The following is a 287,911-nucleotide window of genomic DNA, read 5'->3' on the forward strand; positions in this document are numbered from 1 at the left end:
GTCCCTTTCCCACGTCATCCTCTGGGAACAAATGGGTAGCCGTCGCGACTGATTACGCCACCCGATACGCTATCACTCGGGCTCTCCCTACCATCTGCGCCACTGACGTCGCGGACTTTCTCTTGCGTGACATTACCTTGCTTCATGGAGCCCCACGACAGCTGCTTACTGACCGTGGTCGAAGCTTCCTCTCGAAAGTTATCGCTGACATTGTGCGTTCCTGCTCCATTCAACACAAACTGACTACTTCATACCATCCTCAAACCAATGGCCTGACAGAGCGGTTAAACCGTGCTCTTACCGATATGCTGGCCAAGTACGTTTCCAAGGACCACCACGACTGGGACATTGCCCTTCCTTACGTAACATTTGCGTACAATTCTTCCCGGCACGACACCGCCGGATTTTCTCCCTTTTATCTACTGTACGGTCGCGAACCTACCTTGCCCCTAGACACGGCACTTCCTCCTGCTGCGGTCTCAACAAGCGAGTATGCGCACGACGCCATCGCCCTCGCCGACCATGCACGCCAGCTTGCCTGTGCTCGACTTACGGCCTCACAGACCACTCAGCAGTGTCAGTACAAAGCCCGCCATCGTGACGTACAGTTTTCACCTGGTGCGCTCGTGCTCCTGTGGTCTCCCTCTCGTCACGTCGGACTTTCAGAGAAGCTTCTTTCACGATACACAGGGCCCTACCGCGTGCTGCGCCAGGTGACGCCTGTGACTTACGAAATTGCTCCTGTGGGCTCAACCTCGTCCTCTCCTGTGGCATCTAGTGAAGTCGTACACGTCAGTAGGCTCAAGGCCTACTACACTGCTTCCGAGTCCGATCTTTAGTCGCTCCGGGACGGGGCTTTTGCAGCCGGGGGTAGTGCTACGGCACAATATGTGTTATCACGAAAGGCCAGCAGTGTGAAGACGACGACGACGATTAGAAGCTAAGCGCGGGCTGTTGCCTCTTGGCCTAGCGCAGCGTATTTTCCTTGTAAATATATTTGTACATACCTTTTCGTCTGCATCTTCCTACGTAACAATATGATTAATAAAAAGTGGGCTCCTTGGTTAGCCTCGCTTCTTCTCGTTCATTGCAAAATAAGTAGGAAGAGGACGGATTCAAGCTGGCTCACGCTTTATTTGGAAACTCGGCCAGCATGAAACTGGGAAAATTTTGGGGGTCAGACCAGTATCCATAATTATTGACAAGTGGGATCCGAAAACTATAAGAGAGATTGACAGCCAGAGAAACCATATTCGGCTGGGCAGTACAGGGCCAAGCTTATATATCCGCAACAATAATGGAGAAGTCAACCTTAATAATACCTCGGGTTAACGTGGATGATTCTGGCGTACAGACAGAACTCAGAAATTCTCGGAATCTCGAAGCATTGGGCATAACAACCAAATTAGTTTAATTTTTCTGGAGTTTAGTAAAGCCTTCGATACGGTACCTCATTCCAAACTAATATTTAAGCTAAAAAACTATAGCATACGAGAGATACTTGTTTCTTGTAGGTGGGCATAACTCGGCCTGTCTTCGAGTGACATCTAGGGTTCCACAGAAAGGTGTACTGGGCCCTTTGTTGTTCCTCCTGTACGTGAATGACATTGTTGATGTTGTCAAGCCGAATGTCCTGGCTGAACCTGTCCTGGAACCTTCACGCGCAAAATATATTTTCACTGTTTCCCGTAAACTGTGCTTTCTCAAATACACGTTTAAGCACGCCCCATGCACTGTTAAACTGCTCGCTTGTTACCACTCTTTTCGACCGAAGCTCGAGTACGCCTGCATTATCTGGGATCCTTACACTCAACGTAACATGAAGAAACTTGAAGGAATCCATAGACAGGCCATTCGGTTTGTTTACAATAAAATTTTCGACATTCGACTCGCCAACTACACTAATGAAGTCTAATAATATTCCTAAACTTGAATCGCATCGAAAAAGAACTACGGCATGACTTTCTCAGTTATTTAATAACAGAATGGCACTCGACCCGGCATTGTAGGTAAGCCCTCTAGTAACCAGACCCAGCCGTCAACATCACCAAAATGCTGTAACCCCCATTTTGCCCGAACCAACCATTTTGAATACCCTTTCTTCCCACGCACCAATAACGGCTGGAATGACTTGCCTTCATAAAACTTTTATCACGATTGTTTACTTTCTGTATCAGAATTATTGCCGTATTGTTGCAGCATTTTGTTGTATTGACATTGTTTACTTCTTGTGACCTAATATTACATTTTATCCACCCTGCGTGGACTTCGTGTCCACAGTATGTATTAAATAAATAAATAAAGTGCGCTCATAATGAAGCCATGTGAGAAGAGGAAGTGATTCAGTACTTCAAGGCGGCACTTTTCATTGGAAGAGAAGTGATATTCAGCCAGACTTTCATGGAAATCTAACGTGTAACTTGATGAAATCGAGAACGTAAGTATGACCAAATTTCGACAACTTATTCTACAGCTACAGAACGATGAAAGTATAGTCTGGCGTTATGACAGTGACATTATACATTATTTAAATGGTGGATTGGAAAGAATGGCCGAAGTATAAAGCACACCGATGATGCAGATTTAGTATCTGCGGCATGAGACATTAATAGGGAAAAATTGACAAACCAAAAAGCTAAAAATAGTATTTGATGCGTCTTCATCGTCGACACACGGGTGTTATTTAAAGGATGACCTATAAAGTGGAACGGATCTCGATTTTGATCTGGTGCACATGCTAATGAACCGCTGACATATTGCATTGCAATGATAGCTGATCTAGAGAAAACATTTCTAGAGATTTCAAAACACGAATAGGATAGAGATGCATTGGGGTTTCTTTGGTGGGACAGAATTCCAAGTGGTGACATGGAGGCGAAAGTGGTGACATGGAGAATGTCAAGAGATACATTTAGCACAGCTCCTAGTACTTCCTTACCTGCAGCAACAGTACCGTCATTGTCAGGACTTGGTTGTCGTTCACTCGCTGTCACGCCGTGCAAAACCAGCTAAGCAGATTGGAAGATAGCTTTCTAGAAACGATTAAGTAGCTGAAGAACATTCACGTCGATGTCGTCACACTGAGAACGGACTCACCAGAAGGAGCCGCAAAACTTTATAGTCAAAAGATATCTTGCATGAGGCATTAATGAAAATTAGCAAATTCAAGACGAATGAGCCTCGAATACAGTCAACTATAAACATACAAGAGAAAAACACAAGCATCTAAACCTTGACCCACATAAAGGTACCGGTATCATGTGCAATTTCAAGAAAAATTGGCTGTTCCTTCCAACTTTACGCATAAAAGACATCGATACGGGCGGTCCAATTACGTAGAGCCAAATGTAACAGCTACGAGCAAGAATATGCGATCCGCTCGCTGGGTGTCTTTACTCGATCGACAGTGACAGATAATTGGGAAATACAGAAGATGCGGAGAAATCCAACATCTTGGGATGACTCACAGCCAGAGCAGCGTGTAACATTTGTTTTCGTTGGCCAGTTGGGGTTCAGATTCAAGTGTATGAGTCGAACCGACATTCATTGTTAATGCCACGCTGGAGCGACTACGTGTGATCGCCGTCCACTAGAGGAATCGAATCGCCTTCCAACTTCACTGAGCGCATGCATGGTTCCGACGCAGGCACCCTCTTAACGTTTCTTATTCCGCTCTTCAAAGTCATATTCGGTCAGCGATTCCTAGGGGCCCGCCATAGCAGTGCTAACGCAAGTAGCGAGCAAGCTAGCGTGAATCTCGTTCCTTGCTGCTGCCACGAGGTAATGAAGTTGGGCGGGCGCGAGCTCGCTGTAACCCCCCTCCACGTTCTGAAGGCGAAGCCGCTGCTCACGGCACTCTGGCGCCTCACTCCTTGCATGAAGGGAGCTGGACGGGCGGCAGGATTTAGGCTGCACTATCGTTAGGTTCAGCCAACATGTTGACGCGGAACAATCTCCGGGATCAGCCCACGAACGAAAGTGGCTAGAAGTTCAAAACAGGCACACCCCGTAAGGAAATGTGGCGGTAAGTCGCCAACGAAAGCACTGTCCTCACCGAAATTTCTCAGAATGACGAACTGGCAATTAAATTTCCTAGTGGTCCCTCCCTCATAAATTTAAACTGAATATGGAATATTAATGGAGGTGTCGTTTGTTTGTCTGTGCATTTATTACTTTTTTTATTGGTATCCGCCAGGGTAGCTTACAGGCAATGGACTGCGCTGCTAAGCAAAAGGAAGCGAGGCGGTGGCATTTCGATGGGGTAGAAATATTTGTAAACAAGAAGCTCGTCTGCTTAGATTCAGCTGCACATCAGAGGGAATCCGAGGTAGCCAAAATTAAGCCGCAGTCCCCCACTACGGCCTGCCTATTATGTAATCACAGTTTTGGCGCGTAAAACTCATAATTTGTTTAATTTATTTTTACAAAACTGCTCGGTTTCCTGCCATGTGACCCCTCCTGCTGCCGCGATAGGGCAGGAGAAGGAGTCCGCTCGCTTCGTTTACGGTGACAGCGATGATCAACGGTCGCCGTCATTGCTGCCATATTTCACATCCAAACCAGGGATGATAAATGAACGTTTTTATTCTATTAACGAATAATCATTCGTGACGTTAGCCTCTAATTGATTAATCGCTTCTGATGCATCTGTGGGTGCTGCAATTGGAGTACGTAAGCTTGTTTGGTGGACGTTCGGAAGCGTAGCAGCAAATTAAACGTCCTAAACATATTGCAGGTAATTTTATGGTAAGACTTAGAACTCTGTAGGTTGATCTGTGCTATTTACCTGCTGCCTTCAGAGCCTCACGATGATATTTATTGCAGTAAGTTTTGGTCGTTTAATTTGCGGTTATACTATGAAAAATCCACCAGTCAACATATTTAGAAACGTGTAGCAATGTGGCGGCTGGGTTTGTTCTTGTTAACATCTCACGGCTCCCAGCCAAATTATAGTACCAGACGCAGCATATAAATACATCAGGGTTATCATTATCACGTGAACACGACCAAGATGGCGTCGAATATTGTGTTTTGCATTTTTTCGGTGACTCCCGCAATCTAGAAAGCTGGCAGGATAATGTCGACCATGAGCGTCGTTACGATTGGAATATCAGTTTAGCTGCACAATTTTGTAGTATGCTGGATTTGTAACAATCAAATCTCGTGGTAGACGTAGGATTTGATTTCTCATACGTGGTCTTCTTTTAATACATTAGTACATTATTGTTCCATTTGCCTGCCTGGTCAACGTACTGTTTATTCACGGCGAGCGTGGCCATAAGGCATTCGTGCAATGTTTTGAATGTCTTACGCAATGTTACATTTCATTATGTTGTTAGAAAAACGTCTGTAATATCTAAAATTCGCTTGGTAGTTTTAGTGACAATTTTAGTGACATTGGAGCAACATTTAGCTGCAATTATTGACTTCGTTGCCTCAGTTTAGCGACATTCCTCCCAAAATTTTAACACTGACGGTAACATCAGGCTGCCGTGCTTGGTGACTGAGGTTCAATTCCAGCCATCCGGCACATAATGAATTTATTTTATCTTTAAGCAATTCAGCAAAACCGCGGCTGCACACAGCCAGCAGTAGCCACGGTCATGAATTACCAACAGAGCTCTCAACGCAAACATCGCTTTCGAAAAACTCTTCGTCTGCTGGCTGCCGCAGCAAAGGCCATCCAGCCGCAGGGTCAGCCTGCGAACCGGCCGCGATCTACCGGGAAAAAAATAGTCACAGTCTTACTGGAAAGTCAACGCATTGATTCCGATAAGCAATTATTAAGCAGCTGTAAGACATTAGCTTACATTTATCGACCATGAAAACTGCCGTAAGCATTCGCTTACCAAGTAAATGAACGAGCAAGGCGTCGCACGCGCACAAGCAAACATGAACAGGTATCCCTCTATGACGATGGACATTCGCTGTCATAACGCTGACCTAATAATGACCTGAAGCAGCGGCAAGCGAATTCCTCTTAATGCTGCCTGTCGTTTCAATGCGAACTAGATGCGCGAGAACAGCCGGCATACGAAGGAACCAGCCGTCTAGAGTCGGCTATTGATTCGCGATAAACCACTGATTCGCGACAAAGGAGCTGCGCGCATGGCCGCGCTCTGACGTGCCGTCCACAGCCATAGCCGGAGTAAAAGAAATGTGCGTTAACCCAGCCCATTAGGCAATATTACAATGAAATGAAAAGTGTGAAGGAGCAGAACCAGCGAAGCTGCTGCGTGTTCTTCTAAAATGGAGAAGTTGTATGTATGTATGACTATATATATGCAATAAAACATCAAGACAAAGACACTTTAATCCACCTTAATCCTCCTTCACTCAACTTAATCCACTGCAATCTACCCTAATCCTCCTTAATCCATCTCAGTTCGCCTTAATACACCTTAATCTACCTAAGTCGCCCGTAATGCACCTAACCAAGCTTAATCAACTATAATCCTCCCTAATTGACCTGATCCAATCCTAATCCTCATTCATCTACCTTAATCAACCTTCATCCACCCTAGTACTCCTTAATTCACCTTAATCCTCCTTCATCCCCTTTAATACATCTTAGTCACCCTTATTCCACCTCAATCAACCCTAATCGTCCTTAAGTGGTGGATTGGTTGGTAGATTACCTTCGCTACGGGTTGCCCAGCAGTAAACTATCTTCGAGAATGGTCCACTGTTTTCTCTGTCGACACGACTTTTTCAGCAAACCCTGCGGACGCACGCACTTTTGGTCTGAACCTAGCTAATACAGCTTTGGTGTGAAGCCTGACATTTTGTTCGCACTTTGTCCATGACTAAGAGAAAATTTGACGCTTGGCTTTTGCTACTTGTGCGTATTTTGTGCTCTTGCCTGTATTGTAACATTCCTCTGCTGACATGCTCTATAACGGTATAATAGCTGAGACATGCTATATTAAGCCATATAACATGAATTGCGATCAGGCGAGTATCTTCCCCTACAATTAAAGCTATCAATTATTGCACTTAATTTAGTGACTTGTAGCAAATGTGTCTTAAAACTAGTAGGAGCCCAGCACAGGACCTCAGTAAGCTCTGCACCCTTTTGTTTCTCACTCGAACTCTGCTACGAAGACCAGTAGTATTATTAAATTGACGGTCGCAAATGGAGTAGTAAACTGGCAGGCATGCATAGAGCATTCCATGTCGATTTATACTTAGGTGAGCTCAGCGCCCAGAAGCGCCACAATATCCTACATTCCGCTGTTGCTCCACTCAAACGGCATACTGTTATCGTCCTTGACACCACTGGTAGAACTGCAACGTGTAAATTCAGTGACGCACGACTTCTCACTTTGAGAGGTAAATTGGTAGTGTCTAAGACACAGGAACAGTGACTTCATTGGCATATCCCTATTGCTAATTCTTCAACCAACTTTACAGATGGATGCTGCCATTTTTGTTAGTATGATGTCCTAAACATCCGGGGTCTACAACCACCCGTGAAGTTCTACAGTTTCCCGGGTATATGCATGTAAAGGAAACCGGGCAGGCGTGGATAACCGCCGTCTGCAGAATAACCGAAGTCGCAATGCGAAAGCTTGCTGTTTTCCTTACTGCTTGCTGCTATTCGGAACAGTGTTGCTTCTTGGCCTTGTTGTGCAGTCATGACAGTTTCTTCGTGATGACCGGAATTACGTTGCAGCTTTAGTTCGGCGTGTTTTAGTGACGCTTTTACTCACGCTTTGTGAACCGGTTCATTTGAGTGTGCGACGCACATTATGTTTGGTATGGGCTTCGTATGTGCTTGGTATTGTGTTTTCATGCGCTTGCTTAAAGCGTGTGCTTGATGGGAAACAGTTCTGTAGTAGAAAGTTGCAAGCCATCCAGCTCTTTAGCACAGGCGCATGGTTGGCTAGCCCTTTTCTAAAAAAAAATTCGGACCGTACTGCGTGGAATCTTGACTCTGCAAGTTGCTACAAGTTGCGCTGGTAGAGGAGGACAATGGCGGTTTGATTGCTTTGTCTCTCGGTCGTTGTTTAACTGGTGTAACATGGGAACTGTCGAGCGCGATCAAGCCGGATACAGGTAGAATTTTTTGGTCGCGATCAAGAATGGTAGTTGTTGCATGGTCCAACTAGATGCGTCAATTTGGTTGTGTACACTCAGCATTATAGGGTGCAAAAGACAGCCTACCATCGCAGTCCACTGAATTCGGATCGGGATAAATCTTGGTCGAATGTGCTCTTGTTGAAGCATCCGATTCAGATCAGACTCAACAGCACTCCAATGTGTCTGAGCAATGAGAATAAATTCATTATCGGTTTAGGCACTTCCGGGACGTCCCAGTTGTTGCTTCGCGTGACGCGTTGGCAAAATTGTCAATTTGGTTGCTTGTGAGGCGGCTTTCCTCGCGAATTTGTGTCCGCATTTGATTGCTATAGCGAATAAATAAATACTTCAGTGAAACTTTCTTCGTCAGCCTCACTTTCTCAATGACGATCCACATAAAGCGCAAGTGCGATAAGACCGCAGCCGGGCACCGTATACTCTAGGTGCGAGTGAGAGGGATGGTTCGAGAAGGATGGGGGGCTTTATCTCACGTACTTGCGCATAGGGGAAAGGCAGGATGTAACCACGTCACTTACCGTTACGCGCAAGGCAGTAACGGGGGGAGTTGGCTCTTCGGCTGCGCCTGCTTATGGGGTTAAGTCGGCCTCGCAGGCGCTACTTTAAAACTAATATGCCGTGGGTACATAGTTCAGACGCCCCAACGGCTGATGGCTTCGTGTACACTGTGTTCTCTGCTTAGTTCGCGTGGAAGTGAGAGACAGCACGAAGGGCAATTTACTCGCTGCTGCTGCCACTCTTCCTCATGGCAGCGTTCTGACAGCTAGTGTCCACTGTTACCGAGTGAGGTGTACTCCCGTTGCCTGTGCGCGTGTGACGCCGTACTTGTTAGTAAGCGAATGTTTATAGGTTTATTCGGCCGATAAAACGACTATCTTTGCTTTCTATACCAGTATAATCATTTGCTGTCGCGATCAATAACGTTTCACCCGCCTTTCGGGTAAAATTGCGGCATTTCATAGTATTTACTCAGTCCTTTGTCTTTTTTTGCTTTCGATTTTACCGTGCAGTGATGCCACATAGCATCATGTCGCCCACTCCTCCCGCGTGAAGCTGCTGCTATTTCTGACGCTCAGCAGTGGCACCGTGCGGAGGCTATACGAGCCCCAGCGTCCTCTTTAATAAAGGAGCCCAGTTACACGTGTTAACATCGTCCCCGCGCGCCCTATGCTGCATGTGGGAGTGAAACCTTGTGACGGTGAGCCGACGATGGCGGCTTGATCTCGCGCGCGCAAGAGAGGAAAGGGGGAGAAAGCACGGGAGAAAGCTTGTCTTCCAACAGAGGGGGGGGGGGGGGGGCTTACTGTTACCCACGATGCGGCCGCGCGAGCCCTATCCTGAAAGTGATTTGCGATGCGAACGGTCGAGGCATCAGGCACACCGAGGGCTTTGTGTCCGCTACGGCACCCATACCATCGCTGTCACTGGCTTTCACAAAGTCAGGGGCGATTAAGTTTTTTCATGTGCTCCCGCGAGGGGCACTGCTCAGCAGCGTTCGTAGTGACGCATAGCCAATGTTGGGACGTATATGGCACATACCCAAAACGGGACATTCAATAAAGAGTCAAAGGGTGAATATTGTGCGAAGACCAAGTTCTTTTAGAGAACAGCCGCGTATTGATAATTACAATTTCTACATCGCAATATAGAAATCGTTGCTCTTCGTCGCAGCCGAGACCGGGCGCAACAGTTTCTCTCCGGCTCCGAAATGGGTAGGCCACGTGGCATATATACACCTCAGCAGCAAGCATCTTTCGATCACCAGCGTCGCGAGCAGAGCGAAACGAGCTCGTCTACGCTGTGCCGATGCTGCAGCCCGTACACAACAGGCTTGTGCAGCCAAGCGCAAGCAGAAACTGCGCACCTAGTATCCGGCAGCCTATCAAGCAGTCTTTTAATGAATCATCGGGATAAGCCGAGTGATAAACACCGGGGCTGCACATTTTAGCTTTGCTGGCTAACTATCTATACGGGGTGCTTGGGCGGTGATTTTTCTTCAGCCGATCAATGAACTGGCAAGGTTTATATATATATGGGACCCTCGCTACGCATTCGTGAAATCGCAAATTCACTGCATGGGCTTGTGCACGCTAGCTATCACTGTTTTTAAAGCGCTAACATCGCAACCCAGCAGTCAAGGGCCAGAAAATAGTACACGTCATATAGGTCTACAGCGTCACGTCTCGTTTGCTAATCTTTATGAAAAAAAAACGGAAAACTGCAGAACTGCTCCCCGGCCAAAATTTGAAAACCTGCAACCGCTCCACAGTTGATATCAGAGTGTAGCCGCCATGCGTGTGGAGAATAGAACCGCATTTCTGAAATGATCGCCACATGTCGATTGAGACTTCCGTACCATAGTGCATGCCGACAGTGAGGAATGCGGCATCAAGTGGCCGATATGTTTAAGATGAGAATTTAAGAAATGGAAGCCTGAACAACCAAGGTCAAAGTCAGTCGAAAGGTAAACAAGAGGACGTGCGCGCGTGCACTTTTGTTTACGCTTAAGACCCACAATTTATATGGCCATTTTTTTTTACGACACCACGATAGGTACCCTTGGCATAGATTGCAATGTGCGAGTTGAATTCTGCCTGATTATTCTTTTGTTTTTGTTCTTTAACTTAACAGGATTCTTAGTATGACATATGGCACTGAACACAATTATGCCAAGCTGAAATTGCGCTAAGTGTGCGCACGAGAAAATTGAAGCATATGATTGTCTAATTACGATAGCTTCACTAATGCTACATTTGAACCAACTGCTGATGTAATTTGAACCATGATGTAATTTGCCGTTGTGCCAAAGATTTCTCAAGCCACGTCTGCTTGGAGCACATTACAAGGAGGGCACCAGTTGAGAGATGAGCTATGAAAGTGTGTGACAATATGCATTAAAGTTGAACTGTAACATAACCGCATGTTTGCAAACGAGCGCCCGGTTTCAGTTTACCGCGGTCAAAATTCCTTGTGAATGAGTCTTGCCAAGTGAACAGCAGCAAGTAACGACAATTTTAACAGTAAGACATTGCGCATTCGTAAATTTGCGTTTTGTTGGTGCATGTGATATTTGGCTATGCGAGTAATCCAGCTCGCAGAGGAGATATACGCTATATATGGAGGACTATTGTTTTAAATATCATGGTAAGTCCAAAAACGCTTCGCGGAGTAAAAGGGATCGTAGGAAAATGCTTTATTGATGTAAAAGTCGTGCTGTCACTAAAATTTCTTCGTGTGGGGAATAACACTGCGTCGGGTAGGGGTGTTTTATAAACACCCGTTGACAGTGACTGGTTCACCAGGTGGTCACAAGAAATACATGGTGTTCGCTACATTCTCATGTACTTTCACTGCATCTATATACTGTTGCAGCGACGGCGCACGAAGTGGGCGCACGTGTGAAGTGGGAAAGCGTCCTGCGATGTGATGCTTAGCGCGGAAAGCAGCCAAGTGGGCATAGTAGACTGGTGCCGGAGTGCTCACACTGCGGCTGCAGCGCGCGACCAGGTGGCACAGATCGTAGGTGAGCTGCTGCAGCTCGTTCGAGCTAGATTCGGCGTCGTCGTGAACGACGTGGTAGTGGGTGGGCCTGCTCGTTCCCAGTCTACCGCCGTGGCTGCAGAGGAAAAAGTTGATTTCCTTCGGGCGAGTCACCACCCTGTCCACGACCGTGCCTGGAGGGATGTTGGCTGAACGTTCTCTGCCTTCAGTGTCCCGCATAAAGCGCGTGTGGTGCCGCTTCTGGACAACAATGAATGTCACTGCAGGCTCGCTCATGCCGGGCGCGTGCAGGTCTGCGGTAGCCGCTTGGACGGCGGCTTTGATGGCCGTGAGCTCCCGCTCGCGCACGATGTCAAACTGGCCGTCGCTGACGCCATCCCTGTACACTATTACCCTCTTCGGTAGGCCCCTCTCGGCGCAGTAGGACTGCAGGAGTTCAGATACCATGGCCTGCATCAGACGAGATATGAATGAATAACAGCGCAGAACAAACGTTTCGCAGCGATCTCCGTGCTACGTATGCATTAGAGGGTCGAATATTTTTGTTCAAATAATGATGCGAACCGAAGCATCAATGCACGAAGAAAGTGTTCATGCTACTGGCCGTTCGTTTCACGAAATGGGAAGTTCCCGAAATGAACAGCTAGCGTACCTATACTTGCGTGTGGCCGCCTTTGCAGAAATCTTCAGCGTTATGTTTGAGCTCAACCGACGGCTGATCGGAATTGTAAACAGCGCCTAACTAATATGCATAATATATACTTGCAGGTAACATGAACATATGGATATTATTTCTGATCTGTGGCCCATGAGGCGCTCTCTCGCTGCTATTACAGCCGTTCTGTCGAGGCTACTGCCCACGCCTATACACGTGTCCTACCGCATCGCGGTAGCTACGGTACATCAACTGTGGCAGCAGTTGGCCAGCTGCGCCATCTTGTCATTCAATTTGCTGCGCAGGAGGGCTCACGCTATGAACGTTGCGCCCTTATTTAAATGTTGCCCCCGCAGGCAGGATCGAACCTGCGACTAGGGCCTTAGCAGCGCAACATAGCTAGGGGGCTACCGCGCCGAGCGATGGACACGCCTTGACATTGGCGTTGTCTTTCGGTATAGGGAAGTCCACTGTGCTAGGAAGTGAAGGGTTATAGCGGGCATCATTACTGGTGTGGCGAGCAGTACACAAGTTAAGAGGAAGCTTTAGCTCGGGTGCGCCTACCCAACTACACGTAAAACGAGAATTCGCTTTTCTGGGCAACCACTGCACCAAGTTGGACAAGGTTTGTTGCATTTAGAAGAAAGTCCAGTGACTTGGTTTCGAATGTTCGAGTTAGGTCGTCAATTTTTTTTATCAATGTTTAGCAAAAATCGAACATTTTCAAAAAACGGAACTATCAAGTTTACAACTGTGCAACTCAACAACGAAAATTATAATACAATTATGTACATTCCATAGAATAGTACATCTAAAGCGGATAAAATTCATATGTTGCCCATGATTGTAAAAAAAATTAGTAATACGGGAATATAGCTTTTGTAGAACCCGTGTAGCCAGCGTAACAAATTCACGTAAGATGCAAAATGACAAACCAAATTTGTCCGCTTTGAATGGTCTAATGGATGGCGTTTACAGAACCGCGATATCTTTTCTGGATGCAGAGCTATGAATTTGTGAACTTCGTGCTTCTATTTTTTTTTCAATCTGTGGAATAGTTGAAAATCTTTAACAAAATGCAAGCCCTAAATCAAAACTCCGGTTCCAACAGTCACCAGAATTTAACCTTCACCCTCAAATGGAACAACTTTCATTAAAATTGGTCCAGAAGTTATCTAAGAAAAACGTTTGAGTTTTACATGTATTTGAATAGGCCGCGTCGGAGTTGGGCCTGAACTAAAGCTTCCTCTTTACGCTATATTGAAGTCGCTAACAAATGGTTCCTAATATTCAAATTGCTGTCAAGCTGTGCGAAAAGTATTCCATTGCGAAAAAGACAGTCAGAAAACCAGCGTCAAAAACCTTCAAAGCACCACCAATATTACAGCGAATAGTTTTTAGTTACGCACCTACACCTCGTAGCATCCTAAGCGTTTCATCGTAACAGAAGAAAAAACAATAATGCATCTACAGTGAATATCAAAGGTGTCAAGCAGTCACTGACCTGGAGTTCGCCGACCACTTCCTCGCGGGTAGCCAATTCTGCTCCATTGCGCAGCTGGACCTTGATTTTAGCTCTGTATCTTGAAGCATGTTGGTCCATGCTTGCAACGCACGCAGCAATGGACGGACTCCGACTGCGTGGAAGATGAAATATCACCATGTTGCGCTTCTATCTTGCGGTTGGAAGTTCCGGTGGGCAGCTCGCGTCTCAAAGCATCTGAATGGAAAGTTGAATGTGGTAAGCAGTTTGTATATCGACCGAAGTTGAGATCTTTTCTTAACCTAGCCTGCCCAAGACAGCAGCCACCATGTGTACAAGGCGATGTCCAAGGAAAATCTCGCCAATTTAGACAGATGACCGAACTAGTTGAAAGGTGCAAAGTAGAAGCTGATGTTTTCCTGTAATTGAAGTAACGAACGTTTTCTGCAGTAGCGGTGAAAATGAATGAGCGTATCAATCTATGGTACACGCACAGTAAACTGTACGCAGCGCAAAGCTTTGATAGATTGGTCACTGAAGCTTGGGGGGAGGCATAGCCTCCTGCAAAGCAAGGCCTATGTGCAGAAGCACAGGGATTCACAGCCCGAGATTGGAATGGAACTCACTCAAAACTACTGAATATAATAGTAAAAAACGCAAATAGTAAAAAACCGACACTGTAAACGGAAAGAACTCCCTGGTGGGAGTATAATGCTTATCTTCTAGGGACCCCCCAGTTGGGAGTTTATTATGCTCCGTACGACCGGAGAAGAATTTACTCCGTGCGAGCGGGATTGTTGCGCGGAACAATGGGAGTTTCTTTTTTTTTTGCATTGCAATGGACGGAGTTTCTTCAGGGTGCAAGGGGAGTATAAAAGAAGGTACCGCGTTAGTTCGCGTGAAGATTTTATATGCAGGGGCTATTGCTCCAATTTCAAAATACACACACGAGACCACGTTAAATTCAACGAAGCAAGTCAATGAATAGCACAAAAATCATCACACACACATTTCAGAAACGCCCAATGCATAAATTTTAAAGACATCCCACGTACACTCGACAATCAAGAAGCAACGCTGCCGGTATATATAGCCACGATACTCTGTGCCTCGAAACCGCCTAGGGAGCAGCTGTGCTGCTTTCAGAATTACGACTCACATGCTCATTCATATGAGATTTGGCTCTTCAAGTTAACGGACTACCTTAATCTACACAAAACTTAATTCAGAACAGTGAGAGAAAAAAGTAATGGCGTAATTTTTCGAACTTACGCATGCCATTCTGCGAGCGCTGAAGAGACTTCGCACGCTGCCGGCATTTGCGGCCAAGAAGTAGTGCGTTAGTTACAGTAAGCAAAAAAAATGTAAGTGCGTGTGCTACATAGCAAAATTAAATTTTTGCGATATAGTGGTAGCGCAGCAGGAAATTATTACGTGTGAGCATGACCCACAGCAGCCGACGTAACACCAAAAAGTGCGCAGTCATACATACTTTGAACCGCACTACTTGATCAGCGTCCAAGCAATCTCTCACTTGTGAAAAGGAGCTACATCGCTGATCTATCTAGTAGATCTTTAAACTCGTAGCCAGCAGGAATGCTTCTAGATCAGTGTCTGGGATAAAGCATAATGGTAATGCAATATCGGAAGTAACGACGTGACCAAAACCTATATGGGCGATAATTCGATTCACATCGTTCAGTAAGAAGCTTTATTAACAGTGCGCATACTTATGTCCTACCGTTCTTCTTGGGCGAGGATATCCGTACACAGATACATAAAAACGGTTGCTTGCACTCCGGTCTTTTTCACTGGCAACACAGCACCGCAAGGAACTTGGGGTACGCCATTGATGTGCGCAAGGACATCGTCGCTCGCACAGTGGCTGCTGTTGCCATTGCTACGCGGTCCTTTCAAGCATTACATCAGACGTTGTTAGCATGCACCCAAAAGGACATAAAAGTCGCATTTCACGTACTGAACACATACCACGGTAACGCAGCACGAAAACGCAGTCAGAACCTGCGCCGACATCACGAGCCAGTGAGCAGCTTCGAGGTATACCTAAGCCTTTTTCCGCATTTGAAAATGTTGCTCTTGCATTCATCGTTGTCAGCGAAGTGATCAGGGCTAACGTACTTGAAGCTGCGATACAGTGAGCTTCAGGCACTCCTATAACACTGTCTCGAAGGAAATAGGCGAAACAAATTGACAAAACGCTATCACAGAACGACACTTCACAGATGTAAAGAAACCGTCAGCCATGAGTACTGTCAAATCCGCCGAATTCTCCCGGTCACTGGCAAGGCAAACAGCCTCATGGGAAGCGTCACGTGACCAGCCTGCTTCGGCTGAGGTGAGTTTGTAAAACTCCCTGTCGGAGTTTTCACAGGAGAACAAGATTTTGAAGAGAGTAAAATCGCGTCATGTCGCCTTAATACTCCCGCTGCTAGCCAACGAAGTGAAATGGGGGAATGGCGCTGTATCGCTCCAATACATCGGAGTAAATATTCGAGGAGGGGATGTTTTACGGCACATAGCCTGTTAAAAAACACCCAGGTGGGGTTATTTTCGTTTACAGTGTAGAGTTAACCAGAAAATTAGTCTCTCCCCCTTCCCCCATTCTTACATTAGAGAGCTTTAGATTAGGGTGCCCAAGTGCTGGGGGACGTTAGATGCCGAGCATACAACACAAACACAAAGCGAGTGCAAGAGAGCGTAAAGGTTCCATAATGCAGGTCGCGGACCCCAGCAGTTGCGTATGGCTTTGGTACCCTATTCTGACACGATTACGGATACACTCCAGCCTTTTAAGTGTTCGGATACGCGCATTCCATTGTGGAGACTTTGTGACCATTTCGAGTTTAATGGATCCGGTGGTTTGCATAACCAACGCGTCGGCAGCCTGATCTAAAGTTCACTCAAACCTGCGCACTGACATCAAATCAATATGTGTGCCCGTTATGTTTCTGCATCGACTTTGAGAGTTCTTTATTTCACGCTCCCTCAGTTCACTCCATAAAGCGGACGCCGTTAACGAACAAAAAAGTTCTACTCACTCGTCCCCTGGGGCAGGATGGTTCACATCAACGCCGATGATGATCGAATCTGCAAAGATGGGCTCGCTCACGTGGCTCGAGAGGCTGTTATTGCTGCCCCCAAGCTTGGCATTCATCTTCAAGCACAGGTTGTTAATAATGTCGGTACCACTAGGCTTCCTAACAGGCGAAGAGAGCTGCCTTACGTTTTCTTCTTTAATGCATTGCGTCAGGACTCCTACACTCACTTCAGCCGCAGCTTTCACAACTGCGTAGAAAGAAGGTTGTCCCAGAACAACAACAACCAGCTGCACATTTGCTTCCTTCAGCTTGCGCAAATCCGCGATGATGTCCAGCGCAGAGTGGCGACAAATGGTGCTATCCGGCTCTATTTCCAGCACCATGCCTAGACTCTCGGCGGTCTCCTGCAACCACCTAGTTACTTCTTTTACGCTGTTGGCGCCTATTCTACAGGACAATGTCAGAACTGCGCATTTAGTAGACTTCGTGTTGATGAACCGTTGGCCTTTCATTTTCCAGGCACCTTCACCGGGCTGTTGCTTCAGATCCCTGGCAAACACGATAGATGGCGGGTCCAGGATGTGGCCCTCGACCATTACAGGATCTGTGCCGATTCCCATGTCGAACGTTTTCAAATGTTGCTCACCTGTATTGACGACGTCTTGCACAGAGCCCTTAATGAACTCGAAACGTTGATCAGGCGACTTTGTGGCGAGCTTGATTATTTTCCTGGTCATGAATGGGTCGAGTTTATTCCTGTACTGCTGTTCTTTCTCAATGTGGCACACATCCAGCGGTAGATATATCTCAGATCCGCTCCGCGTTTTACATTTTAAGCAAGGCAACTTGGGGTTCTTCAAGCGTCCTGGGTAGGTCGTTTCGAAATATTCGGCCACCGTTGTTTCTTTCTGTGAACTGTTCAGCAAAAACGTCAGCTCTTCTGCACTCTTCCGCGTCACCTCCAACACTCGGAACTTCGGAGTATTGCGTAAGTGATTCACACTCACTTTCACATTCTTGAGCTCTACCGTTAGCCGTGGGCATTCGGATTTGATGTCATTTACATTGAACTTCTGCCTGAGGAACTGTTTTACGAAATCAAGGACAGGAATGGAGCCATAGAATAGTGCTGCAGAGAAGTCAATATTGAGCATCATCTCGTACTCGCCAGGCCGAACGCTGGTGTAGTATCCGAACAGCACTTCGTACCCTGAGTAAAAGTCATGGAGGCCACCCTTAGGCGACATGAAAATAGAGCGTCCTACGAGTGTGTGTGCCAGGCTGGGACCGTGCCTTATAATTATATCAAGTGCCTGGATCACATCTTGGTGTACACGGGGCGAGCTCGTATAGTACAAATTCTGAAGCTCATCCAGGTTAACAGCTTTTGCAAACTTGATTACGACTGAAAAATCTTGCGTGTGGTCGTTGTTCTGATGTCGAACCATGTACTCTTTCTCTTTGCAGGGCAATTTCTCCCGCGTGTATAAGTTCTTCCTTCCGTCAAACACCGCAGGGTAGTTGTAGAGCTGGTGGAGCTTCTGCTTCCAAAGCTCATCTATGATTACGCGGTTGAAAGGAACACTGAGGCGCTGCCTATTGTCCCGTTTGGAAGAGATGTCCACATCATAATGGTAGACGATACCGTGCGGCAGCGTGATGTCGAAATAGTTGGCCTTCAGTTTAATCTTTCTTGGAAGGAACGTCTCCTGTGGTGGCCTTGCAAGGGCAGATTCACAGTGCACGGCGACAGCCCTGCTGGATGCTGTAGGTAAAGCCCGTTGTACGTCGTCCATACCGAGAAACGGTCCAGGAGGAATAACACCTGCAAGTTTACAGCCAGAAGGTGCAATGGTTAAAAAAGAGAGACTCCAGGTTATTAAATCTAGACAGGCGTCGTAATGATAAGGTATAAAAGTGTGGAACGCAAGGGATGCAATTAGCCCTACATGCACAAGGAGTAAAGGAGCTGTACACAAAAGTGAGTGACACTGGCGAACATTGAGCCTGTTGAAGTATACCTTGTTTGCGTCATTTTACACATTTGTCTCATGAAAGGACCACGCCACAAATAGGATGCGTAAAATGACACATGCAACGTGCTCGAAAGGATCGCATGTGCACCGCAGTTCGAAGGTCTGTTTACAGCAGTGGTTAATTTGTGCACTTCATTACACGGTTCCGGACCGTTAGAGTACACGAAACTTGATGTACGTGATTGCAAAGCACCTTGAGTTACATGACCTTTATCACAACGCAGAGAACAACAAAACAGGGGAAAATAAATGGCCATAGTGTGTTGTAGGATGAAAGCCGTGATGTGGAGTCAGGAAAACGGATTTGGCGGCGCAACCATTTGTTGACCGAAGCAATTACGAGTTGTGAATGAGAAAGCATTAGTGACCCATTGAACACCGTTAAGCGGTCCTTTAAGTGATGCTGCGAGGCGTTATCGCGTGGTGCTATTAAATTGGTGCGGGCTACTTTATTTCCATTTTTACGTTCGCAGGGTACATCGTGGCCCAGTACATTAGGCGCATCGAATTTCAACACAAGGGGTACTGCGCATGCACGCCTTATGTTATGCGCCGAGGTCGGCGGGGCGCCTGATTAAGTCGGTCCGCACATACAAGCATCGACGCAAGAAATCGACGCAAGAAATGTATCTTGAGCCACAAAGTATACCTTGAAAACCTGTACGAGACGACTTCCGTATCGCTGCATTCTTCCAATTCTTTACTCCGTCTGCGCTGTACTGGCGTGGACCGTCAGGTTTCACTGCAGCCAAAGTGGCGTCCGCCGACGATGTGTATGATTCAGACTCCCTAGCGGCATTGGCGCCCGAGCGCCAACCGGCGCATTATCGAGGGAGCAGGTGTTCAGTTTTGCCCGCTCTGCCCCGTCGAGGTGCTAGTGACGTCACCGCAAATGCGAATTGTGGCACCGTTTAGCTGCTACAGATGCCGGATTTTCGCTCACTGGTTCATGATGGTATCGCGTCAAAATGGTTAGGGCTGACCACGGCAACCGAGATAGCGAATGCAATCTTGGATTCGATGCAGTGGCGAATGCTTGCGTCTCGGGTTGCTCTTGGAAAAAACATGGACTCCTATGCTTTCCCTTTAGGCGTGGAACGCGATAGCATTCAAAGAAGTTGACTGCTTTTCACGCTCCCGTGCAACTGCAGCCTGTGTAACCTTAATATTCACCGGGAAACGCTGCTGGCCAACGGTTATCGACGCAAACAAGCCTTCTGGCAAAAACGCGGTCTCCTGCGTAGGAGAAACACGAAGGTAGGGCACAGCCGCGCTATAAATAAAGGATAGCATTTCTATGCTTTTGCTATTCTTTCACACATTTAGTACTGAAGACAAGATATTTATTATAAAAGGCATGTGCTGTCCGTGTTTTGTTTCATGACGCGTCATTGTGGGATTTATTCTCATAATTTCGAGGAATAACCTTGTCAAGAATTAGGTCCAGCTATGAGGAACTTTATTCATAGTACCTCGTGATAATGTAAGCCATGCAAACTTTATGTTAGAGCAACGTGAGTCATTCATATATCCAAACATATACGGAAACTTTCACGCGATAACCTTGGAGAGCCCGTGTCGCAGAATATCCGGCGCCGGCGTCCGGCGCCAGACGTCGCAAGGGCAAACACGTTTTCGAACCACACATGCGCAGTCCCTCCATGTAACGCAAGGAATTATATTGACTAGTTGAATTTCTCAAGATACAATACATAAAAAATCGTAAACTACGACTTACACACAACCAACAGAAATGGTAGCTCCCGGATTGTAATTTGAATATACACGAGAAAGTTACAAGAAAACTTGAAGCCCTTTGCCAGTGTTTCTACAATGGGCTGACCGGAGACTGTCCGCCATTTGCGCATGCCGGCGCGTAAATATCTCAGTCCACGGAGCAGCGCGCCCGCTTCGTTGAAAGTCTTCCAGATGGCGGTCGTCTCCCCCACAGCTTGGTGGCGCAATTCACCACCCCGTTCGAAATGGGACGCTCGTAACATCCATGCATCCATCGCGGCCACTGCGAGAGGCAACGTTTCGACCAGAAAGCCCGCCTTCGCGCATAGCGTTCGCCGCGAGCGTTTCCCGCTGAACACTACGGTTACATACGCTGCAGTTGCGGGGAAGTGTGAGAAGTGGTCAGCGACCTTTGAATGCTATCGCGTTGCACTCTTAAAGGCGAAGCTTCAGCGCCCGCGCAATTTTGGTCACAGACAACGCGACACGGGGTTCGTATTGCTAGCGCGTTGAAATTTTGCAGGAACCATGCATCGACAATTGTCAACATGAGCAAGTAGCCAGAGCGAAACACGTGCAACAGGTGCCTCGTCCGCCCTGTCATGCGTGAGCGTGACAGCTCACGCGCCCCGTTTCCTAAGCTCCTTTGTAGCGCAAGCCTAACCACCGACAAAATACCACTAGCATTGAAACAAACCAAGGAGCTTACAGAAAAAACACAATGAACTATATAAAACAAAGTAAAAGTGGTACAAAAGAACTAAAGCAAGGATGCGGGGCTCTGGGTGAGTAGATACGACTGGGTACGCTATCTCGCAAAAGACTTATTAGAAGTACTTGCCAAGAGGGAGGGCAGAGCAAAGGACCGAACTGAACGCTGCGGAGGTTGCCGCAATGCTCAGAAACATACGAGCTGCGACATTGATCCAACGAAGGAAATCTCAACATGGAAGAGATGCACAATAATCGGCAGAACTTATTTTCAATTACAAGACAAAGGCTTCTCTCGGCGACATTACACAAACCTTGGATCAGCCTACCTAACGTACCCGCTATTTTTATTATGCCATCACCAAGTGAGCCGTCTTCTGAACTTTGCTTTTAGGCAGTAATTTCGTGAATCACGAGATAGCATCCATTTCATTTTATTAGTTGCGGTAGTTAAACTTGTAGGGGGCGAGAGCTTAAACAGGACCCGGAGACCCGTTACGTAGTAAGAATCTCGAAAAACTCACATTTATCAGTTCACAGGCAACGAATGTCCTTGTATTTTCCGAACACACATCCTACAACGCGTCGGCTCCTTTTTACTGTGTGGCGAGTGTCTGTTCAACTTCGAAGTCAGGCCGAAAGAGACCATCGGAAAGCTTTCTATGAAGACACTACATGGAATACATGGCGGCGCAGTTAGGCACAGCCATGCCGTTGGTACGACATGACGATTGGGTACAGGATTCGGTCCGCGCCAGCGGGAAATTCGAAGGATCATTTCCGTTTTTGCAGGCCATGTTTCCGTTTGCTCTAAGTGGGAAATTTATTCTAAGAGGAACCGGCGTTACGCATTATGTCTTACCTGTAGGCATATCCGCGTCTGGCCCCTAGTTTTCAATTCTGCGTCATATTCGAAACCATGTTCTTTTCTCAACACTTTCTGAAGTATTGCTCGTTCAACTGTTACCACTGAAGCTCGTTTTGGTCCCATATAGATTAGCACTGGGATAGTAGAATGAAGGTTCGAATAGGAATCAAATACTTCACACCAACTGTTCGTAGATTGCCTATTTGGTACTTGCGAATAGTCTAAGTACCAAAATATTTCGCAAGCACTGAGTGCTCTAGTCGGGTTACTGTGCAACGTCTCCCAAGTGTCGCAAATCATGAAAAGTGAAACGCCAACAAAATGTCTTGAATACCTGCCTATACAAAATGGGTAATGCAATCATCGGTCAGAACAACATTCATTCGGGCTAGATGGAGCATACTTGAACTAGGAAGGAAAAGGTCCAACTAAGACAATCACGAAATGGAGAACGACACAGGACAAGTGCCGACTTCATCTAGCTTTATTCACCGACAAATCAGCAAGCATGAGGAAAATGACAGACATGCGCACAAGGAGCCCAATACATCATCTGCCGAATCGTTCAAAAGATTCCGCTTTTAAGGACAATTACGGTAGTATCACCAACATGGTTCTTTATGTCAAATGCTTCTAAAACCTCACGTGTCTATGTATCTCTGCTTCTGCCAAGAATCTATCTCTCGGAATCATGGATCATTTCTCGTAGTAGAGGCCTTGTTTCCGTGGCGAATGTTCTGCCACCTGGTCACACGCAGTGCAAGCTGCGCAATGTTGCAAAAGATGAGACCTCTTTTCAGTGACCGCACATGGTCGGCTGTGCGGTCATTCACGCATCTACCCATTTGGCCTACACAGGTTATCCCCAGGTCGAAGGTATTGCATGTACCACGCGGGCGCAGTACTTTACCAACTGCTTGTCGTGCCATTTGCTGCAGCTGCTACTCGTACCCTCGCTCGAGACGCGGGTGCAGAGACGTGCTTCCTTCCGAGGAGCCGAAAACACGACTAGTTTTGCGGTGGAAGCTGTCATGACAACCTTTGACACCTGCGGTTTTTTGCTTGTAGTCCGTCATTGTTCTTTTGTGCCTAGTTCCGTCGAAGGTATCTATTACGCCACAACCAGCGATGTTTTCTGTGCAACGGGCCCTTTTACATCTGCCTACGGCACCACGGGTTATATAGCAGCATCGCATTTGGCAAAACATCAGGCCTTCCATTCGCAACCATCTATTTAATGTTGGTAGGAGAGCTAGTCATGCAGCAGCCGCTCATTCTTGGAAAGAATTGTCACAAGGCTCTAAATAAAGTAAGCGGCTCCCTGAGCAGTTTCTGCATAGAGAAATAACGTTGGATTATGAACTCATGGTCTATTTCTGATGTTTAGAGGTCTGTGTGCAATAATCAGTACAGGTGTGGTACCTAATTATACCAATATACCAAAAAATTAAGGTTTCACGGCTTACTGTGCCTAGTCATGGAAAGTTGATATTGGCCCATCTCTGGCTAGCACTGTGCAATGTGCTATTTTCGAGAATACAAAACCACAACCCTTGAATCAAGCATGTCCGCTATTAGCACCAATCTATTATGCGAAGCATCGGCAGTGGTTGACTTACGTTACGAACTAGTTAGTCGAAGCGCGACGGGGGAAGCGTATTGAGGGGCTGAATACCCTGGCGACAGTACCGCAGTCAACGACAGGTAGTACATGAACGGAGTGCACACCAGTGGCAGAAATGGGTACGAAGAGCAGCACGAGTTTATTTATGTTATTTTTTTATTATGGAACCGACAGCGCCAAAGCATTACAGTGGGGGGGGGGGGGGTACAAGAAATACATACGACACCTCTGGTCCTGTACAGTGTAAAAAGTGATAACAAAAGAGAAAAAACGAAAAAAAAAGAGTTCACAGCACTCACGAGAGTCGTAAGCAGCCACGAACCGCGGGAAATGTAGCTAGACCTGTGTGGCAAGAAGCGCATATGAAAACGAATAATCGCTAATGGGTCTTCAGGTTAGGTGGAACTACAAAAGGCATTAGCACACTTCTAGAAAACAGCGCAGTAGCAATGCAGGCTTGCACACTGTGCTGCGATCATATATGGGCCTTGTAAAGAATCTGCAATTTCATTGGGCGTCCTGCGGAAATAGTCCACACCAAGGCAGACTGAGCAGAATGCACAGCCCGCAATGATTAAGGAAAACGAAGATTATATTGGCAAATATGGAAAAGAAAACACGGGCTTACTCCCTATTGCATGGCTCAGCATTACCACGAAGTGCATGCAGATAGACCGAGCAAGAGTTCCTGCCGCTTAAAGTACCCCTGCCTCAGTAACGGTCACACGCCGATAGATTTACTCTAACTGCTCTTAAAATAACAAATGCGAGGCATATAGTGATTGCACTAATTGTGCCTGGTGGGCGAAGAGCTACCATCTTCGGAAGAATGACTGCAAGGGATTTTGTACACATGAGGCAGTAAAATCTTCAGTACGTGCGCCAACTCAGGTGACATTTTCTTGGCGAAAATAAAATTAGCGGAGAAAAAAAAAGGTAAATGGGACAAGACAGAACAAAGCGCGCGACCGAGACAGTTTGTTTAGTCGCACCTATGGCGCACCAAAAAGAACAGCACTAACCAGCCCAACTGGGTGGTTCCTTCAATCAGTGGACCGCACTGCGCATTACGGGGACCCTACGAAAGCCGGTGGGAGAATACAGAGGCAGGATAATAATACCTACTTCAAACAAGACAAGCACCTCAGGCAAACTGTGGTCACACAATAGCGGCTTGCTGCAGCCCCGACTGCCAGGACAGCCAGGTGCCACCGAGAACTCTCCAGCCTTTGAGGGGAGTTTACCGAGCATGTGCGCCCGAGCAACAGACACCGTGCGGCTTATTAGCAGTGTATCAGTGACCGTGCCTAAGCAAGTGGGTCAAAAGAAAACCCGTACAAAGAATACACTGCTTGTCGGACAGAGGAAGCTGCCATACAAGACCAACGGAACGTGTCCAACAATAACCGAACTACTGGTACGAAGGCCGTTGTACTAGAAGTCGGGCCCCTGCGCACAATCCAGAATTGTTAGTAGCAGCCACTTGCCCTCCTGTGGCAAGCGCATACTCTGAGCAGTGAATCACAGGAAATACTCTGCATGGTAGGTGCAGCCCGAAAATCGGACACCGATTCAAGTGACTTTGAACACGTTGACGAAGACAATTGTTACTGCTCGCTTCGGGCACGGAATACGAATTTCGCGCAAGAGGGCAGGACCATTTAACGAGTTCCACAGCCCCCAGTATGGGAATTGCAATATTTTGATTACGGACGCCAAACTGAAAAGCAGCGCTGGCGAAAACGACTTTGAGCACAATCGCTGCATGTTGAAAGTCGCGCTAGCAGTAAATGCTGGGCCTGTTGTGTAGCATAAGTTGATCTCAGGGTGTTCCCTCTGGAGTATCAGTCGAAATTGGCAGCCTTGGGCCAGTGCGGAAGCCTCACGACAGCTCAATAGTTAGCACGTACTGCGAAGGAGTCCGCACGATTGCGCAAGAATTGTACGAAATATATTCCCGGTCGTACCAGTGCAGTTCTCTTCAATGCTCGTCATATGGACTGTATAACGACGGTATGCATCACAGCGCCGCAGAACAAACTAGGTAAACTCATATTCGAGCTTTGGAACAGTGTTGCGGTATAGTCACGAGGACTTCGGCGAGTGTTTTTTTTTTTTGCGAGTAATACAACAGGGCATGTCACCAGGAAGTGCTCTTTCAGGGGGGGGGGGGGGGGCAGGGACTACTGTGATATGAAAGAATTAATTACCTGCGACGCTGGCAGAAACAGGCAAAGCTCTCACACCGTAATCTTCTGCGATCATCGCGATTGCTACAGCAGGAGGCGAAAATGGCCGTATTGGCAGGTACACGAGCATGGAAAAGCGAGCGCATGCGCAATGCCGTGTCACGATGTCTGGCGTTGCTTTCGAAAGAGGACACAAGAATACTCGCAGATCCCATATTATTTTCGCTCCGCCTGTGCATTTGAACTGAATGGTCAACTTTGTGCGCAGTCACACAATCACCGCTGCCTTGTTTCGGAATACATGGTTACTGACGATAGTATGCAAGAGGCTTGGTAAAAGTGGGGCTGCGGGATTAGTATGGCTTTTGCCGGTACATCCATACGAACCTGAAGTTCAGAATGTGTCAAGTTAAAGCCGCGAACAATGATAAAGTGCCATTTTTGGAGCACAGAGTATCCACGCATCAATTTGGGCATGAGGCGCGAGACGTTGAATGTATATCACCGGTGCAAATAGAACCACCAAATAAGTTCCACTCGAGGGTTGCGCATATTAAAAAAAACTTGTTTTGATTGCCGATAACAGCAATGCCTTCAACCCCTCAAAGAATGGAAGACAAAATTTGCGATCCCTGTCAATCACTAAATTAAAGTATAGGGTTTTACCTGCCAAAACTACGATTTGATTATGTAGCATGCCGTAGGGGGGTACTCCGAAAATTTCGACCAGATGGGCTTCTTTAACGTCCACCGAAACCCAAGTGCACGGCTGTTTTCGCGTCGCGCCCCCATCAGAATGCTGGCGCCGTGGCCAGAGCAGCCTAAAAGCATAGCAACTAAGCAACAGCGGCGGGTCGATGCTTGTCATGGACGCAACGGTACCGAGCCGTGAATGGCGTACGGATTTGCGAAACTTCTTTAGCGGGGTCGACGTCTCTGCATAACAAAACTGGGCTCAACGAGTTATTGCGAGTTGCCTAATTGAAATGCTCGCGGAGCGATTCGAAGCACAAAGCAGCCTCTCGCTTATCCTGCGCGGTTCGTTCTTGGCGGGACAGTCACCCTAACAAATAAATAGACGTGACGGGCAGAAAGGACGGTTTAATGCGCATCGGGAGATATGCGCATTACATAGAAATTTGTGGTGGGGGGGGGAGGCTTAAAGCATATCATGTTAATAAACTCAGAAAAAGGGCAGGCGACGGGTGTGACGCACATGCGTGAATCAGCCAAGGAACCTTTGCATCCGCAGGCATAATTTCGCATAGTGGGTAGGCAATTCGTCATTGAACCAAATTTTAACAAGAATTCAGTAGTAGGGCAACACGATCTAACGTTTTATTTAATTACTTCGGCATCAAATGACTTGCGAACATCGCGATGACACCGTCGCACTGCCGTTGCCGCTAGTACCGGCCGTTCGGCGCGTCGCTTGCGAAATGAATCGGGGAATGAAACTGAACGCTGAAAAATCACGGGACTTTAAATAAGTTGCGTTGAATTTACGATGTTCTGCGCTCTATATTCTAAACCAAGTAGGCCGCCATCATGACAATACATTTACCGTGCTGGTGCTGCATGGTGAAAGAGAAATGCACCACGTCCAACAACGGGAAAATTATACCAGGACGACGGGCAGGTCTGAAGTAGTCCAACGTCCCGAAAAAGCAGCCGCGTTTTCGCACAGTGTGCCAATTAGAAGGTCTGGCTATTAGCAAATGGCGATAGGGTAACCAGTCCTCACCTTGCTCAGATCTCCGCCGCGATCTTCCCCTTCCGCCAACTGTGCGTCGCGGTTCTGCCTGCCTGCTTGGACCACCCGTCGCCATCGCTGTTGTGCCGTGTGTGCGTGAAGGTGCCGATTGCTGCCAGTATTTATTGCAGTGGGCACCGCCTTCCGGCTGCGGCGTCGAGTAGTCAAGTGAGGAGCGGCGAATGATGTAAGCGCTGGCGCTCTCGCTACTTCCGCTGCTCCTAGATTATACGGCGAGTGAAATATGCGATGATAAACAACGCATCGTGACGTCACGTGGATCAGCCTATACCACATAGCTTTCAGGAGGCCATGGAGGACGCTTAGCGCGGTCATACTTTAATGCATAGGCATTCTTTTGCGAGCACTCCGACAAAACCTGTTCTTCCTGTGATGCCTTATATCTGCGAAATAAATGCATAATTGGTCAAGCTATCACGTGTAATTAATATAAAAAGAAACTCAGCGTCCTTCCGCTCTGTGAAGAAGGATGAGCAGCGAAGCTGCCTATGTAGACCCCTCAATGGCGAACTGCACATCTGCCGCGGATCGGCGCTGCATTGCACAATCTTCGTGATCGGCCCACGAATGCGGAGTCCTTAACGCCTGCTTCACCTCCGCCGCGGGTCGGCCTGGCATTTCGCTACCTTCTGGATCGGCCCACGTATGGGGAGTGCTTAACGCCTGCTTCCCTTCCGCCGCGGGTCGGCCCGGCATTGCACTAGCTTCGTGATCGCCCCACGTATTGGGAGTTTTTTTCCTTATCATACCAACAATAAATCGAAAATTTTCTTGTACGGTAGAAGTACACAGCTTCACTGTAAAAAACAAAGTAAAACCAGATTCACGCAATGAAATCTGACAAAACGGCGGAGGTGGTGGTCGTGTTCTCAAGTTTGAACTCGTGTTTAGCGCGATTTTTATTAGTCTTTTCGCTCGCTGTCGTCGTTCCGCTAGGCTCGAGCTTCGGTCCCTGGTTGCGCACGCCCTTCAGTTGCGTGAGGTTGTGATCAACCCACAGTCTATCACACGCCTTGCAGCTGTAGCCGCACTCGTGGTCAAGAAATGATCTCTTGTACAGTCCTTCCGGAACCTCCGTGGGAAGTTCGATTTGCATTGAAGTATCAGCCCAGCCACCTGCTCTCAAAGTTGGTGGTTAGCTTGCCTCCGGTGACGCTTGGCTTGAGTTGCCTGCTCTTGAAAATGGGGGTTGGCTTGTTTCCAAAGGCGCTTGGCTTGCGCTTCCCGTTCTCTATTCTCGACGGTAGCGGCTTTCCTCCGCTGGCGCTTTGCTTGCGCTTCTCGCTCTCGAAACCCGACATTTCCGTGACGTCGGTACTTCCACTCTCGTGCTGTAAGCGTAGATGATCGATAGCATTAAAAAAAATATCAGAAAAATGAAAAAAATTATAATACGCTGCCGTCGCCATGTCGAGGTCGTAACAAAAAAGCATTATAGAGAAGTTAGCACATGCAATAGTTATGATATTGAAATAGTAGAGAATATTGTTAGCGTTAGGAAAAAAGGACTACTGACGTCCCCGTCGCCGCCTCAATGTCTTAGCAAAAAAGGAAAATAAGAAAGCGAAAAGTGAAAATCTGTGGTGTGGCAAAAAGCCATGTTGTGACGGCGTTCCGACTCAGTTGACAGCGTATATCTAGAAAATAAATACATGATATGCAAGTAAGTAAGTATGTATGCATGTGTGAGGTATGTATCGAAGCGCGTCCGTTATACCAGGGTCACTGGGATGTCCATGGTTGAATCAGTTGTGGATCGGGCAACGGTGCTCAGAGGACAGAGTTCGAAACCCGTAATCCCACAAACCAGGGTCACATATACACCGCTCTTCAACTAACCTCTTTCACACTGACATGGGTCACTGCAGATGCGGGGCTGGGTTAGGTACCGATATTGAATGAAACCATTTGAAGCCGCCATGGAGCACTGGGTAAGTGCCAGTATGCGTGCCGCTATTTTAACGCCAACTTGGGTAACTAGGTATGTGCCACTGTGAACGTGCCGCTCTACAATGACGAAAAAGATGGTGTAAATTTATTCGATGCTGAGTGGAATCGAATCGAATCGAAGTCTGGTTTTTCGCCAAAAAACTCTCAATCAAGTGCGACGAATGTGCAGGAGCATTGTCGCGATGGATGCGCCAATATCCTGTTGACCACAACTCCGATCTCTTGCACCGAACAGCGTTACGTAGGCGACGGAGGACACCTCTGGAGTACTCTTTGGTGATTGTTTGACCCTGTGGTGCGTACTCGTGGTGTAGCACGGGAGTCAAAGAAAGCGGTCAGCATCACTTTGACGTTGCTGTGCACTTAGCGCGCCTTCTTTGGTCTTGATGACGTGGAATGCTCCCCCGTTATGATTGGGATTTGGTTTCCGGGAACTACCCGTACACCCAAGGCTCGTCACCAGCGGTAATGATGTTCATGAAGTCGGGGTCACTGTTTGTTGAATCCAGCATGTCCTGTGAGATTTCAACAGGAAGTTGCCTTTGCTCCAGCCTGAGGAGCTTCGGCAGGAATTTCGCCCTAACTTTCTTCATGGCCAAATCTTCTGTCATAATGGAATGTGCCGAAATAGTGATGATGCCGACGTCTTCCGCAATTTCTCGGATAGTCACCCGACGATCCCGCATTACCTCAGCGTTCACTTCGGCAATGACCTGGTCATTTCGGCATGGTGATGGCCGACCGGAGCGTGGCTGGCTCTCCCCCGATGTGCGGCCGTCTTTAACCGGTTGCACCACTCCTTAATCTGTGTGCTGCTCACAACATCCTTACCGAAAACCGTCTGAATCTTCCGGATGGTTTCAACTGCTACAGTCGCTCCGCGATTTTGCTTGCAAATATATAAAAAGAAGAACGACGAGAGCACTGCGCACTACCTCACTAAAACACTGCGTCCCAGCGACAGACGCTGTCGACAGGCGGGAAGTAATTCACGAATGTGCACGAAGGTTCAAGGTCGGCTGATGCAAGCGCGCTTCTTACATATGAATCAGGTGTCCGCAAAAAAAAAAAAAAAATAAGGTCGGATACTTTTCTAACAGACCTCACACAGCCGTTTAAATGAGGTCAACCGTTATTATCTGCTTAACGGCTGTAATAAATTCTTGCATATGTTTCGTTTTATTGGAGGCGGGAAAAAATGGTTTTACGGTCCCTCCCGGGATGGCTCAACATAAAGCCTTGGGCCTTCGGTTTTCCTAACTGCGCTGGAACTACTGGCCAATACAGCAACAAAATCTTGCCCCAATCATAATTGTGAAATTGGCGCCTTGCGCAACTGAAATAAGCTGTTGCATTCGAATATCTCGTTGGAAAGAGGGCATTGCCCAAACCTGGTCAGTGCATCTATGATCACCTCAGGGAACATGAGGCTTCCCTCTCCAGGACTGACAGCGCGCACCTGCCAAGTACCTGCAGAAATTGCGGGTGTACCTCCGCGTTTGTTAACAGAAGCTTCATAGGCCGCAGAATAAACGAGCACAGATTGGCAGATTGTAAGAGATCCTCCACATAATTAAACAAAAGAACACTTGCGTCAGTGACACATGTCTGAGCCTCACTGATAAACAGATGAGTTTCCTTAGCAATGCGTTGTGACGGTAAGTGCATTAGGCGATGTTGTTTTCTTGCGATGGTTGCTTGCGAAGTTCCAGACTATGCCATCATCTTCTTCGTCTTGTTTGTTTCGTGTTTACCGTGGGTCTATCGTATTGTGACATGTATGTCCCAACTCGCCCTGCTCCCCGCTTTGTGACTTCGGCTCCAGTCTGCTTAATTGAATAGATATTGCGGATTTTATGTTCAATAATAGCGACATGATTATTAGGCATGTCGTAGTGTGGGACTCCATATGAATTTCGACCAACTTTTGACCATCAACACGCAATAGAAAACTATTTCTATTTCGCCATCATAAACCACGACCGGTATCAAAATGGAGACCTGGAGCTCGTCGGCACAACGCCACTGCTACTAAGCTACTGAATCGCACGTCATTCGCTTGTGCGCATGGCTTCACAACATCTCAGAAGCGCAACGATGACATCATTTCCTATCGCCAAACGCTGATCGGCAGCCGCTGAACATGAGATACGTACCGAGTTCCTACATCGGGCTTGTCGCAACGTCCACAATGATAATGCGCCACAACAGTCCGATTCACACGCGCAAGTAGGCATCACCTCGAGAAGTGATGTCATGGTTGGTCATGTGGGCACTGATGCCATTTTCGCTAAATGAAGAAAAAGCAATAGGAGTGGCGACGTCAGAAGTGACGCTTACAGCCCTCGACCCTGCTCTCTTTTTCTTTTCAATGACCAACAAGCAGGGTGTGTGACAGCTACCTTCTGCTCTCACTGTCTATTGACGAGGGAGACCTGCAGAACTTAAGTCTGCAAGAGCAACGCTTCAGCGAGGCTTCGCAACGTAGGCAGCAACGGTAAGCTTCCATGCCCGTCAGACTACGTGAAGTTCGTTTCTTTCCATGTAGTTGTGTATGGTGCGAAGTGGCCTTGCTAAACGTAGTTTTATGCTAGCGGAGTAAATGCGCGCGTCAACAAACGATGTCAAAAGCCGCAAACTTTGTGAAAAAGCGGCAACAACGTGCAGCAACCCTAGACATATTTATTCAGGCATTCGCAGTACGAAAACCAAATGGAAGGCAAGTAATGTGGTCATGTGACCGGCAATGTGGCAGCTTTCGCTAACTGCTCTCGGGACGCGCCGCTACATGTTAAGTGGGTAAACGGGTACTTTCGCCAGAAGTATCGAATGCAACTTAGGACTTCAGATGGCGTCAGTGGCTGTGGCGTCTTTCGCGTGACAGCTGGCGGCTACGCATTCCACGAGTACGGCATAACGCACTTGGTTTACCTTAAAGCGGAATTTCGTGCGATTAAGACTACTTGATAGCGTAATATGTGAGTTATCATGAAAATTGGCACATACCGTGGGACATGTTGGGGTGGACTGCGGCCAGATGGTGAAGGGTCGCTTAATGAGGGGCTACGCGAAGAATGCTAAATTCCTGATTTCTGCCTGGTTAGCGGCGTTATACGAAGCGCTTGCGAAATTTCCCTGCTGCCCTGAAAGAACCAACGACCGCAGATAATTGTTTGGCGAAGATACTGGCCATGCTATATTTAACTAGCGCATAAATATTTAGCCTAAATACAGCCTATACAACAAATTACAACCGTAAGCCTTCCGGAGTTTAGCAGACGTATTTGCGAATCGCGCAGGAAGTTTTCCCAGCTCGACATGCCACAAAGTTATCGTTTTAAGGAAATCGTCATCATCATCATCAGCCTGGTTACGCCCACTGCAGGGCACAGGCCTTTCCCATACTTCTCCTACTACCTCGGTCAAGTACAAATTGTCTCCATGTTGTCCCTGCAAACTTCCTAATCTCATCGGCCCACCTATCTTACTGCCGCCCCCTGCTACACTTCCCTTCCCCTGGAATCCTGTCTGTAACCCTCAATAACCGTCGGTTATCTTCCCTCCTCATTATATGTCCTGCCCATGCCTATTGCTATTTCCTGATTTCAACTAAGATGTCATTAACTCGCGTTTGTTCCCTCACCCAATCTGCTCTTTTCTTATCCATTTAAGGAAATAGGATACCCTTATTAGAAGTTATGTGAGTCAAGTTTCAAGTGTCAGTTAAATACGAACTTTGCGATTTTTTTATTAGGCAAGTGCTATAAGCCGTTATCATGCGCGTTTATCCGTTTCCTTGGGGTCTCACACCAAGTTTGTTTCGTGAAAATTGGGAGCATGTGAGATTTAAGGTGTTTTACATCATTAACCTTTCTGGCTTAATTGAGAGCTCTGTAAATGTTTACTGGGCCCTTCTTGTCTACTTCTTTTTATGCATTGGTCGAGGTACGTGGGCTTGCCGGATTCATTATTGAACTAATCGAGGTGCCTTGTTTGTATTTCGCGAAGAGAGAGGGAACGTTATGCGCGATATGTAAGTGAACGAGAAACTACGCATGTTAGTTACAGCCCCGGCCGTAAATTACGCATTCAAGCAGTCACGCCCACCGACCACAATTACGCATTCGTACCCATCTACCGAAACAAGAGCCTCAATCGCCCTAACCGCATTAGAAACAGTTTCGCAGGCCGCACGCCTGTCTTCATCCCTGTTTAACTCTAACTTTATTCATCACTTTGTGACTGTGTGTCTTCTCTCTTAGAACATTATGGTTGGTTGCCTGCGAAGTTGAAAGTGCGTGCCCAAAGCACGCGCCCTTGCTAAATTTTTTATTTAGCCAACTGCTTGAAAACGCTATTTGTGGGCAGCGTTTCCAAGTGGTGAGTCATATGGGGATAACGTTTCATATGTAACATTTAACTCCTTAATGCAAGTGTTCGAAAGAAAGAGCTTTGCAGGGAAATACGTTGTCATTCTGAAATATCACTCAAGTCTGCTTCTTCTGTTTTACCACACCCATAGGCCGCAACAAACTTCATGCTATGAAAGCTCATTCGCATGACTTTCGTCCTGTTTTCCACATTGAGCTATCAACTTTTATCTTCAAAGCAGCATCACGAGGCTTTGCAACGCCGTTTTGCGAATGGTGCAAAGGTGCGAGCGGTGCCTAAATGCAAAATTACGTTTCCTTTGTGGACTTCCCTCCTTTGTAGCACGTGCAGATTTTCCGCCTGCCGACTGGGCCCCGATGCTGCTCTTTTCATTCGCACCACAGGTATGGCACCCCAATCGAAGAAGGACGCAGGCGTCAGCATTATTACTCCGGGCTACATGGCCTTGCTTCAGAGGATGTGCACAACCACCAAGGCGACTGTTGAAGATGTCATCGCTGCCTTCAAGTTATTACGCTCTTTTTTGGATACCAGAAACCCTGACCGTTATTCCGCACTATCATCGTCATTATCGACTTCATCCTGCCGTGCCAAAAAACGCAGCGTCAAGTCCGGTAAGGAGCATCTTCCTTCGTCTGACTTAAGGTTTAGATATATAAGAGACGCGAATGAATAAAAGGGCCTAACTGTGGAGATGAGATAGAATTTGTTGAACTGTGAAAGGCGATAAACAAGATGGAAGTAACTGATATATGCAAAATTATAATGTCGGAAATACTAAAGGAAGCAGTAAAAATGGCCGCCGCATAATATCAGGGAGAAGAAAACTTGGCGCTAGGACAAGACAATACGTATGCAGTGAAAGATTAGCAGGGTAATGTCACCAGAAATTTCGATGATGTAGTAAAAGAAGTGTAATTCTATACTGACCTATACTGCACCCAGAGGAGCCACACTACCCTCATGAACCGGACACAGAGGTTTCTTGTATGACTAGCGATGGTTAGAAGTGCCTTGCAAGCCATGCCGCGGGAAAACGCGGCAGAAGATGATAAAATAAGAGTCGATTTAATGAAACATCGAGCACAGATGGTTGAAAAGCTTGCGGCCCTTTATACGCAATGCCGCACGACTTCAAGAGTACTAGAGCGCTGGCAGAATGCCAACATTCTACTATTCCATCAGAAAGCGGATGTTGAGGAGTTAAGCAAGAATTCAAGGCCGAATATCTTGCTTTCAGAATTCTATAAAATATTCACCAATCCTAATACAATGAAAGCAACACTTCTATCAGCCTAGAGAACAGGCTTGCTTCACGGAGGGATATTCTTCGATGGATCATGTCCATGACATCGATCACATAATTGAGAAACCAACCTTCGTACGACTTTGATAAATTATGAAACGCCATTTGAATCAGTAGCTACCTGTCATGGTGACATTGTGTAATTAAGGAGCAGAGAAGGCATTCGTGTTCATATTGGGCAACATCTACAGTTTTCACAGCTACGTTGATTTCTCCGCAACAAAAGTAGGACAGTATCAAGAAAGGGGTCAGTCATGGAGACGCAAGCTCTGCGTTGATATTCGCTGCATGCTTAGTATTGAAGCTGTAGACTAGAAGAATAAACAGCCTATATAAAAAAATTTTGGTTTGTAAATGACGTTGTCCGTCTCAATAACACTGCAGATAAACTACAACAAATTATTGAAGACCTTAACCAATAAAGTTTGAGATTAGGGTTAATTAAAATGCAGAAGACGAAGGAAATCCTGAATAGCGCGAGAAGTGACCAAGAATTCATGATCGCCAGTCAGCCTCCATAGTGTGTGCAGGAGTACGCTTATCTGAGTCAGTTACTCACCCGAGAACCCCGATCACGAGAAAAAAAAATTTTCTGGATAAAAACGGTTTGAAGTGCTGTGGCAGGCATTACCAAATCATGACTGACAGCTTACCACTGTCGTTAAAAACTGTACATTCATTGCATTCTTCTGTAACATATCGGACAGAAACTTGGAGGTTGACAAATAAGCTAGAGACGAGGTTGAGTATCGCGAAAAGAGTGATGAGACGACAAATCGTAGGCATAACATCAAAAGACCGGAAAATAGCAGTATGGATCAGATCAAATGGGGATAAAAATAAAAAGCTTGGGAGTTGGTTCGATGGCATAAAGGAACTTGGCTGAGAATACACTAGGTCAATCGGTCCAGTTCTATTTCGACTTGTGTTCTCTTCCAAGTTGCTATCCCACATACGTTCAGTAGACCACTGCACGGGCTCTGGATGGACTTGAGCCGAGCTCGGGTCAGATTAGCGATGGCTGAATTGGCCCTAGGCCAAAGCAGGGCGTAAGAAATTCACGCTCGCTTGGAGTCAGTATTAGCTCGGGCATTTGATTTTCTACTCCGCGAAACTGAAGAATGTCAAGACTGCAGCCTTAATATATTTTGGGTCAGTGCTGTTACTGGGTTTCTGGAAACCTTGGGACAGGCCGGCCACGACACATCAGCAATAGGCTGCCCAGACTTTTGTACTTCAACGGCCCTCTTCGGTCACTTGGAACTAGTACCAGTGATCACACACGCCCATTACACGCTCCACTTTTTATTGGCATTAGCATTTTGCTTGCCTTTTTATCCGTCTTTCTTCTTACACCACGTGGGTCACTTGTCGCAGTCATGAACTCGTCCTGTTCCTTCCGTCGTCGTCATACAGTCATCGTCACACCGTTGTAGTCATGCCTCCTTGTAACGCTGTTGTTCCATTGTCATCATTTCAGAAACGTCATCGAAGTACTGTCATGTCTTCGTCAGCATGCCGCCTTTATTGTTCGATCAACGTCATTCCTTGTCCACCATTCCATGATAATGAGGCTGTCGTCGTTCGAGCGTCATCATGCCATCATTGTCATGTCATCGTTGTGTCGTCGCCATACAGACATCGTCCCGTGTTATGCCGTTATGGTGGTGTCATCGTGGTCGTTCTATCAGCGTCGTTCCGTCACTGTCTTTGCAGCTTTGTGATCTGACTCTTGCCACACTGTCGTCGTTATGTCGTCTTGGCGCCATCATCACCCCATTCCATTCATGCTGCCATCCTTATACCACTGTTTTGTTCCATCGAAGCCGTTCCTTTTTTGTTATTCTATTCATGCCGTCCTCGGGGTAGTCGTCGCCCTTACAAAAATGTTTTCTACCAGCCTTCAGAATTTCCAACAACTTCCTAGTGAGTTTAATGACATTCTATTTACATGCACAATCTAGTAACACCTGTATGTACAATGTCCAAAGACAGCCTAGTTACTTTTTCTAAGGAATGCCTTCTAAAAATTCGCTTAGAAATTGAAGTTATTTTTTAAGGCAATTTTAAGCATAGCGTCTTTAGAAGCTGAAATACACACTCCATGGTTGTTCCACAATTACTTCCTTTGTAAACACAAACTCGTTTCAAATCCAAGTCGGCGGCGAAATGTTGACGGAGCGCTACTAAAATGTTTAACGAAATATGTCAGTCAGTTGTTATTAGAACTAAATTTCTTAATGGTTCGACCAGACAAAGTGAGCATGCGGTGACGTTAGCACAGTTCGAGAAAATCAGCTCGCGCTACACGGTGGGACGATGGCGGGGTACCGTGCAGCTCTTCCGCGCACTCATTTGGCAAGACACACTGCTTTTGCCTGTCCTTATGGCCTATTTGCACTCGAGCCCCACACGCCGCACCCCAAAGCTTTCCGCACGCGTGCGGTCTTGCTAAAAACTACATATCTTGCAAACTCGTGCACAAATTTCGGTTTACACTTCATGTGCGCATCAAGCGCAAAGCGACATTTGAGCACCAGTGTGCGATATATGCAATCTTTCACGTTACCACACGCGTGCGGCAGGCTGGTGGTGTGGCGTGCGCCGCGAGCGTAAATCGGCCCTTACTATGCACTGCTAATGCAGGGCCAGCAACTAGCTTTGGAACGAGATACTCAGGTCCGTGCACTCCTCGATATAGATAGTACGTCCTAAGCTGGATTATGTCGGCACAGTAGTGTCGCTGTCTCTGTTAAGAGAGAGAAACGGTTATTAAACGAAACAGTGTCCCGAGTGAGGCCGGGTATCACCCTAAGGTGGTAAGGCTCCTTAGTCCAGGAACCCTCTGGCTTCGACTGCCCTCTTGGTCCTGTCGACGAGTTGTCGTTGGTCTCCCAGGTCCCCGAGGGTTAGCTTGGCCTCCCACGTTTCGAATAGGTTGTTTGCTTCTATTGCTCGTTTTGCGTGTGTTTCTAGTTGTATTTCGCTGCCTTCCTGCCACGGGCATTCCAGGAGCAAGTGTACCAGAGTGTCTGGTACATTGCAAAGTGGGCAGAGGTAGCTGTGGAGCGTCGGGTAGAGGCGATGCATTCTCGTTCCGTGCGTGTATGTAAAAGAGAAGAAAAAAAGCCCAAACTCGGAGTACATGGTGCTCGAACGCTGCCTCTCAAACATCGAAAATTCTGAAAAATACTGCTGCTGCTGAGAGACCCGAGAAAGTGCGCAAGTCTAAGGCCAAAAAAAGAAGCTAAACTCGTTGCAAGTGTCAACTTTCTGGGAAAGAAATAAAATAATCCTTACTGTATTAAAAACGTAGCTTCGTCAGCGTCCCTATTTGCACGCTTTCGTACCTTCCTCCTATCGATGGCTCCTTCACATTAAAGCAAACTATTGGGGCGTTGCATCAACGCGAACGCAAAATAACTACAAATGTAAAGTGATCTCCTTCACTGCGATTTCTGCTTGCTGTGAGAAAACTGTACGAAATCGATAAATACGCACTCATAATATTCAGTGCCTTCGCATAACACGGCGACAGAGTTCTGAGATCCGATAAGGTGGCCTTAATTACGGCATTCGTAATTACGGCATTCCATGGTACCAAGAGTCCCAAGACCCAGAAGATCAAAGGCTGGGCGTTTGCCGTGCTTCGGGCACCTGAAGCCCGGTAACTTAATAGCTTCCACGCTTTGGACGCCTCATGAAGTTAAAAGTACTACTACATGGCAATAGTATCAGCATTTTGTTGCGCTGGGCGTCATGAAGCAATTTTTTTTTGAAAGCGCCACATGCTAATTGAAAGATATTCTACAGGATATTTTTTTTATTTTTATTAGATTTGGAGAAGTCGGTCTTCAGAACAATTATTGTCTCCAAAAATAAAACTATGGAGCCCCTAACCGTATAACAAAATTAAGCCAGCTTTCTTGTCAGGTTCTTTTTTGACCTCGGCCATAGGCTTCATTCCTCCCTCTAAGTGCAGTCCCCCAAGATGGGGATGCGCGCACGAAGGTCCGCCACACCGGTCACCGAGTAGGAATGTCCTGGTGTCATTTAACCCTCGCAAGTTGTGCATGGCCCGGCTTAAAGAGGGGCTGCCACGATGGTTAAGCGGAAGCGGGTGGATGGCAAGAATGTCACATGCCTCTCTCGCGCATGCGCACAAATTTACAAGTAGTTAGATTAGAGGCAAAGGCGACCACCGTCAACGATAGCACTGTTTTTGCCACGCCGGCTTGGTATAGTCGGAGCGATCTAGGTGTGTTCGCGTTTTGTAGCAATAACTCAGCTATTTTGGTGCTGTTTCTGCTTGTTCTGTGCTGGGGCTGTTTCTTCGATGCAATACGACTTTCGAGGAACACGTGGAAGCTTAATTTGTGAATAAATAGTCAACCAGCACCATGCTTGCGAAGCCTGTGGCATTTTCTTCATTTCTTGGTGTTAGCGTTTATCTAACTACTCCGCCAGCTGCCATTCAATGTCGTGTGCAGCTATAGCGATTTAATATTGTCGCTGTCCGTGACCTAAACATCACACAGCACCAGTAGTCATGAGCTGATCCTCAAGACAGCACCATGCCAAAGTTATGTCTGTCTCCAAATTATAATAGGTATGTCCTTTTCTATCATTTTTCACAAACATATGTTTGATTTCAGTTTCCCACGGAGCATTTTGGCAGGTTGTTACAAGCGCTAACTGTAATGACGTGAAATGTTTTAAAAATGATTTTCTTGCACACTTGAACTTCGCCATGTCATGAGGTTTGTTTGAAGGGGCTATAAACACGAGGCGTACAAACACTAGATTTTCATAGAGCTGCTATGACTTGATTTGTTCAAATGCGAAAACACCCATGTACTTAGATTTAGGTGCACGTTAAAGAACCCCAGGGGATCCACATTTCCGGAGTCCTCCACTGCGGCGTGCCTCATAATCAGAATGTGGTTCTGGCACGTAAAATCCAATTATTTTTTTTCAATTTGTTGTAAATACTGTATGATCACGAACTCATTCTTTGCGCCCTCCTGCTCAGGCTGTACAGGATGAGAGGTCGTTAAATAGGTAGCTTATATTTTCACGCCTGCGAGCTTAAATCATTTTCTTTTTGTCCAGTTTAAAGCAGACATCTGAGTATCGTACAGTAATGCACAGCTAATTGCTACTTACTTCCTTTTTCTTTCAGGATACAACGTAAAGAATCTCGCAACAAGCTGACAAAAATAAACATGCATTATAGCTCCCGTGCAATTGCAACTAACGCCCAGAATGCGGAAGAAGCTTCATGTAACTACAGTCCCATTTCTGCTGTTACCAAGTTTGACTGATTGAATAATGTAATAAATGCCTGATGCAATCTTCACAACGTTTCCATTTTGTCACGCCTTTATATGCAGTAGCTCCTTTCACAGCTGCACAGCTTTCACAGCTGTGGCACCAGCTGCACAGCCCATCAAGAGTTAGCTACTATATCTGTGCTGCAGTAAGATCGCATAAACATATACATAAAGTGGCTCAACGTTGATGCGGCTCCAAAAATGAAATGAATAGTTGCTGCTCTGACCATTATAGCTTGGTGCACTGTTATACCGGGTGATATAAAGCTATAAGTTGGCAGGTTAGTATAAATTTGTAAGCAGCGTTGAACTTGTTTTTTCTGAACTGACCGATTATGGACAATGTTTCTAGAATATCTAAAAGGGAAATGCTGGTACAGACAGACAAAGAAATTTAATTACAAGGTCTTGAGAAACTTTGCCACAGAGCAGAGCTATGGGCCGCTCCCACATGGGGACTGGTTGCCCTAGTCTAACCGCCACATCGTGGGTTCTCTGGACAACCGAAGTTTGACGTGAAAGTTCTGAGCTCTTGATGGCAGAGCTCCATTCTTCTTCCATGATGCGATTGGGTCCATCTAAAGGGGCGCATCACCAGAGCATGTGTGCGAGATTGCTAACAGCTCCACAGTTGTGGCAAGCAGAGCAAAAGCATCTGGAGTGATCGTGTGGAAAAGGGCAAGGTTTGGATAGAACTTAGTCTGAAGCATGCATAAAGTGGACGCCAGAGGTCTAGCCAGTTTGCCGTGAGGGGGAGGATAGGTCCTCCTACCCAGGTGATAGTGCGCAGTAATTTCGCTGAAAGTAGGAGGTTTGAAATATTTGAATCATGACGAGGCTTGAAAAGCGGTTTGTAGAATACTGGTAGGATGTTGATAGTCTACAAACATGCTTCTATTATAGGTGGCCAATGCTGGCACAATGTTACTGGGGTGTCTAAAACAACCGATAGTAAGAAAATGGGATGTTTATCGTTACTGTGTGAACATGCTTCAATTTAATGAACTTCAATAGGAGGCCTAAAATGTTTCTAAATAGTTTGTACGAAGTTCGCAGACAGCCTATGAACACACTTCAGTAACTGTTAATAGGTCTAATGAATCGTGTTTCTAGAGAGTTAGCAGGAAGTTGACAGACAACCTGTGAATGTTTCAAATCAATTTAGGTGGACAATTCTTCCTAGTATGCCACTACGGAGTTGGTACGAAACTTTCAGCCCACTGAAATGATTTCAATTAACCGTTGGTAGGTTCCAGTAACGATAGTCTAAAGAAGGCCTGAAAATGTTGCTAGGTATTTTTGTAAGGGCGTCCTGCCATGAGGACCGACTATGGTGATCGAACTTCATAGGGAATTGTGCTAATCATGAAGACTGCTTCTATCCCATATAGAGGAAGCAATTGAAATATCAAAACTACCGCTGCATATTCTAAATACATCTACCTTCGGCATTACCCTGTGTCGCTAAAGTGCGCACATTATCGTTAATCGTGATAACTTCGATAGCCATCTTGGGACATGTTCTACAAAAATTGTCTCACCTTCGCAAAACCGGAAAACTCTGGTCAACATTGCTTCGAGGTTATTAAGAGCTCAGGTTCCTAGAGGTGATCGTTTTAAGTATTTGTATTGCAATGGCGTTGAGCAGATTGTAAGCTGTTTGTGTGATTAGAGACTCGCTGGAAAACAGTTCCGTTGCGCTAAGTACCCTTCGCTTATGATATTTTCCTCAAAGAGGAATGAATGAGGAGCAATTCGGTAGAACTGGTTAACTTTTATGAGAGCAGAAGATATGCCCAAAGGCAGTGTCGTTAATATTTTTTTTTTCAGCACAAAGATGTATACATTTCGGGAGTCATTAACGTGCCGCTTTCTATTATATGTGTGGGATGAATTTAATGTAAAAACACGAAATTTTATTTCGGTTCTTAGAGAAATGAAATAAGATGGGGGCAAACAATTCTAGAACATTCATCCGCAAATTTGCGCTAGGACATACTGTAACTTGCTGTTGGTTTTTATTTAATTGCTTCTTTTATTTATCACGTGTTTGGAAGATTCTACCGTAGTTTATGGCATAGCAACATAAATTTAAACTTTGAAATGTATATCGTCTTTAGATAAACAGGTTGCGCCAACGCGGATGTAACAAATTTTTGCCACATTAGTAAAAAAGGTAGGGAAAATACAACAACGCAGAAAATGTCATTCTCAGTGCATTTTACGTGTTGAGTGGTATCTTCAGATGTTATGGGGCTCAACCATTATGCTCCCTGCCTTGTGTATGTTTCTAGTACTACGCGACTTCCCTCTGAGTTAACACACAAGCTTGTCAATCCAATATTTACGGAAAAACACCATCTTGTCTACTCTTTACATGCACTGTGCTGGCTAACTTGCTTAAACTCTTGCAGTGCTCAGACATCATCTTCAACCAAGGGTGAAAAGAGCTGGGGTTGCGTTTTGTTGCCGCCATAGAATGTTGGGTCCCGAGCCCTGATTCGCCCTTGGTGCAACGCAATGCAGCTGCCATTCTGAGGAATGAGAGCAGTCGTGCCGCAGGCGATGGCTCTGGTGACGGTGGCCTCGACATCGGCTTACAGCATTCTTGCGCATGGAAGCTGTGTGCACCTCAAAGAGAAGTGCTTGTTTGAGTGAGGCCACGTATCGGCGTGATAGTGAATTTCCCGTTGCACCAACTGTCGTCCTCAAGCTTGATTGCTTGCCGTCTTTTCGCTCGCGTTCCCGTAGGTACTTCAATTTTCATGTAAATATTGCATATAGAAAACCACTGCTTCATGCCCGTCCTTTGTGGTCTTTCTCCATCCATTTGTCCTTGCCTATGCAATGGTTAATCTAGGAAGTGCCGTGCCCTAAATGCTATTCTTACTGGACCGACGCTTGCAGCTGCCCGTACGACTGCTGTATGCGACGACGTTCTAGGTGCTACCCCTGGAGACGTTTGCAGCGGTATGGGATTTGAGCGTTGTTGCACGTGGGAGCCCAACCTGAAGCGCTGTTGGATTGTGCCCGACCTGCACCTCTGGAACAACATTCTATCCCGAGTCTGCGTGGAACTCCACGAACACAAGTGGGGTGAGCTCACGCTCCAAGGCTACGAGTGGCCTGAAAACAAGGAGATATTCTACGACGTTGTTTGTGCCTCGCTGCTCATCCATGTGCTGCTGCGCCAACACAGGTGAATTGTATTTGTTGGCTCCTCATGCTTTTAAATTCGGCTAGAGACGTGCGAAAGCACATGTGTCACACTTTGTGCCACTGTTGGTGTTTTACAGTTGTTCGTCTTGATCGTTGTCTATACTGCGCCTTGTAATATTATGGCTCATTCCTAAGGCACGCATCGAGTAACAACCATCTTTAGCGAATGCCACTGGTCCAAGTGATGCGTTAGTTGCGCCCGGGTAAATGCACACATTAACGCGCAACGTTTCGGTGTTGTACAGGTGCGCAGAAAAGTTATTACAACATGGAAGTAGTATCTTAAAGACACCCCCGTGCCCTCTAGCAGCTTTGTGGAGAAGCTAGAAATTCAGTCACCTATGACCGTGTTGCTACAGTTATATTCACATCAGGAATTCTCAGGTGGTTTAAAGTGTGAGACATCGCAGCGTGTTTCATAATCAGACGATGGATTCGGCTGGTGAAAGCCCTCAATTTTTGTTCCCTGTCATTAGCCTTTGCATCCGCTGTTCGTGGTCACTCTTTACAGGCTCATAGTGGTGGCAACGTTGGAAAATATATTTCTCACTCAGGCTACCATGTTTGGTTCTGTGCGCAGGCGTGAGACAGATAATGTAAATGAATGTTAAAAAAGTCTCTAACCTGAAGACTATAAACGATGACCCTCAGTCAACAACTTTCATAAATTTTTGTCGCTGCATCTTCTAGGAAGTGGTATCCATGCTTAGAAGCAATTTCATTCTCACATCCTGTTGCGTCCTCTAGAGGCGAATATAATAATACAAGGTTAGTTGAAGTAAGCCGTTTAATGCCACAATAGTCTCAGACGGAATGGGCTGAACAATAGTCAAATCTTTGGGCGTGCTCACTCTAACATGTCTCAATCCGCATGCCTAACTCTTGACGTTCGCAAAAAGGCACGACCGGTGCGGTGGCTTATTGCATGGAGCATATGCTGCTAAGCTAGATGTCGTGGGTTTTATTTGTGCTCACGATGGCCTCGTTCACAGGCGAGCGAACTGAAAAAAATGCCTGTGGGGGCTTGTTAAATTGCACATCCGGCTCCATATTTTCACTTTGCCCTTTACAGTGGAAGACTGTCGCTCGTCCTTTGTTTCTATGGCATGTGAAACTTGACTTGTTTGGGAAAAAGCCATACACAAGTTTCATTTCATTTTTTCATTTTCATTTTATTTGTGCCCATTTACAAGCAAATGGAGGGGGCCAAGGTAAAAGCTGCTTATTGGCAGCTTGAGTGGTCCCTGGCCCCCTTTACATATTGGCAGAACGGTGGCAAAGAACACTTTCAGATATGAAAAAAATAAAGAACAGTGGGTTACATCAAAATAAAAACATTTCTTTCATTGAATGCATATGGTTTTACGGAATCATGGCGATTTAAATGGTAGTTTTCATCAGACAGATGAGCTCCGATGGTGTCAAGGCATGGATGTCAATGCCGGCTTCTAGGTAATGATTTAATAACTGTGGCAAGGTATTTGGCAAGGTATTTAGTTCCTTAGACATAAGTTGTAATGACAAAAAAATGTGCTACAAGGAGCCAAACCATAAATATCCTTTTTCCTGTTGATCAATGCGGTTTATTCAAAATCTCAGCCGCTCCATCTAGCTGGAGTAGCGCGCCATCTGGCATCTTGACGAAGTGCGTCACAAATCGAAACTGTTTGCTCGACGGCATAGCTACGCACGTAGCTGCTGTTTAATCGGTGCTCTGTGTTGTCCTCGAGCTGCTTCTCGCTGCTATAGGCGAACAAAGAGTTCGCAGCAAAATATTAATTAGGTTGGCAGTACCGGCCACAAGTAAAGCTTTTTTTTTTTAACGCGACAAGCCAAACAAAATTGGTAAATAAAATAAAATTCACTTGTGTGAACCTTGCTGCACATTATTCATTGGACGATGAAGGCAACTGTTGCATTTTAGAGTCCTCAATAGCCACACGGCGACGATCACCCAGCAGTACAACATACAAGCGCTTCGCAGCAGCGCATCCGAAAAGATGGCGGACGCGGCCAGTGTTGCCAGAGCACTATAAATTTTGGCTATCCATAGTTACGAACACGACCCTCTGGGTTAGGCTCATGCAGCGGGGGACAGAAAAATACGAAATGGGAAACGCTGGGAGGTTAACCTGAAAAGATTGCTCTAGTTTGTTGCCCTCTCCTGGCGAAGGGTTAAGGTACAATACAATAGGATACAATTTGCCAGAACCCCTATCTTGCGATGACTATCTATTCGTTAAGCATTGAATTAATACAGTGACACAACGTATTCCCACCGTCGTAAAGCCTTACGAGTGAGGCGTGCACTGCGACGGGAGTCTTTCTCACGCTTCCCTATTAGCACGCTGCACCACCTAGCGCCGCCGCCGCGAAGCCTAGGCGTGGCCTCTGAAATTCCTGGCACACCGGTGCGCGTGAAAGCTAAGGAACTTATACAAAGCTCCTGGAGTGGCAGCCCCTGAAGCAGCTTACCAGGCAGAAGAGACGCGTCCGCAGCAAAGGCGGCCGCGGAATGGGAGCGGCATTCGGTTATATTTTTGATACCGCGTTAAAAAAACTGAGAAGAAGGTTCTTTACGCTGAATATCAATTCTCAAGTATCGCTGTCGAAAAATAAATTCTGCACCCATTTCTTGCCACAGGCTTAAAGAAAAACAACCAGTGAGATGCTTGGCCAACTGGACTTCTGGCTCTGTTAAATTACGAATGTTCCCTCGCGTTATGTCACTGCGCAATATACATCACTGATTACCTGCGGGTACACGAGAAATATTTTTCAGGTACATCTTGCAAAGTCATAATGCCCCTCCCACCAGCAACTTCTTACAATACCCTTCTTACAGCAACTTCTTACAGCAACTTCTTACAATACCAAGGCTCTCATGCTATTGTATAGCTTGTTTATTAGCAATACTGCATTAGAAGCTCTTTAATTTTGGTAGAAAACTACGAAGCTAGTTCTCTCAAGAAAATCCTTGCAAATCACACATTTAGCCTCCTAAAGCATTTTGTATTTGCATACCGAATCGGGAGGTGGTGTCACAGAACTTCACTGTGGATGTTCGCCTATAATTTATAAGCGCCTGAAGAAATTGATGGCTGTCATCCATCACGTCGAGAACGTTTGTTGACGCAACATGCGCATTCTGCTGGACCAGCTGCAAATATTAAGACAACATAACCATAACAGTTACAAATTCTACGCGAACGCGGGAACAGCAAGAAACACTTTTCATTGACACATGAACTTGTCGAAATGCACATGTATTGGCTCACTAAAGTTCAGGCAGAAACTTACATTCTTTGTCCATTGATTCTTAAAGAATACGCGTGTCGAAAGCAGTGTTCGTGCTCCTAACAATACTCTTTGTTTTTTATCTTTATTTCCAAGGCGACAACATAAAACTGGATAAGAAACCGGTTAAAGCGTTCCGCAATTTTGTAATTGGAATGGAGCACGGGCGCTCTATTGTTCAAGCCTTAACTAAAAAAGAATGTTTTCTTGCATGAGGCTCTGCGGAGCTCCGCCCTCGACGACCAAACCTGGGCGACCCAGCACGCCCGCGAGGCGGCGGCGAGGCAAGCCCTCGACGTCCCTTCGTGGGAGGCGTAGGCCCGGCCATCATAAAGTGCTGGTTCTACAATAAAAGTTTATTCCTCCTCCTCGGCGAGTTAGTACGTATTTGTGAATGAACAGGAAGTCATTGAGACATGCATGAGCGTAAACAAGGGAAAGAGCGAAATAGATTTCAATTTCAATACACCTCAACTATAGTTCTGACTTGGATGTGCCCTGCTCCTCCAACCTTTTCATTCTTTTTTGCTATTATTCGAGCTTTCATCCTTGTAGATCCTGTCACTGGTTTGCCTATTACAAACACAGGCATTCTGTGAACGCGCGAGCCAAATAGAGAAGGTAGTAGAAAATACGCACCGCGCATCGCAACCTCAGTCAGGGGGGCAACATAAGCACCAGATGCGGTGACGTCCTAGCGACTACTGGACGCATAAATCCTATCCATGTATGTACGATAACATTCCTAGGAGGAACGCTACAGGAACCAGGGGTGTATAGGTGAGCGGTGCAGCCGTGATGTACTGAGATGCTGTAATCCACTGAGAAAGTATGCCAAAACCAATTCAATTAAATTATAGGGATTTACGCGTGAAAACCACTATCTGATTATGAGGCACGCCGTAGTGGGGCACTCCGGAAATTCAAACCACCTGGGATTCTTTAACGTGCACCTAAATCTCAGGACACGGGACTTTTCGCATTTCGCCCTAACTGAAATGTGGCCGCCGTGGCCGGGATTCGATCCCGCAACCTCATGATAAGCAGCCCAACAGCATAGCCACTAAGCAATGACGGCGGGTAGCGCACAATCAGTAAGCACGACGAACACACTCCACGCTGTGCTACAACGGCTGCTCCTGTTCGAGCTTTCTTAGAGCGAAGCTGTTTATGCGGACCCTGTGCCGGCGTTGCCGGACATGGCTACAACTATCATCATCACCAATGGCTCGAACGTCGTGGTCTTTTTCCACAGATGGCTTGATGACGCCCCTCGGCGCTACTGCGCGAACGCGCTCGTGCCAGTACTCCCGATTTCGTCATCGTCGTCGTCGTGGAAGTGTTCTTCAGCTGGCTACGTTGCCGCTCGTCATTCCAACGTGGAATTTCACTTCTCTCCTGTCGTCCTAATGAGAAGGCCGCGTTTATGGGGTATGAGCCATTGCTTAAGGGGGTATGTGTCATTTATTGTCTTACGTGACGGAGGGATTTATTTTTAAGCAATTTAGTTTTGACTGACCGCAAGCGGCAATGCCGCGCGGATCCTGCTAACCACGCCACCGAGCAAATTCGATACATCTAACGCAGGAGACAACGGCGGACTGCGGGGATACCGTCACTGAAGTCGTTCTCTCCGTCACAGCCGAACGTATGTGTAACATCATTAAGAAACGCGAAGACGTCAATTGTCAAAGCATTGCAACCAATCGTCAAAACTATTGCAGTACCGCATATCCAGTGGTGGGCCTCCCGCCCAATATACGGAGCTTTCGATTAGTGGTTCCGCACGTTCCCTCTCAGCTATAACTATGGGAAGGCCCTGAGCATTGCATCCTCCTGAGGAAGAAGCTGCCTACCATGAGCGTCAGCGAGATTTGGCTCTTGAGCGGGCTCGTCATCGTCGGGCCTGCTTCACGTGCAAAAAAAGAAAGAAAAAAAAAACACTGGGCGAACCACAAAGAAAGCACTCCTAAAGCATGCTCACCACACGAAGCACACAAAAGCGAAAATGATGTGAAAGACGGGTGAAAATAAAATAATCACAATATACACTGCTTGCGAAGTTTTATTTGCATGGTGTAACACGGTACAACAAACAAAGCTTCTCTGTTCGAACATCTTCACGGACTGTAAGGGGCGGTGATTTTTTTCCTCAAGTAATGTGACCGCGATTGGCTCACCACTTGGAGAGCCAACTTCACTCCAGAATTCTAAGTACCTAACCACCTTGCTGAAGTCCGCACATGGCCTCCGAGATGCGAGGCGCGTTGCGTGCCGGTGCGCTCGAAGGCTGATCATTGCTCCCTCACTGACCGCACAGAGAGTGCCCCAATTTGGCGGAGAGGTTCATTACAGAGTAACCCATACCGACTGCATTGATGACGCCTATCGCACGAAAGGTGGCGTGAAAGAAGGTTATTGAAAAGTGGCACATGCGTCGTACATTTCTGGCGCAGCTTGCCAAAGCGCCGGGCTGCTGTCTTCAGGAAACCATGTGATGTGGGTTTGATACTGCCCAGAATGGGAGACTTAAAGATTTTCTAATGTAAATAGCCTTCCTTAAAATGGTCTGGCCGAAATGCAGCGGGGCTCCAGTCATCGCGTTTCCCACTGCATGCTCAGCACCATGTAAAGGTGTTACCGTTCCCGCAGTTTGGTCTGGTGCGACACCACGTACCCGAGCACATGAGGGTTGGACCCTCTCGCGTGTAGCCATGCGCGGCTTAGCCGTGTCCGGGGAAAAGGGGATCCTGGGGGTTGAGCCAATGCTGGGTGTTTGGACCTATGCGGCCCCTCGGTGGCGGCAATACACCCCTTTGGCCTCGACTTCACGTAGACGGCCCCTCCCCCCAGAGTGACCCACCCGGGGGAAATCGGTAGTTGCCTTTTCATGTCCCCCTCTCTATTCGGCATCTTTTTCTCTTCCTTTCAATCTTTCCTTTCTTCTCCTCTCATCTATTTACTTCCGACTTTCCTGGCAACGAGGGTTAACCTTGTGTGGGTGGCCGACCTTGGGTACTCCAGATTGGGTTATAGTAGCACCGTACAACTAACTGGCGAGGGCTTTTCTTACTCGTAAGACCTGATCCGTCCCCATGTTGGGCTCGGTGGTGGGCGGTTGGCGCTGCTGCCGAACTCATGGCGTCTATGTGGCTTCTAGTAAACCAATTTCCCTTCATCGCCCTCTAAAAAGAGGGCGCACCGATGCAACCTTCCAATTCCTTTTGAAAAACAATGAATAAAATTTCCCTAAGTAGCATGTAATCTATAATGAAAGCAACACGAGCGTACGTAAATTCTCCCCCTTTTTGGTGGCGAAATGCCTTGGCAACACGATAGGAGCTGGCTACAAAGCCACAAAGATGACCAATGGAGACCTACTGATTTAATTGAAGGATAAACCTCAATATGATAAAATCAAATAATTGAAATGCATAGGTGATGTAGCGGTCACCGTGTCTGCACATCGAACCATGAACCCGAGCCGGGGAGTAATCTCTGAAGACGACTTCATGGAACGAAGCAACGACTTCATGGAGCGACTTAGCAACGAAGAGTTGCTTGAATGATTTCAGGACCAAAATGTCATCAAAGTAGAACGAATTCTAATCCGCAGGAATAACAAACAACTTCGAACAAAGCACATTGTACTAACCTTTGGTACCAGTGTGTTGCCTAGTACTGTGGATGCAGGCTATATTAAAATATGTGTTAGGGCGTACATCCCAAATCGTCGACGGTATTTTAAGTGCCAGATGTATGGGCACGGATCCCAGACATACCGAGGAAGGAAGACTTGCACGAAATGCAGCTCGAACGATCATCCATCAGACACTTTCGACTCATCTCCACATTGCGTGAGCTGTGATGGAAGCCATCCAGCCTGCTCTAGAACGTGCCCTAAAATGGAAGCAAGAAAAAGAAATCATTGCATTAAAGGTCAAGGAAAATATAACATTTCACGAAGCAAGGATACGTCTGCCATACTTAAATCACACAAGCTTTTCCGAGGCAGCGCGATGGGGCGCAGTGTCACAAATCCCTCGGGAGTCTACCGTGGTCACTGATAGTGGTCCGGTAATCACTCTGCCTGCCCCCCTGGCTGAAGCAACTGCTGCTACATCAACATCGAAGGTGGACCTGCCGACTGTGGTTCCGCAGGTCCCAAAGCTACTCCGAACTCCAAGGCCTAGGACGCGAGTTTCAGCGCCTAGTTCGCGATCCTCCAGCGCCTCCGAAAAGGTTATGGAGGTCTATCAGAAATCCCCGGCGTCATCGACGCCGATAGAGGAGCGCTCTCAAAAGCGCACTAGAAGAGAGAAAATTCCTGTAACTGTTCAAAAAAAAGGGACCGGTAACCTAAACGGTTACCACCCTAGTATACATGTCCATGTATCTTTACCATGTGGTCTTGAACACAGACAACAAAAATCTTCCTCGATATGGCTACACAAATAATTCAGTGGAATGCCAAGGGCCTATTTTGCAATCTAGATGATGTCAAAGATCTACTAGAGGAATATCAGCCACGACTGTTCTGTGTTCAAGAAACACATTCAAAGTCTAAACACAAGCACTTCTTAAGACAGTACATCATTTTCCCTAAAGATAGAAATAATGGTAATTATTCTTCAGGTGGTGTGGCAGTAATAGCCCAAAAGTCAGTAGCATGCCAGCATGTATCACTTCAAAGTTCATTTGAAGCAGTGGCTGTTGGGGCTATATTGTTCAACCAACTTATAACTATTTGCTCCATATATATATCGCCTGATGAACGGTTTGACACTGTCAAGAATTGATGGTGGGGTAGTTCGCACTCTCCGAACAGGAGGGGATGGGGCGACAACAAACCCACCCCGCGTGCGTTTATAAGGGTTCGACTGCTGACCGGCGATAAGGTCCACGCCTGATCCACCGTGAACCAGAGGCATGAGACGGGAGGCGACGTCGTACAACACACACACTCAATTTAATAAAATGAAATCATGCGCGAGGCACCATGAAAGAAAAAGAACATACAACTACAAGTAGTGGGCCCTAGCTCGCGGAAGGCGTGCGGGTCGCACAGCACACGCCCTGACGCCACTCGCGCGACACTAAGCCCACCACGTGGGAGCTAATAACACTCGCGAAATATCAAACAAAATACGCGACAGAAATACAAAATATACGCGACAATAACCACAGCAACCATTACACTAACAGATCACACAAAAATCAACACTCGATGGCTAATTCAACGGAAGATTAAACGCGATTACAAACATGCAGTCCGGGGGAAAGTTTGAGAGATGCGGAACACGTGGCGTGGGCTTATCTGCGGAGTGTCGAGTAGGGCGTCCGAGCTGGGGAGGCGCCGGGCTGCTGGGTCCGTCGTAACCGCACGTCACTGCCGAAGATCAGGGCTGACTCGGGGCCGCGTCTAGGGAGGCTCCGGCTACAGGAACTCAGGCCGCCGTCCTCACGCCTGCCTGACGCCCAATTCACCTTCCGCTTGCCTCGCTGGTCCAGCAACTCTGCCCGCTTGTCGCAGGTCGCTCTACCTCGTTCTCCTCTCTCCTCTCCCCGCGCCGGCTGTGCCGTGAGAAACCGGTTTGGGTGCCGGCGGGATCTAGGGAGAGCGCTTCCCGCGCCGGGCACGCCGCGGCGGGAACTGTTGGCGGCGGTGGGCGACGCCGAGGGGTACACGCACTTTGTGACAGACACAGCAGAATTTGAAAAACTGATTGACCAGCTTCCCGGACCCTATATAGTAATCGGAGACTTCAATGCTCACAGCACATTCTGGGGTGACTCAAGATGTGATGCGAGAGGACGGGCAATAGAAAACTTCCTTCTTTCTTCTGGAGCCTGTCTATTTAACAAGGCAGAGCCAACGTTTTACAGTTCCACACACAACACGTATTTGTGTATAGATTTAGCCACAGGGTAAGCATCACTTCTCCCATACCTGGAATGGAGAGTTGTCAGTGATTCATATGGGAGTGATCATTTCCCAACACTCCCAGAAACAACAAAGTAGCACAATGGACCAGTTTACCCCGAAAAGTGGAAGCTTCATAGTGCAGACTGGTCGAAGTTCAGAAACATAGGTAAACTGTGCCTGGAAGATGTGGACCACCTAAGTGTAGAGCGACTGACCACCTACATCTCTGAACATATCCTCTGTTTTGCTAAAAACTGCATACCTTAGTCCTGCGCAGATAAAGTAAATCCAAAACCATAGTTGAACAAAGACTGAAACTGAAAAGAAACCCCAGAACAAAGCATGGAGTAGATTTTCACGCCACCCAAACACAGAAAATCTAATAGAACTTAAGCGGTGCAAGGCAAATGGCCGTCGTATCCGCCGAGTGTCGAAAAGAGAAAGCTGGACACGCTACGTATCCTCCATAAACTCATACCCAGATGTTAGCCAAGTGTATAATAGGTTATGTATTTATTTATTTATTTCAGAATACTGCAGGCCAACAGTTATGGCCCATGCAGGAGGGGCTATAGAAGGCATGTAAATACACTGGAACATCAAAAAATAGAAAGAAAGAACGGCAGTTTAACAGATTGCCGCTAACAGACAAGCAGAAAAATATGTATACACATGTACATATTCATATATATATATGCTTTCGCACATATGCAGCTCTCATTCACTCAAACAAATGCTCTTCTAGAGCTTTAACAAAATTAGCGGACTGGAAGATGGCCCCTGGAAGACAGTTCCAGTCGGAAACGGTCCTCGGAAAAAAACTGTGTTTGAATGTTTCAGTTCTTGCAAAAATTGGTTCCAGTAAATGGCTTCCTGTGTGGTGTGTTCGTCTAGACGATAACTGTTTAAGTTCTGTGGGATGCGAAATGTTTAGTTTATGTGCTAAAAGGTTATGCAAAAACAACAAACTATACTAAAAGGGCAACATCCAAATTGTTTTCCTCTCATCACTGGCTCTGCCAATACTATAGAAGATCAAGCAAACACCATTGGTGACCACTTTCAGAGTGTATCAAGCTACGAAAATTATACCGAAAAGTTCTTACACCATAAAAAATTGCTGAAAATATCCCTCTGCGTCCAACCAAGTTGTCACCAGAAGGCCACAACAAGCCTCTAACAATCCATAAACTCAAGCTTGCCCTAGGCTCTTGTGGCAGCTCGGCTCCAGGTTCTGACACAATAACATGAAATAATCAAGAATCTGCCTTGTGAGACCCTAAACTGCATCTTAGGTCTCTATAATAAGATTTTTGCAACAGGTCATATACCGTCAGCTTGGAAGGAAGCAATAGTCGTGCCAATACTCAAACACGGCAAAGATCCTTCCTTAGTTAACAGTTACAGATCAATTGCACTGACAAGCTGTTTACGTAAGGTATTTGAAAAAATGATAAACCGTCGCCTTGTGTTCTTTTTGGAATATAATAGTATATTGCATCCTCAACAATCTGGCTTCCGAAGAGCAAGGTCTACAACCGATAATCTTGTTCTCCTTGAGTCATATGTACGTGATGCATTTGTACACAGCCAATACTGTCTGTCTGTATTTCATCTTGAGAAGGCATATGACACTGCCTGGCGATACCGTATTCTGCAAGACCTGGCGTCCTATGGAATTGGTGGTTATATGCTGAAGATATTGCAGAATTACCCATCTGAAAGGAAGTTCCGCGTAAGAATTGGCAGTGTACTTTCGCGCACTTTTGTTCAAGAAAACGGCGTACCACAGAGAGGAGTGCTAACTTGCACACTTTTTCTAATTAAAATGAACTCTCTCCGCTGTGCTATACCATCCATGGTGTCTTATTCTGTCTATGTGGATGACATCCAAGTCAGTTTTAAATCTTGCAATTTGTCCATGTGTGAACGCCAGATACAGTTAACTATTAATCGGCTCACCAAATGGGCAGACGAAAATGGGTTTAAATTCAGTGCAGAAAAAACTACCTGTGTGCTGTTTTCCCGACGAAGAAGGGAATGTCCTGACCCTTGCATTACGATGAATGGGAGAAGCCTGTTAATTAGAAAGGAACAAACATTTTGGGTTGTAATCTTCGATACTAAGCTAACCTTAATGCAGCATTTAAAATAGTTGAAACTGAAATGTGTTAAAACAATGAACCTTTTAAAGATTCTATCTCATCAGTCGTGGGGAACAGATAGGCACTGTCTCCTACTTCTTTTTAAAAGCCTTGTGTTGTCACGCATAGACTATGGATGTATTGTTTATCAGTCGGCTTCAAAGACAGCACTTAAGCTACTCGATCCTATGGATCCCTTAGGTATCCGCCTAGCACTTGGTGCCTTTCGTACGAGACCTGTCCAAAGTCTCTATGCAGAGTCGGATCAGTGGCCACTGGCTTATCAGCGCACATATCTCGGAGTCACCTATGCAATAAAAACGATGTCGCTAAAACAGCATCCATGCAAAGCACTCATAAATAATCTGTCCACAAATCAATTGTACTTAAACCAGCCTTCTCACGTCCCGCCGTTCCCATTAGCGCTAATGTCTGTTGGGGAAAAACTTGCAATAGTATTCACAGGTCTGCAGAAAAGTGACTATGCTGAACCCATCCCACCTTGGGAGCAATGTCCTGTCACTTGTGACTTGTCCTTTAGACAGCTTAAGAAAAAGAGTTGTCCATGTGCCCTCATCCAGCAACATTTCATGACTCTTGAAGACAAGTACAGATCTACTGCATTTTTCACTGGTGCTTTAAAATTTGCAAATTCGGTATCATGTGCAGCCCATGGCCAAAGCTTCTTCAACTCTAAAGCCTTGCATAAACATAGCAGCATCTTTACAGCGGAAGCATACGGTATTCTGATAACTGTTGAGCATACAGTAGAGCACAAAATACAAAAGTCTATAATATACACAGATTCTTTAAGTGTTGTCACAGCCCTGTCCTGTGCCAAAGCAAGCCGAAACCCTCAACATGCTCCTTAAACACATCCACGTAGCGTATAAACAAAACCTAGCTCTTGTTGTATGCTAGGTGCCAGGCCACTCTGGGATCGCAGGCAATGAAATGGCGGAAAAAAAATGCTGGGGATGCGGCTCATCGGGATACAATTGATGTAAGCTGGGTAACTGGTGTAGATATGAAACCTGCGGAACGAAAGGCGCTCCATAATTATTGGCAAGCTGAGTGGGACAAGGCAGTTGCAAATAAGCTGCAGCTGCTTAAACCGCAATTAACTAAATTTTTCCCACTGAAGCTTGATAGACACACCGAAGTCACCCTGGCACGACTCAGATTAGGACACACTTATGGCACACACAAACACCTGTTGACTGCAACTGACCCACCGACGTGCACACGCTGCGCTGAGAACCTAACCATCCTATATGTCCTCATTCAATGTCCTCAACTTCACCGACACTGATTGGCTCATTTTAGAGAACTCTACTCACACCATATACCCCCCATCCCTCGATGTTCTTATCAGAGGATGCAATTTTCAACTTTAAAAGAGTGCTTAATTATCTTGCAGAAGTTAACTTTTTGGACATCATCTCATACCATCCTAACCTTCAGATTGTGTCTCACAGGTGAAGTACAATCTGATGCACAAAAGTATGTCTGAGCTCTTGCACTTCATGCGTAGGCAAGAATTGTACAGCAAGAGACTCGGGCAATGCGCAATAATTTACCATGTGTGCCCATAACCAAAACATTTGAGGCTTTACATTTATCTTCGTAGTTATTTTAGAATTCATTCACTAGTATTTATATTTTTGTTACGCGTAGGCCTCTATACCGCCTCTATTTTAAGTCATAGCCCTAAACGCAGAATTCTACTAAACGAAAACACATGGCCAATGCACTCCAACCATCATCAGAGGTGTTACCGTAAAGTCCATATTCGGCGTGCGTTCGACTCCGCGAGCATTGAAGGAATATAAAGAATTCGTTTCCCCGTTCTAGACAGGAACATTCCCAGAGGCAGATGTGTAGTTCCCAAGTTAGCGTCAACGACTGCCTTGGTAGAGCGGCACGCACCAACTGGCCCACACCTAGTGAGTATGGTTCACTGAAGAGCAGCACAGAGCAGCTGGCAGATACCCACTCAAGCACCAGCATTCGAGTATTTGTTACCCATTGACCCCGGATGGCGGTAAGATGGTTAGACCAAAAAAGAAAGACGGATGGATGGATGGATGGCTGCCCTCAGAATGCTAATGTCGCATTAGAAAAGTGTAGAAAGAAAGGAAAATGAACTTTCTGGGTTCCTAGTTGGCACTTTGTTGACGCGGCAAGTGTACACAAGTGAGAAAAGGAAACAAGCGCCTACGGACACTGAGCTCTGCAAAGCATTAACCGCTACATTTTGGTCCCTTGTTTTCATACATTTTCCCGGTTCTCATTATCATCTTTATGTGCAGGTGCGTTACTTGCGTCTTCTTGGACATGTCTGCTATGACAGTCGAAAGAGACATCGTATGGCACGCCCTCATGACTGGCGCTCAGGGCGTCAAGTGGCTCGAGTACAGACCGTATTTCGCCGATCTACAAAGCCGGGTGAGTGCTCACACAACGCACAGAGAACCTTTCTTTACTGATGTCGGACTGAGTGCTAGAGCCACGTGTGCTGCGCATAAGCACCAGTGTCGAGAACACGAAATTATTACTGCTGCAAAGACTGCGACAAAAAGTGACAACTTGTGCTGTTGCATCAGGGACTGCGTGCGCTTCAATACGGAGATAACACTTGAGAAACGTCTGAGAAAAGCCTTGCTTCATGAAAAAGCGCAACTTCCACGTAGCTAAACATTTTGAGGAACTATGGACCATGCATGTCAATGTAACTAAACTCCGCAACGAAGGAACCTACGAACGAGCGTTTTTCTTGCCGAACGCTCCACTACCACCAACTAACATTGCACAACACGAAGTTCACGCGCTATAGCAGGCGAGTATCACATAGCTCTAAAGTTGGCGTTTGGTGTAAAACATGTCCCGGTAATCTGTTGCCCAAGAGCGCAGTTCTTTGCACCACCACCTTATCGCAGGACCGGCCACCGACCATCCACCCGGGGCCAACCACAAAAACGGGCGAAATAGGCCCCGAAAGCGATTGCCTTGATATTGATATTGACGCAAAAGCACAGAGCTTAATATGCGTCAAAGTGGTAACAATAGAAGGCATTAATGAAATTCTTTAAATTTTTGGCCTATTTATCAGACGATTGATCCAAATGCATTCCTCCGCCATGCAGTTCGAGAGAGTCAGTCCGCGAAATAATGAATTCTGGGCAGCTTCTTCAGCTAGTCAACCTAAAATTAACGGCGAAATATTCCGTGTTTGTTTCAACTTTCGCACGGGCTAATCGGTAGCGTGGCGCTTTACGCATCCTTGTCGGGCAAGCGCGAAGAGAGCGAGGTTATTGCTAGCGAAGGGCAGTGGCTTCATGCTTATGCGCAAGCGAAGACAACAAAACAACTGTAATGACACTGGCGTGATCGCGATGAAATGATGAAGATGCTATAGAATGGACTATCAAACGACGTATATCGCTTGATGGCGAAGACGACTGCATTACGGTGAATCCGTAAACCATTTCGAATTTCAGGTCACCGTCCGTTGTGAGATGCCTGTCGTCATTTCTGGCGTTGCAATCATTCCAGCCCCGATATGGAGTACTTGCAAGCAAACTGCCTTTCTTCTGTCCCCACTGCTCTAGAAAACCGGTGCGCCACCATTTCCTTCAATTTCGGGGAGCTACAAAATACGGCAGAATCCATCTCACGATGACTCCAGACATTAATTGGCTTTGCATACACTCAATATGGCGACAAAACGTATTGCCACCGTCGAAAACGAGTTGTGTATCAGGCGTATACTATAGCGAGACTCCAATTAATGAGTCAGCATTTTTAGGACAAATGAAGCATTTTCAGGGGGCTAGGTCTGTAACCGATTTCCCACCTGCCTGTGCCACTACGAAGGCCGCGGTCCAACGGAAAGTACATGGGGCTGCTGTGCTGAGGTAATAGGGTTCCAAACCAACCATTGGACAAACTTGAATCACTGAGTATGGGGCACTGTGTACAAGTGTGCCACTCTTCAACGAAACTTTTTCGCTCTGAAATGGGTTACTGTAGGTTGCGGGACTAGGTGGTTATTGCTCTTCGGAGAAACTGTGGGACGCCGACCTTGAAGCACTCCGTAGGTGCCAATTTTAGTGAGCAGGAAATCCGGCTCGCCGGTGGGACGTGCGCGGCTTGATTCCCACCGCCGGACCCCCATTGGTTTATAAGACGGGTGCAAGTAGCCCACGGCTGGGCGTCCGGCTTTCCAGGGGTGTGTTGCTTGGGAGAAAAAGGGGAGGTTTGGGCCACCTCCCATGGCGACTATTTCCCAAATGGCGCCCTAAATGCATCTATTGAGATGGGGACGCCTTCGGGTTGGGGACAAATACCATTTTCGAAACGTTGATGTCCCATAACTGTCGAGCACCAGGCTGGCATCGTGCTTGAACCCATTTTACCGGTAGGTACCCGGTGGCAGCCCTTGTTTACACAGCTGCGGCAGATGGTCTTGAACAAGGCAGTCTGTGGTTGGACAAGAGCCGCCCAGAAATTATGCCTCTCACGCGAAATTTCTATTCAGCCCCCTTTCGAGATGTGAGCCCCAGAAAAAGCCCACCACCAGGCCAAAGGACAATCTTTACCCGTTAGAAAAAAAGCCCGTGGGTCTCCGGGGGCACCGGAATTTGAGCTCCCTTCCTCGCGCATACGAGGCGGGTGCTGTACCGCTCGGCCACCGCTGCGGAGAAAAACTGAGATCAAAAAGCCCGCTTGCCGCATAACGCGTTTCCAAGCCTTCGCACACACAGGCACGAGATGCATTTCAAAGGCCAAGCGGAGGGGACTATACTCTGTTCCATACATAGCAGTCAACGCTGTGGAGGCTTGAGGGGTTTCTTGCAGTGGCTTAGTTAGCATTTGGATATAGTTCCACGTTTTCCGACCGCAATTGTGCGCAACTGTTTTTAACGTAGGCTCAGTATTAAATGAAACAAGTTTTAATTCTTAGAAACATTTACACTGTGGCACACGGCTGCTGAAGCGTTGTTTTATATTTTTAGTGTTCTTGTTCTTTTTCGTTCGCTCGCCCTGCGCGCATGCTCGCGCGAGCGAACGCTGTTGGCGCGCAGCCAACCATGGGCGGCACGCGCCGACTGATAACTTTTCTTGACCGAACTTCTTGCGTAGTTTCAGTAGCGTTAGCTGCTATGTATGGAACGGAGTATAGATAGCACTGAGTGTTTTATGGGAGTACGTACAGGAACCCCGCCTAAGTACACGCCTAATACATAACTTGTATCGACAGTGGCAGCACGCTGTGTCGCTATATTGTATCAATGTTAACACATTAACATCGACTGTCGTAGTGAGATGGGTTGTGCCACAATTTTTTTTCGTGCTTTCCTCAGAACACTTGACGCCATCTAGCGGGTCCACAGCGAACGCTGCGTAGGGCCTCCGAAATGCCTTGCTCGCCAGTGCGGGCGAACGCTGATAAACCATGCGTCGTGGTTGCTTAGTGGCTACGGTGTTGGGCTGCCAAGCTCGAGGTCGTGAGATCAGTTGCCGGCCATGGCGGCCGCCTTTCGATGGGCACGAAATGCGAAGACATCCGCGTACTTAGATTTGGGTGCACTTTAAAGAGCCCCAGGTGGCCTAAGTTTCCGCAGTCCCCCCACTACGACGTGCCTCATAATCAGATCGTGGATTTGGTCCCTAAAGCACCATGATATAAACGATGGTAAACACGTGAAGCGGCAACCGCGCTCCTCCCTCGCACTTCTTTCTAGCCAAGCTGCGCCATCGAGTGGGGCTGCTGAGTATTCCGTGCTTGCCCATGGATGGATGGATGGATGGATGGATGGACGGATGGATGGACGGATGGACGGACGGACGGACGGACGGACGGACGGACGGACGGACGGACGGACGGACGGACGGACGGACGGACGGACGGAGGGACGGACGGACGGATGGATGGATGGATGGATGGATGGATGGATGGATGGATGGATGGATGGATGGATGGATGGATGGATGGATGGATGGGTGGATGGACGGACGGATGGACGGAAGGACGGAAGGATAGATGGATGGATGGATGGATGGATGGATGGATGGATGGATGGATGGACGGACGGACGGACGGACGGACGGACGGACGGACGGACGGACGGATGGATGTATGGATGTATGGATGGATGGACGGACGGACGGACGGACGGACGGACCGACGGACGGACCGACGGACGGACGGACGGATGGATGGATGGATGGATGGATGGATGGATGGATGGATGGATGGATGGATGGATGGATGGATGGACGGACGGACGGATGGACGGATGGACGGATGGACGGATGGATGGATGGATGGATGGATGGATGGATGGATGGACGGATGGATGGTGTACAGCAAGTTTGAACCTTAGACCACCGTAAGGTTGTCAGCAATAGAGGAACCAAATACGTCCCAGGGTGACGGAGCAGACGTACGGATGGCACTGAGCGGTGGCGCAGTGCGTGTCACTAGCGTCGTAGGGCACGTGCATAACTTGCGCGGCTTCAGTGGCTTCCACGTTGCCAAGACACTCCCCTAGCAGCAGCATCACCGTGCATCGGGACGGGTACCTACCAAAGATAGCGCTGTATCCCTCACTGATTTCTACGGTCGCAAAATATAGCAGTAGACGTTTTCGCACGATAAAGCGGTCGGATGGAGAAAGTAGTGCAGCTATGTCGGAACGGCTCCTGCAATGTGGTGTCTGACTGTGGTGTCATTTTTTACGGGTGACTTGTTCAAAGTGGAAGGACTGTCGGCCAACGTCATGTATGACAAAGGCAAGAGTTCTATTTCGGCGCGTGCACAGTGAATCACGGCAATGTGGTGGGAGAGAAAATCTCAGCCTAAGATGAGGTCATCCGAGCAAGAGGAAATGAATTCGACGGCGTATAGAACGTCGGCAACGACAATACGAGTGGTGGACGCCGCTATGGGGTGAATACGCTGGGCGCTGGCTGTACGAAGGGACAGTCCAGAAAGAGGCGCCGTCACTTTTCGAAGCAAGCGGCTAAGTTGCGTGGTCATAACGGATACGGCGGTGCTAGTGTCCGAAAGCGCAGATGGGGGAACGACATCCACAAGCACGTCTGTCACATTCGATGTGCTTCATTGAGGGCTTTAAGATTTCGATAGCGTCATAGTCCGTGCCTCACGGACTGCGACGACTAGTTTTCATCCTCGCGAGCGATGGGACGAGGTCGCATCGGTGATAGTGAGCGATTACGTGGAGAAGGTGAACGACGAGTGACGGGCCTTGGGCGTACTGCCGGGGATGAGTCAGAAAGAAGGTCATCATATTGGCGCGGAGAACCGGCAAGATGGCTTGTTGGGTATGATGCCGTGTTTGAAGGCTGAACACGATTGCAAGAACATGTCACGTGGTTGGAACAGCTGCACGCAAAGCAAATGCGTCGGTTGTGCGAAGTGTGCCACCTACTTGCTGCGGCAGTTCCCATCCATGGCACAGGAGGCATTGTACGGGGTGGCTAGTAGAATGTTCGCGCGGCGGGTCGTGGTCGGGGTCTAGACGTGACGTCGGCGTAGCTGAGAGGCGCACATTGCGGAAGTGGTTGGCGCGAGGCGACGACATCGGCGTAGCTGAGATCCGTGGGCCATGATAGCGCACGAATTTGTAGGGTCCGGGTGACGACGTCTGCGGGGTTGAGAGGTGTAGTCGCAGGAACATTACGGCAGTGCCTAGGTAAAGCCGCATTGACCTCGTGATCAATGGCGCAACGGAGCGAAGGCACAAAACCTGAGAAAGGCTCCTGCACAAAGGCTGCGCAAAGATGAGCAAGGATAGTTGGCGGGCAACTTTCTCATGTACGAACGCCTTCATTTCCTCGAGCAATGCAGACTGGTCAAAAATTGTAGTCAGGCCAGCGAGGGTTCGACGCGCGATGAAGAGCGACGGGTCAACGATCGCTGCTGCCGTAACTCATCGTAGCTTTAGCTCAATGTCATGATTTCGGCCACGGAGCGAGGATTCTTGGCGACCAAGATGTTGAAGGTGTCGTGCTTGATACATTTCAAAATATGACTTATGCTATGAGACTCCGCCATAGAGTCCATTTTCTTCGATAGGTCGACGATGTCTTCAATCCAACTGATAAGTGATTTACAAGCTGCTGACAGCGCACGTGCAGACGCTTCTCGACGCGCAGCTTACTAACAGCAGTGCGACCAAATACAGCGACAAGGGCAGTCTTGAAAGTGGACCAGATAGGGAAATCTGCTCCGTGGTTGCTGCGAAGTAGAGCAGCACATTGTTCAGTTTGGCGGGTTCGTCTCACATGTGCGCGCTAACCCTATCGTATGTGGCAAACCAGTCCTCCATATCGGTGTCAGCCACGCCAGTGAAGAGAGTAGGGTCGCAGTGACGACGTACACTAGGACATGCGATCGGTGCAAGAGTAGGTGCTTGCTGGGACGCATCCTGAGGCATGATAGATGGCAGCGTACGGGGTCATAGTTACAGAGTGGGAGGTTAGAGGTCACAGCAGTCTCCACTAAATGTCAAGGTGCTCATTTTATCGAGCTAGGAGCAGCGCAGCGGTGGCAGTCTAGGGAGAGCATGGACTCCAAGTGCGAGCGCCATTGACGAACAAAAGCGCTGAAGAAGGCGACCCACTTCAAGGCACGGGAGAGGACGACTTACTATATCGTTACAATCGTTCTCTACAATAGATATTTATAAATAGACAGACATATATAGGCATATATAGATAGATATTGATATATTGAGAGACAGACACAGACAGATGGACGGACGGACGGACGGACGGACGGACAGTGCACTTGACAGTCTTTCAGGGGCTAGGAATGCTGACCCATTGGCAACAGTATCACTCCGATACATTTTATCGCAAGTCAATTTCTAGAGTTTTCCCACAAAATAATCGATGTGCTTTTCACACAGACGGTACAAGTGCGTTCGGCCTCTTACTCATCAGTGTTTGCAGAGATGAATAGGTGGTGCTAGAGAGCCACTTATCATCTTAAGCCTATCTTTTATCCACTGTAGGAAGAATGCTTCTCCCTGCGATCTCCAATCACCCCTTACTTGCGCTACCTCATTTCAACTTCCGCCTGAAAAGTTTCTAATTTTATAAGCCCACTTAATTTGCTGTTGTCCTCAACTGCGCTTCCTTTCGCTAGACACCTGTTCTGTAAGTCTAATGATCCACCGGTTATCTGCCCTTAAGAAATGGCATGGTAACACTATCAAAGCAGTCCTATAGAGAGGTTGTAAGAACCTCTGGTGTTTTCATAAAAACGTGCTAAAGACGAAGACGAAAAGAACACATACGACAGGGCTCACGCTTCCCATCGACTTCTACTTCTCCTTACTCCCTTGTCACCTCAGAGGACATCGGTTCAGACAACCACGTGGTTCCAGACAGTGGCGGCCCTGACGAGCCTCAACATCCTGCATCTTTACTGCATTCACTTCACCGAGGAAATGGCGCTTACTCTTGGTGGTTACGTGATGAAAGCACCTGCGCTTGGTACACTCATGTTGATTAACATCAAGGTGAGTATTATGAAGAGTACTAAAGCATAAGGTGAAAAAGTATAACGGGCGTATTAGGTGTAAAAGGCACCTAAACAATTTCTCTAGTATCTTCCAATAGACAACAGACGCGATGAATCGGACGCTTCAGAATATGCATTTTCGCACTATATGCACACTGAGGTGCACGCTGTGTACTGTGGACACAGCGTATTAACCTGATTTTAGCTTATCACAAGCTCTTGTACAGTGCTCATTCTCTTCCTGTTTTGCTTTTTCCATTCCCTCTTTTACTCCCAGTGTAGTGTAGCAAACGGCACACATGTCAGGTTGACATCTCTGCCTTTCCTCTCCTTGCTTTCTCTCTCTCTCTCTATACGCAGCCTAACGCTTAACTTGTTTTGCTGTGTACTCCATGGTTGGAAAAAATTGTCGCAGTTTGGTCGAAAGGCGAGTCATTAATACCGACATCAATGTGTTGCACAACTGCACAAAGTGGGGCTTGTGGTTACATCGGCAGTACAAATTGCGGTAACCATTTGCTTACTATCTAAATTAGGGAGTGTGGTGTAACGAGCGGACAGGCAAGCATGAGTAGATTTCACGTAGTAAGCACCGCCACACTGTATTACAACGTGGGCCTGATGAACAGCCCAAATAAAGGGCAGTTAATTCTTCCACTGCCTCGTCCATCAATGCGTCTTCGATACCTTAGACTGTGTGACCTGCAGCACTATATTCGCATGCGAAGGCAACGCACATGCTGCCACCAGCTATATCCGCTCACGCGCTCTTTGCAACCGGCAGAGCTTGTTGTCTCCAAGATGGGGAGCGGCTGGCGGTAGAAAGATGCGCCATCCCCCACCCCCTCTCTGCCTAGTCGGCACGTGATCACGTTACCCCTGGTCTCACCTTCCTCCTGTCACTCACCTTGGGTGCGATCTTGTACGCGTTCCAAAATAGAACGGAGGCGGTTCGTTCCACCGAGCCAAATACGATTCGTCAATTTGAACCGTGCCGAATGCCATGACGTCAATTGTGACGTGATATCTGCTGTCAATCATTCCGTGTCGTCTGCTATCGGACGAACGGAACGGAACATACCGCCTATTTCATGACGTAAAGAACGAACCACCTCCGTTATATTTTGGAACGCGTACAAGATCGCACCCCTTGTGTGCGCTTTATCACGTGACTTTATCAAGCCGCCATCCTTCTGGGCCGTACCCTCGACGCTTGCCCTTGCACCCGCAGAATACGGCAAGCGGAATTCGATCTTATCGCACTTGGACTTCTTGCGGAACCCAATGGCAACGTCAACGTCGATGATGACGACGATCGTGTAGAGGTTACATATAACTGGGAAAAACGACATCTAGCGGGCCCCACTTTTCTAGCAAAATGCAATTCATGTCGATAGTGTCTTTGTGTCAAATGCGGCGTTCTTAAGAAAGTGAACCGTTAGGTCAGGCCCCACATTACCCAAATGCTCTTACGAGTGAACTGCTCGTAAGAAAAAATTCCCAGCCAATCCTGATGCTATGCGTATTTGCAGTGGCTGCTGGTTAATGTTAAGGTACACTTGTTATCGAAAAGCCTTCTGGATTCGGCCCCACGTTTGCTATTTTGTGCACTGTCACTTTCCACCGCTTCTGCAAATTACACTACGCTTGTGGATTCGAGCCAATTAAAAAGGCCTTACCAACCCGGTTGGCCAGTCAGAGCTTCCGAAAAGATCACAAATTCTACAATATGGGAAAACCTGGTGCTGTATGAATACAACTTCGAAACAACTCCACGGCAGTTGCATTCTGCTACTTGACACTAGGTCAATGTCTTTTTTTTACCAGGCCGTAGTACTTTTGGCTATGTTGCTGGCTCGGGAAAGGACGGGAAGGTGGTGGTGTATGGAGGACATAGGGCGTATTAACCTGTTTTTAACTAATATTGAGCGCTTGTTACGTCGTCTCCGGGGGCGCGCACACTGTGGGACTAAAGACTTCACAGAATAAGTCAAAATTATGATTGACACCATAATTCACGAGTCAGATAATAGGCATCTGTGTTCTAAGATCATATTACTGTGTAACAAAGAATTGCCGCTGAGCCAGGCGAATTTGCAGCACTCAGTGTTGGGCAGGATCCGGCGTTAGGCGACATGATTCAACAGTTCGAATTCGCAGTTTCAGCAACTGTGAAATTGATTACTTACAGCATAACTAGGATGCAGGAGTGATTGGTTGTGTTTTAGCATAGCGACTTTGGTTCAATCATGAATCCGTTTCGTAGGAAGCGCTGCCGATTCACCTGGCTGACCGGCGCTTATCCTTTGCCAAATACCTTTCGAGCGCGTGACAGTTTTTTAGGAGATACATGTTTTAGAAGGCATTTTCATCTATGCAACACACATTCTGCATCAGGGATGGAACGCTCTCAACTGGATATGCATGCAGGCTGATGACAACGACGCTGGCGCGTTCCTGGACTGCCTCGCCTTCAACCGCACTTTGAAGGTCCTATGTGTGCAAGAATCGTTCCTAGTCGCGCGGAAGGGCCAGGCTCTGGCAGAAGTCGTCCGAGACCACGTGGCACTTGAGAAACTTGAAGTAAGGCATATCGCACGATTATTTTACAAATCCTGAGCTGAAGTTTTATTTTACCAGCTCAATTCATGAGTTTAAACATAGTTTTTTTTTTACGCGTAACTGTCCAGGAGCTCTAGGATTAAAGACAAACGGGGTCTCCTGACTAAACCGTGGTGCGATGTTACTCATTTTTAATGGCTTATTTTAAAGACATATGAATTTAGGCATAAAAAGAGTAAGCAAGACATGACAAGGGCGCAAACAATGACACTGATACTAGTAGGGATCAGCACAGAAATAAGCCGCGAAACGTTCTCCGAGATATAGAAGTTCATTTGAATGTTTACATGCTTGATAATAAGTATACCTTCAATAGCATTTTACAACGCATACTTGCCTTTAAATTCATTACCTAACGAAGGGCACGAAAAAACAATAACAAATAAGTATTGAGGCTGCATATGCGATATGTTATGTGATCATAAAAATACTTTCCAGGTGATTATTTCTTCTAGGTCACAAAATAAATGTGGTAGCGCTTGTTCACATCTAGATCAACAAAATATTGCTTTCCTAGAGCGTTTCTCTTACGTGCATAAAAGCGTGAAGACTTCTTTGTGAACGCCACGAACGAGAACAATAAACTACTGAATTCGCAGTTCTGAAAGACTGTGGTATTTTAACGTTTTACGCCAAAAAAGGCAAGAATTATCACTACCTACGATTGAATTTTACAGATTTAGACAGCAAATGCATTTCATATTTGGGTAGCGGCACTGGCGTAGCCGCTACCCAAATATAAAACAAAGAAATTTTGGGGATTTCACGCGCATTAAGTTATTTTCACTTCATACTCAATGTTGAATTACTCATGTTTAATACTTGCCGTGGTTGTAAGGCATTCAACACGTTCGTCTACAGCTTATTGCCATGAATATAGGCAAATAGCTTCTATCGCTAGCGGTCACATCTTGTTTCAACATTACAACTGTACTCTGACGCAACGGCAATGTGACTCTTGTCTGCATATATATGAAACGGCATTCTACGTGAGTGTCAGGGAAATATGTTACGTGCAATACAAATAAATGTTCCTTCTAAATAGACCACTCCGGAACATCACACCCATAAGATAGCCCAATTTAAACCCTTCCTCAGTATTTGAAGCATTTTGGCTTTTTGTCAAGGGCCCAGAGCACGCTGCATTTGCACGAGCTACGCTCCATTCGCCAGACCCGTGTGCGCCGGCGTGAGTTGCGGGGAGTAATTTGGATACTTTTGCTTCGCAAAATCTACCTTTTCCTAGGTACTACGAAGGAGGGCGCGCTTTTGTAGTGGCTATGCACGAGAACTGGCGCTTAAAGTTCCGTCGAGATGAGATCACAGCGACCAACACTATCAGTATCACACTATCAGACAATATCATCAGACACTATCATACTATGATAATATTTATTTCTGCATTGCTCACTGCTGTACCGACTGCTTCGGGGAACTGTGACCTCGTCAGGCTTACCGCCTTTTGTCACAGTTCCCTCTTTCATCTTTGAAGGCAAATAAACTTCAAAAAAATAAACTTCAACACAGTGTCCATAATGGTGAATGGCCGATATTTGTCCTCACTGGTTGGCCCTGGGGAGTGCGGAGCACGTACCATGGTTTCCCACTCCGCGATGCGCCTTCCGTGTTCTCAGTATTTTGCCAGCATCGCTACTGCCAATGCGAGGATCGTCTGCGAGAGCCACACCTCCTAGTTTGAAAACACGATTGTCTTTGAGCTGAACGTCTTCAACCTCAAAGTAAAACAGAGGCGAAATGTTATTAACGCAGCAATAGAATAAACTAAGAAAATCGGCTAAAGCCACCTCACGATGACTGTCCATGCTAATGCGCTCAGAACCAAACCAGAATGGGGCGACAACGTAGTGCCACCTTTGAAATTAGTTATATATGATGCTTGTACTGCAGCGGGACTCCTTTTTTGCATTTCACTCAGAACAGTCGGTGCCCTATACCAGTACCGCCACGAAGCCTGCGCGTGGTTTCTGAAATGCATGACGCTCTAGTGCGTGGAAACGCTGAGAAACGTGTCATGCAGCCGCCGGGCCCCTCTATCGCGCATCTTTCTGGACAGGCTGCGCCATCTGGTGGTGCTGCCGAGAAGTCCGCGCGTGACCTCCGAGACCCCAAGCGTGGCGCGCCGGTGCGTGTGAATGCTAGGTATCATTCCGTGGCTTGCTGCACAAGCAGCGGCGCATACCTATTTACCAAAGTTCTCGATCGGTTCCTTGAAGAGCTGCACAAACCTAGTGCTATCGGGGCGCACCTGGCTAATGCGCTCGCGTGACAGGCGTTCATGAAAAGCGCCTAATACCCAGTACATTTGTGGCGCAGCCTCCTAGTGCGCCGAGTCTCTGTACCTGAGGAAACCGTGTGAGATGGGTTCGATTCTGCCCAGCATCGATAAAACTTAAAGGATATTTTTGTCATTGTAGAGCGGCACATTCCTAGTGATACACACTTAGTTACCTAAGTTTGCGTGAACAACGTTCATTGAAAAGTGGCGCATACCTACAAGCACATACACAGTGATTCAAGTTGGGATCACAGAGGCCCGTTGAAGACAAACACACACCTAGTGGCACATACCCAATGCTCTAACTCACCCTCAAATTGTTTCCTTGAAGAGTAGTATACAGGCATTCCCGAATCTACAGTATCCCTTGCCAGCGCGAACGATGGTCGTTGACGAGTTGCATATCTGTATACATTGCCAATTACTCAATGACCTGAGTTCGTCTGATGGTTGGTTTCGAACCCTCCTCTCCGCCCTATACGTTACAAATTCGACCATGGACTACACAGTGACCAGGGTAGGAGCGGAAACGGCTAGAGCAAAAATATGCAGATCCCACGCACTGTGGGAATCAATGTAAGTGAATATTTCTGTGCTGTTTCCTTTGACTATAGTTAGCGCTAATTAACGGTGAATGATCAATTGATGATCAATCAATTGATCAGTTGATGTTAAACGTTACCTAGCGTGCACCACTGATGTTTGTCTGCGTAATACACAGAACACACTGGGAGACGTCTTTGCTTCAGTCGCTGTGTGCCATTGTTGATAATCTATGAGAGGATTGATGATTATCACTGCCTTACATGGCACATCGCATCGTGGCAGAAGAGTTAAACTTTATTTGAGTTGTGGGGATGTATTATAATTTTGTTTATACATTGTATACAACCATTCGCAGTCTGCACCCCATTTCTCTACGGCATCGAATCCCGACCACGGCGGCCACATTTAGATGGGGACGAAATGCGAAAACACCCGTTTGCTGAGATTTAGGTGCATGTTGAAGAGACCCAGATGGTCCAAATTTCCTGAGTCCCCTACTATGGCGTGCCTCATAATCAGGCCGTGGTTTCGGCACGTAAAACCACGTAACTTAATTTTGTCTCCTCTGCTAGCGGGTCGGTGTGTTCCCCCTTTTAGGGGACTTTCTCGCAAGCTCCTCTTTCTCTTTGTGATGTTTGTATATGTGTACGTGGTCATTTATAATACTAGTATGCTATGATGGATTTATTGAGGGATCTATCAATGAATTGGTGATTACATTGAGAGTTGAATGAATGCGTTGTTCACTCGATGGATGCATTTGTTTTGGAAGCACGCTACTTCGAAAGTGTTTCGCAATTTGAGCGCAGTTTTGTGGCTCCGCCACCTTTGCTGAGAAGAGCTCATGGCATGCTCCTTCGCACATTTGCTGCAGGTGAGGGGCTCATTCATCTGCACTCCATCTGCTCTGCTGGCAGCGGTGGTTCAGAGCAAAACTTTGACGTCTCTTGCGGTGCACGCATGCTGGATTCGTACTAAGGACATTGAAGCTATGGCCTCTGCACTGACGCTGCCAGCGCCGTCTCCAGCATGTGATGGCGAGGGCGTCACAGATGTGCCGCCATCCCCGACAAATACCAGCCTCAAGGAGCTCAACTTCATAAACTGCGTGCCATATGACTCGCGCCTGCAGCAAGCGTATGCGGACCTCATTGGAGGCAAGTAGACGCCCTCCAGCGATGACACCCTTGTTCACGAATATCTTAGCAGAATGAATGGAGTAAGAACACCTAGAACAGTAGATTTAGGTAAATTGTTATTGTTGACGTATACTGCATTATTGCATAACAGTTGTGCATTAGCTGAAGCTATAGTGGAGGAACCTGAAACGAGGTGAGATTATTGGCCCAACCTTTTCCGAATAACCTACGCGTATACTGTAGAACGTATTTAACCAACGCATCCGCACAGAATACACTGAATAACTGGCGTGGTCCCTTAGTGGCTACGGCAACGCGTTGCTAGCTAGAGGTCGCGGATTCCATACCAGCCGCGACAATGGCATTTAGACAGCGCTAAAGTTCCAAAATGCTCATGTGTTTAGATTGAGAGGCAAATCAAGGAATTCCACGTGGTCATATCTGCACCGGACATCTCCCACTAAGGCGAGCCAGATTAGGTCATACTTTTCACGCATTGAACCCCAGAATTTGTATTTCCGAAAACAGGAAACTAAATTCAATAGAGTAGCAGAAATGTTATGAAACACAGTTATCAAAAAGCTGTATTACCTAAATAATCACAAAGATAGCATAGAAACGTAGTTATACCTAGTAAACATGGATTCTCAGAGTAGTTAGAAAGGCAGCGTCACTTAACGGAAAACAGTTTCTGGCTGCCATTTGTTCGCGCATTAAATTTTCGAAATATTTGCGCCAAAAAAAAAAATCAGTCTCTCACCGCAATCATCACCAGAAAATAACGGAATAAATAATGGACGAACGCTGGCTTATTCGCCCTCTCTTTTGCGTTGTAATTTCATTTAGCTTTAACAATTATCAACCAGCAAAATTTGCACTTTTCTGCAACTTGTGCGATTCGTTCGAGAAGTATGGTCATCTGGGTAAGTGTAGGAAGTGGCTTCGCAAAAAGAGCGTGAGCGCAATCGTAACAAATGAAGGACAAATCGCACTTTCTCGACCTCTGACAGACTCTCACAGATACGTGAAATAAAAAGAAAACTGAGTTTTGCGTCGTAACATTCTCTTTCGCTGCCTTATGTCATTTCAGTCACTTCTATTGGACTCTTCACCGTGTCGCACATCATTGACGAAAAATGTTTACTTCAGCCCGTACTGCACGACTCATTCCAGGACTTAACGTACACATTTTTGAGCCAACTATTGCTTCAATGCTTCGCGTTAGGCTCGAAACTACACGTTTTCTTGCTCTGGATATTGCAAACGAAGCTGCGTACAAGTGCCATTGTTTAGGTGGGAATTGCAATCGTTATCGTGAAACGATACCTTCACCACATATCCACGATTGATTATTAAGAATCCACTTTGCAATAGAAAATGTACAGTCACGAACCAAAGCCTGATAACCGCAGATGCCGCCCAAGCCTTTTCGTCGGGGCCGCGGTATGCTGGTTGAAATCAAGCGATGCAGTTTACCTCCGTCTCGTAACCAATGCAATTCATTGAGACAATTCCCAATTGCGTGGCTGTGGCAGAAAAAAACTGTAATTTTTTCGCTGATTCTTTGCCTTTCGGACTTGGGACTGTACCTTAGCTGTATCTTTGGGCCTGAGGAAGACATGCTTGTGCGTATTTTATTCAAACAAAAATCCTCTGATGTCGTTTTTTGTCTTTCTGTACGAAAAGCCCACAACTTTTTCGGCGTCATTTACTCTTTTGTGTGCTATGCAGGTGTAATCAAATTTACCGCAGTTTTTCGAACGTAGGTTGTAATTTTTTGAATATGTTACCCAGATTGAGCGGTAAAACTAGACTCGTGGCCAAACAAATATCGACCTGTACTCATGAACAATGCTACCTAAAGTACCGAGGTAACGAAGCTTCTCTGTAGTTCCGGCCAGTAGCGCCAGTTTGGAGTGATTATCCGAACAGATATTAAGCAACGCTTGATATATGAACTCGTCATTTTGGATCCCAAGGACTACTTTTCATGGTAGTTTCCAAGAGGATGCCGCTTGAGTCATGGACTAGCAAGGTTTATTAACCGAGCTTACTCTAGATAAAGGTTTGTGACGTTCAAAGTTATACTTTTCCGAAGAAACTAAGTGTGTGCCTGTATTCAAAGTAACCCGCCGTGGTTGCTCAGTGGCTATGGTGTTAGGCTGCTGAGCACGAGGTCGCGGGATCGAATCCCGGCCACGGCGGCCGCATTTCGATGGGGGCGAAATGCGAAAACACCCGTGTACTTACATTTAGGTGCACGTTAAAGAACCCCAGGTGGTCTAAATTTCCGGAGTCCTCCACTACGGCGTGCCTCATAATCAGAAAGTGGTTTTGGCACGTAAAACCCTATAATTTAATTTTTTTTTTTGTATTCAAAGTAGGATTTTGATTTCTCAACGAGTTCAATATATAGGGGTTGATTTATATTCACGCTTGCGCCATTTTCGACTAAATACGGTATGTGCAGGCTGAGATGCAAAATGTTTACACCAACTTTGTCACAACAGTCTCAATTGAGCACTTTCTTTGTAATTTTGCGAGCTTGGAACTTCAGGCTTTAGCAGTTTCTTTTCTCGACTTGCTGGCTTTGTGACTCACAGTGCAGTCACACGCTCACTTTCATTGACCATTCATAATAGAGGCCCTTCAAATGCGTCTATTTTCAATGGTCATTTAGGGCGAGCGTGTCACTGCGGCATCATTTTCGAAGTCTGCTGTACTACGATAATGAATCATAGTTAAGAAAGAACTACCTTCAACGTGAACGGGAGCATGTGCAAGATATGTTTTTCATTACCATTTTCGACGTTTCTCCGTATACCGGCGTAGGTGTCCTGGTTCATCTCAGGCTGTCCAAATGCCGCCTGGGAGAAGCGTTTGCGGTGGCCGCTGCAACCAATCTGCTCTTTGACAGGCGATTGCGGCATCTCAACGTAGCGGATAACGATTTCTCCGTCGGCGCAGTGTACAATATGATACAGGCACTGGAGGTAAGTTACAGCGATTATTATTCAGCAAATTAGCTTTGCCGAGTTCATAATGTATCAAGGCAGAGCGTTAGGAAGAATCATCATCATCATCATAATCTTTTATGTCCACCTCAGGATGAAGACCTCTCGCAGTGATCTGCAATTACCCCTGTCCTGCGCCAAGCGATTGCAACTAGCGCACGTGAATTGCCTAATTTCTTGGTCCTGCCTAGTCTTTTGCCATCCTTGGCTGCAGTTCCCTTCTCTTGGCACCCATTCTCTAATCCTAATGATCCACCGGTTATCGAACCTGCGCATTACATGACCTGCCCAGATCCATTTTTTATCTCTTAATGTCAATTAGTATATCGGCTATACCCATTTTCTCTTTGATCCAAACCACTCACTGTCTCTTAGCGTTATGCCTAGCATTCTCCGTTCCATCGCTCTTTGCGCGGTCCTTAACTTTTTCTCAAGCAGCTTTGTCAGTCTGCAAGTTTATACCCGATATGTTAGCACCGATTTTACGCACTGACTGTATACCTTCCTTTTCAACGATCATAGTAAGCTTCCAGTCAGGAGCTTACAATGTCTGCCGCATGCGCTCCAATCCAGTTTTATTTTTCTGTGAATTTCCTTCTCTTGATCCGGGTTCCCTCTGATAAATTCACCTAGGTAAACGTACTCCTTCACAGACTCAAGCGGCTGACTGGCGATCCTGAACTCTTGTTCGGTTTCTCGGCTATTCTTGATTATCTTTATCTTCTGCATGTTAATCTGCAGCCCCACTCTCACAGTGTCTCGGTTACCGTCCTCAATTATTTGTTGTAGCTAATCTTCAGTGCTGCTGAACAGAACAATGTCATCTGCAAACTAAAGCTTGCTCACATATTCGCCATCGGTCCTTACTGCTAAGCCTTCCAAGTTCAATAGCTTGAATACTTCTTTCAAGCAAGCAGTTAACAGCATTAGAGAGATTGTGATTCCTGTCTAACCGTTTTCCTAATAGATATGTTCCTACTTTCCTTGTGTAGAGTTAAGGCAGCTGTGGAAAATATGTAGATATTTTCCAAGCCGTTTACGTGAGCGGACCATGATCCTTGATTACGTAATGCCTCTATGACTGCTGGTATCTCTACTCAATCAACTGCCTTTTCGTAATCCATGAAGGCCATACAGAGAGGCTGACTGTATTTTGAGGATTTCTCCATTACCTCATTACTGACATGGATGTGATCCATTGTAGAGTATCCCTTCCTGAAGTCAGCCTGTTCCCTTGGTTGACTAAAGTACAGAACGGCCCTTATTCTATTGGAAATTATCTTGGTGAATATTTTATAGAATACTGGGAGTAAGCTAATGGGTCTATAATTTTCAGTTCTTCAACGTCTCCCTTTCTGTGAATTTGTATAATGTTTGGCATTGCTCCAGTTTTCCGGGACCCTTGAAGTCGATGGACCCTTCGTTGAGGGAGTCACCAGTTTTTCAAGCATTATTTCTCTGCCGTCTTCCAATAAATCGACCATTATTCCATCTTCTACTGCCACTTTTCTCCGTTTCTTGTCTTCCAAGTCCCTTCTTACCTCATCACTAGTCATAGGAGGATTCTCTGCAACCTGTTCATTACTGCTTCGAATGGAGGTATCGTGGTTCTTCTGGGTACTATACAGATCAGTATCGAATTTTTCCTCTCCTTTTACTACACATTCGAGATTGCTGAAGATATTATCCTGCTTATCTTTTAGTGCATACATCTAGGTTTGTCCTATGCCAGGTTTCCTTCTGACTGATTTCAGGCTGCGTCCATTCTTGTGGCTTCCTCAGTCTTTCTCACGTTATAATTTTGAATATCCCTTATTTCCACCATGTTGGTCAGTCATGACAGTACCGCTAATTCTATCTTATCGCTTGAGTTGGAGCATTTTATTCTTAGTTTTTTTTTATTAGATCTTTTGTTACTTGGGAGAGCTTGCCTAATGGTTGCCTTGGTGCCTTGCCTCCCATCTAAATTGTTGCCTCTGAAGGCAGGTTAGTTACCCTTTCATTCGTTACCTCTACGTCATTCTCATCTCTCTGGTATATATTTCTTTTCAAGTGCCAGCCTGAATTTGGCTGCTTTTACCCTTACTACAGCTAGGTTAACCTGTTTCTTCTTGGCGAATTTTACACTCTCTCTCTTCTAATTGGAGTGATTCCTAGTCCTCACAAATTTTCGGTTACTTCACTTTACACTGCCTAACGCTTCTACATCCAGCTCTAAGTTGGGATGAGCAGAAAGTATGAAATCAATTTCATTTCTTGTTTCCCCATTAGGGCTTTTCAAGGTCCACTTTGTGTTGTTACGCTTCCTGAAGAAGGTGTTCATTGTTTTCAGCTTATTCCTTTCCACGAATTCTACCAGCATCTCACTTCTAGCGTTCCTAGAATCGATGACGTAGTTGCCAATCGCATGTTCATCAGCCCACTTTTTCGTCACTTTTGCATTGAAGGCGACCATTACTAGAGTATACTGAGTTTGTACTTTTCTGATCACTATTTCAACATCTTCATTCTACTTTATCATGATTGTGACTGATGTTGGAGCGTAGGCTTGTACTACCTTTAATCTGTACCTCCTTTTAAGTTTGATTACGACTACTGCTACCCTCTCATTAATGCTGTAGAATTCTTCAATGTTGCCCGCTATGGCCTTATGGATTAGGAGTCCTACTCCGAACTGCTTATTATTGGCGCTCCTCTATAGCAGAGGACGTGGCCATTTGTCAGCACTCTATAAGCCCCACCATGTTCTTCTAACCTCACTAAGGTCAATGATATCCCAAACAATGCCTAATAATTCCTCAAAAATTCCTGGGAGGCTAGCTTCACTCGAGAGAGAGCGGGTGTTATTTGACAGGGTCAGTTCCAATTGGCGGCCTCTCCGGATCCAGAGATTTTCGACCCGGAAAAGCCGGGTCCAGAAAGGCTAGCCCCAGCGAAATTGCAGTCTGGCTAAAATGGTTATAATAGTACTATATAGGTTTTTGGGTGACAGCGATTCTATGGATACCCCAGGCAAACTTTCGAAGTTGACGTCGGCGCAAGGTTTTGTGTCCAATCCGTGTGCGATAGGATCGCGTCCCGCGCCCAGTTGGCTGTGGGTGCGAGGCTGAGCCGAAAAGAACGGTACATGTGCGCGCTGTCCTCCGGCGTCTCCAACGTTCCAGGTCACGTGATGAAATATTTTCCTTTCAGACTTCTAATTATTTCACGACCCATATTGCAGTATACAAATAGTAGCCAGTGAGTTTGCAAGGCGTACTCACACAGAACGAATTCGCAGGATGATACTAGGTGCTACGAACTCGCGGTAAATGTGCACTGTTGTTCCATTTACAAAACCACTGTCGTTACTGTTGATACTGCCGCTGCTCTTACAATCACTGGATTTGCTGCTACAGCTATTACTGTTAGCGTTGCTACCATTATTCTTAATGAAGCACGAAAATTGCAGGTAAATTGTGCAGGTTGCACACATTGAAAATCCGTACTTCGTATCTGGTGTCAAGCGCACTTATTCCGTTCAAGACGAACGCTACAATTACCGAAAATAATGAGGTGTTTGTCTACATTAGAGTGTCATACCACGGCGTTGACGATTATTTCGCAACTCTGGATGCTGCGCCGAAGGCCTCTCCGTAGATGTGCACGGTGCGGGCAGCAGTTGTTTTTTGCACGTCGAAACAAACTTCCCCGAGCTATTTTCAAAATATTTCCTTAGCCTGTCACAAAATATAGGAAGTGGAGACATGTTGGAAGCGTACATTTAGAACCGAGTACACTGTAAGAAAAATTGCACCATTAAGAGTGTTTCCTTGTGTCTATAACTTACAAAAAGCAGAGGCACCTTGTGTGTGCATCTTTCTTATGTGTGTGTCGTAGTCTACGCGTCTTTCACCGCCGAATAGCTCGCTCCCTTACACCCGTAGCAAGGGGTTTGTGAGCGAACTAATAGAAGCATATTAACGAGCATTTTTCGTTAATGGTGCTCTTTCCCCCAATGAGCGTTTTGCCAAAATGAACACTACATTTGCTTGTTAAAGCGATATATTTTATTCTATCACTACCTTAGTCTTTTGGATGTCCACCGAAGTAATCTATAAATGCTTTACCGAACGTTCATAAAAAAATAAAGGGAAGGCAAAACATGCAGCACTCGATCGGGATTCAACATGCCTATCTAGAGATTGCCAGTCGGAAGTGTTACCTCTGAAAGATACCTCTCAGCCGCTCCGCCTTTCATTTTTTTATAGATGGGGAAGAAAACCATCGCACACACCCTAAAACCCTAAAAACACCAGTCAATAATCAGGCAAATTTACGCACAAATCAAATAAGTGAAGCAACTGATACATTCACAGAACACTAGCATATCCAACGTATATGGGCTATTTCTTCCTGGAAGGTTGTCTTCGTTGCTCGGTGTGATTCGTCACGTATACCTATCATTCTTGCTTTCCCTAGATTATACAATCCAATGAAGAAAATGAGATCCTATGTCAAGGTTCTTGTCTTTCTTCACACGAAGATATGTGACAGTGAGAGGATTAAGTTCTTACTTCCATGTTCAAAGAATACCAGCCCCCCCCCCCCCCCAAAAAAAAAAAATTTCTCCGACGATTACCATACTTCCTAATGACAAATTTGTGCGCAGCTCTATACGCCTTTTCATTTCGTGATATATTGGCTGGTGCGTACAATCTCTCTCGCGTGGCGCGTTGCAAACGGAGCGAAGTGTGGCGCCTCTGCCTCGCTCACCTGGAGATCGCGAGAGCCAACGCGTTGGCGGCGCGTGGACGCGATTCACAGCAGCCGCCGCCGACAGACCTCAGACGACGCGCGCTGCTCTGGCGACCGTCGCCGCACATCTTTCTTCTCACGCTATCGCTTCATTGGGACACACTCAATAAGTCATAATTAAAACACTAAGCTTCCATTGTTCCTAGATAATGATAAGCTTGTACCGACAAGCCAGGATTGTCGGCTGTTGGCTTGCCGTTGGCAGTCATTACCCCTTCCACATGATGCCGTGTCTATTAGCACCATCAAGGAAGCCTCTTTCTTTCCCCATCAACATTCAGGATTGGGTCGCCAGGACCTAACGCGACCCGCCGCCATCTAGTTAGATAATCCGTTCGAAGAAATTGTTTCACACGACTTGGAACACTGGGTATGCCACTTGGTCCGTGCTGGTCTTCAGTGAACTTCTTTGATGCCACCTTCGATCATTGGGTATGTGCCAGTATGTGTGTGCCGCTCTCCGGTGAAACTATTTGACGCCACCTTAGGTAACTAATTATCTACCACGGAAAATATGCCGCCCTGCAATGAAAATAAATCTTCGAAATTTCTCCGATGCTCGGCAGAATTGCGCCCACGTCACAAGGGTTACTCAAGGACAGCAACTCGACCCATTTGCAGGCCGTGCCACGAACGGCTGGGTATGTGCGGCTTATCAATGAGCATCGTTCACGCCAACGCTCTAGTGAGCTGCGCGATGAATGCACCGGGTACCTGCTGCCATTGCTGCACAATGCTCAGCCTTCGCACGCATCGGCATGCCACGCTTCTTGTCTCGGAGGCCCCGCACAGACTTTTCGGCAGCGTGCGTACCTAGTGGACGCAGCGTCTTCAGAAAGAAGTGCCTAAGAGGAGTGTGGCTGCCGCATGAGGTATTTCTCAGCGTTCGCCCGCATTAGCGTGCCTATAATTTCGAAGGCCACGCGCTGGCTTCGCCGCGGTGACACTACATGCACCGAGTGTTCTTAGCGAAGTGTGAAAAAGGACTCCCGCTGCACTGTTCGCCTCGCGAACGCTCGTTATACAACTATTTTCGACGGTGGCACTAAATTGTGTCGCTATACACCCTTTCCTCGGAGCAGTTTGCTCCAGAGGAATGAGGGGACACTTTTGACAGCGCGCCGCGCATGCGAGGCACACTGTTCATGTTTTATTGAAGGAAACATGCTTTGAATGACGAACGTTCAACGTTTAAACTAGGTTGCTATTTACAGATTTTGTAGAGAGTTAGTTATTCAAGCGTTTCACTGTGGCATAACATTGGTATCCGCAATGTTGCCCAGAGTACAAGAACAAATGCCCCAATAGCTTCTTATTTTAAGAGCCTTTTTTGAATTTTTATAAGGGCACTCCAGGCGCAATTCTGTCGTCGGAAATGCATCTGCATCGTGCCGGCATCGTGCCGGCATCGTGCCGGCATCGTACCGGCATCGTACAAGCGAATGAAAGCGTGCGAGCGTGAGCCGAAGATGGTGGCGCAATCCGGCGCTTGGTAGGGTGGGGGCGCGGAGGAAGCGCACCGTCTTCCGTCGCGCGAGAGGCACCGGTGGGAGCGGCGGAGTTCTACTCTGGCAGCGGTAGCGCGTGGCATGGCTGAGCGCGGCTGCCGAACCCTACCTTGAGAGCGATCTGCGATGAGTACAGTGTCTAGATGCGCCAAGATCAGATAGCTTCGTGCGCGCTTAGTTCTCACCCCTTAGTTCGCGTCGCAGCGAGAGGCAGCACGAAGGCCACTTCACTCGCTGCTGCTGCCAGGTCTCCTCTCGCCAGCGTCGTGACAGCGAGCGGCCACCGTCATCCAGCGACATGTGTTCATGTTTGCCTGTGCACGCGTGACGCCATTTCTTTAAATTTTGTTATTAAGCGCCTACTGTTCACAAGTTCACAAGGCCAACAAAGCAATAATACTTCGTAAAGCGCGAGTTTTCATAAGTTTACAAGGACAATAACGTAAGTACACTTACTTTGTATAGCTTTCTAATAATTCGCTACTGCAATAGATGCCTCGCGTTTCGGGCGAAGCTGAAACTTTTTGTCTGCAAAGTGTCATCATAGCTTAAGGACGAATGTCCGGCATAGTAAAGGCTCGAGAGTCAATGCTCTTGCAGGTGAACAAGACGCTGGAGGCACTAGTCGTTAACTTGACAGGCACGCAGCCCCAGGACGAGCTCTCCTGCATGTTCGACTTGGTCCGGGAAATCGACGTCTTCTCCCACTTGAAATTCAACTGGATCCACCCTCGTGGATCGGACTTCGCAAATGGCGTTCGCGCTTCCCAAGCGCCCACCATTTGGCGAAGTGTGGATGAGTGCGAAGTGGAGGACGCGGAGGAGTTCCTGGAGGCTCTCGTCTCCACTCGAAACGTTGGCCTGGCCTTGCTCGAATGCACTAACCCTGCAAAAGAGCGCGTGGTGCAAAAGCTGACCAACGCTCTCACGAGGATCAAGTCCCTGAGGAAAGTACTGTTTACTTATCACATACGGGAGAGCTCTGGTAACTCTCCTGTTTCACCATTGAAATTTGTAAGGCGAAATTGGGCAACCGCTTAATCTAATTCAAGGGCTTAGATTGATCTGTGAAACTACAGTTCTACGGTATTGATCGAGAAGCAGGGGAACTTAGACACTCGATGCTGATAAAAAAAATAAACGAAAAGAACACAAAATTACATGTTTCCTAATAGATATTTTCTATTTAAAACAAAAATGCATCAAAAGAAAATGCAACCGGTGGGGGCCGAACTCGCAATTTCTGCATGATGGCTGCGATGCTCTATCAAGTCATACTCATTGGCAGAGATACAAGACGTTTATTTGGTGTAACATTTTTCTTGGCTTTGTTTGCTGGCTTCGTTTGGTTAGTAACCTACAGCATCGCCGCATTGGCACTGCCCTCATTAAACACGCGACCAGGCCGCTATTGAACACCGCCTTAATACCTTCGGATTGCAGAACAGCAGAAAAATGCAGTAAGAACAGAAGAACGTAGTTTTATTCTTGCTCTCTGGGTGATTTACTATTCACCGTCAGTGCAACTCTTCCAACCGGAAGCAAAACGGTATGACAGAACACGTAATCGATTACGCACAAACTTAGCTTATACTGATAGCGCTGAGCGAATGCTCCAAGTTGCCTTGTGTGCGTTCTCCTAAAACGCCTATCTAATTACGCTCACTACTTTATCTCAAAATGATAGCGTACTTTCGGAAGGGAAAGCCCCGGAATTCTTTTTAAAAGCGATGCCCCCCCCCCCCCACCGGTGGCGCCACATCACCAAGGAATGCCTAGTTACGCGCATTTCCTTTTGTTTTATCGTAACAGCTAATAGCTCTAGTCACCGCAGTGCTGTGTGACCCATCATGGCAGTGCTTCTGTGCGAGCAGCCTGTTGATAATATTGTTTGAAGGTAGAAGTATCGGTCAAAGTGAGTTTAAGCGCGGACTTCTCAAAAACATGCTTTCATTTTAACCGCAGTTTGTTAGCATAGCGCCTATTGGCGGCAAACCAAATTGGATATGTTGGTACGCTTCTTCGGCATTTGCGTTCAAGGTAGTTTCGTCTATATATATATATATATATATATATATATATATATATATATATATATATATATATATACATATATATATATATATAGTGTGTGTGTGTGTGTGTTTGATGCTTTGTCCTTATTCTCTACGCTGTTATCTTTCGCTTTCGGATGAAAGAGGGATATCACTAATTCAACTTTGGCACCCACACTGGCTTAGTGTTCGACGCTTCAAGGAAACTACAGTCGGTTCAGGCTATTTGGTCACGCTTTTACTAGCTCAGTGTCTGTCTGTCTGTCTGTCTGTCTGTCTGTCTGTCTGTCTCTGTCTGTCTGTCTCTGTCTGTCTCTGTCTGTCTGTCTGTCTGTCTGTCTGTCTGTCTGTCTGTCTGTCTGTCTGTCTGTCTGTCTGTCTGTCTGTCTGTCTGTCTGTCTGTCTGTCTGTCTGTCTGTCTGTCTGTCTGTCTGTCTGTCTGTCTGTCTGTCTGTCTGTCTGTCTTCTAGCCTAAACATATTTTCTTCCTACCTGGGCAGCTGGGTAGTCCAAATTCCAATGGGTAGTGTGTCTGACTGGGGTGCTGAGGGAACAAGGTGCGAATCCAATCGCTGGCTCCACTTGGTTAACTTAGCATGTGCTCATGTGACCGTATTTGCCACTCTTCAACGAACTTCTTTCGCGCTGACGTGGCTCACTTTAGACGCTGGGCAGCGTAGGCACCACTGTTACAAGAAACTCAATGGGATGCCTAATAATCATCATCATCAAAATCATAATCATATCATCATTAGCTTGATATTGTGCCACTTGTTACAACTTGACCTGCGCGCCATGTGGCGTTGATGGGTACAGATTTTGTTTTCAGTTTCCGTTTGAGCTTATTCTCGATTCAATAACAATGAGTAAGTAACAAATAGTATGCAGACGAGGGTCCGAAATTCAATGACTGCAACGGGATCCTCGGTTCTGAAAAGAAAAAAATGTGTACAAAACGTGCAATAAAGTAGCAAAATTTAAAAAGTACAAGGAAAACAAATGATCGTGCGTAATGCAATACACTGGTAAGAGAAAACAAACAAAATAACACATATCAAGAAACATACGTGTTTGAACACATTTCAGGATGACGTTAGCTTAAGTGAATGTGGTAGGTTATTCCATATATTGAATGCTGAAAATGAGGTTGTCATTTTTCCATAGTTGGCATTATATTTAGGTAGTAAAAAGCTCAATTTATGCGTAAACCTAGTGTGTTTGGTGAAACGCATTTGTGGACTGCAAATGCGTAAGCAAGCTATTTGTTAAGAAACCTAAAAAACAAGATACTTAACTACTACCTAAACAAGCCAGATACAGGTAGTACAAAGTTTGCCTGAAGTAACGGGAGAGCATTTAAGTAAAAAGAACTGTTGGTGATTATGCGAATAGCCTGGTTCTATTGGTGTTGAATAAACGAGAGGTGGCAGTTCTATGTGGTGCCCCAGGCATAGAGTTTCTCACTACATTACCTAGAGGGAAATCTCGCGCTGCTGCACTGTGGTATGCATGGGAATGCCGGTATATTGTGACTTCGGATTGGCATCATTCTCGGAGAGACAGGACACCTTGAAGACGCGCTTGGCAAGCACCGTACCGACTATCACCATGATTCATGTTCTACTGAAACAGCACGTGAAAAGCTGTTTTAGCTTTGTTATTACAAAAAACATGTTTTGTTTAATTATAAGAACTGCTTATTGCATGTACAACTATATGATAGGTAAAAAATATCAGCGGGCCGCTAAAGTTGGAGGGCAGACGACAAGATTCGTGCTCACTTAGGAACAGTTTACCGTTTGTTCTTGCTTTTCTTCACTTGGTCATGCACTGTACGTGAGTACAGATGTAATATGCTTGAATGGAAACATTTCATGAAGATTTTACTTTAAGAACGCGTTATTTGTGTAGCCGTATCCACGTTTTAGACGAAGCCTCTAACAACACCAGCCAACGCGAGCCTCGCATACACATATACCGTCATTCCCATGCCGGCACGGTGCCCCCTTAAGAAACTCCCATGGACGGTGGCGGCAGATTTCCCTCTAGGTGTTATAGTGAGAAACTTTGTGGCCCCAGGAAGCAATATCATAGGGGATATGACCATGAATCAATGCTAAGTATAAAGATTATTATGCGTGTTCTGAAATTATTACACGTGATTTATTGACAGCTCTTATGCCAAAAGCTGTTTTTTGTTTAACAAACGTAACATAATTAGTAAACTGCAAGTTAGGATCTAATTTTATGCCACGGAACGACACACAGTCCGCTGCAGGAATTAGGTGATTGTCGAGAGTTACTTGGGGGAGACAGGGTGTCATCCTCTGCTTTAAATATCAAGAACAGAGTTCTGGGATGGTTTAAAATTATATAGTTTAACTGGCACCATTCTACAGCTTTGGCTAGTTCACTGTTAAGTTTAAAGAGTAAGGTTGTTAAAGACTTGTCTGACATGGAAATAGTGGTATGACCAGCATATAGAATAGCACTAGAAAGATTAAGATCCGATTAAGATAGCAGTTGCGTTGTATTCCACTAAGTGTCCCGACACGTAGAAGTTGCATGTAGGACTCGGATGTTGCATGTAGTTCCATCTGGTCAACTCAAGCAGGCTAAGTGATTATATGTCACCGCCTCCTTTCAAGGAGCATGAAAATAAATGATCAGCAGCAGCATTGTATTGTACGACGGGTCAAGGTATGTGATATATGCGCACTGTAGCCTTGATACTTCTGTCTACTCTCCGGTACAAGCTCTGGGGTCTTCTCGCCACGCGCAAACCCTCTTGTGCGTGCTGCCGACAATGGAGCTCTTCCAGTTGACGCTGTGACTGTGCTGCGTGCGCCAGGCAGGCCTGTGCCTTTTTGTTGATACCGCTATTAAAACTACATATTGGAAGCTGTAGCGGCACGATGAAATGCTGTCGTTGGCTTTTCTCCCATGCAGGCATCTGATACTGCGCATAGATTTGCCCGACCCAGAAGTCACCAACCTGTTTCGCTCCCTCGAAGGCAATCGCAGCATCGCACTTATTGAGTTCCGCTGCGTCACCTTCAGACAAAGGACCGCCAAAGCACTGGGACGACTCTTGAAGTACAACCGAACGTTAACTTCCCTCAACGTTAACCTCCAGGAGAGTGACATCAAAGTTGACCGCATGGTCCAGCTTCGGCTAATCTTGGGCCAGCTCAAGGAGGCCCTTTCCGGAAACGTATTTATCACCAGCATCACCGTAAATGTAGAAAACAGGAACCACGCCAACGATCCCATCATCAAGGAGCTTCTCAGGAGCAACTCGGTGAGCGTAACTTCGATATCCCCGTTGCTGCAAGAATTCAGATAGATTTTAATGTGAATGTCTTTCTTTATTGTCTTGCTGTTACGGCCATTTCTTGGTGTTTCCGTAATCATTTAAAGCTTTCCTTTACTGCACTCCTCTAGTCACACACGTACGCACTTTATTAACGATAGTTTCATTTTAGATGCAGCCCACAAGCAGAAGCAGCAATGTTAGACCAGCCGAGACTGCCAAGGAACGCATTTTCTCTTTAATAGAAAGGCTTTCAGTGACTTTACCGTGGCACATTCACGAACCTGTCTATATCAATAACGGGGGCTTTGGAAAACAACGAATGAAGCTTTGTCGCCAAAGGCACTTTTCGTAAAGCTTTATAGCAGCATTCGTAAAATCGTAAAAGGATCCAAACATGTTAAGGCTTACAAAAAAAAAACATTCTGAAGATATTGCAGGTATCCATATAACGAATCGGTTTACATGCATAGCCGCCTATATTATTAGTACGGGAGTGCTGGTTAACAGTTTTGCTTTCTACGGAATTACACATTGAAATAATAAGTGCTACCTAAATGTCACCACTGTAGCAAATGTACACCTTCAAGCACGCCTGTTACACAATCAAGAGCTTTCCAGATGCGCTCAACTATTCACTTTCATTGAAGATCATATTCGATGACTTCTGCACAGGTTTCTTGAAAACTTGTTCCAAGCTGCTGGAGGCATATGGACGTGGTTATTGCACGATTAGTAGGATTTGTCAGAGTCTTTACGGACAGTGCCGCGCTTTATTCCCTCTCGGCATGGTTTCGAAAAGCTGTCCGTTCTATGTGGCGAGTATGTCCACCCTTACGAGATCCGCGCTAAGGAGACATTCATGCTAAACTCATGAGAATAAGAAGACGTGGTTTACGTACTACCGTAGAGGAGGATAAATGCACACTTTAATAAAATACCGTACGCAATCTGACGCCTTAGTTTCTCCGACAACTGTGCCATGACAAGTTTCCATCGCCTCTAATTGAACAAGAAGGTTTCCACTGCTCGAGCAGCCATCTTTCAGAAGCATCGCACGTTGTCGGACACTGGCACACCACGCCTGTCCTGCTTAATTTGGGACGGTACATAGATGTTACATGATTAGCGTGCTGCACTCAAAGCAACAAAAAATAAAAACAAAAATATCTTTGCGCGAGTCCAAGCTGAGCTGGACCCTGATGATTTTGTTTTCACCTCGACAACGAAGCTGGAAAAAAACCATCAGAAACCATCGATTATCATTGTCAACGTAACCAAACAGCCCGAAAGAATGGAAGAATGAACGAACGAAAGAATGAATGAACGAACGAACATTTTTCTTGTCGAGTCCGACCAGCCTTCACCGACCACTGAACAACCATGAAAACGGGTGGCAGTTGCAAAGAAGGCTATTCTCTGTAACAACTATTTACGGCTCAGGTCAGCACCTTACTTGGAACTCTTCTTCTGTGTACTGCCATGATAGTTACTCAAACATGCTACTTCGTTTGTATATGCCCATAGGCTTGCTGTCGTTTAAGAAGTTTCTACACCTTTAGGTGTTTTTCAGTAGGGCTTGTGAATAAGCACTCCTGTTCAATATGTATACTCGTGAGCATTTGAAACAGGTTACTATAAAATAGTTCTTCGAAACTGGAAGAGCTGACTTATACAAACGCTGAAGCCAACAAGTGCTTCCTTGCTATGCGGTGTCTTTTGATCCCACTGGTATATGCATGCACACTGAAGTGTAGTTCCGACAGAAATGGCGTATTCCTTCGGATGCATGCACCTATACGCGTGACGTACCCGTAGGTGAACGAGAAGAAAGGGGGCTAACCGGGGCGCCCGATTTTCATTAGTCATATCGTAGGAAGCCAACAAACACTGACACCAACAACATATGGGAAATTACTTGTACGTAATAATTGAAATAAAGAAACGATAAATTAATGGAAGTGAAAGTGGATGAAGAAACAACTTGTTGCAGGTGTGGAACGATCCCACAACCTTCGCGTTTCGCGTGCGGTGCTTTACCAGGTACAGCATCGCACGCTAAATGAGAAGGTTGTGGAATCGTTCCCCATGTGCGGCAAGTTGTTTCCTCATCCACTTCCATTTCCATGAATTTATCGTTCCTTTATGTCATTTATTAAGGAAAAGTAATTTACCCTATGTTGACCTTGATGTCAGTGTTTGTTGGCTTTTTATGATACCAGTTGGTGAATAGCACAAAGTCCTGACTGCTTTAAGAGAAGTTGCGCAAGGTTCGCTTTGCTCACCATAGATTGGGCACCGGTCGAATGGGTAGCGCATGGGGCTGCTGTATTGAGGGAACAGGTTTCGAAAGCAATCATTTCATTCGACTTGGTTCACTCAGTGCCTAGCAATCTGCGAATTTGTGCCGTTCTTCACCGAACCTTTTTCATGCCGGCATGCGTCACTTTGCTATAGATGTGGCATGGGGTTAGGGGCCGCTGTTCAATGGAACTCTTTGACGTCGACTTGGAGCACTGCGTATGCGTCACTCACTCTATCTTGGGACACTGGGCATGTACCGGTAGGTGTGGTATGTGTCACACTAGGTATGTGTCACAGGCAACGTGTCGGTCTACATTGACGGAAAACATCCCTTAAATTTATCACCGCACCGCGCACGCCTCGACAGAGAGGGGCGGAGAAAAGGGAATACTTGCTGCTGCGCGCTTTCCAGGTGTTCCTTGAGGGGAGAGGTCACCCTTCCTCATGAAGCCCATGCTATCCGTGCTTTCCTTATCCGCGCAAGCTCTCGCATATGTTCGTTCTAACTTCGCCTCAAATATCGCTCTAAAGAAATGAATGTAATATAGAAACATGATCATTTCGAAAGGAAAAGCGTTGGCGATAGTGAGCGTCAAGCAGAAGCGCATCCCTGCCCCCTCCCCCCCCCCCATTTCATAATCATCGTGGTTTTCACACGTAAAACTCGTGAATTTATTTAAATCATTGACTCCCGTCATATCGTCGTCGTCCCGGCATCTTCACATTATTGTCACGCCATCGTCGCCAGCCAGTCTGTTTGATACAGTAGCAATCACGTTATCTCTGTTATACACTCATCGTCATCCCATCGTCCTCATGCCATTCTTACCGTCGTCGACCTTGCCTCGTGCTCAGAAGCCTGTTTGGCCACGGTTGCGGGCGCTGAGCGGCACCGCCGGTCGCAGACGCGGCTTCGTCTCACATCCACCCTCAGAACGTGAAGTCCGCCTAGCGGTTAGTGTCGCTTGTGGAAAGCGCCCTTTGGTTTACGCGGCCCCCAAAAGGGGGGGCTGGAGCTTCACCTATTCCTGTTTCATCGCGTAGGAGGTGCAGGTTTTTTGGTCTCCAAGGATCACCAAGCTTATTTTCATTGCGAAAGCAATACTGCTCGCATTTTCGGCCCATTGGTGGTCGTGGCGCCTCCTTACACAGCTTCGCGTCACGTGAGAGTGTGACGTCACGCCAGACCGAGAGACGGGGCCCCAGCTCGTGGCATCGATGATGGAGGCGAAGCCTTGCTCGCCGTTGCTGCGGCGCTACAGAGAGAGGGCGCTCCCTGGTGTGGCATCATGCTAGGAGGATAAATGGGGCCACAGCTCCATTTCAGCCGAACCAAGGCGCAGCCAAGGGTATTGCTTTCGCAATCTTTCAGGCTTAACCAAGCTAAGCCTTCAGCCAATTTTTTTTACCTTTATTGTGTGAAAATGCACTGTGATTATTCCCTATGGTAACTTCGATTTCAGCTTCTATTCCGAGGGCTCTACCAACTACAGGGTTCCAAAAGTTTAACCGGATAGGATAGCAATAGAATTCGGCGTAAAACGGATATAAAACGGGTCTGCCGCTCGTTCTCGAATTTCGTCAGGCATTCCGACTGCCATCTGGGCCACAAAGGTGCAAATAGCCTTTTTAATAGGCACTGTTAAGTTTTAGCCAATCTCCCGTACTTTTCTCTTCAAGACATTCGAGCAGAAGGGTGACTTTTAACCGCAGAAGCACCAAATCAAACTACGAGCCCGCACGCCCACAGTGAAAGAGAAGAAAACGGCTACGTGCGCCCCGAACGAGAAGCATTGACTGCGGTTTATTCGCCTATATCCAGGCCCATATGGGCCCCACCACGCACCAGAAAGGTACCTTTATTAAAACCACTACTATGCGCACACTACTTAGAGCAGTGCCAATGAAGGCTTTCATCTGTCCATTCGTCACTGGATGTCGTCGGCTTGAAAGCCGCCACCAGCTCGAGCACTGAAGCTGCTCCGCGCGCTGACACCTCCCCCACCCCATACCACGTGTCACGTGCTTCTCGCGTCACTGCTTCCGGACGCTCCACCATTCGTCGCCGCTGCTGCCACTTGCTAATTTCTTCAACCATTCATATCTCGATCGCTGCAGCGCGCACAGTTCGAAAAACCAGTTACGGGCCAGGAGGTTGCCTCTCGCAACGCCCGCGCCGCTTCTGGGACAATATCGCTTGCATGTGAAACAGGTTAGAGAGCAGTCATGAGGCCTTTCGTCATACCGTCGTTGTCATCGTCGTAACTTCATTATCCGACTCTTGTCATTCCATTTCGTCAGGCCGTTGTGGTCACACTATCGTCGTCACGCTATTATTGTCACGGTATTATGGCCACGCTATTATCGCCATGCTCTCATCGTCATGCTATCATCGTCATCCTATCATCGTCACGCTATCATCGGCACATAGCCGCTGTCACACAATTGCCTCCGAGCCGTGGTCCTCACGCTGTCGTTTTACCATCATCACTTCAGAAATGTCATCGTCTTCTCGTCATACCGTCGTCGTCATACGGCCGTCATCGACCCATCGACGTCATTCCTTCGTCATTCTATCATTATCATGCTATCGTCATCAAATCACACAAGGTGATAATTTTTAAGTTCTGTGGTATTTTCAAAAATCCACTGCGGCAAATTGCTACATTTTTCTGGTTGATCTGGAATATTCGAAGAGGCGGATGTTACTAGGACGAGAAATCATAACATTATTCGAACTAAATACCAGAAATTGACTAATTTCTTAGTTAATTACTTTGGGGTAGATATGTCTGTTCACAAATTGCATGGTTTGCGGTGAGCTTGCGAAACGCATCCCCTTGAAATAAATATACAGGGTGGCACCAGTTTCGAGATATTTCCCAAACCGTGGAACTAAATGCATAGGCGTTTCACTTACTTTTGTGTTTCAATGCATAAAAGGGCGTTTCGGTAAAAAAGTATGTGGAAAAACTGTGGATTTCTACGGCGAGTTTGAATTCACATATCTCCAAGCTGGTGTGATTCTAGAAGTATGCCTTGCAAACTCACCGGCTACAATTCGTAAATTACAATAAGTGCCATGAAGTAATTGAGAAGTCGATTAGTGAAACTTTGTTCATTAGTTGAGCATGTTTTCGATATTTCTTCCGATGCCTGCGTCTCTGAATAATCTAGCTCAGGGAGTATATATATACAACAGGCGATTTCTCAAAATTCCACAAAACTTAAAAATGACCCCCACATATGCCTCCGTTATGATGCCATCGTCTTCAGACCGTCGCTGTCATGCTTACGTTGCCGCACCGTCTTTCCGATGCCATCGTGGTCGTCTCATCGTCGATATTCCAGCTTCATATCCCGGTTGTCGTCACACTACTGTCGGCACGTCTTTGTCATATACTCGTAGTCCTCCCATTATAAACATGCCGTAGCCGTCACGCGGCCATTATTACAGTATACTTATCATTTCAGAATCGTATTCTCATACTCGTCGTGCCATTTTTGTCGCTCCATTGGCATGATTCTTTCTTCGTCATTCCCTCATCGTCGCTGCGTCGTCATGTTATCATGCTCATGGGGCGACTTTTCATGCGAGCGGTGAGCTGGACGGCAAAGTGGGCCGATAGCGAAGGCAGTGTATGTCCCATGTAGTCGGGACGACTGTGGCCTTAAAATGGCCACTACTGATTTTAAGTAAGCGCTACCTTAAAGGTAGGTGTGTCGCTACGTTACTTGAATGCTGATCGCATTACCGTTTACAATCATCGCCAGAAGGGCTCTGCCCTCATTTTTATTTATTTGTGCTATTGGCATCGTTATAGGACACATCACGCACTCCCCGATATCTATCTATTCCATGTCCCGATCTAACCATGTTTCTTTGCCAGCATATTTGGTCACTAGGTATATGCGGCTATATAGTGAAGGGAAACGCGAGAGAACAGTCCGACGGCAGTACGTGCCGGGCACGTACACCCTGGAGCAAAAGTATGCGGACCATGTGATAGCACGATAAAGCTGATTTTCTCCTCTGCCTGTGAAAATAACACGAAATTGTGGACTGCGCTCTGAACTTCGGATTGCGAACTTTCCAGTGCACTCATTAATTTCAATTTCTACATGGTAATTAAAAAGATCTTCACGTTTTTTTGTTGGTCCTGTGGTTCGCATATTTTGGATACCGCGCGTGCGTGAAGCGTTTTGACAATGGCGATAGCGTGTGTGGCTACATTGCAAAAACGTTAATCGCATTACCGTGAACAGTGGTTAAGAGATTGTTTCTGCAGGAATATTTTTGTTCATATAACAGTTTATGTTCACCGCTTAGTCTGCTGAGTCATCCTAGTAACCAAAATGAACTCGGTCTACCTCTATTTGCGGCATACGAACTACAACCACACTGTAGCTGTCCCTGAAAAACGTTCGATGAGATAAAAGCTTTTACTGAAGCGAAAGCCTTAGACCTCTCGCTGGACAAAAATGTTATCTCCGGGGTTACCCTGTCCAGCATTATGGCACCAAAATTGATGGCACCAAAATTGATGGCACCAAAATTGATGCCACCAAAATTGATGCCACCAAAATTGATGGCACCAAAATTGATGGCACCAAAATTGATGGCACCAAAATTGATGGCAAAAAAATTGATGGCACCAAAATTGATGGCGCCAATATTGATGGCACCAAAATTTATAAGGGAGTAGAACCCTCGTCCATTGATTGGAGTCGAACCCACGACCTTTCCTGTTAATGAAGGCAAAGTTAAGGCAATCGAACCTGAGACCTTTGGCGGAAGTAGAACGGTCGACCTTTGCCCGCCGTGAGTGATTTCTGGTCATGGTCTTGGGCTGCTAAGCACGAGGTCGAGGTATCGAACCCCGACCACGGCAGCCGCATTTAACTGGGGGGCGAAATGCAAAACTTCCGTGCACTTAGATTTAGGGGCACGTTAAAGAACCCCAGGTAGTCAAAATTTCCGGAGTCCCCCACTACGGCATGCCTCATAATCAGATCGCGGTTTTAATTGGCAAGCAAAACCCCAGAATTTTAACCCTCGACATTTGGTAGGCCTGTATAAATTATTTTTAATTATCGCGTTCAGTATAGTCAAATAAGTGTTAATGTGTGCACGCCGCTAAGAACCAAATCGGCGTCGTGTTCAGACAACAAATGAATTACGCAAAATGTATAAGTGTGGTGCTGGCCCTAGTAACAAGAAGTACGAAACACATGCTTCAAAAATATCTTACCATCAAATCACGAATCCTAATTGTAGCTGCAGGGGGCTGTCAAGCATCCTAACACGGAACTCCCAGGAGTGCCTGTGGGATGGTGTTCTTAATAGGGACAGTGGGACGAGAGATCGTGTAGTTTGTATAAAATTTCTCGCGGTTAATACAGTCGTCTTCGCAAACGCAGGTGACCCTCAACAATGCCGTCCACTTCGTCAATGGCTCCAAGGAAAAAGAAGACGCCATTGCCTTCGAGGCCTTGCAGCGCTGCTACTCCGTGAAATCATCTCTGTGCACCGCTTTCAACAACTCGGACAAATCCGCGACCGAGAAGATCGCCGAGGCACGCAACCGGCTCGCCTTCGACTACTTTGTCCTCGTGGGTGTCGTGAAAACCAGGATAGTCTGCAACCGGCGTCGCAAGAGAAAGACTACGTTCGATAAGCTCGGCAGGGACTTGCAGGCGCGCATCTGCTCCTACCTCAGCTTGACTGATGTCGTGTGCATCTGAAGTGGCAGTTTCCTTTTTTTTATTTTCTTTGAGGTCACTCTTCCACCTTCGGACAATGGCACTGTCGCGCGTCAGCCCGCAGGCGAAGTCGGTGCACACGTGAATTATTTATTCTGAGACCCACTGTAAACTGCCACAATGCAAAATGGGCCGACCTTGCACGTTATTTCTCAACTATCAGTTAAATGAAGTGACATCTTTAGAGTTCTCAATTCGGGAAATTTTTCTAGCTTGTCCACATCGTCATATCGTATCTGCTAGTTCGCCACGACATTCATTTCCTGCACACTTTATATTTAGGGGTTTCACTTGGTAATCGCACGTATTGCAAAAGGCCTTGCAGAGAACTTTATGTATTTTTTATAACTGCTCTACTTGGAGACGTGCCTAAGTTTATTTCCCGCATACGTGTATGCCTTGTAACTTGTGCCAACCAGTGCGATATTTGCAATATCTTCGAACTTTCCAAGTCATGTCGAATTGTTTTACTCATGGATTTGTAGCTTTTAGCACACGCTCATAGCCACATAAATGACACGCGTATCTTAAGGGTCACTTATTTACCTTTTCGTGTGTTTTATCGGTTTTATGAAGTGACACTGCACTCAGCGACGATCTCACGAGTTGTTCCTATGTTCATGCTCCATCGCTACTTCTTTCTTTTTGAGAGGGGGGGGGGTGATGTCTGCTCTACTAGAGTTGCACAGGCACACGTTTGCACACATTTGTCGCGCTGAATTTTGTACTTGGATGAACGCAAGCTACAAATGTGTTCCTGAGTGATGTCATTATCGAAAAGAAAGAAAGTAAAATCATTTTACGTGAAGTATTGTACATGCGTGCTGTGCATTTCTTTTTCACATTGCGAATTCGACCACGCTTCGGTGCTATGGTTGCACTGGTAAAATATACAAAATTGTAGTTCTAAATTTTGTCTCTTGTACTGCCGTCTAGATGTGCAAGGCGGAAAGAGACGTAGTAATGTGCGTTGATTGGTTGGCACACGCGATCACGTCATCGGGTGAGAGGAAGGCGTGGCACCAGTAGCTCGGCGCAAGTAATGACTTTCGCTATCGGGCCGCGGTTGCCACAGTGTTGACAACACGCGCGCCGACGCTGGCGTGGTGAGCTCCAGCTCGGTGCCCTCTATGATAGACTGGATACAAAATATTCGCCTACATAGATTCTCACAGTGCGTGGGACATCAAAATTTTTACAGCAAAGCTTTCGCTAGCTCTTTCTCATCAGTGTTGTAGAGTAGACAACATAGGCCGCTGAATATGTGTAATTGGTTTTGTATCCCGCTGAACGAATGTGCCACAATTATACAAGGTTTTTGAAGCCTCCCGTGTATTTAGCCGTGTGTCGTATGTCTCTGCGCATACAAGCCTGAATATTCCTCTCTTCAAAGGCGCCATGCGCAAGCAGCTTGCAGCTACAGGTGATGACGATGTGCTCGTGTCATCTATAACTGCTGCTAGCTAGCTAAAGAACACAAGTCTCGCATCACTTGGATTCCTGCATTCTGTTGAATCTCCGTGTTTTGCTTTTCTCTTGTACAGTTTTGTTCAGGTCGATTTGCGCATTTTCTATCTAAAGCCTCGTGCGCTTCATCTCTAAGCTTTAGTGTATATACAGCTGTCTGAACCGGAACGACGGGTTCCCCCATCGCAAGAGCTGGATACCAGAACACGTTGTGCTGGGGAGGGTGAGGTTGTGGGCTCGAACCCTGTTTGTGACCGAATTGTTGTCATCAGCCTATTTTATATCCGCTGCAGGATCTCTAATTACTTCTATCCTACACAAACCAATTCCAACTTGCGCCTGCGAATTTCCTAATTTCATCACCCCACCTATTTTTCTGCCATCCTTTACTGCACTTCCCTTATCTTGCCACACAAAATATAACTCTAGTGGTCGACCGGCTATCTATCGTACGCATTACATGGCCTGTCCAGCTCTATTTCTTTTTCTTATTTCCCGTTTGCTCTCAGATGCAAACCGCTCTCTGTCTTTTAACATTACGCCCAACGTGCTTTGTTCCATCGCTTCTTGTGTGGTCCTTAACTTGTTCTCGTGCTTATTTGTCAACATCCGAGTTTCACTCCCACTTGTTAGTACCTGTAGAATGCATTGATTATACACCTCTCATTTCAATTATAGTGGTAAGCTTTCAGTGAGGATCTGGCGATGTCTGCCATATACACACCAATCCAGTTTAATTCTTCTGTAAATTTTCTTCCCGTTGTCAGGGTACCCTGTGAATAACTGACATAGGTAAACGTGCGCTTTCAGGCACTCTAGAGCGTGACTGGCGATCTTGATCCTTTGTGCCTTTGCTAGGCTATTGAGCATTATCTTTGTCTTTTTTCGTATTTATCTTCAACCCCGCTCTTACAGTTTCTCTGTTGAGGTCTTTAACCATTTGTTTCAATTTGTTCCCAGTGCTGCTGAACAGGACAATGTCATCTGCAAACTCAACGTTGCTGATATATTTGCCGTTAATCCTCACTCCTAAGCCTTCCCAGTGTAATAGCTTGAATACTTCTTTTAAAGATGCAGCAAATAGCATTGGAGAGATTGTGTCTGCTGACCTCACCCCTTCCTTTACAGGTGTCATTCTATTTTGCTTGTGGAGAATCAAGGTAACTGTGGAATCTTTGTAAACATTTTCCCATATATCCGCGTATCCCGCCTGTACTCTTGATTATGCAATACCTCTATGACTGGTGGTGTTACTGCTGAATCAAATGCATTTTCGTAATCGATGAAAGTCATATAGAGAGGTTGATTGTATTCTGCGGATCTCTCGATCATCTGATAATTGACATGGGCGTAATGCGTCGTAGAGTTTTCCTTCTGTAGACAGCCTGTTCTCCTAATTGACTGAAGTCAAGTGTTACCCTTGCTACATTGGAAATTACCTTGGTGAATATTTTATGCAATACTGGAAGTAAGCTAATGAGCCCATGATTTTCCACTTCTTTAACGTCTACCTTTCTGTGGATTAGTATAATTTTGGCATCCTTCCAGTTCTCTGGGATCCTGCAAGTCATGAGACTTCTCATGTAAAGGGCCGCAAGCTTCTCAAGCATATTATCTTCTCCATCGTTGATTAAATCGGCTTTTATTCCATCTTTTCCTGCCGCATTCCCCCGGTTCATGTCTTGCAAGGCCCTTCTAACTTCATCGCAAGTTATAGAAGGTACTGTGCATACCAGTATAGAATTCTTCCGCTGCTTTTTCTATATGTTCGAGATGGGCGATGATATTACCCTGCTTATCTTTCACTGTATACTTCTTGGTTAGTGATGTGTCAAGTTTCCTTCTCAGTGGCTTCATGCTACTTCCATTTTATACTGTTTCCTAAGTCTTTCTCACGTTATAATTTCGAATATCTTTTATGTTCTCCTTATTCATCAGTTTCGACAGTTCCACCAATTCTATTTTAACTCTTGAGTTCCCTTTTATTCTTGAGACACTTTCATTCTTTGTTGTTTCCTTATTAGGTCCTTTCTTACTTGGGAGAGCTTGCCTACTGCTTGCCTTGCTGCCTTACCTCCTACTTCAATTGCTGCTTCTGAAGCCAGCCTAGTTACGGTTTCATTCATTACTTTCACGTCACCTTCATTTCTCTTTTCTAAAGCTGCATATTTGTTTGCAAGTACCAGCTAGAATTGGTCTGCTTTTTCTTTTACTGCTACTAGGTTCGCCACTTTCTTACTGACAAATTTTACTTTCTCTCTTCAAATTGAGTTGAATCCTCGACCTGACTAACCCATAATTACTGCACTTTTCCTAGCACTTCAACAGCCTGCACTATGCCGGTTCAGCACAACTAATGAAATCTATTTCATTCATTCCTTTCAGCATTTGTGCTTTTATGGGACACTTTCTGTTGCTACGCTTCCTGAAGGAGGTGTTGACTCTTCCCAGCTAATTTCTTTCCCCGAATTCTACCAGCAACTTTCCTCTAGGCATTCCTGGAATTGACGGCGTAGTTGCCAATTGCTTGTTCGCCAGCTTGCTTTTTCCCAACTTTTCCATTGAAGTACCCATTACTACAATATACTGAGTTCGCGCTTTCCTCATGGCTAGTTCCACATGTTCATAAAACTGATCTACTTCATGATCATCATGACTGGAAATTTGAGCATAGGCTTGTACTGCCTTCAATCTGTACTTCTTATTAGGCTCGATTAGGACTACTGCTACCTTCCAGTTAATTCTGTAGAATTCGTTAATGTTGCCCGCTATGTCCTCATGGATTAGGAATCCTACCCGTATTGCTTCTTATGTGGGAGTCCTCCATAGCAAAGGACGTGGTCATTATTCAGCATTGTATAAGCCTCATCAGTTTTCCAAACCTTACTAAAGCCAATAATATCCCACATAATGCCTGATAGTTCCTCAAAGACTAAAACTCTCAAAGCTGAACCTACCCCGTAATATTCTCAAATGGATTGAAGAATTCCTAACTAACCGTTCTCAGTCAGTCTATCTTAACGGCCATCTGTCTACATCTCTCCCGGTTACTTCAGGCGTCCCACAAGGTTCTGTCCTCGCTCCCCTCCTATACTTAAAGGGCCCCTGAAACGGTTCGGACAAATTTTGTAGGCGCGTAGGGTACAGCTTAAGTAGAACATTCGCACCACAATTTAAGTGAAGCGTTACGTATTAATGGAGCTGCAAGCGATTAGAAGGTACCCTCCTGCCTAGCTATGCTTTTCCTCCTCAACTCGCTCGCCGAACGAGCGGCGCTAAGCTCCGCCTTCACTGGTTCAGCGTCACGATGCGACGTCACATCGCTCACTTCCGGTTGTTTAGGAGCACGCCCCCTCCCGCGCGAGACCTCTCCGCTAGCCGTTTGGCCGTCGACCGAGAGCTATCGAAGCAGCGTGCCTTGCGAGCATTCTGTCGTAGCGCCGAACGTGTTCGGTACTCCGCTAAAAACAGGCAAGCTGGTCATTTCGGCAAATGACTGGAGGCATAAACTCAAGTTGAAGAAGGAACTTTAGCGTAGACGTACGTGAGCAGCCTGATCGGTCTGCACGGTCCAGACACTTGCTGGCGCAGCGCTTAACCAGTCAAACAAAGCGCTAATATTGCTCTAACCAAGTGTAAAGCATTTTAAACATTTATAAATCAACGTGTTGATGATTACACTCCTCCGAAAAATACACACCAGCAGCAAAGAATACACTTCGTTGTTGCTACTGTGTATGGTTGAGCTCTGTGCCACCAGGTGGCTGCACCATGCAGACCGTTCACATTTGCCCTTCTGCTCATCTCGAGGCTCATCCCGGCACAGTCAAGCGGCCAGACCCTGTCCCCTTGCGCTTGCTTTTGCCCTAATACTGGACTCGCGGTTTGCAGGTCGCTAGGTTTGCAGTCCACAAGGCAACAAAGTCGAATCATAGTGCTCGCGAAAAGACTGAGACCGACTCTGACCGCGGAGCTCTCGTCAAAATGGAGTACGTTGTAACACAAGCAGACGACACTTGCTGTGTGCCGGAAGTGCTGAAGTGTACTAAAAAACTATTCTTGAGTATTCTCTTTAAGTTATTTTCCTTTTACAGAAACGAAGTAACTAACATTCCAACTATTGCGAGCATCATTTGTTCACCATGAAGTTGGAAAAATTATCGACCACGCGCCCTGGCCAGCCAATCAGATAGCTCGCCCATGTGACGTAAATGGGTTATTTGCATCATATGGGTAGGGGCGGCTTAAAATTCCGCCGAGCAGTGCGCTGCGATCGGCAGCGATGGGTATTTTTAAAACCTCATAATAAATTACACGCTTTACGCAGAGCACTTAGATGCATCAATTAATGATCAGAAGAACCTACTCTAACGACTCAGTACGTTTGTAGAAAATCGCCAAAATCGTTTCAGGGTCTCTTTAATATATATTAACGACTTGCCCCTGCATGTTTCCTGTAGTATTCGAATTTTCGCAGATGATTGTGTAATTTACCGCACCATTAATAACTGTCACGATCAATACACTCTTCAGACAGAGCTTAACAACGTACTAAATTGGTGTAATAACTGGCTAATGTCCCTCAATCCTAGTAAATGTAAACTCATGTCCTTCACTCGTCGTCACAATCCATATCTCTTTCATTATTTAATTTCTAACACACAGATTCAGCAAGTACAATCATATAAATATCTAGGAGTCACCCTCTTTTCTAATCTATCATGGCAGGTTCATGTCGGTAACATCATTTCAGCATCAAACAAAACACTCGGTTTTCTAAAACGTCACCTTCGTCTTGCCCCACCACATGTTAAATTGCTCGCGTATAAATCACTTATAAGACCGAAATTAGAATATGCATCCCCCATCTGGAGCCCACATCAAGCATATCTAATCACCGCATTGGAAGCTGTGCAGAATCATGCTGCCCGATTCATTCATTCCTCATACTCATATGACGTCAGAGTTTCATCCTTCAAAGCTACATCCGGACTGCCACCCCTCTCTTTTCGTCGTCGCATTGCTAGCCTCACCCTTTATCACAAATTCTTTTATTCTCCTCTCAATCAAACACCGTATATCGCCGCCGCATCACGCATATCTCACCGCACCAGTCATCCCCTTCAAGTTGCCCGCCCACTATCACGTACTACTACGTTTTCAGCTTCGTTATTTCTTCGAGCAGCCACGGACTGGAACGGCCTACCCCATGACATCGTCGCCATCGCTTCAACACCTGCTTTTCAAGAACGCGTAACAGATCACCTTCAATGTTAAATCACCATCGCTGTTTGTTTTCCTCACTACAAATGTAATCCCACCCCTTATGTAACACCCCCTGAAATGGGGGCCTTTAAGGAATAAAACTGAACTGAACTGAACTTGCGATTCGCTGATGATATTGCCTTGCTTTGTAACTCAGGGGACCAACTGCAATGCATGCTCACTGAACTGGAGAAGCAAAGCAGAAGAGTTGGTCTAAAAATTTATCTGCAGAAAATTAAAGTAATGTTTAACAGTCTCCGAAGAGAACAGCAATTTACGATAGGTAGCGAGGCACTGTAAGTGGTAATGGATACATCTACTTAGGGCAGGTAGTGACCGCAGATCCGGATCATGAGACGGAAATAATCAGATGAATAAGAATGGGCTGGGGCGCGTTTGGCAGGCATTCTCAGATCATGAACAGCAGGTTGCCATTATCCCTCAAGAGAAAAGTAGCTGTGTCTTACCAGTATTCACTCACGGGGCAGAAACCTGGATGCTTACGAAAATGGTTCTACTTAAGTTGAGGACGAGCTATGGAAAGAAGAATGATGGGTGTAACGTTAAGGGATAAGAAAAGAGCAGATTGGGTGAGGGAACAAACACGAGTTAAGGACATCTTAGTTGAAATCAGGAAACAGAAATTGGCATGGGCAGGACATGTAATGAGGAGGGAAGATAACGGATGGTCATTAGGTGTTACGGACTGGATTCCAAGGGAAGGGAAGCAGGGGGTGGCAGAAAGTTAGGGGGGCGGATGGGATTAAGAAGTTTGCAGGGACGACATGGCCACAATTATTACATGACCGGGGTAGTTGGAGAAGTATGGGAGAGACCTTTGCCCTGCAGTGGGCGTAGCCAGGCTGGTAATGAAGCTAATGAAGGAGCATGCAAATTCAGCTATGTTTTGTTAGTGCCCTCATGTTTATGTGCATGGCCTCGTGTGGCTTCAGGCAGGTGAACGTGTTCGTGAGCTGTCTTGAATTACATTTCGGTTCCCGAGCTGTCTTGGTCTAGCTTTACTTGATTGACAGCTATATATTTTTTACCATTAACGTTCTCTTCTTTTTAGTGAGATGTGTCACTATACTTCTCAAATTGCTGGGCTCATCATGGGTCGTTGCATAACAGAACGTGAGGCCAATGTGCTTTAATCCGAGAGCATTGCTTGGCTCATTGCTTGGCCCAAGCCGTGGCAGAAAAGCTGCACACAATATGCGTTATCTTCATATAGTTAAAGAAAAGTGGCTATGGTGAGGATTCGACCCTCTGCCCCACCATCACTGCTACAGCTCCGTATCCGAGCGCGCAAACTGCTGCGCCACCGCAACGGCGGCTAGGGGGATGAATACCTTCGAGGCTGCGCATGTGGTTAGGCTCTTCCTGGCGGGCGATTCACGAGATTTCGCACTGAAAAGGCAGATGTAGTGGTGGCGGTGCGAGCACGGCGATCTACAGCGGCTGTAGTGACAACACCATGATGCAGCTCTTAAAATTACTGTCTTTGCTCGGCAAAGAGGTGTCATCATGCCGAAGAAATGGTGTCATCGAGAAAGAATACTCAGTGCTATGTGCGTGAATCGCTACTTTAATGAGAACTCCGGAAATAAAACTCAGTTCAGACATCGCAATATGGCTGGTATGTCGTCTTGCATTGTTGCGATCTCATAAGCAGCAACATTACATTCGGATATATAACGCAGCAGCACTAACTCGGCGACATAGCTCAGCGATATAATCAGTGCGTAGTAATGTTCTCGCATTTGCCAGGAATTGCTTAGGTGCCCCCAGTAGTCTTACCAAATATATAGGCACTCTACTTATACAGGAAGAAATACTACGCTACAGACAGGAAATTTTCACAAGCCAAGCGTCTGCAGCTGTCAAACTTTAGATGGCTGCGTTGATCTATTGATCAGTGCTTAAAGATCGCACATTGTGGCTTCTTTTTATTTTTCAGTTAGTAAAAGTATCGATCTGATCATTAGACGTAATGAAGGACTTCGGAATCATTTGGACAACCTGGGGTCCTTTAACGTGCACATAAATCCAAGTACACGAGCGTTCTTGCATTTTATTCGATTCAAATTCGGCAGCCACGGCCGTGATCAAAACCGCAACCGGGAGCTTGCTATTTGACGCTCGTGGATTGTGTCTCAGTTAACGTAAGACTGTTTTCGCCCACGTGCGCTTTATCTTTCTTACCTTTCGCATGCACGATTTGTGCCTTCATGACTGCAGTACCTTCAGTTATTGGTAACGCTGCCGTATTTATTCACCTTGTGTTGTCCTATATCCTTTCTGGGCATTGCGCAGATATATTTTCGCAGTCAAAAGTTACGTCAGTTTGCTTGAAGGACAACCTCTAAATCCTTTGTGATAAACCGTATCCATCAACTTTGTTTTTGAAGCTGATTTGCTAGCGTAAAAGAAAGCGCGGCAAAGCTAGTTATCCGGTGGCCTCGAAACTTATTCTTGTACTCTTTTACTATAAGCGTGCCACCTCCGTTAAGGTGAGATGTACACATTGTCGCGTAGTAGTGACGGTGAAAATAGCAGCAAAACTGGAAATGACGAAACTAGCATCTAATTGGGTGAACCTGTGCGCTCAAAACAAATTGGAGGACGCTTTCGCTTCGCCTTTAAGAGTGGAACCCGATAGAATTCAAAGATCCCTGACTGCTTCTCACGCGCTCCTGCAACTGGAACGTATGTAACCGTAATGTTTACTGGGAAACGCTGTCCGCGAACGCTATGCGCAAAGGCGGGCATTGTCGTAGAAACGCGGCCTCTTGCATGAGCCGCGACGCGGCGGAGGCGAGCGCCAGCTGGAGGTATTGCAAGGAACCGGGCGCCCCACTCCGTGGCCTCCGAGACACCCACGCACCGGCGCACGCAAAAGGCGGACTCCGCGCCTGGCCTGTGAATTGTAGAAACGCTGGAAAAAGGATTTCTTTGAGTTTTCGCATAACAGAATTATGTTTTCTCGTGCAGCCACGTGCAAGCAATTCATTATTTAATAATGCTCGTGGAACCACGCGCAAGCAGCAACTGCGTACCGAGGATCCGGCAGCCTACCAAGCCGTCGTTTAATGAACCACCGTGATTAACCCTGTGATCAACACAGGGACCACACGTTTTAGATTCGCTGGTTAACCATCTCTACGGAGTGCTTGGGCCGTGATCTTGTGAAAAGGAATGAAGGAAATGAGACCCGCCGTTGTTGCTTAAAGGCTATGGTGTTGGACTACTAAGCAAGAGGTTGCGGCATCGAAACCCGGCCGTCGCATTTCCATAGGGTTGAAATGCGAAAACACCCGTGAGCTTATATTTAGGTGCACGTTAAAGAACCGCAGGTGATACAAACTTCAGGAGTACTCCACTACGGCGTGTTGCATAATCAGATGGTGGTTTTGTCACGTAAAACCTCATAATGTTCTTTTTTTAGTAAAGGAAATTATATTTTCGGGCAGGGATAAGTGCATAAGGGGATATCCCAGAAGGAAAAGGCTTCAGGCAGGGGGACACTGCTTCAGAGAATTTGTTTAATAGAGATGAAAAGGGTGTGGTACAACATTGGACGCATTCTTGACATCTCGACCGCAGAGCGCGCAATTTAACCACGAAATAGACTGTACAATCTTGTCGCTATCTGTAGCCTCCTGTTAACTATTTCCAATAGTTTGGACAAGAAATTCCGCTACAAGAAACGAAGGAACAAAACGTAGTACCGCTGAATGTGTGACGCCCAGCTACTATGTCTTACCATGTCCCTCTCGCCGCCTCCTCTCCCTTCTGGCGCTTATCATTGTTTTTTCTACCCTTTCATCTGACAGAGTTTTCACTTGATGCGCCTGTAACTTTTACGTCACCGACAAAGGACGTAAAAGCTTTAGAGAAGAAAAAAATTACCCTCCCCTGCCATTCTTCAGCCCTGACAGCGATAAGTTTTTCTTGAAAGCGAAAGCCGCTGGTTTTCGTAGAGCGCGACATCGTCCTGTCGTTCAACAGACGGCGCGCAACGCTTAGCGAGAAAATAACATTTACTGCGTTGACTTGTGCCTCTGCATAGCACGGACACACACTCCGTCTCCTGTCCTCGGCCGGACAGGGTTGTTTTCGTTAACGACACAAGCATGGCATCATCTGAGAGGATAGCAGGCGTCAGCGTCCTCAGTTCGGGCTACTTGGCCTTTCTCCAGAGCCTATGCAGGGGAAGCAAGCCAAGCCTTGAGGATGTAACCGATATATTCAACGAATTCCGGCTTTGCCTGGGTGGCGGAGCGGCCGTTCATTGTCCGACGTCATCGCCGTCACCATCACGTTCCCGTGCTTCTAGTAAACGAAGCGAAAAGTATGGTAAGGACTGCGCTCATTTTTCTCCGTGTTCGAGAAGAATTTTAGCATAAGACCCATATTTGCGGTACTTGAAAGTGGCCAAGTCGGCACGACTGCATGAAGCGATTTGACGAATTCGCAGGACACTAACATTTGTCACCCCCCCCCCCCCTTTTGTTTCGTGTCCTTTCTGCGCCAAGTCGCTTCTTGTAAGCGTGCAGTGTAAATCGCAGTTGTCAAGAAGTGTCAAGTGGGCGGCGAGATATTGCGCTAGCACCTCCTGCTCGTAGATGCCGGGCTCAATATCTGTCTACTAAGAGTGGCAGTAGCACGCATGTGTTCCGGCCACTCGTGATTTTAACGCGGTGATGCCGTGCACACATTATGTCAAACGAGGCCAACGAGATTTACATTTTATTTTTGCGGTGTCAAGTTTTACTGCATGCAACAACCGTATCCACTAGACAGACACGTATTGTGCTCTGCCGTAGGCTGCCTAATTTTCTTCTATGACCGGCCTCACGGTACCCACTTCCCGCACCAGGATATCGCGATCTTTGCTTGCAGGATCTTTCGCGGAAGGCAGAGCACGCAAAATCTCAATAGATCCACCCCTAGTGAACTGTGGTGACCAATACATCTGTCTAGGCGCTCTGTTTGTACGATCATACCTACGGGAAATGTCATTGATCCTGACAACCGAGGCGTATTACTAAACAGCGGCGCTGGTGGCGGCACGTTTCGGTATTTTCATAAACCATAAGGCACACTTATATTTCATCTTGAAGCTGTGAAAACGCCCAGAAGACGAGAACGCTTACAGAGAAGACAAGACGAAGCACTTACTCAACTGAAAATTTTTGTTGAAAGAAAACAAATGTGTACACGCAAAAATGGAGCAGGAGGGTTGCGCACGCGTGTGAAGGATCACGGGTTAAAGCTTTCAAAGGCAACGTTAAAACCTAAAGTGTAAGTATCAAGAAACTTAAATTCCTTATCATTTAGCAAGATCATGCGCAAATATTTGCATCGTTTCAATAATTTTTTGTCCATTCTGAGTAAGCGCCTCGTCCTGTCTTATATTCCCTCTTGGTTCTCGTCTTTGTGTGCTTTTGCAGTTTCAAGACGCAGATAAACCAGCTAGCCCAGTTGTCCATTCAATTATACTTATGTTACACACGAAAGAAAATCTGTGAGAATGACTTGGCGACGATTGCGTCGACTCACCACGGTGGTCCAGTGGGCGTGTATGCTTAATAAGCGCTAAATTGCATGTTCAAATAACGTTAAGTAAAAACCTAACCACATTGCAATCAAGAAATAATGAGTAGTAGAAGAAAAGCGCGTGTCTTGTGCTTACTCTTTTCAGTCTGTCGTTTACTGTTTCGCAAGCGCTGAGAAAATAAGATTATGCAAACCTTACCCACAAGTAGCACATGAAGATTTCGCACTTTGGCTTAGACGCGAGAGTTTACTGTGGCCAGTCCATAGCCTTACGATTTTCTTTAAGCGAAATGTAGATAGCGCCATGACACTGAGTTTTCGAGACAGCGAAAAGGGCACGCTTAGACGACCCTTTAGTAAGCAGGGTGTCGTTGCACCTCACAGAGAAATGCTTGTTTTCGATGGGTAGGTAGACGCGATTGACATTTTTGCGCTGTACGGACTCTTGTGCGCACGCGGGATTGCTAGAAATGTTTTCGCCCGTGTGCCGATAGTTACCTACCCGTTCAAGTATTGCTTAGTTGAAGAAAACTACTGCTTCATGTCCTCGTTGCTTTCGGTCTGCTAGTCTACTTTTCTGTTTATAACAGCGCAGTCACCAACGGTAAAGTCCCAAGTCCAGATCGCCGCTGGCCCGTCGCTTACAGCTACCAGTGCGAGTGCTGTGAACGGCGATGCCGCAGGTGATGGAAGTCCAGGCGGTAGCAATGATGTCGGGTTCGAACGTTCCTGTTCGTGGGAGCCAAGTGAAAAGCCCTGCTGGATCATGTCAGACTTGGACGTGTGGAACCGCATTCTGTCCCGGAACTGCATCGAACTCCATGAGCACATGTGGGGCGAGCTTACGCTGCAGGGGTACCCGGGCCCTGAAAGCCTGCCGAAACATCGGGACGTGCTTTCTGCCTCGTTTCTCATCCACTTGCTACTGCGGCAACACAGGTGAAAAAAAAATATTTCTGTGGGAACCATTGATAATGACTCTTAAAGAGCTCACTTTATTGAAGTCCGCCGAATTGCCGTGTAGTGTTCATGGTATTTGTGGTAAAACAAGGAGACGCTTGTGACGCGTGTAGCAAGAAAGTCACGTAATAAGATACCAGGCAAGCGCGTGCCTCTTCACGTTCCGTTTCCCACGTACTCATTCCCAAGTCACTCAACGGTACGGTTGCGAACTTTCCTGAATTTAATGGTCCAGTGACGACATTTCAATAAAAGTAGCGAGTCTCGACTTCACCTAGTCAAGATAACCAAATTTCCCTATTTCCTATCTTTTATAATGCCGGACAGCTACGTCGGTTGCAAACTTTACTTTTGTTGTCTTCTATTATGTTGCATTGCCATAACATAATGATTTATTTTTAGCATTCTAGTATTTGTTGTATGCGCCATAAGCACTCGTAGTAGCATGTATTGGCCGTAATGTTATACAGGCAATTACTGCCCCATTCCTGTTGAAAGCGTCCCGATATGGTTGGACTAAGAAAATTGCGCAACTACTCACGTCCCCTGGCACTGACAAAATTGGTCGCCACTTGTCACTCCCCCCCCTCCCTTTTCCTATGTCCAGACTTCATTCGCTGGAGAACTTGCAACGCTACTTACCCCCTTCCCTTCCGTACAACCCACTCGCCCTATTCATACCTGGAATTATCATCAAGTATCAGGATCACGCATTGATGCGACAAACGATTGCAACGTCGCAAATAAGCCAACGCTTTAAGAGAAAGCAGAAGTTACCCGGTTTTCACGTCCTCCTCGAGCATTTTACTGCAATCGGTAATCACTAGGCTGTTTTAAATGCGAAAGCACTTGATGTGCCCACCCAACCAGGAAACCAGTCCTTCAGTCCGTCCGTCACGTAAGGCAATCGCTTTCAAGATAGAGCCCACAGCAGTGAGCGACTCTGCTTCGTGCTGACTGTCGCTTCAGTGCGAGAGAAGCAGCGTGAACACAGCGCTCACGAATCTCTCAGCACACGCCGCACCCTACGCCTTTTGCAGATAGCTTTCAAGATATGTGTCAGCGCGTCTCTGTCCAACACGATGTGGGGGGAACACCTAGCGCTAAGCTATCATCAATCGGCGCTCTGTCCGCTTTGCAGATCGCTTTCAAAATATGGTCCGCACAGCCGTGCCAAGACAGCCGCCACGTATAAGGATAAGGCGCTAAAGATTGACACTGAAATAATGATAGAGAAACATACCGCTATCAGTATCTTTCCCTAAACAGCTCTTCCTCAAATCGAGTTGGTGTTGATTCTCGTGTTCCCCGAGGGTCCGTGCGTGGGCCTCTGTTGTTTCTGGTTTTTATAAATGGCATCACTACTGACTTTAGCATTAGTGATAAACTATATGCGGGACGACTTCGGGATTTATGAAACAGTTAGTCCAATTGAGGATCAAATCAGGTTAAATGAGAACGTCGAAAAATATATATCGTGGTGTGAGAAGTGGCAGGTGACTATTAATGTTGCAAAAGAAACCGTCTTTATGCAAACCACCCATAAGAAAAAGCCACTGCTCTTTCACTGCGGTGCAAACGGTATTACTCTTTCATAGGTAAGATAATATAAATATCTAGGTTTATGGATCCAAATAATCTCTCCTGGACAAAGCACATAAACGTGGTTACAAGTAAAGCACTACTCAAGCTTTTTTCCTAGGACACTCTTTAAATTTGCCCACGCCTGCTGTACGTCTCCTTGCATATCAGTCTATGCTATATGTCCTATGCTTGACTACGCAGTACCCATTTGGTGCCCGTGCACAAAGACAAACATCAGCAATATGGAAAGAATACGAAAAAAAAAAGGTAGTGCGATATATTTGTATTTCTTATAGGCGTACGTCAATTACTGAACTCATCGAGTGAAGTGGATTAGCTTCAGTTATCAACAGAAATCGAGTTTGTTGACTAAAGATCTTCTACAAGCTAGTAAAAGGACATTAGAACATATATACCACACATATTATCACTTACTCCGAAGGCTATGCTACCAGACAACGGCATTCTTTTATGCAATAACATCTTTAGTTCCGCGTAATAACTGCTTTGAGTGCTAGTTTATCCCTAGAACTATGGTAGAATAGAATAGCCTTGCCGATGACGTAACCCAGGATTCAATGTCTTCATTTTAAAGATGTTTGCAGTAATTTCTTGAGCAGTGTTTCTTACGTTAGCGCGTGCTTTCTTTCTTGTGCCATTTAGGGTATGTTAGGCGTGCAGTATTATTTGGTCTTGTTCTGACTTTTTGGCGTTATTTCGGGTTTGCTGCTTTGTCTCTAAATCATCTGTGTTATTCATCAATTTTCTGTTTTTGACACTTAACAAAATCTTATATTCATTCACTAGTGCATATCGACTGTTTTTATTTTATCGTGTTTGTGCATTTTATGCAAGGACCGTTTTGTGTATCACAGCTGCGATGTTTTGTCTACGAGATCGCATTATCCCCATATAAAATAAAGAACTAAAACAATTTAAGTGATCGTGACATCATTAGCGCACCCGGCGCCGCCACCTGCAGTACTTCGCTTGCGTCATCAATGTACCTTGCGCCACTATGTGCAGCAGTTCGTGTCACCGTAGCGCTGTCGTTTGTACTCGCCCGATCAAGCTTCGTAACATCGATAATAGCAACAGGCTTTGTGGAGATGAGCAAGTGGCACAACGCTTACGCATGCTTGGAGAACTCCTAGAGAAGTTCTGCGTGAATTTCTTTTCTCATAACTTTGCTTACTGAAGCAAGACAGACAGATGGAAAGGCATCGCAGTGTATGATCCCACGCACACACACGCGTGCCCGTATTTTTTGTGTTCCATGAATTCGACCATCTGCTTCAATTGCGTACAAATGTAGGATTAGCCAGTACAACTGCTTAAAATTTGGTGCAGTAGTTCCATGGCTTCAAAATTCCAGACACGGCGTCACGAATATATGTTTACGTCAGGACATGAAGCAAACTTTTCTGGCCTCTTGTAGAAATAAGGTTAGTTATGATTACGTTGCTCAAAAAGAGCAAACTAGGAGCGCTGCGACGGTTTCTGCGGCGGCAGCCTCAGCGATAGCAGTAAGGAAACACCCGGCAGTGTATAAGGAAGCCATGACGCCGCAACTTCTTGTGCGCATTGTGTAACAGCTCAGATGGACAGCATACAATGACGCGCTGTTGCATTTGCACTTTTAGATCCAGTTTCACCATCTCGTCCAGCTATACATCTTATTTGACCTTCTGGGTAACATAAGCTCTTTAGCAGGAAGGAGTGTCGTATTAAAATGCTTAGGGAGCTATAGCAATTGTACCGCTACATTTTCTTGAATTGAGGGAGTCGCACCGGCATCTAGTGCAAAATAGATACGCAAATATAGTCACAGATGTCAAGTCAAGAGTCCTGGTCAAATGCAGTTTCCTAACCTACACTTGGAGAACAAGACAGGCGGATGGAGAGATTAGAATGGACAAACAGCTCGCATACAAAAACGAAAAGGGGTGGTACCATCCAGTCGCCTCAAGAAGCACGTTCTGCACGCATGGGTACTTTGGTCAAGGTCTCAAGAGAAAGAGAAAGCTTTGTAAAAAAAGAGCACACGAGGGTAGGGTGTTCCTCCGCTCTGCAGTGTGTGGTCCCCTCATCAGTCCTGGAGTCCAGCGGCCTTAGCTGCCCTTCTCGCTCGGTTGGCCATGTCAAGCTGGTCCGTCGAGTATGAGCTGAACAGCGCCGCCTCCATTTGCCGTGTGGTGAGGTGTGTGTTATTGGTGCGAGGCGTGCTGTGCTTGCCCAACCCCATACTACGTCTGTAGCCTAAGCGGCTTGGACAATGCAGCAGAACATACCGCTGCCCGTCGCGAATTGCAGCATCGCACATAACGCGCTTTGTTGTTTTGCCACAAATTAACGATGAAGGTCAGTTGCACGAATGTCACAACGCCGAGGATCGTGTCGCTCGCGTAATCCCTGAACTTCAGCAATTCTCTGTAGAGCACCTTGGGTGAATCGCAGCTAGTTACAAACTGAATTAAGACGCTTGGCTGCATACTCAACGTAATCCTGCTGCCCGGGTATCTCGAAGATCGTGAGTTCGCAACATTCCTCACTTGCGTTGCCAATTGGCAGCTCGTGTCATCACAAGCTGTCCACTCCGAGCCGGTGGGATTCCGCAGGTTGGCTTTAGTAGTATAAATCACTGCAGTCAAAGGCGAAAAAAGCATATCGTCACTGTACGTGCGCCGTAGCAAAAACCATCGCTCGTGCCTCTGCATGCTCTCCGAAAATGGCCGTAAGATAAAGCATTCACCTAAGCTCAGGAAGAAGCGACATTCATAGAAGACGAGGACATAAAATTTCCTTCCGGAATGCATTCTGAAGGTTCGGGGAGGTTTCTGCAGTATAAGAGCCGAGGAATAATAATTACGGATGGGTTACTATGGTCATGCGCTTAGTCGGCATAATACTTAGACTTTAGAGTGCTGTTTTTATGCAATTGAGTTAAGGTAATGGTGCCTCTGGTTCTCGAAAATTGTTGCAGCTCTACAATACGAGAAAACTAGCCACACTCACAAAGAGTTTAGAGCATATCCAAACTGCTACCAATTCAATGACCCTTGAATTATAATGGTGTCTTTATAGTGGTGCTCTCACTAAATCTGGTACTACTTGCAGCTTCCCAACAGAAGCAGTCGAATGCTCTTGCGAAAACGCATTCAGAATTGGCCGTGTTTGCGATATAGGAACCGCCACCAACAATCATTACTTTATATTAAAAAAAAACCGTTATTAAAATCAAGAACGTAGCAAACTCCAGTCACTTTTTAATTGACTTAATTACTGAGAGCAGCAGTTGTGACGCGTTTTCTGGCTGCCCTTTTTTGCTTTCCTGGTGCTCTTATGGCTGAGTTTCTGCACCGTCTTCGACCTGGCGCTTTCGAAGTTAATGCTTCCAATACGGCGGCAGCTTCTTTTCGGCATACAAGAGCTGCGAAGAAAATGTCCGTAATATTAAGCACTTTTAACAGCTGTCCAAAACAAATTTCTGCAACACAAAAGGCGTTCATAGCTGTTAGGACTCGTCCCTACAACGACAATCATTTTGCGGTGTGGCTCATGTCTGGTGTGTTCGGGTAGGGCATGAGTCGCGCTGACGTAAATTACTGCACCTGTGTACGGACTTTTAAAGGTTTATGGTTGCTCTGAAAGAAAATACTACCGGCCCCCTCGCTCATCAGAGAGGAGATAATGAGCTGTATACGGGCACCACCGCTAGGTAATTGCCCACCACACAACTAGATTTTCTGTCGCAGGCGAAGCAATGACCCTTGCTGTCCCTGAGGGAATCGATGGCCTTCCTGCCACCGACAAGAAAAGATTACCTTACGTACCAGAGTGGATTTCATGGCGCCCCTATAGCCTCACCAGACATGGATGACCACTCTACCACTAAGACACAAAAAGAACCCGGTCTAGATGCACATCCGTTGAGCAATGTGAATTTTTTCCGTCTCGGGGACTAAGGGCTACTCGGGAGCTTCAAAAAAATGTATAAGTGGCCCCAGCGTAGTTCCGTTCTTTCATTATGCTATCTGTCTTTATGCAAATAAATTAGGTTTCATGAAAGCAGCAACTGCCTTGTCATCTAGTTTCCTGACATCCGTAGTGAGTAAGCTTCGGTCACCTCCACGTTATAATGTTGAATTCCCAGCGCAAGGCTCCCAAATCCACCGGCCGAACAGTGTGAATGTCAGAGATATCGCGAAGGGTAGTCAGTAAAACGCCCGAGAAATATTTTCCCGACTCCATGAATGGCTATAGCCTGCCTTTTTTACGCTTACCTCTGGCGTGACAACTACCGTGCCCATGCTTTTCTTTCAGTTTGTGGGCATTCGTCTTCGCAACCCGTGGCTCCTTCTCCGGAAAGGACGCGTCCGTTAAGCCAATTACCTCGCTTGTGAGGGTCTACTAGATTAGATGACAAAAGTCGAAAACTGTCTATAGAGCTCGGTTTGAAAGCGTGTCATCACTGCTTCTCCTCCTCAAAGTACTGCAGAATTTTTTAATGTTGAAAAACAGTTGCACGAAATTCTCGAGGACGAGCGCACGTGTCTAGCTCCTTTTGTTGTTCCTGATTACTATTCGTGGTTAGCGAAAAATAAAAAAAAACATATCGCGGCATTTCCACTAGAATTCTGAAGACAAAAGCGCTTGTGTTTGTTCCTATTCCCGTCCTTGTTTTCCGGTGCGCACTCAACCCGGCATAGACTCATAATAACTAGCACACTCGAGTTGCTCGCTGTGCTGTTCGTCGTAGCGTACTAAAGGCACGCCGTGATTGTTTACGCGGCTCAACTAAGACATTTGATTCCTCGGCACACACGCGAGACCAGTTTGTGTAAAGAAATAAAAAACGAATGGTACTGCAAATAAAATATTGGTTGCCGTTAAAATATCTCGAGATGGAAGGGCTGGAGCCAGCAGCCAAAGCACGGTATAGTAAACGCTATGTAGAGATGTTCATGGGGAATTGTATTGCACCAGAACACTTAGCGGCTGATATGTGAGGTTTACCAGAAATACACACCCGTCGTGCTCAGTGCCTATGAAGTTCTGCGGCTGAGGTCGAGTAGGCTAGTGCCATTTCCTCTCGCTGTCATTCTGTGTTTTTATGACCGATGAATTAATTCCGGGATTTTACGTGCCGAAAGCACGATTTAATTATGAAGCATGCCGTGGGGGGGGACTGCGCTTTATACTGACCACCAAGGGATCTTTACCGTTCCCCAATGCACGGCACACAGGCGTTTTTTTCACTCCGCCCCCATCGAAATGCGGCCGCCGCGGCCGTGATTCGATCCTGTGGTCTCGTGCTTACAGCGCGACACCATAGCCGCTAAGGCAGTGAGGCGCGTATTATAGGGACATATTGCGAAAGCAATCGTGCAGCAATCTTTTGGCCGTACTAAAAGAACAAGCATCGCCAAAACATTACCAAATAGCCTCCAATACTCCAGTCTTTCACTACTCCTGTGCTCTGTTACGATGTGAAGCTCGTTCGTTCTGTCCAAGAAAGATATCTTGAAGTTCGTTCAACATAAGCTCTGCCGGGAACGAACAAGGGACTATACGTGTGAAGCCGTAATGCGTCTGTTGGCTCTTTGCTGTTGATGAAATAACCTTGCTTGCAGTAATGTGCTGCAAAATCACACACATTATTGTGTTAAAAAAACAGAGTTCGCATAACCTGTTCAGCAAAATATTGCATCATCATCCATCCCACTATACTTTCACTTCTCTTCCCTCTTCCACAGTGCAGGGTAGCAGGCTAGAGCGCACTAGCTCCGGTCGACCTCTCTGTCTTTCCTATCAATAAATTCTATTCTATTCTATTGCCACAGCACTTCCATCACTGTTTATTGCAGCGTGTAGTTGGGTCGACTCCCACTTATGTTTTTTATGGTACAGGTGCGTGACACACATCAATTTGGACATGACTATAGTCATGCTCGAAAGGCGAGTCCTCTGGCACGCCCTGAGGACTAGCGCCGTCGGTGTCAAGTTACTCGACTTGAAACCCTCCTTCCTCAACTTGCGGTGTCCGGTGAGTAACCAGAGTATCCACAATGTGTCTATGTCATTCCTAGCAGATGTTCTTAGCCTTGTTCGCGTCGCCAGTGCACTTACTTCGCGGCCCTGTCGCGGACAGGACACGATGAGGAGGACATGACACCCTCCTCATCGAACACATTCTAGCTGAGTTGTCTATTCGAGAATTGCGTTTTGTTGGAGTCATTCTTTCTTACAAAAAAAGGGGGAATATTTGAGAAATCTTTAAGAAGGCCATTCTTCGTTTCTATTTTTTGCGCAATATCTAGTCAAATGAATGAGGTAAGCCTGCAGTCGGAGTACGCTAGCAATCAAAGTTGTGGTTACGTCGTTCCTTTTCTCTGTTATAACTTAGATACTTATAAATGTGGTTTTTTCGGGACAGATAACGGTTCAATATTGGGTGTCATTCTCCGAAAGACTTAGATATCGTCTTTTCACCTTCCAATGCTAACATGAGAGCGTCCCGTTTATTGAAACTCTGCCCTGGTCGCTTTTCACTAGCAGGCACTGTGAAAATCCAGAAATGTGTAGATGAGTTTGTAGTTTTTATTCTCAATCAAACCATAGGCACACTCGGTTTTCTACAGGTCTAATAATTCAAGCATTTGGTTTCCACATGTAGGAATACAACTAGTGCAAGAACTTATGCTGATTGACCTATAGAACTGCTTATATCCAATGACCATGTGTGTTGGCTGTATGCTCCTGTTATGCGAAGAGTTTATTGCCTTATACATCAGCGCATTCCAAGTTGGCCATGAGGGACATTGCAAAACCTTGTCCTCGGGATGGCTCGTTGATTTATTGTCACCGCACTATCGGCAGAACATCCGGGTCACGGGTGCTCAGACCACTAATGGCAGGTTTTCCTGACAGTTTGCTATCTGGCATTGCTGAATGTCTCTGAACAGACAATAAACAGCCAGAAATCGATAAGAGCAAACAAAACGAGAAAAACGGGGCAACCAAATCTTGACGCTAAAGAACAGAACGTCGACGCACACGGTGGTTCAAATTACTTTATTTTTAAAGCTAGTTATATCTTTATTGTCTTTTACTGTCGTTTTATTGTTCAGTACTCACTCAAATTGCACTCACAAGAGTGTACTCTGTGATGCAATAGGGTAATTTTCTCCTATATAGGCGCTAATTAGATCTGTACCCTCAATTTATCCTGCTAGCGACTAATTTTTATCTCTAATTTAGCTCACCGCAGAATCGTCCTTCTGGACACAATTGTATCGCGTGAGCCATTCGAACTCAATCCATTTCCCAAAGGTGCACCGTGCGGTGATTTTTTTTCTTTTGAGATGCGTAGAGCGATGGGGCTAATTTTCCATTATATTCGCAATGATTGTGACCTTAAGGTTAGGTCTATCCATTGTGCGACTACTTCTCTATTTTTCTACGTGATACTTGCATTCTTATATATATCGCAGCTCATGACGACATTGAGAGGAACGAAAACGTTCTTTAAGTGGTTGCAAGATACATTGATCCAAGATACACCAAACCCTTGTGAAATCTGCATAGAATACATCGTCTACAAAGCTTGATAGTCGCGCACTCCTGTGATTCCATATTTGCACCTAATGTGAAAGAGCCTAAAGAAGGTAGCAGATGAGGCAGGCATCGGCAAAGAACACGTTTTCCACTATGTGGCATTAAGTTAATAGAGAGGACAGTGGACAGCGCATGCGTTACAAAAACGCGCAAAAGTGTTTGTTGACCACTAGCAGCGCGTATCATGACAAAAATTACGCCCTCATGTGGTCGCTATACCATCAATCAAACTGGGTGGTGTGACAAAGACCACCACTGAGAGCATGCCTACTTATTGAACGGAGGTGTTGGCAGTCACCTAGCACCGCATTACCTTTAATGTGCTGTCAGGCCTGATTTAATCAGGCAAACTACTGAGGCCTTATCGGGACGAGCATGTGCGTAGAATCTGAGGCCTTCCGCATAGACGGAAAAGGTACCACACGCGTGAGTGCGCCATTGGTGTTGCTTTCACCTAAGGAAATTGCGTTACGTTCCGGTCGATGATAGCCCCCATTTTGGGATGATGACATTGTGTGCCTCGTTTTTCACCTTTTCATTGACTTGATTCTCTGCTCCTCTCCTCTTGTTATCTTTCCAGTGCCCTTATATATTGTCACGTGGTCGTGACGTCAAAAAACACAGTAGCAATACTGTGAAACACAAAAACTAACTTTTATTGGGCGAACCTGTGCCCACAAAAGAGGGTACGCTTATAGCACAACGATAGCAGCGAACACAGTCGGCGATCGTCGAAATACTGATCAGCGGGTCAAGCGCGTCGGCTTTTATAGAGCAGTCGTCCAATGTTCCAGACTAATCGTTCGGACCCGCGTGCCTTCCACAAAGTTCTACACCATTCGCGTCAGGTGATGAGATCAGGTAACATAAGGTTCGGCGACAAGACAGCGGATAGAAGCATCGATAACTTTCCAGAAACTTCGCACACATGCAGGCGCGTCCCATGCTGTGCGATTACATTTGTTAGGCGGCGAAACGTGGTTGCCCGATACAGATAAGTACACATGTCAAAATTCATATAGGCGATACAGATTGGTTCAGATTACGCGCTTCGTGCGTTTGCATCTGTGTACCCTGTGTCTTGCCCTGTTGGTCTACCTTGAACTGTACGAAGCTTAAGCGCATGGTATGAAATGGCACGGTACAGCTTTGAATGGGTCATACTAGAAACTAGAAACTGTGCAAGAGCGTTAGAGCTCATTCCGTCGGTATCAACGCCCTTATCGCTCCCTTGCTACCGCAGGTGTATTCGCCGAAGAAGAGCGCTTGGCCCCGGGCGATAGTCGGCCTGACGAATCTGCACCACCTATGCCTCTCTAGCGTCTACTTCTGCGCGGTAATCGCGCGTACGCTCGGTAGCTACGTGGAGCAAGCCACTGCTCTTCACACTCTCCTTTTCATTGATGTCAGGGTGAGTATTGCACAGCAAAAAAGCCCTGATCATCAAGTTTGCAAATTGCGCACTAAAGACGCGTTTTCAAGCGTTTTCGTTTGATTATGCAACGTGTGTTTAAGACGGAATCACTTATATGAGCAAATGTTGCGGTGAGCTATAGTATGCCGTGTTATAAACTTCTCCAAAGAAAGCACGCAATGGCTCGTAAGCTACTCGAGCGTCAGCGATACCCACACCTTCTAACTAAAGTGGAAAGTTGGGATAAAAATGCATGCATTTGAATTCTTGCACCCCGATCGGTAACCTCTATTCAGTCATTTTTTTGCTACATTGCGGGGATATTGTCATCACCGCACTCTTTCAGCTCTCGTGGTCCATTTGATCTGATTCTGTATGAAGGAGTTTATTAAGGCGAAAACCATAAGTGGCTCGTGCATCCAAACATCAATTGTCTCTCGTTACCAAAAAAATTACCGTCCCATGTTGCGGCACCAAAAGTGAACGTGCCACCCATGACCATTACTGGGATTCGAACCCACATCCCTTGGTATTAAATCAGGCAAAGTTAATTAAACACTCGAATCCACGACCTTTGGTTGGAGTCAAAACCACGTCCTTTCGTGGGACCAAAATTCTATGGCACCAATGGTGCTATCACTGATGGTCGAACCGAGTTTTCGCGTTATCTAAGGCGCTGATAATCAAGGCACAATTAATTAGGACCAATTCAGGCACGCGATAAAGCGACATATGGTGTTATTTAGGAAGAGTTCATTAATGCGCACGTTATTTAGATGGTGCACTTGGACCCATGACATTTGATGGGAATCACAACTCACTGCGTTTAGCATTCAGGCGAAGTTAAGGCAAACGAATCCCCGGCCTTGGGAGAGCTGAATCATCTAGTTTTGGTGGAACCAAAATTCAATGGCACATCAACTGATGTTGTCACTATTGATGGTCGAACTCACGACATTGGAGTTAATAGAGGAATTGTTATTTAAGACACTCGAACTATGAACCTTTGGGGGACCAATTTTTCATGGCAACCGAAATTGATGATGCCACCATTGATGGTCGGACCCAGGACCATTGGGGGGAGTTGAACCCACGATCTTTGCTGTTAATTAAGGCGCAGTAGTTTAAGGTACTCAAACCCCGTGACTGTTGGTGGAGAAAACAATAGGAAATAATGCATTCCGATGAGAATGTCAATTTATGTAATCTTCCACTTTCTTTCCAATACAAAAAGAAAATTGCTTTGCACAGTAATAAAAAATGGGTGAGTCATTGCCTAATCAGCAAAGCACAACTGAGATGTCATCTAATGTCATCTCACCTAATGTGCCGGCAGTCACGTCGGCAGCCCCCTCAGAAGTATCAGCCAGCACTATTCCGCCGCTCAGCAAAATGAGCGAGCAGTCGTCCATGCCTGTGGGCTCTAGGACATCTAGTGCCTCGGCTCGGGCAGAGAAACCCGAAACACCCGCGAATGTACACCATGAACGAGCGACCAGCGCCTCATCGGAGGTGATGGATATATCGCCAAACGCTTCGGGGTCCCAGACGCTGGAGGGAGGGCGCAGCTTTCCGGAGCGTGCCGAAAAAGAAAAACCCACTTCGCGGGGCCCGGCAAGGGCCCTGTGGACTAACAGCGCCAGCGTCCACGTCCCTCGAAACCGAGCGTACGGGCCAGCCAAGGATGAAAGAGCGAACACAAAGGGCAGCACCGGTTGCGCGAAGAGAAAAGCGGAGGTGGAGGGTATGGCGAAGGAGTAGGAAAAGTGTTGTGCCGCGCAAGACGGGCTCTGAAGCGGCGATGGCTGTGAGATGGCGCCAGAGTAGCATGCGTCGTCTGTTGACCGATGACGTCACCGATACCATATATGGAAACAAAGCGCTGCATGGGCAGAGGTCTGTCTGCGGTGGCTGCTGTGAAACGCGCCCTCGCGTTGCCCACGCGCCGCTCGCGATCTCCCAATTAGCGAGGCACTTGATCCACTCTTTGCTCCATTTGTGACGTGCTGCACGACACGTATGGTCCGCTCCAGCGTATATATCCCGAAAGAAAGCACCTATAGAGCTGCGCTAAAATTTCGCGTGGTGAGGTATTGTAACCGGTGGTGAATTATTTTACTCTTAGACAAACAGCGCAATGTTAAATCAATACGAATACACAAATATTGAACCGCAAGACCAGGGGTCGTTTCCGCAATCTCGATGATGTTAAATAATTCCTACAAAAGCGTAATCTATAGTTGCTGCATATTCAAAAGGCACATCTGAGACCCACACAACGAAACTTTCTTCGCCAATGCACAATTGTTTTTTAAAAGGCGGTATACTAACACTTGCGTGCTGCTCTTCGGCCATAACTAGCCCTTGTGACAATAAACAACACTCATTCATTCATTCGAAAAGGTGGTATAGCAAAAGCCCCTGAAGTCTGCAGGTTGTCGACATGTCGCCCATCGGACGACCGCAGGCATTGTCTGTTGGGTACTTCTTTCAGAGCGCAGCACTTAAAGGGGCCAAGACACCCAATTCACGATGATAATACATATTGTACGAGATAATCCTTGTACGTTTACGAACACGTTGGCAAAATTTTAGCGCATTTGAGCCAGCAAGTGATTTGTAAGTTACTGTTCCTATTACACTCGAACGGCATAACAGTAGAGAAACACTGGCACGCTCACGAGCTGTGACGTCACAAGCTGCATGCTTGCCGAGCGAGCATGTGTATCGCGGCGAAGAGTCCATGTTTCAGCTGTGCGCGCATGCGAGAAACATCTGCTTTGTCCAGCTTACAATTGGAGTTGTTCAAGTTGCAGCGGCTGAAACAATGCCACAGCGGTGCCCGTGTAGTGCTGGGGCCTGCCAGAGCGAACGGAGCAAGGAGTGTTCCGTATCGTTCTTCAGGTTCCCCAAGGAGCCCGTGACGCGTAAGGCTTGCGAGATGAACGTGGGCAGGGAGGACTGGCGCTCATCTGACGATTTTGTCTTCTTCTCGGTACACTTCACGCCAGACAGTTACTACGCCAATTTGCGCCTGCTCGCCGAATTTGGGATACCAATGAAAAAGCTAAGGCTGCGGCCATACGCGGTGCTAACCGTGTTCGCGTACCAACCCATCCGGGAGGCAGTGCCCCGGCCAAACATCAGCCTTGCTATTTTTCTTCTACCAATATCGGGTGCAATAAGGCATCTTGGAGCAAAAGTTCAGCCAAAGCGTACATCGCGCAAAATCCTTGCGCCGCGGAGACATGTGCGCGGGCATTTGTTCAAAATGCCGCATGCAACTACAGATGAACGCGCGGCAACTTAACAAATTGTAGGTTTCTTGAGTACTGATTCGAGAGACATGGATGCATGGAATGCATGCGAGGAATCTACGTGCCGAACAAGTAACATTGTACGAAGTAGTGCCAGGCTTCATCTTCCGTGAACGGCTAGCTATGCAGCGCTGCTCGCATGAAATACGTTGAAATCGAGCGATAAAGCTTCACTACTCAAGAGCGCGGAAAGGCATCAGCATCATTTCATGCAAGACCAATGCCGCCATCTATGTTGACCATATTTACTACGCCGTTTTTGTCCATAGCCTCCAAGGTTAGCGCGCACCACCGGGCTGATGCCAATCTCGAAGGATACGTTTCTTCACTTGCGCTGGTGGTGATGGGTCAAAGTCGAAATGCGCAGCGAGTACGAAGCCATCGCCACTTCTGCTGCTCAAAGATTCGTCACTCGCTTGTTCACGCGTAGTCGGCGGTGTCTCAGGCATGGGGCGCGATATGTGAACCAAATATACGGCAACGAACGGCAGCCATGCTCCGACCTCACGTGGAGTGGTGGCTGATTTTGTAGCAGACGATGGCTCGGTTCCATGCGGCACATGACGTCACACTTTGCATGGTAATATGACGGATGTTAAAGCCGGCGAGTTCTAGCTCATATTTTGGAATTAAGGGCTCACTTTTTCCAGTTTGCCCAGTTTACCCAGTTTTTACAGGCGTATAGTCATAATAGACCCTCTACTAGAATTTTTCGCAGAAACCCGCAAATTGAAGGGTCAGTGTGTCACGCCCACTTTAATGCCCATTCCTGCGGCGACCGTCAGTGACGGCGGGACCATAACCGAGCGAACGAGCACAACAGCGAAAGATGAAAGGGCGAACGGGGAGTGGCAGATGAAAGACGCAAGCCGCGAATGGCGGAAACCAATGAGAGCCGCCCCTTCATTGACATGCACGCGGGAAACAGGTTTCATGCTGTCCTGCCTGACTGCTCGATGCGTACTCGTAACCCATCTCAGCCGGTCTTGTTTTGTATTATTGTCTGCTCGCGTAAGCTCTCGCTCATGCTTGTTTTGTTTGCTTGGTTTGGTATCCTTCGTGCTTGTTTCGATTGTTATGGTTTCCGATTGTTTTGTAGTCTGACTTTACGCGCGACTTGAATTGTGCAGTACTTTCAGAAGCCAAGCAACACCAGCCATTACAGCGGAACCTTCGACGAGCCATATACAAAAGCCGACGTGCTTGACCCAAAGATCAGATTTTCGACGAATGCCTACTCTGCTACATGTCTCTCTAATTCTTTGGCTCAATATATCGTGAAATGAAAATACGTGTAGAGCTGCGCTCAAGTATTTTTAAAAAAAAGTGGTCACAGTGAGTTTCATATGTATATACCCCCAATCACAACGGTGAAACATATATTCATATACTCTATATTCAGCGTCAGAAACCCTGCATTCTTGCTGGTTATTTTAACGCTCACAACAGGCTGTGGGGAGACTCGCGATGCGACGGGACAGGCCGACTCCTAGAAAACTTTCTCGTGCACATATGTGCGTGGTTCTTCTATAAAAAGGGATCAGCCGATCACAATCCTCATAATGATTATTATTCTTCAATAGGCCTCTCGATTGGGTCTGCTACTCTATTCCCTGACTTAGAATGACATGTAAATAAAATTAATTTGGAAGTGACCCCTTCCAGTAACTCCAAACTTGGCAACACATGGCTCCCATCCGCCTGCCGCTCCCTGGAAACAAGCCTCGGCTTATTGGAAATGTTTCAAAAAATCCACCTACTTATGACGCATCTAATAAGTAATTCTAGCGTAGAACATGCTGTATCACATTTTACCGCTTCTATCATCGACGCACTGAAAATCTCATTCTTCGAACAAACTGTAATTCGTGCAAGAGGAGAGTGCTCTGGTGGAATGATGATTACGGAGGGGCACGAATGAGATAAAATAAAATTGTGGGCAAACTAAGTCAATGTCCTACTGCTGATATTTTAAATTATCAAGTCACAGGGAAGAAGAACGCAGCAAGAGGCAAAAAAGGGAAGCTGCGAGAGGTTTATGTTTGGTACAAATTCATACACGTTGGAGACGAAACATTTCAGCAGTGTTTAATTTTTTGCAACGCAGTGCTTCGAAATTATCACTTCGCAAAGTCACGAAATCATTGAATGCCGCAAGGACGAAGTGTAAGTAAATCCGTGTACTATCATATCCATGTCGACTGAACTGCTCTGCTTGCAGCTTCCATAGACACAATCACCACGGTTCCCTCAAGTAATTGTATGAAACTGAGAACTTTCTCTGTCCTCGATGCGTTCGGAATGAAAAGAGGTCTCGAAAACTCCGGAAGGTTATTCATAGTACTCTCTTGTGGAAACGGATTGAGACTAAGCGAAGGCCATTTACACAGACAATAGCTACAAACAATGTTAATAATGCTAATGCAACGTCAAATTTAGTTAGGAGCGGGCGGCTGGGACCACCGCCGTTTCTTACTTAAACTATGTGAAGCACTCAAAGACGATGACGTTCAATCTGCAAAATAGTATTTGTACGCTCAACGCTGCAGGACGTTTAGCGTTCTGCGCACGCGCATTTCAGTCCCACTATTCTGCTAAACCCGCTATTACTCTAAACACTCTAATCTCGCATGTTCTCAGGAGTCCTGCGTTTTGCTATGCTAGTTTTACATTCGCCTGCTAAATGATTCTATAGGGCGAAATGGGATACTAAGCGGAAATTCTTTCCCACAGAAAGAAGCACGGACCGAAGCGTTAAGAAAAACGAGAGGTGGACTTATCTGGCAATGTATACAAAAAAGCGCCACTCCCACTCAAGTTTGAGTGGGCGTGGTAAAAGGTCACCACTGCCACATTTCACGAAACCACATTGAATTATGCACAGTCTCCTTTTAGCCGTTTGAAGTTTTTGACTTAGCGGGGCTACACATTTCACCTTCGTTTGGACGCTGCGTCTGACCTTGCAAGCGTCATTGCAATGTTTTCTACAAAACACATACACTCATCAGTAGGTTTCAAACAAGGCTTCATAAACAACACTGAAGTTTCGCGTGATGTAAATTCTGAAATGGAATGCTGAATGTGTATTTCAATTTTGACGGCTCCGCGTCGTGATTGGTTCCAGGAAATTATATGCGTGCTTTGGCGTCCTTCTTTAAGCTCGCGAGAGATTCACTGGACACAAACAATTACAGGACACAGATTACGCTAGAAATGTGTAATTCAGCACCGCAGAAACACCGCGCCTTCAGTTTAGGGGAACGCTACCTAAGTCACAAAGGCTATACGAGGCACGGAAATTTCGAATTAGGTGCTGTGTGCCATGGGCGTGTGTAAGTCCAGCTTTTTCGAAAATACCGTGTCCCGTTAACTTGCGTCACCACCTGTGCATTTCTTTGTTTGTTTAGCAGGATTTGGTGCGGCCGCTTACTCGTCACCCTCTCTTGGGCCGCATCGCAGGTTCTGAGGGGATGCAAGAGTTAGTTTTTCTATTTTTGTATGCAAGCATTGCGCACAGCTATAAATACCAGGGGGAACTGTGGTGTTAGGACTATTTTCTGTCATGGAAATAATTGGTTACGACCTGAACATGTCTGATCTTCTCGCTTGTAGCTTCAGAAGTTCTTGAGACTTTGTTTACTCCGCTTATTACCTTTATTTTCCCAAATTGCGAACTGTTACTGTTTAAAACGAAGGATGCCACAAGTCTGCGCTCATGCGTCATTATTGCAAATAATTGTATTTGCAACGAGCAAAATTGTTCAACAAACTAGTTTGCAATGTCGCAAAGGTGTTTGAAGACTTAAAGATCACGTTTATACAAATATATGTATTATTACGCTGCTATCACTCTCATGCTGGATGAACCACCATACCTGCAGGGGCTGTAGTAACTTTAATTTTACAAAGCTCTACGGCATGTGTTCTCACGCTGCAAACTGGACGCGCAGGCTACTGACACGCAGGCTGCAATGTTCCTGGAACACTTGTCTCGCAACCGAAGTGTGAAGGTCCTTTGCCTGCAAGAGGCTTTCCTGACAGCGCGGCACGGCCACGCTCTCGCAGACGTCGTCCTAAAGCACGTGACCCTTCGTGATCTCAAGGTAAAACGGAGTGGACGACTATTTTACAAAGCCCAATGTAGTGCATGCACGGACTGTCCCATCCTTTGGCGCAAAAGGTTACTAAAAGTGAAGGTTCAGGAAAAAATGAAAACTAGCCGAAGAGCAGCCAAGCAGCCAACCTCAAGTTTTAGGCGCCAAACACTCTCGAAAAACAGCCAATTTGGCGAAAAGAAGCAAAAACCAGCCACTTCTGTTTCAACCAAAGGATGAAACAGTGTTGCGCTTAAACAAGGTGGCTTTAGAACATAAGGAAACGCTACTACTATCGACACAATAGCTGTTGCGGGCAAACATAAAGTGCGGTAATGTACGATTCTGCTATTTCTGAAAAACAGACACCAGGCATATTCGTCAAGCGGACAACTGACGCAGAGCCTAGAGACACAAAGCCGCAATAAAGCACCGTAAGGTCTAGGTGACACTACAGAAGCAGTCGCATGTCTCATGAATACATCTATGCCGGCCACGCTAGATATGCGGCTATAGCATTGCTCGATGTCCGGGGTTCAATCGCCACAACGACAGTAAAATTTCGAAGGGAGCGAAATACAATAACGGTGCCGGGCTAATATTGGCGCACGTTAAACACCAGGGTATCAAAATCATCCAGGATCCACCACAATTGCGTTCCTCGCAATCCGGTTGTGAATTTAGCAAGTACAACCCCATAATAATGACATCACTTCTGCTGTGATGCGATGTATCATGCGAGGCAATGACAATGGTCAACCCTCTCATTGGCTATAAGCATTGGCGCACAACGCCTAAAGCAAACACGTCTCCTTGTGCGTATTGTGTGGTACGCCAACAATAAGCAGTGGTGCTCGAAAGGTGGCATTTAATATCAACTCCTTACTCTCGTATTGCATTAAACGCTGAAGAAATTGAGTATTCGCAATCATCACTGCTAGTTATCATCATTCAAAGCAGCAAACACACAGGAAGCTTCAATTACATAGGTTTTCAGAATGCGCGGGATCCAAAGTATTTTTTTCTGATTCACTTCAGAGTTTATTGAATACTCGAATCTTCAGCCGCAATGAAGGGCTCAGAGTTTATTCCACAGTACACTCTAGTCGAATGGCTGTTCACGTAAGGCGCATGTTTTACCAAACAGTTTCTGTCGGACTCGTACCCTGTAATAATTAGTTACCTCTTTTCTAGGGGCAAATTTGCCTGTTTCTTTTTATCTATTGGGCGCCATTCATATTATACTTGATCAGTTTTTTCCTCTGCCAGCTCAAGTGTGACGTACTACCGTACGCCTATGTAATGTTCGCATACGATGTTGAACTCCCTTAATTTCTAAGAATGAAAAGAAGTGGCTTTCACTGCCAATATGAGGGATTGCCACGAGAGGTTTGGCGGTGCACCGTGGTTTATTGCTTCGTTTCATATTAAACTTCTGGCAATGTATCATCGGATTTCAGAGACGGACGCCGGCTACATCAACATGATTAGGGAAGTAATCCCGAAACAGCCATCGCAGTGCAAAACGAATTTATGGCGACCTGATTCAACCTCAAAGAGGTTTCTTACGGCCACCGATTTAAGGGCATGTGTCGGCTGGATGGTGAATTGGTTGAGAAATTCACACTTTGGTGGATTGGCGGACGAATGCATTTGATAAGCACCCCTTTTAAAGGGTACCATGGCGAGCGCATCCGAGCTGCTTACTCGCGGCCGTTATTAATGTGCGCGCCATCGGTGGTCAAGAAAAGCTCATAGCGCGCACATGCGCACACTGCTGCAGGTGACGGGCACCCTGGCTTGCACGCCTTCGGCCTTACTGGACGTGGCGGTGCGAAGCCCGTCTCTGACGTCGCTGTCGGTGCACACTTGCTTGGTTCGTGCCGTGGACATCGAAGTTATGGCCGCCGCTCTGACGATGCGCACGCCTTCCTCCAAGTGTGGCGGAGACGTGGCGCCGGGGGCGCCAACGCTGCCGATGAGCGGCCTGGAGAGCGTGACCTTCTGTGAATGCGTGGGCAGTGGCCCGCGTCTTGAGCAGGCGTACGCAGACCTCATTGGAGGCAAGTAGTGTCCTCCAGTGCTTGCGGCACATTTACACGTGTGTCCCTCCGTATCTCTACAAGTTCCGGTTTGCCCCTACTTAAGCCTTACAGGAATGCCATTCGTTGGTCTAGTATAGTATAGCGGAATATTGTTTTGATACAGACACTTGAGACGAAATTTCACTATTGCTGCTGGCGCCACTGTGGTGTGCAGAGGGGGCTATGGTGTATGCCCCACTAACCATGCATTGGAGGTGTCATTTATTGTGGATGCGATGGTGAGCCGAAGATGGCGCCTTGAGGCTCGCTGTCTTCCGGCAGGACCAGTGTTGTAGGTCACGTGATCTGGCTTGCGCTGCCCTGCGCTGCTATTTGTTAAGGTACACGTGAGCAGCTGCGATTGGCAGGACAAACAGCCGGGAAGACTCGTAAGGTGATGCCCGCGTTCTTCCCTCGCGCCTACCGGTGGAGATCACGTAGTGTGCTCTTTTCGTGGCGTGGCACCATGAATATGGCTGATTTGCGTGCTATGTTACCAGTATGCGGATAAATTATGGGTTTCCCTGAATACTGCTAATGAACTGCTCGAAAGCTTTATATGCGGTAAAAGTCGGAGATGGCCGAGTCACAGGCGGCAAGCGCGCTTACGTGCCTGGTTGGATTACAGGCAAATCAATATTCTAACATAACCGCTCCGAAAATACCAAAAAGCTTCACTGAAAATTGAGCTGCGGAGCTCCAACAAATAAGCTCTTTTTTCTTTCGGTTTCTCGGTTGGATATTATCCAAGTGTACCTCTTAGTGCTTCTCTTGAGGGTGGACTCTCGAGTTCAGTGGCGTAGCTGGTCAGGTCGCGTGCACTTAGAATGTCCTCCTTTCTTCCGAAAAGGTTCACTTAAACCTACGTGCGAGCTGTGCTTTTCCTTTTCCCTCTCATCATGTCTACGTAGGCGTCCTGGTTAAGCTAACGTTGTACAAATGCTGGCTCGGAGAGGCGTTCGCGGTGGCCGCTGCAGCCAATCTGCTATTGGACGCGCGTCTGCAAGAGCTCAACCTGGAAGACAACGACTTCTCCATCACCGACGTCTACAACATGATAGCGACGCTGGAGGTACGTTGTGGTGATTAGAATTCTTTTGACAAGGCAGCCCGGACGAGTACACAATGCGCCAAGTTCAAAGCTGCCAGCAATTACGAAAGTTAATGTGGGAGAGTGTCGTTAACATTAATGTTGAGGAAAGGGCGAAAGCGAGTCATTCTTTTAAAGTGGAGCTGTATATTGCTAGACGATTCGTCCATCCGTCTGTCACCTGTGCGTCGAAAACTCCTCCGGCGCAACCCCGTGCGCATGCGCGAAAAAGAGAGGCGCGCGATTGGCTGCGAAAGTAGTGATGTCATTGCTCTCCGTCAAAGACTAGCGCGCGCAGCAGTTTCATTCCGGTTCCGAAATGGGTACGCCACGCGTCATAGGCACTCATGAGGAGCAGGACGCTTTCAATCAGGAACGCCGCGCCGCTGAACCGGGAATGAGCTCATCTACGCGATGCCAATGCTGCGGCCCATGCACAATAACAGGGTCGTGCAGCTGAGCGCAAGCAGCAACTGCGTATCGAAGATCCTGCAGCGTACAAAGCCGCCATTTGATGAACCGTCGCGATTAACCCAGTGATAAATGTTGGTGCCACTTGTCTCAGCTTCTCTGGTTTAACCATGCGTATAGAGTGCTTGGGCGGTGAATTTTTTTTTTGTCTAAACTGCCGGCTTGCTTGTTCTAAATTTGTGCATGGGTGTGGCGTTGTACGGTTCAAGCAGTTCATAGGTGTGTGCGAATATTCCATACTTGGAATGCGAATAGAATAGTCTTAGCAATTACATTCGTATTCAAAGCAACAATTTCATATTTGAGGCTGTCAAAGGTGAATTCAGTTCGAATGCTATAAGGCACAACAGTTGTTGCAGTCTACATGGAGACAAACCAATGTCAGTGGAGACACTCTCATATGATTCTGCTGCAGGAAAACAACGGTTGTTTCGTAAACAATCGCAGTCATTGGCTAAAGCCTGGCGACCATTTCTGCGCATTAGTTTCCAGTAATTAATCAAATATGCTATGGATTTCTGCTCTCGATTTTCACAAGGCAATATTTTGGGCCATCTCACGAAATTTTAATTCTTTCCAAGCAACGTGCGTTGCTGCCATTGTGCTTAGCTATTTCAACAAGCACTGCACTCTGCTACGCTCATCTTGTGACGCGGTGTGTGCTTTTTTGTTTAATTGCTAAAATTGTCATGATATATATATATATATATATATATATATATATATATATATATATATATATATATATATATATATATATATATATATATATATATATATATATATATATATGTATATTCGTATATTCTTTATTTCCCAACATATGAAATGAAATGCCTTTCAATTGGTAGCGCCATTGTGTTCTTTTTTTGTCTACGCAATCTACATATTTCGTTCTGTTTGGGAATTCTAAATGTGCTACATTCGGCCGATATTCGAAGCGCGCTCTTTTCCGATTTGATTAGAAAATTTCGCTATTCCCACACCGATAGCTGTTCATCTGCGTTCTCCTTTACTGTCCCACAAAGACCTCTCGCGAAGGCCTCTCTCGAAGCATAAACATCAGTTACCACGGTAGTCATGAAAACAAGGAAAGGTGGAAATAAAATATAAAAATGGCAATGGCTCAAACGACAAAGGATATCGGCAATGAAGGCATTACGAAGGTAGATTGTGGTAGAAGCGTGAGTAACGTAAGTGCCTTTGAACATACGCTATCAGTAAGTGCATAAACGTTTGTGTATCGCAAAGCTTAACTATTGATTCTGATAGCTTTTTTGTACTGCTCTATACTGGTGTACAAGAACATGCCTGTTGTGCCACGTAAGGGTAAGGTTGCCGACCATCCCGAATTTAGCGGGAAAGCACCAACTCTTACGTAAATGTGCTGTATCCCGACTTCACACAGTCGGGAAGGCCAATTGTTCAGATTTTGTTTCTTTTCATGTGAGAGCATTATATGCCCCATTACGCGAAAATGCATCGACGTCGGCGTGACTGAAGGCTGGTGCCAAAAATGGCCGACGGCGCGAGGAGGAAAAAACACGTCAAAAATGCTCCCACGGTCGTCAAATTGGTCAGGGAGGTTCCTGTAAACCGATCGGATTAATGGCTTCGAAACTAAAATTTGTGTATTTCCGTCTGGGTGGGAATAGAAGCTGGGCCTCTGGGGTGCGATACGATCTCGCTTCTCCGACGCCCTGGAGGCTCCGCGATTCTGGATGTCTAAAACTGTGCCTAGTGCATGCGTCATTCCGCACGTCACGTCGCAACCATCTGTCTGACTAAAGGTACGGCATATTGCGTGCGTCATTGGGCACGTGACGGGCGCAGCCAATGGGGAAGAGGTGGCGCCACGTCATGAGAGCATAAAATGAGTGCGTGCGTGAAGTTCCGAAGTCTACAAACTGTGCAATGCGTTCGCATTCCTACACGTAAGCCCTCTTGAGTGTCTCTGACGAATTTCATTATCTCCTGCATAACAATATATAGGGCAGAAAACCAGACAGCTGCTTTGCACGGTTTGATTTTTTTAGTTCGCTTGTATTCGATAAACATAAAGGCGGTTTTGTTTTTTCGTCAGTCAGCTGTGGTGCCCTTTACTTGAAACTCGGGACACAGTAGGACCACAAAAATTTGTTCAGCCTTGTTACACGTGTGGACTGGCTGCTCCCGGCACTGATAAGTTCAATCGTCGCCTGTCTCTTTCCTCCATCCCTTCTCCCCCTGTCCTGACCTCGTTTACTTGAGAGTTGGCTACCATATGCAAGGGCCGTGTACCTTCAGTGTGAAGGAGTCGGGGGCAAGTGCGGTGACGAGGAAACAGACAATCATTAAACAAGCATGGGAAACACTAGTACAGTTCGTGGAAAAAGCAGTTTGGCAAATGATGCAGCGTTTACGTTGAACTGCAGTGACAGTGCGCTGAAGTTCACTTTAAGTTTATTATTAGTTTCTAACAATTGGCTACAAGAAATTATATACAGACAAGGGTCCCATAGCCAGAGACTGTAACGGGACTTTTTGATTAGAAGTTATTTAAAAATAAAGTGGAATACACACCAGAGAAACAAATTGTGGAATAAGTATAAAATAAGCAAGAAATTTAGTGATGACACACGTATAAAGCAAAAGAGGAAATATGCACAATCATGGCTAACTACACAGCTACGAATTAGCAAAATAACATTATAGGAAATTATTCAACAGCAAATAATTCTTGAGTTCGTATTTAAACGAGTACAAGGTAGACGAGAGCTTTATGGAATGTGGCAGACTGTTCCAAAGTTTAAGCGTGCAAAAATAAGCCATCTTTCCTTGATTAGTATGACGTAAAGGCAACCGAAAATTTCCTAGAGCTGCAAACCTTGTGTTATTAGGATCAAAAAGATCAAAACTAACGAAGTTGTAAGAAACTTGTTGAATTAGTAATTTGAAACATATTATCGTTAAATGATAGTTAAACAAATCAGTATATCGAAAAACGCGGTTTGTACGTAGTTTGAAGAGGCATTAGAGAAGAAATGGCTTCGCGTTATAATGCAAATAGCCTGATTTTGAATGTGCTCAATACAGCAGAGACGATAATGGTAAGTATATGCCCACCATCCTTCAACAAATCTGCTGTTACCTGATCCTCCCCAGCTGCCTTCCCCCTTTGCACAGCTCCCAAGGCTTTCTTTACTTCTTCCGGCATTACATGTGGGATGTGGAATTCCTCTAGACAATTATCTGTTCTATTAGCATCGTGGGTGCCACTGGTACTGTATAAATCTCTATAGAACTCCTCAGCCACTTGAACTACCTCATCCATAGTGGTAATGACATTGCCGGCTTTGTCTCTTAACACATACATCTTATTCTTGCCAATTCCTAGTTTCTTCTTCACTGCTTTTAGGCTTCCTCCATTCCTGAGAGCATGCTCAATTCTATCCATATTATACTTCCTTATGTCTGCTGTCTTACGGTTGTTGTTTAACTTCGAAAGTTCTGCCAGTTCTATTCTAGCTGTAGGGGTAGAGGCTTTCATACATTGACGTTTCTTGATCAGATCTTTCGTCTCCTGCGACAGCTTACTGGTTTCCTGTCTAACGGAGTTACCACTGACATCTATTGCACACTCCTTAATCATGGCCACCAGATTGTCGTTCAGTGCTGCAACACTAAGGTCCTCTTCCTGAGTTAAAGCCGAAAACTTGTTGTGTAGGTTTATCTGGAATTGCTCTATTTTCCCTCTTACCGCTAACTCATTGATCGGCTTCTTATGTACCAGTTTCTTCCGTTCCCTCCTCAGGTCAAGGCTAATTCGAGTTCTTACCATCCTATGGTCACTGCAGCGCACCTTGCTGAGCACGTCCACATCTTGTATGATGCCAGGGTTAGCACAGAGTATGACGCCTATTTCATTTTAGTCTCGCCATTCGGGCTCCTCCACGTCCACTTTCGGCTATCCCGCTTGCGGAAGAAGGTATTCATTATCCGCATATTATTCTGCTCCGCAAACTCTACCAATAACTCTCCCCTGCTATTCCTAGTGCCTATGCCATATTCCCCCACTGCCATGTCTCCAGCCTGTTTCTTGCCTACCTTGGCATTGAAGTCGCCAATAAGTATAGTGTATTTTGTTTTTACTTTACCCATCACCGATTCCGCGTCTTCATAGAAGCTTTCGACTTCCTGGTCATCATGACTGTATGTAGGGGCGTAGACCTGTACAACCTTCATTTTGTACCTCTTAAGTTTCACAAGACCTGCCACCCTCTCGTTAACGCTATAGAATTCCTGTATGTTACCAACTATATTCTTATTAATCAGGAATCCGACTCCTAGTTCTCGTCTATCCGCTAAGCTCCGGTAGCACAGGACGTGCCCGCTTTTTTTTAGCACTGCATGTGCTTCTTTTGGCCTTCTAACTTCACTGAGCCCTATTATATCCCATTTACTGCCCTCTAATTCCTCCAATAGTACAGCTAGACTCGCCTCACTAGATAAAGTTCTAGCGTTAAACGTTGCCAGGTTCATATTCCATTGGCGGCCTGTCCGGTATTACCCCAAGTATTACCCCAAGAACCAATAGCATAAATGATAACGACTATAAATGAAAGCTAAGTATAACGATAATAATGCTTCTTTACAAAAAAATGCGCGTGATTTGAGTAGTGCTCTAATGCCAAATGCTGTTTTTTGTTTGATTTTGTTTTGTCATTAGTAAACTTAACGTGGGTGATCTAATTTGATGCCGAGGAAAGAAACACAAGTAGAGCCAGGAATGTCATGTCCATTGGAAGTTATGGTCGGAGAACAAGGTAAATGCCTCTGTGAAGACTTAAATATAGTGAATTGCGTTTTCATAGGGTTCATAATGAGAAAGTTATCGTTACACCAATCAGTAGGTATAGACAGAACACTATTTAGTTTTAAAGTCAGCGAGAATAGAGATTTATCTGAGAAGGCAACAGTTGTATCATCGGCGTTTAATATAAGTAGTGTGTAATCAAGGCAGTCGGGCAAATAATTCATATGAATGCGAAATGATAGTGGACCGAAAATCGAGCCCTGAAGCACTCCTTGGTAAATAATTTTGCTTTCTGAGAAAGCCTAACCTGCGCACATATTATAGATAGATAACGTATTACGATATTAAGAGCTGGACCACAAATACGAATAGAGTGCAGTTTTAGTAATCATAACTTTACGGTTTATTGTGTCAAAGGCTTTAGCAAAGTCTAAGACCGAGCCAACAAGGTATCCGGGATGAAGTGACTGTCGAATATGATCAGTTGTTAGCAAAGCCAAGTTAGTCGAGCTTCCTGAACGAAAACCAAACTGACAAAATTTCAAGAATTGAATTTGTAAAGGTAGCTGTTAATACGGCTATTAACTTTTCAACAACTTTACTAACTGAAGGTAAAATACATATAGATAGGATAGTTACCGATAGTTAATATGTGTTACTTACATATTATTTCCTCGTTGCAATAAAACTGGGATATATTGAAGTTGATTGATTTTAGTGCTTACTACTTGTGGCGTTCTTACCCAGCTCTACTGGTGGCGTTCTTACCCAGAGCTCTAAAAAGTAATGTTGCCATATCCTTAGGCCAATTGCAAGTTGATTAAAAAAGGCGTATTGTAGCGCTCTTTCTCGAAATGACGTTAAATGCATGTCGAACATTTAATTAATGTCACGCAGTGCCAATGAGAAATCATCACTGAATAATAAAATAAACCTTTTATATCATTACTTCCCACAGCGTTAATTATTCAGCAACGAACAGCACGCTAGACTCCAGTATTCTAAATATTTTCTGGGTTCTAGCAATAGCACCCTCGCCTCCTTTAAAACAATGACTAATGTGCGCAGGTTCTGGCCACCCAAATGCTACAGCAGTTACGACCATAAAAGCTGCTTCAGTAAACAAAAGTGACTTGGGGATGCCTGCAGCTTTACTCTGCCCGCCATCCCTGTAAAGTGTGGCAAAGATTATGCGAGACATTCTGGCATAATTATATTGCATAATTATTGGAAGCTTTCAAGAACAAAATAACGGTAAACACAGGGCGCATCCTGTGAATGTCGGTCGCCTTGCATTAAACTGTGCACACGAGCATGCCAGCGACTCATTTGAGCAACACAAATTAACTGTCGAAATAAAGCTAAACAAGTGCGTTACTTCCTTGACACCGACGAAATTCAAGCTAGACGCACTGCGCGTCAAGTTTACCTCCAGTATCGAACAAACAACGGCTGTTTCGAAGAACAGATTTCAGGCGTTGACAAAGCTTGAGGCGAATCGCGCGTAGCATGCATATTTGTCAGGTTCCCTCTCCATAACAATATACATTGCGCTATTTTCAAATAAAAAGTGTTTCAAGTTATCTATGGGGCGGCAGCACCCCTGGCTCTTCCTTTGTTTCCTTGTACACGCTGTTCTCCGTTCACCAGAAGTGTACGAGATTGAATGCGCCTGCAGGTGAACAAGACGCTGGTGACGTTAGTCGTCAACCTGACAGGCGCGCCACCCCGGAACGAGGTCTCCCTCCTGTTCCGACTGATCTCGACCATCGACGTCTCCTCCCGCCTAAAATTCATCTGGATCAACCCTCGCGGTTCGGACTTCGCGGAAGGTGTCCTCCGTTCCCAAAGGAGCTCCACCACCCGGAGCTTGGACGAGTGCGGATCCAAAGACGCGATGGAGTTCCTGGACGCCCTCGCCACAACTCGCAACATTGGCGTCGCTTGGCTCGAATGTACTATAAGTGCGGAACAAATCGTGATACAAAAGTTGATCGACACTCTCGCCAGGACCAAGTACCTGAGGAAAGTATTGCTCATATATTTCACACGGAAGAGCTGGTGAATACTCGCATTTTTGTATTAAAATAAGTCAAGCGCATATGTATTTTCATTGTCTGAACAGTTAACCCGTTTCAGATACGGGTATTGCACAGTGAAGAAATTGAGATTCTAGGATACTTATGTCGAAAAATTAGAGGAAGCGAATTGCTCGAGCCTGGGGTTTGTAACGTACAGCTAAACTCGAGACTCGGTTAGGTGAATAAACAATAATCTGTTTCCTAATTTCATTGTAGACATGTAGTCACGAAATTTACAGGTTTGTAGGCATAAGGTGGAAATAAGCTAGCGCAAGGCAGGGATAATTGGATATCGCTGGGAGAAGCCCTCGTGCTACAGTGGCCAGAAATATAGACCGATGACGACGTATTACAAAAAAAATATTACAAAAGCCTTTTTCACATGCGAGAGGCTGCGCGGTGGCAGTCGCGTCCACAGGAGCGGTACCACAGTGCGCAGATGCGTAAAGCAGTTAGCAGAGGCGGCATCCTTTCACACGCACCCCCTTCACGCGACGCCCACCACTAGCGGTGAGTGTCGCTTGCCGAGAGCGCCCGTGAGCAGTGAGTTTTCGTGGTCCTCAGAAGCGGTGCTGCAGCTTCACTTATTCATGTTTCAGTGTGTATGAGATGTACATTTCGATGTTCTCCAGGAGCGACCTCAGTTCAATTGTTTGTGTAAAAACAGACTGTCCTTACACTGTCACCGCGCCGCTACTGGGCGAAAATCGCTTGCACGTGAAACAACCTGAGGCATTTACAGTGATAGCAGTGTATTAAACAACTAGACGAAGTAACTTTTGGTCTGTTATCGGCCGCATAATTCGCAGTAAACATTCGATTACTAATATTCAAGCGAGGTGACAAGTGCTGCGCACAACAAACAGCAACAAATTTCACCCAGTTACCCGGAAAAATTGGAGGACGCTTAAGCTTCGCCTTCAAGAGGGGAACGCGACAGCGTTCCCGTCGACCCGCCAAGAGGTGCAAGACAATGGGCTACGGCGCAGCGACAACGCGCCCCGCATCGGACGCGGTGAGCGTCGAGCAACGCAGCGCTCGGCGTGGCAACGAAATGTGCGCCTGAGCAAGCGACGCACGCCTGAGCCTTAGAAACAGCTCGTTTCACGAGAGGCGCTTTTGTACCGCTTCGAAGCATCGAATTCGTGGCTCAGTGGTAGCGTCTCCGTCTCACACTCCGGAGACCCTGGTTCGATTCCCACCCAGCCGATTCTTGCAAGTTGTTTTTTATACATAAAGTGCCTGCTGGGATTTATCGCTCACGGCCAACGCCGCCGACACCGACGCCGACGACACCGGCTTTTCTGCGGCACGAGCTCCTTAACGCTGTCGCGTTAAAATTTGCTGTCGCAACGCTGGCGTTCAGTGAGGGAGAAGCGGCGAGCGAACGCGTCCTGTTGCCTGCCAACTTCGAGTCTCTAGAATTTGTGATCACGTGCCCTCCAACCCTAGGCACGCGGGAAACAGCGCACACGAAGGCAGCAGTCATCTCGACATGTTTACACTTTGCAACCACCGCAGATAATACCCAAGATAGGGGACAATATGCGAAGCCATGGCCGGGCGAGAGGAGAGGACGAGCGCTCCCCCTCCTCTCCCCCCACTCCACCGTCTATATCGCTCTCGATAGGGTTACAGCCTGGATCTTGTCACGCTTGATCTTTATACTATAGGAAACAACATAGCCACGCTGACGGTGGCCTCCAAACTGTTCGCGACGCCTGCGATGCTCTATCAATTGATGCAAATTTATCACCATCATCAGCAGCAGCAGCAGGAGCAGCAGCCTATTTTATGTCCAGTGCAGGACGAAGGCCACTCCCTCCGATCTCCAATTACCCCTGTCCTGCGCCAACCTATTCCAACTACCGCCCGCGAATTTCCTAATTTCATTGCTCCACCTAGTCTTCTGCCATCCACGACTGCGCTTCTCTTCTCTTGGTACCCATTCTGTAACTCTAATGGTCCAGCGGTTATCTAACACGAGATGTTCATTTGAGGGATCGCCAATGGTTTGTGCGCAGGCGCGAGTAGGAGCGGGCGCGAGAGAGAAAATGTGGGGGCTTTTGCTCCTTGAATATATGACTCTGCCTATGCACTACGGAGGAGGTTTCTTAGCGCGTGTTGCAGGCGCTTGTCCCGAGGCGTGCCGGCATCGTGGTCTGGGGTCGAGCTTCGTCCTTGTGATTCAGAGCTAGACCAGAAAGAAATCATCCCTCGACATCTGTACACATGCAGCGGCTTCCTGAAACTGTGTTGGTTATTTTTCACTCGTGCAGGCATTTGCTGCTGCGCATATATTTGACTGACGCTGATGTCGCCAGCCTGTTTCGTTCCCTCGAAGTCAACCGCAGCATCGCAGTCCTTGAGATCCGTTGCGTGACCTTCAGGAAAAGGACCGCCATGGCTTTGGGGCGATTGGTTGAGCGAAACCGATCGATAGCTATGTTCACGATTGACCTCCGCGAGAGCGACGTCGACCGCGAGACCCAGGTGCGCCACATCTGCCGCGAGCTCAAGAATGTCATTCGCCGAAACCGCTTTGTCGTTAGCTTCAGCTTGCCTACAGAGGAACGTGAATGCTCAAACGACCCCTTTGTCCGGGAGGCTCTCAGGCATAACGTGGTGAGTGTTTGTTTCTCCAGTTTGTTGGAAATGACATTTAATAGATGCGACTAACCATTCCCTGTGCTCTAAAGTAGGCATAAGCCTTAAGACACCGTACGTAGATTGCGTACTTCAGGTGCACCCTCAGGAATATCTGGTGGTGTAAATTATTCTGGTTCCCAAAACAACAATGTACCTCTTGAGCTCATTGGGCATTATCAGGACGTCAAGTGCCAAGACTTATTCTTGCAATGAAATCGCACACATAACTGCAAAATTACGAGAAACTGTGCAAGATGTATGAACGTTATGATCCATGCATGCGCGTATCAAGACGGTCTCATGGGTACATCGGCAGCCTGGTAATGGGAATTCATTGGGAATTTTTCGAAGACTTATTGCGTCTTCCTGGGAACTTGTCACACACGGTTGTTCGTTCACCTAGCGTAATGGGCAGACGCTTTTAAGAACATGTGTGCCACAGCCTTGCCGGGCTTGAGTGTGTGACGAGAACGCCGCCCTTTCTTGGTGGCGACTGATGCGAATTTCTTTGTGAAGCATAGGTGAATAAGAAGCCGCAGTTTCTTCGCCGCTTTAGGCAATTAGAGGTACAACGAGTCGTACCATCAACCATATGCAATAATATCCGTGACGGGGTTCCGACAAGGTTTTGACGTGCCCGAACAGCCTTCTTTAGAAGAGATATCCCATCACTCCGAACGGTCAGTCGTACCATGGCCTCCCAGGAGGCGATGACACAAGTAACCAGAGAAGAGTGTCTGCACGCGGGATTTTATCTATTTATCTCCTGTGCAATTTGCGACGCTCTGTAAGCCTTTGAAGGTCGTCTTTCAAAGAAACAGCGCAAACGACGCGACATAGTGAGCAGCCAACAGACATACTTGGCACTCTCTTCGTCCGTTCGCTACCCGCCGTGTCCCGTCTGTTGCGTTGTTTCTTTGAACTATGTTGCTTTCCCAACTAGATCTAATTAAGACCTAAATGATGTTTGTAGATTATTGTTAGTCACTTCGCCCCTTTGTGCCCCCCCCCTCTCCCCCCCTTATACGGATGTTTGGGAAGGTTATCAGAAAGACGGGAATGGCAGAAAGATACCGCATATTTTTTGAAGGTACAGCCAATCTTTACAAAGCACCTGAGGCAGATAGCACAATTCTAATCCTTTAGATGGATTGTTGATAAAGGCGAACATTATTTACTGATTTATTTATTTATTTATTTACTATCTTATTTATTTATTTATTTAATATATTTATTACTATATCTTCAAGGCCCAGGGGCGTTACAGAAGGGAGAGAAATAAAAAAAAGCAGTCATGATGCAGTAAAGTGAAAACAATATGGTATACAGCAACCAGAAATCGTAGGTTTAAGCGAAGCAGTTTATTTTAGTTAAAAAGGAAGGTTAGTAACAAGCCAGATTAGGTAAACACAGTTTTCAGCGGCATCTTTAAATAAACAAGTATCTGAGCTAACGGCAACAAAGGTGAGTAGGTGTTTCCAATCGCTCGCTGTCTTTGGCACAAGAGTTAAGGTTGTCATTAGCCCAGCAGTATGGAATGCGGACCCTATGGCAATAATCTGTGCGTGGCGACATGAATGATGGCTCAGAAAGAAGGTGCCCTTTTAGCTGATAATTGTAAGAAATCTTACAAAATGTTAGCATTCGCGAGCGTTTCCTACGAAAGGACAATCTAGGAAGGTTCAAGGTACTTTTTATTGAAATTATGCTAACAGTGTGGCAGATGTTGCACAATATAAAACGGGTGCTCCGTGTCTGTACCGATTCTAATGGATCACAAAGGGTTTCGGGGACCGTGTCCAACACAGAGCAGGCGTATGGTAATTTCGACCGCACAAGAGTTTTGTAAAGTCTAAGCTTTAATGAAGAGTGTGTCATGGAAAAGTTATGCGGTAAGTAACCAAACATGTGGCTAGAACTGTTAACAATATAAGTGACGTGCGACTGAAAGAAGATTTGTTTCAAAATGCGTTGCGATTACACTACAGACGTTATCACAGGCGGGTATATCGAAATAAGCTGAGTAATGCTTGCGGGACCTCCTGCGTGATGATGAGTTCCATCGCTCATTGTAAAGTCCTCTTTGGACAGAGGCCGGTTGACCAACCAATTGAACTCTACAAAGTGTAACTTCGCTGTCATGGCCAGATCCGTTCCGCCGTACTCTGAATCGCCAGTTAAGTAGAACTTATTGCAACAGGAAAATAAAGTGCATGCATTGCGCAGCGTCACCACCAAAATTATACAGCACTTCCTTGTGCAACGAGTATATTTACAATATTCACATACCCTATAGTGGAAGACATATGGGGCGAAATCGTGATCGTTACCTAGCTTGCTTAGGCAACTCTTCGCCTGGCGGCTGCTGTTGCCCTCAGTCTACAACTCTCCTCTAAAGAAACTGGACACTCACACAGCACTGTTTGCGCGCTCGCGTATAAGTCTAATTTCCCTCAGTAAAACCGACCCTCTGCACTACAAACGATTTCGGTGGCGGCTCCCATCGGTCAATCGGTCAACTCACTCGTATCGGGAACACCGAGGACGTTCGCCTTTGGAGGCATATTCGCGCCTTTCCTCTTTTCATTGGTGGGCCCAAACTGGGCAGGTAGCCACATTGTAGTACTGTTGAGTGAACAGTACGTAAGGCGGACCCACTGGCTTCAAATCTATGCGTGCTTCGAGCGACGCCGTCGTGTCGTTAAGATGGCTGTAAGGACTGTCGAGAACCTTGTACAGCAACGTCGTCGCGAAACTTGTCTGCTGGTGGTAGAAATATTCGCACACGTGTGGGTTTGGCTTAAATTTGTCCCCGTTAACAGCGTACATTCTTCGAAAACGCAGATGCTCGTCAACCAAGCGGTCCGGTTCGTCAACGGCTCCTTGGAAAAAACAGACGCCCTGGCCTTCGAGATCTTGCACAACTGCCTGTCGGTGCAATCATCACTGCGCGTTAACTTCAACATATCCAACGAGGCAGCGCTTGGGAAGATCGTCGAGGCACGCGAGCGGCTCACTTTCAACTACTTCATCCTCGCGGGCGTCGTCAAGAACAAAATAGTGTGCCGCCCACATCGCAAGGGGAAGACTACGTTCGACAAGCTCGGCAAAGACATGCAGGCGCGCATTTGCTCCTACCTATGCCTGAATGATGTCATGGACATCTGAAATGTGCTTTTTCGGGGGGGACGCGCTCGTGCTTCTGACAATGACGTCACCGTGCGTCCGCACAAAAATAATCATTGATGTGATCGCCACTTTACCAAAGCACTTGCATAAGATGACTACCGCTACCCATAACTTCTCGTTTTATTAAGTACCAATCGCATGATGTTTTATCTTTTAGTTCTTTAGAAAAATATCTTTTCATGTGTCATTGTATCATCTCTGCCAAATCTCCACTCGATTCATTTCCCACGCAGCATTTCACTTTCGCGAGACCCACTTGCGAATTATACGCGCGGCATCTGTTATTAAACAACAACACCATTGCTTTCCAACGCGATTCGGCACAAGTCACGCACTCTGTACTGAGTACACATTTTTCACTTTTTCAAAACTTTCGAAATACGATACTTTCTTTCTCTTCCCGAATCCCCTGGTACTTTTTAGATGTCATAGATTTTATTTTTTAGCCGCACGTTGACAGCTGCACGATTTTCATGTGCATGTTAGGATTCTCGCTTACTTACAGTGTTCAGGTCTTTCTTAAGGTGATGCAGCAAGCATGCGACTGAGATTTTTGATGTGCCCCTCAATCGCTTACAAATCCATTGCTGTGTAATAGTATCTGCTCTCGACCGTAAGTGATGGCATCTATTTCAACGCTTGTATCTTGCTGTGCCTTCTGTTTGATCGAACTTAGATGTATGTGTGGTTCACTGATGTCAGAGCCATTTGGCAGGAAAGCAATACAAAGATACGAGAACTTTATCTTGTGTACCGCATAAAAGGCCATGTTTTAGAGAATGCATTCAGAAGATAGATTGTTTCGAATACTTAAAAGTTGCTGTGAAGCAGACGATGCAATAAGACTCGCTCATTGATAATGTGTGTTCAAAGGGCAATAACAAGCGGTACAAATTTCTAAAGAAAAATCCGAAATATGGGACACGGAGCGTGAAATTAATAGGGAATGATTTTTTTTACGCCCAGTCTTGGAACATGACTGTATGGCGTGGACTCCTCGTGATCACATTTTGAAAACTAAAATAGAAAAGATACACTGGTGGACCATACTAAGGGCTGTACATACAGGCGCACATAGTACAATATGACCATGTTCAGATCACGTAATCAAGGGTCCCTGGATGAGCGCAGTTATAAAAATCGGCTACAGTTTCTTTTCAAACTTAAGAAAAAAGCACCAGACTAAATAAAGATCGTATTTACAACCTCCACGACCAAAATGTCCCACTAAAACCCCATCAGTTCCATTCAGTTTTGCGTAACACGAGTTGACGTATTTCGTTTCCCTTTTTTCCCAATGCAATAGAGATTAAAAATAGTGTGAAATAAGGATACATAAGTCTAAACTAGTATATTATTCATTCGCCTATCAGCATTTTGTCCTGTTGAATCCTCATTGGCTATCGGTGAATTCAAACACAATGTATGAAGTACCAACAGTTTGGAAATATGCTCTCTCTAATGACCTTGCGAATTTGGTTGTCTCCTGTAAATGAATACGAAAAAAATTGTAGTAAATATATGAAGGGTAAATAAATAGATGCCAGAAGTGGTGTTTCGTTGGAGCTTGTTTCGGTGTCTTGTGTTCACACGACAGTTGCGCGCTTCCTTTTTCTGGTTGATTTGTACATTATGTGCCTAATAGTGCCTGCTGTTATGACCAACATATTTAACTTGATGGAGTATATTTTTTTGTAATTAAGTGCGCACTTGCGGAAACTCGCCAACAGATCACTGTAGGACTGGGTCTGTAAAGCAGTGTGCTTAGAAAACTCGGTCCAACGGGCACCCGACTACTTTCCGTCACCCTTCCTTTCAGAACTGAAACTTTTATTTTGCGAACCTCGCTGCGTTTCATCGCCATGGCTGTGCGGCCTGGCTGTTCTGCAAAATAGGCTGACCAATCACAGCGGAGTATGCGCGCCGCTGGTTCCTGCACCACCAACACCAGATGGCGCTCGTCTCCGCGCATCCGCAAAGTGCCTTTTATTTGAGGCTTGTGCTGGTTGTCTAAGGACGTAACCTCGCAGGAACAAATTTTTGCAACAAGATCGGTCATTTTCTCGGTTTTTCTTGTGCATGATAAGCTGGGGATCGAGAAAGATGTTTTCGTTTGGGTTGAATCGCAGTACAGGCATGTCAAGGTTGTGACTAATCACACGGCGGTACCTCTTATTGTTAAACGCGAGGAATCCCAGGCTTGACTACATTCTCAAATTCAAAAGAAACGTGTGCGTTAGCTAAACATAAACGCTCGCAGCGTCATTAAAAAAACACTCATCTGAAATAGCTTTATTCCAGCGCGATCCTCTCTTTACTGTAATACCGGAAACTTGGAAACTTGGCATCGCAGTGAAATAAATGACGACGAAGGTTTTCCTCCTTCATATCAAGTTTTTCGAAAGGACAGGTCTACTAAAGGAGGTGGTGTGGTTGTGCTTATAAATATCAAATATATGCTTTCATCTTGGGCGATGTTGTTGACTTTGAGTGGTTGTGCCTAAAAGACACATGTTTGGGTTATACCTTTGTTCTTTATGCAATCTATGGGCCTCCTGAGTCCCCACTTAGCTATTCAAAGTAGTAACTTAGCTCCAATAAAATCACGGAAACAAGGCGGACAAGCGCTTGTCCTTGTCCGCCTTTCTTGTTTCCATGTTTTTATTAGCGCTAAGTTACTACTTCAAGTATGCGCGACCAACTAGCCCAACAGTCAACTCTTCCACCTAACTACTTAAGTGAAATCCAGATTCACATGACAATATTCCAAAATAGCAGAATTCACCTAATGAGTGATTTTAATTTACCTGGCGTCAACTGGGAGCCAACGCAAACATGTTCGCATCATAGCCAAAGCATCAGTGTCATGTTTGATGTAATATTAGCGCATGATTTGATGAAAAGTGTTGATCAGCCAACACGTATACGTGGTTTGATCGGTTCTGTTTTAGATTTAGTATTCATAAATCGTGATATCACTGCATATTCTGTGCACGTTGAACAGGGGCTCTGTGATAATTATCTAGAGGGTATGTCCTTTCTCCTTTTGTCGCTTAAGAAATGTCACAATTCCTCGATTAAATATGTTAAAGATTACTCGCATACCTATGATGGATGTATAGTATAATATACGGAAAGCTGCCCGACTGAATTCCATTACACAGACGCTTGCGTCCTATGGGAGCGTTTTAAGCTCAAGTGTCACTACTGCATTGAAAACTTTGTGCCGAACAGGCGAAAGAAAGTTAACAGACACCATGGACGACATGTAATATAGTACGTCACGAGTGCAAAATAGAAAGATTAGAAGAACACCGAATGCTACCGGGACTAATCAAGATATTACAGAAGATTTATGCAGATTCAGCACGTGATTACAAAAGCCACTATTTCAGCACGTTTTTGACAATCTTTATAAAGAACGCATCAGAAAATCTGGAATTCCATAAGCTCAATAAAACGCATTATGCTCGGATATCAGTCAACGGTTCCATACTCACTGACCAGAGAGCCATTGCGCGTAATTTTATTACCTATTTTCAACGCGCCTTCTCAAATTCCAACATATGCAGCCCTACAGCCGCACAGTTTCATGATGCAGAAGTAAATTTTGTTTCTTATGCCGGGGCATTTTCACTGTTACTTAAGTTAAAAACAACAAAAAAAAACATGCGGGTAAGGCAACATTCCGACCACTTTTCTACGACGTTATGCATGATCAGCTGCATATGAAGTTTTCGTGTGCGGTCTTTCATCCTTATTGCCAGGTGACTGGAACACTGCCCGAATCGTTCCTGTACCTAAGCAAGGTGATCGTTTGCTGTTAACTATTGCCCAACCTGCGTAACTTCATCATGCTGTAAATTCATTGAGCACGTCATTGTAAATCGCATAAATGAATTCTTAAATCGGAACTCAAGTCGATCCGAATTTCAGCACGGTTTACAAAAAGGGTAGTCAGCAGTAACCCAAGTAATAACAATCGTTTATTCGCTCACCCTTACCCTAGACCATAATGGCAAAGTTGAACTCATATTCTTAGACTTTAGCAAAGCTTTTTATAAGTCCCTCATAAATTATTTTAAAGCTAAAAAGCTATTGGTCTTCCTGGGATATTAGTTATCTGGATTTCGCACTATTTAACTAACCGTAAGCAATATGTTTAATTTGATGGAAAAAGAGTCGGAGGGTCTTGCAGTCACTTCAGGTCTTCGTCATGGGAGTGTACTAGGCCTTTTATGATTTCTTGGTATATTAATGACAATGTTGATACAGTTATTTCTGGCGTAGAGATTCGTTTGCTGGCGAATGATTACAAGCTGTATCGTGACTTTACACGTTCTAATAACCAGAATGACCTAGATAACTGTTTAACTAACATCCTAGCATGGCGCCAGGAACGGGGAATGGTTCCAAACAAAGATAAAACAAAGTTCCTTAGCGTATCAGTGAAAAAATTATTTTCGATCACAGGTTTTACCTTGGACAATCACTGTTACATGAAATCTCCAGGTTTAAATACCTATGTTCACCAATAACTAGAAATCTCTCCTGGTACTCACACGTGAAAGATATCTCATCCGCCTTTCGCAAACCGTTTTTTACGGAATAAACTTTCGAAAGCCCCCGCTCAGGTTAAACTGCTCGCTTATATTTCACTAATCAGGCCTAAGCTCCAGTATGCATGGGTGGTGTGTGTGATCCATATACTATAGCCACTACTAAAAGAAAACTTCAGAAGATTCAAAGCAAAGCCGTAAGGTTTCTTTATTAAACATTTTCACCGTTCAATTCACCGTTTGAGCTAAAGAAAAATAGCACAATCGTGCCCCTTGAAAGAAGAAAAAAATAGGGGCCGAGAATGTCTTATCTTGCTAATAAATAACAAATTGGCGTTTCATCCTGCACCCTATGTGACGATTCTTACAAGCCGCACGCGTCGCCTACAACCAGGTTCACTGACCCCTTACTTTTCTGGCACTGACAGTCAAATTTTCTTTATCTCGCGTATTTTTGAGTGGAATTCACCGACACAATAACTGGCAACGCATTGTGATGCTGCGTGTGTATTTTAGTTTCTTTTATTTGCTACCTTCGAACCTGTGTTATCAATTTGTGTATTTCATCTGCTTAGGTCTGTAACGTGATCTGCAGTGTTAAAAAATGTGTATGATGCATCGAAAAATCGGAGGCCACTAAGCACATCCTCATGGAATGCGAATGAATTAACCAAGTGACGGACAACTTACACCTTACCTTACCCCTTACCTTAACAAGGTAACGCACCTTACCTTAGCCTTACTTTACCACCTTACCTTACCATCTTCCCTTACCTTACCTTACCACCTTACCTTACCACACCTTACGTTAACCAAGGTAACGCACACCTTACAGAAGCGCTTGGTCAGCAGTCGAGATGAGCAAGAGATGTCTACAGTATTGGTGGAAATAAAGCACAGAAGAGATTGTGGTGACCGGATACCTTACAACTAGGCAGAGGTAGCGGTACAAGGTAGATATAGGAGTTTTGAGGAAGAGAAAAAAGAATAAAGAAATGAAAACGAAAATTCTAGAATCAAAAGTATGTATAGCTAACCTAAGTAACTCAAGCAGCCTAGGTGAATATTTGTGACCGCGCCGTTTCAAAAGGGATGCCAATAAATCATCACCGTGACCGTGGCGACCCCGGCCGTAGGAGCAAGGAAAAATGAGCCAGAAAGCTCGCCTTCCCGCTTCCGCGCCGGCACGGTAATGAAGTAAACGCTTCTTGCGGATTGAACGGATTCGAATTGTCCTGCGTGCGTATGCGCATGTTTGCCTGTGAAACAATGAGGAATTCAAGCCGTCCGTCGTAATTGCTAGTAGCGGGTGACTCGGCTTAACAAAAGGCTCGTTATTATTTGTGTGCGCGCGTGCGTATACTTGTGCTTCGGCTCTTCATGCACTCACAAATGTTCGCTGTACTTAGATTGCAGCACGTTGGATCTGTCGCCCTTTTTGACGCGCTGGTAGGTGACGGAGCATATCCCGTGGGCACATTCGACCATCGCAGAACTGAGCTCCAGTCACTTAGTTGCCAGCAGCAGCAAAAGCCTTCGACAAAACGTCACCAAAGCGTGCCGTCAGCTTCACGGCGTTCCAGCCGCGAAAAAAAAAGTGAATAAAGTAACAGGCGCGTCGTCATTAAGCTGCGAAAACTGCTGCAGAACGGGAGAATATTTCGTGCCTGCAGCCATGTGACACGAAAAGATGGTTGAGCAATATAACCATAGGCGGGAAAAATTTGCGTAGGTGCCATGATTACTAGTGTGTGTATGTGTGATATGATTGCGTGTCTTTGTGTCCGCGTTCGGTTACACATGTACCCAGAGATCAAAATACTAAAGCAACGGGTTCCATATAATCAATTACAGGCCTAAACAAAATTCCGAATCTAAAAGTTGTGTAATTATGTGCGTAATCATCTACGAAAGCTTTGCGGAACAGCGATTCTCACGGCTGCATGGGAGTCTGGTGCAATTAATTCTTTAGATGTAATTGCGGCGGTGATAGTGGTTATGGTTGGGTTGGTGATGGCGATTATGTTGATACTACAAGCGGGGTTAGCCAGGTGAACCTGGCAGGCGATTTCTCAACCTGAGCGTCTCTTTTCCTGACAAATATATCGCCAATTATCGTTCAGTCCTCCCTTTCGCGGGAATGAAGGAAGAATGCGCGACCTTTCCTAGCGCACTAATCGCGGTTCTAACGCTAAGGTCGGTTAACGTAAGGTTAACGGACTTACGCATTCGGCAGGAAACCAATTTTTTCCCATGCTGTCCAGCATCCTCCCCCTTTCCGGAGAAAAGCCCTCGTTCAACCAGATGCAATGTTCTAGCTGCCCACTTCAATGCATTCATGGTCGTTTGGGTGATTCATGATGCCTCATTCATGTCGGCGTCTGTGTTACCATGCGAAAAAACCCAAGCCACGAGAAAGGAAAAATTGCTTGCTGCGAATTCGAGCCACCCAGCTTCGGGTTGCGACACCACCACGCTAGGCGATTCAGCCACTGAGGCTATTTCTCTTTCTTTGATGGTATTTATTACAGTAGCATTCAACCCGACCGTCACCTGTCGTGCTTAGTCAGAGAATGGAGGGCAAAATGAAAGTCACACACAGAAAAAGCAGCGTTCATACTGTGGGTCGAAATGTTGGTTTCACTTTAGAAGGGTGGTAAGGATGGGCACCTCACCAAAATGAGGTACCAGTCTTGTTGCACAGTCTGCGGGATCAGCCCACCTTTATATGGGAGCATCGCGCACGCGGGCACGAAAAATCCCGACAAACTAGAGTCTTCGCTGTAAAAAGAAAATTGATACGGACTCTTAGCAAAGGTGGCCTTAAAGGGACACTAAAGGTTACCAGAAACTCAAGTTAAAGTGGTAGAGCAATGTTCTAGAACGTCTAAGGCGTCAATTTAATCGCGAACAGAGCTTTAGTAACCGAGAAATTGAGGTAAATGCATGACACGATTTGAGACCCCCCAGCGACATTCCGGTACTAGCCCGATGACAAAGGCACTCCTCATAATTTGTGTTATTAGTACTCAACTACTCGTATTAAAAATATCATTTCATTCGATTATAAGACGGAAAAAAATGCTACTTGTCTACGTCTATTCGATTCTAAGAAAAAATAACATTTTGACGTTACCCTTCAGTAATATGGGTGTTCGAAAGGTTTCGTTTTCGCTCGACTCTGCGCGCCGACTCTGCGCCGCGCACGCTTTGGAGTTTCAGTACTTTCGTTATCGCGTTGTGCTGTGAGGGTTCTGCTGGCTCGCGAAACTTTCATTTGGAACAAGCAGCGAGAATGCCACGTCCATGTGATGTCGTGAGAAGCCCTCGTTGCTTTCCCGCTCCGGAGAGCCGGTGTCGAGGCCGCCGTCGTAGTACGCAACGACGCCGGCAGTGCGAGCCCTCAGCAGCAGGTCGCGCTCGTCGGTGCTCAAATCGCCGAAGTTGAGCCCACCATCGCGAGCCAATCTGTAGGTGTCAGGGCCCATTGCGACTAGCGTCGAAGTTTGCGTCATAGAATGAAGTACCAGCTTATGGGCGTCTTGCGCTGGAGTTTGAGGTATAGTAGCGGCGCCTGGTGGCGGTGCGGGAAACGACATCTGGGTCATGCCAGCTTGGGTCGTATTGAGCCCTGGCCGTGGCTAAGCACGTTCCTAGGCCGATTTTTGCGTCGATTCGCACTTTTTTATGCCCTGTTGCGAGTGCGAAAAGGCTCACAGACCACGCCGACCACGCTGCGAGCTCGCCGCAGCCTATAGTTTAACGAAAACGGACTCTCCGTGTGCCGTGGGACGTAATGTGGGACGTAATTCGCTTCTCTTTCCGTTAGCCACCATACTCCCGCTTTCGCTCTGCTGTCGGCTCTGTCTTGGCTCTGTTTCTGGCCGCGCGTTTGCGTTTTGTGCAGAAAAGCCGTAGCGCCGTCTGCGGACGTCGTACTACTCACCGATGGCGCAACGTCACTATGAGACCATGATGTCAGTACTCCTCGATCAGAGGGCGGGCGATTTGAACTGCGCTAGAGGTACGCGGACGCTTCAGAGCGCATTTTCTCTTAAAATAAGTCTCTCCTTGGCACGAAACAAGCGTTTCGAGGTTTCTGTGATGGTAGTTCAACAGCCCACGTTGACTTAATAGTAACCTTTAGTGTCCCTTTAAGAGCCAGTCCATGGTTCTTTTGCACTTGTTACTTATAATGTACCGGCAGTGCATGCCTAAGGCGCGCATCGTGCAAGCTCCTGGTATCAGAGGGACTAGCGCTGCACTCTGCCAGCATCTTTGCGACACTACCTGTCGGCTGAAAATGATAAAGGAATGACAAAAACAAATTGATTCCAACAATGCGCAAAGCCCGGCGCCACACGTTTAAGTTTTAAGCATACCCGCCGTGGTTGCTCAGTGGCTCTGGTGTTAGGCTGCTGAGCACGAGGTCGCGGGATCGAATTCCGGCCACGGCGGCCGCATTTCATTGGGGGCGAAATGTGAAAACACCCGTGTACTTAGATTTAGGTGCACGTTAAAGAACCCCAGGTGGTCAAAATTTCCGGAGTCCCCCACTACGGCGTGCCTCATAATCAGAAAGTGATTTAGGCACGTAAAACCCCATAATTTGAAGAAAACAGTTTTAAGCTTACAATATTTAATTTATATCTTATGTATGATAAGCAAGCGGAAGCGTGCAATTCTTGGTGACCCTCTTGTCTGTTGGCCGTGCCCTCCCTTCTTTCACCTCTGGCTCGGGAGCGCACCATTTAGTGACGCAAGCGGAGAAGTGAATCGTTTGGTTTACGAACCGTTATAAGATTCTGCCCCAGTTCGTGTGCGCACCACAATGGGGCGCCAGTGTCGCCGACGGCGTGGCGGCACCATCAACGAAAGCAGCCATTCGTACTTCCTTGCGCCCTGCCTTGAATACATTGGCAGTTCAATATCATTAAAAATAAGGTGCAAAAACGATAATCAGAAATATTTCTCATTACTCAGTTGAATGATATTACACAATACTTCCGGTTGAATCTGCCCGATAACACTGTGCGACGCTGAGCTGGGACTGGTCTGTGTAGAAGGATCGACATTTGGACGAGTTGGTACTGGTTTAACATCTTGAAGGGGCAGCGCAAAACGACGAAGACGGAAGGCAGGAACCGCGCTGGCCAATTCGCTTGCTGCTTCCGTGATTCCTCACGCGAGAATTTTGATACCGAGCTTCTGCGTTCATCGAGAGAGATGTGTTCTCGTTTACCTGTGCGCGCGTGAAACTGCGCTGGTGTATTTACAATAAAAACAGGAAGAGAGCAACACAGGACGAGCGAGTAAAGAGCACAGGACAGAGCGCTCCGTCCGTTGCTCTTTACTCGCTCGTCTTGTGTTGTGCTCTTCCTGTTTTTATTCTAAAGATGAACCAACCAGCCCCATTGAACACAATGCTAAGGGTTAATTTAGTTGGAACACGTTGGCGGACTAGTTGGTTTGGATCCCGGATAGAATGTGTAAGCGCGATTGAACAAGGACGTAGAAAGAAGCAGACACACAATGACTCCAGCGCTGTCTCTGTCTGTTTCTTCCCATGTCCTCGTTCAGTCGCGCCTCCATATTCTGTCATTGTCAATTTAATTAGTAAGCGAATCATGACAATTTTATACGGCCGATAAAACTACTATCCTTACTTCGTGCAGCTATCTACTAATTTGCTATCGCAATCGGTGCTTCGCTTTTCAGGCGGAACTGCGTGATATTATTTCTAATCTCGCGCGGCCGCCGGGCGCCGCGCCGCCCGTGAAAAGCCACCCAAACCATCCATAAAACGCGCCGCTCAGCTATGTCGCCGAATTCGCTCCCGACGTCAACTACCCACCTGCCGTAAATAACTACCTGCCGATCGCCGCCTCCACGCCATCGCTCTCTGTCCCCGATGCGACCTCGCCCAACACCCCGCCCCGCCCCGTCACTCGGGAGGAGGGAACCTAATCGTCGCAGTCCCCGAAGCAAGGGCTGCGCAGCTTCCAAATCTGAAAGACCTCAACGCAGTTCCTCGAACGTAATCGAAGTGTTGAAGGTGCTCACTCACCTGCACTCGTGGACACATGAACGTTCGTATGTGTTATGGACGCTAAGCTTTGCCGTATATTTGGGAAAATTACGACACCCCTTTCTGGGCTGTCCCTCCGCAGAGCCAGAGCTCAGAATAGCCACCCCTGAACGGCTTGCACAGGTCGTGTTGCCATTGTCAACGATCTATACATCATAGCATTCATAATTCTTTCCTCTTGCTCCCATAACGGTATCGTCGGATGGGACTTTTTCACCACAATGCCGTTATATATTGCGCATGGGCCGAAATAGAACTTTCGCTGCTGTTATATTTGCCGCTCACCGACATTTGTTCGCTTTCGAGGAAGCTACTTGCCTAAGCCAACTCCCACGTTCACGGAACGCGCCAACGGTCGTGCCAATGTACTGCAGCGCAATCTCGGACACTGTCGCACTACTATCTCCATGTGAGCTTTTTCACACTCGGAAAGACCTCGTACTACGTTTTGTGGCAGTGGCCATCACACAGGGTGCCAGCACCACTTCCCTTTGCAACCTGTTCCCACACCCTGTGATGCTGCACCGAAAGGAATATCTTGCCAATGTAAAAGCCATCGAGGACGTGCTGGATGTGCCCGATGACCATTTCTGTACTTGCTCCAGTGCGCTCAGTGCTGTTTCTACGTGTGACCTATTGCCCAGTCATGTGTTCTGTTCTTCTATTGCTGGCCACCTTACACCGGTCCAGCGACTCAGCTTTTGTGACCTTTAAAAGAATTCCATTCTTTTTTCGATATAGGGCAATCTTCACTGGGCCAGATGTCACCTGTCACTCATTGGACCAAGAAATTGAAGCTCTTGAAGAGCTTCAATTTTTTGATCACCGTTGCCTTGTATGTATAAGGTGATTACCGCGTTATGACATCTTGTGCCTTGCGCATGTTCGACGTGGATTTAGGGGACGTTCTCTTCAAGAATCGTTAGTCCAGCCACCTTTATGTGCCTTTGTCTACGTCGGCCTCTCGATTTTTTTCCCTCTTTCAAGTTTGCTGGCATTCACCTAGTATAACCACGTACGAACTAGCCCAACAAGCCCCTCTTATGCATTGTTTAAGATGCACGGGGTCGGCATACTGTGATAAAGATATCGCATCGCTGTCGGTGTTGCGCGTACTGATGCTTACCTCGATAAAAACGAAAGCGGTGGTGACGTCAGGTATTACGCCCACCACGCTGCGCCACCATCTTTCGTCATCCAATATGCACTCACAGAAGTGAATGCCGTCAACCACCAGATTTCATGCTGTGTGGGTGCAGATGTTAAAGGCATTCAAGAGAGTCACGTTACAGAACGGCGGTGCATCGTTAAGCTGCGAAGGTAAGCCTTGTCCTTTTCACCCTACTCAAAGAGAAGCCAGCAGCACGGAACCAGTGTGTTGACAAACGGAAGGTTATATTTCCCCTTTCGGACTGGTTTGGATCGCAGTTCAGCGCGAAAGAGCATCGGCAAGCTTAAGGCCGACTATGAATATGGCACCTGTGTGAACTGGTTATCCTGTACGTGGTTTACGCCTTTACATTTTCCGACTTTAGCGTGTTTGTTTCGAAGAATATTCCGTCAACGAGCCTACGCGAGCTCTATTACTTATGCGGTGCTTTCGGGGTACCTTGTGTGTAGTCTAGTGTACGTTTCAATAATTTCGCCGATGGCTACAGCAGCAAACGTAGCCCATTGTATACAAGGACAAGCGAGGAAGTAGCGTGGCAGTGCTGATAGGAATGTTGATGCAGGCGCATTTACCCTAGCTGACGTGGCGCGCAATTTCTAGGCCTGAGCGTCTCTTCGAGCGTCAGTTATGTCACCACCGGTCAATCAGTGCAGCGTCTTGTAGGAAAGCGCGACATCCTCAGAGCTCGCCTAATATCCCTGTCTTGTGAGGGACCGCTCTTTTTCGTTACATTACAGGTCATGGCTGCATCATCGGACACTCTCCACAGCCTCATCTATATGGACTACATGGCGTTACTCCAGAGCTTGTCCACAATTAACACACCTACCATTTCGGACGTCACCGACATATTCAATGTCTTTCACAGCGCTCTGTGCCCCGACACATTGGGAACATCCGGGCCAACCGGGGAAGGCCACGCTGGAACTGGTAACTATACATGCTCTTTTTGAACCCATGAAGGCTTTTTTATAGGTCAGTCCCTGAAGATTGGTCACCGAGGCAGGCGGCCATGGTCAACTCGTTTTAGGCAGGTCCACGTAAACAGTGTATGGAGTGTTCGTGCGTACAAACGCTAATACGCTGTTTTAGGGCGTATGCGTGAGTATGAAGCCTTTGTAGAATCGTGTAGAGTTACTGTACATGGCTCCCTTTAGGAAAATCATAAACCTTATCTCCGAAAGAGCAATATAGCGCGCCTCTTGTGATACTTGCCGGTGTACTTTTCACTTGCTCTTCTGGCTTTCCACCGTCGGAATGCTGCATGTATTGTATCCATCATAGCACGGCTGGTACCCACCATCACGAGCATACTTGTAGTACACGCCACAGCACAATTTCGTGTAAATTTCATCCGTCTATATAGTTTGGAAAAGCCTCGCTGTCACTTGTAAATAAAGTAAGCACCAGCGATTAACTGGCTGGAATGTGTTGACTTTGTCGCGCAAATGGAAATAATTTACTTCACGGCAATAAATTTTCATATCGACACAGAGTTGAGAATAACTGCGCGCCGTGATATATATCGGGTGTTCTGCTCAACATGAGCCACACTTCAGAAATATGCAAATGCAACGTAGCTGCACAGAACTAAGGTAGCGTTGTTTGCCGTCGCTTAGAGATACTCCAAATGTTTTTTTTTTCTTTTGCATATCACCTAATTACATACTTGGCCTCAATTAATTAGTTTCTCAAGTATCCTAATTAGATTACAATTGTCACTGAGAAAATTGTAGAGAAACATGAAAAATACTCCTGATACAGTGTTCTATTGCTCAATGCGGACAAGATAAAAGTACTTTTACAAACATAAAAGCCCTCGCATGCATTAAAAACTGCTGCGCGACTGGCCGCTCCAGGCTCTTTGCTCGTATTCGCGGGCTGCTCTCATGCTTCGAAAAATTTTATGTAGCACGTATTGAACAACAGAAAGCTGTATCGAGAGTTTTTCATGATGCTCTAGCATTTTCTCATTCACGGTTTTAATCTAGTTATGACATTATAGAACTTGATTAAATATGCAATTAGGCCTAATGCAAAAATAATCTGAGTATCTTCAAGCGACGGCAAACATTGCTTAGGTTCTGTACAGCTACGTAGCATTTGCTTATCTTAAGTTTGGCTTAAGTTACATGGAACCCCAGTATACACAATGCCAAATTCTGCCACTATAAAGTTGGAGCCTACGTCACCGCAAATCGGGGTGCTTTTGCTATCATTTCATAGACCTTGCTTTTTGCTTTCAAAATACATTCGTTGTATTTGATGTGCCGTAGCGCAATTGTGATTGTGCATGATCTTGTCAACAGCCACGTTTACGGTTACAAGTGACGATGCTGTCGAGGCGACCAGCGGAAAGGCGTGGCAGCCATTGGCTGACGACGTCCATCATTGCATGGCAGCACTCATATTTCTACGTGCGTGAGTTAGCGAGTGCCGAGTTATACTCTATGTTAAACGGTGTTCCAGCTGTGCATGAGAAGCACATTGCCTTGAACCTACTAGTGCCTTAAAGATCGTATCGATGCTCGCTGGCGAGCGTCCCGGGACTGCGCAGTGCCAAGCAAAAATATGGAGTAAAGAGCATTTCTCCACAGTTTGTTCACATAATGTCTGAGAAAGAAATGACTTATTTGAAGGCTGGCCTGGAGGTCGACAACCGCTGTAGCACCCAACTGGTCAGCTATATTGATGGGTAGGCGGAAGTAAACGTACGTTGAGGGGTGGCGATAAAATAAAAGGATGCGAACCTCTGGAGGCTAATTCAGTCTAGCGCTCAGCGTGCCGTTCTATCGTTTCATTAATGTGATTCAAAAAAGTAATCCGAGAAGGTACCGTTTCCCAGGTCTTGGCTAGGGCTAGGGTAAGGACAAGCAGTTCAGTTTAATAGTTGGCGTACATTCGTGTTAAATATGAGCTGAGCCCTTACGAAAAATTTTAGTAACGTTTTATAAACCGTCTTTAGACAAATGTTACTAGAACCTATCGACATTCTATAAAACATCTTTAGACACCGTAACAACTTCCTAGCAACCTCCTACCGACTATTGGCCACCGATATTGAATTGAAAGTATAGATATAAAATGTCGATAGAATTCTTACCGACTGCTTATTATCTTATGTCGTTAGAAAGTGTCAACTGTGAAGCGACTATTTATTGACCACCTTCATACATCCTAACAACGTGCTATTAACATCCTGTCAAATATTCGCCACAGATAGTTGACAGGATGTTACTAGGAAGTCGTTAGGATGTATAAGGGTGGTTAATAAATAGTCGCTTCAGTTTTTAGAAAGTACACAAAAATTTTATTCAGAGGTAATTACTTTTGCAATTATATATTGCAAAAGTAAGCTTTGATTATCTCTGAATAAAATTTTTATTTGCTTCCTAAAAACTGTGCAATTACTATTTATTAACCACCTTTATATATCCTAACGACTTGCTAGTAACATCCTGTCAACTATCTGTCTTTGGCGAATAGTGATTGCCAAGTGGCTAGGTGTGGCATGCAACAGAAGACGGGTTTCCATTTGTGCTTGAACACATCCATTTAATATCCCCGGGCTAGTAAGGAGGACGAGTTCTCCAGCTGCCCTGGAAGTAGGCTGAAATGTTGCGTTGTGTAGTCTAGAAACGAGAAGAAAAAAGGCAATATATTAGTTTTGCTACAGTGACATTGCAACACACCATGCATCTGTTTCTTAAAAAGGAAGTGCACAAGAGACAAGCTTTCAATCCTGTGAGCTATAAACATCTGCACCTGTTTCGTGCAAAGTCCTAAAAATGCATGAAATGACTGGATTCGTGCATTAAAGCTGGGAGCGTGATGGATGTGCGTAACACCAACAGATGTACGACACATAAACTCTATCGTATCAATTGTCATCTACAAACAAAAGCTGTAAATCAACTTCAGTTTAATGAACTTCGATATTCGTATTGTGACTAGTACATGGCAGTTTCATGTGTGAATTATCTTAAGAAAGGCAAGGTGTCAGTCATAACTATGCTGCAGCTTTGCTTGGGCACAGGTACATAGAAGAGTTGATTTTTATGTTGCACTTAAGAACCACGAAATGATACAAGCAACATGTAAGCAATTTAACAGGCATTACGGACGTTCTACAGCAAGATTAGAAAATGCCTTTGTTGTGCAGGCAGACATTGTCAAAGTGAGCTTGTTACTAAGCATGTTAGCTTTCCACAAGACAGGATATTATATTATCAGTGCATTCATATGACCAGGGCCTGTATCACAAAAATACATATGCCAACAGTAATGACAATTTTCTAGTTATGGTGGCAAAGCTTGCATTATAATATGCTATTATAATCAGGTTAATAGCTATTTTAGCAGGAAAGAAAGGAGTATACCCTAAGATAGCACGGAAATTGCCATGAAAGGAGTTTTGTTGAAAACTGCACAAAGAATATTAAGATGCTTCTTTGTGACACACATACCTACTTTGGTGTTGACCTTCTTGGAATCCAACGGATCCTTCTGTGGAAGGCATTTGACAGCCGCCCAATGAAGGACCTCCCTTCAACGTCTTCTATTGAAAAAGGAGCTTTAAGGAGGCCCTCCGCGAAGTGAAAGCCTGAGTTGTTAGCATCCAGGCACAGCCTCTTCAGCAGGCCCTTTTCAACGTATACACCGTCACCGATGTCTACCTGTGAAAGAATACAACAACCAAAGATTCATTTTATACGCATTTGATCAAGGAATGGTTAGGAAGTAGGGTAAGGTTTGCAAAAACGGAAGTCGCTGCTTCTTGTTGATTCGGTTTAAAGAACAAAGCAGCCTTACGTATACCATACATGCATTGTACTGAGCTGTGTACTTTTACGTAAGACTAGAAAGTATTGGGAACTTCAATGCGAAAGAAAGACATGCATCTGCCTAGAACTAAGCAAATGTGTGCCGCCCCTTGACACAGAGTGAGATCTGGTGCTCTTTTAGTGATTAGCAGACATTGAAAGCTTCAAGCCTCATCGAGTATAGGGCCAAACTGTGCTCGATTAGTGGCGCACAAGTGCTCGAGAACTATCAAACAAGATGCAATTGTCTTCAAATACAACTCTGACTTCCCCTTGCAGACATGCACTTTTAAAATTACTGACTGCACTTGGGTGTGAAGATTTTGTCTGACAGAGTGAATAAACAATATACACAAGCAGCATTTTCATAGTTACCATACTCTTTAATAGATACTGATACCTTCAATTTAGAAAACCCTGTATATTGGGCCTCATCAAACTAATTTCACAAAAGGTTTGTCAAGGTAGAAGCATAGAACTTTAGTCATTAGAAGACAGGTGAAAGGAGTTAATTATTGCAATTATTACTGAAAATTAAATTTCAGACAGCTCATCCCAATGAGAAATTGATGCAAGCAGTTTGTACATGCCACATAAGCATTTAGATATCAAAAATAGGGATTAGAGAAAACCTTCCCTTAGAGGTTCATTATTACAAGCAGCCATGCCCTCGAGAAGACATAACTTCTTTTTCTGTAGGCAGAAAGAGGCTCGAGTATTTTATTGACACATATATGTGCCCATGCATATATGTCATCTCTGTTGTAAACTTTTTCTCATGTACATGCAAGGTGTGTTTATAACATCTCATTGTGAACAAAATTTGCGTAATAATTTAAAGACCGCGATTTTGTAGCGATGGTATTCCTTTGCGCTATTCGTTAGTAGGCTGACCGACGCCCCGGCCCGTGCTACGTACTGCAGCTGCCGGCCGTTAGCGGTGGGCGAGAAGAGTGATATCGAATCGAGGGGTAAGTATCGCTACAAAATCGCAGTCTTCAAATTATTACGCACTGCCGAACGAACACAAACTTTCAATGTGTTTTCATAATTGTGTGCCCATTCAGGCATAGCAATCAAGGCGGGTAGCAGAATGCAAGTACGCTGTAACATCAGAGGAAGCTTTCGTGAAATTGCTTGCTAAATGTGCACAGCAACATGGCTAACATACGATAGGAAAGCGCTTTGCTCTAGCTAGTTACACAACGCTCATTACGTAAATCATAAGCTTCAAGAATGCGCGCAAGCGCCAACTTGCTTACCTTTCAAGACTTGGCAAACGCTCCTTCGTCTAACAGGTACAGAAGCACCGACGTTTCTTTGGCGCAAGCACTGTAGAACTGCCGATGAACTCCAGCTCCACAAAAGCACAACCTTCAACAGTATTCCAAACACTACAATTCGAAGCCCCAGTACCAGACTTTTCACAAGAGCGCGGGCAGGCAGCTCGGCAGAACAAAGGCAGCTCGGACGAGAGCTGTACTAGGGCACTCACTGACGACACTGGTGGATCGCTCGAAACACACGGCGAACTAATGGCGTTACAGGAGTCCGGAGGGTTTGGGATGGTCACTGCACACAACAAGGAGCACGTTTTGTCTAGGCACTTCTAAAATTTAACTCAAATACCACCTTACTGCAGGGAGCACTCAAGACAACCAACGTGGTGTGTCGACCAAACAAATACTACAGTAGCGCCACTCTGCGGTTTTTTAGAAAAATGTATCTTAAATGAAAAAATTGCGTGTTTTTTCCTAATAACATTTGATAGTCTTTTAATAAATTTATTTGGTCCAGAAGTGTGTACTTTGTACTTTGTGATACGAAGTTTAAGGAAATGTATATATAATAAAAACTAAGCGGATGTTGCCTTCAAGATTCGCAATTGCTTCAGGTGCATGCAGGTTGCAAAAGCACGGCCTTCGAGATCAGACTGTCACTCAAAGGAAGCCGTAGTAGGAGGCGGAGAGGCATTTAGGCCCCAATCATTGGGTTTACAGTGCCTAGGTAGGCTTCCTTATTTATAAAGTGTATACGGGGACTTCAGCCGAACCATGAGCGAGCTATACAGACGCACGCGGTACGATTCGGTGTCCGATCCGACGTGCGGCGCTGCATGCTACGGCATGAGCGGCGCGTAAGCTCCGCCTACATCCAACTCCCCAGCTTGAGTTCATATCCACGTCGAGAAACGCAATATAAACAACTCTGCACAACACTGCTTCGCTTTACGCGAAGGCTGTCGATAAAATTATGCCCCTGTGAGGGACAGAACACTTCACGACGGCGCGTTGTCCACTGACGGCTCCGCTAAAGCCAGCGATAGGGCCGGTAGGCATAGCTAGGCGGACGCTGCAGCCGACGGCGCTTGCGATCCAGTCCGAGCTCGTCGAAGAGTGCTTATTTTTGCCAAAACAATGAACACTGTACACTTAGGTCGGCCGTAATTAAATACAATTGGTTTACTCGACGCAGTCGTTGCGAAGGGCAAACCTGCAAGCGAAGCGAGCGCCCTCTCTCAGACGGTCGGTGTGTGATGTCTGCTCGCGAAATGCCCTCGCGTCGCGGCTCCCGATCTCACCAGTAGCTTAGTGCTAGTGTACAAGGCGCTGGTTTCATGACAGGCTCACGTTCGAGATAATTTTACTGAACTGGTAACTATTTCATGTCAGAAACAAACTGCAGCAGGCAAGGAAAAAGAATAACTGCGAGAAACCGGAAAGCCAGCACCGCCTCCGTGGAGGGAACGTCAGAGAACGTCACATGCCAGCCGCGCTGCCAATGGCTGCGGCCAGACGACGGTGCAGTTGTCGGACACGTCGAACGATGAAAATCTGCCCGGTTTGTCGCACGCCGGACGTCCGATCCGGCGCTTCGGCACGGCAAAACACCTCGATTCGGGCTGCAGTTTCGGCGCGTCAGACGCCGGATCGGACACCAAATCGGACCGTGTGTCTCCCGCTTTAGTTGGCGAACACGAGCCGATCAGCGCGCCGTCTAGTGCGATGGTGCATGGCCTACGGGCTTCTTTGGCACCTACTGAGCACAAATTCATGATCACCGCTCATATACACGCTTCCCATGGCACTAGCTGTCGTGTTTTCGAGAATACGTGCCCACATCTTGAATTGGTGAGACCATATTTCCTCTTAGCGTCCGGTATTAGAAGCAATTTTTTTCTATGAACATTCTACTATCATCTGTTACTAGGAAGTTGATTTAAAATTAGGAAAACAGTTACTGTGCAAAAAAACTTTTTTTTTAATGCAGCCAGTCTTTGCATATTCATTTATAGTTCAGATGCTGTTATATGTTCATTTTTCACTAAATCATTTTTAACAACTTTGTAGTAACGAGGGTTACTAGGAAGTTGATTGCAAATTGTGGAAAGTTACACCTGTCCATGAAACAACTGTCTTCCACCAGCCATGTTCACTGAATAATTATAACCTTATTGAATAATATTCATGCATGTTTTGTAACTTGGGTTATGTACTTTAAGAACATAATTATTTTTATTACCTTCCTATTGAATCGTGTTTCTAAAAAGTTAAAATAGTGTGTCTTAACTTTCTAGTAACTTTCTTTTTACATACTGAAGTTAGAAAAGAAGTAACCAACTTTCTTTTGACAAACGTTACTAAAAAGTAAAAGTCAATAGGATGTTACTAAAGTCGATAGGATGTTGATAAAAGTTCTAAAGAAAGTAAGGAAGCATTTTTGTATGGGAGAACACCGGTGCCCATGGTTAAAGGGGTTCGACAATCGCACCGAGCTGCTGACACATTGGATACGAAATGTGATCACCCGTACCGGGGTTTTCTTCCCACGCCACGCCCCACAGATACCCGTCGTAGACCGAGTGTCGATGAGGACGAACGCTGCTTCATGCGTTCGTGCACTTGGCAGAGCGACCAGGAGCCCTGCTGGATCGTGTCCGAACTGCAGGCCTGGAACCACATCCTCTCGCAAAGCTGCATCGAGCTGCGAGAGCACTTTTCCGGCGAGGTCACGCTCAAAGCATTCGACTCGCCCCTGGGCCATTTGCAGCACAAGTGGGGCGCCCTTCGGGTCTCGTTACTCCTGCATCTGCTGCTGCGGCAGCACAGGTGAGTGCGGGAAGCACCAGCGCACGTGGTGAACCCAAGCGCTCCCTTTTATATCGCGGTGACCAGTCTCGCAGCCCTGTGCGCGCGCATGCACGTGCGTAACCACCTTGGACGGCACGTGCAGCGCCAGTATGACCAGGCATGCGTTATTCGATTCCGCGTCTTCAGAGACCTTACAGTGTGAAATACAAGAAAAAACAGTATTCAGGCGACCGCAGCCAAAGCTACAAAGGGGAAACGCAGTGTACAGGTTTCTCGGAAAATTTGCTTCTCGATACCGCAGCAGACAACGCTGTCTATTGCAGTCACTAGTCAATATTGCAGTCAGAGATGTCTAACCATGCGCTCTCCGCAATGCAGTCGTATTTCACATGTGACGCTTTCTACGAGATGAATGCTTTGTGCATTGAAACTACACCTTGGGGTCTTAAGGTTACCCCAGATCACCCATTATTCGTGCATTTTTATGCTGCCCCTGTGCGACAGCCTTTGCTCTGGCCGCGAACGTAAGCACGGTGCGCTGTGGTCCCTGGCCTCCGAATTGTCACTTCGCTTAATGTTGTGGCGAATGGGTTCACCCTTGTGACAACTTCAATGTATTTATGACCCGTTTTGCGACCTAAAGCTGTGAGACATAGTTTTGCATCCAAATAAATGCCACGTACAAGTAGCTTTTTTCTTTTTTTTTTCGTATGTGACACAACTTTCTTCTCTCGTCTCTTTAGTGTTAGTAGCGCTGCCTGTTGAAATGGACTATAGTTTATCCTCCGTGACGCAACCCGTTCAGAGGTGGCTCATAATTACTACACCTGGCGACTCGTGTGCACTGTGACCGGAGTTTTGACCAGCCGTTTTTGCACATCAGGTCTACCGCGATGCTGTTCCTATGAGTGGAGTAAAAAAAAAGCTTCAAAGGTTTATGCAACCATTTCGACAATAGCGTTGTTGATACGTTTCAGCTCGGCCTGCCCATTATAGATTTTGTCGAGGGATCAAATAGGTGAATAATAACTGCATTGTCATTGCCAATGATGCCGCAAACGAATTCTTGCACGCTACGCATTGTCAAGACGTGTAAAATATGTATTTTTTCATAAAATATTATATTCGTACGACCCAAAAAATTGTGCCAGAAATAAGTGATACCAAAGCTTCCACTTTTTTTTATCGGTTTATTAGGTAAGGACAATATCACACGAACTTTAGTGCTACATCAGTTCAAAATCACCAAAGCAGTGCATGAAGCTGATGTGAAAAACGTCAAGGCCACGGAATGAACAAATTGAGGACACATATTTAATTAAACTTTTTAATTCAAGAGCCATGTTTATGTGAGGGGAAGTCAAGGGCCTTTTCAGAAAATGTAAATTCATTTTAATGATATAAAACGGAAACATACATTATTTTTCTACATAACCAAAAGGCCCTTCAACGCACTTTGCCCAAAATTTCAAAAGTTTAATTTTTTATTCCGCCGGAAAAGTTTTTTGTTTGGACCTGTAACCAATTTGCACCGCATCAATGACTTCTGCATTGGCTGAAAACCCTGTTTCCCTGAGCGCTTCCTTCAATTATCCAAACATGAAAATCACTTGCAACCAGATCTGGACTGTATGGCTGGTGTTCCATCAATTCGAATCCCAACTTGATCCTTCATTGTTTCGGCCATCCATTTGGCAGAATGTGGCCGAGCGTTATCTTGCTGCAGGATGACACCTTTTTGCAGTCTTCCATGACGTTTGGATCTGATTGCAGGTTTCAGTTTAGTTCGCAACACATCAAAATAGTTCTCACTGTCCAGTTTCGCCTCTTGGGGTGAAACGAACGGCTACCACACCTTCCATGTCGCAGAAAAGTGTCCGCATAATCTTACCAGCTGACGGTAGACGTTTAAATTTCTTAGCTTCTAGTCATGAGTGTTTCCAAACTATGGTCGCAGCCTTCGTTTCCGGTTCGTTATGAGGTATCCAAGTTTTATTTACATTAACAATTGCATCTCCCTCGCGACGATAACGGGCCAAATGTTTTCGAGAGTTGTCTAACCTATGTGTCTTAGGCTGCACTGACAATTTTTTCGGGACCCACCTTGCACGCACTTTCGGAAAATTTAGATTGTCGTGTAAGATGGAAAGCGCTCAGCCATTACTGATATGTTAGGTATGGGCGATTTCGTCCACTCTGGTGCATCTGTTTCCGATCACCCTACCATCAACGACTTTCACATTGTCCCCAGCCTTTGACCTCGGTGGCCTGCACGATTTTTCCTCGTCACCTAATGTTCTTCCCTGTTTGAAAAGCTCTATCCATTCGTAGATCTTGCTTCGCGATAAACGTGAACACCATACTGCGCTTCAATTCGATGAATAATTTCCGCGGGTTTAATGCCTTCCGCACATAAAAAAACGAATCACTGCCCACATTTCCTCCGTGGTGCAGATCGACAATGGAGCTGCTTTACGGTCTGCTACACTCTAACGACTAACGCGGCAATACGAGTGACACATTCTATAGAATTGCTGCAGAGCGCTGGATACTAGCAGTGTTACCAAACCCCAGTGCGAGAAATCGCAAAAGTTCCTTTTCTTGACTTCCCCTCGAATTTTTGTACATATGCAACGGCCATGGAACAATCTCAATGACGCTGCCCTTTTTCGAATGTATTGCGCAGGAGCAGCAGTCACCGGTCGTGTATTGCGACTAATTGCACCAAAATTATAATCGCAACCGAGAGCACATATAAAGTTCTGCATACTCGGCATAGGAAATGCGAAGATACAATGGAGTAAACCAATGTGAAGATACAGCTTGATAAAGGGCAAAAAAGTCTCACTTGAAACAAAGTTCAGTGCATGTATGCACAAAAGCTCGAAACAAGATATCTAAATATACGCACTAGTCTCCAATAAACCTATCTATCTAAGCAAACGCCACTGTATACAGGGTGTTTCAGCGAACAGTTTCGAAATTTTTGAAAGGTTGCCCGGGGCAGACAGCTAAATTTTAGTTTGAGCCCGTCTACTCGAAGCGACGCACACTACTGGCACAAAACATTTAAATTAAAGATGGACTAATTACCAAGGACTCACCAATTAACGTTGTAGCTAATTATTGTATGACCCATATTGCTATTTACGAATTCTAGCAATGGACTTGGCAAGGCGGTTCCACGCGGAGCGAATTCTCTGGGCAAGCTTCGACATATAAATTCCTGAACTTAGCAGAGAAAGGTATTGGCGTTCTAGTTACTTCTGCGCTTCAGTGCATGAAACGTTCTTTTTTTAAACAAATTAACTGGAACGCAAATGCATATCTCCGCAAGGTTCGGGAATTTATATCCCGAAACTGGTGTCATCTTGAAAATTCGTTCCAAGTGTATCCGCCTTTGAACTCCAGAGCTAGAATATGTAAATTGCTATATGGGCCATAATGTAAATAGTAATAAACTTAATTAGTGAACTTTTGGTAATTTGTCGATTTTGTATCTCCATTTATTGTGCAAGTATCGTCCGCCGATTCAAGTAGGCCAGCTCATGCCCTATGATTGTGATATCTGCCACAAGCAACTCTTAAAAGATTTTTTGAAAGTGTTCGCTGAAACGCCCTGTATAATGCAACACATTGCTTACGCAGCTCACGTGGTAGGATGTCCATGTACTCAGTATTGTTTTTTAACAATCTTGTTTTACAGATGCGACATCAGTATGCATCCAACTAAAGTCACTGTTTCTAGACGACGCTTTCCCTCTTGGAAGGAGTGTAAGCAGGCACGTAAGAAACAAAATAAGATGGGGTGTCTCCTTCATCGACCCCGAACAGCAGAAAACCTCAATTATAAAAAAATTAGCCCCGATGAAACGCGTACGCGCCTTTCTTCTAAGATAGCTGGCGTACATCTCGAGCTCTAATTCCAGCATAAAACTAAGAAAAGTATGCAACATGGTAACGAAATTACTAGGTGGGACATCTTGCCATTTGCCGTGTCTGGGTGATCCGCCTTGTAGACTAAGCCAGCGCTCGGGACTAGCATATTGAGTATGCGTCCAGTTCGAGAACCAGTCAGTCTTTTTTCAAACACAAAGCACTAGCGGAATAAAGGCACTGCCCACCGTGGTTGCTCAGTGGCTATAGTTTTCGGCTGCTGAGCTCGAGGTCGCGCGATCGAATCTCGGCCACGGCGGCCACATTTCGATGAGGGCGAAATGTGAAAACAGCCGTGTACTTAGATTTAGCTGCACGTTAAAGAACCCCAGGTGGTCGAAATTTCCGGAGTCCTCCACTACGGCATACCTCATAATGAGAAAGTGGTGCACGTAAAACCCCATAATTCTTCAGCAGCGCGGAGGGTCAGTCACTTTTTTCCTCAAAACTCAGAACTGAGTCATCACCATAACACGTATGCCACAACATCACGCAATGCAACTAGCCTTTAGACTACAAAAAAAAATTGGAGGATGCTTAAGCTTCGCCTTCAAGAGTGGAACGCGATAGCGTTATCGCACTCCGTTCGCACCGCCCACTCAAACGATCTACGCGAGCCAAACGTCTCGATCGCTATGGACACCCGGGCCGCGACGCGCCGTGAAGGCGGACGCGATCATGGGGCGAGGGGCGCGCCACGTGTCGGGGCAGCGCCGTACATTGCGAGGAGGGAGTCTGTGTTTGCCGCAAGATAGCTCTGTGTGTGCGCAGAGCGCAGAACAAATGTAGCAGAAACGTACTTCGCTACTCGTGTAGCCGCAACTTCTGTAATTTAGGTGGTCATAATTACCGATATACACCGCAGTATAACATTCTACGACACGTTTCTAAGGCAACACCGCATTCACTAGAAGCGCTTTAGTCCGGCTTGAACGATCGAACTCGTGGCTGAGTGGTAGCGTTCTCCATCTCTCACTCCGGAGACCCTGGTTCGATTCCCACTAGCCCATCTTGCAAGTTTTTTTTTTTATTTATGAAGTGCCGTCCTGGTTTTATCACTCACGGCCAACACTGCTGATGCCGACACCGATAACACCGGCTTTTCTGCGACACGAGCTCCTTAACGCTGTCGCGTGAATAAGCGTTAGACAATTATTGCCGTTTGTGCTACAATTTGAGGAATACTGGCGGGATTATCACATTCCTGATAGGGTTCTTCATGTTGGAGAAAAAAACCACTGCTCCCACGGTAAGACTTGACACACTTACGATTGGACATTTACACATCTAAAGAAAATAAACACCCCACATGAACACATAATACAAGATTTCCACGCCGTTCAGTTCAGGACAAATATAACTTTTTTTGTAATGTACACAGATGGTTCTACAACACAAGAACAAGTGGGTGTGGAGGGCGTAAGGAAAAAAATTCACTGACGCTTACGATGCTCCCTAATCTGGAATTTGAGCGCAGTTCCATAAGTGTTTTCATTTGGCGTGTCAATGTTCTGTATTATGATCATATAAGTACGAGGTTTATATTAGGAAGAGAACGTTGTAAGTAGCGCGTTCGGTTTCTATGCAGACGAAGTGCGCTACTCCGAGACTATATCGTAGCCTTCATCGCCGCGCAGCCTTTCTTGCGCGAAACTGCGCTTTTCTTACGTTTTCGTTACACCGACTAAAGCAGCCCTTCGTCGCGGGGAAATCGCGCCGCTAGTGTCAGTGGGCGACAACCAAGGGAAGGTCACATGGAGCCTTATTCGTGGCCGCTCGTCATCGCTCCTTGCAGGAACAGTGATCCCCGTCACACACGCTGGCACCGCGGACTGACCTCAGCAGCTGGTGCCGTAGACGAGCGTAGCCCTTTTGAACTCGTATCACCCTTGGCCCCCACTCGGTAGCTCGGATGAAATCGCCCACTTGGCGTGGAATGCCGTGATTACCGGCAACTCAGCGCATGCTCATGCCCCTCCGCTCCTCCTCTACTTTCCTCCTCGCCCCACTTTCATTTCACGCTGCGTTCAGCGTTCGTTTTCATTTTTGCTGTGCTCGTTCGCTCCGTTACGCCGAGGAAACTACACCGACGCTCAATGCAGGAATGGGCGCCTACAAGCTTCGCTCTAAAATTGGGAAACAAATATTCGAATACAACAGTACGTCTGTCTTAACTGCTGAAATTTAGGCTGTATGGACTGCATTTAAAAACTTATCACTGACAAGCATGAAATAATGGAATACTCTGGTTTGTCAAGTGCATTAAAAGCTCTTAACTGAAATCCGATTAGGAACACCTGCTAGGGGATAGTTTAACCGTGATGTCATCTAACAAATACAGGCAGTCATTTCCCTTCTGCTGGCCCCCAAGCCATGTTGGGATACCGGGTAATTAAGCAGCAGATAAATGCGCGTCTATGTTGGCGTGTGAAAGTAAATGAACATGACACTTCCATACAAAAATAGTGTCGGAGCGATTCGGAAGGCCTTCATTTCAATGTGGCAACAGGAAGGGAACTCTTGCGCAAGCAACAAGCTACACCTAACAAAACGCGTGCTTGGCGAGTGTAAGTCATGTAATCACTACGAATGGTTCATAAGTAGTCCTGTGTTGATTGCCGATTGGGCGCACAACTTCTCACTTAAGAGAACCCACCAACATGCGCAATGTGCCAAGAACCATTCACAGTGATGCACAATTTACTGACACGTACATATATTCAAACACACCGACGAAAACTTTTGCGCAAATTAAGTCACTTACACATATATTTACCCACCGCTTCAATTCAAGGAGACGATCCACTGGTGCCACTGACTGACTTGCTAAGATTTTAGATGAAACATGCTCCTTGCATAAACTGTACAACGACTAAGCCTTTGCTACTATTAGACTTGTTTTTTTGCACCCTGTAGCTGGCGCAGCATGACCTAAGTCACTTTTGCTGCAATAAACCCCATTTAAGCAGCAAAATTTTTTACGGTGCAGGTGCGTGACGCGCATCATGATAGACATGAGGCAAAACTTGCTCGAGCGACGCATCTTATGGCATGCCCTGCATACCGGTGCCGGGGGCCTCAAGTTCTTCAATTACCGTGCATCCGTTCAAGACCAACTTGGCATAGTGAGTGTGCCAGATTGACTTCCTCTTTGCTTTTTCTGGCTACGTTGCCTGTTGCTTGCTATGGTTCTAGCTGTCAAAACATTGAGTCCCTAGGATGCCTTCTCGCTCGAAGTTTTAGGGGTAATTTCTTCTGCACATCTGCGCCGAGGTAAACGGGTCGAGTCTGATGCTGGGCTGAATCAGAAAGCACAAGGTGAAACGCTGTGCGATCCGACGTTCAAGTGTGATCCGACGACCAACAACTGCTCACAATAAATTTCCCGTACATTTACCGCGAAAGAAGCAACTGATAAGATTACTTGCGCGTCATATCCGACGCCGCTTATTACCATGCGTCATCCTTCTTGATGCCGTCAGAGTTGTATTCACGGGGACAAATTTTCGGCGCGCCGGCGTTGACCAGCATAACTTGTACTGGTCAAATGGTGAACAAATCATTCCACTCCTTGTGCTTAATGTGCCCGCCATTTACGCCGACCCTATCACGGGTCCCTCAAGCACCCCCGAAGCTTATTGCGCTTTGCCTCTTTCGAGTGCATAAACGAATCCTATCCGTCGGACTATGCGTCCGAAAAATCGCTGTTCTTGAAATAAAGAAAAGTGCTGAATAAATGTCAAACTGAAATTTGCGACTCGTAAAATCCTGTGAGGTGGAGGAGGAAAGGAAGGAGATAAGTGTTTTTTTTAAGCAAACTCCTCCTTAGCAAGGTAACCCCCCCCCCTTTTTCAGTTTCAGGCTGGTGTGTAGACTTTTTCATAAAGTAATCCCCAAGATTTTGCATTCTAAAAATGTGTGAAGGCATGTGCTGCTGGGGCCACTGGTCGCCATGAGGTTATATATATATATATATATATATATATATATATATATATATATATATAATGTGTGTGTATATATATATAGTACTGTAATGGCCGTATGCGAACAAGGACCTCTATTACAGATTCACAATACTGTGACCGTTACACCATACGCGCTTTTCCCCTCCTACGACATGCGCAATAACCAGATGGTAGGTTTGGAACAGAAAATCCCACATATTTAACATGTTTAAAATATCATTTCGTCAAAATGTGGGCCAATTCTATAGACCAGGATTTTTCAAACTGAGTTCCACGGAACCCAGGTTTTCCGCGAAGGGTACTTTAGGTTTGCACGAGTGGCCAAACCTGACCTGTCTTAATTCCCCCTTCGGTGGATTCTCACGCTAGTTTAAATTTTACATACAAAAACCACGACTTATGCAATTGGGTAGTCTTCGAGAGGTTCATTCATAGCAGCAATCATTCCGATGCTGTAGGTAAGCACACTGGGAGGAAAAAGTAGGAGATGAGGCTACGGAAAGCAGGCAGGGCTACCTACGGGCAGAAAGTTTGGGTATTCTGACCATAGACAGTGCACTCTAAAAATATGGGCCGATTCTAGCGAAAGCAAAGTACAAAAAAATTACGCAGCCCGACATTCCCCCGGCGCCCTTCACTCAAGCAGTGACGCGATTGAGTGCTTTGGGCAGTGACTCCACCCCATTTTCTCCTCCAAACATGTCATGAAGCACGCAGGTGTTCATAAATTTATAACGCACTCTAGTAACTAGTATTTAACTTCAGACGTCGCACACCGAGCAGCAGAAAACTTGGCAGTGTAAATAGTGTCAAGCATCAGACTTGTTTATATTAACCTCCTCGATGCAAGTATCCCTCTTGCACCCTTACACCGCCGAAAGGTTTGCAATAGAAGCTATGGAGGCCGACGTGTGCCACATTTTCGGATACAGACTGAATTTTTCGTATAGCTTGACGCAACTTTGTGAAAAACGAGCCAATATTCTTGAACATTACAAAAGAAATGGTAGGAGTTGGCAAGTATGCTGCAACCCACCACCACAACAGGAATTATCACTGGTGGCCTGCGGTCTCGCTAACTTTACGAAGACTCCCTCTATGAGAACCGCGGAAACGCTATTCTTAACGGTAACGTCTAGCGGGGGCTTTACAATGTGGCTCCAGAGCACGAACATACGAGCCAAATTGCTTGTTATTTATTTATTTTTTATGCTATAGTGAAAGCCTTTCAAGGCCTATGCAGGAGGGGTAAAGTACATATACAATATAAAGCAGAACATGTCGAAGAAAAAAGTACAAGGCCAATATGTTGCGACAAGCACGTTACAAAAGAAAACTAAAATGTTACGTTATACAAACAATACAACGAAATAATTTTATGCAACACAGCTTAAGTAGCACAAAGGTGCTAATTATTAATAAACTAGAAAAAACAGCAACAATAACAAGTTCATTTGGCAGCACGCTCAACAGATAAATTAAACATGAGTAACTCAGCCAATTTCACTAAACATATGTTCAATCGAGTCAATGCCGGCTAGTTGCTGCATGGGCAGATTGCTTCACTCCGTTATTATGCGAGGAAAGAAAGAATATCTTAAATAGTTTACTCTTGCACAGTAAGGTGACAGTGACGTAGAGTGACGATGTGTTGTTCTGTGGGCCATAAGTGGATGCACGTAAGGCTTGAGAGGGAGACAATCTGCCTTTGTTAAGTTAAAACAAAAATTTAGGTGTGTGAATTTTATTCTCAATTGCAGCGTCCGAATATTATGTTCAGTCAGTAGCTGTCTTCAGGACTCAATTCAGGAATATTTCGACAAGATTCATCCTACTGTTTTACGCTGAATAAATTCTAGGACATCAATATCAGTTTTGATGTAAGGATCCCGTATCTTAGCTGCATATTCCACTTTAGGACGGACAAGGGACCTATAAGCAATTACACGTGTTTTAGCGAGAGCGTGATTTAATTTGTCTCAGCAGGCAAAGCTTTCGGAAGTCAGAGTCGCATAAGAAATCCAGCTACGAGTTCCAGCTAAGGTCATTGGTTAACGCAGCGCCTAGGTATTTGTATTCGCTAGCCTCGCTAAGTTGCTGAGATGCAAGGCTGTATGCAGATGAAAGCTTATTAATTTTTTTCGTCATTTTCACGAAAAGTGTTTTTCTTGTAATTAAGTTTTATATTCCAACGAGCGCATCAAGATTGAATGTTTTGAAAGCTGGAATTTAGCGTGATTTTGTCTTAAAGGCAGGTAATTTCGATGAAGAGCAAAGAGCCGTGGGGAAAAACAGTTATGGGCAAATTTCTACAGGCGAAGCAATAGTGCCAATAATATCATCATATATGTGTTAAATTACAACGCCCCTAAAACACTACCCTGAGGAACGCCAGAAGTACCGGGAAGTTCACTGGAAGAGTACGTATCGATAACAGCGAATTGCCTACGATTAGTCAGGCAAGCAGCAATCCAGTTTATAATATACCAGATTAAATTGAGCAGCTGAAGTTTTTTCTTGTTAGCTTTGGGTATGTATAACGACTTTAATATGCTTTCTTGAAATCCAAAAACATGACTTCAGTTTGTCTAGATTTCTTCACTATGCTAACTAATGAATAACAGTAGTTAATTGCGTTCCACTAGAAAAACCCTTTCGGAAACCATGCTGCAGAGGTGACAAAACGTGTCTATCTCCAAGAAACTTGCTAATTTCTTTAGCGTCTATGTCCTCTAAAAGCTTAGAAAAGGAGGTGACTGATATGGGACGATAGTTTGCTATTAGCGTGGAGTCACCCTTCTTTAGTACTGGGATAACACGGACAGTGAGGCAGTCTCTAGGAATCCCAGTTGAAACCTCATGCGCGAAATATAACTAAGAGTTCAGACAACACTTCAACGTATCTATGAAGAAAAGCATTGGGTATGTTGTCTGGCACATCAGTCAATTTCATTTCTACTATTAAAAGCATAGAAAAAACACCAAACATTGAAACTATACCATATATTGCAATGGGCTTGATGTGATTGGAAAGAGCAAGATCTGACGAGTGCGAGAAATGCTGTTAAAAACTCGTTCAACCGTTGCGCCATTTCCTGCTTCTCGAAAAAATTTCCGTCTTGCACAATCTGGTCAACTGTTCTGCGTTTTCCGCTAAGCCCCAAAACTTGTTACAAGCAGTCCGCATGAACATCCGCAACGCATGCTGAAAATAGTGTTGTTCGGCATTGCTGAGTGCTTAGTTTAATTTTGCTTGAGAGGTAGCAACTGTGACATGAAAACTACCTTGTCGTCATAAGCGCTTAACTTTCCTTTTGATGTGCAAGATTTCGCGCGTCATCCAGGGAGTACATTTAAATGTTTTCTTAGTTTTCTGAGGGGCGAAGTTATTGATGCAGTAGACCCAAATGTCTTTAAAGTCGTTGCCAAGCTTAACGGTGTCATGTCCTTTGGAGCTACCAAGATGCAAGCACAAATAATGAAGTACGCCTTCGTCCTTGGCGGGCGAGAAATCTTTGAAAGTAACAACGTTGCATCGATTGGTTCGGGTTGTTTGAAGGGAGCAAGAAAAAGACACAAGCACATGATCAGAAATTCCTAATTTGCTCCGGGCATAAGGTCCCTCACAGTATCACTGACGGTTATTCTGCCTGTTATTATAAAGTTTACACACCTCCAGTGCGTAAGCAAGCACTTACAAGCAATAATAGACGAAAAACTTGCGAAGCGCGCGAAAACATCGCCTGCTGTTTCCTAACTTTAGCTACCCGCTGGCATGTTTTAGATTTCGTACAGCCAACAAGTCCTCAAAATTCACTAAGAAATTTCTGTGTGTACAATTAAAAGAGCCGCTTTTTTTAAGTAAATCCACACCAATGAGAATGCAGGTTACATAGAGCCGGCTGTCCCAATGCACCGTCTAAAAATGCGCACACATACCACAAGCAAGCAAATATACTCTAGCTGCAAAACAGCTAAAAAAACAAGGTAAACCGGAAAACGCAACCTATTTATACCCGCAATAACTAATAGTTGGTGTCAAATGCACTCTACAATAGAAGTGTTACTAGACGTAAAACACAGTAATGTAATTTCAAGCACTTTACGAGCCGGTTTATGGAAGAATAAAGAGCTATGCCAGAAGAAACGGTGCTAGCCAGGCCAGCCTTCAAGGTAACCTGGCTATCCCCGCAGGGGCGTCTGCGTCAACAGGCGTTTGGTGTGTTGCGACACCACGTACCCGAGCACACGAGGGTTGGACCCTCCCGCGTTTAACCGTGCGTGGCTTAGTCGTGTCCGGGGAAAAGTGGATCCTGGGGGTTGAGCCAATGCCGGGTGTTTGGACCTTTACGGCCCCTCGGCGCAGGCAACACACCTCTTTGGCCTTGGCTTCACGTAGACGGCACCCCCAGACTGACCCTCCCGGGGGAAATCGTAGTTGCCTTTTACTGTCCCTCTCTTATGCGTCTTTCTCTCTTCCTTTCAATCTTTCCTGTCTTGTCCTCTCTTCTATTTACTTCCTACTTTCCTGGCAGCGAGGCTTAACCTTGTGTGGGTGGCTAACCTTGGGTACTCCGATTGGCTTATAGTAGCACTGTACAACTGGCGAGAGCTTGTCTTACTCGTAGGATCTGCTCCGTCCCAATGTTGGGCTCGGTGGTGGGCGGTTGGCGCTGCTGCTGAACTCAAGACCCCTATATGGCTTCGAAGTAAACCACTATCCCTTGATCGCCCTCTGAAAAGAGGGCGCACCGATTCAAGCTTCCAATTCTTCTTGAAGAACAATGAGGAGCACTTCCCTAAGTACCACGTCATACACAGTGAAGGCAACACACGCATGCGAAAATTCTCCCCCTTCAATTTGGCGAAGTACCTCGCAAACACGATAAGACCTGGCCACAAAGATGTCCAATGGAGACCTGCTAGTTTAATTGAAAGATAAAACCCAATAAGATAAAATGAATGACTTGAAGTGCATTGGCGATGTAGCAGTCACTGTGTCGGTACATCGAACCATGAATACGAGCCGTAGAGTAATTTCTGAAGACGACTTCTTGGAGCTTAGTAACGAAGAGCTGTTTGAAGGTTTTCAGGACCAAAATGTCATCAAAGTAGAAAGAATCCTAATCCGCAGGAATAACGAACAACTGCAAACAAAGCACATTTTATTAACATTTGGTACCAGTGTTCTGCCTAGTACATTAGATGCAAGCTACATCAAAGTGCGTGTTAGGCCATACATCCGAAATCCTCGATGGTGCTTTAAGCGCCAGAGGTATGGGCACGGATCCCAGACATGCCGAGGAAGGCAGAATTGCGCGAAATGCAGCTCGAACGAACATCGATCACACCTGCAACTAATCTCCACATTGTGTGAATTGTGAAGGAAGACATCCAGCCTACTCCAGGACATGCCCTAAATGGAAGGAAGGAAAAGAAATCATTGCAGTAAAAGTCAAATAACAGATAACATTTCACGAAGCAAGGAAAATTCTTTCATGCTTGGATCACACAAGCTTTCCCGAGGTGGCGTATAGGGGGGGGGTGGTGAGGAGGCAGCGTCACATATCCCTCGGGAGTCTACCGCGGCCATTGATAGTGGTCCGGTAATCACTACTGCGCCCCTGGTGGCAGCAGCAAGCTGGTGGGAGCTCCATCAACATCGAAGGTGGGCCTGCCGACCTCGGTTCCGCAGGTCCCAAAGCTAATCCGAACTCCACGGCCTGGGACGCAAGCTTCAGCGCCTAGTTCACGACCCTCCAGCGCCTCCGAGAAGGTTATGGAGGTCGAACAAAGATCCCCGGCGTCATCGATGCCGTAAGATCAGCGCTCTGAAGAGCGCGCTAGACGAGATAAAAAACATGTAACTGCTCAAAAAAAGGGACCGGTAACCTAAGCGGTTACCATCCTTGTATACATATTTATCTATTTTTAACAGGGGCTCTTGAACACAGACAACAAAAATCTTCCTCGATATGGCTACACAAATAATTCAGTGGAATGCCAGGGGCCTATCTAAGAATCTAGATGTCACAGGTCTGCTAGAGGAATATCAGCCACGACTGTTCTATGCTCAAGAAACACATTTAAAGTCTACACACAAGAACTCCGTAAAGATAGAAATATTGGTGATTCTTCTACAGGTGGTCTGGCAATCATAGCCCAAAAGTCAGTCGCATTCCAGCATGTATCACTTCATAGTTCATTTGAAGCAGTGGCTGTTCAGGCTATAATGTTCAACCAACTTATAACTATTTGCTCCATATATATACCGCCTCATGAACGGTTTGACATTGCAGCCCATTTTGGAGTGCATCAAGGTGCGATGCAAGAGGACGGGCTATAGAAAAGTTCCTTCTTTCTTCTGGGGCCTGTCTACTTAGTACGGCAGAGCCAACCTTTTACAGTTCCACACACACCTATTCATGTATAGATTTAGCCATAGGGTCAGCATCCCATCTTCCTTACCTGGAATGGAGAGTTATCAGTAATCCATATGGTAGCGATCATTTCCCAACACTCCTAGAAACCACACATTGGCACGATGTACCAGCTTACCCCAAAAAGTGGGAACTTCAAAGTGCAGACTGGTCAAAATTTAGAAGCCTATGTAAACTGTGCCTGGAAGATGTGCACCACCTAAGTGTAGAGGAACTGACCACCTACATCGCTGAACATACCCTCTGTTCTGCTGAAAACTGCATACCTCAGTCCTGCACAGCTAAAGTCTATCCAAAACCGTAGTGGAACAGACTGAAACTGCAAACAAACGCCAGAACAAAGCATGGAGTAGATTTTCACGCTAACCAACCACAGAAAATTTAATAGAACTTAAGCGGTGCAAAGCAAATGGCCGCCGTATCCGCCGAGTATCGAAAAGAGAAAGCTGGACACCCTACCTATCCTCGATAAACTCATACAAGGATTTTAGCAAAGTGTATAATAGAGTACGTAAACTAAAATTGCAACGCCCAAATCCTTTTCCTCTCGTCACTGGCTCCGGCGATACTATAGAAGATCAAGCAAAAACCCTTTGTGAACACTTTCAGAGGGTATCTAGCTCCGAAAATTATACGGAAAGTTCTTACACCATAAAAACCTAGCTGAAAATATCCCTCTGCGTCCAAACAAGTTGTCATCAGCAGGATACAGAAAACCACTAACAATCCATGAACTCAAGCTTGCCCTAGGCTCTTGTGGCAGCTCGGCTCCAGGTTCTGACACAATAACATATGATGTAATCAAGAATCTGCCTTCTGAGACCCTAAACTGCATCTGTGGTCTCTATAATAATATTTTTGCAACTGCTCATATACCTTCTTGGAAGGAGGCAATAGTCCTGCCAATACTCAAACACGGCAAAGACCCTTCCTTAGTTAACAGTTACAGACCAATTGCACTCACAAGCTGTTTACTTAAAGTTTTTGAAAAAAAATGATTAACCGTCGCCTTGTGTTCTTTTAGGAATAAAATAGTATATTGGACCCTCAACAATCTGGCTTCCGAAGAGCAAGGTCTACAACCGATAATCTTGTCCTCGTTGGGTCCTATATACGTGATGAATTTCTACACGGCCAATACTGTCTATCTGTATTCATTTATCTTGAGAAGGCGCATTATACCGGCTGGCGATACGGTATTCTGCAAGACCTGGCGTACTATGGAATGAGTGGTAATATGCTGAAGTTCCTGCAGAATTACCTATCTGAAAGGAAGTTCCGCGTAAGAATTGGCAGTGTACTTTCACGCACTTCTGTTCAAGAAAACGGTGTACCACAGGGAGGAATGCTAAGTTGCACACTTTTCCTAATTAAAATTACCTCTCTCCGCTCTGCTATACCATCCATGGTGTCTTATTCTATGTGGACAACATCCAAGTCAGCTTTAAATCTTGCAATCTGTTCATTTGTGAACGCCAGATACAGTTAACTATTAATCGGCTCGCCGAATGGGCAGAGGAAAACGGGTTTAAATTCAGTGCAGATAAGACTACGTGTATGCTGTTTTCGCGACGAAGAGGGGTATGTCCTGACACTTGCATTACGATGAATGGGAGAAGCCTGGTAATTATAAAAGAACAAGAATTGTTGGGTGTAATCTTCGATACTAAGCCAACCTTCACACAGCATTTAAGAATGGAAGCTGAAATGTGTTAAAACAATCAACCTTTTAAAGATTTTCTCACCAGTCGTGGGGAACAGATAGGCGCCATCTCCTATCTTTTTAAAAGCCTTGTGTTGTCACGCATACACTATGGATGTATTGTTTATCAGTCGGCTTCAAAGACAGCACTTAAGCTACTCGATCCTATCTATCGCTTAAGTATCCGCCTAGCGCTTGGTGCCTTTCGTACGAGCCCTGTCCAAAGTCTCTATGCAGAGTCAGATCAGTGGCCATTGGCTTATCAGCGTGCATATCTCGGAGTCACCTATGCAATAAAAACGATGTCGCTAAAACATCATCCATGCAAAGCACTCATAAATGATCTGTCCACAAATTAGTTGTACTTAAACCAGCCTTCTCACGCCCCGCCGTTCCCATTAGCGGTAAAATCTGTTGCGAAAAAACTTGCAATATTTTTCACAGATCTACAGGAAAGTGACTATGCTGAATCCATCCCACCTTGGGGGAAATGTCCAGTCACTAGTGGCTTGTCCTTTAGAGAGCTTAAGAAAAAAAGTTGTCCAAGTGCCCTCATCCAGCAACATTTCATGGCTCTTGAAGACAAGTACAGATCTATTGCATTTTTCACTGATGCTTGAAAGTCTGCAACTTCGGTATGATGCGCAGCCCATGGCCCAAACTTCTCCAACTCTAAAACCTTGCATAACCATAGTAGCATCTTTACAGCGGAAGCGTACGGTATTCTGATCACTGTTGACTACATAGTACAGAAAAAGATACAAAAGTCTATAATATACAGATTCCTTAAGCGTTGTCATAGCCCTGTCCTGTGGCAAAGCAAGCCGAAACCCTGCAATCAACCAGCTCCTTAAACACATTCACGTAGCGTACAAACAAAACCTTGCTCTTGTTGTATGCTGGGTGCCAGGCCACTCTGGGATCGCAGGCAATGAAATGGCGGACAAAAATGCTGGGGAAGCGGCTCATCGAGATACAATTGATGTAAGCTGAGTACCTGGTGTAGATATGAAACCTGCGGAACGAAAGGCACTCCATAATCATTGCCAAGCTCAGTGGGACAAGGCAGTTGAAAATAAGCTGCTCCTGCTGAAGCCGCAATTAACCAAACCTTTTCCACTGAAGCTTGATAGACCCACCGAAGTCACCCTGGCACTACTCAGAATAGGACATACTTATGACACACACAAATACCTCTTCACAGAAACTGACCCATCGACGTGCACACGCTACAGTAAGAGCCTAACCGTCCTACATGTCCTCATTCAATGTCCTGAACTTCACCGAGACCGATTGGCTGATTTTAGAGAACTCGACTCGCACCATATACCCCCCATCCCTCGATGTTCTTATTAGAGGATGCATTTTTTAACTTTAAAGAGTGCTTAATTATCTTGCACAAGCTAACTTTCTCGACATGATCTCATACCATCCAAACCAAACCTTTAAGACCAAACCATAAGATTGTGCCTCACAGGTGAGGCACCATCTGATGCACAAAAGTATGTCTGAGCTCTTGCACTTCTTGCGGAAGCAAGAACTGTACAGCAAGGGACTCAGAAAATCCAGAATAATTTAACCTGTGTGCCTATAGCAAATGCATTTAATGCCTTATATGTATCTTAGTCATTATTTTAGGATTCATCCACTAGTGTTTAAGGATATATCTTACGTGTGGGCCTCTATACAGCCTTTATTTTAAGTCATAGTTCTAAACTCACAATTTTACTAAACCATACCATATGTCCTGGCGTTGTTTGGCCTTATATGCCCTTGCGCCAATAAACATCAATCATCAATCAAGGTATCCTGGCTCTGCAAGAACAAAGTCGATCCGAAGTCCCTACATCCCTGCATTTCTATGCATACAGCAGTGGCACAGCGGCAGCTCTCACTCTTACGTGATATATTGAGAAACTCTGACTTCACGCATAGGTTCTTTCTATAATTACTAGACCAAGTTGTGGCGCTAATGACCATGGGAGTTGTAGGCTGGCCGGCTCAACCTGCATAAGCAGTATAACGCGAATTTGCACGAAATATGTTCTTCTGGCTTCAAACGATTTTGTAACTTTGTTGATCACTTTTAACAGAATACAAGGTTGAAAACGAGAACACTCGCGGTCGTAATACATGTATGCAAAACTTTCTTGATTTCAGTGATTGGAAAAGTGGCACTGCTTTGAAAGTTGAGCCAGTATAGGTAGAGGAATAGTAGTAAACTTAGGCCAGACGTGCTGAGATCTGACAGGTCATGTATTAACATTCATTCCTGAGGTAGTTCGGCTGAAACTCTCGAGTTAGAGAGGTTGAGATGGGGACCGACTGTTTTATAGAAGTTACGTAAAAGGGGTAAACTGCTTTAAAAAGGCGGGCCAACGTTTTCATAGGTTTACGTGTTTTTCCAAAGTTGTATGAGTTGTGCCGTTGTATAAGTATATAAACAGCTGTATAGTGTACAGCTGTATAAGTTGCAAGGAAGCAGGGGCGACACACTCTCAGACAAGTTGGCCGTCGTTCCAATATGTGGACCTTCCTTTGTAAAAAGAAGCCTTGTCCTCCTTAGCGTGCTAGCTTTAATGGGCCAACTAATACGCCAAGCATGACAATGACGTCTTCGACGAAAATAGGTCCATTTATCCAAGCGCCCGCTAGCCTGTGTGAGGCGGTTTTTCTGAGCTCGTTCAATATATACACCGCAGCGTTCTCTCTGGCACTTTTGGTAGTAAACGCTGTACCTTCAAGAAGCGCTACATAGTCGCCATATCCCTCACTTCCTTCCTTGGCTTTCACAGGTCTACCCAGGCGACCGATATCATCGGTATTTGCAGGAGATAAACATGTGGTCACGCTCGGTCGCCAGTCTGAAGAACCTGCACACCCTCAAAGTCGAGGATGCACACTTCGACGCGAGTGTTGCGCGTACGCTCGGACGCTACGTGGAGAACAGCACTGCACTTTGCGCCGTCCACTTCAGCCGCATCACTGTAAGTATTCAGGCTTTTGAAGGTATCTTTACTAAACGACTGAAGCTACGGCTCAAACACGTTCTTCTGCTGCAGCTGTTGCACGTTTGCTTTTGGCGGTGCGATGGTTTATAACAGAACCGACAGCCGAGCTAGTAAGTCTCGATTCATTTTTTAATCCCAATATCGAGCGTAGAAAACATGGGTGACAGAGAAGCACACGCAGACAGCGCTGTTACTGTCAACTGACCATTTGTTGAACACGATGCCAACGCGAACGGCAATGAGCTTGCGCAACAGAAAAGCGAAAATCTGAAAGGCGACGCGATCTGTCTGCCGCTTGTGCGTGTCCTTGCGAAATTCGATCTCCTTATCGCCTACCTAGGACGCAGAAGCAACTCTTATTCCACACCACGGTCAACGCAAAGTAATTGAGGACGATATCTCTATCTACGATAGGAGCGGCCGTGTCAAAATCAATGTTTACACGGTGTGCAGCAGTGTCTCTGCCCAGATTGAGACATTAGAAAATGCCGGGTATCCACACTACATTGTAACTAGGCCCTGTGACAAGGTGGCACGATGGATCAAGGGATCTGGCAGGCACGAAGACCAAGGAAAAGATAGGCAAGATCAGCACGTCTCACTGCCATATGTTCACGAGCTTGCACACAACACAACTTAAGCAATTGCGCATCCCCATATTGTGTGAACGTCGTTTTCACAGCTCTCAATAAACTGCAAAGCGTTTAAGCACGTGTCAAGCAACGAGCAGAAGGCGAATTTAAAAACAATAAGTCTGCTGTCCTACACGGAAGCCCGTTCATTCTCTGTGCGACAACCACCAGATCCGTTTGTCCTGCGGCAATGACAGACTAGGTGTGGCAACGTCGGATTACGAGAGCACCAGAGAGAATTCTAAAATATCTTTTTTTTCGTACATAGTATCCCACTGCGCGAATCATAATTGCGAGTTTAATAAGACGGTGATCTTAGACGGACGCAGAGACATAAACAAAAGGAATATTCCTGGAGACTTATCCCACTAGCGAGAACAGTACGAAGGGCGTCAGCAAGCAGTCGATCACCCTAAGCAATGAGGAGATCAAATTATTGAAAAACAAGCTTAAGATGCTACCTCTTTTCGTCGCTGTCTCGGCTTCTCTTGAGCATATCCATTCACATTCCTGTTTACATAACGTTTAATAAATATTTAGTTGAGTCAGCGCTATCCGCGTGTGCTTTTCTGTGGACCATATTGTTTTTTGCGCTGGACAAGTCAATTCTAAGGTGTAAGAATGATTGCTCAGTAGAAAGAGAAAGTGAGCAGCTTCCTTTTGTCGGCGCTTGTTTTCGTTGCACAAGGAGGCCCTCAGAACAAAATAGTTTTCAATCCTAACATAACAGTTCTGCGGAAACCGGCAAAGTGAAGTAATTAAACAAAAATGAGACATCCACGAAATCACAGAATTTGCTACAAATAAACCCACGCCGGTTCCTCGAATAGTCTCACAGTTGAAGAAAAGTTCGTCCTGGTCTGGGACTCGAACCCGGAACCACCGCCTTTCCGGGGCAACTGCTCTACCATCTGAGCTAACCAAGCGGCTAGCAGACAGCAGGGCGAAGTCGAAGCGCTGTAGCAGTGTAGCAATTCTTTGTAGCGATTTCTACGATTAGGTGGATGTCTCATTTTCCCTTAATTTTCAATCCTATTAGGGTTGCGAACTCTGGGCCGTGTAAGCTGACTTACCATGTTTACGAAATACAGAGAAAAAAACGCCTCTCATTGTGCGTTGCCGGCAAGTAATCTATAGGTATCGTTACACAAGACGGAAACACTGTAGAAAGGAAGGTCATTGAAAAGCTTGTATACAGACTACCAGATTTTTTATTTGTTTTTGACGTTAGGTAGTCCCCAACCAATCGTTAGCGATAGATACGAACGATTCTAGCGTTGAAAGCAAGCAGCCACCTTTTAAGGTTTATTTTCGCTAAATTCTGGCATGCGGCAATTTCTTGCTACGTCATTTCAAGAAAGATATTCAAATTTCCTATACCAAACTTTAATGTATGTAAACTATGCAGGTGCTACTGTTTCGTGACTTGCAGCTATGTATGCCTTATTATAACTATTTACGTTATTAAAGCTTGGTTATATGTAAACAGCCGAAAATGTCGGCCTATATTTAAAGGAGCAGTAAAGCGAAACGCTGCATTAGCTTGGAATGATGATGTATTGTTCGAGTACTCTGGTGGTCTTTAACGTCGCTGTAGTAGGTTGCTTATCGCAGTCACGGTCTAAGCTTTTGAATTTCGCGCCGACACCACACAGCTGTTGCGTCAGTGTGAGGTCCGGGATTTCAACACATATTTTTCTACTTGGACCGGGTTCGGCTCATTGAAAGTTCCCGAAACTTGTAATGTTTCACCCTTTGCTCCTTTAGAACACAATATCGTCTATCTTTACCAATAAAGAATTGACTAAGACGTTGCAGATGCTGTCGAGACTTACGGACATCGCGGTGGGCTGGCGTTAGAATTTTAGGGTGGCATCACCACCCGTTTTTCACTCTTGTCGCGTTCTCTTATTGCCACTCTTATCGCATTCTCGGTATAACAGTGGTGTTGTTGATATTATAAGAGGATGGTTTACAAATCAATTTTCTCTTCGCTGTCTCTTTAAACTTATGGGCATGCCAATGTATTATGGTCGCACGCCTACAGTGACAGGAGTGAGAAAATTTAGCGCACCCCATGAGTCTTCTATGCAAAGCAGAAAAAAGTCATTGGATATTCTAGCGCTGCCTTGCGTCCATCTCTGCCTAGATATATATCTTTAGAATGGCGCGTAGAATGCCTAAATCTCCTCGGTATAATTGTAACACCCTGGAGCATTGGAGCACTCTGTAACGCACTACATTGCACGTGCAGGTTGCCGAGGAGAACGCCGGTGTGTTCCTGGATTCGCTGGCAAGAAACCGTACAGTCAAGTGCCTGCGGTTACAAGAGCCATTTCTGTTGGCACGAGAAGGCCGGGCTCTCGCAAACGTCGTGCGAACCCACGTCGCCCTCGAGAATCTCTACGTAAGGCAAACAAGGATACGAAGTTTTATTTAAAGGTACACTTAAAAGAGAAGTAAGTTTAGCGGTATTATGAAAAAGAATAAGTGTCGCAATTTCGCCCGAAAGTTGAAAAGCTGACGTTAGACTACAGAAAGGGATGTTCGTAATTTTATCGTTGGTAAGAACTTCACAATTTCCTTTGTTTTTAAACATTCGTTTACTAATTAAAGCCGCAGCCATGGCGTCAAGCGCACACAGGGAAATGTGAACGGATCTCACTCGATGACCACAAACCTGCCCTATCACAGTACTCACGTAAGATCCCTGTTTTATTTAGGGACCTTACTCTGGCATGATGAACACCGCCAGCGGCGAGTGATCTCTTCGTGTGGCCTCTCGCTCCAATGAGTCTCCGAAACATGAGAATACACAATATCAAACACTCCGCGCGCCCGCAAGCGGACATCGCGCAAGAAGCCACCAGCCATCTCGGCTAGCGTGAGCGTTGCGCCCGCCGCAGAATTATTCCAGTATGGGACGGCGAGCCTCGTATACAGGGAGCCGCACCATGCCTAGCCGCGGCTGGGCTAGAGGTTGAACAGTTGATATCCAGCGCTGAGCACGCAGGAAGACGGCGCGAATCCACCATTCTAGAGTCAGATTTCACCGCGCTGACTCTAGAATGATTGTCACTGATTTTACACACTCGAATGCTTTCTCTCGCACCTACATTCTACGAAGGGTCGGGCGCCGTCCTATCGCATTTGTGTTCTCTACGGCGACGCACAAGGAAAGTGAAAGTTCACCTGCATCGTCCCTTCATGACTTCTGTAGTAATAGAAACGACTTTATAATGCCACAGAAGCCACTCGTATTGTGACAGAAGGTTTGGTCAGGCGGAAAAGACACTCGGGTGGGCACGCAAGCTTGACGTTCCCGTCTCAGCTCACTGAGACGCCCTGACGTGGACGAAGCCTGCTCGGCCTAGCCAAAATCCTCCGGTAAAAATGGACTACATTGTATTCGAGATGAGCCAAAGTCTGCTATTGGAAAGTTTCCATAGCATTTACAGGCTCCAAAATGGCCCGAGTACAAAAAGTTAAATCAAAGTCCATGACGTTACATTTAGATACAGGGGCTACGCTTGCAGTGCGAAATTTAGGAAGATATAGCTCAGCGTTCGTTTTCTGTACTAATCAATGTCCTGCTACAAAATTTTTTAAAAATACTATTTTTAAGAGATACTGCATAAAGGTATGTCGATTTATTATTTGACTTTATAGTTCTTCCATTTATTGCCATTATGTGGTGACCGTGAGGAAAAGGCTGCCAAACTGTGTAACCAATCGTACTTCTTATTGGGCGAACTTGCGCCTAGAAAAACAAGTGACCTACAAAACACAACTGTAGCGGCGATCACAGTCGTCAATCATTCAAAACCTAATATAGGGGTCCAAACTCGCCCATCAGTTCACTCGCTCCGACTCGGACTGCCCCATTAGAGTGTTCAGTAAATGTGAGTGCTAGTGAGCCCGGCCGAGTCAAATTCTGGTGAGCCTAATTGAGTTCAATTAAGCCTGGTCAACTGGAATCCCGGTGAGTCTGCATCCCAGTAATCCTGACTGTGTAGAATTTTAGTGTGCCTTTGTGCGAGCCCTAAGCAAAAATGTATATTTGGCGCTGAGTTAAGTTTGCCTATGTAGAAAACATTGATGAACCATTTTACTTTGTGAAGATGGATGGCCGGCGAAGGTGTTCAGCGCATGACACTCAGGTGACACTGAACTTGACGACTGTACGACATATTTATTGTCCTGATCTGTTGTCATCTTGACAATATAGGTACGCACACACATTTGCATATGACTTCCGTTAATAAGTGTGTCCGTTGCGTAAGACAATGGATGGTTCATGCGCCCGTAAACGCGGCGTCCCCATTACCACCATAGAACTGAACTCCGCTGGAATGATGAGCGCAACGGAGCCAGCTCTGAATACAAACACAAACGCGCGAGTAGTTGCACGAGCACCTTCGCGCTGTTGGCGCCACTAATTTCTGAAGTCCTTTTTGAAAAAGTTGTAAAACTTCTTTTTTTTTAGAAACATCGGTTATCACTTTTGTGTCTGGAACCTCTTTGAGTCCGTGTTCAACAAAGATAGCTCAAGGGTGCGTTACAGGTCCCAGAGCCCACAGGGGTATGCGGCATTGAGATTGGAGCCTATCGGCACAATCACGGGGTTCGGTCCACATAATGATGGTTTCTGCTCACAGATGCCAAGAAACCCCGGATCATAGCCATATACATGCTTCGTTGTAAAACATCGTTAAAATCGCGGTGACGGTAGCAACACTATTCGATGCACCACGTACATCGCTCGAGTGCATAAAAAAAAAGGTGGAGCATGGGATCGACGCCATCCGAGTTTCTCAGGTTTTGTAAATGCTGTCATCTCAGTTACAGCTCCCGCTAAATTCCCCCTTGGGCTTTCCGTTTTGTCTGCACTGGGCATTGGCCCTCTTTCGTGTGGAAGTCGTGCTGGGTGGCGCTCGAGGCAGCTGACGACTGACATCATGGCACTGGTCATTTAGCTGGCCGTGCTGTGTTTGTGTCAGCGTAGGGTGGTACCGTATTAAAAAAAACATTATTCATAATGTATGCAGCCCATGAATGCAGCCTAAACAGCTTCGCTGCTAATCTGTCTCTATATGAATGTTGCGGCCCCAAGAGCTTAACAACCTCATTAGTTGACCGGAGTATAACTTTCTTTCCTCCATGGGACCAAAGTTTGCGCGCGAAATCTATATACACCGCCGACTTTGGATGAATATACGATTCACTCTTGAAAGGTCGGCCCACCTCGTCATTCTCGAAAGTTGTGCTGGACGCTGAGCAATTGGAAACCGCGGTCCGTCTGCGGAAGCAACAGGACTGTCACTCATTACTGCAATTGCCGCACGTACAGAGGCGCACAAGGGCCGCCGCTGTCACCGCACCTCCTATGCACCTCCCATGCACGTGGATGCAACCACTGTTGCATCCGCGTCGGCACCTCCGACGCGCGCGGCATTATAACCATAGAAGCGCACACCACGTGCACAGGCACCGCCGGCACACTCTTTCTACCTGTCATTATTCGTCAAACAGGAATTAAAACGAAATAATTGGCATGCAGGCAAACTTGCTACACTATGGGCACTTCCTAATAGGTCCCTAATAAATGCATATATATCTATTACTGTTTCTCTACAACACAGAATACGCGTGATTCTTTTTCTACTCAAGATATTAAACACATGTCTAGAAGTTGGCGCAGTGCTCGAAGCCGGCTTCCCCTCTGCCGCGGGTTGGTCCGGTATACCACTATCTCCGGAATCGGCCCACGGATTCCTTTTCACGCGCCGTAATACGGACGTGAGCCATCCAGGGTGCCCTACTGGGGACGTATGTCCGGTATTGCACTATGTCGGAGGTCGGCGCACACATACCTGTCGCATATACGGGCGTAAGCCAGCCAAGGTACTCCCCTCCCCCCTGGGACCGTATGAGGGAGATGCATTCAGTGGATAGAGGTAAACAGCTTCTCTGTAAAAAGTGCGGTGAGCGCACAGTGACTGGCAGCTAACCTCGGCAAGCCAGCCTCCTCTGACGCAAATTTTCTTCTCTGGGGGGGAGGGGGGTTATCTGCACGGTAACTCTTGGGAATTAGTCCCTGAGGCCCTATGTGGTTCCCTCGCTTATCCAAGACACTGTCTGATAGCATTTGCTGCTGCATTCTTCACAATCCACCATCCCCGCGTACTCCTTGGTCTACTCTCCTCTACACTCCGCACGCACTGAGCGGCTAGAAATGACGGCTTCCGCATCACGCGTCCATGAGCCTTTCATTTATTTTTCGTGACTAGGTTTCAATATGGTCACTCGACGCTCCCACACATTTATCTTTCTTCGTTTGCGATGTGTCTGCTTCTATGTATGTATCTATATGTCTGCGCCTAGCGACCTTCCCGCCATCTTGCGTCACTGGAAAGATCTTGGTCAGATGAGTGGAGCGAGCTCCTGTGCCGAGGGAACCAGGTTAGAAATTAATTTGACTAGCTAGAGTCACTGCGTATGTGCGCCTGGGTATGCGCCACTCTTGAATGACCCTCTTTCCCGTAAAGTTGGGTGATTGGCAATGTAACACTGGGTATGTAGTGCTCTTCAATGAACCTGTTTGGTACCAGTTTGGGTCACAAGGTATATGCCACTGGACATACACCGCTCTTCAATGATTATGAAATCTTTGAAGTTCAGCCTCCGCTGGGCGGAACCGAACCCGCCACATGTATGTTAAGACAATCTTGTACGAATAGAATTGCCCACGTGCTATATAGGGCAGCGCCATCAGAGGCAAACGCAAGAGAGGAACCCGGTTGCATATGCGCCTATCACACGAGTGTTCCAGCGGTCACAATAGGGTGTATCGCCACATTGATTGAATGTTATTCGCATTCTAGAAGACCACGCTACTACGGCAACTCGTAAAACGAGCTCTATCTCGCTTGTAATCATTCATTGCAGCACTTTTCATCACTACCATAACGATGTCACAACCGCGTAAGTAAATATCCCTTTACTTTCAGTTTTCACTTTTCAAGAACGCACCAAGCACTAGCAAATTGTTTCGTAAAACTAATTTTCAAGCGCTCCGCTTTATTATAGCGACTAGTATTCTTAGCCTACTAGAATAGCTTTCCATCTATCTAGCCTTCTGCGTCCATCCACTGACCCAAGTCGTCTACAAGCTTCAAGCACTAAGTATATGCTCGTGGTCGTTGCTTCCTCATTTCATCTTCGCCATCCGACTCTAGTCACGCCATCACCGTCATGAATTACCCATTGTCCCACATTTCTCATGTCATCATTCTCGCGCTGTCGTTATGACGTCATTATTACTGTTTTAAATTTTCATCGCGTTCTCGTCCCGCCACCTCCGCCGTTTCATTGATGTCATTCTATTGTCGTCGCTGTGCCGCCATGGTTAACGGCGACCCTGATCAGCGAGTATTATGGCAAGGTGGCCAAATGCCGGAGAGTGTAGGTCACATAGAAATGTGAGAATCGCTATCATGCACTTTAAATGTGTGAATAAGTGCAAATCTCAGAATGACCACTACAAATTCCAAATAAAGACACTGTATTTTTTTACATTACTTTATTGTTATTCGCATTAATGTCGACACTCAATGCGAAAGGAGTTCTGCCGGGATTCCTTTCGCCAGCTCTTGCACGCTTCCAAACAGTGTGTTCTGCAGACTTGAAATTACCGTACTCCAATATCGAGTTCTAAAACTCTAAAAAATGGGCTAAAACATGTGACGAGAACTTAGACGAAAAATTACTTCCCAATATAATATGTCGTATGTCTTTATTTCACGAAACGGCCTCCGAATGGAATCGGTCCACATTCTATGGTCACCCATGTCATCAGATTTTCTTGGTATATCCTTCCTTTTTAAAGCGATATCAGAATAGAATTCGTTGCATTTTTATTGTTGAGATTTCTTTTAACGACATTTTATTACATAGTTGATGTGGCGCTGATATATTTTTTAACCTCGGCTTTTCTGCTTGCGTATTGATTATCTGTGCTTAGAAGTGGCACATTACTTTTCTTGTTCATAGATGTATAATTTTCCGCTTGTGTTGCTTGGTTTTCCTCTTCCCTAATTTTTATTTTACAATTTTGTTAGCTGCCTTGTCCTGGGAACTTTAGACCCTTTCTTCAAGGAACGTGTTCTTACCTGCCCTTTCCCTCACTGTAATGTCATGAGACGCAGTGAATACGACAAAAATTACCCCATTTCTTTCCGTTTGTAATACTCACTAAAAAAAAGATGTTTGCACAGGTCGATTCCCATCGTGTGAAGTACCCTTTTTGTGGCAGGTAGCTGGCTCCAACACGAGCTGCCCGTCAGCGTTCTTGCGAGCGGTGGTTCAGAGTCCGAGTCTGACGTTGCTGTCTCTGCAATCGTGCCGCTTTCGTGCTGAGGACGTCGAGGCCATGGCCGCCGCTCTGACGCTGCATCCACCTCGCCGCACCAGCGCCACCTGGGGCGACGGCGTGACAGCGGTGACGCCACCTGCACTCGCGATCCGTCTGCAAACCCTAGAGTTCAAATACTGTGCCCAGCCTGACCGACGGCTAGAGAAGGCTTACGCTTCCCTCATCGGAGGTGAGCATTGGCTAGTTTTCATGACTTATTTCATAAAGCTTCTTCCTCTCCGTTCTTTTTATCATCTGTCTTGGTGAGCGGCCGACCTCTGCAGTATCATTGGGCAACTTCGTGGAAGCAGATGACACGAAAGAAAAGAAGGGGGCAAGAGAAAGAAGTCGTTAGAAATGCTATCCAATAATACTAAAGCGCAGCGCACTAGTTCGCACACTTTTCATTCTGCTCCCATTGAAATGGGATTTCTTAGTCATGCAATCGATCATGTAAGCGTTAAGAATAACGTGGCGGTGGGTTTTGGCTATGGAAGGTTTATCCTGACGAGGGAGGCTGACAATCGCTCCACCTAAGTGTATTTTACAATGTCATTGCTGTACGTTACCACACGTTTAGTAAATCAGTCTATACTAGAAATGCAAGATGACTTGATGTTTCTAACGGTCTATACCTTAATGTTCTAGGGACACAAGACGTTGCTGGCACGCGCTTGTATTGTCCACCTTTCAGTTTTGAAAGAACGTCTCTTTCGCCAAATTATTTTGGGAACGACCCCTGGGGGTGTTGTCGCCTGTCTCATCGCATGAAGCACAGCATGGATAATCGGTACGGCCCGCTCTAGACAAGAGCAGGTCCCGCCTTTATTCGGATCTTGTTAGGAAACGGGAATGCGAGTGTGTCGTATATTAGAGCGAACCCATAAAGGTAATTAAAAGTAGCGAGGAGAGCTATGTTTGCGATGTTAAATGAAAGCTTAGTTCAGGAGCTCCAATCTAAATACCACGGGGCCGTCTTTCATGCGGTTCGCATCGATTTGAAGCCTCTATGAGTAATGCTCATAAAACGTGGAACATATACCGCGAACTAATAGGGTCATCTTCGCCGAATGTGCCACACGAAATTGTTGTAAATGGAGACACGTACTGTGCTAACGATGCAGCTAATTTATTTATTAATCATTTTGTTAAAGCAGGTGTTTCCACTTCCACATCTGCTTTTTGCACTGAACGTAATATTCGAACTTATATACAACATCGCGTCAACGAGACTATATTTCGTACGCCTACGTCTGAAACTGTGATTCTTTCTGTTCTTAATTCCTTGAGTAAGAAATCAGCTGCTGGCGAGGATGACATTAAAGCCCAGCCTATTAAATCAGTTGCTCACATATTCTGTGGTCCCATGGTGCACATCTATAACAGTATATAATCAAGTAGAATTTTTCCTCAGACAATGAAAATAGCTCGTGTCGCTATAATCTTTAAGGGTGGAAAACACAACGACTTGAATAATTAGACCAATTTCGGTATTGCGGGTATTTTCCAAAGTAGCTGAACGTATTATATATAAGCGTATAAATAGTATTTTTCTGGATAAAGGCGTTATCTCGGATGAACAATATGGCTTTCAGAAGAATAAATCGACCGAAATGGCATTATTGAGAGTCTGAGATACAATTATAAATAACATTGAAGAAAAAAACTTTACCATCGGAATGTTCCTAGATTTTCGCAAGGCCTTTGATAGCATAAAACATAATATATTACTAGAAAAACCCCATGTATATGGAATTAGAGTCACAGCATTAGAACTTATGCGTAGCTACCTTGAATCTAGATTTCAGTACACTTCCTTGAAAGGGTACAGTTCTGAAAAGAGCGTGATTAATGATGGGGTACCACAAGGCTCTATTTTAGAACCTTTATTATTTGGATAAATGACGTAACTAACGTTCCACTGACAGAGGAAATCATAATGTACGCTGATGACACTAACGTCTTGTTTTCCAGAACAGACCTTCATGAACTAGAAGTTACCGCAACCATTGGTTACAAGGACTTCGCGAGTGGCTCTATCTAAATAAACTTCACTTAAATGCAAAAAATGCAATTTACAGTTTTTTATTCCAAGATTAAGCAAACAGATTACAACGTGAAACTTTTGTATTCTGGATCGCAAACTTGAACATGGCTCAATCCTTTCGTTTCTGGGTGTTACAGTTCACAAAAACCTAAGCTGGACAGAGCACATAAATAAGGTAGGCACTAAGGTTGCACGATCTGTTGGCTTGCTACAACGGATCCGATTCTTTGTGCCCATCAGGCTTCTCATACAATTGTACTTTTCGTTTGTGCACTCGCATCTTAGGTACTGCCTCTTAGTATGGGGAAACGGTAATAAAACATATATAGGAAAATTGTCAGTACTGCAACGGCGCGCTTTTTGGTTGCTGAACTTCTCGAAACAATAGATAGGATCTTCTATACTGATGATGCACTACAACATTACTAATATTAGAGATTCTTACAAAGCAAAGATCTGCATAGGGCTCTTTAAAGGGATCTCCAGCAGCAGGGAACTATTTTCAACTCGCTAACTGGGTAGAGACACAGGATACACCCTACGTCACACATCAATAGTAATAAAGAAACCAAGGACAAAATATGGCACGCAAACGATCGAATATGAAACCATGTGTTTATGTAATACGTACTCTCATTTTTGAAGAAGCTATAAATTCTAGAACAATTCCCAAATTTAAACATGCAATACAAAACATATTTTCTTATCACAGTGCGTTTAACGAATGTTAATAAAGTTTCTTCGTTTCATGTCAATAGTAATGTTAATAATGTCATATTGTGAATGTATCGCTTTTGTTAATACCAGAATGTTCTAATATTTGCTGTGCTGTACTTATTTAGTTACATGCTATTTGGCAAACAGTTGATACTTTTCATTGTGTTTAAAACTTTGCTGTAGATACTTTTGAAGTTTTGTGTCTTAGTTGTACTTTGATTTATCAGTAGAGCGCTACTTCTGCTGCCCCAGCGAGGTAAAGGCCTTAGTCAGGAGGATTACGCCCGCCCTTTGCCTTACCTTGCGGGCAAACCTTCTATTTGTGTTGCCCGAATAAAAAATGAAATGAAATGAAAACCAGCGTTGATGTTTCCCCATAGGGGTGTCTGCGTCAGCAGGCGTTTGGTGTGTTGCGACACTACGTACACCAGCACATGAGGGTTGGACCTTCCCGCGCGTGCCCGTGCGTTGCGTAGCCATGTCTGGGGAAAGGGGCATCCTGAGGGTTGAACCGATGCCAGGTGTTCGGACCTTCAAGGCATCTCGGTGGAGGCGACACACTTCTTTGGCCTCTGCTTCACATAGAGGGCCCTTCCACAATGTTGCATCATATATATATCAAAACTCGCGCATGCCTTGAGCTTTAGTAAATAACCTAGGTCTAGTGCTGTTGCTGTGCACATAAATACGAATCTTCCTTCACGTGAGATAACCAGATATTGCTGCCATTGCTTCGTCGTTCCGATCAATTGTGTTAAGGCTTAATGAGAAAGAAGGAGCTGTCTAGAACAGGCGAAGAAGACTCGGAGTGTGCCGGGCATCCGTCACTTCGCTATCATTTGCTTCTGCCACTGATCGAATTCCCGCCATTGATGGCGATGCATGCGAGACCATCGGCTAGCATGTGACAGGTGCAGAGCCCGTATAGCCTGCACAATAATAAATTCAGATACAAGTTATTTCTCACGTAAGATAATGTGTCTTGACCACATCAAAGGCACGTTATATTTTCGGTTAGACGTATTTTTATGCAAAAGAAGCGCGAACATGCGCAATCAATCAGTATTTTACTGGTCACCACGTTTACTTTGCATGCTGATGTTCGTAGGTGGAGTGCTGGTCCATCTCAGAATGCCCGCCTGCTTCCTGTCAGGGACGTTCGCCATGGCCGCCGCAGCGAAACTGTGCGTCGACAAGCATTTGCGGGAGCTCAGCTTGCACGTGAATAATCTGCCCGTCGTCGGCCTTTGTGCCATCATAGAGGCGCTAAAGGTGAGCCTTAAAGAATAGTTATGGGGTCTTCTTGCTGCCGCATCTGTAGCTGTGAATAGACTGTGGCAGTTCCGAAGTATGACACCTTGTTGTGCAATAGACAACAGTGGCCTCTAGCATTTCATTCACACCTCTATGCATTTCCAGTGGCGTTGAGTGAGTTACGGCGATTAGCTCTAACATTCGTATAGTTAGCTCGATACCGAGTACAGCGGGAAAAAATGCCTAGACAGAGAAACGAGTTACAGAGGACTGTACCTTTCGGTGGCGTTAGTGACTCCTCGAGGAGAAGGCCGTGTTCAATTCTCAGACCCAAAATCTCGGTTGCCATCGACGACGCCTGGTGATTCGCTCGTTGGTGTTCATAGCGCTAGATCGTTAGTATGACTGCCGCCTCAGTGTGTGAGCAGCCGTCTTGCCACACTGAAACGTTGGTGCACGTTAGCCAAAGATTGCGAAGAAGTTCGAACTCTCACTCCTACGGTGCAGTCCTTTCGAAGCAAAGTGAGAGCAACTCTTGTTCAGCTCACCCACGCGCACGGGCGGCCGGCCGATGGCACCCGATGTTCTGTTTTGGCCATGCAATTTCTCCCGCATACTGGAATGGGTTCGCAAAACACCGACTTCCTCAAGCAGTCGGGCCTCGCCCTGAGCCTGGTCTACGTGACCTAAATGTACAGGTGCTTGGAGTCCGGAAACACTTCCTCGAGGAGTTCTCTCCATGAGCGAACAACGGACTACTCTTACCTAGTCGCTCTGTTATACGCATATATGTCGACAGTTCTCTGCTTTGTACTTTCACCGGAATCTGAGTTGTTAGCTGTTGGGTGCTAGACGCCTTGCGAGGGCCATTTTACGTCCACGTGCGGGACGCGAAGTTGCTTTTAGCGCGAGCGCTTTGAATATAGCATGGAAGCTTTTGTTTACCTTTTCAACTGTTTTCATGGCTACCATTGATGTAATGCTTTGAATGCAGACCCTATTGCCGCAGTGGGCTTAGTTCTTTGAAGTGCACATACCTGATGATTGACCGTTTAGCAATGGCTACACGCCGCTAGAATGCTGCATCTATCTAGCCCTCAATTTTTTGCGAATTTCCTCAACTTTACTGTGTCGCCTGTGTTTGGGCGTCCCATTAACAAATGCTTATGCATTCCGAATAAGAATGGCCGACAGTGGGTGGTGCAATTTGTGCGGGTGCGATGGGACTCAGGAGCAGCTCCTACGTCCCTGCCCATCCTTTGATGTTCAACGACTTGCTCCACAAGCTAAATTCAGCCTGTTAGATAATAGTGCTCTCGGAGAAGATCCTGAAACCATGGCTTATTCATTATTGGATCTGAAATGCCACAAATGCTCACTTGTTGAGGGCTACTGTACTATACGAGAGAGAGATGAAACATATTTATTCAAAAGTCCCTCCTGCGTTCCAAAGAGGAACGGAGGCGCCGGGAAGCTATTCCCGTAAGGCTCCTCTGTCCCTCAGATGCAGACCAGGACTTGAACCGTAGCGGCGTCCTCCTCCAGCCGAACAACCCAGCGCTGACCTTCTGGGCATTCGCTGAGCAGTATAGCCTCCCACTGCTCAGACGCTTTATTTTGGCATTGTGGTTTATGCTGTGTCCGATATTAATAGCTGATCAACATTTTCCATACAGTGTGATGGAGGTATGCACGCGGTGTACTGCATGTCTCACAGTGTGATGAGTGCGCATCTGAGTGTATTTGGTGCATGAGTAGTCATGTAGGGAAGGCGCTTGCTTTTAGAAGTCTCGATACAGTGGCTTGATGTTTGTTCAATGGTTTGTCAGGAAGAGAGTGTTTGGAGCGAGAATTTCGATATTCCAGGATTTCTCCTGAAGTAGTCATTTGTTACCTTGGGGGATTTCTTGCCCGGAGCGGGATGGGCGACGAAAGTTAATCCCCATTGTTACCACTTACCTCTGCATGGCCTGGCGTCCAGATAAGTAGAAAAGATCTGCGGGCAGAATCTGTTCTAACGAGAATTCAGTATGCTTGAGGTGATATAAGTACCTTGGTGTAATTAAGGTTTTATTGGAATCGCTGAAGATGAATGATGCAATAGTTGGTGCCTATGCTAAAGCTACTGCAGCCTCTTCGCCTTCTTCGGGGTGCTTGGTACGTATGGAGCGTGCTGTTTTATCCATTTTTGCACCTATAATAACTGCCAGAGTCATTGCTGGTTGTGACGGATACTTTGCAGCTTCAACGTAGGCCACATGTTCAGAGCTTTGAGCACTTTGTTGAGTCTTTGAGCTTTTGCTTTCCGTCCCTCTGCGTTAAGGTATGGGTCCATGTTCTTTGGGGTCGAGCGGATTATGAAAGCGTTCTTGATTTTCGGTAGAATAGGTCTCTTGAATTCGCGTCTGGTATTACGAGCTTCTTCAGTATTGTCCATCCTATCTCCGTGTGTGTTAGGCGATCACAGTGTGATGCTTCTATGCTTCTATAATTTAGTACAGTGTAATGCGTAATCCTACGCCTGATAGATTTTCGTTTGCTGTGCTTAAGAGGGAGGCGTATTGATAGTTCTAATGCTTTCGTTATCATAATGTCAATTATGTGTTTCTCGGTATGCGTGAAATTTAAAAATGGCGCACTATTCATTATGTGGTAGATAAGAAAGGCTTGTAGCAATGTCATTGTATTGCTCTCTTTCATGCCCGTATGTCTGGTAGCAATTCTCGAAATAAGCCGGCACACTTCTTCAGCGTATGTCTCTAAGCTTTGGATTGTTGTGGCGTTTTTTGGTCACTTTTTATGCAGAATCCCAGTACTCTTAGGCATGAGGCTTGCGGTAGGGGTACACATTTGATTTCCAATGCAATTCCTGGTTGGTTAGAGGCTTGTTATCTTTTATATATATTTTGATTTGATCAGTAGGAGCTCAGATTGCTACGAGGAAGAAGTCCGCTCGGCTCTGCGTGTGTCGTGACTGTATTTCTTGCTTCCTGCAGGGTCTCCTTGGTTTCGCCATCGTTGCCACTCGTCACCCATAGCGTTATAGCATCTGCATATTAGTTGTGTAGGCACGAGATGTTCACGAGTCTTCTCGGGAGCCCAATGAGTGTGATGTTGAATAACATAGGAGATAGCACCGGTTCTTGAGGTGTGCCTTTGTCACCTATGTCCAGTATTCGACTTGAGTCCTCCGGTATTCATGGCAGCAGTGCTGCCGCTAAAAAATTCTGCAATATATCGGTGTCTTATGCCCTACGTTTAAGTTATAAACGAGAAGAAAGGGAGTTAACCAAGGGTGCCGATTTTTATTAGTCATATCATAGGAAGCCAACGAACTGACACCAAGGACAACATTGGGGAAATTACTTGTGCTTGATAAATGAAATGAAGAAACGATAAATTATGGGAAATGAAAGTGGCTGAAAAAAACAAATTGCCGTAAAGGTGGAACTTTCCCGCGGTAGCTCAAGTTGTGAGCATCACACGCGAAATGCGAATGTTGTGATATCGTTCCTCGGCCCTGGTTCAGTATAGATAAGGAAGGGGTAATGTGATCCTACTAACAGAAAACGCCTGTACCAGACTTAGCCATTCTGCCTCACGAGGACCTCCGTGCTTATTGTACACGCTTCATATAAGCCTTGTGGTCTGGCCTATGCTGGCGCTAACCGTTTGAAGTGTAACGTATTGAGTTGGTTAGATTGAATGTGCGTGCCAAGTACAGAGATTTTTCCCACTACAGGAACACGCTTTCCGTTAATGGTAATCTGAATGTTCGGCGTATCGCGTTCATTTGCGGAAAGAAGTAACAGCTCAGATTTGGCGGGCGAGCACTCGAGGTGCATGAACCCGGCTCTCGTAGCCACTTCATCTGAAGCTTCTAGCAAGGTATCTTGAATGTAGCCATCCGAGCCACCCTTAATCCATAGGGTAATGCCTTTCTGCATATAGAGAATATTGTAGGTCCGGTATTTGTGCCAGCGTCCAAGGAATAAGCCTCATAGCTAGGTTAAATAGAAACGGCGAGAGCAGAGATCCCTGAGGATAGTGCGAAAGCTACCGGGCGTGATTCGGGAAGAATTTTATTATTGAGACTAATGCCGGCTGTACTATTGGTAAGAAATGCGTGTATGTAGTCATGCATTTTTCTACAACAGGTAATAACATTCATTTCACGTAAGATAGATCCATGATCTATGTTATTGAATGCACCACGAAGGTCGAGTTCTAAGATAGCTTGGGTATCTTGGGAAGCAGGAGTACGAAGCTCATGATTCAGCATTATCATGGCATCCTGGCGAGAGAGCGACTGGCGAAAGCCAATCATCTCTGTCAGGAGTAACTGACTGCCTTCCGTGTATTTATTTGGGCGAGTAAGCATGACGTGTTCGAGCGTTTTGCGCAAGCATGACGAGAGGGAAATAGGTCAAAGATTAGCTGTATCACACGGTTCATTGGGTTTGGGAATAAAGATTAGCGGTTTTCCATGCTTTCGAAAGAGAGCTGTTATCGAAGCAGCGATTATAGTATTCTGTGAGGGTAGAGATAGATTTCTCGTCCAGATTTCGGAGTAGAATTTACATTGTCTATACCTGCAGCAGATGTAGTTTTAGCGGAAGCTAGGGCATGTCGAACTTCTGTCCCTGTTTATGGGGTGTCGAGAAGTCCATTAGCCTCGCCTGCATAGTCTGAATGCTCGTGAGTTGTGGTAAATGGGAGGTGTAAACGCGCAACCTCCTGAAAAAAGATGGGGAATATTATCCTTGTGTTTGTACAATAATTGAGTGACGTAGTGACTGTGGCACGCGCGAGGTCGAGGGATCAAGCAAATGTCTCGGCAGTTCCCGAGTCCTTTTACTACTGAGATTACCGTGTGCGCTCTCACATACTTGGCCCCATTGTTAATTAACTAGTTGGGTCACATCTGTTTCGATGCCATCATCAAGTCTAGCTACAAGGATGTGAAGCGTGTGGTTATGGCGGCGTCCTTTCCACCGTTTTAACAGTGACTCTTTCTCTTGCCACATGCGTAGTAGTTGGGCATCAGCTCTTTGAAAGGGAACACCAAGTGGCACAGTTGTAGTATGATTGTCAACGTCTGTTTGGAGGTGACTGATCCATTGCTGTAGATCAAGTATGGAATCGGGAGTATTATTTGCGAGAGTTTTCCGAAATTTGTCCCAATCCGTAAGTTTGGGAGGTAGTGTGAAAGGGCTTGTGAGCGAAGGTAACAGAAATATCAATGGTGTAGTGATCGCTATGAAAATTGCTTTGAAGGTTTTCTTATTATAGTTACCCTGAGAGATGAGGGTGAGATCTCGTGATGTATCTTCGGAGACACGATTTCCAAAGCGGGCAGGTTTGTCGAAGTCATTGTGGAGAGTGAGCTGATGATCCTGAATGTGGGTCTCTAAAGATCGTCCTTTAGGTGTGGACGTAGTGTGACCCCATAGCTGATTTGGAGCGTTAAAATTGCCCACAATGAGTAGTGTGTTTCTCCGAGCTTCCTGTTTAGCACGAGAAAAGACGGTAGTGAAATGGTGTTTAGAGCTGAGACTGCTGTAAACATTAGGAATGTAAAGAGGAGCTGACCTGGTCTTTTTAGGAAGCATTTCTACGAAGTCTTGACCAATGTCGATACTCTCTAAATGGGAGCTAGTGAGCCAAGTGCTTCTGTCCTAGGATCGCGGATCATGGATGGGTTTGGATCATGGATGGGTAATCACGGATGGGTTTGTTTGCGACGCCTGTAAACTTCAAGGGGATGTTAAGAGCAAGCTGTAGTAGCTTGTGATCACTAAAACCATCTAAGGAAACAACTTCAGCAACTATTTCAGGGGCGTTAGTGAAAACTAAATCTAAAATGTTCGTGTCACGGGTCGGCTGGGTAATTATTGGAATAAATTTAAATATAACATTAATGAAATCCATTGACGTATGACAAGAGGATGATAGGTTATTCCAGTCTATCAAAGGAAAATTAAGGTCGCCAAAAACATACACGATATCAGCTTGACAGCGCCCAAAGGCTTTAGAAATACTATTGCGCAGTTCGGCAAGAAAGTACTGGTTTGTATCGGGAGGACGATAACAACATCCTATCAGTAGCTTGCTTCTGTGGCTTTGACATTCAGTCCACACTATCTCAATACTGGAATCTACATTAATAACTTGGGAGGTAACTGTTCTTTTGATATCAAGGAGTACGCCACCACCTCTCTTTTCGGTGCGACCACACCTTAAAATGTTATATGTGCTATCATGTGGACATTTTTCATTATCTGTTATATCAGGGTGTTGCCATGTTTCAGTAAGAACAAGAATATCTGAACTGCAGTCAAGAAATGAGGCAATATCGTCGCGTTTAGGCAACAGACTTCGGATATTTGTGAAAGATATTGATAATGATGGTGCGATGACAGGTGGCTTTGACTTCCTGCTGTTCACATCAAGCAGTGTGGTATGCTGCTATTGAACACAACGAACAACTGTATTGCGCACGCTATTATTGCGTAGTCGATCGGTTGACAACGTAAATGGCTTAGCTTCTGTTTTCGCAAAAGCAATTAGCTGCTTTCTTGCCTGCCGGGTAGTTGGCGAAAAATACTCGCGAACCTGTTGTTGCAGGCTGACCTTCTTTTTCGAAAAGCCCCTACAGTTCCACTGCCACACAACTATTTTGGAGCGCTTAGGGGACACGGCCATGCAGTCGATTGAGTCCTTCGATAATTTGTTTGAATCGCTCATCAATTTGGGTAAGTCGCGTGTCATCCTGGATAAATTTATCGTTTACATGGCTACTGAGGTTATGAACGTTAGTAGTAAGGAACTCAAGCTTAGCTTGTACTGCATCGCTGCTTTTTCAAGAGCCTCAAAGCGATTGTTAGTTTTTAATGTGTGGCCAGGTGACGACTTAGATTATCGTGTTCCTCCCAAGTGCCTCTCCCATCATCAGTAAACTTGCGCTTTGTGGCGGTTCTGGTAGTGGGAGAAGCTTCCATGGTGACAAGTATGATTGGCATTCTCACTGACATTGGGAGGAGTTATAGTGGGTTCTTCATCAGTAGAGGGTTGAGATCTAGTGGCAGTGTTTGTACATAGGGAAGGTGTTTCGAGAACGAGAATTTCTTTACGCAGATGATTTTCTTCCTGAAACTGCTGTAGGACGGCATAGACGAGGGCATCAGGATGCTTAGGTTTAGGTCAGCTATGGGAAACTGCCGATGTCCAGCTTACCTGAGGAAAGCTCCACTTGTTGTTGGATGGAGCAGCCGATCGAGGAGGCCAATGTTCCCCGCGCTTTTTCTTAGGAAGAGGTCCCTGCTTTTTGGGCAAGGAGGAACTACCGTTCCCAAGAAAGTTAGGAGGACTGCGTCTAAAATTTTACCAATCTTCTGGCTTCTAAAATACGCATTTGTGGGTTGCACTGACGAAGCGTGGGTAGAATGTCTTTTTCGTAGATAATTTGTCCCAGGCATACTCTGTCGATGTAGATAATGCCTTTAAACATATCGGAGCTTGGAACACTGTGGAAGTAACTTCGTGCTTATGGCCGTCGGCTGCAAGCGACTTGATGGCGAGACATTTGGTCCGGCTATCGTAGCTTTCCATTCTGAGGGTAACTGTGTTGCGGTGAGGTTGATGGTAACGACGTCTTTGCACAGCTCCACACTGGCTGGAAAGCCGGCTATCGTAGAGAGAAGCTTGGCGAGTTGGAAGTGGCTGAGGCGGGAGGCGTCGAAACCTTCGCGAATGCCAAAAATAGCCTTGTATGAGCCTTCGGGTAACTTGGGAGGCCTCACTTCGTTATTCCTGAAAATCATCTGTTTCAATACAGCAACCTTGGCCATGGCAGCGATGGCGTCCTTACGGAGTGAGTCGATATGCGGCGTCGCATATGTGCGTTTGCTGCCACTTGAGCGTCTCTTCCGAGGAAAGATCTTCGCCTCCTACTACCTCAACCTGGTTCATGACGCCCGCGCGAGGCGTGTCAACGCTTACGGCGTCGGAGAGCCACCAAGTTCTCGTAGGCGAGGAACCATAAAAGGCGTTCTAATGCACAGACCTGTTCGAAAATCGTCTCAAAATGTCACGGAAGTCTTCACACATGTCATGTGAAAGAGCCACTAGGATATAGAAAAAAAAGACGGGCGTTATACCCAAAAACTCACGAAGCTGATAAGACACATCCACACGCGTCGACGCCACCTCGCGTTCTCGCAATGTAGAGTTCCGTCTGCTTCGCAGCACATGCTGTTTTCAGCGTATTGCAGAACAGTGAGTTTATACAGCGTCAGTATATCCAAACGCGAATGCGCCTTACTTACAAGGTACACTGATCAGTCCTAAGAGCACATCATCAATATCGGGGTGACATACGCGAGCGCTATACGTGGAGGCATACGTCACGCTGCCAATCAATAAGAGTGCATCTGCGATCATAATAAGGTGTCTTGAATGATTTTCAAGCCATTTTTCTTCGTCATTGTGAATGACAGCGACAACAGCGATGCCCTAAGTTATTATACATCTGTAAAAGGTCGGTGGATTAGTCTCGCTATAAGTTGGGCAAGTAAACGTTCCCCGACACGCTAAAGTGGGGCAAGAGAGAGAACGTTCTCTGACACAGTAACAGAGATGCAGTACACCGCAAACTTCAAAAATGTTACACAACAGGATGAAAAGAAAATTTGTGCTCGCCAAGCCAAACAAAGCTAACACCGGATGGTTTACATGAATGTAGTCAATATTATTCGACGAATTCGATCAGTTTGCTGTTTTCCGCATTTTATGCCCCATTTTACGCGCCTTGGCGTTATTCAGAGCATCACAATGTGAGCGATATTCCCTTTGCAGTGTTCGTATACTTGATATAAAAATAAAGGCAGATGACCCAACTGATGCCAGTGCAGCTGGTGCGCTTCTCTCGCTATTATCGGGTTTCCCACAAATTAAGTGAAACTGTGAATTACATTAAAAACTGATTGTCCATAACTTGTAAACAGCATTTAGCTTGTTGAACAGCTTAGCAAGTGTAAATTTAGAACACTAAAAACAAGCCTTAACTATGGCAACAGGGGCCTGACAATGACAAAGTGAGGGCATGGGTGTGGTGAGGGCTCCTGTCCCCAAGCCTCCACCACACTAGGCGCCTAAGGTCCCCGCCGTATTCACCGAGTGTCGCAAGTACTAAATACTTCCTCTTTAAATTGAACAAATAAGACGGCCACTCTAGCGTGCAACGAGCAGCAAGCCAGAGCCCGCATAAACTGCGCTCGCATGCTATTAATGCGGAGAGCATTCTTTGGGAAGTTCAGCACTTTCGGGGGACTATGCTTCTGTCGACCTGGCCCTCTAATCACTTTCCTGTCCACATGGGTCGCTGGATAGTCCATGGTCGAATGCATAGAGCATTGGACTGCTGTGCAGAGGGAGCCCGGTACGAAACCCTTTCGACCAGCTTGGGCTACTGGGTATGTAACCATGGGTACGTGTCGTTCCATATGAAGCTCTTTCACGCCAACTGGGTACGTGCCACTTTTCAATTAACCTATTCGACGCGAACTTCGGTCACTTGGTTTAAGCTGACTTTCAAGGAACTTCTCCACGTGCCATGGCTGCTCAGTGGCTATGGTGTTGGGCTGCTGAGCATGAGGTCGCGGGATCGAATCCCGGCCACGGCGGCCGCATTTCGATGGGGGCGAAATGCGGAAACACTCGTGTACTTAGATTTAGATGCACGTTAAAGAACCCCAGGTGGTCGAAATTTCCGGAGTCCTCCACTACGGCGTGCCTCATAATCAAGATGTTGTTTTGGCACGTAAAACACCATAATTAAATTAAGCAACTTCTCTGCCGCCAACTTAGGCCACTGGGTGTGTCCGAAACGGTATGTTCTCTTCCTAAATGAATTTCACTAGCGCGAACTTGGCTCACTGGGTGTGTTCCACTGGTCATGTGCCGCTCTTCAATGAAAATAAATCGTTTTCACTTTTTACCGCAGTGCGTGAAATCGAACCCATGTCAATATATTCAGACAATATTGTCTGAATATATATTTTCATACACGCACCACAAGGGGACTTCGTGGCGGCGCCGCAAGATGGCTCCACGTGTACAAAAAGAAGCTTGAGAACTTGGCCTCACACACGCCTCATAGATGACTCGTCTCCGTGGTGCGATTACAATGCATCGCTATATTTTGCAATGCTACTATACGTAAACATTCATCGTGAGATGGGTTCTGCCGGAATGGTTTAATGCGTTAGAATTCTTACGGTCCTTCATGCTCTTTCCGGAGGGCTATTTATCTACCGGTCCACCTATCTACCTGTGTTTAAATTAAAATTATGGGGTTTTAGGTGCCAAAACCACTCTCTGAATATAAGGCACGCCATAGTGGGGACTCCGGAAATTTTGACCACATGGGGTTCTTTAACGTGACCTAAATTTAAGTACACGGATATTTTCGCATTTCGCCCCCATCGATATGCGGCCGCCGTGGCCGGGATTACTTGTGTTTGTGTCCTTATATAAGCGTTTTCCCCCCTGCCGAAGCCGTTGAATAATCAGTGATCGCATGGGCAGCGCATCGGTCTGCTGTGCTGACTTAAGGGTACCAAAGCAGCCCTTTAACCAATTTGGGTAATGGTGACAATGTTTCCGTCCATACCGCTTTTCAACGAACCTCTAAGAGGTGCGCCATGGGTCACTGTAGAAGCAGGGCTGGGTAGGGTATCGCAGTTCTAAGAAACTCTGACCCCGACTTGGAGTACTGCGCATCTGCCTCTGGGAATGTCACCCTACAATAACGAAAAAAGATTGCGTAAATTTATGCAATGCTGAGCGAAGTCAAGCCCACGTCACACGATTCTTCAAGAACAGCAACCCGACACTTTTCAATGAACTTTTTTCGCGCCAAACCTTTTGGAGAGCTACGCCGTGAATGCGCTAGGTGTGCCGCTCTTCAATGAACCTCTCGCCAACATGGGCCACTCAGTATGGGCCACTACGAGCACGGAAAACCCGGGAACAGTTCTCGGCGTACGAAGGCACTAACGCGCCACTCTTCGCCTCTCGGAGGCCAGCGCGGTCTTCTCGGCAGTGCTACAAGATGGCGCAGCGCTCCCACAAAGAAGCGCGAGGAATGAGCCGGATTGCCGCGTGTTCTACGTGATAGCAGGCACCTGTGCGCCGTGCATCTCGAAGACCACGTTAAGGCTTCGCGGCAGCGGCTCCAGATTGTACCAAATGCTCTTACGGAAGAGCAAAAGGAGTCCCTGCTGCAGTGAACGCCTCATACTGAACTCGTACCGACGGCGGCAATACGTTGTGCCGCTACACTGATTCAATACTAACGCGTTACCGACGACAGTAATCGCAGGATGGGTTCTGCCGCATTTTTTATTAGAAAAAAACTGTAACACGCACACTGAATTTCCATCAAAGGGTACCTCCCGAGCTGAGTCACGTACTTGGCCTATGTATTAACTCTGCCTATGCACCTCGCGATACGCAGCTACTCTCAACCTTCTTCGCAGGCGCTGGTCTCAGTGAGGTAGTTTAGTTTATTGAGCACTGTGGTGGTGCTTTGTTTGTGTAGGACGTACGCAGCGCACATCATTGCACGTTGCTTCTATTGGCTTTCCTGGAATACTTCCAGAACGTTCCGGTAGCTGCGTCTATCGGTGTCTCCAACCTAGTTCCTGCCAACTTAGGCCACTGGTCTAACTTGTGGAGCGTTAGGCTGTTGTGATGAGGTAACAGGGTTCGAAGCCAAATCGGATAAACTTTTCTCACTTACAATGAACGCACTACATTGCACAGAAAGATTGCTCCTGCCAGAATGTTCTCATTGTACCTGTCTTGCCATCTCCAGGCGAACCTCTCCAGAGCTAAATAAAGCACCGATCTCCTTGTTGCTCTCAGGTTAATGTTACCCTGAAGACGCTGAGCATCAGCATCCAAGGCACGCAGCATGTGAGCGAGGTCGCCCAAGTGTTGGACGTTATCCGTGCGGCCGACGCCTTCTCCCGCTTTAACTTCAAGTGGAACAACCCGCAAGGCTCCCATCTCCTGGAGGCCGCCTGCTCATCCAAAGAGAACATGATCTACGCCAACTTGGACGGGCGCGCCTTCCACGACATGGCGTATCTGTTGGACGTCTTGACCTCCAGCCGCAACGTTAGCTCTGCCTGGATAGAGCTCCCAAAGAATCCCACATCACCCGAGATTCGGAAGATACTCTCGACCTTCGCCTACGCAAGGCATCTAAGGGAAGCACCATTTCTTTTATGGCTTTAAGTAGACTTTAACGCGAGCGTCGCTTACTGAATGGTCTCTAAAAGACAAAACTATTGGAGGCACTGCTATATCACATTTAAAGATGACTACCTGCTCAATTTCCAGCCACATTGTCATTAGATGGAATGAGAAATCATATGCGATGTATATAGGTGCGAAACATAACATACCTGCTGTCATTCGATGATCACGGGAATATATCACGTCAGTTAGATAGAATAATGACTTAATGGGAGACAGATTTGAACCGGTTCTGCGAAAATGCTTTTGACGCTCTTTCTTGTCCCTCTAGTTCCCTTTGCTTCACGTTTAGCACACTTTAATGAGTTAAAACTAGCTGCACGTAGAACCGCGCGTCTAGAATTGAAAAGTGCCATTAGAAACACCCTAAAAGGCTTTACGAGATGGTTCTGTCCGGCTTGGAGTAAGCCATATGCACCTGACAAGCACGTAAAAGTTCCTTGAGGGAGAACACCTAGTCTGCGAAGCTTTCTGACCAGTTGTAAATGTGAAACGCTCCTTAGTTGGCATGATATAAGCAGATATTGGTGCAGAAATACGGCGCCCGCTGTATTTTTCTTCAATATGTGATACATACAACCTACAATACGTAACATTATACAACATAGTTACAACAAAATTCTGTTATCACCCTCACGTCAAATAAAAACGAAATTGTTCTGGCTTTCTTGAAAACTGGCGGGTAAATATTTCCCCATACTTGAAAGCGCAACACTATATATCAGCCCACCTACTCACCTTTTAGGCGAAGCGCTAGTTGAACGGAGAAGCTGATTCTCTTAAGATTGTGAACGGTTTTACACAAATAATAAAAAGTAACACTTTGCTAAAATATATGTGAATCAGAACCATTCCGACCGCGCTATAAAATAAGGGATAGATGCGGTTCCAGAAAAATTCTAACTCCTGCTGTTGGCACTGAAACCTTCTTTTTTTTCGTCGAAAGTGATTTCAAACGTACAACCTCGCTTTTGACACTGCTTAACCGCTGTCACCCGAAATTTAATTTTAAGTAAGCCGATCACATCGGTTGCAGACTTTGTTTGCTAATAAAGTTTCTTTTTCAACTGAGCGATTGTACACTAGAAAAAATAGCGCACAGTGAGGTAAGGAGTGCCATTTTCCGTTCCGGTAAGAGTCTCATGTAGTCAATATCAATTTTCACTTCTTAAAACAAAATAGTTTCAATATCTGAGACATTCCACCACATCAACTAATGGCCCCAGCTTCACATACCTCGTAAACGAACCTGAATGGCACAAGTAACATAAAAAATGGTACTTGCAGCTTCCCCATGATCGAAAATGTGACATCGTGACTTGAGGAAACGACAAAACTGAAAAGTAGACAGCTCATATTCGTTGGTATTGTATTCTATCAGAGTTAAAAATCCCGCTTTTACATTAATACTCAGTGGTACAAGAAACACCGTCCTGTGCATGCGCACACGGGCGGTAGACGGAGCTACATTCGAGCACTGAGCTGCGCGATGCCACGCACTGTTCCGTCATTCTTATAGAGCTCGCTGTTAGCTTGATGTGTTGGCTCTACCAATATAACGTTGCCGCAGCATTGTTTTTAATGGAAAATCAGTATAGTGCTCATGAAGGGGAAAATCTGGCAGCGTCCCCGGACATGGTACAAGAAGTCGCGTGTTCACAGCCGATCAACTGCAGCCGCGCGCCGTGTGGGCCCTGGGTTTCTTAAAGCATCACCAGATGGCGCTCACCCCAGCGGTGACGCTTGGTGGCACAAAACACTACCCCGTTCCAAAGGGGACGCTCATAACATCCATCCATCCACGCCACTGGGCTGAGCGCCACCTGGGGTGGGTCCCACAGCAGTAGAACGTCAAGCGGAAAGTCAGAGAGGCTGTAATAATCTCATGGGTGGCGGCAATGTAAAAAAAAAAAACCTGCCATGAGTAACTACTTAAGAGAAAAAAAGGGAAATCACGAACGAAACAATTTATGATAACTCAAAGGGAAGCTCATTACTTTTCGAAGTGAGATCGGGATGCCTTAGAGAACGCACCTCTATAGCGAGATATAGGATGGAAGAAGCATGTGCTTGGTGCGGTAAAGCTAGGGAAACTATCAAGCATGTTTATTAGAATGTGAAGACCTCTGCCCAGCGGTCGATTTAGGCATCACTGGCCTCCTTGAAGTCCTTGGATTCAGCGAGAGCAGTATAAAAGTAAACATGTCCGCAATAGGGATTAGTAAGAGGCGTTTGGAGCGTTGGTGGAAGAAAAGTAGGGAAACGACAAAAACGGAGACGTACAAAAGGACAGTTCGCAATAGGCGATCAGAAAATTTGCTTGTGGGTGTTCAGTTTTTTTTTTATTGCTTAACCTAGGTAGGACATTAGGCACTATAATAGCAAGAGCTTGGTGGCGCAACCCACCGCCCCGTTCCAAAGGAGACGCTCATAATATCAATCCATCCATCCACGCAGGCTGTGCAGGGAAAAAAATAACCAGAAGGCTAGCCTTCACGCATAGCGTTTCCTGGTAAAGATTAGGGTTGCATCAATTGCATCTGCTTGAGGCGGCAACTAGTTGACCGGTATACATACAGTGCCGCGTGTCCAGCCACTACCAGTCTGTCCAGCGATTTTACCGAGTTCTGTCGTGCGCTCCGATGGACCAACCTTCCACTTCGACTTAGCCAGTAGCGGCGCCCAGCTCTTTTGTACGTCCACACAAGTACGCGAACGAGGCAGAGCCGTTATGGGAGAGACGTCGCAATGCTTCCACATTCATCCACGTAGAGACGCCTAAGCGCTTTTCATTTTTTTTCAAGTGGTAACAGTATCACTGTAGCGTTGTAATGAGGGATGGTACAGTTGCATAATACGTCAGACATAGGACATCAACGCAGACGACGTGGGTTGTGGTCGATGGAAGTGACTGTTCAAATAGCTTCTTTAGCACAAACCAATGAGAAAACAATTTGGTGCGGCAGCATTCCTCTTTACCTTTCAGTACATAAGCAGCGCGTGATTGAATGTAGGATGAAGCAGCGGAAAATGGCAGGCTTGAAACTATGATTATCTCAAAGAGAATGTCAAAACAGTTTCAGCGACTACGATACTCTTACAAGAATGCGTGCCATGAGCATATCAGTGATATGAATAAGTACACGGGTCATTCATAAAGCAGCGCTGGCACAGCCAGAGCATTTATGTACATTTGTTGCTGAAAAAAAGTGATTATAACCGCGAAAGTTGACCCCTATCTGCCGTGGTAGATGTGTGGCAATGACGTTAGGCTGCTGATCTCGAAGTGGCAGGTTGTATCCTAGCCGCACCTTCAGGGTGGTCAAAATTTATACGGATTGCCCAACTACGACTTCCTTTGTAATCAGATCGCAATAATGGCATGAAAAACTGTTAAAGTCGTCACATGCCCCAAAAATCGAATTTGACGCCTTTAACAGCGCGACATGGCTCTCAAAATGTCTCATTCTTTAAGGGCAACTCCATAGCTAAAGCAATGTCCTGTGTATACGGGCAGTTTCAGTGGCAAGCCTAATAAATTGAGAATAATTACCGATTTAGAATATTGCCGCCGCTAATCGATAATTTATAGCAATGGTTGATCTCATGAATTCCGTAATAACATTACGCAACCTCATTAATATGCGCTGGTGAGTTTCATTCGTTCTGTGGACATGTAGTACCACGAGTGAACCAAATGATAGTTCACGCCACGTTACTTCGGTCGCCATTCTTAGACTAGCTAGCAACAGTTTCGATACATTCGTCCTCAATGTGAACCACTATGAAATCTTATTCGGCGTAGTGCTTTAGGACAATGCTTAAACAAGGGCTAGCATGGAAAATACATCTTCCCATATTTTTTTTCCAGTAAATAAAGCTCTTTCTACCTCACAACCGCAGAAAACAGATACTGGAAAGTGTTAAATTGCCTTCAATGATTTCCCGTGTTAGCTTTTCTACTAATCAGCGTCTGCTACGTTTCCTCAGAGGTCTGTGTGTGTGTTCCGATATCATGACACAGAAGGCGGTCACATGGGAGCTGAACATCCCGGCGTTCTGTCATGGTCCCGGCTTAGTTGGCCCGTCCTCTTCAATGCTGCTGCATGTTGCCTAGCACGATGTACCAGAGTTGCAGGCAACACAGCGAACTGAAGCGAATGCCGAAACGCCAGAGTACAGAGAGCTTCACTAAAATGAATGAGTGCCAAAACGTTGCGACGTTCTGCTCCAACATCACCACATACTGCGTCATGAGGCAGAACGCATACTGTAGCGCCGCACGGGTCAAATTTAGTCGGCCCGGACCCGGCCCGAGCTTGAACGTGTCATGCGCTACCCCGTCCGAGCGCGACCCCGTAATTTTAGATGTGGCCCATACCCGGACCGCGCCGAAAATGCCGGGTCCGTCCCGGCCAGGCCTGGCTCGATTCGACCTATTAGCCTTTGAACCTAGACGAAGAACGGTTGCGTGCTTGGTTATTGAGAAGATACTATAGCCGCACACAGAATATTTCTCAGAGGCAGATTTTACTCCTTGATGTCTCCTATTGAAGTTCTTGCTTAAAACAACAAGAAAGCTAAAGTAAATGTTACATCCTCGGTTCACTGTGCTCGTGTGTCGGTTTGATAGAACGCCCGTAATACAAGTTCCAAGTAGGTTTGCGGTAATGAATATCGTAGACCTAGGTGAATGCCTCTGCACACCAAGTTAGCCATTTCACCTCACCATTTGATTTCAAATAACCATTGCAACGTACAATGATATACCTTTAGCCACAGATCTTGGCGGGAACGTCATATTAATACGCTAATTGATTGGCTTTCAGAAATGCCATATTACTCTGGCGCTGACTAAGCGCCAGTCCTTTGTACTCGTCTCATCCTCGTTCTTTCTCGCTGTTTTGCCACTAGAGCACCTTTCAACTCCGTCAAGTAGAAATTGGTGACACGCAAGGGGGGAACCGCTCATGTGCAATGATATTGTCGCGCACAACATGCCAGTATTATTGCTCTATTCGACCTCATTTCTTAGGGCCGAGTAGTAAGTCGGGATATAGGCATCCATGTTTCGTTGTGAGTAAGCTTAGATTTCGTCTAATATTTTGCCAACGCATTGAGGTGGTAAGCACGCTGCAGGTAGCGCGTGGGTAACGTAGTTTTCTTTTTTTTACGTGAAGTTGAGAAACGTGCTTGGTTGTTCACTTCAATTCCCAGGAAACCCACGTAATACTAGAAAAACAGACAAGTGAGTGAACGTGACAGCTGAGCTAGTTAACATGTGGAAGTATCATTTGAAAGCAAAGTGCGCTTTCATCAATTTTTGCGTTCTGTTTTCTTTTCCACAACCCTATCACAAATGTTGCAATTTTTGTAACATTTGGTTTGATAGTATTTATCCTAGAACCCATACGGAAACTTCTATTTCTAGCTGTACTAAATACCATAAGCTACGGCAGGCCATTCAACTCGTTTGAAAACACAATGAAGAAAAGAGTGGAAACCAGAATTTTCCAGTATTTGCTTGCACTTTCATTCATTACTCCAAGAACTCCTCTTTTTCTTCCCTTTTGTTTCTACGAGAAAACGGTCAGATACAAGACAAATCAGAATGGCACATGAGTGACGGCACAGAAAGTCTACGTAGTTCTAGGTGGCAACAAAACGTACTTAATGACTCTGCCTTTAGTCAAGCCGTCTGCTTAAGAAAGAAATGCAACTAGCTGCACTAAAACCTATTTAATTGGTTTTTCTTGTGGTTGCTAAACAAAGTATACTTGGCGCAACTGAAGGTTGTCTAGGAACAATTTTTGCCAGTCAGTTTTCCAGCATTACAGCAGTTTCTCATGTTTTCAACGCCATTGCAGTGCAAAATATCTGCAACTTGTCATTTGGTTCCGATTCTATAGCGTCTTGAAACTCCTAAAATTCGTCCTTCCCTTCCAGCCTCACTTGGCTAATGCGTTTCACCTCATTGCCAGGAGGGGCCTCTCTCAAATTTGCGGTGCAAACTCCAACTGATTGGTTCTCTCTGGCCCGGGCGCGATGACCCCTAGGAATACCTCTAGTTTTAATCACCTCTAGCCTTACTTACCTGGAAACAACTTTGACAAGAGTTTTCCGATGTTGCGAAGACAAAAGAAGCGGGACCTATAATGGGTGTGAATGACCACTGTCCTTGCGTTCCTCGTGATCAGAAAGCGCCTTTAATGTAGACTAATCCTTGATGTGCACAGCTACCACGGCATGGACTGCCTGCCCCAGCTTCCATAGAAACCGAAGTGGGCCATTATACTAAAATTTTCATAAGGCTTGCTTCAAGGGCATGCCTGGACATATTACATGTTTGAACGAAGCCTGAACCCAAACCAAGCCTGGTCCGGGCCCGAGTGAACAATTTCTTGCCCAGCTCGAGCCGAGTAAGGCGCAGGCTTTCAGGTAAACCCACACCCACGCACTGCTACATACACCGCTTACACCTCTTACGAAACATACACCTCTTACGAAAGAAAGCAAAGCAGTTTCGCAGAAAAAACAATCGAGTGAATTGCTTCTTGCCCTCTGAGACTTGTCATCTTTGTTTAAGCCTCATGGGAGAGGGCTTTTGTTCAAAGCAATTTCATTAGGCGCTGTATGCTGCATCACAGCTAGGTCCTTGCATCTGCGCCCCAAATCAGCAATGTGGCGTTTTCTTTCAGTCGAGATTTACTTTCTCAGCGTGAGAAGGTGCCAGAGTTAAAGTAGCTGGGTAGGCAGCTCTTGGGTTTAGAGGAGCCGCAGCCGAGTTTAAGGATTGTGTCAAACGCAGACCGCGTTAGTTCGGGCGGTAGGGATGCCGCAGCAAAAAAAATTAAATATGTTTTTGAAAGCAGAAAGCAAAGAACAGCATTTCGTACAAGTGAAAACGAGCAAATGCATTTTTGAGCCGCACTATTATTGGTGTATTAAACGCAATCACTGTTAGTACGATGAATTAGGTATGCTGCCTTAAGCTATGCAAATGTCTAGATACCCGCCTTGGATGGCTGTGGCTGGTGCGACTCTCAAGGCTATCTCGCGATTTCTCGTCACCCGCGAGGGTAACTCAACACGCTTGGAGACCTTCGTTGGTTTCCGATTATTTGGTCTTGGGTCAAACCGAACGCAAGAACCCAAGCCTGGCTTGGGTTCTGCGCATGCACACTTGCAGCCCGCAATTTTCCTGGGTCCCCATGCCGCTTGGGTCCTCACTTCTAAAGCTGTCTATTATACTGTACACTGCTGCCATGATGTAGGAAATTACAAGGCCGCTAAAAGCGAATCTTAAGCCGCAGTCGATGCGCGATGTGCCTGAAGCGCAGTGGAAACGAAGTAGGAATTGTTGCTCGGCCCTATTATAACCCTTTTAGGCGTAATGACCTACACATGTTTTCAGAAAGAAGTAAAATGAATAGCCCACGTTAAAATGCTGAGGACAAATACCAAAAAGGTGACAAGAGGTGCTCCACATCCCAACTCTATGACGTCACAAACGTACGACCTTGCGCCTTAGTAGACTACAATGTTCGCATGTGCGTGTGGCTGTAGTGGAAGTAGCGTGGCAACGATAGTACCGTGCAGTGGATGCATTTTCAACTACCCGTGGTGGCTAAGTTCAAAGACCAGCCTTCCACACCAGCCTAGCTGTCACCACACGCTATTTCGAGGCGTCAACGCACATTATTAGTTCTTTCGCTTCGTACCATTGATCGTTTTTAATTATCTCTTATTTTCTTGCGCTGCTGATATATCGTGTGTTACAAAGACTTTTAAATTCCCGTCCATGTAGACTTTTTCTAACAGCTGTTGGTCGTTTCTGTATGCAGGAAATTGCACCTTAGTGTCTGTTTGCCACAAGTCTGCGTCATCGCCTTGCTTCGCGCCCTCGCACTGAATCGCAGTGTTCATATTCTGGTGCTCTCTGACGTGATGTTTGAGAGTATGGCAGTCCGGACGCTCGGGCACATGGTGCAAAGGAATCGCACGATGAGCATTCTCGTTGTGGACCTACCTAAGAGCATCCCTAGCACCGGCTACAGCCCCTGGTGGCAGCGCTTTGACATCTGCAAGGAACTGGAAGAGGCAGTCCCGCACAACCATTTCCTATTGGGTGTCAAGGTAACCGCCGGTGATCATAAGAACAGAGCGACGAGTTTTACCATCATGGACGCTCTCAGGCGTAACAGCGTAAGCACTTGTCTCGATTCACTCGTGTTCTTTTTCTTTCTTTTTTTGCAGAACACTGGATGAACGCTTGAATGTATGAATGTTTATGCAGTGTCGTTACGAAATACAAACATTCGAAGGCTAAGGAAAAATATTTTTAAAAAGTTTTTTTAATAAAAATAATTACAATGCAAGGGATTGTGTAAGCTGCAAATAAATCATTGATAACCTGTTGTGGACAAAATCAGTGAGGAAATATTTGCAATACAAGTAATCCAATGTTACAAGGATTAACGCTGTGAGGATAGACGCCTCCGTCTTACGCGCGGGCTAACACGCGTTAAACCGCGCATACACATGCACGTTTACTGCAAATTCAGTTTTTTCGATGGCATATGGTGCATTGTTGGACAGACATACACCGATTGGGAGGGAGTTCCGTTCATCGATTGTTCTTGGGAAAAAGGGAAATTTAAGCAATTTGTGCGGGCGAAAATAGTTTCGTTTTAAAGGTGTAAATTCATGGTAAGTATGGCTGATAGGGGCTGCAGATAGGAAGAATTATCGAGTCGCTACTCATGTTTCCAAAGGCGCAAAAGTATTTTGCGCATGTTACCGTTCTTCGGAATTCCTGGGCAGCACTGTTATTCTAATTCATCAAATAAGATGGAAATTAATAACGTCCGTAACAATTCATTATAAAGCGGACGGCAAGCCTGTTTGTGTTCCGTTTGTTAACGTTTTGTGTGTGTGTGTGTGTGTTTGTGAAGCAGTTCCACACGATGCAAGCATTCTAATCGCGACCTTACCATTATGTTGAACGCTAAAAGTCTCAGAAATGGAGATGAGTGTCCTGCTTTCCCTTTAGCAGGCAGTTTATGCCGAGCAGATGCACCATCGTGAGTGTGTTGCGACCAGTTCAAGCAATTATTGATTGTCGCACTGAAATAATTAAAAGCATCTTTCAGCGACGGCATATTGCTTAATAGTGCATTGATATGCTAGAGGTAGCTTTCTTTGTTGCTGGTGCTCATAAAACCGGGTTTTTCTTCATTAAGGTTTCTTTGCCTGATTTCACACCAGTCAGGAAGCGCAGTAGGATTTTTATTCAGAAATACTTGGTCATTAGCATGGTTAATCACTTTGTAAAGTGAGTCAGTAAAGTCATCCGGGAATAATTCACTATTGACACTATCGCTAATGCATGCTGACATGCCATTAATGTATACAAGGAAAAATAGCAGTCCGAGCGCGCTTTCTTGCGATACTCCGGAGTTCACGGGCAGGTATCCAGAGTAGTTACCCTCAACATCGACGAATTGGCTGCGCATGCTCGAATATACATATATCTAGTTTACTAGCTTAGCTGGAAAGCCGTAGTTGCTTAGTTTTGCTATCGAACCAAAGTGAGAGGCCCTGTTGAAGGTTTTTCTGAAATCGAGGAACATAACGTAAGCTCGGCCGGCTTTAACAAGAATGTGTTCAAGAACTTGAACAGTGGAGAGAAGCTGAGTAGCGGCCCCTTGCGAAAGCCGTGTAGGGTCGAGGACGGAATGCCGTGTTGGGTAAGAAATTTGACCATAAGTTTTGAGATAATATGCTCTAGAAGCTTGCATGACGTTGCAGTCAGTGATATAGGTGCGATGGTTTGACCGTAATGCAGGGTTGCCTTTCTGAAATAGGGACTCAACACGAACGACCCGCCAGAGTGGTGGAATGATGCCACAAAACGTAGAAGAGCGGGGGAAAAATTAGAAGGAAATGCGAAAGCCACTCGGCATAGCGGCATAGAGCCTCTGTCTCGCCCTTTGTTTTTGTTGTTGTTCAAATGCATCACGACCCGCCTAATATAGACCACAGGCTATATTTGCAGTTCGTTGGCACAGTGCCATCGCAGTCGCAGCCCACGTGCGCTGTCAGCCTTCTATGTCACTTGTCGACGCTCTTGAGCTAAGCACGCATTTCGCGTGCAAATGATTGAAGAATACAATGAAATGAATTCTAGCATATTTGTAGACGCTTAATCAATTATTTTTTCGATGAATTCCTGTTGAAGCTGTTTGCTTCATTGTTCCGTTGTAACCGCATGTAAGATATTCATTCGTACACTCTGCTTCATGTGTATCTGTCGCTTTTGACGCATTTTCAAGGAATTCAATGGGGGCGAAATGCGAAAACACCCTTGTACTTACATTTAGGTGCGCGTTAAAGAACCCCAGGTGGTCAAAATTTTCGGAGTCCTCCACTACAGCGTGCCTCATAATCAGAAAGGGGTTTTGGCACGTGAAACACCATAATTTCATTTCCAAGGAAGCTGTGCTGCATATTTCATGAACTGTTGTTTTTTATGCATTCCAGCTTGATGTAATCTGCAACAGCATAGCATTGTTAAGTTGTTTTTGCGCGCTCCCGCTAACGCTAAGATCAGCACAGTATTGAAAATAAAATAGAAATGAAAGCGAATGCGCATGCACTTGCATTCTTTAACATTAAGGACGCATTTAGAAGGAAGGGGTGCTGGAGGACACCAACAAAGAATCCTTAGCGTGTGCTTGAAATGAAATGCAGATATGCGATGCAATAATTAAATATTGCAACGGAATGCCTTCAGTCGCCTTCGCTAACAAAGTTTGCTAGCAGAAAACGAACAGCCCTCCTCGTTCGCTTGGTCATCCGCATTCACATGGATTTCATGGAGTGTTGACCAAGGTCTCAAATGACCTGGGCAGTGTTTCGGCTGTCCAACAATATGCGTATAGCATCGCAATACTGTGATGAAGCGAAACAAACAGCGAATGATGTCAGTCAAGCGCTGACGCTCTTATTTCCCTTTCACGACGAAAGGGCTCACGAATAGTGTGAGTAACCAGCACCACCTTGGTAGTACAAGGACCGTTCACTCTGCTTTATGACGACATTCTATTAGGCCCGAACTTCACATTGATAAGCCCGGCTTGACGACAGTGGCGACGTCAAAATCCCCGCTGCTTACTCGGGAGTACCTCTTATTACATTTTATCGTAGTTCACAGTAGCATAAATACATGGATCGGAGTTCTGGGCCAATCCATTTCTGCGCGATAAGTTAGGAGAAAAATGGCAGCCGTGCGATAGCTGTAATCAAAACCATGTGTTATGTATTACTCTCAGTTGTCTTACGCAAGTTATCAGAAAAGCTTCTGCTCCAGCTCCAGAAATAAACAAAGAGGCGATTTGGCTTCGTCGCGCTATCTGGGATAGCTTTATTTGCCGCTCCTGCATGTGTAAAAATAAACGAAAATAAGTGGCTCCATTTTAAGAAAGGCACAGGAAAAGGCTCCTGAGCTGGAGTTAATATAACGATTTCATTCCATCCGCTTCGTCAGTAGTCTGACAGGCGCTAGGCCTCCATTGTCATCGCAATCGGCAGGTCTTGCGTGATGGATGCAAGCAAGAGACCGCAACAGCTATGTTGTGTTAGTCGTCAGTTTATTCCTTTAAGCTATGGTGTCGTGGACGCTAACAATGTGCAGAAAGACGTTTCAGAGTGAAGCACTGTAGCACGTCCACTTATTAAAGTGCCTCTTAAAGTACTAAAATTACTGCTGAACAAAATGTTAATGTTCAGATATAGCTTTAGGAGCTCAAAAAAGGGGGGGAATGTAGAATTGAAACAAAAAGCACAGAGCCGCTAAATGTGCGAGAGGACCAGGAAACGGCAGTTTATGGCGTTAGCGGTGAGACACGTGTTTTTAGCAATTGTTTCAAACTTGTCACGCATGCGGCCATCTTGATTATTACTGCCGCGCATCTGGCATAACATTAAATCTTTGTCCTGACTATGGCCTTTCTCGGAAAGCGCAGGTGCGTGTCAACAAAGCGGTCCGCTTTGTGTCCGGCTCGATGGAAAGAAAGGACGCCCTTGCCTTCGACACAGTGAAGCACAGCTCGTCGGTGGTCACCGCACTGTTGATGAGGCCGAGCATGTCGATGGACGACATGTCGAACGATGCGGAGGCTGCCATGGAGAAGGTGGCTGAGGCGCGCAGGGTGCTAGCCTCCAACTACTTCATTCTGACGGGCGTCGTCAAGGCCAAGGTAGTCTGCAACGCCGACTCCACGGGAGCGACCACGTTCGACAAGCTCGACGAGGATCTGCAGGCGCACATCTGTTCCTACCTCAGGTTGACCGACGTCGCAGACGCCCGAGAAGGGCGTTGACTTGTTTCCTTTTACTTTGTTTTAAAACCGCATCATCTATTGACAACGACGCTTTATTATGTTGGCTTCACTGGTGGAATAGACCGGAATCGATTCCTGTTAGCGCCATTTACAAATGCTCATTTAAAGACTCCGATAGACCGTAATTTCTGTAGTCTTTGTATTTTACTGATAGAGCCCAGCTAATTTATGCATGATAATGCTTAGCGTAAGTTTTGTCCCCGCTCTTACTGACACATGGCGCCAATGTTAGTAAAGGCGTCAGCGTTCGCTGTATTATTCAGCAATTTTTATATTGGTAACACTCTCATGCTGTGCATTTGCTATCGCAGCACCTTGAATTTTATTTTTACTCTTTACTTGAAGACATGTATTTGTTTCTTGCTTTTTTGTGATGTACAAACGGTAATTTCGCACCAATAAACATAAAAAGGGAAATTTTGTAATCCGATAAATATCCCTCCCGCTTTCTTTAACTGTCTGCCTGATCGTCTATCATGTCTGTGGACGAGTAGAACACTTTCCATGGGAGTGGGAAAGCAATCGCCTCATACTTGTCGTGCAATAGCACATAATTTCTACATTTAGTCAATTGTTGTCATCCTCAAGAAGGAGAGAGAGAGAGATAAGGACAATGGGGAGAATAAAGGCAGACCCAGTGTACCCGATTGAATGATTTCAATCCGCAACTCCACTGCAATCATAGGGGTATCTACCGGGGGTCAAACGGTGCGCCTGCGCCCCCCCCCCCCCCCCTTATTTTTCTCAAAAGTGTGGAGGGGGTAAATCGTGTAATTTGTCCCCCCCTCCCACACTTTTGAAAGCCACCACTTTCGGCTGCATGCTGGAAGGTAGAACAAAAGTACAGCTGAAGGTAAACTTTCTCAATAGAGAGAGCGAGGAGTCGTAAAAGAAACGCTCACCACGCAAGTTACTCTTCTCTTTTCTACCCATCCTCTGATTGGACAGCGAAGGTTGTCTTTTGTGCATTCTCGGGGCGCCCTGTAGCGGAAGACGCGCGAGACTGACCACACACGCTCGCATTGCGGAGTACGCCTGGCGCTGGGCAGTTCCCACCATAACTATCAACTTGCGCAACATGCATCACGCCCAGTTTTTTTGAACGCTATATGCGTATTCGAATCGGCATGCTACATTTCACCTGCGCCCGATGCTGAGCTAAGGATAAAATAGCCGCGCCACACGATTATGTGCCTTAAGGAATGAAATGTTTGGCTTGAAAAATTCTGGAGCTATTTATCTTTGTTCAGCGACAGCCTACATAGCGTCGCACTCGCAGTGTCTTATCATGATCAAAAATATAATAAAACTCTTACAGGTAATATTCCATGGTATTATCACAACTTATCGTAGATGTTTTCCTGTAAATGACCTTGACCTGAAGTGCTGAGAAGTTGTAATACCCAAAAAACACTGACTCGAAATTTTCTAAAGGCACACGTATATCCTGACTGACAATTTCATTTTCATTCGGTTTCCAAATAAGTGCTACACTAATACGTGTTACCGGCGGGAAGATAAACAATATATATATTGTATTTAAAAAAATGAAGGCCGCTTTTTAGTGACGTGTTCTGATAATTTCCACTGCATATGTTTCTATTGTTCACTGAAAAGTTACTCAACAGTCGCATTCTACCGATTTTTAATGGTTCTACATGCCATTTAGTTTTCTCCCCCAGTACCATCGGTGAAATATGCGGGACCAGGTGTCTATGACGTGTCTGTTTGTGTGACTGTCACTAAAATATTACCCGAACAGCTGAAAAAACATTGAAAGCAATTTATTTTCTGAACATCCAGAAAGTTTATTCGTTGTGTCAGAGAGCTTTACCGTACGTTACAGGATCTCATAATATTTAGAAATGTGGGGAATAGGAGAACCAGCAGCAATTTTTTCTTATAAAAAGGATTGCTGGTTACTACCAGCAACTAAAAAATTACAAGTGAATGAGTATCTGCTAGTACCAGCCACACAATAGCTTTGCAACAAAGATACACAGCCAGTTCCTTGAGCTCACCAAAAAATTGCATCTATATGTGTGGCTCTTAGTACGAGCAACTCAGAAATTTGTAAAAAAGAAAAGGAAATTGGCTGTTAGTAGCAGTACCTCACGAAAATGAAAACAAAGTGACGGGTTGTGAGTACAAGCAGCTCGAAAAGATAAGAAACGAAATTCGTCGCTGCTAGCACGAGCAGCCATAATTGATTAGGGAAAAACTTGCTGCAACGACGAAGCGCTTAACGTACTGGTTTATGTTTTCCAAGATGACGGTCTTCTGAGAATTCTCGCTTATATGCGTGAAAGCAAACGGACGCCAAAAGTGTAAGCATGTACAGACAAAACCATTGCTCAAGGTTCTTGAAGACAACTCACGTGACGGCACTCGTCACTGACCCCTCGGATCGCAATATTTTGCTGTAAACGCTGCCGTATCTTGGAATACGCATTGTTTATTTTTTCCCTCCCCTCTTACCTTTCCTTTACCATTTTCTGCTCTCTCGCGCTCGAATATGCACGGTAAATAACCACGTGCAAGCTGTTTGTCCCCCCCCCCCTGCCTTTTTTTTCTGGTTCTCCCCTTTCTACTTCAACCGCGCTTACGGCACGTGCGTCCGTCTCGAGGTCACTGCCCACTTCGCCTTTCGAGTGCCTCCTTTTGGGAAAGTGGGTTCATGGAACGCGGTGGAAAGAGGGAAGGCCAACAGAAAACTGCGTTTCCCTTAGACCAAATCATTCTGTTCTCGATTCCTGCACGGGCTGGACTGCTCTTCCTGTTTCTCTGATTCCAGTGTCATTCGGGTAAGCAAACGGTGCTACGTATCAAGCAGGATGAGTGATGCCGACTTTGTCCTTTCCGCAGCGTTGAGCAAGCTCCGAGACATACGCAAATCTAAGAGGCACGAGGGAATATGGCGTCGATTGCTTCTCGAGAGACTAGTTGGGAAGCTGACCGCCATGCTGGAAACCACCTGCAAGGAAGCTGACGGGGAACTTTGCGAGTGCAAGTAGATGTTCGTCAACGGGGACAAAAGCGGAAGCGTGTTGGGAAGGAGGTCGAGGAAAGGGATGGGAAGCGTCGCCATAGTTCGGCTGAGCTTCGGTGGAGGGAGGAACGTGCTCGGGAGTTTATCGCCGCACTTCCGCCCTGCAAGATTGACATGGACGCACTGGACGAGGATCTTGGACCGGAACCTGATATCGAGTTACTGGATGACTGAGCCAGTTCATCGAGTCTAGCGCAACGTCTTTTATATCCTCACCCCCTTGTAATGCCATATGAGCAGTTTGCGTTCCTGTGTTCAGTCCGGGCTATTTCTTTTCATTATTGCCGTCATTGCCCAGTTATACCGATATAGGACACTTAACAAGCGCCGTTTTCTCGTATTTTGTTCATTGTGGAAAGAACTCCTGCAGCTGCATGTGTTGCGCACAACTCTGCAGTGTATACACGATATTGAAAGTTCAGCAGATTTCAATATTTTTGCGTGCGCATCAGTGTACCCATAGCAAGTTTCCATTAATTTGTTACATTTAAGTGTTCCATTGAGGCATTTTATTTCATTTGCGGTGCAGTCTGCCAGATACAGTCTATTCCTTCTTTTGTCGCACGTTTTCTTGTATCTAGTGTTTACGACGTATTGCTTGTAAATATCCTCGTCTCAAGAAAGGCTTCGTTTTCAACAAAGCGTACTACACAGCCACAGTTGACGTGTTTGTGGCAAGTAAACTTAGCGGTAATTACTGGTTACTACCAGCAACTAAAAAAATTACAAGTAAATGAGTATCTGCTAGTACCAGCCACTCAAAAATTTTGCAACAAAGATACACAGCCAGTACCTTGAGCTCACCAAAAAATTGCATCTATATGTGTGGCTCTTAGTACGAGCAACTCAGAAATTTGTAAAAAAGAAAAGTAAATTGGCTGTTAGTAGCAGTACCTCACGAAAATGAAAACAAAGTGACTGGTTGTGAGTACAAGCAGCTCGAAAAGATAAGAAACGAAATTCGTCGCTGCTAGCACGAGCAGGCATAATTGATTAGGGAAAAACTTGCTGCAAGGACCAAGCGCTTAACGTACTGGTTTGTTTTCCAAGATGACGGTCTTATGAGAATTCTCGCTTATATGCGTGAAAGCAAACGGACGCCAAAAGTGTAAGCATGTACAGACAAAACCATTGCTCAAGGTTCTTGAAGACAACTCACGTGACGGCACTCGTCACTGACCCCTCGGATCGCAATATTTCGCTGTAAACGCTGCCGTATCTTGGAATACGCATTGTTTATTTTTTTCCCTCCCCTCTTACCTTTCCTTTACCATTTTCTGCTCTCTCGCGCTCGAATATGCACGGTAAATAACCACATGCAACCTGTTTGTCCCCCCCCCCCCTGCCTTTTTTTTCTGGTTCTCCTCTTTCTACTTCAACCGCGCTCACGGCACGTGCGTCCGTGTCGAGGTCACTGCCCACTTCGCCTTTCGAGTGCCTCTTTTGGGAAAGTGGGTTCAAGGAACGCGGTGGAAAGAGGGAAGGCCAACAGAAAACTGCGTTACCCTTAGACCGAATCATTCTGTTCTCGGTTCCTGCACGGGCTACACTGCTCTTCCTGTTTCTCTGATTCCAGTGTCATTCGGGTAAGCAAACGGTGCTACGTATCAAGCAGGATGAGTGATGCCGACTTTGTTCTTTCCGCAGCGTTGAGCAAGCTCCGAGACATACGCAAATCTAAGAGGCACGAGAGAATATGGCGTCGATTGCTTCTCGAGAGACTAGTTGGGAAGCTGACCGCCATGTTGGAAACCGCCTGCAAGGAAGCTGACGGGGAAGCTTTGCGAGTGCAAGTAGATGTTCGTCAACGGGGACAAAAGCGGAAGCGTGTTGGGGAGAAGGTCGAGGAAAGGGATGGGAAGCGTAGCCAGTGTTCGGCTGAGCTTCGGTGGAGGGAGGAACGTGCTCGAGAGTTTATCGCCGCACTTCCGCCCTGCAAGATTGACATGGACGCCCTGGACGAGGAGCTTGGACCGGAACCTGATATCGAGTTCCTGGATGACTGAGCCAGTTCATCGAGTCTAGCGCAACGTCTTTTATATCCTCACCCCCTTTAATGCCATATGAGCAGTTTGCGTTCCTGTGTTCAGTCCGGGCTATTTCTTTTCATTATTGCCATCATTGCCCAGTTACACCGATATAGGACACTTAACAAGCGCCGTTTTCTCGTATTTTGTTCATTGTGGAAAGAACTCCTGCAGCTGCATGTGTTGCGCACAACTCTGCAGTGTATACACGATATTGAAATTTCAGCAGATTTCAATATTTTTGCGTGCGCATCAGTGTACCCAGAGCAAGTTTCCATTAATTTGTTACATTTAAGTGTTCCATTGAGGCATTTTATTTCATTTGCGGTGCAGTCTGCCAGATACAGTCTATTCCTTCTTTTGTCGCACGTTTTCTTGTATCTAGCGTTTTCGACGTATTGTTTGTAAATATCGTCGTCTCAAGAAAGGCTTCGTTTTCAACAAAGCGTACTACACAGCCACAGTTGACGTGTTTGTGGCAAGTAAACTTAGCGGTAATTACTGGTTACTACCAGCAACTAAAAAAATTACAAGTAAATGAGTATCTGCTAGTACCAGCCACTCAAAAATTTTGCAACAAAGATACACAGCCACTACCTTGAGCTCACCAAAAAATTGCATCTATATGTGTGGCTCTTAGTACGAGCAACTCAGAAATTTGTAAAAAAGAAAAGTAAATTGGCTGTTAGTAGCAGTTCCTCACGAAAATGAAAACAAAGTGACTGGTTGTGAGTACAAGCAGCTCGAAAACATAAGAAACGAAATTCGTCGCTGCTAGCACGAGCAGCCATAATTGATTAGGCAAAAACTTGTTGCAAGGACCAAGCGCTTAACGTACTGGTTTATGTTTTCCAAGATGACGGTCTTATGAGAATTCTCGCTTATAGGCGTGAAAGCAAACGGACGCCAAAAGTGTAAGCATGTACAGACAAAACCATTGCTCAAGGTTCTTGAAGACAACTCACGTGACGGCACTCGTCACTGACCCCTCGGATCGCAATATTTCGCTGTAAACGCTGCCGTATCTTGGAATACGCATTGTTTATTTTTTTCCCTCCCCTCTTACCTTTCCTTTACCATTTTCTGCTCTCTCGCGCTCGAATATGCACGGTAAATAACCACGTGCAAGCTGTTTGTCCCCCCCCCCCCTGCCTTTTTTTTCTGGTTCTCCCCTTTCTACTTCAACCGCGCTTACGGCACGTGCGTCCGTCTCGAGGTCACTGCCCACTTCGCCTTTCGAGTGCCTCCTTTTGGGAAAGTGGGTTCAAGGAACGCGGTGGAAAGAGGGAAGGCCAACAGAAAACTGCGTTTCCCTTAGACCGAATCATTGTGTTCTCGGTTCCTGCACGGGCTGGACTGCTCTTCCTGTTTCTCTGATTCCAGTGTCATTCGGGTAAACAAACGGTGCTACGTATCAAGCAGGATGAGTGATGCCGACTTTGTTCTTTCCGCAGCGTTGAGCAAGCTCTGAGACATACGCAAATCTAAGAGGCACGAGGGAATATGGCGTCGATTGCTTCTCGAGAGACTAGTTGGGAAGCTGACCGCCATGCTGGAAACCGCCTGCAAGGAAGCTGACGGGGAAGCTTTGCGAGTGCAAGTAGATGTTCGTCAACGGGGACAAAAGCGGAAGCGTGTTGGGGAGGAGGTCGAGGAAAGGGATGGGAAGCGTCGCCAGAGTTCGGCTGAGCTTCGGTGGAGGGAGGAACGTGCTCGGAAGTTTATCGCCGCACTTCCGCCCTGCAAGATTGACATGGACGCACTGGACGAGGAGCTTGGACCGGAACCTGATATCGAGTTCCTGGATGACTGAGCCAGTTCATCGAGTCTAGCGCAACGTCTTTTATATCCTCACCCCCTTGTAATGCCATATGAGCAGTTTGCGTTCCTGTGTTCAGTCCGGGCTATTTCTTTTCATTATTGCCATCATTGCCCAGTTACACCGATATAGGACACTTAACAAAGCGCCGTTTTCTCGTATTTTGTTCATTGTGGAAAGAACTCCTGCAGCTGCATGTGTTGCGCACAACTCTGCAGTGTATACACGATATTGAAATTTCAGCAGATTTCAATATTTTTGCGTGCGCATCAATGTACCCAGAGCGAGTTTCCATTAATTTGTTACATTTAAGTGTTCCATTGAGACATTTTATTTCATTTGCGGTGCAGTCTGCCAGATACAGTCTATTCCTTCTTTTGTCGCACGTTTTCTTGTATCTAGTGTTTTCGACGTATTGTTTGTAAATATCCTCGTCTCAAGAAAGGCTTCGTTTTCAAGAAAGCGTACTACACAGCCACAGTTGACGTGTTTGTGGCAAGTAAACTTAGCGGTAATTACTGGTTACTACCAGCAACTAAAAAAATTACAAGTAAATGAGTATCTGCTAGTACCAGCCACTCAAAAATTTTGCAACAAAGATACACAGCCAGTACCTTGAGCTCACCAAAAAATTGCATCTATATGTGTGGCTATTAGTACGAGCAACTCAGAAATTTGTAAAAAAGAAAAGTAAATTGGCTGTTAGTAGCAGTGCCTCACGAAAATGAAAACAAAGTGACTGGTAGTGAGTACAAGCAGCTCGAAAAGTTAAGAAACGAAATTCGTCGCTGCTAGCACGAGCAGCCATAATTGATTAGGGAAAAACTTGATGCAAGGACCAAGCGCTTAACGTACTGGTTTATGTTTTCCAAGATGACGGTCTTATGAGAATTCTCGCTTATATGGGTGAAAGCAAACGGACGCCAAAAGTGTAAGCATGTACAGACAAAACCATTGCTCAAGGTTCTTGAAGACAACTCACGTGACGGCACTCGTCACTGACCCCTCGGATCGCAATATTTCGCTGTAAACGCTGCCGTATCTTGGAATACACATTGTTTATTTTTTTCCCTCCCCTCTTACCTTTCCTTTACCATTTTCTGCTCTCTCGCGCTCGAATATGCACGGTAAATAACCACGTGCAACCTGTTTGTCCCCCCCCCTGCCTTTTTTTTTCTGGTTCTCCCCTTTCTACTTCAACCGCGCTTACGGCACCTGCGTCCGTGTCGAGGTCACTGCCCACTTCGCCTTTCGAGTGCCTCCTTTTGGGAAAGTGGGTTCAAGGAACGCGGTGGTAAGAGGGAAGGCCAACAGAAAACTGCGTTTCCCTTAGACCGAATCATTGTGTTCTCGGTTCCTGCACGGGCTGGACTGCTCTTCCTGTTTCTCTGATTCCAGTGTCATTCGGGTAAGCAAACGGTTCAGTTCAGTTCAGTTTATTACCTTAAAGGTCCCCCGTAGGGGCATTACATAAGGGGTGGGTTTTTATAAGATAGCAAAACATCGTCATAAATAATTATTTAACAAAATGGTCGGTTACAAGTTGTGTGAACGAAGATGGACAAGTCGTATTAGCGATGTTGGCGGGAAGGCCATTCCAGACTGTGGCGGTACGGAAGAAAAAGGAGGCTGCGAAGGTGGTTGTCCGCGCACGTGGGCGTGCCACTTGAAGTGGATGGCTGGTGCGGTGAGATATGCGTGCTGCTGCTGTTATGTAAGGCTCTTGATTAAGGGAAGAAAAGAAGAACTTGTGGTACAGGGAAAGACTGGAAATGCGACGTCGACATGAAAGCATTGACAAGCCCGATTCTGATTTCAGTGATGAAAGGCTGACGTCGTATGAATATGAGGTATGAATGAATCTAACAGCACGATTTTGAACTGATTCTAATGCGTCGGTGAGATATGCTTGATGCGGGTTCCAGATAGCTGACGCGTATTCCAGTTTCGGCCTGACAAGTGACTTATATCCTAGTAATTTTAAATCTGATGGGACCTGCCATAGGTTCCGTTTTAGAAAACCTAAGGTTTTGTTAGCTGCAGAGATAATGCTAGTGACATGTGCGCGCCAAGACAAATCGTGAGACAGGGTTACACCTAGATATTTATAGGATTGTACTGATTCTAATGGTGTGGTATTCATTTGATATGGGAAGAAGGAAGGGTTGCGACGGCGGGAGAAGGACACGAATTTACATTTCTTGGCGTTAAGGGTCATCAGCGAATTGCTGCACCATTCTAAAACACTGTTAAGATCATTTTGGAGTGTAGTATGGTCAGATGAGTTATAGATAGAGCGGTAGATGACGCAGTCGTCTGCAAACATGCGTATATTACTGGAGACACACTGAGGTAAATCATTAATATATAATAAAAATAACAGGGGACCAAGAACTGATCCTTGGGGCACGCCAGAGGTTACTGGGAGGGGACTTGATAGGTTACCATTTATAAAAACCATTTGTGTGCGATTAGACAAAAATTCAGTTATCCAAATTAGAACGTTAGGGTCCAAGTTCAACAGCTGAAGTTTTAGTAGCAAAAGTTGGTGGGATACTTTATCAAATGCCTTTGCAAAATCTAAAAAGATTGCGTCAGTTTGTACATTGATGTCAAGGTTAGTATGCAAGTCATGAACGAAAATAGCTAATTGAGTTTCACAAGAGAAACCTTTGCGAAAACCATGTTGTGAAGGGTGAAAAAAGTTATTACTGTCCAAGAAGGCAATGATTTGAGAGTAGATGACATGTTCCATGATTTTGCACGGCACGCTTGTTAGTGAGATGGGTCGATAATTTAATGGGGAATTCCTGTTACCGGTTTTGTAGATTGGAATGACCCTTCCCACTTTCCAATCACCCGGCATGTTTCCTGAAGAAAGTGACTGTGAGAACAGTAAGGATAAGTATGATGCAGCCATGTGTCTTGTGTTTCTTAGAAGTTTAGAGTTAATTTCATCAATGCCAAATGACGATGATAGCTTAGTCTTCTGGATTATGGACGAAATTCCGTCAGCAGAAAATGTGATGCATGGCATGTGACCTTCAATGTTGTACAAAGGTAAAGAAATGTTTGTTTCGATTTCTTTCGTAAATACTGTTGCAAATGCGGAATTAAAAGTGTCAGCGCATTCAGTATCGGTAATTGTCTCGTGTGTGTCATTTGTGAGCGAAATAGTGTGAACAGGATGAGGATTTATTACTTGCCAAAATTGCCTTGGGTTAGTGCGCAGTAAATTTGGGAGTGTAGTGCCATAAAAAGAACGCTTTGCGCTGCGGATCGCAATCAGATATTCGCTTTCAGCTTTGTAGTACATTTCCCATCGAAGCGAGTTCCCGTTATTTGTAGCCACTCGGTAAAGACGTTTCTTTTTATTTTCTAGTTTTTTAAGGCATTAGTAAACCAAGGTTTTTGATTATTGGGGCGAATGTGAACTTTAGGAATATATTTGTTAGCCAAATCTGTTAGCTTATCCTTAAACATCGACCAGTTATGGAATATTGACCGATTGCGATACGCGGCTTCAAACGTGGGGAAGAAGGTCTCAAGTTCGCGGTTAATTGCGTCATAGTCACCCTTTTCGTAAAGCCTTATAGTTTTCTTATGTGTCTTATTTGGTGTTACAGGAAAAGAGAAAGTAGCATGAATGACTTTATGGTCACTAATTCCTCGAAGGTGTGTAATTGATGAGAGGGTACTAGGATCATTAGTCAGGATGAGGTCCAGAATGGTTGCGGATTCTGGTGTGACACGCGTTGGCTCCGAAACTAATTGTGTGAGGTTAAAGTTCAAACAAATGTCAATGAAATTCCTTGTCTCTGGGGGACCTACAATTGAAGAATATGTTAAGTTGCTCCAGTCTATGTTTGGGAAATTAAAGTCCCCGGAAAGTAAGATGGAGACATTAGGGTAGATGGTCGTTAGTTGTATTAAATTGTTATTGAGCTCCCCACAGAATTCAGGAGTGGCATGTGGAGGCCTGTAGCAAACCCCCAGCAGCACTTTAAGTGGTGATGTGCGATATAGTAGCCATAGTATTTCGAGTTTTGATGCAATGTTACTAAATGAACACAAAAGTTGCTGGTGAACTGCTACAAGAACGCCACCGCCCCTTGTGCCTACGCGGTCAGTTCGATAAACCTGGAAGTCGGGTAGCTCGGCCAAAACTTCGGTATCAGTGACCTCATTGTGTAGCCAGGTTTCTGTTAGAATGAGCAAGTTGCTGCCTGTTGATGATACGATGTTAGATATAAGCTCGCGCTTCGGCAGATAACTACGTGCGTTAGTAAATACTGCGGAAAACGAAAGATGTTTTCTAGGTGCAAGTTCTGGTTGATTCTTTTTTTGTAGAGGACGGGATGATTGCTACAGAATTTCTTTTACAGAGTTAGATGATTCATCAAAAACATATCGTTTAGGACCAATGTATAAAGTTTTATAGCGTAGAGAGTATGCAAGTGATTTAGATTTGGCGAAATGCAAAAGGGCCTTCCGTGCTTTCTGAGTTAGGCGAGAGAAATCTTCACCTACACTATAATTAGTTCCTTTCAGCATTCGGCCTTTTGACAGAAGGGCGTCTTTCGTTTTCCAATGTGCGAATTTTACTATTATAGGACGATTTCGATCTTTGGTGTGTTTTCCTAAGCGATGTGCCCGTTCTATATCTGTGGGGTTGATGTCGGTTTGTAAGCGATCACGGCAGATCTGGATTATTAATTCTTCAGACTTAGTAAATGTTTCATTTGTAGTGGGGTCAGTAATTCCGTGGAAGATCAGGTTATTGCGGCGAGATCGGTTTTCGGCGTCGTCGAAACGGGCCTCTAACGCTGTGACTAGGCGAGTTGTTTCAGTTGATGTTGTCTGCAGTATTTTTATGTCTTGGCGTAGAGGCATGAGAGCCTGGTAATGGGCCTCTAAGTCGGTCATGCGCTTATTCAGGTCACCGATTGTTTTGTCTGTGGTGGTCAGCTGCAGTTTCAGGCTCTTTAGCTCCTGCACAAGTGTTGTTTGGCCTGCGGTTAGTTTCTGAAATTCGGCCAGTACAGTGTCAAGGCTGGCAGGACCAGGGTTAGTCTCGACGTCACCAGATATGATTAGTAGCAGACGGATGACATGAATGCACTCAGTGGCAATCGCGACGCAGCACCGTGGGCTCGGGAGCTGTACCAGAAGATAATTGCTTGATTTTTTAGCAAAAAGTGCATATGTTTGACTAACCTGCATGGCGAAAGCAAAGCGGTTAGCGAACTGCACCAAGGTACAGTCACCGGGCCCACAGAGCTGCGTCGACGGTGGTTGTTGCTTTATAGCTGGTAGGGCTGTCGATGGCGATGAATCTTTCCAAGTTCGCTCCAGGACCGGTAGGTGGCATTCAAACGGTGAGGCAGATGGAGATGGCGATATGTGGGAACTAGGCAAAGGATTGCACGTGGCCGCTCCGTCTTCGTGACAAGGGGAAGCCTGCACTGACGACGCACTCGAGGATGCGCATGCCAGAACAGGCAGCAGCAGGTTGTAGATGTGATAGGCGACCATCTGCATGGCGAAAGCAAAGCGGTTAGCGAACTGCACCAAGGTACAGTCACCGGGCCCACGGTGACTACGTATCAAGCAGGATGAGTGATGCCGACATTGTTCTTTCCGCAGCGTTGAGCAAGCTCCGAGACATACGCAAATCTAAGAGGCACGAGGGAATATGGCGTCGATTGCTTCTCGAGAGACTAGTTGGGAAGCTGACCGCCATGCTGGAAACCGCCTGCAAGGAAGCTGACGGGGAAGCTTTGCGAGTGCAAGTAGATGTTCGTCAACGGGGACAAAAGCGGAAGCGTGTTGGGGAGGAGGTCGAGGAAAGGGATGGGAAGCGTCGCCAGAGTTCGGCTGAGCTTCGTTGGAGGGAGGAACGTGCTCGGGAGTTTATCGCCGCACTTCCGCCCTGCAAGATTGACATGGACGCACTGGACGAGGAGCTTGGACCGGAACCTGATATCGAAATCCTGGATGACTGAGCCAGTTCATCGAGTCTAGCGCAACGTCTTTTATATCCTCACCCCCTTGTTATGCCATATGAGCAGTTTGCGTTCCTGTGTTCAGTCCGGGCTATTTATTTTCATTATTGCCATCATTGCCCAGTTACACCGATATAGGAAACTTAACAAGCGCCGTTTTCTCGTATTTTGTTCATTGTGGAAAGAACTCCTGCAGCTGCATGTGTTGCGCACAACTGTGCAGTGTATACACGATATTGAAATTTCAGCAGATTTCAATATTTTTGCGTGCGCATCAGCGTACCCAGAGCAAGTTTCCATTAATTTGTTATATTTAAGTGTTCCATTGAGGCATTTTATTTCATTTGCGGTGCAGTCTGCCAGATACAGACTATTCCTTCTTTTGTCGCACGTTTTCTTGTATCTAGTGTTTTCGACGTATTGTTTGTAAATATCCTCGTCTCAAGAAAGGCTTCGTTTTCAACAAAGCGTACTACACAGCCACAGTTGACGTGTTTGTGGCAAGTAAACTTAGCGGTAATTACTGGTTACTACCAGCAACTACAAAAATTACAAGTAAATGAGTATCTGCTAGTACCAGCCAATCAAAAATTTTGCAACAAAGATACACAGCCAGTACCTTGAGCTCACCAAAAAATTGCATCTATATGTGTGGCTCTTAGTACGAGCAACTCAGAAATTTGTAAAAAAGAAAAGTAAATTGGCTGTTAGTAGCAGTACCTCACGAAAATGAAAACAAAGTGACTGGTTGTGAGTACAAGCAGCTCGAAAGGTTAAGAAACGAAATTCGTCGCTGCTAGCACGAGCAGCCATAATTGATTAGGTAAAAACTTGCTGCAAGGACCAAGCGCTTAACGTACTGGTTTATGTTTTCCAAGATGACGGTCTTATGAGAATTCTCGCTTATATGCGTGAAAGCAAACGGACGCCAAAAGTGTAAGCATGTACAGACAAAACCATTGCTCAAGGTTCTTGAAGACAACTCACGTGACGGCACTCGTCACTGACCCCTCGGATCGCAATATTTCGCTGTAAACGCTGCCGTATCTTGGAATACGCATTGTTTATTTTTTTCCCTCCCCTCTTACCTTTCCTTTACCATTTTCTGCTCTCTCGCGCTCGTATATGCAGGGTAAATAACCATGTGCAACCTGTTTGTCCCCCCCCCCTGCCTTTTTTTTCTGGTTCTCCCCTTTCTACTTCAACCGCGCTTACGGCACGTGCGTCCGTGTCGAGGTCACTGCCCACTTCGCCTTTCGAGTGCCTCCTTTTGGGAAAGTGGGTTCAAGGAACGCGGTGGAAAGAGGGTAGGCCAACAGAAAACTGCGTTACCCTTAGACCGAATCATTCTGTTCTCGGTTCCTGCACGGGCTGGAATGCTCTTCCTGTTTCTCTGATTCCAGTGTCATTCGGGTAAGCAAACGGTGCTACGTATCAAGCAGGATGAGTGATGCCGACTTTGTTCTTTCCGCAGCGTTGAGCAAGCTCCGAGACATACGCAAATCTAAGAGGCACGAGGGAATATGGCGTCGATTGCTTCTCGAGAGACTAGTTGGGAAGCTGACCGCCATGCTGGAAACCGCCTGCAAGGAAGCTGACGGGGAAGCTTTGCGAGTGCAAGTAGATGTTCGTCAACGGGGACAAAAGCGGAAGCGTGTTGGGGAGGAGGTCGAGGAAAGGGATGGGAAGCGTCGCCAGAGTTCGGCTGAGCTTCGGTGGAGGGAGGAACGTGCTCGGGAGTTTATCGCCGCACTTCCGCCCTGCAAGATTGGCATGGACGCACTGGACGAGGAGCTTGGACCGGAACCTGATATCGAAATCCTGGATGACTGAGCCAGTTCATCGAGTCTAGCGCAACGTCTTTTATATCCTCACCCCCTTGTTATGCCATATGAGCAGTTTGCGTTCCTGTGTTCAGTCCGGGCTATTTATTTTCATTATTGCCATCATTGCCCAGTTACACCGATATAGGAAACTTAACAAGCGCCGTTTTCTCGTATTTTGTTCATTGTGGAAAGAACTCCTGCAGCTGCATGTGTTGCGCACAACTGTGCAGTGTATACACGATATTGAAATTTCAGCAGATTTCAATATTTTTGCGTGCGCATCAGTGTACCCAGAGCAAGTTTCCATTAATTTGTTATATTTAAGTGTTCCATTGAGGCATTTTATTTCATTTGCGGTGCAGTCTGCCAGATACAGACTATTCCTTCTTTTGTCGCACGTTTTCTTGTATCTAGTGTTTTCGACGTATTGTTTGTAAATATCCTCGTCTCAAGAAAGGCTTCGTTTTCAACAAAGCGTACTACACAGCCACAGTTGACGTGTTTGTGGCAAGTAAACTTAGCGGTAATTACTGGTTACTACCAGCAACTACAAAAATTACAAGTAAATGAGTATCTGCTAGTACCAGCCACTCAAAAATTTTGCAACAAAGATACACAGCCAGTACCTTGAGCTCACCAAAAAATTACATCTATATGTGTGGCTCTTAGTACGAGCAACTCAGAAATTTGTAAAAAAGAAAAGTAAATTGGCTGTTAGTAGCAGTACCTCACGAAAATGAAAACAAAGTGACTGGCTGTGAGTACAAGCAGCTCGAAAGGTTAAGAAACGAAATTCGTCGCTGCTAGCACGAGCAGCCATAATTGATTAGGGAAAAACTTGCTGCAAGGACCAAGCGCTTAACGTACTGGTTTATGTTTTCCAAGATGACGGTCTTATGAGAATTCTCGCTTATATGCGTGAAAGCAAACGGACGCCAAAAGTGTAAGCATGTACAGACAAAACCATTGCTCAAGGTTCTTGAAGACAACTCACGTGACGGCACTCGTCACTGACCCCTCGGATCGCAATATTTCGCTGTAAACGCTGCCGTATCTTGGAATACGCATTGTTTATTTTTTCCCTCCCCTCTTACCTTTCCTTTACCATTTTCTGCTCTCTCGCGCTCGTATATGCAGGGTAAATAACCATGTGCAACCTGTTTGTCCCCCCCCCCTGCCTTTTTTTTCTGGTTCTCCCCTTTCTACTTCAACCGCGCTTACGGCACGTGCGTCCGTGTCGAGGTCACTGCCCACTTCGCCTTTCGAGTGCCTCCTTTTGGGAAAGTGGGTTCAAGGAACGCGGTGGAAAGAGGGTAGGCCAACAGAAAACTGCGTTACCCTTAGACCGAATCATTCTGTTCTCGGTTCCTGCACGGGCTGGAATGCTCTTCCTGTTTCTCTGATTCCAGTGTCATTCGGGTAAGCAAACGGTGCTACGTATCAAGCAGGATGAGTGATGCCGACTTTGTTCTTTCCGCAGCGTTGAGCAAGCTCCGAGACATACGCAAATCTAAGAGGCACGAGGGCATATGGCGTCGATTGCTTCTCGAGAGACTAGTTGGGAAGCTGACCGCCATGCTGGAAACCGCCTGCAAGGAAGCTGACGGGGAAATTTTGCGAGTGCAAGTAGATGTTCGTCAACGGGGACAAAAGCGGAAGCGTGTTGGGGAGGAGGTCGAGGAAAGGGATGGGAAGCGTCGCCAGAGTTCGGCTGAGCTTCGGTGGAGGGAGGAACGTGCTCGGGAGTTTATCGCCGCACTTCCGCCCTGCAAGATTGACATGGACGCACTGGACGAGGAGCTTGGACCGGAACCTGATATCGAGTTCCTGGATGACTGAGCCAGTTCATCGATTCTAGCGCAACGTCTTTTATATCCTCACCCCCTTGTAATACCATATGAGCAGTTTGCGTTCCTGTGTTCAGTCCGGGCTATTTCTTTTCATTATTGCCATCATTGCCCGGTTACACCGATAAAGGACACTTAACAAGCGCCGTTTTCTCGTATTTTGTTCATTGTGGAAAGAACTCCTGCAGCTGCATGTGTTGCGCACAACTGTGCAGTGTATACACGTTATTGAAATTTCAGCAGATTTCAATATTTTTGCGTGCGCATCAGTGTACCCAGAGCAAGTTTCCATTAATTTGTTATATTTAAGTGTTCCATTGAGGCATTTTATTTCATTTGCGGTGCAGTCTGCCAGATACAGACTATTCCTTCTTTTGTCGCACGTTTTCTTGTATCTAGTGTTTTCGACGTATTGTTTGTAAATATCCTCGTCTCAAGAAAGGCTTCGTTTTCAACAAAGCGTACTACACAGCCACAGTTGACGTGTTTGTGGCAAGTAAACTTAGCGGTAATTACTGGTTACTACCAGCAACTACAAAAATTACAAGTAAATGAGTATCTGCTAGTACCAGCCACTCAAAAATTTTGCAACAAAGATACACAGCCAGTACCTTGAGCTCACCAAAAAATTGCATCTATATGTGTGGCTCTTAGTACGAGCAACTCAGAAATTTGTAAAAAAGAAAAGTAAATTGGCTGTTAGTAGCAGTACCTCACGAAAATGAAAACAAAGTGACTGGTTGTGAGTACAAGCAGCTCGAAAGGTTAAGAAACGAAATTCGTCGCTGCTAGCACGAGCAGCCATAATTGATTAGGGAAAAACTTGCTGCAAGGACCAAGCGCTTAACGTACTGGTTTATGTTTTCCAAGATGACGGTCTTATGAGAATTCTCGCTTATATGCGTGAAAGCAAACGGACGCCAAAAGTGTAAGCATGTACAGACAAAACCATTGCTCAAGGTTCTTGAAGACAACTCACGTGACGGCACTCGTCACTGACCCCTCGGATCGCAATATTTCGCTGTAAACGCTGCCGTATCTTGGAATACGCATTGTTTATTTTTTCCCTCCCCTCTTACCTTTCCTTTACCATTTTCTGCTCTCTCGCGCTCGTATATGCAGGGTAAATAACCATGTGCAACCTGTTTGTCCCCCCCCCCTGCCTTTTTTTTCTGGTTCTCCCCTTTCTACTTCAACCGCGCTTACGGCACGTGCGTCCGTGTCGAGGTCACTGCCCACTTCGCCTTTCGAGTGCCTCCTTTTGGGAAAGTGGGTTCAAGGAACGCGGTGGAAAGAGGGTAGGCCAACAGAAAACTGCGTTACCCTTAGACCGAATCATTCTGTTCTCGGTTCCTGCACGGGCTGGAATGCTCTTCCTGTTTCTCTGATTCCAGTGTCATTCGGGTAAGCAAACGGTGCTACGTATCAAGCAGGATGAGTGATGCCGACTTTGTTCTTTCCGCAGCGTTGAGCAAGCTCCGAGACATACGCAAATCTAAGAGGCACGAGGGCATATGGCGTCGATTGCTTCTCGAGAGACTAGTTGGGAAGCTGACCGCCATGCTGGAAACCGCCTGCAAGGAAGCTGAATGGGAAATTTTGCGAGTGCAAGTAGATGTTCGTCAACGGGGACAAAAGCGGAAGCGTGTTGGGGAGGAGGTCGAGGAAAGGGATGGGAAGCGTCGCCAGAGTTCGGCTGAGCTTCGGTGGAGGGAGGAACGTGCTCGGGAGTTTATCGCCGCACTTCCGCCCTGCAAGATTGACATGGACGCACTGGACGAGGAGCTTGGACCGGAACCTGATATCGAGTTCCTGGATGACTGAGCCAGTTCATCGATTCTAGCGCAACGTCTTTTATATCCTCACCCCCTTGTAATACCATATGAGCAGTTTGCGTTCCTGTGTTCAGTCCGGGCTATTTCTTTTCATTATTGCCATCATTGCCCGGTTACACCGATAAAGGACACTTAACAAGCGCCGTTTTCTCGTATTTTGTTCATTGTGGAAAGAACTCCTGCAGCTGCATGTGTTGCGCACAACTCTGCAGTGTATACACGATATTGAAATTTCAGCAGATTTCAATATTTTTGCGTGCGCATCAGTGTACCCAGAGCAAGTTTCCATTAATTTGTTACATTTAAGTGTTCCATTGAGGCATTTTATTTCATTTGCGGTGCAGTCTGCCAGATACAGTCTATTCCTTCTTTTGTCGCACGTTTTCTTGTATCTAGTGTTTTCGACGTATTGTTTGTAAATATCCTCGTCTCAAGAAAGGCTTCGTTTTCAACAAAGCGTACTACACAGCCACAGTTGACGTGTTTGTGGCAAGTAAACTTAGCGGTAATTACTGGTTACTACCAGCAACTACAAAAATTACAAGTAAATGAGTATCTGCTAGTACCAGCCACTCAAAAATTTTGCAACAAAGATACACAGCCAGTACCTTGAGCTCACCAAAAAATTGCATCTATATGTGTGGCTCTTAGTACGAGCAACTCAGAAATTTGTAAAAAAGAAAAGTAAATTGGCTGTTAGTAGCAGTACCTCACGAAAATGAAAACAAAGTGACTGGTTGTGAGTACAAGCAGCTCGAAAGGTTAAGAAACGAAATTCGTCGCTGCTAGCACGAGCAGCCATAATTGATTAGGGAAAAACTTGCTGCAAGGACCAAGCGCTTAACGTACTGGTTTATGTTTTCCAAGATGACGGTCTTATGAGAATTCTCGCTTATATGCGTGAAAGCAAACAGACGCCAAAAGTGTAAGCATGTACAGACAAAACCATTGCTCAAGGTTCTTGAAGACAACTCACGTGACGGCACTCGTCACTGACCCCTCGGATCGCAATATTTCGCTGTAAACGCTGCCGTATCTTGGAATACGCATTGTTTATTTTTTTCCCTCCAGTCTTACCTTTAATTATCATTTTCTGCTCTCTCGCGCTCGTATATGCAGGGTAAATAACCATGTGCAACCTGTTTGTCCCCCCCCCCTGCCTTTTTTTTCTGGTTCTCCCCTTTCTACTTCAACCGCGCTTACGGCACGTGCGTCCGTGTCGAGGTCACTGCCCACTTCGCCTTTCGAGTGCCTCCTTTTGGGAAAGTGGGTTCAAGGAACGCGGTGGAAAGAGGGAAGGCCAACAGAAAACTGCGTTACCCTTAGACCGAATCAGTCTGTTCTCGGTTCCTGCACGGGCTGGAATGCTCTTCCTGTTTCTCTGATTCCAGTGTCATTCGGGTAAGCAAACGGTGCTACGTATCAAGCAGGATGAGTGATGCCGACTTTGTTCTTTCCGCAGCGTTGAGCAAGCTCCGAGACATACGCAAATCTAAGAGGCACGAGGGAATATGGCGTCGATTGCTTCTCGAGAGACTAGTTGGGAAGCTGACCGCCATGATGGAAACCGCCTGCAAGGAAGCTGACGGGGAAGCTTTGCGAGTGCAAGTAGATGTTCGTCAACGGGGACAAAAGCGGAAGCGTGTTGGGGAGGAGGTCGAGGAAAGGGATGGGAAGCGTCGCCAGAGTTCGGCTGAGCTTCGGTGGAGGGAGGAACGTGCTCGGGAGTTTATCGCCGCACTTCCGCCCTGCAAGATTGACATGGACGCACTGGACGAGGAGCTTGGACCGGAACCTGATATCGAGTTCCTGGATGACTGAGCCAGTTCATCGAGTCTAGCGCAACGTCTTTTATGTCCTCACCCCCTTGTAATGCCATATGAGCAGTTTGCGTTGCTGTGTTCAGTCCGGGCTATTTCTTTTCATTATTGCCATCATTGCCCAGTTACACCGATATGGGACACTTAACAAGCGCCGTTTTCTCGTATTTTGTTCATTGTGGAAAGAACTCCTGCAGCTGCATGTGTTGCGCACAACTCTGCAGTGTATACACGATATTGAAATTTCAGCAGACTTCAATATTTTTGCGTGCGCATCAGTGTACCCAGAGCAAGTTTCCATTAATTTGTTACATTTAGTGTTCCATTGAGGCATTTTATTTCATTTGCGGTGCAGTCTGCCAGATACAGTCTATTCCTTCTTTTGTCGCACGTTTTCTTGTATCTAGTGTTTTCGACGTATTGTTTGTAAATATCCTCGTCTCAAGAAAGGCTTCGTTTTCAACAAAGCGTACTACACAGCCACAGTCGACGTGTTTGTGGCAAGTAAACTTAGCGGTAATTACTGGTTACTACCAGCAACTAAAAAAATTACAAGTAAATGAGTATCTGCTAGTACCAGCCACTCAAAAATTTTGCAACAAAGATACACAGCCAGTACCTTGAGCTCGCCAAAAGATTGCATCTATATGTGTGGCTCTTAGTACGAGCAACTCAGAAATTTGTAAAAAAGAAAAGTAAATTGGCTGTTAGTAGCAGTACCTCACGAAAATGAAAACAAAGTGACTGGTTGTGAGTACAAGCAGCTCGAAAAGATAAGAAACGAAATTCGTCGGTGCTAGCACGAGCAGCCATAATTGATTAGGGAAAAACTTGCTGCAAGGACCAAGCGCTTAACGTACTGGTTTATGTTTTCCAAGATGACGGTCTTATGAGAATTCTCGCTTATATGCGTGAAAGCAAACGGACGCCAAAAGTGTAAGCATGTACAGACAAAACCATTGCTCAAGGTTCTTGAAGACAACTCACGTGACGGCACTCGTCACTGACCCCTCGGATCGCAATATTTCGCTGTAAACGCTGCCGTATCTTGGAATACGCATTGTTTATTTTTTTCCCTCCCCTCCTACCTTTCCTTTACCATTTTCTGCTCTCTCGCGCTCGAATATGCAGGGTAAATAACCACGTGCAACCTGTTTGTCCCCCCCCCCTGCCTTTTTTTTTTTGGTTCTCCCCTTTCTACTTCAACCGCGCTTACGGCACGTGAGTCCGTGTCGAGGTCACTGCCCACTTCGCCTTTCGAGTGCCTCCTTTTGGGAAAGTGGGTTCAAGGAACGCGGTGGAAAGAGGGAAGGCCAACAGAAAACTGCGTTTCCCTTAGACCGAATCTTTGTGTTCTCGAGTCCTGCACGGGCTGGACTGCTCTTCCTCTTTCTCTGATTCCAGTGTCATTCGGGTAAGCAAACGGTGCTACGTATCAAGCAGGATGAGTGATGCCGACTTTGTTCTTTCCGCAGCGTTGAGCAAGCTCCGAGACATACGCAAATCTAAGAGGCACGAGGGAATATGGCGTCGATTGCTTCTCGAGAGACTAGTTGGGAAGCTGACCGCCATGCTGGAAACCGCCTGCAAGGAAGCTGACGGGGAAGCTTTGCGAGTGCAAGTAGATGTTCGTCAACGGGGACAAAAGCGGAAGCGTGTTGGGGAGGAGGTCGAGGAAAGGGATGGGAAGCGTCGCCAGAGTTCGGCTGAGCTTCGGTGGAGGGAGGAACGTGCTCGGGAGTTTATCGCCGCACTTCCGCCCTGCAAGATTGACATGGACGCACTGGACGAGGAGCTTGGACCGGAACCTGATATCGAGTTCCTGGATGACTGAGCCAGTTCATCGAGTCTAGCGCAACGTCTTTTATATCCTCACCCCCTTGTAATGCCATATGAGCAGTTTGCGTTCCTGTGTTCAGTCCGGGCTATTTCTTTTCATTATTGCCATCATTGCCCAGTTACACCGATATAGGACACTTAACAAGCGCCGTTTTCTCGTATTTTGTTCATTGTGGAAAGTACTCCTGCAGCTGCATGTGTTGCGCACAACTCTGCAGTGTATACACGATATTGAAATTTCAGCAGATTTCAATATTTTCGCGTGCGCATCAGTGTACCCAGAGCAAGTTTCCATTAATTTGTTACATTTAAGTGTTCCATTGAGGCATTTTATTTCATTTGCGGTGCAGTCTGCCAGATACAGTCTATTCCTTCTTTTGTCGCACGTTTTCTTGTATCTAGTGTTTTCGACCTATTGTTTGTAAATATCCTCGTCTCAAGAAAGGCTTCGTTTTCAACAAAGCGTACTACACAGCCACAGTTGACGTGTTTGTGGCAAGTAAACTTAGCGGTAATTACTGGTTACTACCAGCAACTAAAAAAATTACAAGTAAATGAGTATCTGCTAGTACCAGCCACTCAAAAATTTTGCAACAAAGATACACAGCCAGTACCTTGAGCTCGCCAAAAGATTGCATCTATATGTGTGGCTCTTAGTACGAGCAACTCAGAAATTTGTAAAAAAGAAAAGTAAATTGGCTGTTAGTAGCAGTACCTCACGAAAATGAAAACAAAGTGACTGGTTGTAAGTACAAGCAGCTCGAAAAGATAAGAAACGAAATTCGTCGGTGCTAGCACGAGCAGCCATAATTGATTAGGGAAAAACTTGCTGCAAGGACCAAGCGCTTAACGTACTGGTTTATGTTTTCCAAGATGACGGTCTTATGAGAATTCTCGCTTATATGCGTGAAAGCAAACAACGCCAAAAGTGTAAGCATGTACAGACAAAACCATTGCTCAAGGTTCTTGAAGACAACTCACGTGACGGCACTCGTCACTGACCCCTCGGATCGCAATATTTCGCTGTAAACGCTGCCGTATCTTGGAATACGCATAGTTTATTTTTTTCCCTCCCTCTTACCTTTCCTTTACCATTTTCTGCTCTCTCGCGCTCGAATATGCACGGTAAATAACCACGTGCAACCTGTTTTTCCCCCCCCTGCCTTTTTTTTCTGGTTATCCCCTTTCTACTTCAACCGCGCTTACGGCACGTGCGTCCGTGTCGAGGTCACTGCACACTTCGCCTTTCGAGTGCCTCCTTTTGGGAAAGTGGGTTCAAGGAACGCGGTGGAAAGAGGGAAGGCCAACAGAAAACTGCGTTTCCCTTAGACCGAATCATTGTGTTCTCGAGTCCTGCACGGGCTGGACTGCTCTTCCTGTTTCTCTGATTCCAGTGTCATTCGGGTAAGCAAACGGTGCTACGTATCAAGCAGGATGAGTGATGCCGACTTTGTTCTTTCCGCAGCGTTGAGCAAGCTCCGAGACATACGCAAATCTAAGAGGCACGAGGGAATATGGCGTCGATTGCTTCTCGAGAGACTAGTTGGGAAGCTGACCGCCATGCTGGAAACCGCCTGCAAGGAAGCTGACGGGGAAGCTTTGCGAGTGCAAGTAGATGTTCGCCAACGGGGACAAAAGCGGAAGCGTGTTGGGGAGGAGGTCGAGGAAAGGGATGGGAAGCGTCGCCAGAGTTCGGCTGAGCTTCGGTGGAGGGAGGAACGTGCTCGGGAGTTTATCGCCGCACTTCCGCCCTGCAAGATTGACATGGACGCACTGGACGAGGAGCTTGGACCGGAACCTGATATCGAGTTCCTGGATGACTGAGCCAGTTCATCGAGTCTAGCGCAACGTCTTTTATATCCTCACCCCCTTGTAATGCCATATGAGCAGTTTGCGTTCATGTGTTCAGTCCGGGCTATTTCTTTTCATTATTGCCATCATTGCCCAGTTACACCGATATAGGACACTTAACAAGCGCCGTTTTCTCGTATTTTGTTCATTATGGAAAGAACTCCTGCAGCTGCATGTGTTGCGCACAACTCTGCAGTGTATACACGATATTGAAATTTCAGCAGATTTCAATATTTTTGCGTGCGCATCAGTGTACCCAGAGCAAGTTTCCATTAATTTGTTACATTTAAGTGTTCCATTGAGGCATTTTATTTCATTTGCGGTGCAGTCTGCCAGATACAGTCTATTCCTTCTTTTGTCGCACGTTTTCTTGTATCTAGTGTTTTCGACGTATTGTTTGTAAATATCCTCGTCTCAAGAAAGGCTTCGTTTTCAACAAAGCGTACTACACAGCCACAGTTGACGTGTTTGTGGCAAGTAAACTTAGCGGTAATTACTGGTTACTACCAGCAACTAAAAAAATTACAAGTAAATGAGTATCTGCTAGTACCAGCCACTCAAAAATTTTGCAACAAAGATACACAGCCAGTACCTTGAGCTCGCCAAAAGATTGCATCTATATGTGTGGTTCTTAGTACGAGCAACTCAGAAATTTGTAAAAAAGAAAAGTAAATTGGCTGTTAGTAGCAGTACCTCACGAAAATGAAAACAAAGTGACTGGTTGTAAGTACAAGCAGCTCGAAAAGATAAGAAACGAAATTCGTCGGTGCTAGCACGAGCAGCCATAATTGATTAGGGAAAAACTTGCTGCAAGGACCAAGCGCTTAACGTACTGGTTTATGTTTTCCAAGATGACGGTCTTATGAGAATTCTCGCTTATATGCGTGAAAGCAAACGGACGCCAAAAGTGTAAGCATGTACAGACAAAACCATTGCTCAAGGTTCTTGAAGACAACTCACGTGACGGCACTCGTCACTGACCCCTCGGATCGCAATATTTCGCTGTAAACGCTGCCGTATCTTGGAATACGCATTGTTTATTTTTTTCCCTCCCCTCTTACCTTTCCTTTACCATTTTCTGCTCTCTCGCGCTAGAATATGCACGGTAAATAACCACGTGCAACCTGTTTGTCCCCCCCCCCTGCCTTTTTTTTCTGGTTCTCCCCTTTCTACTTCAACCGCGCTTACGGCACGTGCGTCCGTGTCGAGGTCACTGCCCACTTCGCCTTTCGAGTGCCTCCTTTTGGGAAAGTGGGTTCAAGGAACGCGGTGGAAAGAGGGAAGGCCAACAGAAAACTGCGTTTCCCTTAGACCGAATCATTGTGTTCTCGGTTCCTGCACGGGCTGGACTGCTCTTCCTGTTTCTCTGATTCCAGTGTCATTCGGGTAAGCAAACGGTGCTACGTATCAAGCAGGATGAGTGATGCCGACTTTGTTCTTTCCGCAGCGTTGAGCAAGCTCCGAGACATACGCAAATCTAAGAGGCACGAGGGAATATGGCGTCGATTGCTTCTCGAGAGACTAGTTGGGAAGCTGACCGCCATGCTGGAAACCGCCTGCAAGGAAGCTGACGGGGAAGCTTTGCGAGTGCAAGTAGATGTTCGTCAACGGGGACAAAAGCGGAAGCGTGTTGGGGAGGAGGTCGAGGAAAGGGATGGGAAGCGTCGCCAGAGTTCGGCTGAGCTTCGGTGGCGGGAGGAACGTGCTCGGGAGTTTATCGCCGCACTTCCGCCCTGCAAGATTGACATGGACGCACTGGACGAGGAGCTTGGACCGGAACCTGATATCGAGTTCCTGGATGACTGAGCCAGTTCATCGAGTCTAGCGCAACGTCTTTTATATCCTCCACCCTTGTAATGCCATATGAGCAGTTTGCGTTCCTGTGTTCAGTCCGGGCTATTTCTTTTCATTATTGCCATCATTGCCCAGTTACACCGATATAGGACACTTAACAAGCGCCGTTTTCTCGTATTTTGTTCATTGTGGAAAGAACTCCTGCAGCTGCATGTGTTGCGCACAACACTGCAGTGTATACACGATATTGAAATTTCAGCAGATTTCAATATTTTTGCGTGCGCATCAGTGTACCCAGAGCAAGTTTCCATTAATTTGTTACATTTAAGTGTTCCATTGAGGCATTTTATTTCATTTGCGGTGCAGTCTGCCAGATACAGTCTATTCCTTCTTTTGTCGCACGTTTTCTTATATCAAGTGTTTTCGACGTATTGTTTGTAAATATCCTCGTCTCAAGAAAGGCTTCGTTTTCAACAAAGCGTACTACACAGCCACAGTTGACGTGTTTGTGGCAAGTAAACTTAGCGGTAAATACTGGTTACTACCAGCAACTAAAAAAATTACAAGTAAATGAGTATCTGCTAGTACCAGCCACTCAAAAATTTTGCAATAAAGATACAGAGCCAGTACCTTGAGCTCACCAAAAAATTGCATCAATATGTGTGGCTCTTAGTACGAGCAACTCAGAAATTTGTAAAAAAGAAAAGTAAATTGGCTGTTAGTAGCAGTACCTCACGAAAATGAAAACAAAGTGACTGGTTGTGAGTACAAGCAGCTCGAAAAGATAAGAAACGAAATTCGTCGGTGCTAGCACGAGCAGCCATAATTGATTAGGGAAAAACTTGCTGCAAGGACCAAGCGCTTAACGTACTGGTTTATGTTTTCCAAGATGACGGTCTTATGAGAATTCTCGCTTATATGCGTGAAAGCAAACGGACGCCAAAAGTGTAAGCATGTACAGACAAAACCATTGCTCAAGGTTCTTGAAGACAACTCACGTGACGGCACTCGTCACTGACCCCTCGGATCGCAATATTTCGCTGTAAACGCTGCCGTATCTTGGAATACGCATTGTTTATTTTTTTCCCTCCCCTCTTACCTTTCCTTTACCATTTTCTGCTCTCTCGCGCTCGAATATGCAGGGTAAATAACCACGTGCAACCTGTTTGTCCCCCCCTCCCCTGCCTTTTTTTTCTGGTTCTCCCCTTTCTACTTCAACCGCGCTTACGGCACGTGCGTCCGTGTCGAGGTCACTGCCCACTTCGCCTTTCGAGTGCCTCCTTTTGGGAAAGTGGGTTCAAGGAACGCGGTGGAAAGAGGGAAGGCCAACAGAAAACTGCGTTTCCCTTAGACCGAATCATTGTGTTCTCGTTTCCTGCACGGGCTGGACTGCTCTTCCTGTTTCTCTGATTCCAGTGTCATTCGGGTAAGCAAACGGTGCTACGTATCAAGCAGGATGAGTGATGCCGACTTTGTTCTTTCCGCAGCGTTGAGCAAGCTCCGAGACATACGCAAATCTAAGAGGCACGAGGGAATATGGCGTCGATTGCTTCTCGAGAGACTAGTTGGGAAGCTGACCGCCATGCTGGAAACCGCCTGCAATGAAGCTGACGGGGAAGCTTTGCGGGTGCAAGTAGATGTTCGTCAACGGGGACAAAAGCGGAAGCGTGTTGGGGAGGAGGTCGAGGAAAGGGATGGGAAGCGTCGCCAGAGTTCGGCTGAGCTTCGGTGGAGGGAGGAACGTGCTCGGGAGTTCACCGCCGCACTTCCGCCCTGCAAGATTGACATGGACGCACTGGACGAGGAGCTTGGACCGGAACCTGATATCGAGTTCCTGGATGACTGAGCCAGTTCATCGAGTCTAGCGCAACGTCTTTTATATCCTCACCCCCTTGTAATGCCATATGAGCAGTTTGCGTTCCTGTGTTCAGTCCGGGCTATTTCTTTTCATTATTGCCATCATTGCCCAGTTACACCGATATAGGACACTTAACAAGCGCCGTTTTCTCGTATTTTGTTCATTGTGGAAAGAACTCCTGCAGCTGCATGTGTTGCGCACAACTCTGCAGTGTATACACGATATTGAAATTTCAGCAGATTTCAATATTTTTGCGTGCGCATCAGTGTACCCAGAGCAAGTTTCCATTAATTTCTTACATTTAAGTGTTCCATTGAGGCATTTTATTTCATTTGCGGTGCAGTCTGCCAGATACAGTCTATTCCTTCTTTTGTCGCACGTTTTCTTGTATCTAGTGTTTTCGACGTATTGTTTGTAAATATCCTCGTCTCAAGAAAGGCTTCGTTTTCAACAAAGCGTACTACACAGCCACAGTTGACGTGTTTGTGGCAAGTAAACTTAGCGGTAATTACTTGTTACTACCAGCAACTAAAAAAATTACAAGTAAATGAGTATCTGCTAGTACCAGCCACTCAAAAATTTTGCAACAAAGATACACAGCCAGTACCTTGAGCTCACCAAAAAATTGTATCTATATGTGTGGCTCTTAGTACGAGCAACTCAGAAATTTGTAAAAAAAGAAAAGTAAATTGGCTGTTAGTAGCAGTACCTCACGAAAATGAAAACAAAGTGACTGGTTGTGAGTACAAGCAGCTCGAAAAGATAAGAAACGAAATTCGTCGGTGCTAGCAGGAGCAGCCGTAATTGATTAGGGAAAAGCTTTCTGCAAGGGCCAAGCGCTTAACGTACTGGTTTATGTTTTCCAAGATGACGGTCTTATGAGAATTCTCGCTTATATGCGTGAAAGCAAACGGACGCCAAAAGTGTAAGCATGTACAGACAAAACCATTGCTCAAGGTTCTTGAAGACGACTCACGTGACGGCACTCGTCACTGACCCCTCGGATCGCAATATTTCACTGTAAACGCTGCCGTATCTTGGAATACGCATAGTTTATTTTTTTCCCTCCCCTCTTACCTTTCCTTTACCATTTTCTGCTCTCTCGCGCTCGAATATGCACGGTAAATAACCACGTGCAACCTGTTTGTCCCCCCCCCCCTGCCTTTTTTTTCTGGTTATCCCCTTTCTACTTCAACCGCGCTTACGGCACGTGCGTCCGTGTCGAGGTCACTGCCCACTTCGCCCTTCGAGTGCCTCCTTTTGGGAAAGTGGGTTCAAGGAACGCGGTGGAAAGAGGGAAGGCCAACAGAAAACTGCGTTTCCCTTAGACCGAATCATTGTGTTCTCGGTTTCTGCACGGGCTGGACTGCTCTTCCTGTTTCTCTGATTCCAGTGTCATTCGGGTAAGCAAACGGTGCTACGTATCAAGCAGGATGAGTGATGCCGACTTTGTTCTTTCCGCAGCGTTGAGCAAGCTCCGAGACCTACGCAAATCTAAGAGGCACGAGGGAATATAGCGTCGATTGCTTCTCGAGAGACTAGTTGGGAAGCTGACCGCCATGCTGGAAACCGCCTGCAAGGAAGCTGACGGGGAAGCTTTGCGAGTGCAAGTAGATGTTCGTCAACGGGGACAAAAGCGGAAGCGTGTTGGGGAGGAGGTCGAGGAAAGGAATGGGAAGCGTCGCCAGAGTTCGCCTGAGCTTCGGTGGAGGGAGGAGCGTGCTCGGGAGTTTACCGCCGCACTTCCGCCCTGCAAGATTGACATGGACGCACTGGACGAGGAGCTTGGACCGGAACCTGATATCGAGTTCCTGGATGACTGAGCCAGTTCATCGAGTCTAGCGCAACGTCTTTTATATCCTCACCCCCTTGTAATGCCATATGAGCAGTTTGCGTTCCTGTGTTCAGTCCGGGCTATTTCTTTTCATTATTGCCATCATTGCCCAGTTACACCGATATAGGACACTTAACAAGCGCCGTTTTCTCGTATTTTGTTCATTGTGGAAAGAACTCCTGCAGCTGCATGTGTTGCGCACAACTCTGCAGTGTATACACGATATTGAAATTTCAGCAGATTTCAATATTTTTCGTGCGCATCAGTGTACCCAGAGCGAGTTCCCATTAATTTGTTACATTTAAGTGTTCCATTGAGGCGTTTTATTTCATTTGCGGTGCAGTCTGCCAGATACAGTCTATTCCTTCTTTTGTCGCACGTTTTCTTATATCAAGTGTTTTCGACGTATTGTTTGTAAATATCCTCGTCTCAAGAAAGGCTTCGTTTTCAACAAAGCGTACTACACAGCCACAGTTGACGTGTTTGTGGCAAGTAAACTTAGCGGTAATTACTGGTTACTACCAGCAACTAAAAAAATTACAAGTAAATGAGTATCTGCTAGTACCAGCCACTCAAAAATTTTGCAACAAAGATACACAGCCAGTACCTTGAGCTCACCAAAAAATTGTATCTATATGTGTAGCTCTTAGTACGAGCAACTCAGAAATTTGTAAAAAAGAAAAGTAAATTGGCTGTTAGTAGCAGTACCTCACGAAAATGAAAACAAAGTGACTGGTTGTGAGTACAAGCAGCTCGAAAAGATAAGAAACGAAATTCCTCGGTGCTAGCACGAGCAGCCGTAATTGATTAGGGAAAAGCTTTCTGCAAGGACCAAGCGCTTAACGTACTGGTTTATGTTTTCCAAGATGACGGTCTTATGAGAATTCTCGCTTATATGCGTGAAAGCAAACGGACGCCAAAAGTGTAAGCATGTACAGACAAAACCATTGCTCAAGGTTCTTGAAGACGACTCACGTGACGGCACTCGTCACTGACCCCTCGGATCGCAATATTTCGCTGTAAACGCTGCCGTATCTTGGAATACGCATAGTTTATTTTTTTCCCTCCCCTCTTACCTTTCCTTTACCATTTTCTGCTCTCTCGCGCTCGAATATGCACGGTAAATAACCACGTGCAACCTGTTTGTCCCCCCCCCCCCTGCCTTTTTTTTCTGGTTATCCCCTTTCTACTTCAACCGCGCTTACGGCACGTGCGTCCGTCTCGAGGTCACTGCCCACTTCGCTTTTCGAGTGCCTCCTTTTGGGAAAGTGGGTTCATGGAACGCGGTGGAAAGAGGGAAGGCCAACAGAAAACTGCGTTTCCCTTAGACCAAATCATTCTGTTCTCGATTCCTGCACGGGCTGGACTGCTCTTCCTGTTTCTCTGATTCCAGTGTCATTCGGGTAAGCAAACGGTGCTACGTATCAAGCAGGATGAGTGATGCCGACTTTGTCCTTTCCGCAGCGTTGAGCAAGCTCCGAGACATACGCAAATCTAAGAGGCACGAGGGAATATGGCGTCGATTGCTTCTCGAGAGACTAGTTGGGAAGCTGACCGCCATGCTGGAAACCACCTGCAAGGAAGCTGACGGGGAACTTTGCGAGTGCAAGTAGATGTTCGTCAACGGGGACAAAAGCGGAAGCGTGTTGGGAAGGAGGTCGAGGAAAGGGATGGGAAGCGTCGCCATAGTTCGGCTGAGCTTCGGTGGAGGGAGGAACGTGCTCGGGAGTTTATCGCCGCACTTCCGCCCTGCAAGATTGACATGGACCCACTGGACGAGGATCTTGGACCGGAACCTGATATCGAGTTACTGGATGACTGAGCCAGTTCATCGAGTCTAGCGCAACGTCTTTTATATCCTCACCCCCTTGTAATGCCATATGAGCAGTTTGCGTTCCTGTGTTCAGTCCGGGCTATTTCTTTTCATTATTGCCGTCATTGCCCAGTTACACCGATATAGGACACTTAACAAGCGCCGTTTTCTCGTATTTTGTTCATTGTGGAAAGAACTCCTGCAGCTGCATGTGTTGCGCACAACTCTGCAGTGTATACACGATATTGAAAGTTCAGCAGATTTCAATATTTTTGCGTGCGCATCAGTGTACCCATAGCAAGTTTCCATTAATTTGTTACATTTAAGTGTTCCATTGAGGCATTTTATTTCATTTGCGGTGCAGTCTGCCAGATACAGTCTATTCCTTCTTTTGTCGCACGTTTTCTTGTATCTAGTGTTTACGACGTATTGCTTGTAAATATCCTCGTCTCAAGAAAGGCTTCGTTTTCAACAAAGCGTACTACACAGCCACAGTTGACGTGTTTGTGGCAAGTAAACTTAGCGGTAATTACTGGTTACTACCAGCAACTAAAAAAATTACAAGTAAATGAGTATCTGCTAGTACCAGCCACTCAAAAATTTTGCAACAAAGATACACAGCCAGTACCTTGAGCTCACCAAAAAATTGCATCTATATGTGTGGCTCTTAGTACGAGCAACTCAGAAATTTGTAAAAAAGAAAAGTAAATTGGCTGTTAGTAGCAGTACCTCACGAAAATGAAAACAAAGTGACTGGTTGTGAGTACAAGCAGCTCGAAAAGATAAGAAACGAAATTCGTCGCTGCTAGCACGAGCAGCCATAATTGATTAGGGAAAAACTTGCTGCAAGGACCAAGCGCTTAACGTACTGGTTTATGTTTTCCAAGATGACGGTCTTATGAGAATTCTCGCTTATATGCGTGAAAGCAAACGGACGCCAAAAGTGTAAGCATGTACAGACAAAACCATTGCTCAAGGTTCTTGAAGACAACTCACGTGACGGCACTCGTCACTGACCCCTCGGATCGCAATATTTCGCTGTAAACGCTGCCGTATCTTGGAATACGCATTGTTTATTTTTTTCCCTCCCCTCTTACCTTTCCTTTACCATTTTCTGCTCTCTCGCGCTCGAATATGCAGGGTAAATAACCACGTGCAACCTGTTTGTCCCCCCCTCCCCTGCCTTTTTTTTCTGGTTCTCCCCTTTCTACTTCATCCGCGCTTACGGCACGTGCGTCCGTGTCGAGGTCACTGCCCACTTCGCCTTTCGAGTGCCTCCTTTTGGGAAAGTGGGTTCAAGGAACGCGGTGGAAAGAGGGAAGGCCAACAGAAAACTGCGTTTCCCTTAGACCGAATCATTGTGTTCTCGTTTCCTGCACGGGCTGGACTGCTCTTCCTGTTTCTCTGATTCCAGTGTCATTCGGGTAAGCAAACGGTGCTACGTATCAAGCAGGATGAGTGATGCCGACTTTGTTCTTTCCGCAGCGTTGAGCAAGCTCCGAGACCTACGCAAATCTAAGAGGCACGAGGGAATATAGCGTCGATTGCTTCTCGAGAGACTAGTTGGGAAGCTGACCGCCATGCTGGAAACCGCCTGCAAGGAAGCTGACGGGGAAGCTTTGCGAGTGCAAGTAGATGTTCGTCAACGGGGACAAAAGCGGAAGCGTGTTGGGGAGGAGGTCGAGGAAAGGAATGGGAAGCGTCGCCAGAGTTCGCCTGAGCTTCGGTGGAGGGAGGAGCGTGCTCGGGAGTTTACCGCCGCACTTCCGCCCTGCAAGATTGACATGGACGCACTGGACGAGGAGCTTGGACCGGAACCTGATATCGAGTTCCTGGATGACTGAGCCAGTTCATCGAGTCTAGCGCAACGTCTTTTATATCCTCACCCCCTTGTAATGCCATATGAGCAGTTTGCGTTCCTGTGTTCAGTCCGGGCTATTTCTTTTCATTATTGCCATCATTGCCCAGTTACACCGATATAGGACACTTAACAAGCGCCGTTTTCTCGTATTTTGTTCATTGTGGAAAGAACTCCTGCAGCTGCATGTGTTGCGCACAACTCTGCAGTGTATACACGATATTGAAATTTCAGCAGATTTCAATAGTTTTCGTGCGCATCAGTGTACCCAGAGCGAGTTCCCATTAATTTGTTACATTTAAGTGTTCCATTGAGGCGTTTTATTTCATTTGCGGTGCAGTCTGCCAGATACAGTCTATTCCTTCTTTTGTCGCACGTTTTCTTATATCAAGTGTTTTCGACGTATTGTTTGTAAATATCCTCGTCTCAAGAAAGGCTTCGTTTTCAACAAAGCGTACTACACAGCCACAGTTGACGTGTTTGTGGCAAGTAAACTTAGCGGTAATTACTGGTTACTACCAGCAACTAAAAAAATTACAAGTAAATGAGTATCTGCTAGTACCAGCCACTCAAAAATTTTGCAACAAAGATACACAGCCAGTACCTTGAGCTCACCAAAAAATTGTATCTATATGTGTGGCTCTTAGTACGAGCAACTCAGAAATTTGTAAAAAAGAAAAGTAAATTGGCTGTTAGTAGCAGTACCTCACGAAAATGAAAACAAAGTGACTGGTTGTGAGTACAAGCAGCTCGAAAAGATAAGAAACGAAATTCGTCGGTGCTAGCAGGAGCAGCCGTAATTGATTAGGGAAAAGCTTTCTGCAAGGACCAAGCGCTTAACGTACTGGTTTATGTTTTCCAAGATGACGGTCTTATGAGAATTCTCGCTTATATGCGTGAAAGCAAACGGACGCCAAAAGTGTAAGCATGTACAGACAAAACCATTGCTCAAGGTTCTTGAAGACGACTCACGTGACGGCACTCGTCACTGACCCCTCGGATCGCAATATTTCGCTGTAAACGCTGCCGTATCTTAGAATACGCATAGTTTATTTTTTTCCCTCCCCTCTTACCTTTCCTTTACCATTTTCTGCTCTCTCGCGCTCGAATAAGCACGGTAAATAACCACGTGCAACCTGTTTGTCCCCCCCCCCCCTGCCTTTTTTTTCTGGTTATCCCCTTTCTACTTCAACCGCGCTTACGGCACGTGCGTCCGTCTCGAGGTCACTGCCCACTTCGCCTTTCGAGTGCCTCCTTTTGGGAAAGTGGGTTCATGGAACGCGGTGGAAAGAGGGAAGGCCAACAGAAAACTGCGTTTCCCTTAGACCAAATCATTCTGTTCTCGATTCCTGCACGGGCTGGACTGCTCTTCCTGTTTCTCTGATTCCAGTGTCATTCGGGTAAGCAAACGGTGCTACGTATCAAGCAGGATGAGTGATGCCGACTTTGGCCTTTCCGCAGCGTTGAGCAAGCTCCGAGACATACGCAAATCTAAGAGGCACGAGGGAATATGGCGTCGATTGCTTCTCGAGAGACTAGTTGGGAAGCTGACCGCCATGCTGGAAACCACCTGCAAGGAAGCTGACGGGGAACTTTGCGAGTGCAAGTAGATGTTCGTCAACGGGGACAAAAGCGGAAGCGTGTTGGGAAGGAGGTCGAGGAAAGGGATGGGAAGCGTCGCCATAGTTCGGCTGAGCTTCGGTGGAGGGAGGAACGTGCTCGGGAGTTTATCGCCGCACTTCCGCCCTGCAAGATTGACATGGACGCACTGGACGAGGATCTTGGACCGGAACCTGATATCGAGTTACTGGATGACTGAGCCAGTTCATCGAGTCTAGCGCAACGTCTTTTATATCCTCACCCCCTTGTAATGCCATATGAGCAGTTTGCGTTCCTGTGTTCAGTCCGGGCTATTTCTTTTAATTATTGCCGTCATTGCCCAGTTACACCGATATAGGACACTTAACAAGCGCCGTTTTCTCGTATTTTGTTCATTGTGGAAAGAACTCCTGCAGCTGCATGTGTTGCGCACAACTCTGCAGTGTATACACGATATTGAAAGTTCAGCAGATTTCAATATTTTTGCGTGCGCATCAGTGTACCCATAGCAAGTTTCCATTAATTTGTTACATTTAAGTGTTCCATTGAGGCATTTTATTTCATTTGCGGTGCAGTCTGCCAGATACAGTCTATTCCTTCTTTTGTCGCACGTTTTCTTGTATCTAGTGTTTACGACGTATTGTTTGTAAATATCCTCGTCTCAAGAAAGGCTTCGTTTTCAACAAAGCGTACTACACAGCCACAGTTGACGTGTTTGTGGCAAGTAAACTTAGCGGTAATTACTGGTTACTACCAGCAACTACAAAAATTACAAGTAAATGAGTATCTGCTAGTACCAGCCACTCAAAAATTTTGCAACAAAGATACACAGCCAGTACCTTGAGCTCACCAAAAAATTGCATCTATATGTGTGGCTCTTAGTACGAGCAACTCAGAAATTTGTAAAAAAGAAAAGTAAATTGGCTGTTAGTAGCAGTACCTCACGAAAATGAAAACAAAGTGACTGGTTGTGAGTACAAGCAGCTCGAAAGGTTAAGAAACGAAATTCGTCGCTGCTAGCACGAGCAGCCATAATTGATTAGGGAAAAACTTGCTGCAAGGACCAAGCGCTTAACGTACTGGTTTATGTTTTCCAAGATGACGGTCTTATGAGAATTCTCGCTTATATGCGTGAAAGCAAACGGACGCCAAAAGTGTAAGCATGTACAGACAAAACCATTGCTCAAGGTTCTTGAAGACAACTCACGTGACGGCACTCGTCACTGACCCCTCGGATCGCAATATTTCGCTGTAAACGCTGCCGTATCTTGGAATACGCATTGTTTATTTTTTTCCCTCCCCTCTTACCTTTCCTTTACCATTTTCTGCTCTCTCGCGCTCGTATATGCAGGGTAAATAACCATGTGCAACCTGTTTGTCCCCCCCCCCTGCCTTTTTTTTCTGGTTCTCCCCTTTCTACTTCAACCGCGCTTACGGCACGTGCGTCCGTGTCGAGGTCACTGCCCACTTCGCCTTTCGAGTGCCTCCTTTTGGGAAAGTGGGTTCAAGGAACGCGGTGGAAAGAGGGTAGGCCAACAGAAAACTGCGTTACCCTTAGACCGAATCATTCTGTTCTCGGTTCCTGCACGGGCTGGAATGCTCTTCCTGTTTCTCTGATTCCAGTGTCATTCGGGTAAGCAAACGGTGCTACGTATCAAGCAGGATGAGTGATGCCGACTTTGTTCTTTCCGCAGCGTTGAGCAAGCTCCGAGACATACGCAAATCTAAGAGGCACGAGGGCATATGGCGTCGATTGCTTCTCGAGAGACTAGTTGGGAAGCTGACCGCCATGCTGGAAACCGCCTGCAAGGAAGCTGACGGGGAAATTTTGCGAGTGCAAGTAGATGTTCGTCAACGGGGACAAAAGCGGAAGCGTGTTGGGGAGGAGGTCGAGGAAAGGGATGGGAAGCGTCGCCAGAGTTCGGCTGAGCTTCGGTGGAGGGAGGAACGTGCTCGGGAGTTTATCGCCGCACTTCCGCCCTGCAAGATTGACATGGACGCACTGGACGAGGAGCTTGGACCGGAACCTAATATCGAGTTCCTGGATGACTGAGCCAGTTCATCGATTCTAGCGCAACGTCTTTTATATCCTCACCCCCTTGTAATACCATATGAGCAGTTTGCGTTCCTGTGTTCAGTCCGGGCTATTTCTTTTCATTATTGCCATCATTGCCCGGTTACACCGATAAAGGACACTTAACAAGCGCCGTTTTCTCGTATTTTGTTCATTGTGGAAAGAACTCCTGCAGCTGCATGTGTTGCGCACAACTGTGCAGTGTATACACGATATTGAAATTTCAGCAGATTTCAATATTTTTGCGTGCGCATCAGTGTACCCAGAGCAAGTTTCCATTAATTTGTTATATTTAAGTGTTCCATTGAGGCATTTTATTTCATTTGCGGTGCAGTCTGCCAGATACAGACTATTCCTTCTTTTGTCGCACGTTTTCTTGTATCTAGTGTTTTCGACGTATTGTTTGTAAATATCCTCGTCTCAAGAAAGGCTTCGTTTTCAACAAAGCGTACTACACAGCCACAGTGGACGTGTTTGTGGCAAGTAAACTTAGCGGTAATTACTGGTTACTACCAGCAACTACAAAAATTACAAGTAAATGAGTATCTGCTAGTACCAGCCACTCAAAAATTTTGCAACAAAGATACACAGCCAGTACCTTGAGCTCACCAAAAAATTGCATCTATATGTGTGGCTCTTAGTACGAGCAACTCAGAAATTTGTAAAAAAGAAAAGTAAATTGGCTGTTAGTAGCAGTACCTCACGAAAATGAAAACAAAGTGACTGGTTGTGAGTACAAGCAGCTCGAAAAGATAAGAAACGAAATTCGTCGGTGCTAGCACGAGCAGCCATAATTGATTAGGGAAAAACTTGCTGCAAGGACCAAGCGCTTAACGTACTGGTTTATGTTTTCCAAGATGACGGTCTTATGAGAATTCTCGCTTATATGCGTGAAAGCAAACGGACGCCAAAAGTGTAAGCATGTACAGACAAAACCATTGCTCAAGGTTCTTGAAGACAACTCACGTGACGGCACTCGTCACTGACCCCTCGGATCGCAATATTTCGCTGTAAACGCTGCCGTATCTTGGAATACGCATTGTTTATTTTTTTCCCTCCCCTCTTACCTTTCCTTTACCATTTTCTGCTCTCTCGCGCTCGTATATGCAGGGTAAATAACCATGTGCAACCTGTTTGTCCCCCCCCCCCTGCCTTTTTTTTCTGGTTCTCCCCTTTCTACTTCAACCGCGCTTACGGCACGTGCGTCCGTGTCGAGGTCACTGCCCACTTCGCCTTTCGAGTGCCTCCTTTTGGGAAAGTGGGTTCAAGGAACGCGGTGGAAAGAGGGTAGGCCAACAGAAAACTGCGTTACCCTTAGACCGAATCATTCTGTTCTCGGTTCCTGCACGGGCTGGAATGCTCTTCCTGTTTCTCTGATTCCAGTGTCATTCGGGTAAGCAAACGGTGCTACGTATCAAGCAGGATGAGTGATGCCGACTTTGTTCTTTCCGCAGCGTTGAGCAAGCTCCGAGACATACGCAAATCTAAGAGGCACGAGGGCATATGGCGTCGATTGCTTCTCGAGAGACTAGTTGGGAAGCTGACCGCCATGCTGGAAACCGCCTGCAAGGAAGCTGACGGGGAAATTTTGCGAGTGCAAGTAGATGTTCGTCAACGGGGACAAAAGCGGAAGCGTGTTGGGGAGGAGGTCGAGGAAAGGGATGGGAAGCGTCGCCAGAGTTCGGCTGAGCTTCGGTGGAGGGAGGAACGTGCTCGGGAGTTTATCGCCGCACTTCCGCCCTGCAAGATTGACATGGACGCACTGGACGAGGAGCTTGGACCGGAACCTGATATCGAGTTCCTGGATGACTGAGCCAGTTCATCGATTCTAGCGCAACGTCTTTTATATCCTCACCCCCTTGTAATACCATATGAGCAGTTTGCGTTCCTGTGTTCAGTCCGGGCTATTTCTTTTCATTATTGCCATCATTGCCCGGTTACACCGATAAAGGACACTTAACAAGCGCCGTTTTCTCGTATTTTGTTCATTGTGGAAAGAACTCCTGCAGCTGCATGTGTTGCGCACAACTGTGCAGTGTATACACGATATTGAAATTTCAGCAGATTTCAATATTTTTGCGTGCGCATCAGTGTACCCAGAGCAAGTTTCCATTAATTTGTTATATTTAAGTGTTCCATTGAGGCATTTTATTTCATTTGCGGTGCAGTCTGCCAGATACAGACTATTCCTTCTTTTGTCGCACGTTTTCTTGTATCTAGTGTTTTCGACGTATTGTTTGTAAATATCCTCGTCTCAAGAAAGGCTTCGTTTTCAACAAAGCGTACTACACAGCCACAGTGGACGTGTTTGTGGCAAGTAAACTTAGCGGTAATTACTGGTTACTACCAGCAACTACAAAAATTACAAGTAAATGAGTATCTGCTAGTACCAGCCACTCAAAAATTTTGCAACAAAGATACACAGCCAGTACCTTGAGCTCACCAAAAAATTGCATCTATATGTGTGGCTCTTAGTACGAGCAACTCAGAAATTTGTAAAAAAGAAAAGTAAATTGGCTGTTAGTAGCAGTACCTCACGAAAATGAAAACAAAGTGACTGGTTGTGAGTACAAGCAGCTCGAAAAGATAAGAAACGAAATTCGTCGGTGCTAGCACGAGCAGCCATAATTGATTAGGGAAAAACTTGCTGCAAGGACCAAGCGCTTAACGTACTGGTTTATGTTTTCCAAGATGACGGTCTTATGAGAATTCTCGCTTATATGCGTGAAAGCAAACGGACGCCAAAAGTGTAAGCATGTACAGACAAAACCATTGCTCAAGGTTCTTGAAGACAACTCACGTGACGGCACTCGTCACTGACCCCTCGGATCGCAATATTTCGCTGTAAACGCTGCCGTATCTTGGAATACGCATTGTTTATTTTTTTCCCTCCCCTCCTACCTTTCCTTTACCATTTTCTGCTCTCTCGCGCTCGAATATGCAGGGTAAATAACCACGTGCAACCTGTTTGTCCCCCCCTCCCCTGCCTTTTTTTTCTGGTTCTCCCCTTTCTACTTCAACCGCGCTTACGGCACGTGCGTCCGTGTCGAGGTCACTGCCCACTTCGCCTTTCGAGTGCCTCCTTTTGGGAAAGTGGGTTCAAGGAACGCGGTGGAAAGAGGGAAGGCCAACAGAAAACTGCGTTTCCCTTAGACCGAATCATTGTGTTCTCGGTTCCTGCACGGGCTGGACTGCTCTTCTTGTTTCTCTGATTCCAGTGTCATTCGAGTAAGCAAACGGTGCTACGTATCAAGCAGGATGAGTGATGCCGACATTGATCTTTCCGCAGCGTTGAGCAAGCTCCGAGACATACGCAAATCTAAGAGGCACGAGGGAATATGGCGTCGATTGCTTCTCGAGAGACTTGTTGGGAAGCTGACCGCCATGCTGGAAACCGCCTGCAAGGAAGCTGACGGGGAAGCTTTGCGAGTGCAAGTAGATGTTCGTCAACGGGGACAAAAGCGGAAGCGTGTTGGGGAGGAGGTCGAGGAAAGGGATGGGAAGCGTCGCCAGAGTTCGGCTGAGCTTCGGTGGAGGGAGGAACGTGCTCGGGAGTTTATCGCCGCACTTCCGCCCTGCAAGATTGACATGGACGCACTGGACGAGGAGCTTGGACCGGAACCTGATATCGAGTTCCTGGATGACTGAGCCAGTTCATCGAGTCTAGCGCAACGTCTTTTATATCCTCACCCCCTTGTAATGCCATATGAGCAGTTTGCGTTCCTGTGTTCAGTCCGGGCTATTTCTTTTCATTATTGCCATCATTGCCCAGTTACACCGATATAGGACACTTAACAAGCGCCGTTTTCTCGTATTTTGTTCATTGTGGAAAGAACTCCTGCAGCTGCATGTGTTGCGCACAACTCTGCAGTGTATACACGATATTGAAATTTCAGCAGATTTCAATATTTTTGCGTGCGCATCAGTGTACCCAGAGCAAGTTTCCATTAATTTGTTACATTTAAGTGTTCCATTGAGGCATTTTATTTCATTTGCGGTGCAGTCTGCCAGATACAGTCTATTCCTTCTTTTGTCGCACGTTTTCTTGTATCTAGTGTTTTCGACGTATTGTTTGTAAATATCCTCGTCTCAAGAAAGGCTTCGTTTTCAACAAAGCGTACTACACAGCCACAGTTGACGTGTTTGTGGCAAGTAAACTTAGCGGTAATTACTGGTTACTACCAGCAACTAAAAAAATTACAAGTAAATGAGTATCTGCTAGTACCAGCCACTCAAAAATTTTGCAACAAAGATACACAGCCAGTACCTTGAGCTCACCAAAAAATTGCATCTATATGTGTGGCTCTTAGTACGAGCAACTCAGAAATTTGTAAAAAAGAAAAGTAAATTGGCTGTTAGTAGCAGTACCTCACGAAAATGAAAACAAAGTGACTGGTTGTGAGTACAAGCAGCTCCAAAAGATAAGAAATGAAATTCGTCGGTGCTAGCACGAGCAGCCATAATCGATTAGGGAAAAACTTGCTGCAAGGACCAAGCGCTTAACGTATTGGTTTATGTTTTCCAAGATGACGGTCTTATGAGAATTCTCGCTTATATGCGTGAAAGCAAACGGACGCCAAAAGTGTAAGCATGTACAGGCAAAACCATTGCTCAAGGTTCTTGAAGACAACTCACGTGACGGCACTCGTCACTGACCCCTTGGATCGCGATATTTCGCTGTAAACGCTGCCGTATATCTTGGAATACGCATTGTTTATTTTTTTCCCTCCCCTCTTACCTTTCCTTTACCATTTTCTGCTCTCTCGCGCTCGAATATGCACGGTAAATAACCACGTGCAACCTGTTTGTCCCCCCCCCTGCCTTTTTTTTTCTGGTTCTCCCCTTTCTACTTCAACCGCGCTTACGGCACGTGCGTCCGTGTCGAGGTCACTGCCCACTTCGCCTTTCGAGTGCCTCCTTTTGGGAAAGTGGGTTCAAGGAACGTGGTGGAAAGAGGGAAGGCCAACAGAAAACTGCGTTTCCCTTAGACCGAATCTTTGTGTTCTCGAGTCCTGCACGGGCTGGACTGCTCTTCCTCTTTCTCTGATTCCAGTGTCATTCGGGTAAGCAAACGGTGCTACGTATCAAGCAGGATGAGTGATGCCGACTTTGTTCTTTCCGCAGCGTTGAGCAAGCTCCGAGACATACGCAAATCTAAGAGGCACGAGGGAATATGGCGTCGATTGCTTCTCGAGAGACTAGTTGGGAAGCTGACCGCCATGCTGGAAACCGCCTGCAAGGAAGCTGACGGGGAAGCTTTGCGAGTGCAAGTAGATGTTCGTCAACGGGGACAAAAGCGGAAGCGTGTTGGGGAGGAGGTCGAGGAAAGGGATGGGAAGCGTCGCCAGAGTTCGGCTGAGCTTCGGTGGAGGGAGGAACGTGCTCGGGAGTTTATCGCCGCACTTCCGCCCTGCAAGATTGACATGGACGCACTGGACGAGGAGCTTGGACCGGAACCTGATATCGAGTTCCTGGATGACTGAGCCAGTTCATCGAGTCTAGCGCAACGTCTTTTATATCCTCACCCCCTTGTAATGCCATATGAGCAGTTTGCGTTCCTGTGTTCAGTCCGGGCTATTTCTTTTCATTATTGCCATCATTGCCCAGTTACACCGATATAGGACACTTAACAAGCGCCGTTTTCTCGTATTTTGTTCATTGTGGAAAGAACTCCTGCAGCTGCATGTGTTGCGCACAACTCTGCAGTGTATACACGATATTGAAATTTCAGCAGATTTCAATATTTTCGCGTGCGCATCAGTGTACCCAGAGCAAGTTTCCATTAATTTGTTACATTTAAGTGTTCCATTGAGGCATTTTATTTCATTTGCGGTGCAGTCTGCCAGATACAGTCTATTCCTTCTTTTGTCGCACGTTTTCTTGTATCTAGTGTTTTCGACGTATTGTTTGTAAATATCCTCGTCTCAAGAAAGGCTTCGTTTTCAACAAAGCGTACTGCACAGCCACAGTTGACGTGTTTGTGGCAAGTAAACTTAGCGGTAATTACTGGTTACTACCAGCAACTAAAAAAATTACAAGTAAATGAGTATCTGCTAGTACCAGCCACTCAAAAATTTTGCAACAAAGATACACAGCCAGTACCTTGAGCTCGCCAAAAGATTGCATCTATATGTGTGGCTCTTAGTACGAGCAACTCAGAAATTTGTAAAAAAGAAAAGTATATTGGCTGTTAGTAGCAGTACCTCACGAAAATGAAAACAAAGTGACTGGTTGTAAGTACAAGCAGCTCGAAAAGATAAGAAACGAAATTCGTCGGTGCTAGCACGAGCAGCCATAATTGATTAGGGAAAAACTTGCTGCAAGGACCAAGCGCTTAACGTACTGGTTTATGTTTTCCAAGATGACGGTCTTATGAGAATTCTCGCTTATATGCGTGAAAGCAAACAACGCCAAAAGTGTAAGCATGTACAGACAAAACCATTGCTCAAGGTTCTTGAAGACAACTCACGTGACGGCACTCGTCACTGACCCCTCGGATCGCAATATTTCGCTGTAAACGCTGCCGTATCTTGGAATACGCATAGTTTATTTTTTTCCCTCCCTCTTACCTTTCCTTTACCATTTTCTGCTCTCTCGCGCTCGAATATGCACGGTAAATAACCACGTGCAACCTGTTTGTCCCCCCCCTGCCTTTTTTTTCTGGTTATCCCCTTTCTACTTCAACCGCGCTTACGGCACGTGCGTCCGTGTCGAGGTCACTGCACACTTCGCCTTTCGAGTGCCTCCTTTTGGGAAAGTGGGTTCAAGGAACGCGGTGGAAAGAGGGAAGGCCAACAGAAAACTGCGTTTCCCTTAGACCGAATCATTGTGTTCTCGAGTCCTGCACGGGCTGGACTGCTCTTCCTGTTTCTCTGATTCCAGTGTCATTCGGGTAAGCAAACGGTGCTACGTATCAAGCAGGATGAGTGATGCCGACTTTGTTCTTTCCGCAGCGTTGAGCAAGCTCCGAGACATACGCAAATCTAAGAGGCACGAGGGAATATGGCGTCGATTGCTTCTCGAGAGACTAGTTGGGAAGCTGACCGCCATGCTGGAAACCGCCTGCAAGGAAGCTGACGGGGAAGCTTTGCGAGTGCAAGTAGATGTTCGTCAACGGGGACAAAAGCGGAAGCGTGTTGGGGAGGAGGTCGAGGAAAGGGATGGGAAGCGTCGCCAGAGTTCGGCTGAGCTTCGGTGGAGGGAGGAACGTGCTCGGGAGTTTATCGCCGCACTTCCGCCCTGCAAGATTGACATGGACGCACTGGACGAGGAGCTTGGACCGGAACCTGATATCGAGTTCCTGGATGACTGAGCCAGTTCATCGAGTCTAGCGCAACGTCTTTTATATCCTCACCCCCTTGTAATGCCATATGAGCAGTTTGCGTTCATGTGTTCAGTCCGGGCTATTTCTTTTCATTATTGCCATCATTGCCCAGTTACACCGATATAGGACACTTAACAAGCGCCGTTTTCTCGTATTTTGTTCATTGTGGAAAGAACTCCTGCAGCTGCATGTGTTGCGCACAACTCTGCAGTGTATACACGATATTGAAATTTCAGCAGATTTCAATATTTTTGCGTGCGCATCAGTGTACCCAGAGCAAGTTTCCATTAATTTGTTACATTTAAGTGTTCCATTGAGGCATTTTATTTCATTTGCGGTGCAGTCTGCCAGATACAGTCTATTCCTTCTTTTGTCGCACGTTTTCTTGTATCTAGTGTTTTCGACGTATTGTTTGTAAATATCCTCGTCTCAAGAAAGGCTTCGTTTTCAACAAAGCGTACTACACAGCCACAGTTGACGTGTTTGTGGCAAGTAAACTTAGCGGTAATTACTGGTTACTACCAGCAACTAAAAAAATTACAAGTAAATGAGTATCTGATAGTACCAGCCACTCAAAAATTTTGCAACAAAGATACACAGCCAGTACCTTGAGCTCGCCAAAAGATTGCATCTATATGTGTGGCTCTTAGTACGAGCAACTCAGAAATTTGTAAAAAAGAAAAGTAAATTGGCTGTTAGTAGCAGTACCTCACGAAAATGAAAACAAAGTGACTGGTTGTAAGTACAAGCAGCTCGAAAAGATAAGAAACGAAATTCGTCGGTGCTAGCACGAGCAGCCATAATTGATTAGGGAAAAACTTGCTGCAAGGACCAAGCGCTTAACGTACTGGTTTATGTTTTCCAAGATGACGGTCTTATGAGAATTCTCGCTTATATGCGTGAAAGCAAACGGACGCCAAAAGTGTAAGCATGTACAGACAAAACCATTGCTCAAGGTTCTTGAAGACAACTCACGTGACGGCACTCGTCACTGACCCCTCGGATCGCAATATTTCGCTGTAAACGCTGCCGTATCTTGGAATACGCATTGTTTATTTTTTTCCCTCCCCTCTTACCTTTCCTTTACCATTTTCTGCTCTCTCGCGCTAGAATATGCACGGTAAATAACCACGTGCAACCTGTTTGTCCCCCCCCCCCCTGCCTTTTTTTTCTGGTTCTCCCCTTTCTACTTCAACCGCGCTTACGGCAGGTGCGTCCGTGTCGAGGTCACTGCCCACTTCGCCTTTCGAGTGCCTCCTTTTGGGAAAGTGGGTTCAAGGAACGCGGTGGAAAGAGGGAAGGCCAACAGAAAACTGCGTTTCCCTTAGACCGAATCATTGTGTTCTCGGTTCCTGCACGGGCTGGACTGCTCTTCCTGTTTCTCTGATTCCAGTGTCATTCGGGTAAGCAAACGGTGCTACGTATCAAGCAGGATGAGTGATGCCGACTTTGTTCTTTCCGCAGCGTTGAGCAAGCTCCGAGACATACGCAAATCTAAGAGGCACGAGGGAATATGGCGTCGATTGCTTCTCGAGAGACTAGTTGGGAAGCTGACCGCCATGCTGGAAACCGCCTGCAAGGAAGCTGACGGGGAAGCTTTGCGAGTGCAAGTAGATGTTCGTCAACGGGGACAAAAGCGGAAGCGTGTTGGGGAGGAGGTCGAGGAAAGGGATGGGAAGCGTCGCCAGAGTTCGGCTGAGCTTCGGTGGCGGGAGGAACGTGCTCGGGAGTTTATCGCCGCACTTCCGTCCTGCAAGATTGACATGGACGCACTGGACGAGGAGCTTGGACCGGAACCTGATATCGAGTTCCTGGATGACTGAGCCAGTTCATCGAGTCTAGCGCAACGTCTTTTATATCCTCCACCCTTGTAATGCCATATGAGCAGTTTGCGTTCCTGTGTTCAGTCCGGGCTATTTCTTTTCATTATTGCCATCATTGCCCAGTTACACCGATATAGGACACTTAACAAGCGCCGTTTTCTCGTATTTTGTTCATTGTGGAAAGAACTCCTGCAGCTGCATGTGTTGCGCACAACTCTGCAGTGTATACACGATATTGAAATTTCAGCAGATTTCAATATTTTTGCGTGCGCATCAGTGTACCCAGAGCAAGTTTCCATTAATTTGTTACATTTAAGTGTTCCATTGAGGCATTTTATTTCATTTGCGGTGCAGTCTGCCAGATACAGTCTATTCCTTCTTTTGTCGCACGTTTTCTTATATCAAGTGTTTTCGACGTATTGTTTGTAAATATCCTCGTCTCAAGAAAGGCTTCGTTTTCAACAAAGCGTACTACACAGCCACAGTTGACGTGTTTGTGGCAAGTAAACTTAGCGGTAAATACTGGTTACTACCAGCAACTAAAAAAATTACAAGTAAATGAGTATCTGCTAGTACCAGCCACTCAAAAATTTTGCAATAAAGATACAGAGCCAGTACCTTGAGCTCACCAAAAAATTGCATCAATATGTGTGGCTCTTAGTACGAGCAACTCAGAAATTTGTAAAAAAGAAAAGTAAATTGGCTGTTAGTAGCAGTACCTCACGAAAATGAAAACAAAGTGATTGGTATGAGTACAAGCAGCTCGAAAAGATAAGAAACGAAATTCGTCGGTGCTAGCACGAGCAGCCATAATTGATTAGGGAAAAACTTGCTGCAAGGACCAAGCGCAACGTACTGGTTTATGTTTTCCAAGATGACGGTCTTATGAGAATTCTCGCGTATATGCGTGAAAGCAAACGGACGCCAAAAGTGTAAGCATGTACAGACAAAACCATTGCTCAAGGTTCTTGAAGACAACTCACGTGACGGCACTCATCACTGACCCCTCGGATCGCAATATTTCGCTGTAAACGCTTCCGTATCTTGGAATACGCATTGTTTATTTTTTTCCCTCCCCTCTTACCTTTCCTTTACCATTTGCTGCTCTCTCGCGCTCGAATATGCAGGGTAAATAACCACGTGCAACCTGTTTGTCCCCCCCTCCCCTGCCTTTTTTTTCTGGTTCTCCCCTTTCTACTTCAACCGCGCTTACGGCACGTGCGTCCGTGTCGAGGTCACTGTCCACTTCGCCTTTCGAGTGCCTCCTTTTGGGAAAGTGGGTTCAAGGAACGCGGTGGAAAGAGGGAAGGCCAACAGAAAACTGCGTTTCCCTTAGACCGAATCATTGTGTTCTCGTTTCCTGCACGGGCTGGACTGCTCTTCCTGTTTCTCTGATTCCAGTGTCATTCGGGTAAGCAAACGGTGCTACGTATCAAGCAGGATGAGTGATGCCGACTTTGTTCTTTCCGCAGCGTTGAGCAAGCTCCGAGACATACGCAAATCTAAGAGGCACGAGGGAATATGGCGTCGATTGCTTCTCGAGAGACTAGTTGGGAAGCTGACCGCCATGCTGGAAACCGCCTGCAATGAAGCTGACGGGGAAGCTTTGCGGGTGCAAGTAGATGTTCGTCAACGGGGACAAAAGCGGAAGCGTGTTGGGGAGGAGGTCGAGGAAAGGGATGGGAAGCGTCGCCAGAGTTCGGCTGAGCTTCGGTGGAGGGAGGAACGTGCTCGGGAGTTCACCGCCGCACTTCCGCCCTGCAAGATTGACATGGACGCACTGGACGAGGAGCTTGGACCGGAACCTGATATCGAGTTCCTGGATGACTGAGCCAGTTCATCGAGTCTAGCGCAACGTCTTTTATATCCTACCCCCTTGTAATGCCATATGAGCAGTTTGCGTTCCTGTGTTCAGTCCGGGCTATTTCTTTTCATTATTGCCATCATTGCCCAGTTACACCGATATAGGACACTTAACAAGCGCCGTTTTCTCGTATTTTGTTCATTGTGGAAAGAACTCCTGCAGCTGCATGTGTTGCGCACAACTCTGCAGTGTATACACGATATTGAAATTTCAGCAGATTTCAATATTTTTGCGTGCGCATCAGTGTACCCAGAGCAAGTTTCCATTAATTTCTTACATTTAAGTGTTCCATTGAGGCATTTTATTTCATTTGCGGTGCAGTCTGCCAGATACAGTCTATTCCTTCTTTTGTCGCACGTTTTCTTGTATCTAGTGTTTTCGACGTATTGTTTGTAAATATCCTCGTCTCAAGAAAGGCTTCGTTTTCAACAAAGCGTACTACACAGCCACAGTTGACGTGTTTGTGGCAAGTAAACTTAGCGGTAATTACTGGTTACTACCAGCAACTAAAAAAATTACAAGTAAATGAGTATCTGCTAGTACCAGCCACTCAAAAATTTTGCAACAAACATACACAGCCAGTACCTTGAGCTCACCAAAAAATTGTATCTATATGTGTGGCTCTTAGTACGAGCAACTCAGAAATTTGTAAAAAAAGAAAAGTAAATTGGCTGTTAGTAGCAGTACCTCACGAAAATGAAAACAAAGTGACTGGTTGTGAGTACAAGCAGCTCGAAAAGATAAGAAACGAAATTCGTCGGTGCTAGCAGGAGCAGCCGTAATTGATTAGGGAAAAGCTTTCTGCAAGGACCAAGCGCTTAACGTACTGGTTTATGTTTTCCAAGATGACGGTCTTATGAGAATTCTCGCTTATATGCGTGAAAGCAAACGGACGCCAAAAGTGTAAGCATGTACAGACAAAACCATTGCTCAAGGTTCTTGAAGACGACTCACGTGACGGCACTCGTCACTGACCCCTCGGATCGCAATATTTCGCTGTAAACGCTGCCGTATCTTGGAATACGCATAGTTTATTTTTTTCCCTCCCCTCTTACCTTTCCTTCACCATTTTCTACTCTCTCGCGCTCGAATATGCACGGTAAATAACCACGTGCAACCTGTTTGTCCCCCCCCCCCTGCCTTTTTTTTCTGGTTATCCCCTTTCTACTTCAACCGCGCTTACGGCACGTGCGTCCGTGTCGAGGTCACTGCCCACTTCGCCCTTCGAGTGCCTCCTTTTGGGAAAGTGGGTTCAAGGAACGCGGTGGAAAGAGGGAAGGCCAACAGAAAACTGCGTTTCCCTTAGACCGAATCATTGTGTTCTCGGTTTCTGCACGGGCTGGACTGCTCTTCCTGTTTCTCTGATTCCAGTGTCATTCGGGTAAGCAAACGGTGCTACGTATCAAGCAGGATGAGTGATGCCGACTTTGTTCTTTCCGCAGCGTTGAGCAAGCTCCGAGACCTACGCAAATCTAAGAGGCACGAGGGAATATAGCGTCGATTGCTTCTCGAGAGACTAGTTGGGAAGCTGACCGCCATGCTGGAAACCGCCTGCAAGGAAGCTGACGGGGAAGCTTTGCGAGTGCAAGTAGATGTTCGTCAACGGGGACAAAAGCGGAAGCGTGTTGGGGAGGAGGTCGAGGAAAGGAATGGGAAGCGTCGCCAGAGTTCGCCTGAGCTTCGGTGGAGGGAGGAGCGTGCTCGGGAGTTTACCGCCGCACTTCCGCCCTGCAAGATTGACATGGACGCACTGGACGAGGAGCTTGGACCGGAACCTGATATCGAGTTCCTGGATGACTGAGCCAGTTCATCGAGTCTAGCGCAACGTCTTTTATATCCTCACCCCCTTGTAATGCCATATGAGCAGTTTGCGTTCCTGTGTTCAGTCCGGGCTATTTCTTTTCATTATTGCCATCATTGCCCAGTTACACCGATATAGGACACTTAACAAGCGCCGTTTTCTCGTATTTTGTTCATTGTGGAAAGAACTCCTGCAGCTGCATGTGTTGCGCACAACTCTGCAGTGTATACACGATATTGAAATTTCAGCAGATTTCAATATTTTTCGTGCGCATCAGTGTACCCAGAGCGAGTTCCCATTAATTTGTTACATTTAGGTGTTCCATTGAGGCGTTTTATTTCATTTGCGCTGCAGTCTGCCAGATACAGTCTATTCCTTCTTTTGTCGCACGTTTTCTTATATCAAGTGTTTTCGACGTATTGTTTGTAAATATCCTCGTCTCAAGAAAGGCTTCGTTTTCAACAAAGCGTACTACACAGCCACAGTTGACGTGTTTGTGGCAAGTAAACTTAGCGGTAATTACTGGTTACTACCAGCAACTAAAAAATTACAAGTAAATGAGTATCTGCTAGTACCAGCCACTCAAAAATTTTGCAACAAAGATACACAGCCAGTACCTTGAGCTCACCAAAAAATTGTATCTATATGTGTGGCTCTTAGTACGAGCAACTCAGAAATTTGTAAAAAAGAAAAGTAAATTGGCTGTTAGTAGCAGTACCTCACGAAAATGAAAACAAAGTGACTGGTTGTGAGTACAAGCAGCTCGAAAAGATAAGAAACGAAATTCGTCGGTGCTAGCAGGAGCAGCCGTAATTGATTAGGGAAAAGCTTTCTGCAAGGACCAAGCGCTTAACGTACTGGTTTATGTTTTCCAAGATGACGGTCTTATGAGAATTCTCGCTTATATGCGTGAAAGCAAACGGACGCCAAAAGTGTAAGCATGTACAGACAAAACCATTGCTCAAGGTTCTTGAAGACGACTCACGTGACGGCACTCGTCACTGACCCCTCGGATCGCAATATTTCGCTGTAAACGCTGCCGTATCTTGGAATACGCATAGTTTATTTTTTTCCCTCCCCTCTTACCTTTCCTTTACCATTTTCTGCTCTCTCGCGCTCGAATATGCACGGTAAATAACCACGTGCAACCTGTTTGTCCCCCCCCCCCCCCTGCCTTTTTTTTCTGGTTATCCCCTTTCTACTTCAACCGCGCTTACGGCACGTGCGTCCGTGTCGAGGTCACTGCCCACTTCGCCCTTCGAGTGCCTCCTTTTGGGAAAGTGGGTTCAAGGAACGCGGTGGAAAGAGGGAAGGCCAACAGAAAACTGCGTTTCCCTTAGACCGAATCATTGTGTTCTCGGTTTCTGCACGGGCTGGACTGCTCTTCCTGTTTCTCTGATTCCAGTGTCATTCGGGTAAGCAAACGGTGCTACGTATCAAGCAGGATGAGTGATGCCGACTTTGTTCTTTCCGCAGCGTTGAGCAAGCTCCGAGACCTACGCAAATCTAAGAGGCACGAGGGAATATAGCGTCGATTGCTTCTCGAGAGACTAGTTGGGAAGCTGACCGCCATGCTGGAAACCGCCTGCAAGGAAGCTGACGGGGAAGCTTTGCGAGTGCAAGTAGATGTTCGTCAACGGGGACAAAAGCGGAAGCGTGTTGGGGAGGAGGTCGAGGAAAGGAATGGGAAGCGTCGCCAGAGTTCGCCTGAGCTTCGGTGGAGGGAGGAGCGTGCTCGGGAGTTTACCGCCGCACTTCCGCCCTGCAAGATTGACATGGACGCACTGGACGAGGAGCTTGGACCGGAACCTGATATCGAGTTCCTGGATGACTGAGCCAGTTCATCGAGTCTAGCGCAACGTCTTTTATATCCTCACCCCCTTGTAATGCCATATGAGCAGTTTGCGTTCCTGTGTTCAGTCCGGGCTATTTCTTTTCATTATTGCCATCATTGCCCAGTTACACCGATATAGGACACTTAACAAGCGCCGTTTTCTCGTATTTTGTTCATTGTGGAAAGAACTCCTGCAGCTGCATGTGTTGCGCACAACTCTGCAGTGTATACACGATATTGAAATTTCAGCAGATTTCAATATTTTTCGTGCGCATCAGTGTACCCAGAGCGAGTTCCCATTAGTTTGTTACATTTAAGTGTTCCATTGAGGCGTTTTATTTCATTTGCGGTGCAGTCTGCCAGATACAGTCTATTCCTTCTTTTGTCGCACGTTTTCTTATATCAAGTGTTTTCGACGTATTGTTTGTAAATATCCTCGTCTCAAGAAAGGCTTCGTTTTTAACAAAGCGTACTACACAGCCACAGTTGACGTGTTTGTGGCAAGTAAACTTAGCGGTAATTACTGGTTACTACCAGCAACTAAAAAAATTACAAGTAAATGAGTATCTGCTAGTACCAGCCACTCAAAAATTTTGCAACAAAGATACACAGCCAGTACCTTGAGCTCACCAAAAAATTGCATCTATATGTGTGGCTCTTAGTACGAGCAACTCAGAAATTTGTAAAAAAGAAAAGTAAATTGGCTGTTAGTAGCAGTACCTCACGAAAATGAAAACAAAGTGACTGGTTGTGAGTACAAGCAGCTCGAAAAGATAAGAAACGAAATTCGTCGGTGCTAGCAAGAGCAGCCATAATTGATTAGGGAAAAACTTGCTGCAAGGACCAAGCGCTTAACGTACTGGTTTATGTTTTCCAAGATGACGGTCTTATGAGAATTCTCGCTTATATGCGTGAAAGCAAAGGGACGCCAAAAGTGTAAGCATGTACAGACAAAACCATTGCTCAAGGTTCTTGAAGACAACTCACGTGACGGCACTCGTCACTGACCCCTCGGATCGCAATATTTCGCTGTAAACGCTGCCGTATCTTGGAATACGCATTGTTTATTTTTTTCCCTCCCCTATTACCTTTCCTTTACCATTTTCTGCTCTCTCGCGCTCGAATATGCACGGTAAATAACCACGTGCAACCTGTTTGTCCCCCCCCCCTGCCTTTTTTTTCTGGTTCTCCCCTTTCTACTTCAACCGCGCTTACGGCACGTGCGTCCGTGTCGAGGTCACTGCCCACTTCGCCTTTCGAGTGCCTCCTTTTGGGAAAGTGGGTTCAAGGAACGCGGTGGAAAGAGGGAAGGCCAACAGAAAACTGCGTTTCCCTTAGACCGTTCTCGGTTCCTGCACGGGCTGGACTGCTCTTCCTGTTTCTCTGATTCCAGTGTCATTCGGGTAAGCAAACGGTGGTACGTATCAAGCAGGATGAGTGATGCCGACTTTGTTCTTTCCGCAGCGTTGAGCAAGCTCCGAGACATACGCAAATCTAAGAGGCACGAGGGAATATGGCGTCGATTGCTTCTCGAGAGACTAGTTGCGAAGCTGACCGCCATGCTGGAAACCGCCTGCAAGGAAGCTGACGGGGAAGCTTTGCGAGTGCAAGTAGATGTTCGTCAACGGGGACAAAAGCGGTAGCGTGTTGGGGAGGAGGTCGAGGAAAGGGATGGGAAGCGTCGCCAGAGTTCGGCTGAGCTTCGGTGGAGGGAGGAACGTGCTCGGGAGTTTATCGCCGCACTTCCGCCCTGCAAGATTGACATGGACGCACTGGACGAGGAGCTTGGACCGGAACCTGATATCGAGTTCCTGGATGACTGAGCCAGTTCATCGAGTCTAGCGCAACGTCTTTTATATCCTCACCCCCTTGTAATGCCATATGAGCAGTTTGCGTTCCTGTGTTCAGTCCGGGCCATTTCTTTTCATTATTGCCATCATTGCCCAGTTACACCGATATAGGACACTTAACAAGCGCCGTTTTCTCGTATTTTGTTCATTGTGGAAAGAACTCCTGCAGCTGCATGTGTTGCGCACAACTCTGCAGTGTATACACGATATTGAAATTTCAGAAGATTTCAATATTTTTGCGTGAGCATCAGTGTACCCAGAGCAAGTTTCCATTAATTTGTTACATTTAAGTGTTCCATTGAGGCATTTTATTTCATTAGCGGTGCAGTCCGCCAGATACAGTCTATTCCTTCTTTTGTCGCACGTTTTCTTATATCTAGTGTTTTCGACGTATTGTTTGTAAATATCCTCGTCTCAAGAAAGGCTTCGTTTTCAACAAAGCGAACTACACAGCCACAGTTGACGTGTTTGTGGCAAGTAAACTTAGCGGTAATTACTGGTTACTACCAGCAACTAAAAAAATTACAAGTAAATGAGTATCTGCTAGTACCAGCCACTCAAAAATTTTGCAAATAAGATACACAGCCAGTACCTTGAGCTCACCAAAAAATTGCATCTATATGTGTGGCTCTTAGTACGAGCAACTCAGAAATTTGTAAAAAAGAAAAGTAAATTGGCTGTTAGTAGCAGTACCTCACGAAAATGAAAACAAAGTGACTGGTTGTGAGTACAAGCAGCTCGAAAAGATAAGAAACGAAATTCGTCGGTGCTAGCACGAGCAGCCATAATTGATTAGGGAAAAACTTGCTGCAAGGACCAAGCGCTTAACGTACTGGTTTATGTTTTCCAAGATGACGGTCTTATGAGAATTCTCGCTTATAGGCGTGAAAGCAAACGGACGCCAAAAGTGTAAGCATGTACAGACAAAACCATTGCTCAAGGTTCTTGAAGACAACTCACGTGACGGCACTCGTCACTGACCCCTCGGATCGCAATATTTCGCTGTAAACGCTGCCGTATCTTGGAATACGCATTGTTTATTTTTTTCCCTCCCCTCATACCTTTCCTTTACCATTTTCTGCTCTCTCGCGCTCGAATATGCACGGTAAATAACCAGGTGCAACCTGTTTGTCCCCCCCCCCTGCCTTTTTTTGTGGTTCTCCCCTTTCTACTTCAACCGCGCTTACGGCACGTGCGTGCGTGTCGAGGTCACTGCCCACTTCGCCTTTCGAGTGCCTCCTTTTGGGAAAGTGGGTTCAAGGAACGCGGTGGAAAGAGGGAAGGCCAACAGAAAACTGCGTTTCCCTTAGACCGAATCATTGTGTTCTCGGTTCCTGCACGGGCTGGACTGCTCTTCCTGTTTCTCTGATTCCAGTGTCATTCGGGTAAGCAAACGGTGCTACGTATCAAGCAGGATGAGTGATGCCGACTTTGTTCTTTCCGCAGCGTTGAGCAAGCTCCGAGACATACGCAAATCTAAGAGGCACGAGGGAATATGGCGTCGATTGCTTCTCGAGAGACTAGTTGGGAAGCTGACCGCCATGCTGGAAACCGCCTGCAAGGAAGCTGACGGGGAAGCTTTGCGAGTGCAAGTAGATGTTCGTCAACGGGGACAAAAGCGGAAGCGTGTTTGGGAGGAGGTCGAGGAAAGGGATGGGAAGCGTCGCCAGAGTTCGGCTGAGCTTCGGTGGAGGGAGGAACGTGCTCGGGAGTTTATCGCCGCACTTCCGCCCTGCAAGATTGACATGGACGCACTGGACGAGGAGCTTGGACCGGAACCTGATATCGAGTTCCTGGATGACTGAGCCAGTTCATCGAGTCTAGCGCAACGTCTTTTATATCCTCACCCCCTTGTAATGCCATATGAGCAGTTTGCGTTCCTGTGTTCAGTCCGGGCCATTTCTTTTCATTATTGCCATCATTGCCCAGTTACACCGATATAGGACACTTAACAAGCGCCGTTTTCTCGTATTTTGTTCATTGTGGAAAGAACTCCTGCAGCTGCATGTGTTGCGCACAACTCTGCAGTGTATACACGATATTGAAATTTCAGAAGATTTCAATATTTTTGCGTGAGCATCAGTGTACCCAGAGCAAGTTTCCATTAATTTGTTACATTTAAGTGTTCCATTGAGGCATTTTATTTCATTAGCGGTGCAGTCCGCCAGATACAGTCTATTCCTTCTTTTGTCGCACGTTTTCTTATATCTAGTGTTTTCGACGTATTGTTTGTAAATATCCTCGTCTCAAGAAAGGCTTCGTTTTCAACAAAGCGAACTACACAGCCACAGTTGACGTGTTTGTGGCAAGTAAACTTAGCGGTAATTACTGGTTACTACCAGCAACTAAAAAAATTACAAGTAAATGAGTATCTGCTAGTACCAGCCACTCAAAAATTTTGCAAATAAGATACACAGCCAGTACCTTGAGCTCACCAAAAAATTGCATCTATATGTGTGGCTCTTAGTACGAGCAACTCAGAAATTTGTAAAAAAGAAAAGTAAATTGGCTGTTAGTAGCAGTACCTCACGAAAATGAAAACAAAGTGACTGGTTGTGAGTACAAGCAGCTCGAAAAGATAAGAAACGAAATTCGTCGGTGCTAGCACGAGCAGCCATAATTGATTAGGGAAAAACTTGCTGCAAGGACCAAGCGCTTAACGTACTGGTTTATGTTTTCCAAGATGACGGTCTTATGAGAATTCTCGCTTATAGGCGTGAAAGCAAACGGACGCCAAAAGTGTAAGCATGTACAGACAAAACCATTGCTCAAGGTTCTTGAAGACAACTCACGTGACGGCACTCGTCACTGACCCCTCGGATCGCAATATTTCGCTGTAAACGCTGCCGTATCTTGGAATACGCATTGTTTATTTTTTTCCCTCCCCTCATACCTTTCCTTTACCATTTTCTGCTCTCTCGCGCTCGAATATGCACGGTAAATAACCAGGTGCAACCTGTTTGTCCCCCCCCCCTGCCTTTTTTTGTGGTTCTCCCCTTTCTACTTCAACCGCGCTTACGGCACGTGCGTGCGTGTCGAGGTCACTGCCCACTTCGCCTTTCGAGTGCCTCCTTTTGGGAAAGTGGGTTCAAGGAACGCGGTGGAAAGAGGGAAGGCCAACAGAAAACTGCGTTTCCCTTAGACCGAATCATTGTGTTCTCGGTTCCTGCACGGGCTGGACTGCTCTTCCTGTTTCTCTGATTCCAGTGTCATTCGGGTAAGCAAACGGTGCTACGTATCAAGCAGGATGAGTGATGCCGACTTTGTTCTTTCCGCAGCGTTGAGCAAGCTCCGAGACATACGCAAATCTAAGAGGCACGAGGGAATATGGCGTCGATTGCTTCTCGAGAGACTAGTTGGGAAGCTGACCGCCATGCTGGAAACCGCCTGCAAGGAAGCTGACGGGGAAGCTTTGCGAGTGCAAGTAGATGTTCGTCAACGGGGACAAAAGCGGAAGCGTGTTTGGGAGGAGGTCGAGGAAAGGGATGGGAAGCGTCGCCAGAGTTCGGCTGAGCTTCGGTGGAGGGAGGAACGTGCTCGGGAGTTTATCGCCGCACTTCCGCCCTGCAAGATTGACATGGACGCACTGGACGAGGAGCTTGGACCGGAACCTGATATCGAGTTCCTGGATGACTGAGCCAGTTCATCGAGTCTAGCGCAACGTCTTTTATATCCTCACCCCCTTGTAATGCCATATGAGCAGTTTGCGTTCCTGTGTTCAGTCCGGGCCATTTCTTTTCATTATTGCCATCATTGCCCAGTTACACCGATATAGGACACTTAACAAGCGCCGTTTTCTCGTATTTTGTTCATTGTGGAAAGAACTCCTGCAGCTGCATGTGTTGCGCACAACTCTGCAGTGTATACACGATATTGAAATTTCAGAAGATTTCAATATTTTTGCGTGAGCATCAGTGTACCCAGAGCAAGTTTCCATTAATTTGTTACATTTAAGTGTTCCATTGAGGCATTTTATTTCATTAGCGGTGCAGTCCGCCAGATACAGTCTATTCCTTCTTTTGTCGCACGTTTTCTTATATCTAGTGTTTTCGACGTATTGTTTGTAAATATCCTCGTCTCAAGAAAGGCTTCGTTTTCAACAAAGCGAACTACACAGCCACAGTTGACGTGTTTGTGGCAAGTAAACTTAGCGGTAATTACTGGTTACTACCAGCAACTAAAAAAATTACAAGTAAATGAGTATCTGCTAGTACCAGCCACTCAAAAATTTTGCAAATAAGATACACAGCCAGTACCTTGAGCTCACCAAAAAATTGCATCTATATGTGTGGCTCTTAGTACGAGCAACTCAGAAATTTGTAAAAAAGAAAAGTAAATTGGCTGTTAGTAGCAGTACCTCACGAAAATGAAAACAAAGTGACTGGTTGTGAGTACAAGCAGCTCGAAAAGATAAGAAACGAAATTCGTCGGTGCTAGCACGAGCAGCCATAATTGATTAGGGAAAAACTTGCTGCAAGGACCAAGCGCTTAACGTACTGGTTTATGTTTTCCAAGATGACGGTCTTATGAGAATTCTCGCTTATAGGCGTGAAAGCAAACGGACGCCAAAAGTGTAAGCATGTACAGACAAAACCATTGCTCAAGGTTCTTGAAGACAACTCACGTGACGGCACTCGTCACTGACCCCTCGGATCGCAATATTTCGCTGTAAACGCTGCCGTATCTTGGAATACGCATTGTTTATTTTTTTCCCTCCCCTCATACCTTTCCTTTACCATTTTCTGCTCTCTCGCGCTCGAATATGCACGGTAAATAACCAGGTGCAACCTGTTTGTCCCCCCCCCTGCCTTTTTTTGTGATTCTCCCCTTTCTACTTCAACCGCGCTTACGGCACGTGCTTCCGTGTCGAGGTCACTGCCCACTTCGCCTTTCGAGTGCCTCCTTTTGGGAAAGTGGGTTCAAGGAACGCGGTGGAAAGAGGGAAGGCCAACAGAAAACTGTGTTTCCCTTAGACCGAATCATTGTGTTCTCGGTTCCTGCACGGGCTGGACTGCTCTTCCTGTTTCTCTGATTCCAGTGTCATTCGGGTAAGCAAACGGTGCTACGTATCAAGCAGGATGAGTGATGCCGACTTTGTTCTTTCCGCAGCGTTGAGCAAGCTCCGAGACATACGCAAATCTAAGAGGCACGAGGGAATATGGCGTCGATTGCTTCTCGAGAGACTAGTTGGGAAGCTGACCGCCATGCTGGAAACCGCCTGCAAGGAAGCTGACGGGGAAGCTTTGCGAGTGCAAGTAGATGTTCGTCAACGGGGACAAAAGCGGAAGCGTGTTGGGGAGGAGGTCGAGGAAAGGGATGGGAAGCGTCGCCAGAGTTCGGCTGAGCTTCGGTGGAGGGAGGAACGTGCTCGGGAGTTTATCGCCGCACTTCCGCCCTGCAAGATTGACATGGACGCACTGGACGAGGAGCTTGGACCGGAACCTGATATCGAGTTCCTTGATGACTGAGCCAGTTCCTAGAGTCGAGCGCAACGTGTTTTATATCCTCACCCCCTTGTAATGCCATATGAGCAGTTTGCGTTCCTGTGTTCAGTCCGGGCAATTTCTTTTCATTATTGCCATCATAGCCCAGTTACACCGATATAGGACACTTAACAAGCGCCGTTTTCTCGTATTTTGTTCATTGTGGAAAGAACTCCTGCAGCTGCATGTGTTGCGCACAACTCTGCAGTGTATACACGATTTTGAAATTTCAGCAGATTTCAATATTTTTGCGTGCGCATCAGTGCACCCAGAGCAAGTTTCCATTAATTTGTTACATTTAAGTGTTCCATTGAGGCATTTTATTTCATTTGCGGTGCAGTCTGCCAGATACAGTCTATTCCTTCTTTTGTCGCAGGTTTTCTTGTATCTAGTGTTTTCGACGTATTGTTTGTAAATATCCTCGTCTCAAGAAAGGCTTCGTTTTCAACAAAGCTTACTACACGGCCACAGTTGACGTGTTTGTGGCAAGTAAACTTAGCGGTAATTACTGGTTACTACCAGCAACTAAAAAAATTACAAGTAAATGAGTATCTGCTAGTACCAGCCACTCAAAAATTTTGCAACAAAGATACACAGCCAGTACCTTGAGCTCACCAAAAAATTGCATCTATATGTGTGGCTCTTAGTACGAGCAACTCAGAAATTTGTAAAAAAGAAAAGTAAATTGGCTGTTGGTAGCAGTACCTCACGAAAATGAAAACAAAGTGACTGCTTGTGAGTACAAGCAGCTCGAAAAGATAAGAAACGAAATTCGTCGCTGCTTGCACGAGCAGCCATAATTGATTAGGGAAAAACTTGCTGCAAGGACCAAGCGCTCAACGTACTGGTTTATGTTTTCCAAGATGACGGTCTTATGAGAATTCTCGCTGATATGCGTGAAAGCAAACGGACGCCAAAAGTGTAAGCATGTACAGACAAAACCATTGCTCAAGGTTCTTGAAGACAACTCACGTGACGGCACTCGTCACTGACCCCTCGGATCGCAATATTTCGCTGTAAACGCTGCCGTATCTTGGAATACGCATTGTTTATTTTTTTCCCTCCCCTCTTACCATTCCTTTACCATTTTCTGCTCTCTCGCGCTCGAATATGCACGGTAAATAACCACGTGCAACCTGTTTGTCCCCCCCCCCCCTGCCTTTTTTTTCTGGTTCTCCCCTTTCTACTTCAACCGCGCTTACGGCACGTGCGTCCGTGTCGAGCTCACTGCCCACTTCGCCTTTCGAGTGCCTCCTTTTGGGAAAGTGGGTTCAAGGAACGCGGTGGAAAGAAGGAAGGCCAACAGAAAACTTCGTTTCCCTTAGACCGAATCATTGTGTTCTCGGTTCCTGCACGGGCTGGACTGCTCTTCCTGTTTCTCTGATTCCAGTGTCATTCGGGTAAGCAAACGGTGCTACGTATCAAGCAGGATGAGTGATGCCGACTTTGTTCTTTCCGCAGCGTTGAGCAAGCTCCGCGACATACGCAAATCTAAGAGGCACGAGGGAATATGGCGTCGATTGCTTATCGAGAGACTAGTTGGGAAGCTGACCGCCATGCTGGAAACCACCTGCAAGGAAGCTGACGGGGAAGCTTTGCGAGTGCAAGTAGATGTTCGTCAATGGGGACAAAAGCGGAAGCGTGTTGGGGAGGAGGTCGAGGAAAGGGATGGGAAGCGTCGCCAGAGTTCGGCTGAGCTTCGGTGGAGGGAGGAACGTGCTCGGGAGTTTATCGCCGCACTTCCGCCCTGCAAGATTGACATGGACGCACTGGACGAGGAGCTCGGACCGGAACCTGATATCGAGTTCCTGGATGACTGAGCCAGTTCATCGAGTCGAGCGCAACGTCTTTTATATCCTCACCCCCTTGTAATGCCATATGAGCAGTTTGCGTTCCTGTGTTCATTCCGGGCTATTTCTTTTCATTATTGCCATCATTGCCCAGTTACACCGATATAGGACACTTAACAAGCGCCGTTTTCTCGTATTTTGTTCATTGTGGAAAGAACTCCTGCAGCTGCATGTGTTGCGCACAACTCTGCAGTGTATACACGATATTGAAATTTCAGCAGATTTCAATATTTTTGCGTGCGCATCAGTGTACCCAAGGCAAGTTTCCATTAATTTGTTACATTTAAGTGTTCCATTGAGGCATTTTATTTCATTTGCGGTGCAGTCTGCCAGATACAGTCTATTCCTTCTTTTGTCGCACGTTTTCTTGTATCTAGTGTTTTCGACGTATTGTTTGTAAATATCCTCGTCTCAAGAAAGGCTTCGTTTTCAACAAAGCGCACTACACAGCCACAGTTGACGTGTTTGTGGCAAGTAAAATTAGCGGTAATTACTGGTTACTACCAGCAACTAAAAAAATTACAAGTAAATGAGTATCTGCTAGTAACAGCCACTCAAAAATTTTGCAACAAAGATACACAGCCAGTACTTTGAGCTCACCAAAAGATTGCATCTATATGTGTGGCTCTTAGTACGAGCAACTCAGAAATTTGTAAAAAAGAAAAGTATATTGGCTGTTAGTAGCAGTACTTCACGAAAATGAAAACAAAGTGACTGGTTGTGAGTACAAGCAGCTCGAAAAGATAAGAAACGAAATTCGTCGGTGCTAGCACGAGCAGCCATAATTGATAAGGGAAAAACTTGCTGCAAGGACAAGGGCTTAACGTACTGGTTTATGTTTTCCAAGATGACGGTCTTATGAGAATTCTCGCTTATATGCGTGAAAGCAAACGGACGCCAAAAGTGTAAGCATGTACAGACAAAACCATTGCTCAAGGTTCTTGAAGACAACTCACGTGACGGCACTCGTCACTGACCCCTCGGATCGCAATATTTCGCTGTAAACGCTGCCGTATCTTGGAATACGCATTGTTTATTTTTTTCCCTCCCCTCTTACCTTTCCTTTACCATTTTCTGCTCTCTCGCGCTCGAATTTGCACGGTAAATAACCACGTGCAACCTGTTTGTCCCCCCCCCTGCCTTTTTTTTCTGGTTCTCCCCTTTCTACTTCAACCGCGCTTACGGCACGTGCGTCCGTGTCGAGGTCACTGCCCACTTCGCCTTTCGAGTGCCTCCTTTTGGGAAAGTGGGTTCAAGGAACGCGGTGGAAAGAGGGAAGGCCAACAGAAAACTGCGTTTCCCTTAGACCGAATCATTGTGTTCTCGGTTCCTGCACGGGCTGGACTGCTCTTCCTGTTTCTCTGATTCCAGTGTCATTCGGGTAAGGAAACGGTGCTACGTATCAAGCAGGATGAGTGATGCCGACTTTGTTCTTTCCGCAGCGTTGAGCAAGCTCCGCGACATACGCAAATCTAAGAGGCACGAGGGAATATGGCGTCGATTGCTTATCGAGAGACTAGTTGGGAAGCTGACCGCCATGCTGGAAACCACCTGCAAGGAAGCTGACGGGGAAGCTTTGCGAGTGCAAGTAGATGTTCGTCAACGGGGACAAAAGCGGAAGCGTGTTGGGGAGGAGGTCGAGGAAAGGGATGGGAAGCGTCGCCAGAGTTCGGCTGAGCTTCGGTGGAGGGAGGAACGTGCTCGGGAGTTTATCGCCGCACTTCCGCCCTGCAAGATTGACATGGACGCACTGGACGAGGAGCTCGGACCGGAACCTGATATCGAGTTCCTGGATGACTGAGCCAGTTCATCGAGTCGAGCGCAACGTCTTTTATATCCTCACCCCCTTGTAATGCCATATGAGCAGTTTGCGTTCCTGTGTTCATTCCGGGCTATTTCTTTTCATTATTGCCATCATTGCCCAGTTACACCGATATAGGACACTTAACAAGCGCCGTTTTCTCGTATTTTGTTCATTGTGGAAAGAACTCCTGCAGCTGCATGTGTTGCGCACAACTCTGCAGTGTATACACGATATTGAAATTTCAGCAGATTTCAATATTTTTGCGTGCGCATCAGTGTACCCAAGGCAAGTTTCCATTAATTTGTTACATTTAAGTGTTCCATTGAGGCATTTTATTTCATTTGCGGTGCAGTCTGCCAGATACAGTCTATTCCTTCTTTTGTCGCACGTTTTCTTGTATCTAGTGTTTTCGACGTATTGTTTGTAAATATCCTCGTCTCAAGAAAGGCTTCGTTTTCAACAAAGCGCACTACACAGCCACAGTTGACGTGTTTGTGGCAAGTAAAATTAGCGGTAATTACTGGTTACTACCAGCAACTAAAAAAATTACAAGTAAATGAGTATCTGCTAGTAACAGCCACTCAAAAATTTTGCAACAAAGATACACAGCCAGTACTTTGAGCTCACCAAAAGATTGCATCTATATGTGTGGCTCTTAGTACGAGCAACTCAGAAATTTGTAAAAAAGAAAAGTATATTGGCTGTTAGTAGCAGTACTTCACGAAAATGAAAACAAAGTGACTGGTTGTGAGTACAAGCAGCTCGAAAAGATAAGAAACGAAATTCGTCGGTGCTAGCACGAGCAGCCATAATTGATAAGGGAAAAACTTGCTGCAAGGACAAGGGCTTAACGTACTGGTTTATGTTTTCCAAGATGACGGTCTTATGAGAATTCTCGCTTATATGCGTGAAAGCAAACGGACGCCAAAAGTGTAAGCATGTACAGACAAAACCATTGCTCAAGGTTCTTGAAGACAACTCACGTGACGGCACTCGTCACTGACCCCTCGGATCGCAATATTTCGCTGTAAACGCTGCCGTATCTTGGAATACGCATTGTTTATTTTTTTCCCACCCCTCTTACCTTTCCTTTACCATTTTCTGCTCTCTCGCGCTCGAATATGCACGGTAAATAACCACGTGCAACCTGTTTGTCCCCCCCCCTGCCTTTTTTTTTTTCTGGTTCTCCCCTTTCTACTTCAACCGCGCTTACGGCACGTGCGTCCGTGTCGAGGTCACTGCCCACTTCGCCTTTCGAGTGCCTCCTTTTGGGAAAGTGGGTTCAAGGAACGCGGTGGAAAGAGGGAAGGCCAACAGAAAACTGCGTTTCCCTTAGACCGAATCATTGTGTTCTCGGTTTCTGCACGGGCTGGACTGCTCTTCCTGTTTCTCTGATTCCAGTGTCATTCGGGTAAGCAAACGGTGCTACGTATCAAGCAGGATGAGTGATGCCGACTTTGTTCTTTCCGCAGCGTTGAACAAGCTCCGAGACATACGCAAATCTAAGAGGCACGAAGGAATATGGCGTCGATTGCTTCTCGAGAGACTAGTTGGGAAGCTGACCACCATGCTGGAAACCGCCTGCAAGGAAGCTGACGGGGAAGCTTTGCGAGTGCAAGTAGATGTTCGTCAACGGGTACAAAAGCGGAAGCGTGTTGGGGAGGAGGTCGAGGAAAGGGATGGGAAGCGTCGCCAGAGTTCGGCTGAGCTTCGGTGGAGGGAGGAACGTGCTCGGGAGTTTATCGCCGCACTTCCGCCCTGCAAGATTGACATGGACGCACTGGACGAAGAGCTTGGAACGGAACCTGATATCGAGTTCCTGGATGACTGAGCCAGTTCATCGAGTCTAGCGCAACGTCTTTTATATCCTCACCCCCTTGTAATGCCATATGAGCAGTTTGCGTTCCTGTGTTCAGTCCGGGCTATTTCTTTTCATTATTGCCATCATGGCCCAGTTACACCGATATAGGACACTTAACAAGCGCCGTTTTCTCGTATTTTGTTCATTGTGGAAAGAACTCCTGCAGCTGCATGTGTTGCGCACAACTCTTCAGTGTATACACGATATTGAAATTTCAGCAGATTTCAATATTTTTGCGTGCGCATCAGTGTACCCAGAGCAAGTTTCCATTAATTTGTTACATTTAAGTGTTCCATTGAGGCATTTTATTTCATTTGCGGTGCAGTCTGCCAGATACAGTCAATTCCTTCTTATGTCGCACGTTTTCTTATATCTAGTGTTTTCGACGTATTGTTTGTAAATATCCTCGTCTCAAGAAAGGCTTCGTTTTCAACAAAGCGTACTACACAGCCACAGTTGACGTGTTTGTGGCAAGTAAACTTAGCGGTAATTACTGGTTACTACCAGCAACTAAAAAAATTACAAGTAAATGAGTATCTGCTAGTACCAGCCACTCAAAAATTTTGCAACAAAGATACACAGCCAGTGCCTTGAGCTCACCAAAAAATTGCACCTATATGTGTGGCTCTTAGTACGAGCAACTCAGAAATTTGTAAAAAAGAAAAGTAAATTGGCTGTTAGTAGCAGTACCTCACGAAAATGAAAACAAAGTGACTGGTTGTGAGTACAAGCAGCTCGAAAAGATAAGAAACGAAATTCGTCGGTGCTAGCACGAGCAGCCATAATTGATTAGGGAAAAACTTGCTGCAAGGACCAAGCGCTTAACGTACTGGTTTATGTTTTCCAAGATGACGGTCTTATGAGAATTCTCGCTTATAGGCGTGAAAGCAAACGGACGCCAAAAGTGTAAGCATGTACAGACAAAACCATTGCTCAAGGTTCTTGAAGACAACTCACGTGACGGCACTCGTCACTGACCCCTCGGATCGCAATATTTCGCTGTAAACGCTGCCGTATCTTGGAATACGCATTGTTTATTTTTTTCCCTCCCCTCATACCTTTCCTTTACCATTTTCTGCTCTCTCGCGCTCGAATATGCACGGTAAATAACCAGGTGCAACCTGTTTGTCCCCCCCCCCCTGCCTTTTTTTTGGTTCTCCCCTTTCTACTTCAACCGCGCTTACGGCACGTGCGTCCGTGTCGAGGTCACTGCCCACTTCGCCTTTCGAGTGCCTCCTTTTGGGAAAGTGGGTTCAAGGAACGCGGTGGAAAGAGGGAAGGCCAACAGAAAACTGCGTTTCCCTTAGACCGAATCATTGTGTTCTCGGTTCCTGCACGGGCTGGACTGCTCTTCCTGTTTCTCTGATTCCAGTGTCATTCGGGTAAGCAAACGGTGCTACGTATCAAGCAGGATGAGTGATGCCGACTTTGTTCTTTCCGCAGCGTGGAGCAAGCTCCGAGACATACGCAAATCTAAGAGGCACGAGGGAATATGGCGTCGATTGCTTCTCGAGAGACTAGTTGGGAAGCTGACCGCCATGCTGGAAACCGCCTGCAAGGAAGCTGACGGGGAAGCTTTGCGAGTACAAGTAGATGTTCGTCAACGGGGACAAAAGCGGAAGCGTGTTTGGGAGGAGGTCGAGGAAAGGGATGGGAAGCGTCGCCAGAGTTCGGCTGAGCTTCGGTGGAGGGAGGAACGTGCTCGGGAGTTTATCGCCGCACTTCCGCCCTGCAAGATTGACATGGACGCACTGGACGAGGAGCTTGGACCGGAACCTGATATCGAGTTCCTGGATGACTGAGCCAGTTCATCGAGTCTAGCGCAACGTCTTTTATATCCTTACCCCCTTTTAATGCCATATGAGCAGTTTGCGTTCCTGTGTTCAGTCCGGGCCATTTCTTTTCATTATTGCCATCATTGCCCAGTTACACCGATATAGGACACTTAACAAGCGCCGTTTTCTCGTATTTTGTTCATTGTGGAAAAAACTCCTGCAGCTGCATGTGTTGCGCACAACTCTGCAGTGTATACACGATATTGAAATTTCAGAAGATTTCAATATTTTTGCGTGAGCATCAGTGTACCCAGAGCAAGTTTCCATTAATTTGTTACATTTAGGTGTTCCATTGAGGCATTTTATTTCATTTGCGGTGCAGTCCGCCAGATACAGTCTATTCCTTGTTTTGTCGCACGTTTTCTTATATCTAGTGTTTTCGACGTATTGTTTGTAAATATCCTCGTCTCAAGAAAGGCTTCGTTTTCAACAAAGCGAACTACACAGCCACAGTTGACGTGTTTGTGGCAAGTAAACTTGGTTACTACCACCATTAAAAAAATTACAAGTAAATGAGTATCTGCTAGTACCAGCCACTCAAAAATTTTGCAACAAAGATACACAGCCAGTACCTTGAGCTCACCAAAAAATTGCATCTATATGTGTGGCTCTTAGTACGAGCAACTCAGAAATTTGTAAAAAAGAAAAGTAAATTGGCTGTTAGTAGCAGTACCTCACGAACATGAAAACAAAGTGACTGGTTGTGAGTACAAGCAGCTCGAAAAGATAAGAAACGAAATTCGTCGGTGCTAGCACGAGCAGCCATAACTGATTAGGGAAAAACTTGCTGCAAGGGCCAAGCGCTTAACGTACTGGTTTATGTTTTCCAAGATGACGGTCTTATGAGAATTCTCGCTTATATGCGTGAAAGCAAACGGACGCCAAAAGTGTAAGCATGTACAGACAAAACCATTGCTCAAGGTTCTTGAAGACAACTCACGTGACGGCACTCGTCACTGACCCCTCGGATCGCAATATTTCGCTGTAAACGCTGCCGTATCTTGGAATACGCATTGTGTATTTTTTTTCCCTCCCCTCTTACCATTCCTTTACCATTTTCTGCTCTCTCGCGCTCGAATATGGACGGTAAATAACCACGTGCAACCTGTTTGTCCCCCCCCCCCCTGCCTTTTTTTTCTGGTTCTCCCCTTTCTACTTCAACCGCGCTTACGGCACGTGCGTCCGTGTCGAGGTCACTGCCCACATCGCCTTTCGAGTGCCTCCTTTTGGGAAAGTGGGTTCAAGGAACGCGGTGGAAAGAGGGAAGGCCAACAGAAAACTGCGTTTCCCTTAGACCGAATCATTGTGTTCTCGGTTCCTGCACGTGCTGGACTGCTCTTCCTGTTTCTCTGATTCCAGTGTCATTCGGGTAAGCAAACGGTGCTGCGTATCAAGCAGGATGAGTGATGCCGACTTTGTTCTTTCCGCAGCGTTGAGCAAGCTCCGTGACATCCCTATTGAAAAATTTGTGTGAGAAATAGAACGAGATGTGTGCATGTCGCACAGATTTGACGAGAAAAGAACGATATGAAATGCATATTGAACGAACTCGCAGAGAAAACGGGCGAGATCTGTGTGATGCGCTACGCAGACATTTACGAAGTGCACGAGATTTATGCGATGTGCGATATGAATGCATAGAGCTTGAGTGACATGTGTGCGATGAGTTGTGTAGACCTGACGAGATTATGTATGACGTGTGTGAGGTGGCATGTGATGTGTACGCACTGTAGTCGTATGAGCAACTTGATCTTTGAAGATGACTGAATTGTATAAAAAGTGTGTGCACTTAAGTCGTAGTGCATACAAAAGCTCATTAATGACAGTCAGATTTATGAGCTGTTCGTAGTAAATGCAAGAGTGTGATCAATGTGCTGTATGATCACATTGAATCATTATGACACATATATACCAGCATAAACTACAGAGCAAATAAGACGTTCAGAGCTCAACCTCTGGAATTTCATCCCCATCAAAGCTGGTGTCGGTACTTTTGATGCAATGATTTTCACTTGGGGACATATTCTCGGATGAACACTTATGGCGATACTACTGCCTTTGCATGACGCATTCCTCGACCAGCCAGTAAGCACTGGATAGCACAATGATATTGTCAAAAGCTATCAGCAGAGTTTGAATCCCTAGTACAGAGAGTAGATCTGCCTAAGATTTTATTGCAATATAGGAGTCAGGTACCATAAAAGTTTCATAATAAAATGTTACATGTTTGTTTGTGCACGCAATAAAATAATCTGGCAATGTGATTATAGCACTTTGGAGATGCTTCAAACAAGGACGAGTTGGCAAAGTTTATTGCAAGCAGTTTGATCAGTGATAAATTATGTATGCACTTTGTCACATCCTAATAATATTGCTTGCATCAGATATATCAGTCAGAG

The 287,911-nt window shown here is 46.0% G+C and overlaps 5 protein-coding genes across 12 annotated transcripts; 3 read left to right on the forward strand and 2 right to left on the reverse strand.

Annotated features, from left to right (window-relative positions):
- Positions 1–11,278: 11,278 nt before the first annotated feature.
- On the reverse strand, positions 11,279–27,864 carry LOC139061283 (protein argonaute-2-like). Of its 2 annotated transcripts, XM_070541007.1 has the most exons (5): positions 27,708–27,785; positions 24,074–24,116; positions 16,799–18,623; positions 13,761–13,893; positions 11,279–12,051 (listed from the first exon to the last, which is right to left on the reverse strand). In XM_070541007.1, exons 3-5 carry the CDS (start codon positions 18,592–18,594, stop codon positions 11,407–11,409), a joined length of 2,574 nt encoding a protein of 857 aa, XP_070397108.1. In that variant the 5' UTR covers positions 18,595–18,623; positions 24,074–24,116; positions 27,708–27,785; the 3' UTR covers positions 11,279–11,406. The 2 variants fall into 2 exon arrangements, with proteins under 2 accessions (XP_070397108.1, XP_070397107.1); XM_070541006.1 differs by lacking the exon at positions 24,074–24,116 and having other exon boundaries at positions 27,708–27,864.
- A 3,999-nt stretch (positions 27,865–31,863) lies between these two features.
- On the forward strand, positions 31,864–95,024 carry LOC139061284 (protein NLRC3-like). 3 transcript variants are annotated; one of them, XM_070541008.1, is made up of 11 exons: positions 31,864–32,184; positions 34,463–34,693; positions 43,626–43,917; positions 57,617–57,752; positions 64,691–64,858; positions 67,291–67,443; positions 71,199–71,481; positions 74,296–74,456; positions 81,383–81,727; positions 85,784–86,137; positions 93,875–95,024. In XM_070541008.1, exons 2-11 carry the CDS (start codon positions 34,465–34,467, stop codon positions 94,196–94,198), a joined length of 2,445 nt encoding a protein of 814 aa, XP_070397109.1. In that variant the 5' UTR covers positions 31,864–32,184; positions 34,463–34,464; the 3' UTR covers positions 94,199–95,024. The 3 variants fall into 3 exon arrangements, 2 of the variants coding, with proteins under 2 accessions (XP_070397109.1, XP_070397110.1); XM_070541009.1 differs by lacking the exon at positions 64,691–64,858; XR_011515325.1 differs by lacking the exons at positions 43,626–43,917; positions 57,617–57,752; positions 64,691–64,858; ... (4 more) ...; positions 85,784–86,137; positions 93,875–95,024 and adding an exon at positions 40,568–40,751 and having other exon boundaries at positions 31,896–32,184.
- A 9,846-nt stretch (positions 95,025–104,870) lies between these two features.
- Positions 104,871–143,420, forward strand: LOC139061285 (uncharacterized). 3 transcript variants are annotated; one of them, XM_070541010.1, is made up of 10 exons: positions 104,871–105,307; positions 107,101–107,449; positions 114,965–115,100; positions 117,915–118,082; positions 125,353–125,505; positions 127,280–127,559; positions 128,492–128,652; positions 135,615–135,959; positions 138,295–138,642; positions 141,511–143,420. In XM_070541010.1, exons 1-10 carry the CDS (start codon positions 105,085–105,087, stop codon positions 141,832–141,834), a joined length of 2,487 nt encoding a protein of 828 aa, XP_070397111.1. In that variant the 5' UTR covers positions 104,871–105,084; the 3' UTR covers positions 141,835–143,420. The 3 variants fall into 3 exon arrangements, with proteins under 3 accessions (XP_070397111.1, XP_070397112.1, XP_070397113.1); XM_070541012.1 differs by having other exon boundaries at positions 105,167–105,307; positions 107,106–107,449; XM_070541011.1 differs by lacking the exon at positions 117,915–118,082.
- Positions 143,421–153,667: 10,247 nt separating this feature from the next.
- LOC139061286 (uncharacterized) lies at positions 153,668–219,869 on the forward strand. 3 transcript variants are annotated; one of them, XM_070541013.1, is made up of 11 exons: positions 153,668–153,822; positions 154,411–154,603; positions 162,341–162,605; positions 169,513–169,648; positions 181,429–181,620; positions 184,531–184,683; positions 190,591–190,879; positions 194,562–194,725; positions 206,636–206,980; positions 214,874–215,236; positions 219,058–219,869. In XM_070541013.1, the coding sequence occupies exons 2-11, from the start codon at positions 154,414–154,416 to the stop codon at positions 219,412–219,414; spliced, it is 2,454 nt and encodes an 817-aa protein (XP_070397114.1). In that variant the 5' UTR covers positions 153,668–153,822; positions 154,411–154,413; the 3' UTR covers positions 219,415–219,869. The 3 variants fall into 3 exon arrangements, with proteins under 3 accessions (XP_070397114.1, XP_070397116.1, XP_070397115.1); XM_070541014.1 differs by lacking the exon at positions 153,668–153,822 and adding an exon at positions 153,860–154,001; XM_070541015.1 differs by lacking the exons at positions 153,668–153,822; positions 169,513–169,648 and adding an exon at positions 153,858–154,001 and having other exon boundaries at positions 184,531–184,718.
- A 10,788-nt stretch (positions 219,870–230,657) lies between these two features.
- On the reverse strand, positions 230,658–231,695 carry LOC139046969 (uncharacterized). The gene has a single exon (XM_070520889.1). The coding sequence runs from the start codon at positions 231,551–231,553 to the stop codon at positions 230,696–230,698; it is 858 nt and encodes a 285-aa protein (XP_070376990.1). The 5' UTR covers positions 231,554–231,695; the 3' UTR covers positions 230,658–230,695.
- Positions 231,696–287,911: the final 56,216 nt, after the last annotated feature.

This window comes from Dermacentor albipictus, chromosome 6, assembly GCF_038994185.2.
Source record: "Dermacentor albipictus isolate Rhodes 1998 colony chromosome 6, USDA_Dalb.pri_finalv2, whole genome shotgun sequence".
NCBI lineage: Eukaryota > Metazoa > Arthropoda > Arachnida > Ixodida > Ixodidae > Dermacentor > Dermacentor albipictus.

Bases quoted from the DNA above. Each gene is read 5' to 3' on its own strand.
- LOC139046969 (XM_070520889.1), bottom strand. From the start codon at position 231,553: ATGCAGGTTAGTCAAACATATGCACTTTTTGCTAAAAAATCAAGCAAT.
- LOC139061286 (XM_070541013.1), top strand. From the start codon at position 154,414: ATGGCTGCATCATCGGACACTCTCCACAGCCTCATCTATATGGACTAC. The intron at 169,649-181,428 runs GTGAGTGTGCCA...TGGCTTTCACAG, and splicing joins TTCAAGACCAACTTGGCATA to GTCTACCCAGGCGACCGATA. The intron at 190,880-194,561 runs GTGAGCATTGGC...TGATGTTCGTAG, and splicing joins TTACGCTTCCCTCATCGGAG to GTGGAGTGCTGGTCCATCTC.
- LOC139061283 (XM_070541006.1), bottom strand. From the start codon at position 27,792: ATGGCGACGGGTGGTCCAAGCAGGCAGGCAGAACCGCGACGCACAGTT. The intron at 18,624-27,707 runs GTGAGGACTGGT...GTAAACTTGCAG, and splicing joins GCGGCGGAGATCTGAGCAAG to GTGTTATTCCTCCTGGACCG. The intron at 13,894-16,798 runs GTGAGTAGAACT...TCTTCCACGCAG, and splicing joins CATCCTGCCCCAGGGGACGA to TCGGAGTCCGTCCATTGCTG.
- LOC139061284 (XM_070541008.1), top strand. From the start codon at position 34,465: ATGGCACCCCAATCGAAGAAGGACGCAGGCGTCAGCATTATTACTCCG. The intron at 34,694-43,625 runs GTAAGGAGCATC...CGACGCTTGCAG, and splicing joins AAAACGCAGCGTCAAGTCCG to CTGCCCGTACGACTGCTGTA. The intron at 86,138-93,874 runs GTGAGCGTAACT...TCGCAAACGCAG, and splicing joins AGCTTCTCAGGAGCAACTCG to GTGACCCTCAACAATGCCGT.
- LOC139061285 (XM_070541010.1), top strand. From the start codon at position 105,085: ATGGCATCATCTGAGAGGATAGCAGGCGTCAGCGTCCTCAGTTCGGGC. The intron at 105,308-107,100 runs GTAAGGACTGCG...TGTTTATAACAG, and splicing joins TAAACGAAGCGAAAAGTATG to CGCAGTCACCAACGGTAAAG. The intron at 135,960-138,294 runs AGGAAAGTATTG...TTTCACTCGTGC, and splicing joins TCGCCAGGACCAAGTACCTG to AGGCATTTGCTGCTGCGCAT.